Here is a 288,358-nt window from a genome sequence, read left to right on the forward strand (position 1 = left end):
GAGATTGAAGAAACTAGCACTGCAGGCTACTCTGCGTCTGTAGCAATGACAGCAGGTAAACAAACGCTATATTGCGCTATATTTTCCCCTGTGTGGTCCTCAGGAAAGTAGCTTGTCTCAAGGTTTGAGTTGCACAGCTCCCAGTCGCTGTTAATGTATTGCACGGTCAGGCTGAGATAAGGCTCTGTCGTCCTACTTGACCATATATCCGTGGTCGATGCATAGTAATCCGCAAATGACAGTGAGGCTTCTACCTTTTCACGGTATTCATTATACATGTCTGGGAGTGCTGTCTTGGAAAAATATTTCCTTTTCAGGAGAGTGTATCGCGGGTCTAGCTTCTTAACAAGCTGCTTGAAGCCTTTTCTTCTCAACTGTTTGAATTGCAATCATATCTCGCCAAACAAATGGTGACAGCTTGTTGACGGCTTTTTGACACTCCTCGTACTGAACCGGGTGCCGCTGCTTGAAGTGGTGAAATAAGTTTGATGTATTTCCCTCTTTCGATATTACAGTGTCCTTGCACTGCTTGCATATTACCATGGTTTGTTCTTTGTCTGCACGTTTGTATCCAAACCAATTCCACCCCACTGAAGTAGCTCTTTTTTTGGGAATTAATTCATCTGCAGTATTGGTTTCAGCCATGTTTGCTTTCAATTCAATTCAATTCAATTCAATTCAATTTTATTTATAGTGTCAAATCAGAAGTCATCTCAGGACACTTAACACATTGAGCAGGACTAGAATACGCTCAGAATTTCAAGAGTCAACACAATTTCAAATTCCCAACATCACCCAGGGGCAAGCGTTACAGCGACAGTGGCGAGAAAAAACTGCCTTAATAGGCTTTTAGGCAGAAATCTCGTGCAGCCCAGGCCCTTGGGTTCCAACTGCATTTGGTGTTGGTAGTATGGTAGTAGTAGCATTAACAGTAGCGGTGGTATTAACAGAAGCAATAGTATCAACAGTAGTAGTCCATGGCAGCAGGCACAGCCACGCCGAGATTCACTCTTGAATGTTGTTGAGCTGCTTGAGTTGCGCTGCATGACGCATGTGAGCGTACGTCCGCAGCATAACGGTGTGACATTATTACTAGTAGTGTAACGATTCATGCGATGCATCGATGAATCGATTGTCAGTCGTACTGATTCAACTAAACCAGGGATCTCAGACTCAACTAACCTGTGGGCCACCGGAGGTAGAGTCTGGGTGAGGCTGGGCCACATCAAGTATTCCACAAAAAAAGGGGGACCAATGTTAGTGGGTGCGGCTTATATTATATACTCAATAGTCCGGAAATTACGGTAAAAGTGACCAACGTTGCTAATTTGTGTTGTTCTCACGAGCCTGAGCTTTGGTAGCCCACAAGTGTTAAAAAATACAAAACGCACAGGGCAATGACTCACGCAGATAATGGTGGGGGCCGCACTAACACCAAGCTTTGATTTCAGGTAGGGGGCCACGAGTTTGAGACCCCTGAACTAAACTGATCTGCTAAAATAAATAAATAGAATTGGCTTCACCAATAATATACCAATATAAATGCGTTAGATCTTATTAATCACGATTCTTAATTATGATTAATGTTTTAAGATTTTTAAGACACTTTCTCCCCTGCCAGCATGTAGCCGATAAAAAATGTTTAAAATAACTGAGCAATGTTTAATTGCATTTTTGTATTCAGCATAAAATATTATGCAGGACTACTTTTTTATAGAATAAATATGTTTAATAAGTAATTCTGTTGTCTGTTTATTTTTTCACCTTTTAGAAGAATACAGATAGTCTCACTCGCATTACTGCATGTTTATTTCATGGATATAGAATTTTGGTAAAAAGTTACTGAGTCAAATCGTGGTTTACAGAATTGAATCGAATCATTAAAAAAAATTGTCCTTGAATCGAATCATCAACTTCCTCATTGTTAATCGAATTAAATCGCTGTGAAGCCAAAGATTCACACCCCTAGTTATTACGTCAACCAATCAGAATATCACAATTTTTTTTTTAATTATGTAAAAAAAATATACCCGTATTATCGTGAACGATATGATATGGCCCACCCCTAATAGATACAATAATGCATACTCTATTCAAATAACATGACTGTGTTACTCTATGGTACATTGTGGGTGCACTTTACTTGTAATGTTGCCACAAAGGAAAGATTGGCAACACATTAACACCATCAAATACTAGCTTTGTTCGTGCTCCAAAACATCAAACTATGATGCTATGTTCCCCTCTAGCATCAGTTTTGGATGTCAGTGAGGGTGTGTACACACATAGGGCCCTAGTTTCGTAGACCAGGTGTTGTCGGGGCACAGCGCACCTGCGCCATGCCGATGGGGTGTGTCCGCCTGGACTTTGCAAGTTTTGTGCACGGCGAAGTAGGGCGCAGGAACTCCTCCGTCACTCCTACCACCGCAAGTGGGAAAGAGGGAGGAGAGAAGGCGTGAGTGGGAGACGAGGAGGAGAGAAGGCGTGGAGTGGGATTAACACAGCCGATTCAGATCTTCCCCAATCAAATGAGCTCCTCTCCTCATCTTTAATGCGCCAAGGCAAGGTGCAGTGCAAGTTTCGTCACTTGACAACCCAATGACAGAAGCAGCGCCGCCGCTCCCACACGCGTGCCGCTCAGACCAGCTGCAGCCCCAACTCCGGTTCCAGCTCACGGCAAAGTTGCGCGTTTCACCACGGACACAGACAACAGGCTGCCGAGGCGCGAGACCAGCGCACAAGCAGAACACGATCCCCAAAAGTGCTGTATTTCAGGTAGGGGGGGCATCATATAGGAATTCTGCTTAGGGCACCAGAATGGCTAGCGGCGGCGCTGAACAGAAGACAGCAGCAGCAGCAGTGCCAGATGGCTGGGAGAGATGTGAACACAGTTTCAGCTGTGTTAATTCAGTCAGGCTGAGTTTCCGTTACGCGTGCCATCCGCCTTTGATCTGACGTCAGATGTGACGGGACAATCTATATAGATATAAATTCACGTGTTGATTCAATTAATTACATTAAATAGTGTTTGTTGTGATTATTTATTGCATTTAAATGTGCCTGGAACTGTGGAAACCTGTCTGTGAGGTCTTGGTGACGTGTGCGCACTGCGCGCCGGTGAGCCAAACTGCCACTCCGCCAGCTGTAATTCGCCTTGTGCCAAGAGTAGACCAGGTTGGAGCTGGCGGGCATTCGGTGCAGTCTCTGCGAGGCTTTTTGCGCCAAGCTGAATCTGTGATGCCTCCCCCCTGCTGCGCCACCACACCCATCTTGGCGTAGGCGATCCACCAAACTGCCAGACTGACCGTGCGCAAGGCTGCGCTGGTCGAAACTTGCATTGCGCCGGTTCCGCCACCCTGCGCCACGAAACTAGGGCCCATAGTGTCTTTTCTACATAAACTTTCATTCTTCACAGGAAGTTAGGTTCATGCAATAACACCAGCCTTGGGATAGAGTGTGGTTGACATTAACTTGACTATTGACTCACCAGACTTGCAAGTGAGACATATGTCACGTGACTCGAGACCAGTGATGGGAATAACGGCGTTGAAATAAACGTTACTAACGCCGTTACTTTTTTCAGTAACGAGTAATCTAACTAATTACTTTGACTGTCACTATAACGCCGTTATCATTGCCGACACCCCGTTACTGCACGTTACTCAAGTCGCACAATGAACTTTTTTTTTACTTCATGATAGGACTCGTGCGCGTGTTGTCATGAGAGAAGGGAGGATGAGATACCGTAGATGACCATTTAGTAGCCCGGGCGTTTAATATGCTAAATCGACTTGGAGCCCAGGCGTTTATAAGAACCAGGCGCGTATTTGCAACAGGCTACAATTTATTTTTGCAATGAGCAGCACCAGACCATCATGCAAAGAACAAGGAGCTCACCATAAGGCTGGGTGAACCCTGCCTGAACTTCCGGGAAATTTGGATTTCGCTCGGCAGTTTAGGCTGGACACCCTCAGGCTTACTTTCGCTGTTACATTGCCAGAATCTTTGGCTCCAATCAGAAACGGCCATTCTCTCCTGGCACGCTATTGGCCGGTGACGTGACGATGACGAAACATAATGGGCATCGTTCATTTGAACGATGCCCATTGATCCCGCCTCTTGAGCAGTAGAAACAAAGCGCAGCTTCCCCAGACTAATGTTCAATCTTAAAAGATTGACCTTAGTATGGTGAAAACCAGACTAGCTCACCATAGCACCACTGGAACAAAACTACTTTTTCCCCCCGACGCATCTTTATTGACATCAGACAATAAATACAAAGACAGTTTTTCTGTGTTACCGCGACACAGGGAGCTGATCAGAGCAGTGTTATGAATGATAACGGAAGGGGGGGTCGATCGCGGTAATTTCAACACTGTACATTAGCGCATTTATCTATATCCCTATATCCCTCAGTCTAGCGCGCCTGTGTTTGTGTGTCTGTGTGTGTGTGTGCGCGCGCCTGCATGCGAGAGAGAGAGAGAGAGCGAGAGGAGGGGCTGACTGACAGAAGAGGTGAGAGCCGGTGAAGTGCTGTTAAAAAAAAACTTTTGTTTTCTGTGCAAGACTATGGTAAACACTTAATCGCCCGGGCGTTTAATTGAACCGGCGTTTATTATGCCAAATGAGGTCGGATCCCGGCGGCTATTAGAGCACAGGCGCGTATTTGCAGGTACTTGTCTTTGTTGTCGTGCACTCTATTCATCTGGCTTATGAAACATGCTCTGAGAAGGTGGGGGCCAGGGGGGGGGGGTTACGGGGGCGAGAAACGAAAAAGTAACGCAATAGTTACTTTTACTGGTAACTAGTTACTTTTATAGTGGAGTAACTCAGTTAGTAACTCAGTTACTTTCTGGGAGAAGTAACTAGTAACTATAACTAATTACTTTTTCAAAGTAACGTGCCCAACACTGCTGGAGACTCACATGAGTCATGTGACCAACAACACCAACTGACAAAATGTAATTGTTTACTCTTAGTTTCACACAGGTCACACCTGCCTCACTGCACACAGTAAGCCAAGTTGTCTGATCATACCAGTCATTCTCTGTCTTGACTGGTGTCTAATAACGATGTCCAGCCGATCAGGTCCAAACGCTTTCAATCTCCATTTTCCTGCATTGTTCTCCTGCTGAACGGTGTTGTTTTCGGTCACTAATTTTCTTTCTCATGTTTCTTCTCTCGACTTTCTCTATGACTCGCTAGTTAATGACACTTATTTACTCCTACTCTGCGTTCAGCGTCAGTCGCTTGGAGGTTTTTTATGGCAAGCAGGTCAATGAACGAACCATTTGCTCTCTGATGCCACCAGATAGGGGCCAGATTTGTCAGTTCCTTGCTCACCAGGCAGAATGCTTCTTCCATAACATTGTATATTAATTATATGAAAAACAATGATATATAATAGTGTCACAAGGCAACAAGGAATAGAACTCCAATGTAATCAACTGGGCAGACAGAAAGATTAAAGGGATTTATTGTTGACTGGCATAGTCCAACAAACTAAGCAAGACTGACCAATTTGCAGGGAATGAACAGAAACGGGCTGGAAAGGTGAAACAGGTGAGCAGGTTGATGAGGGAGCAGAGGAAAGGTCTGAATTACTCTGATGAACCAGAAGAGAATGGCAATGAACGGGTTTAGGGGTTTCAATACTAGAGGGATGGACAGAATGTCAACTTTCTCTCAAATAGTTGTGGTTCTGTCAGACCTGTGTCTGTCTCTTTTGTGCCCATTGCTCTCACCCCCCCCCCCCCCCTTCTCTCTTTCTATTCTACAGGGACACATTAACAAGGGCTGGACGAGGCCCAGGCCTTCGCATGTCAGACTCTGAACAAATGCCAGTTTCCCCCTCCCCTTTCTCTTTCTCTCTCTCTCTCTCTCTCTCTCTCTGTCTCCTTGCCTTTCTGTTTCTACGTCTCTTGCCCCAAATGCCTGACCCTCTCAGCGCTATCACTCCCTCATTCCCTCCGAGTCGGAATGGCGAGCCGGCAGGAAACTCAGCCAAGTGGGCTTCCTGAGCAAGCAGGAGAGGAAGTACAGTAATAAGGAATAAGGAAGGGGGTGTGGAATTAAAAATAACCCTCCTATATAAACTAAGGCAAGAGCCCACTCTGTCTCACACTTCCAGCACACAGAGGCTCGCCTCCTCTCTCTCTCTCTCTCTCTCTCACACACACATACACACACACACACATAGAACATCGTGGCTTTTCTGCCATGCAGAGGAAAGTGGAGAAGTCAAAGCAGGTGTTTCCAAGAAGTTTAACAAAGATATAAAATATGTGCGCTGAAGAGAACCAATGTATCCCCTAACAGGCTGCAATAACTTTGACAGGGAAAAGTCCCATCTGTTTCCAATAAGAAATCAAGGCAGAAACTCATTACTCCAATAAGCCTTGGACAACTAATACTTTTCCTCTGCATGCTGTAAGCCAGCCTGATATTCGATCGGAACAGTGCTGTGTGTGCAGCCTGCAGTATTAAGGTGTTTTAGTAGAGGGCCTATAAGTATCTTACCGGCAGTTTCAAAGATAGCAGAGAGATGGGTGGTCAAGCAACTGACCTTCCACCTGAACAACACCACCTTTTCCCTTCACCCAATGCAGTTTGGATTTAGAGCAAATCACTCTACAGAGACAGCTAACTGCTTTCTTATAGAGAAAATAAAATCACTCTTGGATAAGGGTGTTGTTGTTGGAGCTGTGTTTCTAGATCTCAGGAAGGCCTTTGACACCGTAAATCATGCAGTCCTTCTCTCTAAGTTATCCTCCTTCAACTTCTCTCCAACTGCCCTAAAATGGTTTGAGTCCTATCTTTGTAATCGTTCTCAAACTGTCAGTGTCAACAACCATCAGTCAACTGCTCTCAGCTCCTCCGCTGGTGTTCCTCAAGGATCCATTTTGTTTAGCTTATATGTCAATGATCTGCCGTCTGTATGTCCTGGGATAGAGACCCAATTGTATGCCGACGACACGGTAATCTATGCTCACAGCAATACAAAAAGTCAAGTTGCCTCCATTCTGAGCAATGACACACATTACTGACTGGTTAAACCGCTGCTGTCTACAACTAAACGTGTCAAAAACCACTAGAATGTATTTTACAAAGAAATTTAGCAATACTGTTGAGCCACAAATACTTGTATGTGGACAAAAACTAGAAATTGCCAAAGAATTCAAATATCTAGGGATTGTATTAGATTCCCATCTCACATTTTAAACTCAGGTTACAAAAGTCTGCAACAGAGTCAAATAAAACCTAGCAAATTACAGATTCATAAGAGATTGTATGCCAACCAACTGTAGCCCAGGTATGGCGTCATTTCAGTGCCAAAATCCGCGAGCATAAAAACCATATTCACTCGCCGTCACTCTCTGCGTGTGTATAGAAAAGCATTGCTATAGTTTCACTTTATAGGCCTCTTTTTTACAACCTACTTGAAGTTGTATTTTTCAAAGTCTGTCATCGAGTACTTTGGTACTTTGCCACTGATGCCTCCCTCAAAGAACCTCCTCTCTATCCCTGCCAGCATTTCTTTTCAGAAAAGTGAGATACAAATTGGTCAGCATAGAATACGGAAGTAACAATCATCTACATGACCAATATAACTGTTGTGAAAAAAACAGTAAGCTTGAATATAGGAGGAGAGTCTATGGGTTGTATCAATAACAGCGCTTTATTAGCACAAATATCAGGAAAACATATTCCGGCAGTTAAACGTGCACGGACCTAGTAGTCAACTCAACATAGGGTTGAATTCACTCAAAAGGCGCTTTACAACAGAGTGCGCAGCGTATTTCAAGAGACTCCGCATGAGTCTGATTGGCTCATTCTATAGATGCAGGCGGAGCGTAATTTTAGCATGCCGCGGCCTGGTTGGAGCGCTGGGTATCTCCACCCACACTGGCTCATACGGTCCATCCCTCCGGGTGCTGTCATCTATGTATTGTGTGTGTATGTTGTCGAGATGCATATCATGTGCTTGTCATGTGCTCCTTCCTGGTGCGGCTACACAATGTGTCCGTTCATTGTGTGTTGTCGGGTGTATATCATGAGCTTGTCATGTGCTCCTTCCGGGTGCAGCTACACAATGTGTCCGTTCATTGTATGTTGTCGGGATGTATATCATGAGCTTGTCATGTGTGTGTGTGTGACCCAAATGTGATCCTCTCTTGTGTTTCCTGTTTTCAACGTATGGCGTACAGATGGAATGCCCTGACACAGTTTCTGACCCTCACAATAGTTTTCCACTAGCCTGAACATCTGAGTCTATGTGTAGTAATTTAAAACATGTGTGATTAGCTTATGTATTTACATTTTTCTCCACAAATCCCCCTTTTCACACCAACTAGGTGTGAACATTTTGTTTAAAGGTACTCTTTTCCTTCCTCGTCTTCCATGTCCAGGCTCCCATCCTCAAGTTCCTCATTATCTAGTAGGGGCATCATATATTTTGGTGGGTCTTTTTCTTTAGTCAGTGCAGTTTGCACTAACCTGGAAACCATGGTTCTCAGACATGGAATGCAGCAGCACCCACAGGTGACTAGTATGGCCAGGAAGATAGCTATTGAGGCTGCTAAAGATATTATTACCGCTTTCCATTTTCCAAACACTACTTCCATCCATTTGGTGAACGGGTCATCGACCCCTGATGCTTCGTGCATTTCTTTGGAGAGTGCCCTTAGGTTTTCTAATGCTCGAGTGACTGAGCCATCTGGGGCCGTGTTATTGGGGATTATGGTACAGCAAAGTTTTCCAAACATGGCACAGACACCGCCTTTTTCAGCTAGGAGCATGTCTAGCGCCATTCTATTTTGCATAGCGATGATCGATGTGGGTGCGAGCTGCTCCGCCAGCCCTTCCACTGCATCCCTAGTGGCATTAGCGAGGCGCAAAATATTATAGTGGATATAGTTAATGCGGTCTACGTTTTTATTGGGGAGTATCCAGAGAAAGATCGATTCGAACCCTGCCCCTACTTGATTGGCCAATTTATACTCGTCTGGCACGCCTCGAGGGATACCTATGGCGTCCACGTATGTGGTCCCTCCAAATGGGTCTTGCAAGCTTGTGTCCCTTTTAGCAAGTATATGTCTTCTTCTTCGCCGGACGAGGGCGTTAGGTCCTGAGGGGTTTTTTATCACTCGACTGCCTATTAACGTAAGGGGCATCCCTAGTCTGACCATGGCGCAGGTGCCTATGGTGGTGTCGGCCTCTACTCGAGAATAGAGACGCAACCCTCCACAATAGTAAAACAGTCCCGCTCGGGCCCATGGTACTTTTGGTTTGCTGCTGGCGAAGTTGAAACACTGATACCTGGGATCTTTTCCTTTTATGGCGGTAAAATAGCCGGCCCTAGTTTTAAGCCTGTAGCCATTTTTACGACGTCTAAAGGAGTTAATTCTGTGTAATCCTGGGTCATCACTATCGGACTGGTAGTGGGCGGCTTTAGGGCAGTGGAATTAGCTGTGGTCGTATTCGTTGCACTACCTTTACTAGTGGGGGCGTATTTGGGCGGGTATATGTTTACTTGTATTCCTCGTATCTGGTCTTTTCCGGTGACGTCTACTCCTAATGCGATCCATATGCGATTTTTTCCCGTGGAGCTTGCCTTAATGTTATTGATAGAGAGAGTGAGCGGATTGCCGGTTGGACTGAAATCTCTTTGGAACGAAATGTGGTCCCAAAACTCGCTGTGTGTGTGTCTGGTAAAACCGGACCAAGTCCCAGTGAACTTTGTTACTTGATACCAATCGGGACAAAATGGCTGTGAATCCACCGAGAACCCAAACCCATGTTGGTAAGCATTCCCAGTGGCCTCGCAGCTCTCCACTATTCGTGGACTATTACACAGATAGACATCGTAGCCCCGCCAACTTGCTTGGGATTCCCCGCAGTCTATCACGGAGCACAGGTCGAATGTGAACATTGTGGTATCCCCGGCAGTATAATTTAAAACTATTTTAGCACCGCACGCGACTTCGGGGATCTGGAAAGTTTTCGTTTGTTCCCTTTTGGGACGTGTTAGGTAAATGTTGGTGGAATTGTCTCGCTCTTTGTTTATTAGTTCGAGTCCTAGTAGAAGGAGTATTACCGCCACCCCGGTTACACCCATGATCATGGTGCACATCGTTTTCCCCCATGGGAGATAGTCTGCATATCTCCACCTCCGTCTTTCCTCCGATGCAACAGACGGATCTCCGGAGAGTCTCCTAAAACTCCTCGGAGTCGTCATTTTGGGCCAAATCTGTTCTCACTTCCTGGAGTGAGCGAGTAGGTGGTGATGCTGGGGCACAATGTGTCAGGTGGTGCCAGGGAGCTCCTGCTTTTCCCTTGACCTGGACCGAGTGTGAAGTAACCTCCTTCACTTCGTACGGACCAGTCCACCTGGGGTCTGTCCACTTTCTTTTGTGAACCTTGACCCTGACCCAGTCTCCTACTTTGACTATCGTTCCCTGCTCTTCGGGATCCTTCTCCTGTGCCTTCTGCACCTGTATTGAGAGGGCTGAGACAAGAGATATTAGTTCTCTCATGTAGTCGGATTTTTCTATCTGACACACATCTAAAGGAGGTATATGTCCTCCATCACGTGGCGGGCCAGGCATTGGCCTTCCCGTCAACAACTCATGGGGCGACAGGTGCGTGCCTCCCCCTTTTGAGGTTCTCATGGCCATGAGAGCCAAAGGGAGGGCCTCCAACCATGTCATCTTACTGCCCGCACATACCTTGGCTATTTTAGCCTTCAATGTTTGATTCGCGCGTTCCACCAGTCCCTGGGACTGTGGATGGTAGACCGAACCAAAACTGTGTGCAATCCCCAGGAATGCCTCCACTTCACTCAGCATCTGATTTATTAAAATGTGTCCCGTTGTCTGATCTGATACGTTTCGGTACCCCATATCTGGGTATTAGCTCTGTTTGCAACCACTTTATTACTGTCTTCCCGTCTTCTCTATTTGTGGGGATTGCTTCTACCCATCTTGAAAATCTGTCTACCATTACCAAGATGTACCTCTTTCCCTGTACTACGTTCTCCTGTCCCATATCTGTATAATCTATACTAATATCTTGGAATGGTGCGAGAGGTACGGGGTAGGATCCCATGGGCGTTTTGAATGGTTTTCTTGGGTTGTGGTTTCCACAGACGACGCATTCTTCGCAGTATAGTTTTGCCATGCTGTCTAGGTGTGGGTGCCACCAGAGTGCTGAAATGTTCAACAGTGTTTGTCTTTGTCCTTCATGGGTTGGTCCATGGGCTTCTTTTAGTAGGGTCGCTACTAGTTTTGCTGGTGCCACTATCCTTCCATCATGTGATCTCCAGAGACCTTCTTTCTTTGTGGCCCCCTTTTGTGTCCATGTCGACCATTCGTACGGGCCTGCTTGTTCTTGTATCTTTTTTAGGTCCTCTTCGGTGAGTTTAGGTTGGGGGGGCGTCAGCTTAAGTATCATTTGCTTTGGCTGATATCCTCCTGCCTTTTTGGCCGCCTGATCTGCAGCCTCGTTTCCTTGACTGATCCTGGTGCCTGTTTTCTCATGTCCTTTGCACTTCATTATGGATACTCCTCTTGGTAGGGTGATTGCTTCCACCAGCTCTTGTATTTCTCTTTGGTGTTTGATTGGGGCGTTGCTGGATGTTACAAATCCCCTCCGTTGCCACATGGGTGCATCTACTTGTGCCGCCCCATGTGCGTAAGCAGAATCTGTAAAGATGTTCACCGTCTTTCCTTTGGCCAGTTTCAAGGCTTCGGTGAGCGCCTTGACTTCTGCCATTTGCGCTGAAGCGGGTTGTGGTATTACTTCTGCTTTGAGCGTCTCATGTCTTCCATTGGAGTGTTGCTGAACCACTGCATATGATGCCTGGTTCAGTCCGTTTTCTCCTCGATAGCAGCATCCGTCAGTGTAGAGCCAGAGTTCTGCTTTGGGATCTATGTCATTTTTCAGGTCTTGTCTGAGCTTACTTTCCTTGACCGCAAGTTCTTCACATGAATGTGGGGTTCCTTTCCCAAAGTTTCCAGCCATGTTCCTTTCGGCTGCGACAAAGGTTATATGTGGCCTGGTGCATTCTCTTTGAATCTTGGTTTTTCTGGCCATGCTGAAAGTAAACTCCTTACTTGCCAAAAACGCTGCAACTCCATGTTCAGTGTGGACCTGTAATGGGTGACACATCACTACATGTGCTGTTTTTTGGAGAGCTTTTGCTACCGCTGCAACATATCTGGCGCACATTGACTGTCCGGTTTCCACTGCGTCGAGTTTTGAAGAGTAGTATATCAACACATTCCTCTCTCCCCCTTTTTTCTGATACAAAACAGCATTTAAAAATGCATTTTGTTCAGAAACATCCAAATGGAACACTTCTGTGTAGTCCGGTGAGGTGAGTGCAGCAGCTTGGGAGAGTACTTGTTTCATGTCAGTGAATGCTTGTTCAGCTTCAGAAGTCCAGGGTAGTCGTTCTGTGAGGTTTCGAGCCCCTACCTCGTTGATCATTGTCCGCAAAGGTTGTGTCCGATTGGAGTAATCAGGTATGTGGGATCGGCTGTAGCCCGTTAGTCCCAGAAATGACAGCATATCTGCCACCGTGGTGGGCTTTGGATGGTGTAGGATTGATTCCCTGTGGGCCGTAGATACTCCCAATCCTGATGCCGAGATTTGTCGGCCCAGGAATAGGACTTCTTCTCTGCATAGCTGCACTTTTTCTCTCTTGACTTTGTAGCCCTTTTTGTGCAGAACTGAGAACAGTAGGGCAGTGGCCTCCAGGCAGAGGGTAGATGTTTCTGCTGCCAAGAGAAGATCATCTACATATTGGATGAGCACAACCCCTGGTGGCCATTGGAGTTCTAGTAGGTGTGCTTTTAGTACCTGATTAAAGAGACCTGGCGAGTCCCTGAACCCCTGTGGCAACCGATTGTAGGTGTACTGTTTGCCCCCAAACGTGAAAGCAAACATGGCTTGTGATGTTTGTGCCAGTGGAACACTGAAGAAAGCGTTTGCCAAATCTATGACAGTGAAGTATCGAAATGCTGGGCTTAAACTTGTGAGTGCTACGTGTGGGTCTGGTACTGGATGAACATCTGGTGTCGTTGCATCATTTATAGGGCGGAAATCTTGTACCATTCTCCAGCCCTTTCCCCCTGCTTTCTGTACCGGTAATATGGGAGTATTCCATGGGGAGTGGCACTCGTATATTACCCCGACGTCCAGAAGGCCCTGTATCGTGGGGGCAATTCCCTTCATTTGATCTTGGGTTAGGGGATACTGCCGTCGATAAATAGGAGGTGCATCTGGGTCTTTCAGGGTGACAATCACTGGTTGTGTTTCCAGGGCTCCTACGTCATGGGGGGTTATAGTCCAAAATCGTGAGTTCACCGCATTCAAAACCGCTGCGGCTCCTGGGTGATCCGTACATGGGAGTCCATGTTGTCTTGGCAGTGGTATGTGTTCTGGGAGGGAGACATCCGTGGTATGGGGGCCCGTGAAGCACCACATATCTTCTTCTGGTGGGGCTTGGGCTCCTTGGCGGGGTTTTTGGACTTGGAGCGGCCATGTTGCTTAGATCAGTCAATTGAGATATGTCTACCCCTCCTGTGGGGAGGCCAAAGTGGTCCTCGTTATCTCTCATGAAGTCCCGATCGTATCCACATGCCGCTGATTTAGGGTTGTATCCTCCAGCCGCTCCCCGTTCCTCTTCCTCTTTCTGGCCGCCAATACTGCTGGCAGGTGACTTTACTCTGGTTGACCCCTCCTTCCTTGGGTCGATATGGTTTCCACCACTAGGTGGCTTCGAGGGATTTTTTGTGAGAGGTCCTTCTGGTTCACTTTCTGACCAGGTCTTTTCTGAACTGCCTTGACTCCTTGATCCTCCAGGGGGCTCCAGTGCCGTTATTCGCTGTTGCAGTCTTTCCACTTCTCTCTTCATTTCCTCTCTGTCTTGGTCTTGTACGAGGACTTCCACGCCGGCCAATGTCAGTACTGGTGCTTGTACTGCTGTGTCTGTGGTCTGTGCAGGCATAAATCTTTGGTGGGTGTAGGGAGGTGGGGCTGTTGGGGGAGGTGTCGTTTCTGGAGGCCCAGTTGTTAACTTCTCTGGCAGGACTGGATATATGCCCCCTCCCCCTCCCTGTGTCTCTTCATGTTTGTCTCCCCTCTCCATTTTTCTCTGCTGGAATAGATCTTTTAGCATTAGGTTTGTTACTCTTGTCTCTTCTTCTTGTTCTTCAAACATCTTTTTGAGTGGTTTGAAAACTGATCGCTTGTCCTTTTCAACCTCCATGTTCTGTCGAGCTCTCTCTAATCTTTGTTTGACATCATTCACCATTATATTCATAGCTTCTCTTGATGGCAGCCCGTCCTTGGTGATCCATCCCTTTATCTCCCACCTTTTCGCTACTGATTTAACTATCTTCCCATCTCCCTTTTTACTTCTATCCTCAGTCATAACTCTAGCCTTCAAGGTCTCTACGAAGTCTTCCATTTCCCCCTCGTTCAATCCCTCAATATAATCAAAAGAATCGCTCCTAACGTTACCCAGACCAGCCCCAATCCCACTAGGTTTATTTAACAGACTCGTCTTGATAAGTTTTTCTAGTTCTAGTATCTGTCTACTCACTTCCGTTATCGTTGGTATGTGTGTCTCTGCTGTTGCTGCTGAGTGGAGAGTGTCACTTCCTAGAGCGTGCAACAGGGTGTCGGCTGCTTCCTCTTCTTCTTTGTTATCTATATCTCTGAACTCTTCTATGTCTATGTCATAAAACTCCATGCCATGTCTAAATTTTCTTGTATTACAACCACTGCCTACGCTTCTCTGCTCGACAGCGCGGTTCCGGAGAAATTGTATCGGTTTCCGAATTACAAAGTACTATAAATTTCTATTGTATTACAACCACTGCCTACGCTTCTCTGCTCGACAGCGCGGTTCCGGAGAAATTGTATCGGTTCCAAATTACTATAAGTTTTCCTGTATTACAACCACTGCCTACGCTTCTCTGCTCGACAGCGAGGTCCCGGAGGAGTTGTATCGTTTCCAAATTACTATAAGTTTTCCTGTATTACAACCACTGCCTACGCTTCTCTGCTCGACAGCGAGGTCCCGGAGGAGTTGTATCGTTTCCAAATTACAAAGTACTATAAATTTCTATTGTATTACAACCACTGCCTACGCTTCTCTGCTCGACAGCGCGGTTCCGGAGAAATTGTATCGGTTTCCGAATTACAAAATACTATAAATTTCTATTGTATTACAACCACTGCCTACGCTTCTCTGCTCGACAGCGCGGTTCCGGAGAAATTGTATCGTTTCCAAATTACTATAAGTTTTCCTGTATTACAACCACTGCCTACGCTTCTCTGCTCGACAGCGAGGTCCCGGAGGAGTTGTATCGTTTCCAAATTACAAAGTACTATTTATGCAGTCTGTTGGTTAACCCAAAACACGCTATGTTCGTTAATAGAGTGACTTAATTATGTGCAAGAATTCTCATGTTTCACGGGGTGTGGTGGGTCCGCTACTTCATGATACTGTACACATAAAAGCCCTTCTATTCGTCCTTCATCTCGTGTTTTCTGTTAGGTTCAGTCACACATGTGTACACACTATGGCAGGTTTATTTTATCACTTTTGCAGAATATGTTTTCCTTCTATTTTTTAACATTTTATCCTTTAGTTAAATTTTGTCTAAAGTATTCATACTCACACTCGGTATTTGTTGATCACCTAATTTATATTTTTCAATATACAGAATTCAATTAAATAGGTTTCTGCTTACCTTTTCGGTTGAGCGCTCATGTGATCAACTTTCCCGAGAGTGGATGAATCCTTCTGGCCTCCACTTTCTTTCAGGAAGCCCCCCTCCTTCTGCAAGACAGGAGGTAGTCGTTAAAATTCTTTCCTCCTCAAGCTTTTCTCCCAACCATCCTCTGCTACCAGATTTGTTGTGAAAAAAACAGTAAGCTTGAATATAGGAGGAGAGTCTATGGGTTGTATCAATAACAGCGCTTTATTAGCACAAATATCAGGAAAACATATTCCGGCAGTTAAACGTGCACGGACCTAGTAGTCAACTCAACATAGGGTTGAATTCACTCAAAAGGCGCTTTACAACAGAGTGCGCAGCGTATTTCAAGAGACTCCGCATGAGTCTGATTGGCTCATTCTATAGATGCAGGCGGAGCGTAATTTTAGCATGCCGCGGCCTGGTTGGAGCGCTGGGTATCTCCACCCACACTGGCTCATACGGTCCATCCCTCCGGGTGCTGTCATCTATGTATTGTGTGTGTATGTTGTCGAGATGCATATCATGTGCTTGTCATGTGCTCCTTCCTGGTGCGGCTACACAATGTGTCCGTTCATTGTGTGTTGTCGGGTGTATATCATGAGCTTGTCATGTGCTCCTTCCGGGTGCAGCTACACAATGTGTCCGTTCATTGTATGTTGTCGGGATGTATATCATGAGCTTGTCATGTGTGTGTGTGTGACCCAAATGTGATCCTCTCTTGTGTTTCCTGTTTTCAACGTATGGCGTACAGATGGAATGCCCTAACACAGTTTCTGACCCTCACAATAGTTTTCCACTAGCCTGAACATCTGAGTCTATGTGTAGTAATTTAAAACATGTGTGATTAGCTTATGTATTTACATTTTTCTCCACATAACCAAGATTTGTTAAGACTGATGACATGTCACCACACATTTATTTTGAAGGTCAAAAAAGAAAAACATACCAGTTAGAAATTCCTTTCTCAGAGCCCCACTGTCAATACCAGCCTCTCCTATAAATGAAACTCTGAGGGGATTTTTGGGAGAAGATTTCTTTTGTCGCTGCCACTGTTTCATGCCTCTATCCAGCATTTGGTCCCTGCTAATGCAGATGCTGAAGATTGCTGCTTCATCCACCCTTTTAGCTATGCTTTGGATGACGTCAGCAATGCTTATAATATTGGGAAAAAAGACCAAAATAAATTTCAGTCAGACAACTCTGGATTGAGTTTAATATTTCTATTGAGCCTAAACATTTTGCATAGCTGAAGCAGAGCATAAATAATTATAGCATGGCTGAAGCAGTTTTGGCATCTGGCTCTGTCTCATTTCATTCCCTGAAAAATGATCACAATGATTATAGGCAATGAATAGCAGAGCCCTGTAGGGGATGTAGGGAATTTTAGAAACAGAGCCCACAGGAGTATGTTGGGGAGATTAAAACACCTCATGGGAAGCCAGCGCAGCAGCAATGAGCAGTAGCAGCAGTGACAGCAGCAGCAGAGTGGCAGTGACAGCAGAGTAGTAGTAGTCATGAACAGGTAAGCAGGGGGTTTAAATATCCCACCCTAATCAGATGAGGAGAGCATGTGACTGATCAGCTGATCAGGATTGGCACAGCTTGTGTTGTCTGCCTGATCTAGCTCTGCAGGATTCGCACCATTCAACAGTTTATTAACAATTACCTGAACTTTTAGAAGGATTTTTTTTAGGTACCTTTTAATCTCTTGGTGTCTGCGTCGTTTTGGGCATATCTCTGTCCCATCGGTGTCCTCATCATCTGAAACTAAATTGATGGCCTTGGTTTCGTCACAAGCTCTGTAGGAACACATGTGACAAGGTTTAGTCATACTAAGATCTGAGATACAGATACAAAAAGAACTGTCCAACATTTGAAATTTTGCTTTAGAAAATGGATGGGAAAACGGAGAAATACCTTTCACCACAGAAGCTTGCGTGAACTTCGACATATTCGGTGGGATACAACTGCTGACAAATGGGAAAGGCTGTCTAGAATGTACCACAGCATTAGTAAATATATATACTATAATACTGTATTCACACAAAATTGCCTGAGGGCAATGGTTACATATTGTAAACACCAAACATTTGTTAATTAATAACTTATTAAAAACAATATTGAAAAGGAAGCTTAAGGTTCAGTTGGAAGTAAAATTGCATGCATGCCCTGGACAGTTTTGTTCTTACTTTGACATTAGGACCATTGGAACACGAAGGAAGATCTGTGGAGTCCTTTACATGTAAGATTAATGGCAAAAATGTGTTAGAGTGTAAACATGTATAAATGTGAAAAATAGCAAACATAACTGACTTTATATTTGCATCTTTCACAGACTTACTATCAGAGACATGTCAATATCGTCTGGGGAGTTTTCCTGGATGGTATGACTGTTTTTTGGGGACCCCAGAAAGTCTGTAGTCTGTAGAAGGAACAAACAAACAAATTAGCCAGAGGACAAAAAGAAGTAAACTAATTTACTTATCTATCATCGTGAGTAAAATATTCTTGCCTGTTTGTTGGTGACATCTGAGAATTGCTCTCTTTCGCAAGATGCCACATGTGCAGCTAGTAACTGAACTGGCATGTTTACTGAACAGGTATGGCATGTTGCTTTTGGCATTTTTTCAAACTCCCTTGCAGAATAGGGAAGAGGTGTAGTATCAATACTTCCTTGGACTGGTACAATGTACAGTGCTGACTTCCCACGTGCAACTGTATTGAGGTAAGGACCTGTGTAGCCTTCTGCTTCAGGTGGCACAACACACAATTTTCTTTGACCAGATCCACCTACAGTACAGGAAAATCAGTTTAATGTACGTACACAACCTGAAGTCAATCAAATTTGCCATTGGACAACATACATAAGACAGTAAATAAAGCCATAAAGCTTCAATATCTTACCAACAGCCTTGTACAACATCCATGCCCCTTTCAAAGTGGCCATTTTGGTGAAGGTCTCCTCAAGTTTTCTGGACAACTGTGTACAATTTCTATAATGTAAATATTTTGTTAAAGAGAAGCCTGTGTATAAAGTGTATTCCTTAATTACATTACTTGTATTATCATTCTATCTCTCAGGGGTTATATACTAAGCTTTAATGGCATCATCATTTTTATCAAAGAAGATTATTCACATTTCAGTACAATGTGTGAGTGACCACAGCAATTAAACATGTGTTACAACTTACCCATAAATGATCAGCATCATCTGTTACATTGATGGTCCTCCGACCCATCCCTGCCTGTAAAAGTCGCAGTTCATCTGCTGCTTTTGGAGTCTTCTCCATATATTTATTGACTAGGTAAAACTGTATTGGAAAAGACTTTGAATTGTGCCCTCTTTTAATATCTGAGGAAAAATAACTTCTCTTTTTCCCTGTGACTTTTTTCCCAAAGAGTGCTGGGAAGGATCTATAAAAGAGTAAAATAAGACAAAAAGACACCATGAGAAAAGCATGATAAGGTAAACAATGTTAAGCACTTCAAACTACAATCAAAATATATATATTTTAAATGATTAATGATGAACTGTCAAAAAAACTGTCAAACTTTATTGCCTGCATATGACAAACCTGGCCATGTTCTGCTCTACTGAGCTACTGGCCCGCTGTGGGACTCCCTGTCCACCATTGTGGTGTTGGTTTTCCAAATCTGCAGAATTTTCATAATTTCAAACACAGCAAAAACACATTTGTCATTCTTACAAGGACTATCATTTGAATAATCAAGTGCTATCACCAAAATGATACTGATTTAGCTCCCACTGGTAATATTGTGTTAATTCATCATGAAATGCATTTAAACATGCTAATAGACAATATTAAGGCGATAATAACAACAATCCTCACTGTTTCTAGGTGCTGGCTCAGACAGGGCACTCTGTAGCAAGGACACCAGCCGCTGCACAGCATCCTGCAACTCTCCCTATCATAACAGTCCACATGGAGTAACATTAGTATATGAATTGGCCTACCATAAGCAGATCGTTTTACTGTTAGCAAGTCTTGTCTTGTTAACAGTAAAAGTTAACAAGACAACAACAACAACACACATTAGGCTTTGTGCTTTGATTGAGGCCGATTGCGGTGGAGGCAGAGAGCCTCCATTCTCCCTTGTAGCAAGTCAGTAAACCATCACAATTACTCGCAAGCTGTTCAATAAATTCATAATTTAAATATCTGTTTGTTCCTCAACTTACCTCTTGTTTTTCTGACATCTCATCCGCAATTCCGCCATCAAATGCTGCCGCCAACCGCAATGATGACCCGCCCTACTCTGCCTCGGATTGGCTCTGACCTGGAGACCGTAGGCGTTTAAAGTGACCAATCAGAAAGGAGGGGGGGTTGCGGGGCCGTCTATCCAATGCCCGCCCCCAGAGTGCCAAAACTCAGCAAAGTCGAGCGCGTAGAAGGCACAGAGAGTGACAGCGAGCGTGTGCACAGAGATCGCGAGCGCGCAGAGAGTGACGGCGAGCGCGCAGAGGCGCAGAGAGTGACGGCGAGCGCGCAGAGAGTGGTCTTTATGCGCGCTGAATATGGTTTTTATGCTCGCGGATTTTGGCACTGAAATGACGCCATACCCAGGCTTCATAAGCTGTAGAAAAAAAATTCAAAGAAAAAGAGTAAAAGTCTGTTTATTTAGTCTGAATGAGTGTATGAGAGGGATAGCTGGCATCTATAGGGTTAACTGCACCACGCAGAGCAGAGAGAGCAGTGCGTCAGGACGTCACGGGCAAATCGCGTCGCAGTTGCGCACAGCACTCTGGGAGATAGTTAGACCGGGAGGAGAAGCTCGCACTGTCCGGCTGCACGAGGAACGTTCTGCCTAAGAAAATTATCCGAAAGTGGTTAAAACAGAGTGAAATGGTCAGAATCCACCGCGAGTTGAACCCACAGAGTTCACGGTTGATGATACAAGCTCGGCGGTCAGGTTTTTTGCAAGGATGCGATTCGGTGACACTTGGTGTTGAAAGAGAGGACATCAGCGACACCAGTAGTCGACGATAGAGAGAGGATACCAGCACTGGATAGCCACCAGGCAGCTTCCAGACACCTGTTGGATCAACGGATTCAGAGAACTAGATGGCGAGCCGGAACAGAGGAGTGCAGGACTGCTGAACTTACCTCCCCAACCTGCGGTGTGGTAGGACAGTGAGATACACAAAGATTAAAGGGCCCCAACGAAACAAAAAACACTGAGCTCATAGCAAAAGAAAGAAAAGACAATACAGACTGAACACAACACTATTTTTTATTTTCTTTTATTTCGCGCGCAGTTTATTATTTTTCATATTGTATTAAAAACTGTCATATTGTTCTTATTGTTGATGACAATACATTTTGAAAACTAAACCTTGTGTGAGTGTGTTCAATGTTGGTGTTCCACCCTGAGCTCCATGAGCGTTACCTTAGACTTCTGATAACTAGTCCAAACTGTGAACTGAAACTGAAACCAAACATTAGCACATGTAACTTCATTAGGCAAACAGGGGTTACACAACGCTGCTAGAATGTACATGAATGCTATGATCATTTTACACAGTACCTACTGTCTAACAAGTTGGTCACAGACAAGTAACTCAATCCTGGGTCCGCTTGAATCACTATACAAGCAAACTATGAAAACTCTCGACAAGAAACCAAACCGTTTCCACCACTGTCATATATAAAAAAAACATAACCTTCTGAGTTGGGAAAACCTGATTAAACACGCTAATATATGTCTCATTTATAAAATGATTAATGGTTTGGCTCCTCCCCCACTCAGTTAGTTTGTTAGGAAAAGAGAAAATTCTAATCAGATAACAAGAGGAGTCACAAGGGGAGACTGCATAATCCCACTAAGAAAATCTGCTTTTAGTCAATCTGCCTTCTCGATTAAAGCAGCTCATGAGTGGAACACTGTACCGGTTCATATCAGAGAACTCACCACCTACAGATCATTCTCTAACAACAAAAAATGGCTGATTGGAAATCAAATCTGTCAGCATTAGTCAAATACAGATAATGTGCATAATGCTTAACTGCCCTGGGGCCTCATTTATAAAGCTTACGTACGCACAAAACGGCGCTGGAAACGTGCGTACGCCACTTTCCACACAAATGTTGTGATCTATAAAAACCAAACTTGACGGGAAAGTGTGCGTACCCGTAAGCAAACTCTGAGGCATGCAGAGTAAGCACATTCTGGAGACTGGAAGGGAATCAGCAGTAAACGTGAGAAGAACTATATATTTTTGATGACTCGCACACATTTAATTACACTCCATATAATACGTTAGATCTGCGTTATCATGATGAACTCCAGCAATGTTTTTTACACTTTTAATGAGTGATAGTTTTTTTGCCGAGGGCCCGTCACCGTCACCCTCCTCACATCACCCTCCTCACCGTCACCCTCCTCTACGCCACACGCTGCAGACTCTGGAAGGACAAAAACTAGTTAACGTTTTGTTTTATATACAATAAAAGTTTAAAATCTGTTTACCCTTATCCCTCTGGTCTCAGTCGCGTCTGTGTCTCCCTCCTTTTCGGACACAATCCCCGTCAAAGTCACATCAAACTTCCTCAAATACTCTAGCAATACATTAAATCCATGTTAGGAGCGGAAAGATGTAATTTACCTTCAGATCACCGTCTCCGTTCCACTCACGCCGTTGACTGCAGCAGCAATGTGTTGCCACTCGCACTGCGTCTTTTTATTCGTGATCCCGCTGCTGTGACCACTAAATTAAATTATTTTCCGGGCCTCCACCTCCCTAACAAGTGTCTCTTTCTCCGTTTCTGAAAAGTTAAGTTTCTTCGCTATTTTTCTGACCTTTCGCCGTGATTCACCACACGGAAACGATTGCATGCCGGCTCATTAATATAGTAAAATGTGGGCGTGTACAGGGCGGGATTCAGGTACGCACACTTGTAGTGATCCTGTGATTTATAAAGGGACCATTGCGTACAGCTTGCGTGCGCAGTTTCATAAATCAGATTTTTTTTTTGGCGCACGCAAACTTTGGCTTTTGGGCGTACGTACACTTTTAGTAAGGATCCTACGCACAGTTTTATAAATGAGGCCCCTGCTGCTTAATATAGATCAGTGTTACTGTTGTCACTGTTCCTTAGATTAGTCTGCTTGTGATTGCTTTTGTATGTTTTTGTTTATGTATGTCTTGCAAAGTTGCTGCATTGTACAAGTTATGTGTGCATGCTTATGTATGCTGCTTGTCTGTCCCTGCTCTGTTGCACTTTGTTCTGCTCTGCTTTTATTGTTGTTAATGTATTTGTCCTACTTTTATGCTTTTATGCTTGCTTATGTCTTTGTCCTATTTTTATCTTGTGTTTTATACTGACACTGTTGTTTTAAACCTGTGTCTTGATTTTAGGATGCCACTTAATACCTGGCCAGGGACAACAGATGAAAACTAGCCTCTTGTCTAATTCTGGCATATTTACAGTTATGTTCATCAATGTCCCTGACAAATAAAATGAATAAATAAAAATAAAATAGAGTATCTTTTAGTAGAGTATCACCACCTTCAGCATGTTTACAACCTCTTACACAAGACTGCCTTTGCACTCAATGAAGCAGAGAGAATCTACAACACACAAGTTTTATACTGATTGTTTGCAACTAGTGGATGATGTTGTCATTTGAAAAAAGGCATGTTGGTTCTTATTAAGAACCTGATGAAACCTGATTGTTTTGGTATTGTTTTTGTGGCTCTGAGGCCTGTACTAGGAAGCAGGATTTGGGCTTAGCGAGGTAACTTCAGGGTTAACTCCTATGACGCTGGTTCACTTCTTACCGGGGTACATCACCATGGTAACTTACGCTGCAGAGCTAACCTGCTCCAGAGCAGGTTATGTTCCTGATAAGAGATCAACATGGAGAAAAACACCACCTACTGACCAATCAACTCTCTTGGTGCACGGATGAAAAAAAGAAGAAGCTCAGTGGATCGTGGATCTGGTATCTTAGGAGAACTAGAGTGTTGAGAGACCTTTTTCTTTCCCTGACGATGTTTTATATGAGAGATACATATCCTCATCAGAGGAAATTACTTATCTGTGTCAGCGTACAGCCTACTAAAACTTTGAATTATGTTTTTATATTTATTTTATTTGCACCCAAGTCCGTTTTACACTGCCGGGATTGCAGCTGAAAGAATGAGGCTGTCTGTGATTGTCAAACACCACGCCATAAAAAATACATCTCAGCAACACATTAATTTGTTTAAAGTTATTTTTTGGCCTTTTATTGAGAGTTAAAGGGGCGAGGTACGTACATACTGTACATACATACATACTGTACATACATACATACTGTGGCGCCCGCGGGACAGAGGTAAGGAGGAGGGAACCTGGGTGCATAATAAATAACGTGTATGTACCGCCGCATGTGACAGCCACGGCGCTGTTGCCACCACACTCTATCCCTCCAAGGCACAGCGCAGTGAACGGACGGCGGACCATGTATGGAGTTCCGATTGCCCATCAGCATCACCGGCGTGGAGGAGCACGGCTGGGAGGAAATCAGCGCCAGATGACAGGAGGGGATAAAAGGAGAAGAGAACCCCGCACCCTGATCGACCCCTGGACCGTCTGACTACCCGCCTCTGCTTTGACCCCCGCCTGCCTGACCGCCGCCTCTCCCGCCGAGCCCCGGACCGTATGACTGCCCGTCCCCGTGTACCGAACCCCGCTCTCGCCCAACGACGCCGCCTCAGCCGCAGCCCCCTCAAGCCAGCCCCGCACTCCGCGGCACCGACAGCATCCCTGTCACTGGATTTAATAAAGAACATTAATTGTGAATTTGGTGTGGACAGCCCTCTTTTCCCTGAAATTGGTCACGTAGCGCCTTCTCGTAACCCTGGAGGCGCCACAATACATACATACAAACAAACATACATAGTATACATACATACATACATACATACATATTATACATACATACATACATAGTATACATACATACATACATACATACTGCGACAGCAGGCCACGGAGGAGCATAAGAGGAGAAGTACGAAACCATCATTATGTGCCATTTCTGGTATTTACACTCCAGCCCCTAGCTGGAGCCCATGGGACACAGCTGGCTAGACCTACAATCAAGCCTATGCCCAAATATGGAGTTCCTGTGACATCACTGCAATCAGCCAGATGGAAAACACCTGAACCTCGGTGGAGAAACTCTGCGGAAGCCAATCAACGCCCAGATTACACAGCCCCGATGTGCTAGACCCTGCTTCTGGACAACGATTGTATTGGATTACGGACTTGACCCTGCTGCTAACATTCACCTCTCACGCCCACAAGCAGAAAATAAACTTTTGCATTTAATTTGGTTTTGTTGTGGACAGTGAATTAATTATTTTCAGTCTTGTGACCACTCTTACCACTCCTGAGTGCGTCACAATAGATACATACATACATACATATACACACATACATACATACATACATACATACATTCGACTAGCCTTCTCTGTCGACTCAGCCTTCCGGCCCTGACTATGGATTCTGCCTGCTCCTTGTCTGTCTTCCGCCAGTGTGGTTCTGGGATGGAACCGCTCTGCACCAGACCTGGGGTGCAGTCGAATAGTCAAAAAATAAGGTCCTAACTCCTATTCCTATCTCCTATTCCTTGACCTCTGGGGAAAACGTCACGGGGTTAAGGAAAGGCGATAGGAGAACTCAAAAGGATTTAGGAAAAGTCTACCGCGGTGCTCAGAGAATCCGACCGGACTTTCACTAAGCTACGTCATTAAAACGCGGCCGCTGATGATTGACAGCTGATGATCGGCACCGGTGATTGACGTGCGTCTGCACTGGATAAACTACAATAATGGACTACAAAAAGCGCATCGTCCACTTTTCCACATGTTGGTTTTATCAACAGCTCGTTCACTGACCGGCTTCAGTTCCAGCAGCTCCTCCTTCCTGTTTGACCGGTTGCTTTATTTACTTTTCATTTGTGGTTTTAGTTTCGTTTTTGTCAAACATTTGTAACATGATTGAAGTAAATAAAAAAAAACCATTCAATTAGTATCACTGTCCACACACATTTATTATCACTATTCCAATTACTATATGTCTGCTTGAAAGTCATTGTTAAATATGTAAATGCACATATTGTTTGTTTTCATTAACGGCCGAGGTGTGCGGCACTTTAAATGTTGCTCTCGCAAAGAATTGTGGGTCGGCGTAATCTCCTTTCCTATCGCATAGGAAGGTCCGTTGCATCCTATGCTAAAGGAGCTCTGAAAGGAAGCATTGGAGCTCCTTTCCTATGCATTTAGAGAATTCGAACAGCTCTTATCATGGCGGCCACTTGTTTACTTCCGGGTCACTTCTTCAGTTAGGAACCTTCCTAAGCAAAAAAGACTATTCGACTGCACCCCTGGTTCCATGAGCCCCTCGGTTACGGAATTATCCTCCAGCCACTCGGATCTCCAACGCCAGTGCCTACACCACTGCACATTGTTCCCGGGCGCCTCCCGCGTTTTCCTCGTGGGCTGGTGGCATCATTCCCGGAAGCAAGATCTGTCTACGGTGTCATCTGTGAACTGTCCTGTTTCCAAATGTGCAATAAAAGTCAATACCAACTGTCTGTCTGCCTACGTGTGCTGCATTTGTGTCCGCTTCCGCAGCCGTTACAGTACAATCATCAGACATGGATCCAGCACACACCTCCAACTCGCTGGCACGGCTGGTCTACGCGGAGACCCAGCTCCAATGCCACGAGGCAGCCTTAGCCTCTACCATGGCTGAGGTTCGACAGGCAGCGGCAAACCAGGAGCATGGGCTCCAACTCAGCTGACCCCTGTCTCGGAGCCGCGGGTCGGGGTGCCCGAGCGCTACGCCAGTGATGCGGACAGCTGCAATGCTTTCCTGACGAACTGTTCCATCCTCTTCTCCCTCCAGCCCCGCACCTTCGCCTCCGAGGAATAGTGAATGCCACCGGGGCCATTCACTATTAACCACCTGAACTTCGCAGGGTGTTTGAAGTGGCATTGTGGGGTCCTTACGCTTCTGGTGGTCTCCTTGGGATCAGCCAGGGGTCCCGCTCCGTGGTCGACTATGCCATCGACTTCCGATTACATCAAAGACAGAATTGGTTTCCCACGACCTGACTTCTTCGCTCGATGGCGTTATCGAGCTCAACTCCCGCATCAACAGACGCATCCAGGCCATACAACCCGAGAGGCGCATGGATCAACGTCCGATCCGCCGCTCGTCAGCTCCTCCCCCAACGTCACCCCCACGGCAACGCGAGGGAGGGAGGTCGCCCATGCAGGTCGGACGGGCTGGTCTCACCCCTGCGGAGAGAGAGAGACGACGTGTGGGGAATCTCTGTCTCTACTGTGGCCAAGGGGGGAATTTCGCCTCAAAATGTCCGGTAAAAGACCGGGGCTCACCAGGAAGGGAAGGGGCTCTGGTGAGCCACACTTCCAGATCCCCCTCCAACCTACGCCGCCTGTGTCTGTCATGAACTCCAGAGCGCAGAACTGGTGGACACAAATGCACGACACAGTAGGTTCAGACAAAAAGGCAGGTTTATTACCAGGCAGGGTTCGGTACACGGGCAGGCAGTCAGATAGGCAGAGGTTTCCAAAATCGAGAGGCAAAAGGCAGGTCAAAGGGGAAAGCAAGGTCATACACAAAACAGGCTATGGCTTGGACTATGAGCTGGGACGAGGACTGTGAGGTACAACAGGGGAGGAAGCCCCGTGACAAAATCTAAGGAAATGTGCGACCATGGGCGCTTGGGTACTGAGAGGGGCAGAAGCTCCCCTGGTGGTCTCCGATGGGACACTTTAAACAGGCGCAGACAGTGCAAGCGTTAACATAATCAATAACATCATTCTTCATCTTGGGCCACCAGAAACGCTGCTGCACTACAGACAGGGTCTTAAGGATCCCTGGGTGGCAAGTTACCTTGTTGGTGTGTCCCCAATGTATAACCTCCCCCTGGAGTTCTGGGACCACAAACAGTTTGTCCTCTGGACACTCCGGAGGAACCTGGACGCTGACACCAGCCGCTCTGACCTTGTCCTCAACTCCCCAGGAGAAGGCCGAAACAAAACAGGACTTTGGGAGGATGGTTTTGGGAGCCTGATTGGAATTGTCTGGGTCAAACATACGAGAAAGAGAGTCAGGCTTGGTGTTTTTGGAGCCAGGGCGGAATGAGAGGACAAAATCAAATCGGCTAAAGAAAATAGACCATCTGGCCTGCCTGGAGTTTAATCTTTTGGCAGATTTCAGATATTCAAGATTTTTATGGTCAGTCCAGACCTGAAATGGCTGTTGCGCCCCCTCAAGCCAGTGCCTCCACTCCTCCAAAGCCACCTTCACCGCCAGCAGTTCTCTATCCCCAATGTCATAATTTTGTTCTGCACTGGAGAGTTTTTTGGAAAGAAAAGCACAAGGGTGCATCTTACCATTATCTGGATTAATCTGTGAGAGCACTGCCCCAACACCCACATCAGAGGCGTCCACCTCGACTATGAACTTCTGGCGGGAGTCTGGGAGTGTGAGCACGGGCGCTGAGGTGAAGCTCTTCTTGAGGAGGTTAAAAGAGGTTTCACATTCTGTGGACCAGGCAAAAGCTTGGTTAGGAGAGGTCAGGTTATGCAATGGAGCAGCAATGGAACTATAGTTGCGGATAAATTTGCGATAAATATTTGTGAAACCAAGAAACCTCTGAACCTCCTTCCTCGAACGAGGCGTGGCCCACTCTGCAACTGCAGAAACTTTGGCAGGGTCCATCTGGATTTCCCCCTCAGACAGCACAAACCCCAGGAATGACACTGAGGGCTTGTGGAACTCACACTTTTCCGCCTTGACATACAACTGGTTGTCGAGCAACCGTTGTAGCACTTTCCGGACATGGTCCTTGTGAGTTTCCTCATCTGGGGAGAATACCAGGATGTCGTCCATGTACACAAACACAAATACATTGAGCATGTCCCGTAGGACGTCATTCACAAGATTTTGAAAAACAGCAGGAGCATTGGTTAAACCAAAGGGCATGACAAGATATTCATAATGTCCTGTAGGGGTGTTGAACGCCGTCTTCCATTCATCCCCCTGCTTGATGCGTATGAGGTGGTAAGCATTGCGCAAGTCTAGTTTAGTGAATACTTTGGCTCCCTCAAGGAGCTCAAAGGCTGTGGAGTTGAGCGGGAGAGGGTACCTGTATAATAATCCCTGCCGTAAGCGAGTCCTGGATGTACTCCTCCATGGCTTGACGTTCTGGGGAGGAGAGAGAGAACAGCCTACCCCTAGGCGGAGTAGCTCCTAGCAACAAGTCAATACAGCAGTCATAAGGGCGGTGAGGAGGAAGTGATTTCGCCCTTGCTTTACTGAAAACCAAAGCTAAGTCGTAGTAACAAGCAGGTACCCCAGAAAGATCCGGGTCTTGGTGAGCCAATGCTGGCTGAGGAACAAAACATGACTGGTAACTGGTAACATGACAAAACTTGACCCTTAACCCAATCAAAATTGGGATTATGTCTGGTTAACCAGGGGTGCCCGAGGATAGCCAAATGGGACATGGCGGGAAAAACATGAAAACTAATACTCTCAGTATGACTATCAGGAAACGTGACTTTTACTGATTGAGTGCGGTGGGTAATTCGGCCTAGAGGATTGCCATCAACCGCTTTCACCTCGAGGGGACGTTGTAACCGGAGCTGGCTCAGGCCCAGACTCCTGACGAGAGAGAGGTTCATGAGGTTAGCATCAGAGCCAGAGTCTATGAAAATTGGCACCACCATGGAAGCAGTGTTCGAGTGAAAACTAACCTTAACTTCATAGTGAGCAGGGTTATGAATAACAGTGTTCTGGCTCACCCTTACAGCAGTCTTGAGTCCGTACTTGGAGGTCTTGATATGGCAGTCTGCGACCTGATGTCCCAGGAGACCGCAGTAAAAGCAGCGCCCGTCCCTCTGCCGGCGAAGGCGCTCCTCATGGGGGAGACGGGTGTTACCCAGCTGCATGGGTTCCTCCATGGTGTCGGCTGGGGGAGCGAAGGATGTGGAAAGTGGGCGAAGTCGATTAGGCCGGTCAGGCGAGGCACCTCTCCCACTCTGGTGAGGCGGAGCGCGCACAGGAAGGCGACCCCGGTCCTGATCTCGTTCCGTGAGCCTCTTGTCGATCTTGATTGCGACGGCGATGAGCGATTCCAAATCCTCTGGTAAGTCCATGGAGACCAGATGATCCTTAATGTTTCCGGACAGCCCCTGAAAAAATGCATCGGCTAATGCAGCAGCATTCCATTCACTCTCAGCAGCAAGAGTACGAAAGTCTATGGCATAATCTGTGACCTTACGTTTGCCTTGCCTCAGTTTGATGATTGCTCGGGCAGCCTCTCGACCAGGTGAAGTGTGTTGAAAGATCTGTGTCAGCGCCCTGGTGAAGTCCGCGAGTGAGGCACATGACATGGCGCGGCGGCTCCATTCAGCAGTAGCCCAGGCTTCAGCGCGGCCAGACAGGTGGGAGATGATGAAAGCGATCTTGGAGTGCTCAGTAGGAAAGGCTGCAGCCTGCAGTTCAAAATGGAGTTCACACTGTGTGAGAAATGTCTTGACATCACCCGAGTCTCCTGAGAATCTCTGAGGCCGAGACAACTGGGGACATGGTGCTGCAGCTGCATCAGGTGGTGGAGCGGCAGCAGCCATGATGGGCGGTGGTTCTGGCCCAACATTCGGCGCAGCTGCAGTGAGGGCTGCGTTGTCGAATTTCTCCAGAAGCATATTAACCTGCCCGCCCAGAGCTTGCATCATTGAGTCCTGCCGTGTGGCCAGGTCTCTCAGACTCGAGCACAGGGTAGCAAGCTGTTGCTCCTGCTGAGCTAGCTTCTGACCCTGAGATCTAAGGGCATTACGAACCAGATCTGTGTCGGCTGTGTCCGTCATGGCCAGTTCGTTCTGTCATGAACTCCAAAGCGCAGAACTGGTGGACACAAATGCACGACACAGTGGGTTCAGACAAAAAGGCAGGTTTATTACCAGGCAGGGTTCGGTACACGGGCAGGCAGTCAGATAGGCAGAGGTTTCCAAAAATCGAGAGGCAAAAGGCAGGTCAAAGGGACAAGCAAGGTCATACACAAAACAGGCTATGGCTTGGACTATGATATAAGCTGGGACGAGGACTGTGAGGTACAACGAACTGGCAACTAGACTTCTTCTTCTGTGGTTTCCGGCAGGCTGTGCGACAGAGCGCAATGCTGCCCTCCACCGGTCACCGGGGTCACATTAAATCCTCACATACAGGCCCGTGGAACGGAGATATTTTAACAAGGCTCCCCTGGTTCCTTCTGCTTTTTCTCGGTCCGGCCCCAGTACACTTTGTAAAGAAAACACTGCGACACCCATGCCTGACAGGTCCATGAACATCTGCCGCCGTTCTCCAGAGTATTTATGACAAGAAAACAAAACATGCTGAACCGTCTCCAAGTTGCCACACTCACACAATCCATCTCTGTGTTTACCCACCACCCTCAATGAACTTGCCAGCCCACAGTGCCCAAGTCTCAGACGCAGCAGGACAACATCGTCCCTACGCTCAGACTTGGACCTCCACCTCTCAGTCCTGACAGACGGCTGCACGGAAAAGAAGTGACGGCCCCTCCTCTCAGCCACCCACTCAGCCTGCCACTGATGGTCCAGCTCCTCCCTGCAGATGCTGCGGCGCTCAATGGCAACTAGACTGTGAGACAGACAAGGTAAAGTACAAGAGGTAATGAGGGAAGATGGGAAACAGGTGGGGAGAACAATCAGGGAGCAGGTGTGACAGGACGGGGGAAGGGCGTGCAGGAAGTAACTCTAGAACAGAGACAGAGGGTTAGTGATTTCAAAATAAAACAGGAAAGACAAGACATAAACATGAAATGTGCAACAGCAAACAGAAACTTGACAGACATGACAGTGTCAAGCCCAATTACTGCTGCCTCGAGGCACTCAGACTCTGTCCACCCTCATAGACTCTGGTTCTGATGTGAACATCATGGACAACAACCTAAGCACTACAGCTGGGGGTCAACCGAGTACTTCTGCCCTGCCCGCTTCCAGTCAAGGCCTTGGACGGCCGTCTGATGAAGACCATCACCCACCAGACAGTACTCATCCGCATGCTTATTGCGGCCAACCATCATGAGACGGTCCAGTTTCTCATCCTGCAGTCTCCTCGCCATCCGCTCCTGCTCGGGTTCCCCTGGCTCCAGCGGCATAACCCCACCTCAACTGGGCCACGGGGGCCATCCTAGGTTGGAGTCCATCCTGCCATCAGGTCTGCTTGAAGCAAGTCACCGCACCTGAGCCGACCAACTTCTCCAGCACCACATCAGACGTCTTGGGGTCCCTGTGAAATACTTGGATTTTCGGGAAGTGTTCAGCAAGACCAAGGTTACATCCCTTCCTCGCATAGACCTTATGACTGCGGCATCGACCTGCAACCCGGCTCACCCCACCTAGAGGCCACCTGTATTCCCTGGCCGCCCCGGAGAGGCCATGGACAAATATATTAAAGACTCTCTGGTGGCAGGCCTCATCCGCCCCTCATCGTCCCCAGCAGGAGCTGGGTTCTTCTTCGTCTCCATAAAGGATAAAACACTTCGGCTGTGCATCGACTATCGGGGCCTGAACAATATGACGATCAAGAACCGCTATCCCCTGCCCCTCATTGCATCCGCCTTCGAGCTTCTTGAAGGCACCACTATCTTCTCCAAACTGGATCTACGTAATGCCTATCACCTGGTTTGCATCCGGGAGGGGGACGAATGGAAGACGGTGTTTAACACCCCCTCCGGCCACTACGAATACCTGGTGATGCCCTTCGGTCTCACCAACGCCCCAGCGATCTTCCAGGCCTTGATCAAGTATTCCACCAAACTTGCTAATTAAGGTGGCGCTTACCTGGTTAAGCCTGGTTAGAACTACCGCCAACTTCCACTTGCGGCTAAACCCATTACATGAACGCATTTCAGCCGCGCCTTGTTGAGGCTAATTCAAGCCAGGTTAACGTTGTCGTCTGTTACGCCGTTCACGGGATATGAAGCCAGACCAGAACTGTGAATGACGAATCATCGAGAAAATGGCAGAAAAGACCAGAGCAAAAATTATTGATGGAACTGTACGAGGAGTACAAACCCATCATAACCAAAAAGGGAATACTGTAGTGATAAATAAAAATCGCGAGGCTGCTTGGGCAAGAATTGCCGAGCGATTAAATGCGTAAGTACCGTAAGAGTAACATATTCTAATATAATACTGACAAAGATTTCACTCTTTCAAATATTTTTATTGGAGCACACTGCAACAATGTTACATTATCCACATCATACACACGAGTACAATGTATATCCATATAGAAATGTGTGCAGTAGGACATACTGTCCTCTTTTTGTTTTTAGAACACATAACACTGTTAAATGAAGAATAGATACATATGTATTACAGAGTACAGAAAAATAAACAAACAAAAACAAAACCTAAATAAATCCCACCCTACCCAGCCTTACCCTTCCGTCTAAATACTACTTTATTATAGTTAGGGGGAAACATTAATTTCCACTACCAGGTGTGAGATAGTGAATGAGAGGTGACCAAATTTTTTCAAAGTGTGGAAGTTTATCCATAAGAGTATATTTTATTCTCTCAAAATGGAGAGTGTTAGTAAGATCACTAAGCCACATCTTTGTGGTGGGTGTTTCTTTCTTTTTCCAATGCATGAGAAGTAGCTTCTTTGCGATGATGAGACTATAGGAGAGGAGACATTGTTGGTAGTTATTTAACCTTTTAGTATCGTCTGAAATTCCCAAAATAATAATATGTGGATTAGGCTCCAACTGTATGTTAAGAATTTTAGAGACTAAATTGAAGATGTTAAACCAAAAGATCTTAACCTTGGTACACAGGATGAAGCTGTGAAGCAACGTGTCTTCTGCAACAAGGCATCTGTCACAAATAGGGGACATCTCAGGGTATATTCTATGTAACCTCTCCTTAGAATAGTGAAGACGATGTAGAATCTTAAAGTGAATTAGGCAGTGCCTAGCATTATTAGAACAACGATGAGTATGTTCCAAACTCTTTTCCCATAGAGGGTCCGGGATCTCAGTGCCCATTTCTTCCTCCCATTTTGTTTTTATTAAAATGGAGTTCACTGGATTGATAGACTGCAAAGCGTCATATATATAAGATATCGATTTTTCTGAGCAAGACATGGGCCGAAGGCATCTATCAAGAGAAGAGCCCGAAAAAGTCTCAAAGTTATGCAAATATTTTCTTACATAGTCTCTAATCTGCAAGTATCTAAAGAAACTACTACCCGGTATATTATATTTACTCTGTAGTTGTGCAAAGGATGCAAAAATGCCTCTAATGTATAACTCACCTATTGTATGGATGCCTCTGTTCTTCCAGAGATTAAAAGTATTATCCAGAGTGGATGGAGGAAACGTAGGGTTTCCAGTGATAGGTCAAGCATAAAATATGGGTTTCAACTTAAAGTGTGATTTGATTTGTTTCCAAATACGCACTGTACTGTGGATCATCACATTGTTATTGTACAAAGACTTCTCAATAGTGTAAGGTGCCAGAAGGATGGCACCTACAGAGTTAGGCTGGCATGCCTCTTGTTCTAATTCGAGCCAGTTTGGTGGGGTAGCTGTGTTATCCAGCCAGTATGCCATAATCTTGATTTGTGAGGCCCAATAAAATGATAAAAAATTTGGGAGTGCCAAGCCTCCTTCTATTTTAGCTTTACAAAGGTGTTTCTTGCCGATTATATGGGTTTTGTAGTCCCATAAGAAAGGGAGCACAATCGAGTCTATTTTTTTAAAGAAAGATTTGGGGAGGAACACTGGAATGTTCTGAAATAAATATAGTAATTGGGGAAAGAAAATCATTTTGATAGCATTCACTCTGCCAAGTAATGAAATCGGCAAGGTCTTCCAGAACTGTATATTTGATTGTAATTTAGACAGCAGTGGTGGGAAATTCTCCTTAAATAAATGAGAGTGGCACTTTGTGATCTGAATTCCTAAATACGTGAATTTTTCTGAAGATACACTAAAAGGGAGGTTCTGTAACCAGGCAATATTCTGTACATGCACGGGCATTAGCTCGCTTTTATTCTAATTTATCCTGTAACCAGAGAAGGTCCCAAATGAATTTATTTTATCGAGTATCTGTGAAATCGTGACTTGGGGCTGAGAGATAAATAATAAAACATCATCGGCATATAATGAAATTTTGTTTATAGTTTTTTGTGTATTATAACCATGAATTAAAGGGTCTGAGCGGATACTCTCGGCAAGGGGTTCGATTGCTAAAGCAAAAATTAAGGGGGAAAGAGGGCACCCTTGTCTCGTTCCTCTATGTAGTCTAAAACGGGGGGACAATATTTGATTAGTCAGTATCTGTGCACAGGGGTTGTTATAAAGAAGCTTTACCATTGAAATAAATTTTTCTCCAAAATTAAATCTCTTTAAAATTTCAAATAGATAAGGCCACTCGACTTGGAGGAATGCCTTCTCAGCATCGAGTGATAGGATGGCTAGTTCTTCTTTTGGTCTAACAGTAGCATACATGATATTAAATAAACATCTAAGATTGAAAAAAGAATTTCTACCTGGTATAAAACCAGTTTGGTCTGGATGTACTAATTTATCTAAAAAGGGGCTCAATCTATTAGCCAAAATTTTTGAAAATAATTTCCCATCTAGGTTTAACAGAGAAATAGGGCGAAAAGAGCCAACCTCTTCTGGGTCCTTCCCCTTTTTATGTATCACTGTAATAACCGCTTCTGTTAAAGTAGGAGGTAGGACACCATCCGTGTGGGCTTGAGTGAACACCCTATGTAGATATGGGCAGAGGGTTTCATTAATTTTTTTATACAGCTCACCTGGAAGGCCATCAGGGCCTGGAGCTTTATTGCTTTTGAGTGAAGTGATAGCTTTTTTAACTTCTTCAACAGAAAGTTGAGCTGCCTCATTTTCATCTAGTTGGGAAAGATTGCACTTATTTAAGAAATCTTGCATAGCTGTATAGTCTGTATCGTTTTTGGAAGTGTACAAATTTTTATAAAATTGGAAAAATCGATCATTAATGTCCTTGGGTTTAATCAGAATCTCACCTTTATCAGATTTAATTTTATGTATTGTGCGATCATTTTCCTGTTTTCTGAGTTGCCGGGCTAAGAGTCTATGTGGCTTGTCATTAAACTCAAAATATTTTTGTTTTGTATACAAAAATGCCTTACTTATCTTTGCCGAGATCTTGTTATATTCATATTTTAAGGCTGATATCTTTTTATGCAAGTCACTGGAAGGAGTTTTGGCATTTTCTTTATCCAGAAGGTTAATTTGGTTGTCTAGTTCAAGTAATCTGGCTTTGTTCATTTTCCTTCTAGATGCTTCAAATGAAATAATAGAGCCTCTAATAAATGCTTTGAATGCCTCCCATAGAACAGAAGGGGTGGTTTCTGAATTATCATTAGTATCAAAATAGAGGGATATCTGAGCTTTTAAATAATCACAGAACTCCTTTTCGGTTAGTAAAAGAAGGTTTAGCCTCCAGTTCGTCTGAGGCTTCACCATGTTTTGAATATTCAGAGTACACGTAAGGGGACTGTGATCTGAGATCAAAATGTTGTGGTATTTCATATTTACAGCATATGGCATTAGTTTTGCATCTATGAGAAAATAATCTATCCTGCTGTAAGAGTTATGTGTTGCAGAGTAAAATGAATAATCCCTACCGGTCGGATTGGCTATTCTCCAAATGTCAGACAGATTAGTGTTGTTGATAAATGTATTAAGAAAGACACTTGAATTACTCTTCTCTGCTCTGCGAGTGGAAGATCTGTCTAAATACGGATCTAACACGCAATTGAAGTCCCCTGCAATAATCAAATTTGTTTGGGACAAATCAGGTATCAGAGACATTGGCCCTCATTTATCAAACGAACGTAGAAACCAGCGCAGATCCGAGCGCAGAAATCATCTTACGATAGCGTCCACGTGTGATTCATGAAACGTTCGTACCTCGCCGATCACAGCGTATAAATGATCGGGCGTTGATAAATGATCGGGCGTTGATAAATGCGGCGGCTGAAAACAATCCTCATTTAAATATCACGCCCTTAAATATTCTCAGTTTGGAGGCCTCGCCCCTAGAGTTTACGACATGGAGATGCGGAATACGTCAAAGAAGAGAAACTTCTCCGAAGTTGAAATTGAGACCTTAACGTCACAGGTACAAGTAAACAAAGTAGTTTTATTTGGAAGCCTGAAAAGTGGCATCAAAGCGGGTCGCAAGAATGCTGTATGGAAAGAAATTACTGCTGCGGTCAACAGCGTTGCCGTGGTTAATCGAACTCCAGCTGAGGTTTGAATATTTAATGTACACATCCATGATATAGTCACACATATATGTATATTATATATATAATCGATTATATTTATAAAATATTTAGGTCAAGAAAAAATGGTCGGACATTAAACTCGCTACCAAAAAGCGTGTTGCGGCCCTCAGGCGAAGTACCACGCTGACTGGAGGAGGCCAGCTGGACCCCAGCCTTGCACTGACCCAGAGAGAGGAGCGGGTGGCCGCACTGATCGGGTCTGCTTCAGTCTCGGGCATAAGCGGCAGAGGAGACACGGACGCACCACCTGAGCCTGAGCCGGATAATGGTAAACATTTAATAGCCTACTAATATTTGTTGTACAGAGTTCGGTTGCTGGAAATCCCTGAATGCTTGAAGCATTTTGGCTGTTTAGCCTATATGTAAATTAACCACAGCCTGTGGTATGGTGCTGGAAAACTTGCAAATGCACCTTGAAAAGTGTTTGTATTTGACTTGGGAAAAGGTGTATGAACCATGTTTGTAGTTTAAATAATTACTCGGTTGCAGTCAGAGCTCATTTCTTTATTTAAATTATATTCCAGATCATTCGGAGCCAGGCACGAGTGGTGTTCAGTGGGGGGAGCATACGTCAGTCCGACGGCCCAAAAGTCCGACCGCCCATCTCTCCGACTACCCATTAATCCGACTTTTCTAGCCCCATTGGCCCGACTGCCCATTGCTCCAACCAAAATAATCTCTGTATTCCGACCAGGGCTAAATCCGACCATCCAGAATTCCCGACTTTGGACCGAACCGGCTCTGGGTCAGTTTGGAAAGGTTCGAGGCGAAGGAGATTCAAAGTCATGGTTTAAATGTTTGCCTCTTTTTGACCATCACTGGCCGCGTTTCCCAGATTCGATCGTTCTTAAGGACTTAAGAAGGCTCTTAAGAAGGGTTCGGCTAAGAAGGAGCACTAAGATATGGGTGTTTCCCAGACGCGTTCTTAACTGCCTTCTTAGGAGAACCTTAAGATCAAGCCAAAGAAGCTTCTTAAGAAGCTCTTAGTGGGAGCTGTCCACCGCGGTGGTGCTGAAACTGAATCAATGGATGCCAGGTAAATCGATCACCCACCTCTTTATCAGCGCATAAGTCACACACAGCGCCCCGTGGTCCCCCCACACAGGTGCAATTAGGCTACGCATGTATTGTGTGTGTGTGTGTGTTTGTACCAACAGCTGTATCCAAGTAGTAATCAAGCCCATTAGCGCATATATACCCCCGTGGATATAGGCACACACATGCGAGAATGGAATGAGGGTGCCATCCACCACACCGATCACCCGGGGGATCCCAGCCACTGCGTGGAACCCTTGGTGGACCTGGCGGACATCGTCCCGTGTGGTGGGCATCTTTATGTGGGTCCGGGCATGGCGCAGGAGAATCGGTGTCACAGCTGCCACACTCCGTGACACCGATGCCTTGCTGAGGCCGGTGCCGTCCCCCACCACCTCCAGGAAGCTCCCCACTGCATAAAAACGCAGCGCAGCCAGGAGCTGCACCTCCGGGCTGAGGGCAAAATTGCAGCGGGTTGCTCTCTGGATGTGTGGAGACAACAGAGTGATCAGCCGTTGGATCTCCGCACGGGGCAGCCGGTACTTTGCCTGGACAGCCCGGTCTGACAGCATGTCCAGTGGGGAGAAGTGCTGATGCACGTATGCATTTATGGAAACCGTCTGGCTTCGCGCACGGCGACGCTGTTGGTTCGCAGCGAGAATGTGCTGTATTGCAGCCATGTACTTTGGCTTTTTCTTTACTTTGTTTTAGGGTTAGGGTTAGGGTTAACCCATGTGTAGTACTATAAACTCATATATGCAGATATGTGTGGAAAACTTAAACCTGTAATTCAATAAAAAGTTGTTTTTTCTTCTCTACTATGAGCCTATGTTTCTTGCGCCAGTGGTCCGCAGCTATGAGCGTATTTCTACATTGAGCATTGTTTTATTTCGAAAAGTGGAGGATATAAATTTCCCTGACGAGGCTTGATCACTGAGCATTTGGTCCCTAAGAAGGCTGTTAAGAGTGGGTCAGCTCGATCTTACGTTTCCTTCTTAGTGAAAGATCTTCTTAAGCTAAGAGCGACTCTGGGAAACACATCCTTCTTTCACAGCGTTCTTAAGAGCGCTCCTAAGAAGATCTTAGCATTTAAGAGCTTCTTAACAAATCTGGGAAACGCGGCCCTGGGAAACGCGGCCACTGTTGTTTATGGATTTTGGATTATTCAGTTCGTTAATTTGATGGCTTTTTCGTTATTTTTGAAATGTATTACTATTATGTAATCAAGTGTGTCTGTGTTTTCACCTGCTTTGGGAAATTAAACTGTTAAAAGAACCACACAGTCGCTTTTTTGTGTCTTGGAGGTGCATTGTCGGCATGATGCCTTGACAGATTCACTTATTTACTTAAGGACGATAAGTTTTCTCGCTTTTGCTAATTTTTCATTTATTTGGGACCAGGCGTTTATTTGTTTCAATCACTTAACAGACCAGGCGTTTATTTGGGACCAGGCGTTTATTTGTTTCAATCACTTAACAGATCAGGCGTTTATTTGGGACCAGGCGTTTATTTGGACCAGGCTTTAATTCCTTCCTCTCAAAAATCCAGGATGAAAATGTCACAAACTTCTCCAGCTTCTCGGTGAATTCTCTGGCATCCTTCTGGTCAATAGTTGTTCGTCTTCTGCAAGTGAAGTTGTTGCGGCGGAGGAAACGATTTATCCAACCAGCACTCGCGGCAAACTCCTCATCTCTGCTGTCACTCACGGTGGCGTACATTTGTTTCATCATCGCCCTGATCATTTTGCGGGAGACTCTCTCGTGGCGTACCCGTTTGCTGATAACCCATCCCCGCATGTTTATCTCCAGCTCCTCGCTAGCCTTCTTCACCTCCACCAGGCAGCCTGGCCCTGTTGCTGTCCTCCTCGGACAGACGCTGAAGCTCCGTTTAATTTTTTCGCCAATGTCTCACTCTCTTCTGGTCGACAGAGAAACGTCTAGCGGCTGCTCCTCCTCTGCATATTTTAAGACAGAAAGTTTGAATTTCAAGTCGTACTTTTTTGCTGCACCGGAGCCATGGCGATCATCAGTGTGATATTGACTGACAGAAAGCACAATACGTGAAAAAGGCGAAGAAGAAAAACGTGCAGTGTCAGTGGACACGTCTTCTTCCTTGATTTAAACAAATAATAATAATTAGACTCTGCATTTATTTGGAACCGGCGGTTATTTATCAAAATATACACCTGCACCCGGCGTTTAAAGGGAACCCGGCGGTTAATTGAAACCCGGCTATTATTTGGTAATTTACGGTAATTCTTTGTCTAAGTCGGCTGCCAATCTGCAGGGGACAGTGCGTGTCATAAGCACGATAACAAAAGTGTACACAAACAGAGAATCAGGTGGCAAAAATAAAAGAAAGTGGCAAATACATAAGCCTCTCTGACCCAGAGCCCTGTTGCGACGCATCGTCATGGAGGCCGATCAGCATCATGGACAGCTCCGCTAACAACCCGGACCTCAGCGCATCATTTGCGCACAACGTGCACCAGTGTTACTGTAATAACACAGGGGTGGGCAATATTTTATTTAAAATTAGCCAAACCATCAGCCATAGGTACTGAAGAAACATAAATATGGACTCGAGGCATTTTGTTTTACTGATCATTAAGTACCCAAATGACTGCATCAATAAATGAGGAAATTATATTCACAGACCCTATTTTAAACAAAAACATGATCAGCCTAGTAATGGATATTATAATTAACCACTCAGATAACCCAAATTTGTTTTTTCCTTCTATTTTTTTCCTTCTATCTACAACGGTCATATGACCTTCTATGATTTTATTAGCCTTTACAACAGAGGTGGGGGCTGGGGGTGGGGCCATGAGCATCAGGGCTTAGTCGGTTCAGGGGTCGATCACAGCACCATGGACAGCGCTGTTGTTTTGTTTTTCTTTCAGGACCTCCAATGCACATTAATCACTTAATTTGTATCAAAAAAGGCTATAGGCTATTACAAGTCAAATAAATTGGCCGCGTTTCCCAGTTTCGTTAAGAAGCTCTTAAGTGCTAAGATCTTCTTAGGAGCGCTCTTAAGAACGCTGTGAAAGAAGGATGTGTTTCCCAGAGTCGCTCTTAGCTTAAGAAGATCTTTCACTAAGAAGGAAACGTAAGATCGAGCTGACCCACTCTTAACAGCCTTCTTAGCGACGAAATGCTCAGTGATCAAGCCGCGTCAGGGAAATTTATATTCTCCACTTTTCGAAATAATAAACAAACAATGCTCAATGTTGTAATGCGCTAAAAAAACCAAAAAACTTTTCATTGAATTACACGTTTAAGTTTTCCACACACATCTGCATATATCAACACATCAAACACATCAACAACCCTGTGGCATTTCACAGATATCAAGGAAACAGATGTAATTGAACTCAGCTGAACCTCATCCAGAGAGGCTCCACCTGCTACTCTATATAAAGGCGTTGCCAAAGTCCGCGCGTGTGAGAAACCATGGCTGCAATACAGCACATTCTCGCTGCGAACCAACAGCGTCGCCGTGCGCGAAGCCAGACAGTTTATATAAATGCTTACGTGCGTCAGCACTTCTCCCCACTGGACGTGCTGTCAGACCGGGCTGTCCAGGCAAAGTACCGGCTGCCCCGTGCGGAGATCCAACGGCTGATCACTCTGTTGTCTCCACACATCCAGAGAGCAACCCGCTGCAACTTTGCCCTCAGCCCTGAGGTGCAGCTCCTGGCTGCGCTGCGTTTTTACACAGTGGGGAGCTTCCTGGAGGTGGTGGGGGACGGCACCGGCCTCAGCAAGGCATCGGTGTCACGGAGTGTGGCAGCTGTGACACCGATTCTCCTGCGTCATGCCCGGACCCACATAAAGATGCCCACCACACGAGACGAGGTCCGCCAGGTCCACCAAGGGTTCCACGCAGTGGCTGGGATCCCCCGGGTGATCGGTGTGGTGGATGGCACCCTCGTTCCAATCCACAATCCCTCCCTGGTGGATCCATGCTGGATCGGTAGGAAGCACTACGCCCATCTCCTCCGCGGTGAACGCCGGTGCCCGCTTGGTTCGCTTGCTTTCTTCCATTCTCACATGTGTGTGCCTATATCCACAGGGGTATATATGCGCTAATGGGCTTGATTACTACTTGGATACAGCTGTTGGTACAAACACACACACACACACAATACATGCGTAGCCTAATTGCACCTGTGTGGGGGGACCACGGGGCGCTGTGTGTGACTTATGCGCTGATAAAGAGGTGGGTGATCGATTTACCTGGCATCCATTGATTCAGTTTCAGCACCACCGCGGTGGACAGCTCCCACTAAGAGCTTCTTAAGAAGATCTTTGGCTTGATCTTAAGGTTCTCCTAAGAAGGCAGTTAAGAACGCGTCTGGGAAACAGCCGTATCTTAGCGCTCCTTCTTAGCCGAACCCTTCTTAAGAGCCTTCTTAAGTCCTTAAGAACGATCGAATCTGGGAAACGCGGCCATTATATGTAGCAGCAGTGAGTACCCCTATGGAGTCAGAATGGTACGGTCTTTTTTTCATAACCACATTTTGCGATGATTTGATGAACAGTGAATGAGACTCCTCCGAATCCAATCAACGACTATTCGGGGTCACCTCTAGTGTTAACAAAAGTCAAAACTAACGGAACAGCCTACCCAGCACCCCTCAAAACAAACTCCAGTATATGGTTATTGTCCCCAGCACTTTTCAAAATAAACTGACGCCCCACTTCTGCAGCCATCTTGTCTGTGGATTTCACTGTACAAAATGTCATGCAGAGATTATAATTTTATTTTTTTTAACTTTAGTTTCTTTTGGATTTTTGTGCGTATTATGGAGCCGTTTTGGTCCGTGTTTGTAAGTCTTTTTTTTCCTGGATAAAATTTTCTAAAGTTGCAACAGTGTGTGATTGAAATCCACCACGGTCTGCTTCCCGTTCAAGGCATCTCCTCCTTCGGATGCCGAGACTTTGTGTTCATTAATTAAGCTTTCACTGACTGTATCACATCTGTGCACATGTCTTAAAAAATAAAAGGAACAGGAGCAGGACCCACGCACTTTCGACTACACTGTGGCGCCTTCAAAATACAGGAGATTAAGTTGATATCTCAGTCTATCCTGCTTCTGGGCCGGATTAGTCGGTCTAATGCACTCGTCGTAATTACTGGGAGTCGTAACACCGGGCATACTTAGGTCGGGGAAATGGGAGGTCGGACTAATGGACAAAAAAATATAGAAATGTATGGTCGGAGAAATGGGAAGTCGAAATTTTGGGTAGTCGGAGAAATAGAGAGTCGGACTAATTGACGCAAAAATTACGAAATGTATGGTCGGAGAAATGGGAAGTCGGACAAATGGGAAGTCGGACAAATGGGAAGTCGGACAGACGCCATGCGCCCGTTCAGGCTTCGGCTGAAGACACCGGTCTGGAGCCAGTCCCACAGAGCCGGTCATCTGCCAGCTGTGCGTGCGGACGCGTGTCCTCCGCAGCCCGTGCAGGCACACCACCACCACCACGACCCTGGGTTCTAACAGCAGAAGTCCTAGAAAAGCAAACCGAAATGTGTCGGTCAATGGCAGATATAAATCGCTCACTGATTTCAAAAAATGACACTTTAAAGGAGATAAGCGAAAACCTCAAACGTGCATCACAATAAAATGTTTGACTAAACGTTATGCATTGTCTGTTTCCCTGTATTGAATAGTTGCCAAACATAAGTATTTAACACTTTACATTTTAGAAGCGTTGAATGAGGTCCTGTCTCCTTCGTACAGCCTCCAGTGGGGGCTGTGCTGGCCACGGCTCTCTGGGCATGGGTTCATCTGGCTGCACCGCACGGACTTGAGAACTTGCGTACACGAACTCAGACCAGACGTGAGATCTGAGCGTAGCTCCCACTCACGTCCAAATTGATAAATGCCGAAGCTTGCGTGGAAATGGTCGTATGCACGGTTTTCTGCCGTACGTTCGTTTGATAAATGAGGGCCATTGCCTTCTGAAAGAATGATGGATTGTCTATATTCGGAGCGTATATGTTCATTAAGGTGAGAGGAGTAGAATATATTTCCCCAGTTACAATCAGAAACCAACCTTCCTTATCAGATATTGTATCTTTGTGAATGAAGGGAATGCCTTTCCTTATCATAATTGCTGTACCTCTTGCTTTAACATTAAATGATGAGTGGTATACATTATTGATCCATTTACACCTTAATCTGATATGAGAGTCTTTTTTCAAGTGGGTTTCTTGTAAGAATATCAGATCTGGTGCTAATGATTTAAGATGAGCAAAGATTTTACCTCTTTTTATTGGGTTGTTAAGTCCGCGCACATTCCAGCTAGCTAAGGTTAGACCCTTCCTTCCTTCTCTTGTATTCAGATCATCTTGTATTGGCATATCAGGAAAAAAAATAGAGTAAATAACTGTTCCAATTAGTTCACCTTTAAATTGTGATTTTATAGTAGTAAGACGGCTAAATCCCATCCCTCCCTTCCCCTTCCTATAAGCTCTTTTAAACCCCCTGGAACAAACTGAGTAAACAAAGAACAAGAACATTTCTAGCCAGTACTAAACAAACGTATGGCACGAAAGTACTTCGGGAAGTATTCCAAAATGATAATAATGAGAGAAAATAAAAGGAAAAAAAAATAAATAAAATAAAGTCTAACCAAAAACTATTACTCTCCTGAGCTGTTACTGTCAACCCTTGTTAACCTTAGTAACTAGTGCTTCTCAAAAACGATAGCTCGTCAGATTAATTTGAATAAAACAAAAACATTTACACTGTCAGGTATAAAACGATTCTGGTGTAGTCTAACGTACAGTCTCACCATATTTTGATGGATTGAACCAGTATGTATAACTGCTGGAGCGATCACTCGTTCAGATTCCACACATTATATAATTCCAGCCAGAAGTGTGGGTTACCTTTTGGTGAATAGACAAGCGAGGAGAGAGAGAGAGAGAGAGAGAGAGAGAGAGAGAGAGAGAGAGAGACTCACGCATCTGTCACCGACAGTCCATTTCCTCACGTTGCTCTCCATGGTGAGGTGAATGTCTGTATGCAGCTCGCTATCCACCCAGCTGGGCCACCTGTTGTGTCTATTCCTCTGTCATTGTCTAATGTGGCTGACCAAAGTGTTTCTCGGCGTAATCTTGAGCTTCCCTCGGGTCGGTAAACGACATTTTCTGACGTCCGATCTTCCTCGTAACATTTCTCTAACTTTAGTGAACGCAGCTCTCTGTTTGACCACAGAAGGAGGAAAGTCTGGAAATATGTGTATTTTCCATCCCTGGTATTCCATCTTATTCTTTTCCATGGCCCTACGTAGTATTTCCTCACGGACGTGGTAGTAGTGAAGTCTTAAGATGAAGGGTCGCGGGGGGTCCTCTGGTTTCGGTTTCTGGCGGTTTATTCTGTGTGCCCGATCTATCAGTGGTTGCTCCGGCAGAGACAGCGCTTCGGTTAGGAGTTGTGAGATGAACTCTCTGGGCCGTGGTCCCTCTTTTCCCTCCGGTATTCCTATAATCCTGATATTGTTCCGTCTGGAGCGCGCCTCGAGGTCCTCACATTTTTCATCCAGGTGTTTAACTTTAGTTGTCAGATGATCCACTGTAGATTGCAGTGTGGAGAGGATGTCAGAGTGGGTTGAAGCGCTTTCTTCTAGCTCTTTTAGAGCGGTCTCGTGCACTGCTGAAATGCCTCTCAGCTCAGAAATAGATTTCTGGACGTTTTCATTAAGTGATGAGATTTCGCCCCTGATGGTAGCAGAAACTTCTGTGATGCGGGTTTCTATGGTGGCACAAACTTCTGATCTGATCCGGTTCACATCTGCGCTTAAAGCAGCGATGGCCGCGAGCACCGTCTTGTTAGAGGGTTCATCCATAGCGCTGTCGTCAGTTTCCGGGGCCTCCGAGTAAGGTGTGTTCGAGGCTTCTGGGCCTGTCTCAGGTGACTCGCTCTTCTTGGCTTTCGCGTTAACCATTATGCAAACCGGGCAGAATATTTTGTTCCGGTGATTACCTCGACGTTTATATTCTTCACGAAGTGGGTAACATTCAGTAAATTTGCGTTTTTGCTCAGTTTTGAACGGATTTTTGATGAGCTATCTGGAGGTGCGTCTTAGTCTTCCATTGCTCGCTAGCGCCCCCACAAAGATTTCACGAATGTGAGGATAGTGTAGAGGTAACTGTGCAGGGGATGTGAACCCGGGTTGGCAACATTTGGGGGCAGGTGCATCACCACTCACCCAACTGGGGGATGAACAACAGGTGAATTCCATATGTATTTAGATAATAATATGGCCAGTCGGTGTTCAGGAAATAAACTATTTATTCATATTTTTTTAATTGCAAGCATGTATTCTTAGACACTTGCTGAAAATATAGTCTGTTTTTACTTCATATATGTAATTTTGGTCACTTTCACGTGATGAAATCACGAGGACTAGGCTTGGTGGAACCTTCTGCTGGTACAGTTGTTTCCGACAGACGGCCTTCTCTGAAACCCCCGCTAAAGTAAGCCTGATGGTTAGCCTGCCCCGGAGCAGGCTAGTTTGGTCGGATAAATTCCCATGGTTACTTAGCGGAGAGTGCCTCAAGTCATGTTGATGGAACGCAACTCTCGCTAAAGGTAGCGAGGCTTATCGAAATTAGCCTGGCTTTGCGCTTAGTGACTTTGATGGAATACCTCTCTGGCTGTCCCGGTAGCACCGTGACATCAATATTGTTATCCATGATATTTGGTGATCATTAGTAAATCAATTTAGTAAAAAAATATTAAGAATAAATGTTGAAATAAGAAGTATTGAGTTAATAATGTAATATGAGGTTTGGCTAAATAATACACTTACAGTACAGTAAACTACAGCAATCCTTATTAACAGTAACAAATAATTACAGTAAACTACAGTACACTATATTACAGTTCTGTGTTGTATGTGAAAAATACAGTAAAGTTCTGGCAACCGTGCTGCCTGTACCTTACTGTAATTTTACATGACAGTTTCTAACAGTGTACAGTATTTTATCATTAAATCCATGTATTTATACAGGTACTAAGTCCAGCAGAGGGGCTGTAAGAAGGGGAAAATGTGCCCACATGGACCGCTATCTGTAACAGTGCTGGGCTGTGTTTACAAACTATTTATTACATTATACAATTTTTATACACACCCATTAAAAAAGAAACAGCTGTGAGCTGGGATTGAATTTGATCGGAAAAGTCCACCATACCAAGATATTATCATCATCCATTGTTGAATAGTCATTCCCAAAGATGGCATTTTGGGTTGGATGGTGGGACTCACAGGTGGGTAAAAGGACTTTACTAGGCTTGCCAAATAAATTAGAAAAATATCTTCCATAGTCTTTTATTTTTCATTTATATCTGCAGTTCACATTTGAGTCTCATGGGGGAGCCTGGATGTCGTTCTGATAATTGTAGCCTACTTATAACATATGTACTATTAAAGGCTAGCATGCAGTCTGTTTAACTGATGAGAGGAAATTAAAAGAATAAGACATGAACTCTACCTAAGTGTATTTAATATTAAACGAAATTGTGATTTGTCGAATGTATCTCTCTTTGAAAATGCTGGTATATGTATTCAAGGCGATGTGCAAATGACAGTAAAAATGATCAGGAATAGGACATTTATTCACAAATGTATGGCCTATTGTGGGTTACAATGGTATCATGCTGTATTGAAAAAAGGCTTGAAACTAGTGATTGAGACCATTAACTCATGTATATAATATATATAATAAAATCAAGTCAAGTCTGGGGCGACTGTGGCTCAGTTCGAAGAGCGGGTTGGCCAATGTTCGGAGGGTCGGCGGTTCGATCCCCGCCCTTGTCACTGTGTCATGGTCGTTGTGTCCTTGGGCAAGACACTTCACCCAGCTTGCCTCGTGTGAATGTGTATGACTGCTGTATGTTTGAGGTGGTGGTCGGAGGGGCCGTAGGTGCTGAATGGCAGCCACGCTTCCGTCAGTCTGCCCCAGGGCAGCTGTGGCTACTATCGTAGTTTACTACCACCGGTATGACTGTGTGTGAATGAATGGAACCCAGAACCCTGTCAGAGCGCTTTGAGTGTCTTGAAAAGCGCCATATAAATCCAATCCATTATTAAGTAGGGTCATTTTTTCATGGATGTCCATACAACAAGAGGATTCACCCCCTGATGCCAGCAGATAGAATGCAAGTTTAATTTCCACTTCACATTGGCTTTATATTGAATCATTTAACAAAACAACTACATAACCACCGGTATCCAAATATCAACCTTGATTTTGCTTTTCCCCCTCAAAGGGTCCACCAGTGGTGGTCCTATACATTTTAGTCAAGCTACACTTGACACCATATCTGATGTCTACAGAATCTACTTTACGAGGCTGCTGTGGCTCAGAGGTCGCACGTTGGCCTCCAATCAGAAGATCAGAGGTTCCAGGCTCCGCCAGTCCACGTGCTGAAGTGTCCTTGGGCAAGATACTGAAATCGGTATGTGAATGATTTGGATTAGAGCAGATGTGCAGACAGCTTCCATGAATATGAATGTAATATAAAGTGCCTTGAATGGTTGAAAAGAGTAGAAAATCTACTTTCTGTATGTGAACGTCTCATCTGTTTCTCAGATGAGACGTTATTTTTGTATGGTTGGTGTTTTGTAGTTGGGGGTACAAGGAATTTTGTTTGTGGCTCTCACAGAGTTGGAAAATAACTTGTAAAGTTTTCTAATGAAGAGATATGTTGATGAGCACTTTAAATCATCAATAAAGTGTCAGGTGGGGACAAAGTTGTGTATAGAGACGTAATTGGTCGCTACATGTTGACAGTGTTGTGCATGAACAGAATGCGTTCATTGAACACGTTCATTTTTATGTGAACTTTGAACTGAATGCAACGCATTTGTAAATAAAGAACTTGAACGTGAATTAGTTCAGATTGTGTGAGATGAACGACGAACGTCAATGTTGTGGTCCAATCAAACGTTACTTCAGCAAATCACTCAGATTTCTTCACAGAGTTTGTGTGCGCGCATTCTGGGCTTGCGCAGCACTCCTCTCCACATCTCGGGTCACACTGGCCGCGAAGCGCGGCCGAAGCGCGGCCGAAGCGCCGCAAAGTGGCGCGCCCACGAAAATCGCGCATGATCCGCTGCCCCCCTGTTCAGACCAGACGTGTATTTCTCCGCGACGGTCGACAAGCGCTTCTGCTCAGCTGTTGTTCATTCAGAGCTATTTTTTTCATCATGGGCAAGTAAATAACCTCATAAAATTAATACGCCATGTTTCTGTAACCAAGAAGTTTGTGCACTTCTTTTATTTATCCGTTGTCTCTCTCTCTCACACAGACAGATAGAGTGTGTATGGTAGTAGACAGCAGTAGTGTATATATACCGTGTGTGTGTGTGTGTGTTTGTTTGTTTGTTTGTTTGTTTTCATCTCTCTACTCTGTTTAGATACACAAATATGATCGCATTTGTCAACCGCGAAAATTGCTTTTATTTTGAAAATTGACCGGATTGTCTCATTTTTCTTTGTGTGACTTCCTGCCAGAATTGACGTGATCGCTCACGGCTTTGAACTAGTTCAGAATTGAAATGGTGAACTATGAACGAACAGTTCACTTTGAACATGTGTGAACTGAACTTTGAACTAGTTCATGAAAAGTGTGAACTTGCACAACACTGCATGTTGAATATCTTCACGTGCTTCATAACATGTTGCACATGCACTCTGACAAACTACAATGGAATGCCACCAAATCACCAAAGGCTGCCAGGCTTTTCAAAAGTAATTGGCTGACTATCAAAGGCCTTAATTAGCATTTAAAATTAGTTCTCACCAGAAGGCAAAATGCTATTAAAGTACAGTATGTTATACTACACACACCCTGTTCTTTCCTCATTTCTGCTGCCAACTGGCTCTAAAACAGGCAAACTGGTAGAGCAGTTCATGATGAGAAATATTTGACATCTACTAGCTTTTTTCTCTTTGTGAATCATTAAAGGCTATTTGAAACAATTGTACATCAGTAGGAAGGCACATACGGTGAAGATAGAGAGAGATCTTCAGGTCAGATGAGTTCAAACATGTATTTTCTACAGGGTTTATTTCCATTGTATGTCAACTGGAATGATGCGTATGGAGTCAGTAATACACCCTATCATATGTTGGTGTTTCGGTCAGTAAGTGAACCAGGAGTTCTAGTGTCGAAGCTGTGATTCCAATGTGTGGCTTTTGTCCTCTGTTGCCACCCAAAAAATTGTCAAAAAGTAAAAACTTAAAAATGGAATAGCTCAATCGATATATTTTCAAATGATAACAAAAGTACATCACCCAAAATAAAACAACACCATTACCCTGAGTCACAGTCAAAAAACAATTAATTGCTTGCGGACTTGGAGAGCAATTCTGTTGTCTGGTCCTAGCAGTGGGTCAGGACTGTTGTCTGGTCCTAGGAGCGGGTCAGGGCCCGGTTTCCCGATAATGTCCACTCTTAGCGCGCTACGAAGACTCCTACGTTATGATTTACCAAAGTTGTTTACCTCTATAGTCGTGGTTCCCGAACAGTCTCTTAGGAGTCTTCTTAAGAAACACTCCTTACGTCGTACATACACGGCGCTGTCCAGAAAGAAAGTGCTGAAATCGATTGCTCAGAGTTCGATTTTCCATTTCATGTGCAGGTGCATGACAGCACTATATTAAATATAAAATGTAGGCTATTGCAGTGTTTGCGAATAAAACATTGCTAGAAATCCTTCTAGGCCTTAACCTTTATTTAACCATGGTCGAACATACTGCCATATACTGATTTAAAAAAAGATATAGAAAATATAGAAACAGCGGGGGAGATTGAGCCAATTACAGCCTTACATGCGTATTTGTTGCCGTTGTATTCGAAACGTATGCAATATAGCTGTGGCGTCGGTCAATATATCCATGGGATTGAAGTTGATCCTTATGAAATTAGGTATTCCAACTAAACGGCTCCGAGGACGGCGACGTCTTTGGTTCAGCACGAGGATGCGTTGTATCTCTGCCATAGTTTTGCCACCGCTCACAACTGTCACCGGCGTCCATTTACGACATGCCTTGACATTGACGAGTGGATCAGGACAGTAATCCGGTCCCAGGAGTGGGTCAGGATTGTTGTCCGGTCCCAGAAGAGGGGTCAGGACCCACATCCTCTTCTTGTGATGGCCGAAGGGGAAATGTTCAGCCTGCTGTGTCCAAACACATACAGTGTCTTTTCAGAATGCTGATTGTGCAAACTATGGTAGAGCGAGTAAATGCGTACCGCTGATTGGACGACACCTCCGGGTGAGTCCGAGGGTTGGTGATGATGTCATTAACCAGGTGGCCAGGCCAGACTCTCCATCTCCTAATAAAAGAAGTCATTATGGGAATAGAGCCCAGTGTTTGAGCCATGTGTCTCCAGCAGCTCCTTGTTGGTGAAACCCGCAGAACTGTTTCGTAATATATAGGAATGAATGTGTTAGTGGAGTGTTCTCCTTTATTTTAAAAGGTCATAATTGCTTTGTAATGAAAATAATAATTGAACAAGATAATAAATCCTAAATACCTAAATCCTAAATAAGAAAACATTTGTGAATAAATGAAAACTGCTCAAGTGGGGTTTAAGAAAATTATTCTTAAGAACACTTGAGAAGGTGAATGAGACCCATTGTGTCTTCATCAGGTAACACTCATTCCCACGTCAAGTCCTACATTCAGTTATGTCAGCCACAAATGACCAGTAACATCTGAGATATCACAAAATAAATCTTCTGAACATAATAATTATATATGAAATGTATCCATGAGACAAGTGTGGAAAACATGTTCACACAAAGAGAGTTGAGGCAAAAACACTGTTTTTTCACTGATCAATTCGTAGGTTTGGGGCTATTTCACTTCCGTCTTCTTTGAGACATGTGCAAAGAAAACTTGCAAAATGCACATTTAGCTGTTTATTTTACTACTTTGTATTGAAATACAATAAATAATGTTCGGATTTATGGACTCTGTACAAACCTTTGACTCTATAATGTAACAAAATGATGTCCAATGTCAGATTCATGTTGTGTGTATATGCAAATTAGCACATCATTCATGAAATAATGACTCATTTGCATATTTAAACATAACATTTCAGAAAACTTGTCCTACAAAAACGAATAAGCTTAATGTAAGTACTGAGCATGGTAAAGTTTAGTGATAAAATCTCTTGGTTAAAATGTTTGCTATATTCACCTGTAATTCTATGATCAAATTAATTAATACATGATAATCAATGTAATCGGTCAACAAGAGGAAGAAAGATAAGACCAACCAAAAGTCTTAGGTCCCTGAGGCACGGTATAGGATTTACTTTGGCGTTTTTTCTTTTTCGTTGGGTTATGAATTGTCCACTTAATGTCCACAAGTCGAGGTAGAACTCACAGTTCAGTGTTCCTCTGTGGCAGCGCGTCACCACGTCACTAAACAAACTTCCTTATACAGGTTTGGTGTTATTGATATATATTTTGCACTTATTTCTCCACCACACTTATTTCTCCACCACATTTATTTGACAGTTATGATTTTACTGCAGATAAAGATTTCAACCCAAACACGTGAAATACAAACCATTCATTCACAATCAATTATGACGTTATAACCTGTGTCACCTCAATATTTAAGTTCGTCCCTGAGGAGGGCAGGTTAAGGGTGGCTGTGCTGTCATGTGGCCAGCGACATCGCAAACAAATATAGAGGGAAGCTCAAAGCGGAGCTGGAGCTTCTCTATTGCTCTTTGTGGAAAGCCCTTCTAGTGCCTGGTGTCGTTTCTGTTGGCTTTGTTTGTCAACACCGTGTTAACTGCTCTTTAAGTGACACCGGTCTAAGGGCGGCCTCTGTCTCTGCCTGCCAGTTGTTGGCCAGGTTTGGCGGAAGGCGGGTTCTTCCCTGAGGAGGTTAAGTAGAGCCCGCAGCGGAGCAGAGAGCATTCCGCGTCTGCTTCTCTCACCATCTCTCTGTCTCTGACTCGCAAGGAAAATCGGACTTTTATACCGAGGCTAAATTTAGGGGGCTGGCTGGTGCGCAGCGTCCCCATCCTGGACGCGCTTCCTTCCCCCAGCCTCGGGCTGAGTTCGAAACTGCGAACAATATTGAGAAGAAAAGCTGCTCCTTCCAGACGCACAGCTGCACACAAGTGAAGAGCAGCAGCTCATCGGAGCGGAGCCGAAGCAGAGCGCGCTGCTTTCCTTTCAATCACAAATAGTGTATTTCTCGATATTCAAGGGCGATTTTTTACTTTTTTTAAATTACCCATAGAAATGGCCTTTAGTGGGACCGTTTTACCATCAATCTCTACGTTTGCCAACCAGAAGGAGACATGTTGGGGAGATGTAAGTTTTACATAACACTTGTTTTGAGAACAAATACGATGCTTTACTGAATCACACACTTGATGCTCTCCTCTCCTCCGGCTGGTGTCAGACTGTTACAACTTGAAACGTGTTTAAAAACTGTGTACTGCGAAGTGAAAGTGTGTGGGTCTTGCAGCCCTCTCTCACCGGGCTGTTTCGTGCTAATGTAATGGGGAGAATGGTCCGTGTGGTGCCGTGTGGGGGAAACTTGTAAACAGTTGTACATTTTAAAACAAACTGATTATGCTTTCGTCTTCACTCCAGAGGTGGAGGGACGACATGAGCAGCGTTACGCTCAACATCGACAGCAGCAGCCTCGGCAGAAAGGACGAAGAGGACCTGGATGCGATCTTGGATCTTGAGTTTATTCTCGCTAACACCACCGTCTCCGACAGTGCGCCCGCCACACACACTGGGGAAGAGTCCTTTCGACTCCCCGAGTCCGGAGTGTCCATGTTTCACCAGCAGCAGACCGGGATGCCCCTGCAGCCGGTCAGTTACACCTCTGTGCCGGGCATGCACATCCCTCCGCCGCCGTACAACAGCCTGATGGCGGAGCTCCTCCGCTCCGACGTGGAGACCTGCTTCCTCACCGGGAACAACCCCAGCATCCAGGGGAGATTCCTGATCAGCTCCGCGCCTTTCCAGAGCGCTCAGGATTTATTCCCCGAGCATCCGAACATTAAAGTGGAGCCCGCTTCCATGGACACGTACGGACCCGGCGTGGGTCTGGTGCCTCAGAGCTGCACCAAAGTCAAGCACGAGGGGAACGTTTCCTGCATGATGTCATACGAGCAGCAGCCGCGGCGGGCCAACTCCCCGCAGGCCGCGGTGGGCAGCATGACGCCGCCTCTCAGCCCAGACGACCTGATGAGCCCGGAGTGCCACCGGCCCCACATGTGTAACTCCGGCTCGCCGACTTTCCCGCAAAGCTTTCCTCCGCACCACCGCTGCGCGTCCGGGGGATTCCCTCACCCGCGCACAGGGATGCAGCTCCCATTCTCGGTGGGGCACCGCGGCCACCAGTCCCCCGGCATGTTCGGGGACGCCTGCATGGGCATGCAGCAGCAGCCGGCGTCCGGCCAGCGGGCCTTGCTCACCCCACCGTGCTCCCCGCTGGAAATGATGGACACCAAGCCGAAGAGGGGTCGCCGGTCCTGGCCGAGGAAACGGACCGCAACACACACCTGCACGTTCACTGGCTGTGGGAAGACCTACACCAAGAGCTCCCACCTGAAGGCTCATCTCCGGACGCACACAGGTAAGACCTGCATGTAGCGGTAAACATCCATCTTGTCTGTCCGCTGCCTTCCAAACTATGACGTCACTCACGGGTGTTCTGCGTCCACAGGAGAAAAGCCGTACCACTGCAGCTGGGAGGGCTGCGGCTGGAAGTTCGCTCGTTCCGATGAGCTTACGCGTCACTTTCGAAAGCACACCGGACACCGGCCGTTCCAGTGTCACCTGTGTGAACGTGCCTTCTCCAGGTCCGACCACCTCGCCCTGCACATGAAGAGGCACATGTGAGAAAAGAGAAGGACCTCTATAAAAAGGATGAGCTATAGAAGAACGCTTCGCTGATATAGATATATGTATAGACTCACGTTCCTATAGGACTATTAACTGTAGTGTTACCATGACAACATAAACTGCCATACAGTATGATGAGGCCACCATTGACTAACCTATAGGAATCTTATAGTCATGTTTTTCATTGGGGCCAAGGGAACATCTTGCGGAGATAAATTTCTTTTTTGTGAAAAGATGTATTTAAATGTTATTTTCGAGAGAAGCAACAAAAACAAACCACACAACAACGAGGATACGACAGAAACAGATGAATTCTGTTCGGATTTAGACTTTTGTATAATATGTAGCTGGTACTACATTTTTGTACGGAATGTTGTAAGACATGGATCAGTCTATTGAAGGAACATTTCACACAACATGTCAGGCACATGCCACTGAAGCAACTGGAAGCAGACAATCCTTTGAAGAGTAGAGAGAACACTTTTTTATTTTGGGTATTTTCACCAGTAGTTATTTTTTATAACATGTTATTACACGCCTTACGAGTGCCATACCCTCCACTGGCTAAAAGACAATCAAAGTTGTGATTCTTTGTGTTATATTGTAAGCTTGAAATAAGCTTCGAGACAATGTTTTGTTGAAAAACTGCCTTTCATTCTGTCCACCCTGAAAGCTTGAATAGGACGCTGTGTCTGTGAGTCTGTCTGTTGTCTACTAGCATTTGAAGTCAGGGTTTTACAGTCTCACATCTCAGCGTCACCTGTTTTGACAAAGGGCTACACAGCAAAAAAAAAAAGGGGAAAGAAAAGACTGTGTCTTGAAGAATTGTACTTCCTTGAAGATGTAAATAGTTTATTTTAATTATTAAACTTAATGAACATGATTTCTGAGTCTTGAGCATGATTACAGATGATAAAGATATAAAACTTGATTTGAGGTGAATAGACACACACACACACACATAAAGCAGTTTTTAAAAGCACAGATTTCGCCTTGTTTTTCAGAAATACTGGATGCGTTTACATTTTCAATGCAAAAAACAATTGGAATGAAAGAATTGGAGAACGTAATGCTGGTTAAATTATTTTGACATGAAAGTGAAATAATACAGTAATTCACTGGAAAAAAGGCACAATTAGAACAAACTGAATGAAACATGACAATTGGCTAATTACAGAGGCTGGATATAGATGGAGGCTGCGTCGGTGCATACAGGCGAACCACAATGAGTGGGAGTGACGGAAAGGTGAAAAGGAAGACACATCCTGTCTCAAAGCCTCACAGGGACAAGTGTTCCCTTGGCTGATGGCTGCTTGGCTGGGATACATGTTGGGGAGAAGATGTGATCGTCTTTATTTCAACGGTCACAGTTCAGATTTCACAGTGACACACTGCCTGCTTAGCAATGTCTTTTTATTTCAATAATAATAATAATGAAATAGTGATTACTAGGAGTTAGCCGTTTTTTTCCACCTCTCTCGTGTAGTTGACAAAGATAACATCGGTGCTGCTCTCACACATAAAACATCAGGTCAGGTAGGTTGAGACCCAATTAGACAGGTCGGAAACAAACACCCATCACATCACCATCATGTATATCATTACTGATATCATCAAAATGAGGAAGAATTCAAATTATAATAATAAGGTTGATTGATGCTTTGACATAGATGTTGACCTTGAGCATGCAGTTTATTTGTGTTCACTAACAAACACAAAGATGATAGTGGCTAATGACATTCTTCTCAACCTCTCCGTTTTCACACTGGCCCTGTCTATTATTGGTTGTGAAAAGCCTCACATTATCTTGGTGTCATCTCCAGGATGGCCCCGTACCAGCCCAGAGAAAAGAGGAACCCCCGTCGCTATCATTAGTGCATTTACTCAAGTGAAAAATTAGATGTTTCATTTCACTTTTTCAGCTGGGTACATGGTGGTGCTGCTGCAGAGCGTGGGAACGTCCAACCTTACATTGGTTCAGATGGTTTACATGTTGGTTTCTGTCAGATATGCAGCTGCATTGTACCACGGCACCTCAACACTCTACCCTGTTGTCTGCATGAGCTTTATTTTATTTTAGAGGAGACACGAACATTTTGGAAAGTACCAAATATATCAGGCAGAAATTTGAGGGAATGTGTATAAAAGGATGCCCAAGGCTTCTAGAATATTTCCATTTGCTGAAAAGCTGCTTTTAATCAGTGAAGTATTGGAACAAGCTGTTGTATATAGAGCCTTTCACAGGGGACGTCATGATTATGTCAGTGTTTGCTGGAGGCAAAACAAAAGGAAAGTCTGGAGGCAACCAAAAATCACACTATAACATAGTCTGTCTGTGACAGACAGGTAACCAGTCTATCACAGGGCTGACGTGTAGAGACAGACAGGTAACAGTCTATCACAGGGCTGACATGTAGAGACAGACAGGTAACCAGTCTATCACAGGGCTGACATGTAGAGACAGACAGGTAAGCAGTCTATCACAGGGCTGACATGTAGAGACAGACAGGTAACAGTCTATCACAGGGCTGACATATGGAAACAGATAGGTCACCAGTCTATCACAGGGCTGACATGTAGAGACAGACAGGTAACCAGTCTATCACAGGACTGACATGTAGAGACAGACAGGTAACCAGTCTATCACAGGGCTGACATGTAGAGACAGACAGGTAACCAGTCTATCACAGGGCTGACATGTAGAGACAGACAGGTAACCAGTCTATCACAGGACTGACGTGTAGAGACAGACAGGTAACCAGTCTATCACAGGGCTGACGTGTAGAGACAGACAGGTAACAGTCTATCACAGGGCTGACATGTAGAGTGTTACGCCCCAGGCTAGGGGAACAGAGGCGCAGCACAAACAGAGACAGAGCGGGACGTTTAAGTACAAGTACACCGTATTTATTGTAACCCCGGTGGGGGATAATCAATACTGTGGTACAATGCAGACCACATAAACACACAACACAAAATGAAGCTTTGCTTCAGGGTGAGCCGAGGCCAAAATAACAAACAAAAGAAACTATCAACTCAACCAGCTAACTTGCCCTGGGAGGAAAAAAGGAACGAAACAAAATTACAACAACTAAACCTATCTCTCTAAACTAACGAAAAAACAGGAGAAAAAAAGGGAATCAAAACAAACGGCAGTTCACCCTTACTGCTTCTTAAACAGGAAAATACTGAGTACAAAAGTGCTATTTACAATGTGGTTAACCAAGGGAGAGAGCTCAACGCACAGCACAAGGATACCATATACAATGCTACGATCAGAAGTGGATCTTCAGTTTCAAACACTGGTTTCTGAACAGTAGTTCGGGTCGCGAGGAGGAGAGTCACACCACACAGTGACAGCCCTGTTTGCTGTCTGGAGAACCCCGGTATATGAAGCTGGACTGCTCGTTGTCGGCTCGTCAAGCTCAGCGGCTGCAGCTGCGGGGGACCAATGGCCGGCGGCAGGAGGCGGGACCTGTCAATCAGGCAGAGATGGTGTAGAACACAGGAGCGCTCACTCGGACTGAAGACAGCAGATGACACACAATACACACAAAACACTCACAGGTCCAAATGGCAAACAGTAACGGCTGGGGGCCGTAACACCCCCCTTCCTAAAGAGAACATCTACCCCAAAAAGATGTACTCAGGGCGACTGAGAGACACGAGAAAGAGCGTCGGCCATAACATTATCGATACCCTTCTTGTGGCGGATTTCCAGGTTGAAATCCTGTACCAACAGAGACCACCTCATTAAACGTTGGTTCATGTTCCGCATCTGGTTTAGGAAAACGAGCGGGTTGTGGTCGGTGAACACTGAGATAGGTAAAGGACTGGAACCAAGATATACCTCAAAGTACTGTAACGCCAGCAGCAGGGAGAGAGCCTCCTTCTCTATGGTGCTGTAGTTAAGTTGGGGAACTGTGAACTTTCTGGAGAAGTAGCAAATGGGATGATCGATACCTTTCCCATCCTCCTGCAGCAACACAGCGCCGGCCCCACTGGCACTGGCATCCACCTCCAACTTAAATGGACGAGTGAAGTTTGGGGCTGCCAGGACAGGTGTGCTGCAGAGGAGAGCTTTACAAGAACAAAAAGCGACATCACAAACCTTTGTCCAAACAAACGTTTTTTACACTGGTCAGACTTGTGAGAGGGGCGGCTACCTCAGCGAAGTTTCGGCAGAAGCTCCGGTAATACCCCGCCATACCCAGAAAGCGGCGGAGCTCACGCCTGGTTTTGGGGACGGGATAATCCAGGATTGCCTGGACTTTGGCCTGGACAGGGCGCACTTGGCCTTGGCCCACCTGTTTACCAAGGTAAGTGACTGTGGCTTTTCCAAACTCACATTTTGCCAAGTTAAGGGTAAGGTTGGCGTCCCTCAACCTATCAAAAATAACTTTGAGAGTTTTAACATGTTCTGACCACGACTCAGAATGTGCAACCACATCATCCAAATACACTTCACAATTTTTCACATCGGCTAAGACAAGATGCATCAGACGCTGGAATGTAGCAGGTGCGTTGCGGAGACCAAACGGCATGACAGTGTATTGTAGGAAACTGTCAGGTGTAACAAAAGCGGAGATTTCAGAAGCGCGTGGTGTTAATGGGACTTGCCAGTATCCCTTCAGGAGATCAAGTTTAGTGACAAATTTAGCTGATCCGACTCTGTCAACACAGTCTTCCATGCGGGGAAGAGGATAGGAGTCGGGCTTTGTGATGCTGTTGACTTTTCTAAAATCTGTACAAAACCGTGAGGTCAGATCCGGTTTGGGAACGAGCAGACAGGGGGAACTCCATGCGCTGGAGCTGGACACAGCCAATCCATTCTCCAGCAAATAATCAACCTCCTGTTGAAAGAGGGAGCGCTTAGTGGGATTGACACGGTATGCATGTTGTTTAATTGGCATGTGGTGACCGACATCAACATCATGAGACAAAACAGTGGTGCAGGTGGGAGTGTCAGAAAACAGAGTGGGGTGACGGTCAATCAGTTTACCAATGTCAGCTTGAGCGGGACCATCTAGATGCTGCAAATGAACAGAGAGATTTTTTAATATTTCAGAGTTTTGCAGTCTTGAACACGGAGAGCTATTTACACAGAGCCCATCACTTTCTGGCGAGTACAGGGGAGGAGTGACAGAAGTGACGGTGGCTACACTACGTACGTTACTGGCGTCACTGCGGGTGACATATGGCTTCAGCATATTCACGTGACAAACTCGAGTTTTTCGCCTGCGGTCAGGAGTGGCGACAACAAAATCAGTTTCACCCAACTGTCTCTCAATCTCATAAGGGCCACAAAACTTTGCTTGACAAGCAGAACTGGAGAGTGGGAGAAGAACGAGCACTTTGTCGCCAACCTGAAAAACTTGCTTCACAGACTTCTTATCAAACTTTCTTTTCATTTTTTCCTGAGCAACCCCCAGAGAGTGGCGTGCAGCTTCACATGCCATGTGTAACCTCTCCTTGAACTGACTCACATAGTCAAGCACATTGGAACTGGGGCTAGCTGTGTCAGACATGAACTTTTCACGGAGCAGACGAAGGGGACCACGCACGGTGTGTCCAAACACTAATTCTGCAGGGCTGAAACCGGTGGACTCCTGCACGGTTTCCCTTGCAGCTAGGAGGAGAAAAGGCAGACCCTCATCCCAATCCCTCCCAGTTTCTAGACAATACTTCTTCATCATTGACTTTAATGTCTGATGAAAACGCTTGAGTGCGCCCTGGGATTGAGGATGATAGGCGCTGGATGTTCTGTGGCGGATGGACAGGGACGAAAGGATCTGAGCGAACAGTTTGGACGTAAAATTTGTGCCTTGGTCAGTTTGGACATACTTTGGCAGACCGAGGGTGGAAAAGAAATTCACAAGTGCCTTAACGACGGCTTTGGCTTTTAAGGTGCGCATGGAAAAGCCTCGGGATACCGGGTAGCGGCGCACATCAAAGTGAGCAGATACTGATGCCCAGACTTAGTTTTAGGAAGTGGGCCTACACAGTCCAGGATGATGTGCTCAAATGGTTCACCGAGAGCTGGAATGGGCTGTAACGGAGCGGGAGGAATGGTTTGGTTAGGTTTACCTACAACCTGACACACATGACAGGAGCGGCAGAACCGGGACACGTCGGACTTCAAACCTGGCCAGAAGAAATAACGTAGGATGCGATAGTAAGTTTTCTTAATTCCTAAATGACCAGCAAATGTATCATGAGCAAGGCTGAGAACTTGGACTCGGAAACTTTGAGGAACCACCACCTGCTGCACTGAACTCCACCCCAGATTTCCCACAGCAGGCGGATGGCAATTACGCATCAAAATGCCGTCAACAACGCAGTACACAGGAGTTTCAGAGTCAGTGGCGGCTGCTGTCACACAGGCAGCCAGGGACGGGTCAATTTGTTGAGCTTTAATGAACACACTACGATCCACTTCAAGGGCCAGCTCTGCCTCGGCAGGCAACAAGTTATCAATTCTCTCATTTTTAACCGTGGGCGTTTCTGTCTTCACAGGCTCGTCAACAGGACACAAAAAAGAGTCAGACAGATTCAACACTTCCTCAAATTTCCGTGACTGGGCACGGGTCACAGCACAGGCCGGAAACACAGCGGACACAGACGGACTGGGATCGGACACAGGATTATCAACAACTTCAGGTGTCGGAAAAACTTTCCCCCCGGCCAAATCATTACCAAGGATGAGCGCGACACCCCGTACTGGCAAGCGAGCGCGGACACCGATTTTCACAGGCCCAGAGACAATGGAGGAGCGGAGGAAAACAGTGTGCAGTGGGGCTCTTAAAACACTCATGTCAACCCCCAACACGAGTGTGTCAGAACCATAAAAAGACCGCTCGGAAAAGGGCAGAACACCTTGGAGCATGAGAGACTGAGTAGCTCCGGTGTCACGCAGGATTAATATGGGTACCTGGTCTTTAACCTCGCCTGTAAGTGAGACAGAACCTTTGTGGATGAACGGCTTGTAACACTCATCAACTTCATCATCGCCAGGCTCTGGCGGATTGATCAGCGGAGGGGGAGCAGACTGGATCAAACCAACACTTTTGGGTCGTTTTGAGTTCAGAGCATCTTTGCGTCGGAGTGTAGGACAATTAGCAATGAGATGCCCGGACTCATGACAGTAAAAACACTCACGACCTGAGGGACTTTGACTGGAGCGCAGGGGAGTTTTGGGCTGAACTCTTGGATGACTATTACCCACACCGGCAACTGGAAAGTGTTCACGGCGCACGGAGGGAAAGACAGCACGGTGAGTTAAAACAAACTCGTCAGCACACACAGCAGCTTTAGACAAAGTTTCAACTTTCTGCTCATTCAGATAAACCACAATTCTTTCGGGCAGACACTTTTTAAATTCTTCCAAAAGAATGAGCTCTCGAAGCTGTTCAAGCTTAGTGACTTTACAAGCTGCGCACCATTTATCAAGTAGAACAGACTTCTCCCTTGCAAACTCGACATACGTTTGGTTGGCAGATTTTTCAGAAGTACGGAATTTTTGGCGATACGCCTCTGGGACCAGTTCGTACGCACGCAAAACTGTGGCTTTCACAATATCGTAATCCAGACTGTCATCAATGGATAAACTCGCACACACCTCCTGTGCCTTTCCTACCAACTTACATTGCAATAGCAGACTCCATAGATCTTTGGGCCATTTTAAGGTCGCTGCTATGCGTTCAAAAGCATTAAAATAAGAGTCAACTTCACTCTCACGAAATGATGGGACTAATGCAACTTGCCTGCTTACATCAAAGTGGGGAGCACCAGGAGAACCAGTAGAGAAACGCATACTCACAGGAGTTGACGCGGCTGGGGGAGACAAGCGGTCCAGCTCCATTACCCTGATGCGGAGGTGCATCAGCTCAACCTCGCGGGTTTTCGTTTCGAGCTCCACCTCTCTGAGGCGGCGGGCGAGCCTCATATCCTCCGTCTCAACCCCAGCCTGAAGCAGAGCCATGGGATCCACACCGTGATCCAGGTACCGACCCGAAGTGGTGGCAGTAGCCGCCGCCCCTTCCTCCACCGGGCCGCTGAGGGCTTGTGGGACCGCGGCAGCCTCTGCTTCCACCTCCCCGTCTGAACCCTCAGAAGCACCATCTGACTGCGACTGCGTCTTCACGGTAACTATACCCCTCTCTACCAGCCCCCTTGACAACACCTTTTTAACCTCTGCCTTAAGGGCATTCATAGGAATAGCAATATCAAAGAAAGCGGCAATTACTAACAAATCCTCTTTAGTACACCTATCCAATTTATCAAGAGTAGGGGCCTGCGCAAAGTCATCCATGTCAAACGTCATCCTATGCCTCCACACACATAGAAAAAACTGCCAAACAAAAGTAGCCTATAACCAGATAATATCCACCACACAGGCGGAATCCCGAATCCCGGACGAGCCCCCAAATTATGTTACGCCCCAGGCTAGGGGAACAGAGGCGCAGCACAAACAGAGACAGAGCGGGACGTTTAAGTACAAGTACACCGTATTTATTGTAACCCGGTGGGGGATAATCAATACTGTGGTACAATGCAGACCACATAAACACACATAACACAAAATGAAGCTTTGCTTCAGGGTGAGCCGAGGCCAAAATAACAAACAAAAGAAACTATCAACTCGACCAGCTAACTTGCCCTGGGAGGAAAAAAGGAACGAAAATAAATTACAACAACTAAACCTATCTCTCTAAACTAACGAAAAAACAGGACAAAAAAAGGGAATCAAAACAAACGGCAGTTCACCCTTACTGCTTCTTAAACAGGAAAATACTGAGTACAAAAGTGCTATTTACAATGTGGATAACCAAGGGAGAGAGCTCAACGCACAGCACAAGGATACCATATACAACGCTACGATCAGAAGTGGATCTTCAGTTTCAAACACTGGTTTCTGAACAGTAGTTCGGGTCGCGAGGAGGAGAGTCACACCACACAGTGACAGCCCTGTTTGCTGTCTGGAGAACCCCGGTATATGAAGCTGGACTGCTCGTTGTCGGCTCGTCAAGCTCAGCGGCTGCAGCTGCGGGGGACCAATGGCCGGCGGCAGGAGGCGGGACCTGTCAATCAGGCAGAGATGGTGTAGAACACAGGAGCGCTCACTCGGCCTGAAGACAGCAGATGACACACAATACACACAAAACACTCACAGGTCCAAATGGCAAACAGTAACGGCTGGGGGCCGTAACAAGAGACAGACAGGTAACCAGTCTATCACAGGGCTGACTTGTAGAGACAGACAGGTAAGCAGTCTATCACAGGGCTGACATGTAGAGACAGACAGGTAACAGTCTATCACAGGGCTGACATATGGAGACAGATAGGTCACCAGTCTATCACAGGGCTGACATGTAGAGACAGACAGGTAACCAGTCTATCACAGGACTGACATGTAGAGACAGACAGGTAACCAGTCTATCACAGGGCTGACATGTAGAGACAGACAGGTAACCAGTCTATCACAGGGCTGACATGTAGAGACAGACAGGTCAGGGGAGGTTTAGGGAGGTAGAGTGGGTTGGCTGGCAACCGCAAGATTGACGGTTCTCCTCCTAGCTGAGTGCCTGGTGTCCCTGAGCAAGACACATTACCCTAATTGCTCCTGGCGAGCTGGCTGTCGCCCTGCGTGGTTGACTCTGTCGTCGGTGTGGGATTTTCGTCAGTTATCGGCCCTGTAAATTGCCGTGGAAGTTCAGGTTTACGACTGCACACGGCAATTTGCAGGAAACACCGAAAACTGACGTGAATTGCCGGGAATTGACGTGGGCCTTGCTTGGCAGTTGTCCCCCCATGACCCCCCTCCCCGTAATCCTAGGGGAGGCTTTAACATGTAAATGAAAATGCTGTGAGCTATACAAATGCAAATCAGGGTAGCAGGGGGAGTTTTACCCCAGGTGACATTTTTCTGAAAGGTGTTAACTTCATTTCATCTTCATTCAAAGATATAACTTCATTTCATCTTCATTCAAAGATACACAAAACAATTTGCTTCAACAATTACTTTTAATCGGGCTTTGCCACAAAAGGTAAAATGTACATTCATGCAAACAACATCACAGTCTCCTAGAGCTCAACCACTGTGCATAGTGGCATGACTACAGTGACCCTTTCTTTGGTCTTGCTTAAATGCACAGTGGATGTGTTAACCACACATCTCCCAGCAATGCGCTCAACAGGCAGAAATGATGCTGGGTATGACGTGTCTGTTCCCTGCAAGCTCCAAACTTCTATTGGCTTTCCATAAAAATGTCTGTCCGGATGGGGATGAAGCCAGGAAACTTGCGCAATAACATGTTTAAATGCAGTACCTGTTGACACAACATTAACAACTATAAACTGCTTTATAATGGCTGGTCGTAGTTCTGCTAGAGGGTCAAGGATGGGTTCCTCAAAACTATTAGTGTTTCCACACCACTTAGCATATACATATGCTGACCTTTCTGCTCTAGACCCATCAATTGAGTAAGTTACATTCAGATATGTTACCCATTTGCATGTCATGGCAAAACAGTCAGTGACACAAGGGTACATTTGATGATACATTGTCAACATTGCATGTCTGTCAGGCTCATCCAAGATTGTCTGGTGGAATGGAGACAAAGGCACCACTGTACAGTTTTCTAAGAGAAGTCTTTCTGCTGACACCAACACACTGTGCTTCACATAAAGCATATCAGCTGTGTCACTGACAAAGTCCCAACCATTTGTCTTCCTAAAATACTGGCAAATTCAGCACCATATTCACATGTCCATGGCATATGAAGCAGGTATCCATCTGCTACTTCCAGTCTATTGATAGATATGACTCTGGAGCAGAGTATGATACAAGCCTGCACAAAGTCAAACCACATGTCATAGTGTCTGTTGTTGATAAGCCCCTTCAGACAAAACAGTGAGTAAATGGTTGTCCAGTTTTTCCACTGATCTGCTGTAAATCCAGATGAAATCCGTAAGGGAATTCTTCCAACCTCATAAGGTACTTTGATGTTTTCCACTCTAGCTTGAAGTTCATCAAGGCTTTTTGTTGTTAAAATTCCTAGTTCTGTCCACAGTCTGAATACATGTCTTGCCGTACCAAGGAGAAGGTTGTGCATTGGATCTATGACGACAAATCTGATGGCTTCATAGTAACTCAAGCGGAAAAGTTCTGACCATCTAGCTCCATATTTGCGTTCAATTCTTTTCTGTTCTGCCTTAGTCCTTGCCCGTTTGGATAGTCCAGCATAGTGTTTGTGATTCTTTGTGATTCTTTGACGTGCGTGGCTCCCATGAAGACTGCTCAAAGCCTGAGTAGTCAATTTTTTCACCAAAGTCTTTCTTGCTGAACGTCTTCAAACACTTGTGTCATCCTGCAAATAAGTTAAATGCAATACGTTACACACACATATTTATATTTGAACATTCAATGAAACAGACCAACTGCTATCCATTAAAAAATGAACAATGTAAACATCTACATATTGGTTTTACTGATTCAATGATCAATTTCAATTTTTATTAATTATAGCAAAGAATGTTTGAATATTTCAATTACCTCTGTATGCTCCATGTCCAACAAAGCCTCCACATTTTCGAGTTGCTGGGATATCTGATGAAAGACAAAGCAGCGCGGAGGATACCAGTCCATTTCCTCAAGGAGAATAAAGTCTTTGGAATGTTGCTTGCAAAGGCAGTGACGGAATTAGCACAGAGAACATTTCCAATTATCCACATGAAGTGTTTGATGCACAGAAGAAGTGATGTGAGGGCATTGTCAGAAATCTTGAAGGTTGATTGCCATGACAAAAGCATCATGGCCAGAAGTTTCAGCAACAAGTCTTCTGGTTTTTCACTTCTGGACTGATCACTTCCATACCCCTCGCCATCTTCACTCTGCTCCTCAGCAAGGCTTTCCCCCTCTTCATCCTCTTCAGTCACATACTCATCCTATGCAAATGTAAAGTACACATTTAAAACGCATGCAATGCCCATACTCATCACTCAAACGACTGTACTCAGTGCATGAATATGGCCTTTTGACAGTGAAAAGACCATCATTGATATGGCCATTTGAGTATGAAAAGACCATCATTAATATGGCCATTTGAGTATGAAAAGATTTTAAAGCTGTAGTGAAGATCATGTGCATCTCAAACAGTTAGCTTTAGTGCAATGAACCTGTTAAAAGTACTCTGTGGGAACATTCAGGGGATTGTTGGAAGTGTTTATAATTCAATTGTTTATTTTAGTTGCTTTCATAGTTCCCTAACAGAAATTTAGACTGTACACTGAGGGTAACAGTAGTAGTACTGAGAGTAGAATACAATAATGTGGGTGAAACATGTTGGGTTTTCCCGTTTGAGCTCTTGATTAGCATGTATGGAACTCTATACTTGAATAGTCAAGGTAATTTCATGCTTACCACATAACAGGAGATGTCTTCATCATCTTGCACTGACTCTGAATCGCTGGAGTCCAGGAAAAGATGAATGCTTTGGTCATCTGCTGTTTCGCCTGGAAACAACCCGTGCAGAAGATACAGTTACATTATAATGCGATATTCGTATTTGATTATTAATTATTATTACAATAACCACAACAGTGAAAAGCAACCACATTTACATTAGACAATCTAAAGGGGAGACCGGGTACAGTTACAATATCTGCAGCCCACAGCTGTACAGGTGTAACAGGTCAATTGTGGTGCTTACCGTTGTCTGAACTGTCAGTCGCTGGGTGAATTTCTTCAGATTCTTCCATGACTTCTTTTTCTGGGTCCTCGGAGTGCATTTCACTTCCATCAATCTCTCCAAGTCCAGCCAAGTTATCTTCGAGGTCTTTACACATCGGCGGTACATGACTCCCGTCTGTTGGGTCATGACTGGATAGCAGCAGGCTCTGTACGTTATCTGACTTAGCCCTTTTGGATTTTTTCTCCCAAACTCCATTTTTGAAAAAGCGCTTTTTGTGGTCAAAATACTGTGTATGACAGAGTTCAATGTTGCAATGTTCACAGAAGCGCCGAGGTCTTTTCTTCAGTCTTGGGACTTCCATCTTTCAACTGACGTCACACCGTGTTTCTATCACAGAGTTTCATGGCCACACCGTGCCTGTTTATATCATAGATCTCGTCTCGCGAGTTCTTCCGTGTAACAATGACCTCGCATGTGATTGGACGAGCACGTACGAGGTCACGGGGACCATGTCCAATCACGTGCGAGGTCATGGGCATGTTTTTATACCTGTACTCAGAACTTTCCCTCCATTTTCTGTGTTTTAACTGCGTTGGTTTCGTGATCTATAATGGCTGGACGGCGTCTCGCATTCACCTCCCCTTCAAACACTCTGCATGGACGCGATCAACCACTTTCAGCCAGTCCGCAGACCGGCGAGAAGAAACTGCTGAATGCTATCAGTGGCCTGTCTCGTCAGCTCGCTGTGCTTGCTGCCGATGTGAATGAGCAGTTTTCCGCACTAAACTCCAGGTTGGCTGCTTTGGAGACGAAACAGTGTGTGGAAGAGACTAACGTTAACTCGAAGAAGAGAAGACGGGTGAACAATCCCAAGATTGCGGTAAGAATATGTTCGGTGACTGCTAGCTAAGCTAAAATTAGCAAAGCAAGCCCAAGCTAAAAGTAGCATAGTAGCCTTGTAAAAGAACAAGAGAGAGGAACCAGTGTAATGTTAAGTTGCTTTGTTAAGTGTATGTTGTTGGTCTTTTACAGGAAGCAGTACGCCGTCTTCACAACTCGGAGACGAATTGTTGGCGCTACGAACCGGAGCAAGGGTCAGATTTAAAGAATATGCTTTCATTCTGCTGTATAAGGAAATAGATGCGTTAACAGTAGATACCGATCTTAACTGTTCATTTTGTTTTCATAGACGAACCTCGCCTCATAACAAAGCTGTGACCTCTTACTTGCTCGGAGCTTTGTCCGCAAGTCCGGATTTCTATGACACTGATAGTGACGCCATTGTGTGTAAGTAACTTTTACTGTTTTCTTCTTCCTTATTTTACTGTGACTTAATTTTTCTTATTCATACCACTCATTTAATTGTTTTCCAGCTGCCTGTAAGACATACTATGAAACGGTACGCAGGAGCTTCAGACACACACAGCCTGATCTCGCATCGCAGGCGGAAGCTGTGAAGAGGTCACCTCGGAGTCGTTCCAGGAGAAAGAGGGTAAGACTTATTAGATTTATTAGATCCGTTTTTGGTCAATGTGACCAAACCTACCTAAACCTATTTTTCAGGTGCATTAATAGATGTGTTGTGTCCATGCGCAGTGCATCGCGCAGTACTGATTGTCTTTATTGATTGTTTTATAGCTGCTGGAAGCGAGACGGAGTGTGCTTGCTGGCGATGAGGTGGACCGTTGGAAGTGCGCCACCACAGACATGATGTCTGATGAGGAGGACGGCGTCGTTGGCGGGGTGTCTGGATGGATTGTGCGACCTCCATCCTCTCGTAGCCTCGAAACTAGTGGTTTCATTCAATCCTGAGTGAGGATATTCAAGCCATCTCTGGCCAGGCGCGGTTTCGCTGCTATTCATATGCTAATTAGAGCCTTCGCACCTCCGCGAGCTCCGCCTACGCCATGGTCCGTTTTCGACAATTTTCGGCACAGACGAACGCGGCGTTCGCAGCCTGTAAATTGTCGTTAACTCCCGAAAATTAGGGAGATTTCCGGGCGTTTACAGGGACGAAAATCCGACTTTTCATGCAGTGAGGGCTGACATGTAGAGACAGACAGGTAACCAGTCCATCACAGGGCTTACATGTAGAGACAGACAGGTGCAGGAGACAAAGGCATTTGAGGTGATGGCACCATGTAGTACCCTCCACTGGTCAGCTGTCCGTATTTTAAGGGGAGGCTTATATAAAACCTCCCCGGAGGCGCCATCATCCGGGGAAGATGGCGCCAGCGTGTGCGGCCTGCCGTCTACCGGCTCTACTATATTTGTTTGCTGCTGTATTATTTTGCTCTCTGTGCCAAGATTCAAAAAGTACTTTTTGACATTGGACCATGTCGAAACACACCAGAAATTAATCTGGGTGATCAAACCTCGGGTCTTCCTCCTCCCCTGGCGGCGGTACCACCCTATCCTATGGCGGTCTCCGGTTGTCATTTCACGGAGGAAGCGCCCCCGCAAACGCGGAAAAAGGGCAGGTGTCTTGGTGAAAATTAAGAACCTTAAGCGATCTACCTGCTGGACGGATCCTTGCCATCTTCTCGGAGGATCGTGTGCGCTGCTCCGGCAACCTGTGTACCCTCGCTGGATTCGACCTGTGGTTCCGCCGTGCCCGGCCCCCTGCTACTCTCACCTGCCTGGGAGGTTCACCCTCCCAGAAGCCGGGTCCGCGATGGCGGTGCGGACTTCAGGAACCTTCGGACGCTGCGCCGTGCATCCAACCAGGCCGGCGGGGAGACGATCGTTAGCCTGGCTCTCCTGAATGCTAGATCGCTAGCAAACAAGACATTTATTCTGAATGACTTCTTCACCTCTCGAGAATTGGATTTTATGTTTCTGACTGAGACGTGGATTCAGATCGGTGAGTCTATCCAGTTCTCTGAACTGCTCCCCCCGGATTGTGTGTATTACAGCTCCCCCCGATCCATGGGCCGAGGTGGAGGGGTAGCATCTGTTTTTAAATCCAGCTTTCAATGTCGTCTGTCACCGCCGATCTCTTTCTCCAGCTTCGAGCTGCAGACTTTCGTTTTAAACTGCATTACACCCATCATGTGGGCTGTGGTCTACCGTCCGCCTCGGTTCAATAAGGATTTTATTAGTGACTTCACGGACTTTGTGGCAGGACTGATAGTGAACTATGACCGATTTTTAATTGTTGGGGACTTCAATATCCACGTCTGCTGCAAATCGCGTCCCTCAGTCTGTATCTGACCCAACACATGAAAAGGGACACACACTGGACCTCATATTGTCATTCGGTCTGGAGTTAAATGTCATTGACATTGTTGACACACACATTTCCGACCACTTTGCTGTTTTATTCAACATCACACTGCCTCATTCCTTGGTTAAATTGTGCGCCACGGAGCGCCGTGTGCGCACAATTAACCCTTCAACTGCCTGTGAATTCTCTGCAGCCTTCTGTGACTGTACTGCAGGATCACGATTGTGGTCTCACTCTTAATGAGCTCTTGGACATGTTTAATGGTACCTGTATTGATATTGAAGAAAAGCAAATCTCCCTGCACAGCCACAGTTCCTCAGGTGCAGGTGGGTAGCAGGAGTGCGTAAAATCAATAGAAAAAGACGGCCACCGCACACTGATAAGACTCTGCTGATATACTTTTATTATGAACAACGCGTTTCGCTTTCAGCGTCGTCAGGTTCGTCAGGTACCTGTATTGATATATTAGAGTCAGTGGCTCCCTTTAGGTGCAAACGCTCTAAGCCAGTAGGAGAGCCTTGGCTTAATGACACCACTCGCACGTTAAGGCGCTCATGCAGACGTGCCGAGAGAAAGTGGAAGAAAGATCATCTACAAGTCTCCTTAGAAATCTTAAATGAGTGTCTGATCAAATATCAAAAAGCTGTCAAATTTGCTAAAAGTCAGTTTCTATCCAATCTTGTGTCAGCGAACAGCCATAAGCCTCAGTTTCTCTTTAGTACTTTGAATAATCTTTTTGAACCCCTGTGATCACAGTGCTATTATTCCTTCATCCAATCTGTGTGAAGATTTCTTGAATTTCTTTATTGATAAAATTTCTGATATTAGGTCCTCTCTTTTGCCATCTGCATCAGATCCTGCTGTCCCTCCTATATGCCCTGCTGTCTTTGAGAATTTTGAGCAAGTTTCCCTCCCATCTTAACTGATATTGTACAGCACCTCAGGCCTTCCTATTGTGCTCTTGACAGCATCCCATCCCGCCTTTTTAAGGAGGTTTTCCATATTATTGGCCCCTGTGTTAGGGACCTGATGAATTTATCTTTGATGACCGGCTGTGTTCCAGCTGCTTTAAAACATGCTGTGGTCCAGCCCCTCATCAAAAAGCATAACCTTGATCAAACAGTTCTATCAAACTTTAGGCCCATCTCCAAGCTTCCTTTTGTTTCTAAGGTCTTGGAGAAGGTGGTATATGAACAGCTTCAGTCTTTTATTGATCAAAATGGTATCTCAGAGAAGTTCCAGTCGGGGTTTAAGTCACGCCACAGCACAGAAACAGCGCTTTTAAAATGTTTTAATGACCTTCTTTTGACAGCTGACTCTGGTAACTCTGCTGTCCTGGTCCTTTTAGATCTGACTGCTGCCTTTGATACAGTGGATCATAAAATTCTTCTGTCATGTTTGAACACCTGTGTGGGCATTAGGGGCACTGTTTTGAAGTGGTTTCAGTCCTACCTCTCAGACCGGAGCTTCTCTGTCCAGCTGGGCCCGCATTCTTCGGCCACTTCCCCTCTTAGTTGTGGAGTGCCCCAAGGTTCTGTCTTGGGCCCCCTCCTTTTCTCGATATATATGTTGCCTCTGGGATCCATATTTAGAAAGTACAACATCTCTTTTCATTGTTTTGCCGATGATGTACAAATCTATCTACCCCTAAAGATAAATGGGCGAGCCTCTGTTCAGGCTCTACTAGACTGCCTCAAAGATATCCAAACTTGGATGGAAGTTAATTTTCTGTCTTTGAATAAAAACAAAACTGAAATCATTTTATTTGGGCAACAAAATCTGCTTGATGGATGTGATAGCGCCATTGGCTGTCATCCTTTTGCAAGGAACCTTGGTGTCATTTTAGAGAATGACTTTAGGTTTGACAAACAGATATCCTCCATAGCCAAGACAAGCTTTTTCCAACTAAGGCTGTTGGCAAAAGCAAAATTCTATCTCCCAAGAAATATATTTGAGAGATTAATTCACACTTTTATTACATCTCGTTTAGATTATTGTAATTCGTTGTTTGTTGGCCTTGACCAGAAAGCACTGCGCCGCTTGCAGGTTGTTCAAAATGTGGCTGCCCGCCTGCTGACTGGAAAGAAAAAACACGAGCACATTACTCCTGTCCTTGCATCTTTGCACTGGCAAAGAATTCAGTTTAAAATTGTATTAATTGCTTTTAATGCTTTTATGTGTGAATGGTCTAGCACCACCTTATTTATCTGCACTTTTACAGTTACACACCAATGCTAGGGCACTAAGGTCATCCAACCAGCTGCTCCTGGCAGTACCCAGGTCCAGACTCTCCACTCGTGGAGATAGAGCCTTCTCAGTCACGGCTCCTAAGCTGTGGAACAGCCTACCTCTCCATGTTAGAGCTGCACAGTCTGTTGAACATTTTAAAACACTCCTAAAAACGTATCTTTTCTCCTTGGCGTTCACTCCCAGCTAAAGCAAGCAATCTTGGCTCTCTTTTTAATCTAAACTTGTTTTAAATTGACTACTATCCCTAAAATCCCTAAACAAAGAGAAACGTGCAAACAGAAGACGGACTTCCTCAAAACGCGGGGAGCCGAAACACCTATAACACAGGAGATCACAATTATATTTGGGCAAAAACAACCAAGGTTCACTCAACAAAGCACAGGCTACCCACCGGTTTCCTAAGGTAATCAGAACATAGACCAACACCTAGCGCGAACGCTTGCCACACAGGCCAAACCACAGAGTGAGAGAGAGAGCGACACCAGTTCCACCTCCAGGTTATATGCCCCGCCCGCTTGAGTAGCCACAGGTGAGCCAGATCACTTAATGATGCACCGGGAAAAAAAGGGCAGAACCTAGAGTGGGGGAAAAGGGGAGAAAAGAAAACACAACACAAGCCGGCGGCCGAAACACTCCCTCCCATAAGAACAAATGTCCAGTTTGGTTTCACAGATTTTTTTTTTGTTGTATATATCAAACCAAATGAACTCAGCAGGACTCTATATAACACAATTATATACCTGCAGTACAAAACCAAATTTTTTATCCTTTTTATCTCAAGAACACACATACACTATCGTTAGCCACTATCGGCAATTTATCACTCACATAGTGACCATTACCTCCTCCTCACCACCTCACCTCCTTGACAATGCGTCAGCCACCACATTGTCAATCCCCTTCTTATACCGGATCTCCAGGTTGTATGCCTGGGCAAGCAGAGCCCAACGCATCAACCGCTGGTTATGATTGTACATCTGGGCAAGGAAAACCAGAGGATTGTGATCAGTATACACCACTACCGGGGCTGCACTGGAGCCGACATACACTTCAAAATGTTGCAGGGCAAGGAGCATGGCCAGCGTCTCCTTCTCGATGGTGGAGTAGTTCAATTGATGTTGTTTGAACTTTACAGAAAAGTAGCACACGGGGTGGCACACACCCTCCTCGCCCGCCTGCAACAGTACCGCGCCAGCTCCAGAGGCACTGGCATCCACTTCCAGCTGGAACGGCAAAGAGAAGTTAGGGGCAGACAGTACAGGAGCACTACAAAGGAGAGATTTGGCAGCTTCAAAAGCATGCCAACACTCATCATCCCACACAAAAGGGACCACAGGACTACACAACTTTGTCAGAGGAGCCACTACCACAGAGAAATTTCGGCAGAAACAGCGGTAATAGCCTGCCATGCCTAGAAAACGCCTCAGTTCTCGTCTCATGGAAGGTACTGGGTAAGACAGCACTGCCGCAACCTTCGCGTCTACCAGCCGTACCTGCCCATGACCAACCTGTTTCCCTAGGTAGGTGACCATAGCCTGACCAAACTCACACTTGGCCAGGTTAAGGGTTAATGATGCATTAGCCAGCCGCCGAAACACCTCCCTCAAGCTGAACACATGGCTCTCCCATTCACTTGAGTACACCACCACATCATCAAGGTACACATTACAGTTGGGCACATCTCCTAGCACAAGATGCATTAGGCGCTGGAAGGTGGCGGGGGCATTTCTCATGCCAAAGGCCATGACGGTATACTGCATGAAGTGGTCAGGGGTAACAAAAGCTGAAATGTCAGAGGCTCGGGATGTTAACGGTACTTGCCAATAACCTTTAAGCAGGTCCAATTTTGTGATGAAGACAGCAGGGCCAATATTGTCTATACAATCGTCCATCCGAGGTAACGGAAAGGAATCGGGCACAGTCACTGCGTTAACCTTGCGAAAATCTGTACAGAATCGTAGAGTGCCATCGGACTTAGGGGTTAACAGACATGGAGAGCTCCAGGGGCTGCAGCTGGGCTTAGCTAAACCATTTTCTACCAAGTAGCTAACCTCTTCCTTCATCTTCTCCCTTTTCTCTACCGGACAACGGTAGGCATGTTGCTTGATAGGCGTGGCTGCACCTACATCAATGTCATGTTCTAATACGGTGGTACGGGAGGGCATATCGTCGAACAGAGTGGGGTAGGATTGAAACAACTCAAGTATATCATCACGCTGCGATTCAGGCAGATACAACAAGTGTTCAACGACACTGGACAGAAACTCTGAGTTTGACAACCTACCACACTGCTGACCATCAGAGGGCACTGCCAAATCATCAGAGGTGGCTTTCACACACACCAGAGAGGCAGTGGCTACCTTGTGGACAATGGGCTCAGGAACACTGTTCTGCTCTGCACGGGCTGTCTCTCCTCTGGAATGGTAAAGTTTTAGCATGTTAATATGACACAAACGTTTTTTTCTCCTGCGGTCAGGGGTGTGGATGATATAATTGGTGTCAGACACCTTGCTCTCCACCATGTAAGGACCTGAGAAACGAGCACTAAGTGCAGAACCAAGTACAGGCAACAAAACCAGCACCTGATCACCAGGCTGGAACTGTCTGTTTACCGCTTTTTGATCAAATCGTCGTTTCATCCCAATTTGTGCTGAAGACAGAGCCTCCCTCGCCAACACAGTTACACGCTGCAGCCGCTCCCTACAACGAGAAACAAAACCCAACATGTCAGTCCCAGGAGAAGGGGATACAAGCCGCTCCTTTAATACCTTCAGCGGACCACGCACGTTGTGACCAAACACAAGCTCAGCTGGACTGAACCCAAGAGACTCCTGTTTGGCATCACGGATAGCAAAAAGAGCAAAAGGCACACCCTCGTCCCAATCCTTCCCTGTATCCTGACAGTACTTTTTCAGCATGGACTTCAAGGTTTGGTGCCAGTGTTCGAGAGCACCCTCTGACTCCGGATGGTAAGCGCTGGACACCGCATGAGAGACACCTAGAGCCTGCAAAGTCTGTTTAAAGGTTTTTGAAAGGAAGTTTGTCCCTTGGTCGGTCTGCACTGTCTTTGGTAAGCCAAAGGTGGTAAAAAATTTTGTCAACGCCTTAGTTACTGCTGGGGCAGTGATTTTTCGCAAGGGAACAGCCTCAGGAAAACGCGTTGCCACACACATTACAGTTAATAGAAACTGGTGACCAGACTTAGTTCGGGGTAGGGGACCAACACAGTCAACAATTACATGTTCAAAGGGTTCGCCAGCAGCAGGGACTGGGTGCAGAGGGGCTGGGGGCACTACTTGATTTGGATTCCCTAACATCTGGCAGGTATAACAGGTTTTACAAAAACGTACAACATCAGCTTTCATCCCTGGCCAGAAGAAATGTTTCAGGACTCTATTATAGGTTTTCGTAACACCTAAGTGACCAGACCACACATGCTCATGGGCTATCCTCAGCACATGCTCACGATATCCTGCAGGCAACACAATCTGGTACACAGTGCTCCAGTCCTCATCTACCATACCCGTCTGCGTACTCCACCTACGCATTAGCACCTCATCCTCAACATAAAGCAGTGGTCTGTCAGTGCACTTGCTAACATCTTCAGCAGCCTTAGCGAAACACTTTGCCAAAGACGGATCACTTTCTTGAGCAGCAACCAGTGATGCACGAGTCAGCGGCAATGAAACTAGAGGACTGTCGGACTCTAGCACAGCCTCTGGCTCCTTCAAGGTGCAATCCACTGAATCGCCGCCAGGGGGCAACGTGTCTTCCGCTAGAATAGAGGAAAACACAGAGTCAGCAAGAGCAACATCCTCATCCTGCTTACGAGCCTGAGCTCGAGTTAAAACACATGCAACAAACACTCCTGGATGATCTTTAGCTAAGCTATCGGATTCTGACATTGGAACCGTCACCACCTCTGCAACTGGATACACTCTACCACCCGCGATGTCATTTCCCATGATGAAGTCAACACCATCGATGGGAAAACCTTCGCGAACAGCCACTGGGAAAAAACCTGTTATCATTTTTGACTGTACATGAACATTGTGAAGAGGAGCAGGCACAAACCCCATTTCAATCCCCCTTACAACTGCACTGGCCTCACAGTCTGACTGGGCATTCAAAGGTAGGATATTGGCTAGAATGAGGGATTGTGAGCAGGCGGTGTCCCGCAACACCATGACGGGGCGCTGATCCTCAGCTTTTCCCGAGAGAGACACTAAACCTTCAAATAAGGTTTAAAACATTCGTCTGGCTCTCTTTGGAGAGTAAACTGGTTACTGGGAGATATCGTTTTAATTAAACCCACACCTTTAAACTGTTTTGCGCCACCCACATGTTGCTTCTTTTTCCATGCTACAGAATCAGCAATTAAATGACCAGGCTTAGTACAGAAGTAACACAGTCTCTCACCCTTTTCACCGGGTGAGGGCACAGACGCACGAGAAGCAAACACTTCACTACGTTTATGAAAAGTGTCGGGCCTGTGAGCACCTTCACGAGCTGGAGAATCATGCTTGTAAAACGTCACCTTATGCGTTAGTGTAAACTCGTCCGCCAGAGAAGCAGCGTGTTGTAGATTACTTACCTTCTGTTCATTCAAATATACCACAATACGCTCAGGCAAACAGTTTTTGAATTCCTCCAACAACATTAACTCCCGCAGTGAGGTCCGATCCTCAGCCTTACATGATGCACACCACCTGTCAAATAATACGCCTTTCTCCCTAGCAAAATCAGCGTACGTCTGACCCGACATCCTTTTCAGTCCGCGAAAACGCTGCCTATATGCCTCGGGCACCAACTCATAAACACGCAAAATCGCACTCTTCACATTCTCATAAATTAAACTGTCTTCCACAGACAGAGACGCACACGCCTCCTGAGCCTTGCCTGTCAACCTGCACTGTAACAGTATAGCCCAGACATCCCTCGGCCAGTGTAAAGCAGCCGCAATACGCTCAAATGCGCCGAAGTAAGACTCCACTTCAGACTCTCGAAAAACGGGAACAAGGGAAATGTGTTTACTTACATCAAATGCCGCAGCTGATCCTGACGGCAGCTGGGCACGATCGGCAACACGCACCGAGTTCACCTGGATTTCTAATTGACGCAGTTTAATGGTTGTCTCTGCCTCCAACCTTTTAAGCTCCAACTCCCTCCGAAGCCGAAACTTGCGCTCATGCTCACGCTCCTCTTTCTCCAACTGGAGACGAGCTAAGCGTACTTTTAGCCGGGCATCTAACCTAGAACTGGGAGATGACTCGATAGAGTGTGGGACAAACTGCGGTAATGTGAATGGTTTCACTTCCACCTCACTACTCCGCGCAACAGGCGTAACCCCGGCCAACTGAGGTCCGACTGCCCGTTCAGCCTCCCCCACCGTAGGATCATGCCGACCATCTTCAACGGACATCGCTGCCATAGCCCCGCCCGTCCTCACCGGAGACTCCGCCAACGCCGGTAAGCCAAGCACCCCTTCAGCAAGTAACCGGTCCAACACAACCGCTTTTAACTCCGCTTTTGCAAGGGAACTTGAGACAACCACACCAAAATATTCAGCAATCTCACGTAGATCACCCTTTTTACATTTGTCGAGCTGACCAAACGAAGGATTGTCAACAAACTTGTTTATGTTAAATGCGGCCATCCTTGCCACAAATAAGCCACACACACACGCTATCGTGAACAGCAACTAGCCTACACTGCACCGACCAGCCGAGCCACACACACAATTTATTTACAAGAGTGAACCCGTCTACCCGTAACTGACGCGACAAGTGTAATATCGGATGCCCCACACACACACACGTACCCAGCCCAGCCGTGACCCCCCCAGTCCCTACCTAGACAAAGTTTGACCTACCTATCTTCTGGAGCTTACCAGGCTCGAGGCGGCTTTAAAGGCTGAACTTCACCGACCGAAGCCGTGAAATGCCCACCCCCGACAGAGAATTTGATCCCCGCCCAGGATTACTCCGAAAATAAAAAAGGCAAAATAATAAACGAGTGTCCGTCGGAAAGGTTGAGTAACCCAGCTGAACACTCACCTAACCAGCTGAGGAAAACCCATCGTAAACTCGGCGAAGGCCGGTAAGTGAACGACCTCCGACACTAACACCCTTGCGACAGCTACGGAGACAAAACACTGACCCAAACAGTAGAACACCACTGTTTTCTGTCAAAACGATCCCGGACGAGCCCCCAAATATGTTACGTCCCCAGTTGGGCTAGGGGATGAAGGGAGTAACATATAATTAAAGAAAGACAACCAGAGGTGATACGGCCAAGACGAAGTTTATTTATAAACAAAGATAAACGTGCAAACAGAAGACGGACTTCCTCAAAACGCGGGGAGCCGAAACACCTATAACACAGGAGATCACAATTATATTTGGGCAAAAACAACCAAGGTTCACTCAACAAAGCACAGGCTACCCACCGGTTTCCTAAGGTAATCAGAACATAGACCAACACCTAGCGCGAACGCTTGCCACACAGGCCAAACCACAGAGTGAGAGAGAGAGCGACACCAGTTCCACCTCCAGGTCATATGCCCCGTCTGCTTGAGTAGCCACAGGTGAGCCAGATCACTTAATGATGCACCGGGAAAAAAAGGGCAGAACCTAGAGTGGGGGAAAAGGGGAGAAAAGAAAACACAACACAAGCCGGCGGCCGTAACAGTGTTGTTTTAGTTGTTTTAATTGTTTGTTGTAGTGTTGTAATTAACTCTGTTGTGCTTTTGCAATTGTACAGCACTTTGGTCAACTGAGGTTGTTTTAAATGTGCTTTATAAATAAATTGTGACTTGACTTGACTTGTGACTATAAAACCCTCCACTCCGGGCAGGTCCCGTCCCACCCGGTCTGTTGCTCCAAGCTGTGGGGGGCCTACTTTTTAGTCCTCTCCTTTGACTGATTTGACAATGTTCTTGTCGGCGCTGTGCAGGCTGAGGTTGCCCGGGCAAGTGACAGCTAACAGGGGTCCAGTAGGGGTCCCTGGATATAGTAGGTTTTGCTTTACAGACCTCTGCTGCAGCCTCCTCTTCCTCCATCTCATCCTCCTCTCCCAGATCACTCCATCTTGTACTACTTGCCCAATCTCTTCTTTTATTTTTCCTTCATTGACCGCATCTGTCTGCACTTCACCTGTTTCCCCTGCCTGTCCCCTTTCACTGATCTTCACCCTGTTCCACACCTGCATTTTCACTCGCTTTTGTCTCCTTTCCTCCCACCACTACACTTTACACCGTTTCACCCAATACTTCATTCTCACCCTCTCTCACATCATTCACACACACACCCTGTGTATTAACAGAACTCACCCGGTGTGGTGGTACACAACGCGGTGCGGCCGTTGGCCGCTCAGACACAGCCATTGGCCGCTCGGACACCACTATTCATCATTGGGGACTGTGTGGAGAGGGTAGCAGACTTTCGCTTTCTTGGAGTCCACATCGAAGAAAGCCTATCCTTGAGCGTGAACACCTCTGAGCTGCTGAAAAAGGCCCATCAGAGACTGTATTTCCTGAGAATACTCAGGAGAAACAACATCACACAAAATCTGCTGGTGACCTTTTACCGTGCCTGCATTGAGAGCATCTTGACATACTGCATGGGACAGTTCTCTGCTGAGAAACTCATCGGTAATGAAAGGAGGGACGTTTGACAGGACTACCTTGGTCGCAGGTTGTGACAGCAACAAACATTTTGTTCACAGTGATGCCTGCCTCGATGACTTTGTACACCGTCTCCACCTGGTCCAGAAAGATCACCGTGGCTCTGTTCATCAGAGCGGCCGACTTAATTCTGCCATACCCAACCTTTTCACCCACAGCCAAACTAATGTCCTCCACGCTACACAGAAAGCACGGTATTAAAATCTGTCAGGGCTTTCTGTGTAGCGTGGAGGACATTAGTCCATTACCGCTTCTGTTCTCACTATACACCATATCACTAGGTTCTGTTATCACATCGCATGGATTCTCCTACCATTGCTACGCAGATGACACCCAGCTGTTCCTCTCTTTTCCCCCGTCCTCTGACACTCACATTGCAACTCGCATCTCGAACTGTCTGGCTGACATCTCTGTCTGGACAACTGCACATCACCTCAAGCTTAACCTGAATAAAACCGAACTCCTCTTCATCCCAGGGAAAGACTGCCCTCGCATGGACCTGTCGGTCACTGTCGAGGGCATCACAGTATTGCCGTCGTCAACTGCGAGGAACCTGGGTGTAATCCTCGATGACCAACTATCCTGCACCTCCAACATCACTGCTGTGGCCCGATCCTGCAGATTTGCCCTCTACAATATCCGCAGGATTCGGACCTTCCTCACAAAGGATGCAACGCAATTCTTGGTCCAAGCACTGGTCATCTCCCGCCTTGACTACTGCAACTCTCTCCTGGCCGGACTCCCGGCCTCTGCGATTAAACCATTGCAGCGTATCCTGAACGCTGCAGCACGCCTTATCTTCAATCTACCCAAATTCTCCCATGTGACCCCCCTCCTCCGTGACCTCCACTGGCTCCCTGTTGCAGCACGCATCCAATTCAAGACGATGACACTGGCCTTCAGGGCCATCAATGGAACAGCACCTGTCTACCTTCAAACACTGGTCAAACCTCATGCCCCAAAGCGAGCACTTCGCTCCTCTACTTCAGCTGGCCGGCTGGTACCACCATCGCTGAAATCAAACAAATGTCGCTCAGCAAAGTCCAGACTCTTCTCTGTTCTGGCGCCTCAGTGGTGGAACGAACTCCCGACCAATGTCAGGACAGCAGAGTCATTTGCCATCTTCAGAAAAAGGCTCAAGACTCACCTGTTCAGACTTCACCTCGACTCTACATAGCATGACCCACTAACACCCCCCCAAAAAAAAAAAAAACCTTACCTATAGCACTCTGATCGTAGCACTGTTGCTCTTGAAGTACTACTTTACTCAGATGAGGACCTAACACAATGATACGTTGTGGTTTCTTTGTTTCCTTCTTTTGACAAATGTACTTATTGTAAGTCGCTTTGGACAAAAGCGTCTGCTAAATGACCTAAATGTAATGTAAATGTAGTTAGCTAGAGAGGCCGTCTCCATTTACCATGGCAGCCGCACACGCCGACCGGCGAGTCGCTGGCAGGAGACAAAGAAAAACACCCAAATAAACCCTAACTAAACTTTAAGTGACCCACTACCAATAAACTATAAAGAAATAAACGTGATTACTCAAAAAAAAGGCTGATAAGAAAGTTTGAAAAACACAAAGCTCCACAGCTCACTCGCACACGCTCTCAGCAGAGAGAGAGAGTGAGGGAGAGAAAAGGGGAGAGAGAGCGAGGGAGAGAGAGAGGGAGAGAAAGCGAGGGAGAGAGAGAGAGAGAGAGAGAGAGAGTGAGGGAGAGAGAGGGAGAGAGAGCGGCTGCGGTCGAATAGTGTATTTCTCTTAGGAAGGTTCCTAACTGAAGAAGTGACCCGGAAGTAAACAAGTGGCCGCCATAGTAAGAGCCGTTCGGATTCTCTAAATGCACAGAAAGGAGCTCCAATGATCCTTTCAGATCTCCTTTAGCATCGGATACAACGGACCTTCCTATACGAAAGGAAAGGAGATTACTTTCATGCAGACATATAGTAATTGGAATTGTGTTGATACATGTGTGTGGACAGTGATAATAATTGAATGGTATTTTTTATTTATTTCAATTTATTACAAATGTTTGACAGAAACATAACTAAAACCACAAATGAAATGTAAATACAGCAAACGGTCAAACAGGAAGGAGGAGCTGCTGGACTGAAGCCGGTCAGTGAACCAGCTGTTCATAAAACCAACAACATGGGGAGAAGTGGACGACGTGCTTTTTGTAGTCCATTATTGTAGTTTCTCCAGCCGAGACGCACGTCAATCACCGGTTTGGATCATCAGCTGTCAATCATCAGCAGTCAATCATCAGCAGCATTATAATGACGTAGCTTAGTGAAAGTCCGGTCGGATTCTCTGAGCACCACGGTCGACTTTTCCTAAATCCATTTGAGTTCTCCGATCGCCTTTCCTTAACCCTGTGACGTTTTCCCCCGAGGTCAAGGAATAGGAGTTACGACCTTATTTTTTGACTATTTGACTGCAGCCAGGGAGATTGACGGTGAGTATGACAGCCCTTTGACACCCAGCGCTCCAGAAGCTGAGCTCATGTTAAGCTGTGCGCTTTTTGGGATGAGTTTACTGAATGTGTGTGTGTGTGTGTGTGCGTTCATTGTCCTCCGGCAGGAAGGGATACCACACTATTTACAGAAATTCCCCTTTTACAAAATGTATTTGTTTCCAGGTTGAAATAATGGAGTAAGAAATCGAAGCTGTGCTGATTTGGTCAGAGGATATAACCAGTAGAGACATACAGAATTTTTGAGAGGGCAAACCAACATTCATCCTCTAATTCTCTCTGACCCACATTCCCAGTTAAAAGCCAATAGGCTTTTCATTTCCTCCTCTCCATTACCATAGGGTAAACACAAATCTAGCAAGGAATTTCCTGTTATTCCATAAGGAGACAGTTAGCATTTGCTAACATAGCCGATTACTTGAGTTTCAGCTTATAACCAGTAACCATAAGGAACATTAAGACAGGGCCTATAGTCAGGTCCACTGAACACCTAATCATTCCAATATTGTTCTTTAGTGATGCATTGATTCAAAGCTACTATGAGGAACTATATTTTGTGTTGATTTTGGTATTTCTGTGGACAAGCGTTTCTGAGCATGTTTTCTGAGCTAGATTCTCTTTAGAAAACCTCTCATTTTACTGCAGCAGGGTCTGAAAGGCTACCCCTCAGAGTCTTGGTTCTGGTTCCTGTGCCTTGATTCCCTCCAGCAGGCTCAGCAATTTGACCTCTCCACTCCACTTCCTGCCAGCGATCCGGATCTCGGACTACAGGGATGCCAGAACTGGGTCAGTAAAACCTCTATGACTCAGTCTGATATTAAGGTGTGTTTTCTCGTCCAAATAAGGCGCCATTTACACAACGTTTTCTGTCGTGTTGGTTTGTTGAATGCCAGGCACACCCAGTGGATACTCCAGCAGCGTCGCCACCACCGCACTGGACTCCCTCCTCCAAGACACGACTCGCCAACACAGTCATCACAAATGCTATTTAATCTCATTAGGTCACTATTCCTCTTTTGAACATCTTACTTTTTTAATCACAGGTTAAACCCCAATTATCTGTGTTTAGTCTATATACCACCTAAACCAAATCATCATGACAATGTATGACAGGATTCTGCTCCTAGGAGAATTTAATGTCCATATATGTTGCCCCTCCACTCTATGGGTCCCACTCTAAATTTAGTAATCTGGCTTTGTCCCTGTAGAACTGGTCATAGAGGACTCTCGTATATCAAGACCACAGTACCATTGACTTTAAGGCTATGCTGCCTACCTCCACTCCCAAACCTGTATTCACATCTAGATCTTGCTTTCTTGGCTCAGAGTTGGTGTCTCTTCCCACCACTGAAGACCTAGTGCCCTGCCATGGCTGAAGGAACATACCCGGGCTCTGAAGCACATTTGTAGAAAGGCCTTTCTCAGACCTCATCTCTCAGAACTGCCATAACCCCAGAGTCTGATTTGATGTCATTAAGCATGTCACCAGCCTCCCTGCCAACCATGAAATAACATTTTCCCCTGAGAAACGTGAAGCATTTCCACAACATGTTATAGATAACATTTCTCTCATCAGACTCCAGATTGCACCTCAGGATGGCCACATTTCAACAGTGCCACCATTGGCAAATAAGACTCCTTTTCATCTCGTCAATCCTCACATGAGAAAATTGCTCACATGAAACCTACATTTTGTCTTTTAGATATTATAGCAACTATGTTTTTATCACAGATCCTTGACCTCCTTGGCCTATACATTTTCTTATCATTAAAAGCTCCTTGGTTTGTGGTTGTTTTTTCGAGTTTGACCATTCTTGTTCTGAAATGAACTTTTGGAGGCACAACTTTATAGAAGTGCAATATTAAATTACAGCAGGACTCAACTCCAAATCGTTTGTCTCTTTTAAACTTGAGCTCTATTGGTCTTAATATTGTCCAGCTTGTCATCACCTGTAAAAATTCAAGCAGTAGTCCATTGTTATTGAACTGAAATGTTTATTCTAGTAAACAGTGCAGACCATGGAGAAATAATTTGAAATAAAATAGCATATGTTCTCTCCTCAATTAGCAGTGCAACTGTCAGCAATCCACCAAATGGTTCCTTGTCAAGTTTACCGTTTCTTCTTCATCTTCACTTTTTATAGGACAAATATAACAGACATGATACTATACAGACTGTATACACATTGTATGCTCCTTAATAAAGACAGTATTTTCGGTTATTTGGGAGGAAGGGCATTTGATGGCTGAAAAAAGCTAGAGGAAAAATAAAGTGAATGACACAATGTATAGGCTTCACACCAAAATGAATAAAGAGAGATAAATAAAATGACTATTAAGACTGAGGAATGATTAAGTTGTATATTTTTATAGTTTTTAGCAGTCCACTTACTTTTTAACAGGTAACATGCTGATAATGAAAACGTGTTGAGTCATGAACATTGTGTTACAATTTTCTTTACCCAAAATAGATAAAAAGCATTTTGGAATTAAAGGTTTGTAGATTCTGCAGCAATACAATCAATGCATAACTTCCTCTTAACGTCGGGACAGAGGAGTGGGTGGTGGCTGCTTCATAAATAATCATATTAAAAACATACGCTACATATCAAAAAGATCAGACTTGTTTCACAGATACACAAAACAACAATCAAAATAAACATGCGCAATCTATTGCGCAATGAGGTATCAGATGACAGTAAAGATGATGGTAGCAGTCTGGAATTCACCACTCTAAGCAGAACACTGAGGTCAGAGGGAGGTGGACAGAAACACATAAAGAACAGATGGAGGGTCACAGTTCACAGCAGACTGGATATCAGCTATCAATACATTTTGTGTCTACAGCAGCAAGTGTGGAAAACTGTTAAAGTCCCATAAGTCGGTACGCAATTTAATTTCACTAATCTAAGACAACTTTACAATTGTACACAGATTTGACACTGTTTTGGAGTCTGTGAGACTCCGGTATTGTTTCACTACGAGAATCAATCAGGTCCAAATGACATCCAGTCCTAGTTCCACACACACAGACACACACACACACACATATATAATCTTTTCTGCGTACTAGATTTCTGTCCACATTTCACAAAGGCTTTGCTTTCAATATAGCTGAGCCATCAGGACATTTAAGGGGACGTTCTGAATATTAGTTGTCATCTCTTTGCTGTGCAAGGTACATGTCACACTGCTGTGTGTTTGGATCAACTGGGTCAACTTTGTTGACAAATACATAAGGTAATGGTTAACTGCTGGCAACAATCTAGCTTGTAGCTTGCAGCGAGTTAGGTTATGTAACAATACATTTTCTACATTTCAGAAATTAACTTGTTGTAACCCCAGTGTAATACTTTTGGTGGCAAATAAAAATGAATGTCAGTACCTTTTTAGCAAAGCATTCCTCATCAAAACAAATGGGTGTTAGCTGAAAACAAGCTAGCGTGTTCGCTAACAGAAGCCAGTGGTTTCTATTAGGGTGAAAACAGGTGTAATGACGTTCCACATACATTTAACAGTGTGACAGCAGCAAGGAAAAGACTTAAATAAGGAGTAAATAGTAGCTATTTAGGCGTTAGCCGTGTACAGATTAGAGAAGTTCACTATGAAGAGAACAACTTTAACAGCTACAGCAAAGTCAATATTCATGATATGTAAACAAGACAAAAACACGGCAGGGCGAGGCAGTTCACATGTCTATCTGGCAGAATCCATGGCTGCACATCACCTATCACTTGAGCACTTCTGTCCAATTTGGGTGAATTCACATTATTAGCATGTTTAACCTCAGAAACGCAGTTCCACATATGTATAACATCGAGGGGAAAAATATCGTCATTTCAGTTAATTCAACTTTCATAATATTTGCTATGGGAAGAATGTTGAAAATATAAAGTCCCCCTAAAAATGAACTATCAATATAGCAACATTTAAAGGAACAGTGTGTCGTATTTAGTGGGATCTATTGGCAATAAGAGGTTATCTTTCCTGTGTCACCTGAATCATTGTTTACGTTAGAATGAGCTGTATAGAACTACATACGGAGCGGGGCCTCTCACAGAGCCAGCCGCCATGTTTCTACAGTAGCCCAGAGTGGACAACCCAAACAAACACCGGGGCCATTCGTGTTTGCATGTTTTCAGTTGGTTTAATCTGTAACCTCCCTGCAACAGCTGTAAAATAACCAAAAACAGCAAATGAAAGAGGCTACGTCCTTTGAAGTCGTTAAATTGTAAAATAAATCATCAGAAATCTACTCACTCCTGCCATATTAAATAAAAACTTATAACTAAAACAGTAACCGTAGTCTACTGGTGGCAGCACTGAGCACATTTCTGTTGAGCAGACTCCTGTTGGTGAACAACTGGTCTCAATAATGAACACATATATATATATATATATATATATATATATATACAGTATATGCAACATATTTGAAACTACAACAAAGAGTCAAATTCAGTCCATCTGACTCAAACATCCGTCCACGTTGAAAAACCAAACTATGACACATCAGGAATGGCAAATATTTCCAATTCTCAGCCTAATGACACCTGATTTCAGCCAGTTCCAAACCTGTAAACACAGGAGTGACTAGAACTCAACTACAATTCATAGCACAAAACAACCATGTTCATTTTTTCGCTTAAAACAAAAACATGTCAAAATAATGAACTAATAACCAGGTTATAAAAACTGTGTTAAAATCCTCAACCTCTAAAGAGTAAACAAAGTCAAACAAAACAAATTCCCTCATCCTACATTTAATTTGTTGAATGTGGTGTTTACCCTAGAATGTTTTCAGGACTGGCGGTTCGCACCTACGATGGCATATTGGAGGTCGGCTTCGGCCAGAGGTGCAGCAAGCACTCAATGTATATTTGCATTCAAATATTTGTTTGCGCTATATATACAAGACGTATAACAAATTGAACACAAGGAGAGGATGGCTGATTAAGGTTAGGCATTGATTGCATAAAAATAAGGGAAATGTTGCAGAGGATCTGCAAATGATTCATGTATATTTGGTTGGGATGCACCCATAACACCTAAGTACAATACTCAAATTTCAGTAGGCTACTTGCCAACACCAAATACCGATATGAGTACTTAATAATACATTACAGTTTCTCCATTTTAACATTCAACTTTGTGTTGTCCTGATACAAACAGAGCAGAATTTGCAGTAGGGGTATTAATAATTAACGGTTCAACCTGCAATCAGTTACAGAGTAAAAATAAATATTTAAGATAAAATGCTAAGCGACTCAGAGGAGCAGCTTGTCACTTAAAGGAGAATAGTGCTGGTCCACCTTAAAGGTCAGCCCACCTTAAGTGTTCCTGAGCCAGAGCAGCCAGCGTTCTTGCTAACTTCGGGGCTAACCTCCTTCGCTGTAGTTATCAGCTGCCTTATCAGCTGTTCTATACATGTACACGAGTACAGTATCAGACCCGTTATCGGTGCATCCCTAATATTTGGTTATTTCAAGCAGTTTTTCCACAATCTATTTTGTTCCTTGCTTGGTCTGGCGGGAGGTTCCTTTGAAATGGCGCACGGCCATTCCTATAAGATTGTAGAGGAAACACTGGGTGTGAATCACAGCATCAGGATCTCAGCTCTGTTAATACCATATTTACACGGGACAGAGAGACAGAGGATTGCAGGTCGTCACAGTAAAGTCTCACACTCACAGACAAAGAAAAGAACTGTACAATTTGTAGCTTTCACTCAATCAATATGTTGACATTTGAATCCGTTATTATCACATTAGAGGGAAACAGTGTAATGGATCTCATCAGCGATGTTTTTGAGCCATAATGTGAAACGAGTGAAATGAGTGAAATATATTCAAGTAATGTTGGTTAAATGTTCTCTATTTCCAACAGGAGGAGAAGAGCCAGAGGAGTGTTTCATGGCCAGATTAACCTTACTGCTCCCTAATTTATGGTTATTTTATCAAGTACACATTTAGGAAAATCCACCATGTAAACACAATATGAACTAGAAAGGTGCATCATTAGAGTGCAGCTCTCTAGCTCTCTTAAATGTTGTTAAATGATCATCAAAATAATTGTAATATAAGACAAAGACAACCGGAGTAAACAAAAAATGCAGTTTTGAAATTATTATTTTATTTATTGAATGGAAAAAACTATCCAACCCTATCGGGCCCTATGTGAATAAGTAATCGCCCCCTTGGTAGCTCAATCAACCAAAAGACCAATTTTCAATTTCATAAGACATGTACTGGAAAGATTAAATAAATTGTAAATGGCCTCATTTATATAGCGCTTTTGTCCAAAGCGCTTTACAGCAATGACTGACATTCACCCATTCACACACACATTCACACACCGACGGCGGAGTCACCCACGCAGGGCGGCAGCCAGCTCGTCAGGAGCAATTAGGGTGAGGTGTCTTGCTCAGGGACATCAGGCACTCAGCTAGGAGGAGCTGGGGATCGAACCGGCGATCGTGCGGTTACCAGCCAACCCGCTCTACCTCCTGAGCTAAACCCCCCAGATTACTGCAAGACCTGTTCAATCTGAACACTTAAATAAAACCTGTCTGGAAATGTGAAGCTAAAAGGTCTCAAGCAGCAGCACATGATGCGGCGATCAAAAGTACAAATGAGGTAAAAAATCATTCAGTCTGGAAAGGGTTACAAAGACATTTTTAAGGCTCTGGGACTCCAGCGAGCCACAGTAAGAGACATTATTAACAAATGGAGAGAACATAGAACAGTGGTGAACCTTCCCAGGACCGACCACCAAGACCCATCGGCGACTCCAGGAGGTCCCAAAAGAGCCCAGAATAACATCTGAAGGACTGCAGGCCTCACTTGCCTCAGTTAAGGTCAGTGTTCATGATTCCACAGTAAGAAGGACACTGGGCAAAGATGACACCCATGGGAGAGATGTGACGAAAACCACTGCTGTCCAAAAAGAACACAAAGGGTGCAGTCGAATAGTCTTTTTTGCTTAGGAAGGTCCCTAACTGACGAAGTGACCCGGAAGTAAACAAGTGGCTGCCATGATAAGAGTCGTTCGGATTCTCTAAATGCAAAGGAAAGGAGCTCCAATGCTTCCTTTCAGAGCTCCTTTAGCATAGGATGCAACGAACCTTCCTATACGAAAGGAAAGGAGATTACGCCGACCCACAATTCTTTGCGAGAGCAACATTTAAAGTGCTGCACAACTCGGCCGTTCATGAAAACAAACGATATGTGCATTTACATATTTAACAATGACTTTCATGCAGACATAGTAATTGGAATAGTGTTGATAAATGTGTGTGGACAGTGATAATAATTGAATGGTATTTTTTTTTTTATTTCAATCATGTTACAAATGTTTGACAAAAACGAAACTAAAACCACAAATGAAATGTAAATAAAGCAAACGGTCAAACAGGAAGGAGGAGCTGCTGGACCTGAAGCCGGTCAGTGAACGAGCTGTTGATAAAACCAACATGGGGAGAAGTGGACGATGTGGTTTTTGTAGTCCATTATTGTAGTTTCTCCAGCGCAGACGCACGTCAATCACCGGTGCCGATCATCAGCTGTCAATCATCAGCGGCCGCGTTATAATGACGTAGCTTAGTGAAAGTCCGGTCGGATTCCCTGAGCACCGCGGTCGACTTTTCCTAAGTCCTTTTGAGTTCTCCTATCGCCTTTCCTTAACCCCGTGACGTTTTCCCCAGAGGTCAAGGAATAGGAGTTAGGAATAGGAGTTAGGACCTTATTTTTTGACTATTCGACTGCACCCAAAGGCTCGTCTCACATTTACCAAAAACTTACTTGATCACCCCCAAGACCTTTGAGATCAGATTCTATGGACTGATGAGTCACAGGTAGAACTTTTAAAAGGCATGGGTCCTGTTACATCTGGTGGAAATCTAACATAGTATTCCACAATAAGAGCATCATTCCAACAGTCTACATGGTGGTTTTAGATTGATGGTCTGGGGCTGCATTGCTGCTTCAGGACCTGGACAACTGGAATTATTTATGGAACCATGAATTCTGCTCTCTACCAGAGAACTCTGAAGGACAATGTCCGGCCATCAGTTTGTGACCTGAAGCTCAAGTGCAGTTGGGTTCTGCAGCAGGATAATGATCGAAAGCACACAAGCAAGTCCGTCTCTGACTGTCTCATAAAAAAAAAAGTCCCGACTTAAATCCCACTGAGATGCTGTGGCATCACCATAAAGGGGCAGTAATGTGGCTGAATGAAAACTATTTTATTCTACAAAGAGGACCAACATTCCTCCACAGTGATGTAAAAGACTCAGTTATATGGGGTCAGTTCAGTCTCATTAATAATGAATGCACAGAGAAGGATTCACAAATGTATTTTGTTATTTATATATAAATTACTCTCTTCTCACAAATACATTTCATTTTAAATAAATGTCATATAAATCCATAAATATATGAATTAAAGAGATATTTGCAATTTTCATCAAAAATGTATTTGTATGTTGTTACATTTATATACAAACTGTTAAACTTGAATTTAAAAGACGCTTTTCATTTGTGAACTTGTTTGCATTTGTTCGTGAACTGGTCAGTATTTGTTTGTGGATTTTTGAGACTCTCCTGATGTGGCTGGATTCACAAATGCATTTTTTTTCAACAAGGAACTTGCTATGGTAACTTATTTTTGCAGCCATTAACAACAGGTAAGCTTTAGCAAGCAAATGACCGATACGGTTATGTTTTCTGATGTTAGTAGGATCATATCATGCTAGCTAAGTTAGCTTATGATCCTTTGTCTAAAAGCATTATGGATAACTAGTTAGTTAACGGAAATGCGCAAAATGCGCAGAGCAAAAGCTGTGCTCTGGCCATGGTGAGGTACCCCTCGTGGGAATGCAGTCATGTGATTGGCTGAAAACGAGGGAGGCATCTGATTGGCTACAGAGAGTTCCTTGTTGAAAAAAACGCATTTGTGAATCCAGCCACGTCAGGCGAGTCTCAAAAATCCACAAACAAATGCAAACAAGTTCACAAATGAAAAGCGTCTTTTAAATTCAAGTTTAACAGTTTGTATATAAATGTAACAACATACAAATACATTTTTGATGAAAATTGCAAATATTTTTTTAATTCATATATTTATGGATTTATATTACATTTATTTAAAACGTTTGTATTTGTGAGAAGAGAGTAATTTATATATAAATCACAAAATGCATTTGTGAATCCTTCTCTGTGCATTCATTATTAATGAGACTAAACTGACCCCATACAGTTATTGCAAACGGTTGATTGCAGTTGTGGCTGCCGAGGGTGGTGCAACCAGCAATTAGGTTTAGGGGGGCAAGTACTTTTTCACATGGCTGAATAATTAATTACCTTCAATTAATGGCATCATTATATAAAACTGTACTTTGTGTTCAGTCATGCTGAACACAAAATACAGTTGTCTTATATTAAAATTAGTTTGACGATCTAAAACATTTAAGTATGACAAATGTGCAAAAAAGGAAGAAATCAGGAAGGGGGCAAATACTTTTTCACGGCACTGTACAACGTGCTGCACACACGTAATCCAGTTAGCTGTTAACCAAACACGCAGTGCAGAACACTGTGTCTCACTTGTGGCCACTCCCATCTGGGGGCCAGTTCAGAGTCCAGAGTTAATCAGCTAATAACAAATAAAAGCCTTAAAGGAACTCTCCACCTATTTTACACATAAAGAGCTCTTTACACATCATAGTATCCATCAGCCTGGTGGAAGAAGTTGCATAATGTCTTCAGTGTCTCTATGAAGTCTGATGAAGTCGTATTGACGTCATCGGGGTTATCTCAGGTTCGACTATCTAGAACACATTGGTTTGGAGCTTAAAAGACATGGCAGAAGCAGCCATTTTAACCTGGCCCCCTTCACAGCTAATTATCTCATGATGTAGAGGTGAGATAATGTAGATAATGCAGGTAGACCGTGAGGCCCTTATCATATCCGTTTTACTACATGCTTCATAGATGCGATGCATATTCCTTAAAAAATGTGTGATTAAATAGATGACCACAAACAAAGTGGCATGCAGTTAACCTGGTTGATCATCCAGCCTCATCTGGACTTCAGGTCTCTAACTGGGAGTACTGGACCCTGGTGTGCTAAATAATTCAAAGGAAAAGTGATATTCTGAGATATGCTTCAACTCAACCAGTCCTACTAATATGGACCCTTCACTTGACAAAAATTTCCTGAGAAAAAAAAATTGATAAAAGAAAGTTGCAAATTGAAAAATCTCAATCCTGAGAAGCGCCATCTTCTCTCTAAACCAACACTCACTTTGTTTTCACAACACTGCTTTCTGTAGCATCTTCTTACCAGCAACACAGCAGAAGCAGTTCATACCACCAGTAGCGCCATGATGTATCCATGTTGCCCCATATACCAAGAAGAAAATCCCTTTAAGAAATCCCTTTGCTATCTGGATTTTTGTAAACGTGCCAGTATGAACCAGTCCCTGACATTGGGAGTGAAGAGAACAAACAACTATCATCACATTACTGTCCATCCGCTGTAGTGCATATACACAGTGCATCTGTTTGTTTTCTTCAGGCCCTTCTTTCTCCTCCTCTTCCTTCTCCTTCTCTTCATGTTAGCAGGAGAGTTTTGTAGTAGCGACTTCTCAGCCAGTAGTTTTTTTTTAAATGCAGGGTCGGGGACCAGACTTTCTGGAGTCCTTTCTGTTCTATTCCATGAGTCGTGTGTGTGTGTGTCTGTGTTTGTGTGTGTGTATTTGTGTGTGTGCGTGTGTGTGTGTGTGTGTGAGTGAGTGTGTGAGAGAGTGTGAGTGAGTGAGTGTGTGTGTGAGAGTGTGTGTGTGTGAGAGAGTGTGAGTGTGTGTGACTGTGTGTGTGTGTGAGAGTGTGTGTGACTGTGTGTGTGTGTGTGTGTGTCTGTGTGTGTGAGTGAGTGTGTGTTTGTGAGAGTGTGTGTGTGAGAGAGTGTGAGTGTGTGTGTGTGTGTGTGTGTGGGAGAGTGTGAGTGTATGAGTGTGCGTGTGTGTGTGTGAGTGACTGTGTGTGTGTGTGTGTGTGTGTGTGTGTGTGTGTGTGAATGTATGTGTGTGACTGTGTGTGAGAGAGAGTGTGACTGTGTGTGTGTGTGTGTCTGTGTGTGTGTGTGTAGGTTCCAGGTCATGCGTTGGACATCTCAGCCTTACTGAGGGCGATGGCCAGCTCCAGGTCTTCCTGTTCCTGCTGTCTGAGCCTCTTCAGCCGCTCACGCTCGGCTCGCTCACTCTCTCGCTTCGCCCATTCCAACTGCTGAGCCTCATTCCCAAACTACAGAGACAGAGGGCGAGAGAGAGGGACAGAGAGGGAGAGAGATGCCTGTTACATACACGAGTGTACTCCGTTCTCACTGTGAATGTTCATGAAGACGTCGCTAATCACTAATAAGAACAGTAAGTAATGAGTTACTGCAAATGGCATATTGACATTGAGTTAATAACTGTTTCGTTGCATTGTTTTGCCTGTAATAATAGATTGATTTATTCTATTTAGATAATTGTGCCGTATATCCTGTAGAGGGCGCTCCTTGTTTATTTTGCTGCTTGTTGTGAAACAAAGTGAGAAGTCAGAGAGCTAGCGGTGGAGACACACGGTTTTCTTACCATGTCGGATCGTGTTTTTTGCCGTGTTTTATTGATTCCTACCGTGGATGTAAACTTTTGGACATTGTGAAGAATAAATATGCTTGTTCAACTTTACAACGGAGTCAAGTGGATCACTGGAATTACATCGGTACGACTCGCGTAGGCCGTGATTATCTGCTAGCTACAATCTGCACTAACATTGATCAAAATGTTCAATATAATCTTGTGCATCTTTGACAACAAAATGTGACTTACAGTAATGAGAAAAGAACACCAGGTGTTAGATTTTACAACTTACTTTGCAAATGAAGAGCAAGACTGACTCATCACTCATAATTCTACAGACTCAGTGGCATTTTAGGAAGTAGACCTATGAAATTGAATGCAGCAGCTCTGCCATCAGTTCTACTTTTACAAAGTGATGTCCCACTCGTATGAACTGAGCTCTCCTTAGAGTTTGCAGTGATATTGAACATTATTATTATTATTATTAGCATAGGTTACCTAAAGGGCTGGGGAGTGTATGTTGGCCAAAAGCATCAAGACATTACAGTGAAGAAAAGTTCAACATTTCACAGGTTGAATAACAAACACAAGTTGGAAGCTTTTACCCAGCAACATGCTCAAAATATTTAAAAGGTTAAAATATTAAAGAATGATTCATGTGAATGTCGCTGTGTGTTTGAGCTCTTACCTTGACTTTGTCAGGTCCTGTCAGAGAGGTGGATTACAGAACAGACATATTATAAAAATAGCTGGTTTACAGGACATCACACACACACACACACTTTCTGTTCACTCCACTGCCTTAATGTTGACTTGGTTTTTATTGCCAGCCTAAACTGCAGCCATGTTCCTGTTAATTGAATTGACTTACAATGCGAACTAACTAGTGGAGATGAAGCAGATACGTGTCATGTATGGAGACAGATGGACAAACAACACTGGGGGCTTGAGAAAAGACAGATGATACCTCAGGAGTTACCACACAGATGAGGATATCTGCCTCTTCAAGGACGAGTCTTATTGTCAACCATGGGCCTCTTTTGGCTTCTTTATGTTATTAGGACACTTGAATGTGCTCATCTAAAAGCTCAAGCTATTTAAAAATGTATATCTGTAATAGGATCGTTGTTAAGTAGTGCTAGCTCAATTCCAATTAATTGGAAGGATATTCGTACAATAGTTTCAATAAAATGAGCTCTCATGTTGTCACAGTAAAAATTAATGTATAAACAAGTGTTAGACAGACCCATATTATTTCAATACACTGAACAAAATGTTAAATTCTAAAGTCACTGTTTCAAACAAGTATACCTGTAAACATAAATTCAAAAATATCTGTACTTCAGTAGCCTTCATGACTTTCATGCAGCAGACGGGTTTGGAGTACTGCTCTTCATCTCGACATATAGCGGATCGTCACAGTGAGATAACTCTCTCTTAGCTCCAACTATCCGGGTCAGTATTGCGCTTTGTGCTTTTGCCAGTTCCACGTTGATGCCATTCTGTTGTTTTATAGAAGTCAGAAATTACGTTAGTGCTGAAAAGTGTAGCTCGGATCGAGCATTTTGATTGGATGACAGAAGCCCGCAACTACGGAAAAGGGCTGCAAATCTTTATCAATAAACGTCCCACTGCACTTTGTTGTGTTCTTGTGTTTTTAGTTTAGTTTAGTTTAGTTTATTTAGATCGGCTTGTTGGAAGCATCAACGAGAGAAACTGTTTTAACTGACGGTGTTACCTGCTCAGCTGTCCTGCTTCCGGGACTTTGGAGATTTACTCTACAGGGAGCGTGTACACATTCTGCGTTCAAGTGCTCCTGTAAAGCTCCGACATAGCCAATTCAGAGAGAAATACAAGGATGGAAACGTGAAATTTTATTACAAAGCTGAAAAATACCTCAATTCACAAGTACATATTGAACCGTGCATGCCGTACGGTACGGTTCAATATTATATTGAGAACCGTTGCATCCCTAGTGTTCAGACTGTTAAAGGCCATGATTTGAAAATAATAATTCAACATACAGTACCAGTCAAAAGTTTGGACACACCTTCTCACTCAATGGTTTTTCTTTATTTCTTTTATTTTCTTACATTTACATTTTCTTTACATTGTATATTCATATTGAACACTACAAAACTATGAAACACATATGGAATTATTTAAGTGTTTAACAAACTAGAATATGTTTTATATCTTAGATTCTTCAAATAGGCCACTTTTGCTTCAATGACAGCTTCGGACACTGTTGGTATTCTCTCAATCTGATTCATGAGGTAGAAACCTGGAATGGTTTTCATACAGTCTTGAAGGAGTTCCCAGAGGTGCTCAGAATGTGTTGGCTGCTTTATCTTAACTCCGTGGTCCAACTCATCCCAAACATCTCAATTGGGTTTAGGTCGAGTGATTGTGGAGGCCAGGTCATACATGACACAGCCCACCATCACTCTCCTTCACTCTCCGTCAAAAAGCCCTTACATAGCCTGTAGGTGTGTTTGGGGTCATTGTCCTGTTGAAAAACAAACAATGGTCCCACTAAGCGCAAACCAGAGGGGGTGGCATGTCGCTGCAGAATGCTGGTAAAGTATGCCTTGAATTTTTTATAAATCGTCAGTAGGCCTTTTTACACAGACTATTCCACAGTAATCGCAGAAAGGAGAGTCAAAAATATGCCGCAATTGCAATTGTTCATAAAGAACTTTGCTTTGCGGCGTAACACCACAACGTTGTCTGCGTTTACAAAGCATCACAGCATTGTAGAATGAGAGAGACATTACAAGGCCTGCGGCAGTCTCGCCGGCTGTGTGACGTGTTCAATGAGTGTATGTAATCTGATGAGCTCTAGCGCATACAAACAACTGGGTGAACTTTTGCTTGTCTCGCATATTTATACAACTCTTCAACCGCAAGTGAAGTTGCTGTGCATCATAAACATGTCGATGATACAATGGCGGCCTTGTACGAGGAACTACTGGCTTTTTATCTTCTTCTGATCTACACTTTCAGCTGGTTAAATCCACAGATGGCGCATCTTCCTGGTAAACGTCACGTCTTTTCCATACTGTTACGCCTTTTCATCTCGGTGAGCGTTACAATAATGCGGGGCAGAAAATAAAGGCATGATACTCCCGCAACAAAAAGGCAGCATAAAAGGGGCTTGTGTCACCATCACACCTCCTCCTCCATGCTTCACAGTGGGAACCACACATGTAGAAACCAACGCTCAACTTTTCTCCATCTCTCAAAGATATGGTGGGTGAAACCAAAAATCTCAAAGTTGGAGTCTAATGTACATTCCACGTCTTTCTTTGCCCAAGCATGTCTCTTCTTCTTCTTGGTCTTCCTCAGTAGTGGCTTCTTTGCAGCAATTCGACCATGAATGCCTGATTCACGGAGTCTCCTCTGAACAGTTGATGTTAATGTGTCTACTTGAACTCTGTGAAGCATTTTGTGGGCTCTAACCTGAGGCGCTGTTAATTAGCGGTGTCTGAGGCTGGTATCTTATCCTCTGTAGCCGAGGTAACTCCTCATGAGAGCCACTTTCATCATAGCTTGTGACAGTTGCGACCACTGTACTTCAGGTTAGTGTTGTCACGATACCGACATTTTGGTACTGGTACCAACATGTATTTCGATACTTTTTTCAAATAAAAAGAGAACGCAAAAAATGTCATTACTGACTTTATTTTAATAGAAAATCTTAGAACAAAAACATATCAATCAGTAAATAAAATAAAATACCACGACAAGACAAGCTTTTCTAATGCACACAATTTGGCGCTTGCTTTTAGCATTGAATGTGGCTTTTTTTCCCCTGAGTAAATTACCTGTCGTTCCCTGAGCTCAGGGTGTAGGTCTGGGTGCTTGTCCTTTAGGTGTTTGGCTCAGTCGGAGGTGTTTCCGCCGTTACCCATGCATATTTTAAAACACCGTTTACACAGTGGCACATCAGCATTAATTGCCTCGCCTTGCTCATTTGTTTTTAAGTTAAAGTACTGCCATATCGCACTCCGCGCCCCTGGTTTGTCCACGAGTTGCGGCGTGGTGACTTTTGCAGCAGCCATTCTCCTCTCCGTGCTCCCCCCCCCCTCCCTCCCTCTCTCCCTCCCTCTCCAACGTCTCTGCTCTCTCCAAGCTTTCCTCCTGCTTCGTTTGTTGCTCCAGTCCACGCTGCTCGCTCACTTGCTAGCTGTTTCCTCCGGCTTGCTTGCTTTTTCTTTTTATCTCCCCAAGCTCCGGCTTGCTCCTCGTCCTCTCAGCTGTAGTTACAACGCGGTGACGTCATGTGGTGAGTTCGCTGCGCTGTTGCGGGCACTGCCGGTGCTACTGCCGGTGGCGCTGCCAGCAGCGCTGCAAGTACCGGTCCCGTCCAAATGCAATATAGTACCGTTTTAAATGCCTCAGTACCCCGGTACCAAATTAGTACCGGTATACCGTACAACCCTATTCAGGATTAACTTAAAGATCTGGAAATGTTCCTGATTGACTGACCTTTATGGCTTAAAGTAATGATGGACTGTTGTTTCTCATTTGAGTGGTTCTTGCCATTATATGGATTAGAACAGCGATTGGAATAGGGCTATTCGCTGTAAAGAACTGTGTAGCAACCCTATCTCTGCACAACATTTTTAATGATTATTTATTTATAGTGACACACTCAGCCTCTCTCTCTCTCTCTCCCTCTCTCTCTCTATCTCGCTCTCTCTCTGTGTATGTTCCCCGGAGTCCCTGTGCTTTCTGGCCTAGCATGTCTCCCTGGACCGTGGTGGAACCTAATCCGGACTGCACCGATGCTGTGGACTTGTTTGACTCTTACCGCTTGTATTTTTAAAGGCGACTGACTATTGATTAAAGTAATTGACTAAAATCAGCATCTGTACTGTTACTAACTTGACTACTCCTGGGATTCCTCCTGGGAGTCTGGCTGTGCTTTCTGGTCCAGCAGAGTCCGCTGAGTTCCTGACTGATGCAGATTGCTAACTGGCCCGACGCTGGAAACACCACATTGTAACTCCACCTGCCTGCTGTGTGACTGCTCAACTACTACTGCTTTTTGGTCTACGGCGACATGGTTGGGATGGATCCATCTCTGCATGGCTGTGCCTGCTGCCATGGACTACTACTGTTGATACTATCTTGTCTGTTAATGCCACCACTACTGCTAATGCTACTACTACTACTATACTATTACCAACACCAAATGCAGTTGGAATCCAAGGGCCTGGGCTGCAAGAGATTTCTGCCTAAAAGCCTACTAATTGTTTAACACTTCCGTTTACTGCATAATTGCATGTGTTCCTTCACAGTTTTGATGTCTTCAGTTTTAATATACAATGTAGACAAAAATAAAAATAAAGAAAAAACATTGAAAGAGAAGGTGTGTCCAAACTTTTGACTGGTACTGTATGTTGGTAGGAAAGGCTGGAAAGAGATGGTTTTGTCGGAGTAGATTGATATTTGGCAGCTTTGGCGAAGCAGTTGAAAAGATGTATGTTTTGATAAATGGATTGTTTAATAATATGAATAAACACTGCAAATACTGGTAATGCAGCATGTTTAAATGTTCCATGGTTTAAGGATGTCTTTTTTTTTACTGAAATATGTTCTAAATGATGTGCTTTTAATTACTTTATTCAATAATAATGGTAATTGATAACCAGTAAAGTGGTCAGTTTGCACCTGAGGTCCCATGAAAAACAAGCTGCAGAAAAAGATGTGGAAGGATGCTGGGAGAGAAAACTAAGGTAACAGAGGTATCAGACATGCATAAGACATGCATAAGAAGAACAGAGAGCGGAGTTAATGCACTGATCAATCAACAATAAAAGGCAAACATAGTAGCGCACACACACGCACACACACAGTAAGGGCATGCAGGCAAACACACTCAAGAGCTGAGAGTTGAGTAGTGATACTGTTGTGTCTGTATATTAGATGGATAAATAAAACAGATCAACAGCATTATTCCCTGCTGAGAAAACTTTGATTATGTACCAAAAACCGTCCACCTGTGTGATATTAATGTGAAATGCACAGTATTCTGTCATCACCTGAGGGATTGGTGTGAGTTCCTGTCATTATTTGCTGATAGTTTACAGCAGGTTTTGTACTTGTTTCCATTTGTGAAATATCAGAGACTCCTGCTCACTGCTCCTCCAGACGGGGACCACAACACACTGCTGATATTAGTCCGGAGAAACCCTGACAAATGTACAGTGAATACAAAATGAATATATCCCCTTGAACATTTTTCAGATTTAGTTGACCTATAGCCTGTAATTAAAATGCAGTAAATCAATGTGTTTTCCTACGAATCTATGCACAATACTTTCAAACTGAAAAAAGGAATTAAACAACTTTTCAAACATTACTTAAAAATATACAATTGCAATATGTTGGTTTGAAAGGTATACACCCTCTTTACTAGGGATGTTAACCGGTGACCGTTTGACAGGTGGTTGACCGTATCAACGTTAACCGATTAAACTTGTCGGTAGTCGGTTAAAAGAAATTAAAATCAGGTCAGTGTGGACTGTGGACTGTGTTTGTTGTCTCAATTGACACAAAAATATGATCGGATGAGGTGACTTATTGGAAGTTGGACGGACACAGCGTCTCCCACTGTATAATTTCTCCTCAAGTCTTAATTATTCCCACATGTGAGGTGCGGAGAATGCGATCTTAATTATTATACATAGTAGTAGACTACACACTATACGCAACTAGGAGTAGACTACAAAACTACAGTTTGCCATCTCATTACAAGATCTTTTATTGTGTGAAGTGAACAAATTATCCCTCACACTCAATTTTTCATAAATCGCATGTTTATGGATAAGCCCAAATAAAAACATTTTGCGCAAGGTCACACAGGGTTGGTTTGGATCTCACAACAAAGTTAACGAAATAAAGAATAATAATTATACAAAAAAGAGAGTTGTTCTGTCCGTTGTTGGAAGGCACACAGTGAGTTAGACCTGTCTTTTACGCATTCCGAAGGTACCTGTTTTATCTTGGATGGGCTTGGATTCGGACATTACTACATTTCAGGATTTTCAATGGTAATGGATAAGGTAATGATAATCATCTTGCTTTATTATTATTAGCACTACCGTGTGTGTGTGTGTGTGTGTGTGTGAGTGAGTCCGAGACAGAACGGGAGAGAGAAGCAGCAAGCGTGGATCCAAATCAAGAGGGGGCACATTTTAATGCGATCGGTTAACCGGTTTCAACTGGTGGGCTACAAAGATCTCCCAAAACAAGTCTGTTAAAAAGTTGTGGAAAGATTACCTGGCTTTGAAGATATCTTGGAGCACTGTTAAGACCATCATTAAGAAATGGACCACCTACGGTAGGGGTGGGCCATATATCGTTCACAGTAATACCGATATATTTTTTTTAGATAATAAAAAAAATCATATCATGATATTCTGATTGGTTGACGTAATAACTAGGGGTGTGAATCTTTGGCTTCACAGCGATTCGATTTGATTAACGATTGGGAAGTTGGTGATTTCGATTCAAGGACAATTTTTTTTTTAACGATTCGATTCAATTCTGTAAATCACGATTTGACTCAGTAACTTTTAACCAAAATTCTATATCCATGAAATAAACATGCAGTAATGCCAGTGAGACTATCTGTATTCTACTGAAAGGTGAAAAAACACAGAATTACTTATTAAACATATTTATTCTATAAAAAAGTAGTCCTGCATAACATTTTATGCTGAATGCAAAAAATGCAATTAAACATTGCTCAGTTATTTTGAACATTTTTTATTGGCTAAATGCTGGAAGGGGAGAAAGTTTCTTAAAAATCTTAAAACATTAATCATAATTAAGAATCGTGTTCATAAGAATTCATAAGATCTAACGCATTTATATTGATTATTGGTGAAGCCAATTCTATTTATTTATTTTAGCAGATCGGTTTAGTTGAATCAGTAGGACTGACAATCGATTCATCGATGCATCGCATGAATCGTTACAGTACTAGTAATAACGTCACACCGTTATGCTGCGGACGTACGCTCACATGCGTCATGCAGCACAACTCACGCAGCTCAACATTCAACAACAAGCATGAGTGAAAGCAAACATGGCTGAAAACAATACTGCAGATGAATTAATTCCAAAAAAGGAGCTACTTCAGTGGTGTGGAATTGGTTTGGATACAAACGTGCAGACAAAGAACAAACCACGGTAATATGCAAGCAGTGCAAGGACACTGTGATATCGAAAGAGGGAAATACATCAAACTTATTTCACCACCTCAAGCAGCGGCACCCGGTTCAGTACGAAGAGTGTCAAAAAGCCTGCGAGGAGAGCTCAACAGCTGATGCTAGAAAACCGAAACAAAGTCGGCTGGTTCAGCATGGCATCGCCGAGTCTCTTGTCAGTTGTACTCTTTATGACAGAAAAAGCAAACGCTGGAAAGATATTACCCAAGCTGTCACCATTTGTTTGGCAAAAGATATGATTGCAATCCAAACGGTTGAGAAGGAAGGCTTCAAGCAGCTTGTTAAGAATCTAGACCAGCGATACACCCTCCTAAAAAGGAAATATTTTTCCAAGACAGCACTCCCAGACATACCGTGAAAAGGTAGAAGCCTCACAGTCATCTGCAGATTACTATGCATCGACCACGGATATATGGTCAAGTAGGACCACAGAGCCTTATCTCAGCCTGACCGTGCACTACATTAACAGCAACTGGGAGCTGTGCAACTCCAACCTTGAGACAAGCTACTTTCCCAAAGGACCACACAGGGGAAATATAGCGACTGGGTTGAGGGACTTTCTCCAGTCATGGCATCTCAACGAAGAGAAACAGGTGTGCGTGACAATGGATAGCGGGGCAAACGTTGTCAAAGCTCTCAGACTGAATGACTGGACGAGACTATCCTGCTTTGGGCATCGTCTTCACATTACCATCGGTAAGATTATTTTATTCATTCCACAATTAAATATTAGATGTTTAAACGTAAGTAAGCACTAAACTACCTGAATCTTACATATGCATGTAACATATTTTTACATATTACACATGTAATTGCTACTTACTTTTACAATGATGTTATACAATATCACAGCTGTACCGTAGACATATATCATAGAGGAAATTCATGGGAATATTACAGATTATGTGAGATTGAATACCATGGCCTAGCTAACAAAAAGGCAACTATAAACGTAATATTAAGACATCATAACACTGTTTATTCTCACTAGGGAGGTCCATGAATTGTATTATGCCTAGCACTTAAAAAATGTTTAAAATGGTAATATTACATATTACAGATAATGAAACTGTTTAAAAAATAAATATGAAATGTATAAATTAGATATTTTTTTATTTGTGTGCTGGGATAATCCCTCTCTCCCTCTGCAGAGAGAAGTATGAAGGATGCCAGGATTGACAGAGCAGTGGGGGTTTGCAAAAAGATAGTGAGTTCTTTTTCTCACAGTTGGAATAGACAGTGGGCATGGCTCAATGCAAGCTCATCACAGAATCTCCCACGAGATGGGGGTCAAGGCAAAAAATGATCCGGTGTTGGAACAAGAAAAGCCCATCACACAGGTATTGGCTGCTGACAGATCAACAAGGCACCTGGTGGCAAGATCTACAGGTCCTTGATTCTGTGAGCAAGTCCCTGGGATCCTTTGGTTGAGTTCACTGATGCTGTCTGCTGAGGACTATGTTACTGCCTCATGCTTGAAGCCTGTCCTTCAGCTCTTCAAGTGACATCCTACTCGTGAAGGACACTGACATAGACCTCACAAAGTCTATAAAGAGCTCAATATTGGAGTACTTGAAGAGCAAGTATGAAGAAGACCCTGCGGTTGTGGAGCTAATAAATCTGGCAACCATGCTTGACCCACGGTTCCAGACTCGGCACATGGAGCCAGAAGAGATCCAGGTAATCAAAGCCAGAGCAGTTTGCGAGATGGAATCGTTCCCGCCAGAGCCGGAGCTGGTAGAGTCTGAAACACGACCACAAGCTTCAGGATCAGCTGAAGACACCCCAGGCCCAAGTGATGCAAAGCGACCAAAGAAGACTCTTGGAAGCTTTTTCAAGAGGGCAGCAGCAATTGACAAGCCAGGAGGAGTCGAGGTCTGTCATTTTGGTTTTAAAAGTACGTCCAGGCCACTGGGCCATTTATATTGTCGACCCCTGCCATCTGTCGTCTCATCAGGAGCATGCCCAGGCGTTGTAGGGAGTGCATACAGGCACGTGGAGGTCCAGTAAAAGGGCCGCTGTGGCTGCAGGTTTTCATTCCAACCAAGCAAGAACACACCTGATCCAACCAATCAAGGTGTGAAGGCAAATCAGGTAGGTGAATAAGTCGAGTCAGGTGTGTTCTTGCTTGGTTGGAATGAAAACCTGCAGCCACAGCGGCCCTTTACTGGATCGGTTTGACACACCTGGGTTACAGCCTCGACCGTCTCTGGAGAAACCTCTGGTTTGATGTCCTGACTGGGATAGGACACATGGCTGTGATGGGTGGTGGTTGAGTTGTTATGATTTCCTAGATGGACTTCCTCAATGGACTTCCTCGATGGACTCCCACAGATAGACTGCCTTGTCTTTGTTCAATTCTCTTCCCACAGACTCCCACAGATAGACTCCCTTGTCTTTGTTCGACAGTCTTCCCACAGACTCCCACAGATAGACTCCGTTGTCTTTGTTCAACAATCTAGACTCCCACAGATAAACCTCCTTGTCTTTGTTCAACAGTCTTCGTTCGACTGTCCTGATGCTGTAGTGACAAGCTCTTAAGTGCTTGGTTTATCTCATGCAGGTTTAGCCCCTCCCTCCAATCAAGTCTATTGACTACAGCTGAGATGGTCGAAACTAGGTAATTGCCAACTCAGTATGAACAGCTTCACAAGAATTTAAACAACAAGCTATCTAGACAAGAATAAATATTACAACTAGCTCTACTCACAGAATGCCTAAACATTCAACTTTGTGTTTTCCTGATACAGACAGAGCAGAGTTTGCAGTAGGGATATTAATAATTAACTATTTAAACTGCTGTCAGTTACACAGTTAACAGAAATATTAAGATAACAAGCTCAGAGACTCAGAGGAGCAGCTTGTCACCTAAAGGAGAATAGTGCTGGTCCACCTTAAAGGTCAGCCCAGCTAAAAAAGGTCATCCGACCTGAAGTGTTGCTGAGCCAGAGATTTAATTTATTTATTTTATTTTTTTTACTTTATCCCTGAGCCAGTGGTAAATGTTGCTAACTGCTACATTCACAGCTGTAACACCGTCATGCTCTCTGTTGCTAATGTCGGGGCTTACTGCTATATTCACAGCTGTAACACCGTCACCAGTGTTGTCCATGAACGAGTTCAAAAGAAGGCGTTCATTGAACACGTTCATTTTTCTGTGAACTTTGAACTGAACGCAACGCATTTGTAAATAAAGAACTTGAACGTGAATTAGTTCAGATTGTGTGAAATGAACGACGAACGTCAATGTTGCGGTCCAATTAAACGTTACAGATTTTTTTTTCTCCTGATGAGTTGAGTGACACGACCTGCTCGCACTTTAGAAACAGCACTTCTGCTCAACTGTTTTTCATTCAGAGCTATTTTTTTCATCATGAGCAAGTAAATAACCTCATAAAATGAATACGCCATGTTTCTGTAACCAAGAAGTTTGTACACTTCTTTATTTATCCGAGACACACACACAGACAGAGAGAGAAAGAGAGAGTGTGTATGGTAGTAGACAGTAGTAGTGTAGATATACAGCGTGTGTGTTTGCTTGTTTGTTTTCATCTCTCTACTCTGTTTAGATACACAAATATGATTGCATTTGTCAATCGTGAAAATTTCTTTTATTTTGAAAATTGACCGGATTGTCTCGTGTTTCTTTGTGTGACTTCCTGCCAGATTTGACGCGATGGCTCGCGCACAAAATAGACCAGATGCAGAAAAAAAAATGAACTGAACTTTGAACTAGTTCAGAGTTTAAATGGTGAACTATGAACGTGAACAGTTCACTTTGAACATGTGTGAACTGAACTTTGAACTACTTCATGAAAAGTGTGAACTTGCACAACACTGACCGTCACGCTCTCTGTTGCTAATGTTAGGGCTAACTGCTATATTCACAGCTGTAACACCGTCACACGCTCTCTGTTGCTAATGGCGGGGCTAAGTGCTATATTCACAGCTGTAACACCGCCACATGCTCTCTGTTGCTAATGGCGGGGCTAACTGCTACATTCACAGCTATAACGCTTACACACACTCTCTGGTGCTAATGTCGGGGCTAACTGCTACATTCACAGCTATAACGCTTTCACACACTCTATGTTGCTAATGTCGGGGCTAACTGCTACATTCACAGCTATAACGCTGTCCCACACTCTCTGGTGCTAATGTCGGGGCTAACTGCTACATTCACAGCTGTAACACCGCCACGCTCTCTGTTGCTAAAGACTATTTTCTGCAACCTTCTGTTTTCAGACAATAAAGCATTATCTTATCTTATCTTAATCTCGGGGCTAACGTTTCATCATTTATTGATTTCCATCTTTGTTTTTGTGTTAAAAAAATTAATGCATTAACCCAAAGATATTAATCGACATGCATTAACACGCTAATTTTGACAACCCTAATATATGTACAGTCTGTATTTAGGTGTTGATATACCCTCATTAAACACTTCTTATGGACACACACACACACACACACACACACACACACACACACACACACACACACACACACACACACACACACACACAATATCTTGGAGCTGTTCGTGTCCTACACTGATTTCAGTGGCAATGTCCCTTCTGCTCCTATTTTATTTTGTATACATTTAAGTACAGCTGGAGTCAATAGTCCCAGCACATAAGTCCCCTTGTGTTTTAGATGCTGCCACTGTAATTTCATGTTGTGTCTCTGTGATCATAAAATGAAAATACCCCCAATCTGCAGTGAAAAAAAAATGGAGAAAAGTACCTGGTACCAATAAACTAGTTGTGTGGAGTTGAGCTGAGTCGGGTTGTACCATACAGTGGAAATTCAGCAATAGACGGAGCCAGGTTAGTCATTGTGTCAGCATATGTCCAGTTGTTGTGAGAATCCTGTGTGGGAGCTGTGATGATGTGTGTGTTATTAACAGACAGAGGAGCCATTAGAGAGTCTGTTGTGTATTGTCCTGACTTGTTAACTTGTTAATGTTGTAGGTCTGTGAACTGGGCTTCGTAAGATTACTCTATTCTATCATTCTATTGTCAAAATATGACATTACTCTCTGGTGTTCTGTTATGAATATGGAATTGAATGCAGCTTACTGCATTGGATATAGGGGTGGGATATATGGTCAAAATCAATATCACAGTGTTAACTGCAATATTGATATTGATTGTATGTATATAAAAAAAATTACTGACTAGAATGCTAATTAAATGTTTCACTGTTATTTTACAAAAAACCTTGCATTAAATAATGTTCTCAGAATTCTGTAAAATGATAACGTGATACTGTGTATAATACATTATTATACGAATATTAGATTCTATGTAAGATGCAGTTACATTTTGTAGCTGGCTGCATTTCTTTCTTTTACTGTTGGGTGGGTTAAATTAACTGTTTAACAAAGCATTGTATGATATACAATTGAGTACAAACTCCAATATTTCCTTCTGAAATATAGTGGATGCACTATGTTACTTTCCACCACTGATTTATACCATGCTGTATAAACAAAGAGTCCACCCAAATCAGGAGCTAGTGCAACCAACTGAGATAGTTTCTAGCACCAGTACTACCAGTGAAAATGTTAGTCTGCACTCTTGCTCGCTTGCTTGCTTATAGCAAGTGAATATTATTTTCCCCTAAATCCCCCTATTATTTATTCATGGCGACGTGGTTGGGATGGATCCATCTCGGCGTGGCTGTGCCTGCTGCCATGGACTACTACTGTTGATACAATTGCTTCTGTTAATGCCACCACTACTGTTAATGCTACTACTACTATACTACTACCAACACCAAATGCAGTTGGAACCCAAGGGCCTGGGCTGCACGAGATTTCTGCCTAAAAGCCTATTAAGGCAGTTTTTTCTCGCCACTGTCGCTGTACGCTTGCCCCTGGGTGATGTTGGGACTTTGAAATGTTGTGTTGACTCTGGAAATTTTGAGCGTATTCTAGTCCTGCTCAATGTGTTAAGTGTCTTGAGATGACTTCTGTTGTGATTTGACACTATAGATAAAATTGAATTGAATTGAAAAAAATATTTTTCCCCTAACACAATGTCATCAAATCTCAATATGAAAAATATTGTGCTGGACAACAAACAACCCAACATGCCTTTTTTACTGATCCAGATCAGATATCAGATCCAGAACACATGTTGCTAAGTGGAGATGAGGTCACTGTTGTAAAATCAGAAATCAGATTCAAATACATTTTGTTTTGTGACATACAGTCACGGCTGAGATGCATTCATTACACTTCGATACAATGCATTTCTGTTCCCATCACAGAGCTCTGATACAGCCTATGATCATTTCAGCACTTGGAATCAGTCTTTAGGACTAAAGCCACTAGAACTTAAATCTTTGACTGTTCTGGGGTCTGTGTAGAGGTGTGTGGCCTGGTCTACACATTAACAGTTTAACAGTATCACCCATCTCAACTTACAGAACTGAAGTCTGCAAAACCCGAGGTAGAGTCTTTACTTGATGCCGAGGATGGGGCGAAAGGGTCTTTGCCGCTGAACGGGTCTCCCGGGCCTTTTTTACTCTGAAAGGGGTCAATGGCATCTCCGCCAAAAGGTTGGAAGGGGTCACATGGTCTAGAAGGTTCAGCTGTGCCGGATGTGCACACTGGTGTAGTCTTACCTGAAGACATAAAACAAACAAACAAAACAAACTTCAGCCCAGGGAAGAGAGTTTTCACATGTATTTTCAAACCAAGAGACAAAACATTGTGACTAACAGTAACTGAACTAAGTGGATTTGTTGACAAAAACTATGAGAGATAAAAATATGGTATTTCGCCTGAAGACTAAGACTAAAACTAATATGTATGTGAATATTGACACAAGTAATCACAGCCTTAAATATTTGTAACTACCACTCTGCGATAAATATAGGGAGAAGTTAATAATTTGGTTTCAGGGCTACCCAGAGTGTTACATTCTGACTATTTACTTGCTTCACCTTTCCATCCAAGGATGTTACAACATCCAGTTAAAGGTCAGCCAAACAGTAAAGCTGCTGATGGATTTACAGTGCTGGAAATCAATTCCTTTGTTTTGATTTTTCTTTGTTTAGTTAGTGAGGCTTACCGCTAAATTAGCCACAGCTGCATCATCATCATCATCATAGTACACAGATTTGGTTGCATGGTAACCGCAGGTTGGGGGGACCTTGGATACGGCTGGCATTTCATGCCTTTTTAGATGCAGCATGTATATCAAGAGGAGGATATAAGGTACAGAACTAGCATGTGTTCACTGACAGCAAAGAGATAGTATGACTCATCACTGCAGCTTGCATGAGTTATTCTCACCACCTCACTATGTTGACAAGACAGAATCGGATTTGCTGTGTCTCACATTAAAACACTACATTTTCTGTTTCTCGTAGTTGTGCCACGCTTAGCCTCTGCTGTCACCTCAAACACAGCTACCAGCTATTGAAAGCCACAAGTTTCATCTCTATATGCACCACACAAATCACTGATTCTTAGGAATTTGGATAAAACATGTCCCACTAAGAAAAGTGCTAATTTTCATGAAATAAAAAAAACATTTTCATGAATAAAAATAATATAGGTTATAATCAGGGGGTCCTTTGCACAAATGTAAGGTTATTTTATTGGTTTATTTTTAATTTGTATTCATTTAATGATCACATGCTGGCCCATTGCCTACAAAATCAGTTGTCCTCGGATAGAATAATCATTTCAACTTGATTAAAAAAAACAAAAAGTAATAATTTAATTTAATAATATCTTTACCACATGAAAGTGTACATTGTAATATGTATTAAAAACTACAAAAAGGTGAGTTTTGAACAATATTTACAATTATTTGTGTTGCTCAAAATGTGTCCCACATATTCGTCACCACCGTCAGATATTTATAAAAAGCAATAATAATCAGGCAACTACAAGGTCTACTACATTCCTGAGGACCCCCTTTTCAAACCTTCAGCTCTACTGCATGCTTCAAGATCACTCAAGCTCCTGTAAGTTTGCTATTTTCTCTTAAACTTGTTCATATTTTTGGACACTGTTACTGTCGCAACCATAACATGTCAACACCGTCTCTTTTGTATAAAAAATATTAGATTCGATTATGACATAAATGTATACTTTTAAAGAAGAGGTTTGAAGTAGCTAGCAACAGAGGCGAAACAAGATGGCTAATATGAAGACCTCTTGCATGTCATATGAAAGAGTAGGTTTTTGTCACCACCGTCAGACATCACCACCGTCAGGTTTTCTGTCTGACGGTGGTGACGTACAGTCTGACGGTGGTGACAAAAACCTCCAAATGGTCCTCAACGGAGGCTAGAATATAATTGTTGATCACAATAAATACCAATATGACCTGTAATGTTTCATTAACCACTTTTATATTTTTATTCATGTAATTCCCCCTATATTTCTTTCTAGAATAAGCGGGATAATGGACTTCATGGCATTCGACTATCTGCATGTCATGGCCGCATTACAACCTTGAACGTGCATTAACTTTGGATAGTCTAATGGTGGGGTGTGAATCTTTGGCTTCACTTCGATTCGATTAACGATACAGTAGTTGGCGATTCGATTCAAGGACAATTTTTTGTTGTTGTAACAATTCGATTCGGTTCGATTCTGTAAATCAAGATTCGATTCAGTAACTTGTAACCAAAATTTTAAATCCATGAAATAAACCTGCAATAATTTGAGTGAGACAATCTGTATTCTTCTGAAAGGTGAAAAATAACATATTTATTCTAGAAAAAAGTAGTCCTGCATAATATTTTATGCAGAATACAAAAATGTTTACAAAAAATTAAACATTGCTAAGTTATTTTTAACATTTTCAGTAGACTACATGCTGGCAGGGGAGAGTGTGTCTTAAACGTATTAAAACATTAACCATAAGTAAGAATCACGATTCATCCGATTAAATGCATTTATATCGATTATTGGTGAAGCCAAAACAATTCATTCTATTTATTTATTTTAGCAGATTGATTTAGTAGAATCTATAGGACTGACAATCGATTCATCGATTAATCGAATGAATCGTTACACCTCCATCTAATGGTGTGTTATCCATTATCCCTTACTTATGCCATGTTCATGTTCAAGTGGAGTTTTTCCACCCTCATGGGCCCAACACACGATTCTATCCAAAAAGAGGTGGAAATGATATGTGCTTCATACCATTTGACCAAATTCTGGTCAAACTTGTGTAACCATCATCACCAGGTTGTGCAAGCAGGACGAGCGACATATACAACCTGTCTGCTGAAGTCATGGACTTCATAGAGGAGAAACATATACACCATATACTTCCTGATAAAGCTAAATGAGTGGTGGAGTGATGTAAAACAGTCAGGGAATACTCACAGGAGTTCACATTTGAATTATTATTATTGTGCCAGATGTGTTTTGTGGTATTTACATAGAATGCTTTCTGTTTTTTTAAACATTTCAGTTTATGGAAAAGAGACTGAAAGACGTAGTTATTCATTTATCTGTTCTTCACGTCCAATTAAATTATATTATACAGTTTATAGTCTATTATTATGAGGTCAGCTGAATTCTATCTTATTGCAACAAGTAATGATTTTTTTTTAACTTATGATGATTATTAAGTGGTACTTTTATTAATGATAGCCTATTACTAATTGAACCTATATGTTTCTTATTGAATGTTTGCCAGAGTTCTCACAATTGTTATTTGTTATCTGTTCTTCACGCCCAATATACAGTTTACAGTCCAGTTTACAGAAGATTATAATGTATTATTTTAGGGGGCACTAGATGACAGTTTAAGATGATGTCAGTGATGCATTATACATTATTCCTACTGGTTAGGACTTTATTTTTTACTATGATTTGATATTTGATGATATGGGGATGGGATGCTTCTAATAATGAGGTTGCTTAATTGTACCTTATATTCCTTGAAAAATGTTTATCACAGTGCTCAGGATTGTTATTTTATGGACCAAAAGTTAAATAAAGTTGTTAAGCAAGAAGCTATTGACTGGAGTGGTATACATTTTGGAATTGTATGCTGTAATGAGGCCACTGTCACCACCGTCAGTTCTAAAGTCACCACCGTCAGAGGGAGTTTTATTTGTTTTAAATGAATATGCTTCCAGTTTTTTCTTCAGTGCTGTTGAGTTATTCAAGTAATAGTCTCTTTTAATACAAAAATATGTTTGTTAAATAAAAGAACATTACTCTTTCTATTTAGGCTTAAAGTAAATGTTGTATGATGTTAGATCTTTTAAAGGAGAACACGTGAAACAGTATAAAAAATGAACAAAATCGAATAATCAACATTAAACAGCATATATGTGTACTAAGAATGCCAGATAATGATTTTCAAATCTCTAAATACAAATTAGACCAAATATATAAGAAATGATTTGCTTTTTATTGTATCTGATGGTGTTGACAAAAACAAAGTTATAACTGGAAAACGCCTATTTTATGAAAAAAATACAAAATGGGGAGGTTGTACCGGTACAGCCAAGACTTTGGTCTATTATGATATACCTTCAGATTGTGTATTAACTAACTTTTTATTTTCAAAATTAAAACCTGTTTTATCCAAATTCCCAAGAATCAATAAAAAGCAATTCATATTCACGTCTCAACACAAATCTTTGTTAGTTATCATATGCAGTGCTACATCCTCCACTAGTATAGAGGAAAAATACAAGAGCATGAGACCTGAAACCAAAAGTGAGACCACATCAGCCTCTGAACCTTTGTCGGTTGGATCACACATTTACCAAATAGACTGATGTTGTTCATGTGCCATGGACTACACACCTTCGTATTCAATTCAATTCCATTCTCATTTATTTATAGTGTCATATCACAACCAAAGTTATCTCAGGATACTTTCCACATAGAACAGGACAAGAACACGCTTATGATGAGTCAGGAGCAAGAGTTATATCGCCACATAGTGGACAGAAAACACTGTTAACAAACTGTTTACAAATCTGGAGCAGACCATCTGGATTTGGTGTTAGTAGTATTAACAGTAGTAGCAGTATTAACAGTAGTAGTAATCTTAACAGTAGTAGTAATCTTAACGGTAGTAGTATTATTAACAGTAGTAGTATTATTAACAGTAGTAGTAGTATTAACAGTAGTAGTAGTATTAAGAGTAGGGATGTTAACCAGTGACCGTACAGGTCAGCGTGGATGTGTGGACAGTACCGCTGTATAGGGTTGGGCACCGAGATCCGGTTCCAAATAGGAACCGGTTCCTAACGTCCGGTTCCGGAACCGTTACAAAGATGTTTGAATTTCGATTATTTTTTTCGGTTCCTAAATGCCCGCACTAGTTTGTTTCCGCAGTTTGTATTACTGCCAGTCCGCCGAACGGAGAAGAAGAAGCCGCTGAACACCAACGAAGAAGCGTCCACCGGAAGTGTTTGCATAACCGAGCGAGTCCAGCATGAATAGCGTGCGTGGGCGGTCCAAAGTGTGGCTTCACTTTTCTAAAAACAACAAAATCTCGGTAAAATGCACTTGCGACAAGATTATTTTGTGCATAGGAGGGTGCACGACGGACATGAAAAAGCACCTCATCCGAGTTCATGGAGTAGAAATAAATGTGTGCCCCGTCTTTGACGCGCTGACCGTCTTCCTCTGGCTCCGGGTCCGGGTCCGACCCCCAGCGTGGCACCGCAGTGACTGAACCACAGTCCGAATCCGGCAGTTAAACAATAAATAATATGTCTTGCGCCAACATTGAGGCAGCTAACAAATTAGCCCATGTATTTTTTCATAGACAATTTACGACCTGAGATCGCTAACGTTAGCCAGGCTGGTGACTCCACGACTCCGCGATGTGCTTAGCCTACTCCGTTCACCTTAGCAGCAAAGGGGAAGATGTCGGTGCAACAAAAGGAAGGTTTTACACGTTGTTTCTTATAGTTTATTTGCTATTCGGCACCAGGTTAGCCCGTCAGTGGGAGCACGGTAACATGTTAAAGTACCTGCAGCATCATACACTGTAAATGTGTTTTCATGAGGTTTTCAAAAATAAAGCTCTCTTGAGGAAAGTGTACCCCTGTGAAAATGTATTCACAATTTATAATATTTATATTCAAATTCATAGATTTGATATTTATATTGTACTTGAAAACAGCCCTGTGAGAAATTCATAGTAAAGTTCATAAAAAGTAAAAAGTTCATAGAATTAATTGATGGAGAAGGTCAACTATTTCATTCAGAAAGACCGTTGGTTAGCTATCTCATTTAAAATATCCTAAACTTTTTTTACCCTGCCTCTTAAAAGAATCGGAATCGAGAATCGTTTGGAACCGGAATCGAAACAAGGAATCGGAATCGTTAAAATTCAAACGATGCCCAACCCTACCGCTGTATAGCCATTTTTGGTGCCCTAAACATAATTCCTTTTGGGGATCATGCTCTGCTTGTGCGCGGCTCGTGCCTGGTCTCGCGCCTCGGCAGCCGTGGAGAAACGTGCAACTTTGCCGCAAGCTGGAGCCAGAGTTGGGGCTGCAGCTGGTCTGAGCGGCGCAGGGGGCCAGAGTGGGGGACCAAAGGAGCGGCCCCCGGTGTCCCGCCGATCTGGGATTGGACGGGGAATCCGGTGCAGCTGTGGAGCGTGGATGATGAAGACGGTGGTGATGATGATGATGATGATGATGATGATGAATGGCCCGGCGACTCGTGCAGGCACCGGGGTCTCGCCACCATTATGTCTACTGCTGTGCACTCTCTGACCCTGTTTTGTGATATACATGCCTAAAATGTGCCTACAATTTCTATAGTGAAATAATATCGGCATTATAATTATTATGACCATGATGATTTTTCATAATGATATTTTTGGTGCCCTACGCACAGCCTGTGATGCGCGTGGTGGGAGCGGCGGCGCTGACTGTTTGTTGCTGCTCTCAATTCACACAAAAATATGATGACGGATGACGGATGAGGTGACTTATTGGAAGTTGGACGGAAACAGCATCTCCCACTGTATAATTTCTCCTCTAGTCTTAATTATTCCCACATGCGAGGTGCGGAGAATGCCATCTTAATTATTATACACAGTAGTAGACTACACACTATACGCGACTAGGAGTAGACTACAAAACTACAGTTTGCCATCTCATTACAAGATCTTTTATTGTGTGAAGTGAACAAATTATCTCTCACACTCAATTTTTCGTAAATCGCATGTTTATACTAAATAGCCCAAATAAAAACATTTTGCGCAAGGTCACACAGGGTTGGTTCAGATCTCACAACAAAGTTAACGAAATAAAGAATAATAATTATACAAAAAGAGAGTTGTTCTGTCCGTTGTTAGAAGGCACACAGTGAGTTAGACCTGTCAACAAGCAGCGTCTCGGAGCTGTCATTTTCCTAAATGAGACGCGGGACTCGATGTTTCGCGCCGTAGGGGATTTAAAAAAGTGACGTGGGTGGAAGGGCAGCGCCAGGGCAGTGTATGTTTGTGTGTGTGTGTGTGAGTGAGTGAGTCGGAGACAAAACGGAAGAGAGAGATAAGCAGCAGGCGTGGATCCAAATCAAGGGGGGGGCGCATTTTAATAGCGCATTTTAATGTGATCGGTTAACCGGTTTCAACCTGAGGCTCGGTGGTCGGTCAAAAATATTTTTAGTTTTGGCCATCCCTAAGTAACAGTTGCAGTAGTATTAACAGTACACTGTAAAAAAGAAGAAGTGACTTCAACTCAAAATTTCAAGGCAACTGTCTGCACAGGATTTTTAGGTTTTGATGTCAACTCAAACTTTTACGTTTTGGAAAAACGGCACACCGTTGTGCCAACGTAATTATTACAGTTGCACCCACTTAATTATTACAGCTGTAGCATGTCAGTACCTGTTCACTGAGAAAATGTACTTGTAATAATAATAATAAAAACGTACATAAAATAATTCAGGCAGACATGTAGGGCTGTTTTGCATCAGATGCATGGAGAACGAACAATATTTCTGCAATAGTTTTGAGATGAATACAAAATGCAATGCTACCTTACTGTAGCTTTGGTCATATACCTGACCACTTCACATAACTGACCCCACACAAGCTTCCCATCTACAGTATGCTGTGTGTGAGTGAGTGAATGAGCGTGTGTAAGTGAGCGTGTGTGAGCGTGACCGAGTGAGTGTGTGTGTGTGAGTGAGAGTGAGGGTGTGTCTCTGTATCTTAACGGTTGAATACTGAAAACATGTACTTCTTAAGTACAACACAAGCGCACACCATCATAAAGGCAGCCATATTTTGTAAATGTAATCCGAGTCAAAAATAAAGCTCCGGTGTCAAGAGAAAAAAAGACACGTCTCAGAGAACAGGGGGAGCTCCAACAAACTCCAAATGTAGGCCACGTTAAAAAAAAAAAAAAAAAAGAAAGTTCCCTGATTATGTCTGGTCAGGCCGCAATATAAGAGGAATTCAAGAAATGAATGAACCCTTGGCTCAAAGTAAAAGCTTAGTTTTTAAGCTCCTGACACGCTGTGAGCAATTGGCAAACATCTCCATGAAAATGTGTTGAATAGTTTCAAATGTGTACTTGAGTTCTTTTGGGTACTCCATGTTCAATGTATACAGCAGCCCAAAAAGATAGGCAACCGCTGTTGGGAGGTCTGGAAGATCTGTGAGGACAATGGACTCCTCCAACACAACGGCGACGTTGATGACAGTGGGCTGTGCGTTAAGTGCATCATCATCCTCAAGCACGGCAAGGACGCACATCTGGATGCCTTTAGTCTGCTTGTCTTCTGAATCGGTTGCCTGGAAAAAATAATACAACTGAAATACTGCTATGTAACAGGCTAATAAAAATACAGTCTGAAGACAATTTGTGTACAATATTCTCAAACTCGCCGTGACGGCATTGCACGGCTTCTTACATAGACAATGAATGGGAAGCATGGAAATAACGCTGCCTGTGGACACATACCTTCAGCCAAAATCTCATGCTAAACTAAGTTAAAAACTTGAGAGCCCTGCAGCTCAAATCGGCCACTATACGGCCAGCATTGTTTAACGTTTTTTTCCACTAAAAGGGCCAGTAAATATTCTGTCGCGGTCCGGATTCCTGTGAAAAGTCGGGGTGGGCACCGGTGCTTCCTGCGCGCCTGAGCATGCTATCATGGTAAAAGTGAGGGAGAGATTGAAAAGGACCACGCTTTTGCCTCATTTGTTTCGCTGTTCTCCGAAATCATAGCTTGTCATTTATTTTCCATATCAACATAGCGACAGAGCTCTCAAGCTGATAACATGTTGCTGAAATTTGCTGGACAAATATCCTCCTGCACAAGCATTACATTGGCTAGGATAGGATAGTTAACACGTTTTACGGTTAGCTCAGCAACTAATTTCAGTCGGTCACATAAAACGCCATCTTAAGCACATTTCCACAAACAATCCCAACAAACGCCGAAATTCAAAATGCTGTTGAGCTTCAAGTGTTGTAACTTACCTTTTCGATGAGAATTGCGACTGCAATGTTGGCAAGGGCACAAGATGGTGGACGAAAAATTTCCAACGAGGCGAGAATAATCTCTGAGAAAATGGCTGGGAAACCTGGTGCTGCCCCTTGAAGAGCTTGTGCACTTAAATAACCCGAATTAGCATGCACAGATTAGTTGACCCGCCCTCAAGTAGGATTCGATTCTTATTTGTTTATTTCGCCAACTCAGTTTATGAATTGAGCTCAACTTTTAATCAGCAACGTTTGGAAGTTAGTTGAAACAGCTAAAATAATCAGTTTGAAGTGCAACTTGTAGTTTTATATTCACTTAATATAAAAATCCTTTTAAGACCAGCAATTTCAAGTTATTGTTTTTACAGTGTACTAGTAATATTAACAGTAGTAGTAGTATTAACAGTAGTAGTAATATTAACAGTAGTAGTAGCATTAAGAGTAGTAGTAGTATTAGCAGTAGTACAACTCACTGTCATAGCCACACCTCGTCTTGACCTCGTCTTATCTAATGGCGTTGGAATTGAAAACTTAATAATCTTTCCTCAAAATTTTTCTTTATCTGACCATTATTTGATAACTTTTGAATTATTGATGCTGAACTTCGCTCCTCTAGGAAAAAGATACTACTCTCGGTGTCTATCAGATAGAGCTGTAGCTAAGTTTAAGGAAGTGATTCCATCAGTCTTGAGTTCAATGCCATGTTTTAATGAAACGGAGGACTTCTATGTTAATCTTAATCCCTCCCAGATCAATTCTCTTATAGATGAATCTGGAAACCTACTGAGATCGACTCTTGACTCTGTCGCTCCTCTAAAACAGAAAACTGTAAAACAAAGGAAGTTATCTCCATGGTATAACTCCCAAACTCATAAATTAAAACAAAAATGTCATAATCTTGAAATCATCTGGCACTCCACCAAACTGGAAGAATCCCGCCTAGTCTGGCAAGACAGTCTTAAAACGTATGAGAAGGCTCTCCGTAATGCCAGAGCAGCCTACTACTCATCATTAATAGAGGAAAATAAAAACAACCCAGGCTGACAAAGAGTCACAGCTCTACTGAGCCATGTATTCCAAGAGATCTTAGTAGTAACGACTTTATGAACTTTTTTAATGATAACATTTTAGCTATCAGAGACAAAATTACTCACGTCTTGCCTTCAATTGGAACCACGTTACCCTCAAACTCAGGAATCTTAGAAATAGAAATAGCATTAAGACCTGATATATTTAGACTGCTTTTCTCCAATCTACCTTGACCAACTAACGTCAAAGATCGTTTCTTCTAAACCTTCAACCTGTCTCCTAGACCCGATACCAACCAGGCTACTGAAAGAAGTCTTACCCTTAGTTAGTGCGTCCTTATTAGATATGATCAATGTGTCTTTATTAACAGGATATGTGCCACAGTCATTTAAAGTGGATAATTAAACTTCTTCTTAAGAAGCCTACTCTAGATCCAGAGGTTTTAGCAAATTACAGACTGATATCAAATAGATCTTAGTGCTGCGTTCGACACCATTAACCATGAGATTCTAATATGTAGACTGGAAAAATTAATTGGCTACAAATGAACAGAATTAAGCTGGTTTAAGTCCTATTTACCCAATCGTTCTCAGTTTGTGCATGTTAATGAAAAATCCTCCAGGCACACTGAAGTTAAATACGGTGTTCCTCAAGGTTCTGTGCTTGGACCAATTCTTTTCAACTTATATATGCTTCCTTTAGGCAACATTATTAGAGGACACTCTATAAACTTCCATTGTTATGCAGATGATACTCAATTATATCTATCAATCAAGCCTGAAGAAACCAATCAGCTAGTTAAACTCCAGGCATGTGTTGATGAAATAAAATCCTGGATGAGCTGCAATTTCCTGATGTTAAACTCCTATAAAACGGAAGTACTTGGGCCTACACTCTTCTGAAGCTCGCTGTCTAAAGATATAGCTACTATTGGTGGGATTGCCATCGCCTCAAATACTACTGTAAGAAACCTTGGAGTTATCTTTGATCAGGACCTGTCCTTTGACTCGCATATTAAACAAACTACAAGGACAGCCAACTTTTACTAAAATTAGGCCAATGCTGTCTCAAAAAGATATAAAAACGTGTCCATGCATTTGTTACCTCGAGGCTGGATTATTGTAATTCCTTATTATCAGGCTGTTCCAATAAATCACTTAAATCTCTCCAGCTGGTCCAGAATGCTGCAGCGCGTGTTCTGACTAAAGCTGGAAGAAGGGATCACATTTCTCCTGTATTAGCTTCTCTGCACTGGCTCCCAGTAAAATCCAGAATAGAATCCTTCTCCTCACTTACAAGGCTCTTAATGGTCAGGCATCATCATGTTGGGACCTCACTAGAAGGACTACACAATGCGGCCTACAGAAGCCTACAAAGCCTACACAGGACAAAGGGACAAAGGGACAAAGGGGATTAAAAAACTACACCGCCATTTTAGTTTCACATCTCACCCAGGTGAGAGATGCGACGCCACCCAACTGGTGCCTATTGGCTGACAATCTTCAGGGAACCCCGGGGGGTCCCCTGGAGCGGCCTGAGCTTTATAAACCGAAGCCGCCTGGAGAACGCTCTTACTCACTCTTACTCTGACTCCTACTCTGGCGTCTCTTCCTACAACCGGCGCAACACCACGTTGCAACGGGAGGCGACCCCTCCTGCAGCGCACCGCTGCAACAAGAGGAACCAAGCCGGTTCCTGCCTTCCAGCTACCAGACGCTGTCTGAAGTAAGCTGACTAATTCGCCAAACCGCGATTATATCGCCGCTCGTGGAAGGAGGAAACACCAACTGTTTTCTTTATTTGAGTTTGATCAACGAGAGGAAACCCGCTCCGCTCTCGTCTGGACGAAGCCGACTCATCACGTCCCCCGCTGACGCCAGGGCCCACGAACTACCGCCGTTACGGAACGCCGTCATCGCCAGGACGGGCTCGCAGCTTACGCAACGATACCAGTAAGAGGCTATCAGTCTGGGCAGAGACATAAGTGATAGTGTAGGATATGCTTGTAATTCTTGCTAACGTGTTTTAAGTTCTGATCACGGACCGCCAAGTCCGTTTGTTCATGTGCTGCTGTATTTGAATGCTGATCGTGTACCCACGCAGCTGAGTTGATTTCTGTAACAGTGTTTCCGACTAACCTCCGCCATATTCGCGAGCTCAGAAAGCCTCTACTATCAGTTAAAAGACCGGTCTCGCGGAATAAACGCCAGTTCATTCACGCGCGCCCGGGTGATAGCGGCACGTTTTCTGTGCCTCAGAATATCGCTCGCGCATTCTCTCTCTTTGTTTGTGTCCCGCTAACACACACACACACACACACACGCGGCACACACGTGTCCTAAGCCAGCTGTTCCCGGCGGACGCTAGGGACATAGCTACATCTGGTGGCTACATACGGCTATCTCTCTCTCTCTTTCTCTCTCTCTCTCGCTACTCCATCGGACGCCAGTGGCTCCGCCCCTGAACGCTGCGAGGAATAGCTCCACCTCTCTCTCTCTACACGCACACACGCACACACACACACACGCACACACGCACACACAAACACACACACACTCCACGTGTGTCTCTCCCTTTGTTTAAGCTTAGTTTTGTGTGTTAGGTAGTTAGGTAATACGGCTTTGTTAATTGCAGTGTTATTGATTGTGATCATTATTACTGATTTTAATAAATCTTATTATATTATAACTAGTGGTCTCTTGTGCTTGTTGTGTATATGTCACTGGATAACAGCAGGTTGTGAAGGCTAGTGCTTGAATTTCACGCCTTTTTAATTGTTCGATTGGTTTTGTACTCCTATGCCAATGATCACGATGATTGGCATGTGAGTATAAAACCTTTATATTGAGACTGAATACAGTTTTAGGTTATCTTTTCCCTGATCCCAGGGTGGTGCCCCGTTTATTCATGATTATATCATGATAATATATTAAATATAATTATTAATACCGATAATCATATTGATATTAATAATTAACTGTTGATAACCAAATCTGCTCCTGTTACAACCCCAACAATCATATCTTAGAGACCTCATTAAACCCTACTGTCCTTCTAGAGCACTATACTCCCAATGCCACCACTACTGTTAATGCTACTACTACTATATTTCTACCAACACCAAATGCAGTTGGTGTTGTCCGTTTCACCAAAGTGACATCTTGTTTTGTTTGACCAGCAGTTCAATCCCTCCTAAATATTCAGTTTAGAGTTATATAAAAAAAGAAGAGCAGCAAATTCTCAGGGGAGAAGTTGGAAAAAAAGCCTGATTTGGGATTCATTTATCACATTTGAATATTTCTTAGAGTGTGATAGAGATGTTGTACCTGAAGACCAAACAGTTCAGCATTTCCCTGTCTTGTTTATCACACTCAGTAATGCTATAGAACAACAGTGATCATAATATTCTCACAGTTTCTGTTAAAGCTGGGTCTGGCAGAGGATCGTGGGAACGCTTAGAGTACACCATGTATCTCGTATAGGTGTTAAAACCACAGGACCATTCAAACCGTTGTTACACAACACACACATACGTAGTTCTATTATCCAGATAACTAAGCTGATCGGGGTGAGCAGTTAATTTTACACTGCTGAGCACAACTGCTTGCCTGGCAATCTGTTTTTTCCTCTTTCAATAAATGGCAGGCACACACACACACACACACATTCTTGAGAAACCACAAACATGAGTTCCACCCTGTTTTAAAAAAGACAGATTATTGACATCTAAATTCAACATCCGTCACAGAAATGTAAATGCAGAATGCAGTATTTAATCTACATTAATATGTAATCTACTGAAAACAGTACAGCTCTGTGCCCTCAACTCTACCAGTTTAGCACTGTCACTGCAGCCGTGATCCATATTCATCTCATTCATTGCCTCATTAGGTGATGAGAGAAAGTGACAAAGCATGCATATGTATTTGCATGTGTGTTCAGAGAAGAGCAAGACAGAACACATCAAGAATGTATTTGAATAAATGAACCAGGGCTGTACAGTGCGACATATATGTCGCACGTGCTACACTAAAACATGCCTGTGCTAAGGATTAATCTGCCCTGTAGCACGGGGTGCTATGGGCAGATTTAGCCATAAAAAAAAAAATCTTTCTGCGTAGAACGATTCTGTTATGTAAAAATGAGTTAAAGTGTAATAAAGATGCTTCTTCTGCATTTTTTGGGTGTGCTACAACTTTCTGGTCCTGTGCTAAAAACTGTCAGCCTCTGTAGCACTAGTGCTATGTGCTGAAAAAGTTAACGTACAGCCCTGTGAACAAGTTTGTTACAGAGGTAACAATGCTGGCATTCACCTGCAGCACACAGCCTGCAACCTGACCTTCTGTGAACCACTCAGCCTTGTAAATACACACACACACACACACACACACACACACACACACACACACAAAGGGAAGAGAGAGGAAGCACGTTATAGGGTGTGTCTCCAAACAACAGTCCGAGCACACCACACATCAATTGCTCTTACAACATCACCTTCACGTGCAGTTTGTGAACAATCATAATCATAAATAAATTCAATAGAAAAACCTCTAAGGCATTAATGTAAATTTGAGCCATTGCAGATAAAAAAAAAAAGTGAAGATGAAATTGACTCACATCCACTGAGTGACTGGTATCAAAGCTGTAAAAGACTTCTCTCTAGCTCCATTCTATAACCGCTGAGTCAGCAAGCATGTCGTTGAGTGTCATAGCAGCACGTGTGACCACACACCTTCTCTTTGTTTCAGGGTGACTGTGGTTCACACCATGAGCACCACATCGCTCAACGATTTTTTTTTTTAAACACCACATGAAATAAAATACATCTCTCTCTACTCAAACTGTTACAAACTGGCAGCCTGTCAGTCAGTCACCAGGGCAACACTGTTGTTGATGATGCGAAGCACAGTTCCAGTGAGATACTGGAAAGGGATGTTTTTAACCAAATTACTCAGAGCAAATCACAGTTATGAGACAGCCCTCACAGAAGTTGTCTGTTGTTGATGCGAACAAGAGGTCTGCTCTATTTCCATTAGATATGAGTGCTGCCTTTGACACAATTGATTCAATATCCTTATTGGCCTTGAGACCTGGGTTGGAATAACCACTTGCATGTTGCAACAAAAGCAAATAACAGAACATAACTTCATTTGTTGTGGTGACGGTAAAAATCTTAGAAAAGGTTCCCATTTAGAACCAATACCCAAGGGAGGACCAAACTCATCAGTATTTAACAACTGATTTGGTTGCAGTAAAGAAGTAGAAGCAGAACATTATTTTTTTTTAAATGGTTAAATGGTGAAAAAACAAGTCGGTCTGCAAACAAAAAGAGAGCTAGTCCTCGACAAACTTGGTAGTTTTGCTCACCAGGTAAAATCAGAATTCACAAGCCTGGGTGACCTCAGCATGTGCCTCAGCATCCGCTGACCCCCGCTCCGTCATTTTACGTGGTCTACCACTTCTTGTTGAGTTGATGTCGTTCCCAATCGCTTCCACTTTGTTATAATCCCACTGACAGTTGACTGAGGAATATTTAGGAGTGAGCAAATTTCACAACTGGACTTGTTGCACAGGTGGCATCCTATCACAGTACCACGCTGTACGCTATATATATATATATATATATATATATATATATATATTTGTATGTATATATATCTTGGTTTTTGATTTAGCCAAAATCCCACTTCCTTTTTAAGCTGTTCCACTAGCCTCAGACAGACTTCCTTCTTTTTCCTTCGTTTTTCCTCAAAAGATCACATTCTGATAATGGAGTTCTCTGAGAAATGTCTAAGCTAAATGGCTATCAATTAATAAACTTAACAGTATAAATACAGAAGTCACCTCATCATAAAACAAAGATTCAAAAGCTTTTACAGCGTGACACTCACCACTGGGTGGTTTGGGCCTTGGGGGAACACTTTTCTTCGGCGGCAGAGCTGGTGTGTTGTTCTTCCTGCTGAATGGATCGTCCACAAACACCGACTGGAAAGATAGAGGAACATGCTGTTCTATTAGCAATCATAATATTATAATAAGTCATAATTGGTGCCACAAACAGGATTGGTAGAAGAGAAGCTTGCTGGCTGCATCGCAGCTCTGGTGGACTCAAACAAAGGTAAGTGTTTTGCCACTATTTTTATTTAGTCAGTTTCACCTCGGCCTAGATGCAGTGAGTAATGCATAATATTCTACAAAAAAAGGAAATTGATTAAGATAAAGATGATAGAATGTGTGTATAAAATCTGTCTGTATCATCATATAGATAGATAGATAGATAGATAGATAGATAGATAGATAGATAGATAGATAGATAGATAGATAGATAAACAGACAGACAGACAGACAGACAGACAGACAGACAGACTTTATTGATCCCAAGCTGGGAAATTAAAGTGTAGCAGCAGCATTACACACAGTGACAACACAGTAACTAAAGATAAGGAACACAATAGGTAAAGAAACAACCTATAAAAGAGCAATATTAAATGTATAAAAAGCAGTAAATTAAAGTGCAAATTGAAAAGTGAAAAAATCAGGTGCAGTCAACAGATAAACATTATAGTCTATGGGGCTTGAGGACTGTATTATTATGAACAGAGTTTTAGCTGTTATTGTACAGTGTGATGGCATGTGGCAGGAAAGATTTCCTGTATCTGTCCCTTCGACAGCGGAGCTGGAGCAGCCTGTGGGAGAAGGTGCTCCGCTGTTTGACCACTGTGTGATGGAGAGGGTGCTGATCATTGTCTATGATGGATAACAGTTTATTCAGCGCTCTCCTCTCCACCACGGACTCAAGAGACTCCAACCTGAGACCAAGTACAGAGCCCGCCTTCTAGTGCTGTCAATCGATTAAAAAAAATTAACTAATTAATCGCACAATTTGCCGTAATTAATTGCAATTAATCGCTTTCTTTCTTAAGAATAAAGTATGTTATAATGGATATTTAAATGTAAAATGATGGAATTAATATAGAATCAACACAAAGGAAGTATTTAAATTCAAATACTATTGTTAAATAGCAGCTTTTTTTTACTTTAAGCACAGATTCTCTCATGTGAACTACAGATTTCCGAAGAAACCATCAAGGCCATCAAAATTAACTGTCAGCTTGAAAAAGGCATATTTCTTATATGCACTAACAGAACATTTCAAAAAGATCCACAATAGAACATGCAAAAATGGAAAAAAAGAACAAGGAAATATTCTGCTGTGAAGTCAGAATGATAAATCCTTTTCACTCCATAGAACAACAAGTCAGTCTAGTCCTCCTTTACATTCAGCCTGTTACGGAGACAGACCAGTCTGTTTACATTGTCAGAGGACAAAGCAGCACACGCCACATCTAGTGTTTCTCACGCAGACAAATTACCGGGATAATTTAAAAAAACTGCTCGGTGATCGCTCGCCATGACCCCCCCCCCCCCCTCTCCCTGCTGACGCCGCAGCCTCAGCCAAAATCTTACGCTGAACTCCGTTAAAAACTAATGGCTAACGGCTTTGCGGCACATGTCGTCATAGGTCTTACGTCAGCCGCCACAGGAAGTAAACAAAACGCAGCTGTGTTAATTTCGTTAAATTAACGCAAAGATTAACGCGTTAATGTTGACAGCACTAATATATATATATATATATATAGTGGTGGGCATAGATTTTTTTTTTTTTATCTAGATTAATCTCACTATTATCTTGGAATTAATCTAGATTAATCTAGATTAAAATGGCTCATTTGAATTCTGGCGAAGGCATTCATAATGTGTGTGCTACCTTAATAATGACTACCTCACTAATACCTCACTAAGTGCAAACAACCTTAGTCTTGTCGAGGTTTCCATTGCGAAGCTTCTTAAAAATAAATTTTCCCTGAAGCAAACCCGGCGGCTTCATAGCTGCTATTTTGATGTGGTAATTTTGCACACTAACGCCGATAACGGCCCACCACTAATATATATATATAATATTTTACAGTGATACATTGATTTTGATGATGATGTCTTGGTCTGGTACCTTCTGATAGTCTGGCAGCCAGCTGGCCCTGCCTTCAAAAGGATCTCTGGGCTTTGACATGAGGCTGAAGTCTGCAAATCCAGTAGAGTTACTGTTGCTGTTGAACGAACTGCTGCCAAATGGGTCCAATGTGCCAAAAAGGTCTGAAAAAAAAAAATCATATCAAATAATTAATTTACAATTTCTGGTCATAATTGCTCGCTTCATAAAATGGTCAGTATTATTGAGACCACCATAGCTGATTAACACTAATGTAGGAGCAAAAATATCTGAAACACCATACAAATGCAATGCAAAATCAACACAAACTAGAGCAAGGATGACCATAGAATGTAGGGATGCTGATCGTTATCGGCCGATATGGACCCTAAACAGGTTGATCGGTGGGCCCTCAAAGTGCCGATCAGGAAAGCTGATTGCATATTTCTATATATATTTTTTTTTTCCCTTGACTGTTTTTAGGCCGGTGGCCTGTCAAAGTTCCAGTGTAAACAACGCTAGTGACGCGTGGTGAGCTTTTATGGAATAACAGCCACCCTCGTGCGTACAGTAGGCTCGTCCCGTGTCTGTGGATCAGAGCGATTGTGCAACTTTGTGAGCCGCGCAGGTGAAGTATCAACATCACATGCAAGAAGAATGTCCACCGTTCGTCATCTTAATTCCAGCCACCCGAGTGGAGCTGAGCGAGCGGGCAGTGAAAGCACACAGCGGCATTTTTATTATAAAAGTAGCGGTCCGGCTCCTCCGGCATCTGCACATAATTTCTAGTCAACACGAGCGGAGCTGAGCGAGCATGTGGCCACGAGCGGGCAGCGGATTTCGCAGAGAGCGGCATTGTTATTATAAAAGTACCGGTCCGGTTCCGCTCTGGTCCCGCTCACACCACGACTCTGAAGCCCAAGCCTGACCCAGAATCCCGCTGTGTCCTACACAGTCATCAACAGTATCTTCAGTCATAAAACGGCTCACCATTAATCACCATTCGTAAAAATTCCCATTTTCTCTGTATATTGTTGTGGGAACGGAAAGATAAATGACAGAAGGTGTATATGAACCAGAATGTGAAGCCTTAAACAAATAGAGATGCACTGACACCACTTAATATCAGACTGAATACAAATACTTACATTTCAGTAATTTTCGATACAGAGTACTGTTACTTAATATACCATTACAGTTCTAACAATAACTTTTAAAACATTAAACAGACAGAGCAGAGTTTGCAGTAGGGATATTAATAATTAACTGTTTAATCTGCTGTCAGTTACACAGTTAACAGAAATATTAAGATAACAAGCTCAGAGACTCAGAGGAGCAGCTTGACACTGAAAGGAGAATAGTGGTGGTCCACCTTAAAGATCAGCCCAGCTTAACAGGTCAGCCCACCTTAAGTCTGACTGAGCCAGAGTTTATCCCTGAGCCAGTTGCTAATGTTGGGGCTAACTGCTACATTCACAGCTGCTCTCTGTAAGCACTGGAGCTGCTGACTTCATACTCACCATCTCCGTCTCTCTCTCTCTCTCTCTCTCTCTCTCTCTCTCTCTCTCTCTCTCTCTCTCTCTCTCCACGGACACTCGCTAACGTAATGTCATCCATTGATAGTTCCATCTTTTTTTTCGTTACAAAAGAGTGCATTGAGTGCAACTAATTACAAATTAACCGATGTGCGTTTACGCATTAATTTTGACAATACATTTTAAGTTATGCTTCGAGGTAACTCAAACTCATAAAACTGTAGCAGTGAAATGTGTTGGCATTACAATAAGGAGAAAGGCTTTCATATGACATGGAAATGCCCCAAACTACAGTTGTTTAATTTATCTAATATTATTGAAGAGAATATCCCCCTAGACCCTTAACTATACATTTTCAATTATATTGATGACAAGTTGGCCACAGTTTAAGAAAAAGATAGTGAGCCTCATTCATGAAATGTTCATAAATTTGCGAGTATTATACACAAAAATCTCCTCCGTTCTCAAAACCTCCTCCAGATTCAAGAACACTGCGTAAAACTCTGATTTGATCATAGCAATTGTGTATGTTCATATATGCCAATCAATCATAAACTGCTAGCATTCTCCCGCTACTCAGTAATTAGCATAAATACTGCCTATGAGGCACCATATAAGTAACCTGTCTCTCGCCAGATGAATTTCGTTCCGCCTAGCTCCACTTACATCCATTTGGGATTGCTTCCGTTGGGAGTGATTTCGGCACCAGATTTTATGGATGAGCCAATCAGGACGCAGGGCGGGAGTTTCATAGATATAGCGGAGAAGCGACTGTGAGACTGTTTTGATTCAGACAACAATGGCGGCTCGCATCGAGGAAGCAAGCGTCAACATTGATGCTGCTATTTCATCCAGCGAGAGTCAGGTTACCATATAAGGAGGTGATGGTTACTATGGAGAGGTGCATCCTGTCGACCTGCAGACATGGAGCAAGCAAAGAAAGAGAGGGAGAGAAAGAAAAACGTTTCCCATGCTGAGACTGAAGTTATTTTGGCGAAGTGTGTAAAGTACAGTGCTGACGGTTGTCAGTCCACCACTTTGGTCTGGAGACAAATATCTCAACAACATGGATTGTAGAGATAGTCAAGGAATCCCACCGACATCCTGACTTGTTTCATTGACACATTGAGGTTGAGTATTGGATATCCACCACAAAAACTACTACATCACTGCCAGAGAAAGGCTGATAGACATTATAGAACTGACTTCAATCTAAGGTTTGGAAATCTGTCTACCAAATTGTCTAGTTTTCAAAACTGTAGCAAGGTATACCAAGGTCACTATCCTTTTAATATCTCTGGTTGCATTGAGCCATTATAGGGTATGTTGAAATCAACGAGCAAGACTGTTTTATGGCAACATTGGACAGTACAAAGAATGCTTTACTTAAAAAACAAAACAAAAATGTCCAGTCACTGCATATGGGAGGGAATAAAGTATTAAAGCATACCTGGTCCTTTGGGTTTTGGGTTGCTTGAAGAGAATGGATCATTGCTTGTGAATTGACTGGTTTGCTGCAAGAAAGGTAAAATCAAAACTCAGTGATTGTATCAGTAGTCATCTAAAATATGTGGCACTCTGATTTTAAATAATCATATGCACTCCATGTTCTGGACATCAACCTTGAAAAAGTACCTTTGAAGGTAATGTGGCACTTTTACTGAAGGGGTCTGATGTGGAGAAGGGATCTGTCTTTGTAGTCTTCTTGAAGAAATCTTCTGACGAAGCCTTGAAGGGATCTGTCTCTTTGAACGGGTCTCCTCCAAAAGGATCTGCAGCAGAAATGGACAACTTGAGCTATTGAAATTTTCACTGTAGTGTTTCTTAAACTTTTCATTCAACAGAAAACAGGACCAGGCATTTCTCAGGAACTATAAACAGACAAGGTCAGTTTTTCAAACCCATTCCACCAGCCTTTCCACATTATCAGCAGCAGTATCGCTGACAGTGGGAACCATGACAACTCTGGCAGTAGCTCTACATTGAGTGCTGGACATTGCTGTCTGTGACGTAATGAAAAATGGAATTCTTTGTATACACTGTAGCTCTGTACTGTGATCTGAGCCCAAACTTGTGATGACCGCAGCTTATACTGCTGATAATATGAGGGAGCCATATAGGATTGTGGAAGATTTGGACGGGCCAATAAGGAGTCACCAATGAAACGATTTTAAGCAACACCTAATAACTGAAAGGAGAAAAGTGCACAGCGCTCCCCTGATCTAGAGTCCAGTGGCCGCGTGCTTTACACCACTGCATCCGATGCTTTGCATTGCACTTGGTGATGTATGGCTTAGATGCAGCGGATCGCCATGGAAAACCATTCCATGAAGCTCTCTACATTGTTCTTGAGCTAATCTGAAGGCCACATGAAGTTTGGAGGTCTGTAGCGATTCACTCTGCAGAAAGTTGGTGACCTCTGTGCACTATGTGCCTCAGCATCCGCTGACCTCGCTCTGCAGTTTTGGGAAAGTTCACTTTCTACATTAACTATTTCAAAGTTCAGTTCACAAATTTTAAAATGAACTAGTTCTCCCTCCAGGTCGGGGGGGAGTTCCTGCCTCAAGTGGAGGAGTTTAAGTATCTTGGGGTCTTGTTCACGAGTGAGGGAAGGATGGAACATGAGATTGACAGGCGGATCGGTGCAGCGGCTGCAGTAATGCGGTCGCTGTATCGGTCCGTCGTGGTAAAGAGAGAGCTGAGCCGAAAGGCTTCCTCCGCAGGGTGGCGGGGCGCAGGGTGGCGGGGCGCTCCCTTAGAGATAGGGTGAGGAGCTCCGTCACACGGGGGGAGCTAGGAGTAGAGCCGCTGCTCCTCCACATCGAGAGGAGCCAGTTGAGGTGGCTCGGGCATCTGCATCGGATGCCCCCTGGACGCCTCCCTTGGGAGGTGTTCCAGGCATGCCCCACCGGGAGGAGACCCAGAGGAAGACCCAGGACACGCTGGAGTGACTATGTCACCCGGCTGGCCTGGGAACGCCTTGGGGTCCTCCCGGAGGAGCTGGGGGAAGTGTCTGGGGAGAGGGAAGTCTGGGCGTCCCTGCTCAGGCAGCTGCCCCCGCGACCCGGTCCCGGATAAGCGGAAGAAAATGGATGGATGGATGGATAGTTCAGTTCATAGTTCATAATTCAAATATTTGAACTAGGTTCACAGTTCCAAAAATGAACTAGTTCATAGTTATTTTTTTCAATATGTTGCTGCAAGCTATTATTTTTCAAAATGATTGCCACAGCCTATATACAGTAGAACCACAGACAGCAATTATTTTATCAGTTTTAACACTGAAAATGTGTCAGATTTCATCTTCATTTGCTGTTGATGTGATTTCTGTGCAAAGTTTGCACAGAAATCTAAGATTGTTCCCATCCTCACCGACCTTGTCATAAAACTTGTTTAAACGAGAATACGATGCCTCCTTGGTACTTTGTCCCCTACACGTTGCTGTCGCCTCCATGCTGTTTTTTGTTTTGATGACGTATGCAGCGGTGCGACACTGGCGGCTGGTGTTGCCAGATTGGGTGTTTTTTTCGCTACATATTAATGCCTGTTTATGGTGTATTTTAACCTGTGTATAATAACGTTCATCAGGCAGAGATACAGTACGTTCAGTTAACGTTCGCCCAAAATATGAACGAGTTCATGAACTATCATTCAATGAACGCATTCAGGCACACGTAAAACCACATAAAATGACAGAGGGGCAGCTCTGTCATTTTACGCGGCCTACCACTTCTTGGCTGAGTTGCTGTCGTTCCCAATCGCTTCCACTTTGTTATAATCCCACTGACAGTTGACTATTTAGGAGGGAGTACATTTCACGACTGGACTTGTTGCACAGGGGGCATCCTATCACAGTGAGGAAGTTGCTGGCAGTGAGGCGGCGGGGGCGTGGTCTGCAGTATTTGGTGGATTGGGAAGGGTATGGCCCAGAGGAGTGGTCTTGGGTCCCCTCCCGCCACATAGTGGACCCGCGGCTCATCCGAGCCTTCCACAGGGATAACTCCGGTGATCCTGGGCCGCATGGCGTCGGCCCTAGGGGAGGGGGTACTGTCAGGACCACATAATGTGGTCCAGACATAAGACTGTCTTTTGTTAGGTTTTTAGTTGAGTTTTCTGTCTCTATCTCATTTCCTGTTTTAAAGTAAGCGTCCTACCCCTGTCTTCCTGTCAAGTTTCCCGCTTGTGTAATTGTCTTCCTTGCCCCAATGTGTTTCACCTGTGTCTCGTTGTCTCCCTAGTGTATGGCTCTTAAGCTATGCTTCCCACTCCTCCTGTGCCAGATCGTCTCGTCGTTTCGTTGTGAGCGTTCCAGCATTATTCTCCCTGAGTATTCCTCGTGTGACCTGTTTTGTGTATTTTTGACCTTCGAGCTTGCCTGGCGGATCTGTACTCTTGCCTGATTGATTGACCTCCTGGTTTAAACCTTTTTTTAATAAACGACCCTGATTCTGCCTGAACCCTCTGACTCTGTATTGTGTTGCCTTTGAGTTCCTGACACACGCTGGAATTCACTGAGCTCCTGAGAGCGACCCATTCTTTCACAAATTCCTCAAATGGAAAAAACTTGATTTAACAACAGCCTTAATCTGACTGTCAAATTTAAGCTCAGGGTCCACTTTAACCCCTAGGTTTGTGATGCTTGGTTTGACATACTGGGCCAAGGAGCCTAGGTCTACAGGGGGGGTCCCAGTGGGGCCACCAAAAACCATTACTTCCATCTTTTTGTCATTGAAATTTAAAAAGTTCAGCGCCATCCAGGCCTTAATGTCGTTGAGACACTCAAGTAACAGTCCGACAGAGTGTTCATCCTTCTTTTTAAGAGGCACATAAATCTGACTGTCGTCTGCATAAAAGTGGGATGTAATGCAGTGCTTAAGTATGGAACCCAGTGGGAGCAAATAAAGAGAGAAGAGGAGAGGGCCAAGAACTGAGCCCTGTGGGACCCCACACAAGATGATGTGGACTCTGAACATTCAACGATTATCTCAGAGTGCATGCTTCAGAAATACAGTCCAGAATATCAATCAGTAAATATCAACATATTTAGTTTTCACAGGCATCTCTTAAGTCCCTCCCCTAAAATGTATTTGTATGACTGACTGTGTTCATACATGTTATGGTTTCAGCTATAACTTAGCTAGTTCAGTGTTCTCTAGGACAATGTTTCTGTTTGAAATATGAAGATTTGAAGATAACAGACATAGTGGCTGCCAGCCATGATGCGGCATTACAAAGTCCCGTAATTAAACAGGCATTCATTTGTTTGATCTGCAGAGGTACAATGTTTCTGTTTGAAATAAATTCTAAATATCTATGCACCCAACGAGGACGACCCAGGGTTCTTTAAGGAGGTGGCTCAACAAAGTTCTTTAAGGAGGTGGCAGGGAATTATTAGGGGGCGATTTTAATTAAGTGTGATAAATAAATGCATAGATACTAAAATATCAAATATCCAAATCCAAAGCAGTATGGAATATTCTAGATTAGCTTGGTCTGGTTGACATCTGGCGTGCAAAAAACCCCAAGACCAGAGACTACACTCACTTTTCGAGAGTCCATAAGAGTCACTCAAGAATAGATTACTTCTGTATTTCAAAACGAGAAGCTCATAGAGTGGATGAATGCCACATTGAACCCCAAACTCTTTCGGATCATGGTCCAGTGGTCATGTCGTTATGTACGGATCAGAACAAGACTCGAAAATGGAGACTAAATGTGTCACTCTTAAATAACCTGGAGGTGGTACAAGATATAAAAAACTAATTAAAATTTTTTTTAGACACAAACGATAATAACGAAGTCTCCCCTTCCATCTTGTGGGACACAGCGAAATCAGTGTTGAGGGGCAAAATTATATCATTATCCTCTAAATTGAAAAAGGAACGTGAAAAAAATCTAAGATTATTAGAAGAACAAATTAAGAAATTAGAGACAGAACACAAGAAAACAAATAATAACACTATCTTTACAGAACTAAATGAATGTATACAAAAATTTGATGATTTACTAACATACAAAGCAGAGGGGGCCTTACGCTTCACTAATCAAAAATGTTATGAACAAGGGAACAAAGCAAGTAGGCTACTGGCTTTCCAGTTAAGAAAAGCACAAGCAAGCCGAACAATAGAAAAGATCACATGCCCAAATTCTAAAAACTTGGTGTCTCATCCCAAAGCAATAGCCAACTCTTTTTCTAAGTATTATAAACAACTATATGACTCAACAACCTCCCCCAATAAATCAGAAAAAATTAAGCAGTTTCTCCAACAACTTAACCTAATCAAACTGGACCAAAACGAATCTAAAATTATAGTGGAAACTATCACTGAAGAGGAAATAAAAAACACCATTAAAAAGCTCAAAAACAACAAATCGCCAGGCCCGGACGGGTTTCCCGAGATCATTCCCCTTCTACACAGAGTATACAACTATGCGCTGAATGCTAGAGACCCACCTAGAACATGAGGGGATGCAGTCATCTCTGTCATACACAAAGAAGGGAAAGATCCCGTACAGTATGCCTCATACAGACCAATAAGTTTGTTATGCAATGATGTTAAGATACTGAGCGCTTTAATAGCAAAAAGACTCCAGAAGATCATTAATAAGCTGATTAACCCAGATCAGACGGGATTTATACCTGGAAGACTGGGAATAAACAACAATAGGCGCACGCTTAATATAATGTCAACCGCCCGATCACAGTCTTACCCATCAATGCTTCTCGGTCTCGATGCCGAGAAGGCATTTGATCGGGTAGACTGGCTATTTCTGGAGCATGTGTTAAGTAAAATGGGCTTTGATGAAATACTTATCGAGTGGTTCAAAGTCCTATATAAAAATCCCACTTCCAGAGTTCGTGTTAATGGTCAGATTTCGGATAGCTTTCCATTAAAAAGAGGAACACGCCAAGGTTGTTGCCTATCTCCAATACTGTTCGCTATAAGTATCGAACCCTTAGCAGAACTAATTAGAAATAACCCATTGATTCTTGGTATACCAGATAAGACAAAAGAGCAGAAATTATCATTATACGCAGATGATGTCATTTTATACATTAGGGATCCCAGCACCTCTATACCTGAACTTTTAAAACTTTTTAAAGACTTTGGTGAGGCCTCAGGCTATGAAGTTAATGAAGCGAAATCTGAAGCCATGATGCTGAACGGATGCTGGCCACCAGAACTATCTGATAAGGTTAAATTTAACTGGTCACCTCAGGGATTTCGATACTTGGGAATAACTATTTCTTCAGATGCTCCTCAGCTGTACAATCTAAATTATGGAAAATTAATAGAACAAATACGAAAGGACCTAGAAAGATGGGAAATATTGCTTTTTTTGGTAGGATTGAGACATTCAGAATGAATATTCTGCCCAGATTGTTATGTTTCGATCACTTCCTATTTGGATTTCTGCAACTAAATTCAAAAAGTTAGAAAAAATGTTTTCTTCCTTTATTTGGCAAAAAAAGAAACCCAGAATCAAATTTACACACTTGGCCAGCAGTAAAGCATGTGGTGGTCTAAATGTACCAAACTTTAAATTGCATTACTGGGCTGCACAATTGCACGGGGCAGTAGAATGGTTAAAGCAAAATGAAGAAACAACTTGGCTATCTTTAGAGCAAAACTCATGTCCTGGAGTTTCATTACAATCACTACCATTCTCCTCAAATGAGATATGGACAAAGAATACAATTTCAAACATCTGGATGAAATGCACACGTAAAGTTTTAAACTCTGTAAGAAAAAAAATAAAGGCACCTCAGTCCATATCTAGGGCAATGAAAATTTCCGAGATAATAGACTTTAAACCTAGATATTTTGATCCAAGATTTAAAGACTGAGAAAATAAGGGCCTTATTTTTATTGATGACTTATTTGACGGTGAAATCCTGAAGCCATTTAACCATTTGCAGGAAAAATTTGGTTTGATATCCACAGATTTCTACAGGTTTTTGCAATTGAGAAGTTATCTGACATCACATAAAGAATGGCAATCTCTTACATTACAGCCTTCTGATCTAGAACTTTTCTTCATCAAGACCACGAAGAAAGGGGATGGTAAAAAAATTGTATCACATTTATATAAATTACTACAGACAACTGTAATGGGGAGCTCTCTTGGAATAAAGGAGAAGAGAGATCAAGATCAAATGTGGGAACAAGTATGTGAAAATGGGCATAAACTGACCAGCAGCCCTACATGGAAAGAATTCGTTTGGAAAGTGAATCTCCGTTTTTTCAAAACTCCATTAATTATCTCTAAATTTGACAAAACAAACAAATCTTGCTGACAGAAATATGTTTTGCCAGTGATCAAGTGACTCCACATGATCACAGCTGATAGGCTACTATCTGAATGAGATGTTGCAAACAGATCTACTGTGTAATAGTTGACACTTCATATGTTGCTCACTGTCCCTGCAAAAATATCTATCTATATCTATAGATGTATTTTTTTCTGTCTAGCTCTCAATATAGCCACAATTCTATTTGAGCAAAATGAGTTTCACCAAACCTATTGATCAGGAGGTTCTCACGGGGCGACACCTGCTGGTCATTTTTTGTAATTACTCAGCTACACATGAGAAGGCATTATGCAATAAAACTGTGTTGCATTCCTTTTTAACCACACACCAACAGATGATTTGAAAATCAATAAACCATTAAGTATTAATGACCACACATCTGAAGTCGGTGGGATTTGCTGTCAGTACAGTAGGTGAGTAGCTCAATTCAACAGTCAGTAACATCAAACAGATATCAGCATCAATAGACACGACTGGCACAACAGACCATATAGATCACTTCAAATCAATTACAGACAACAATACAGATAAACTAAATGAAATGAAAGACAGAGCGTTCATCTGATATGAGAAACATTGTCATTGTAGGTCAATAATTATGTGCGGCACCTCTCAATAAGAGCATAATAATAAGTAATTATTAAATATGATAAACGGCATCATGGCTGACAGTTGTACACGTATGGTCAGTTATCTATCTATCTATAATATATATATATATATATATATATATATATATATATATATATATATATCTGTCTGTCTGTCTGTCTGTCTGTCTGTCTATCTATCTATCTGTTTGTTTGTCTGTCTGTCTGTCTGTCTGTCTGTCTGTCTATCATCTATCTATCTGTCTGTCTGTCTGTCTATCTGTCTGTTTATCTGTCCATCTATCTTAGTGTCGACATTGCAATGTCTGAAGGCAAAGAGGTAGTACTTTTATTTTGAAGAATATAGCGCAAACATAGCCAATCAGAAGCAAGGGGGCACATATATGGATTGAGAATCATGCCAAAACCTCACACACACACAAAAAGTGTTTTACTCACACCCAACGATTCACAAACAAACTCAGTGTGGTTTGCAAATACAAAACATCAGTCACAAACTAATGCATTTTGTTTTGCAAATAAGAAATGTGCCTATCAAAAAATAAATAAAAATACATCATGCTTCAGAAACAAATACAGTATGTTACTTCAAGTACAAAAAAAAATTCTGCAAGTACAAACTAAAATCGTTCAAGTACAAAAAGAAATCCTCCAAGTACAAAAATATCTTCCAAGTACAAACTAAAATCTTTAAAGTACAAAAAAAAGCAGGGCGGTCATTGGCGCAGTGTATAAGGCAGCCGCCCCATGTACGGAGGCTCGGCCTCGGCGCGGAGATCAGGGGTTCGGCTCCCGGCCTGGCGATCTCTTTCGCGCATGTCTTCCCCCTCTATCTCCCCTTTCCACACTGTCTCTCTCTGCATAAAACAATAAAAAGGCTTGCATGGCACTCTAGCCATAAAAAATAATCTTTAAAAAAAAAAAAGTACAAAAAAAGTAGTATGTACGGAACAAACCTTGCTGATCCACAAGCAAATGCCAGTAACGCACTCCACTCCGCAGGTGGTGCTGTTGAGTCAATTTAAGGCCGCCAGGACAATCCCCCCCCCCCCCCCCCCCCCCAAATCTTTATTGAAGGCCGCCAAGTGTTCGAAATGCCATACTAACGTCCTACTCGTACTAAAATGTGACATATATTTGAGTACGTAGTGCGTCTACATACAATAGGGGAATTCGACTTGATGTAGCCACCTGCAGCACGCTACCTAACGTGATGTATTGTGGGTTGAAAGCAATGCATGATGGCTAGAATTGTGTCCGACTTAGCAGCCGACTGCAAAGACGTCACAGGGTCGCGACCATATCACGTGACCCAAAACATCGCGGGAACAAGTTTTTAAGAGCCGCTTCTTGCAGCGCGGTCTATGGCGGCTGCAACCGGCTTGTCCACACCTCCACTACAGCGTAATGGTTCTCATTGGTTAAAAGTTCAATGACGTGTGTTCAGGTCCGCACTTGGCGGCCACCTTGTGGTGAAATCATTTGCCTTTTTATTTTGGTCGCTTTGATGTCATGGGTTGATCTCAAGTTATATATATATATAACATATCCTCTTTGGTTTGCTGCTGTGTTCTATCGCTTGAGCACCATAGTCACGTTGACTTTGTTGTCCGACTTGACGGCGTTTGGGTACGGTCTCTTTTAGAGCCCGCCCCCTCAGACACCTGCAGCTCTCGTCGGCATGATAAGTCAAGTCAAGTCAAGCCAAGACCATCCTGAATAAGCCTAGTAGTATGTGAATTTGTGTACGTGAAATGCTTGGATGTATACTGCATTGGCAAGAATTTCTGAGTATACAGCGGACCTTGCTAGATCTACTGAACTTTTCCAAAAATGCATCGCAGCCCGTCTGACTTCTGAAACTTTTTGGATAATGGCGGACGAATGCGGTGATTCTGGCGACAGCCCGACACAAATTGCGTACACATGTAAGTATACTGTAACACGATTTTTATGTTTTCAGCTGACTTTTAAATCGTATTGATAATGAACGTTACTTCATTGTTGTTGGAATTGTACGTTAACGTTAAGAATCGACGGTCCTGCTAGCCGGCTAGCCTACTGACGGTAATTTACCATAGAGGTTAGCGAGCGTAAGCGAATATAGTGCTTATGTTAAAACGTGGTTATATATTAACTAACAGTGATTAATAACGCGGTGCATCGTTGTTCGTTAAAGGGACGAATGCAGACACCGAGCGCTTCATTCGGTGGAGGGAACGATGAGAAGTTCACCGGAAGGAGGAATGCTGCTATGAGAGGCTTCATGTACGAAAATGTGTTATTAGGGCCACGGTGCAATCGCACCGAGCACTATTGTTATTCAGTGGATTTATTCCTAGTTTTCTTTCATCTTTCGGACAAATTTCGATTGCCTAAAACTCCTACAGGTTTAAGAGTTGTAGGACAAATTATATATCAAAACATGCGGTTCGATCGGAATCGGCGTGCTATTGCTTTTCTTAGCCGAACACGAAAACCACCAAAATTTTCCCATTGAAATGAATGGGACGAGCGAAAAAAAAAGGAACAGTCATTGTAGTTTTTCAAACGTCTGCTGCTCAGGCATACTTTCACCTAGAAACTCCATTTAAACTCTAAAATGTAGACACAAGTCTTGTGTCCTGGTGTGTCAATCCACGTTTCAATAGGTCATATAGTTTTTGATCAATCACTGTTCAATGACCATGAACAGTTTGACAGTACATAGTACCTAGTAGTTCTCAGTACTTGAGCATCAGTAGTACTCGGTAGTACTCGGTAGTACTCGGTAGTACTTGAGTGACAGATGAGCTTGGTGTCTGTTTTTCTCCCAATCGAGAAGCACTCAACTGTTTGGCAGTACATAGTACCTAGTAGTTCTCAGTACTTGAGTCTCAGTAGTACTCGGTAGTACTCAGTACTTGAGTCTCAATAGTACTGAGTAATTGAGTGACAGCTGAGCTCGGTGACATGTATCAAACTTATCAAACTCATCAAATACACAATCCAACAACTCCAAAACGCTTTTGTGGACAAGGTGTGACCTGCACATTCACCACGCTATGTGATAATAATGTAACGTTACGAGACGGAGCCATTTTGGAGGTAAATTCATGCAAAACTGCTGATGCGCGTCCCTTTCAGGGACAGTTTTTCAAGAATTTTCTAGTTATTAAATGTTGTAATTCTCATATGCAGGGCTCCATTTACGTACTACTGTTGCATATTTAGCTACTCAATGATATAAGGTTGAACACCAGCGTATATAGACAGGAGATGTCCTGCTCTCCTGAGATGTCTACCTGAAACGTTCTGTTGAACAGCAATAAATCATCAATGAGCTGTAACACTTTTCTATGTGCTGTTCTTCCTATAGGATGTTTCTTAAAGAACAGGGATGGAGGGAAGGTGGAGCCGGATGAGCTAAGAAGAAGTGGGAGACTGTTACGGGCAGGATTAGGTCCTTGTCTTTTCTATTTCCTTGTTTGTTCGGAGCTGGTTGTGTGGACATGTGATGCGCAGCTGTCACCATGGTTACTGTGAACGTCACCTCCGGCGCAGTCGGTTGGCGTCACCGCGGTAATTGTTTATCAAGCCCACCTGGGAGACGCCGCGAGAGGGGACTGAACTACACACACCAGACTGACGTCCGTGAGCAACACCCCGCTAATAGCTGCTGAACCCGACCTACCCTGAAGCGTCCTCATTACGATTGAGATAGTCAGGTAGCTGGGGTCTAGGGCGCTAGGACCCCATTCACCGGTTTCCACGGGGCCTCCTCCTCCTTCTCTCACCCACCAATGAACATTCATCTCTGACAACCCGCTTGAGCTGGTCCGCTCAGGAGAGCGCAGCGCGGGCTATTCGGAACTGTCGACGGACAGGTACCGAGGAACCACCATCAAACCGGTGAGCACAGCCGAGCCTCTCGTTCACCTCTGTACACCAGCCAGCTCTGTGTTTCCTTTCTCTTGGTTCTTTTCCTACATTAGGTTATGTACTGGAACTACAAACGGGTTACACTTACCGTCGTTATCAGTCGTAACAGAGACCCTCAAGCAGAAATACAAGGTGAGTTGGAAGCAGTTTAAAGTGTTGTACACGACATTCTTTATGTGAAGCATAAAAGAAACAAGATGATGCTGTCTTTCTTATGAATAATCGGGCAAAGTCAGTGCTGGGTAATATCTACGTGTTAAAACATCAGAGTCCATTAAGTTTATCCCATGTGGTACAGTATTACAGCACATTTTATAATATATAACTAGTGGTGAATAGTGAATAGCTGAATCATGATTATGAGAAGTGTTTGTATACGTTGTTTAAAGGAACTGAAGGTGTCAGCACTGAGGGAGGAGAGGTCACTGCTGCACACTGGAAGTGTTTGTTGTCATGGATGAGGAGATGGAGCAAAGACCTGCTATTACCCCTCTACACCCCATCTCCTCAGCCATGATGCCAACCACTGCAGCAGGGTCTCTCCTCCAGAGCAGGAGGGAAATAGACCTGCAGGCCTAAAACACGAGTCAACAATAATATATATTCAGATATTTATTATTTAGATTTGTACAGAACATCAGATATATTCGTAAAACATTTAACAGGAAACATTTGACTGTAAGAACTTATACCATGTGGTTTTACTTATAAACTGCACCACTGATGAACAAAAATAAAACCTCAACAATTATCATGTTCCTGCAACACAGGGATCTGGACATTTGGAGCAGACACTGCAGCTACGACCCTCTGAGGATGTCCCAGGACTGCTGGAGCCTCTGAGGATGTCCCAGGACTGCTGGAGTGGCTTGTTGGCTTTGTCGCCACCTTGGAACTATGGACATGGAACCCGTCTGTTCTGTTAGTAAGCAGTGGACGAGGTTCTCCATGGAATGCCTTGAAAGGTCCTTCCTTAAATCCCGTTCCCCAAAGTAGAGGCCCAGCAGGGGAACATGAGGATTGACCTGCAGTACGGCCGTCTGACACCAACCTGTAACAGAAAACATCAGATATTACATTTATTCTGAATGTTTTCCAATTAATTTCTTGAAAAACAGTACTTATTTCTTCTATTGCAACCTGTATATATAACATGGATTATTTGTCGAATAAATTATTCACTAATAGCCCACTACTTGTTTTTTTCCCCCACCAAACTCAAACATGATATTATTAAAACAACTTATATTAGCTGACATGTCTGTTGATTTTGTTTATGCATCATATGCCTGTTTATTGATGATCAAATAATAAAGGAACTTATTCAAACCAGATAAGTGATATTACTTACTTCAGAGGGAAATCCAAATGTACGTGTGAATAATGTAGCTCCTCCGACAAGTCGATTTCCTCCGTCGTCTCCGCGGTGAAGGTGCTGGTGTTCCGTGGTCAGAGGTATAATATGAACGATTAATGATCGATAAAAGCTGCTTAATAGTCACGATCGATGGTGAGTGAAGCAGCTACTCGGGTAAGAGGAAGAAAGAGGGAAAGCGTGGGAGCGCGCATATTTGATACACTGTAGAAAACATTTGACAATAGTAATTTGACTTAAAAAATATTTAGAAATATTTAATTAAGTGTAATAATAATCATGCTTTATATTTTGATAAGCAATTTCCATTAAAAGGGATCTAGAACCGCTACAAAATCGATTCAGTTACGTGAGAGAAGATGACGAGATGCAAATAAAGTAAAAAAAAAAAAAAATGTAGTATGAGACTTCCATGTGAACAGTCCAAGGGTAACAGCATACTCATACGTTCATTTAGTAGGCAGTATGCAGTACATACACGTTGAGTAGCCTATGTAGTAGGCAGTACGTTAGTAGGCTATGGCATTTCGAACACTAGGGGGGATTGTCCTGGTGGCCTTAAATTTACTCAACAGCACCACCTGCTGTTGTGGAGTGCGTTACTGGCATTTGCTTGTGGATCAGCAAGGCGGGAAATTAGGGCCAAAAGTCACGTGAAAGTTTTTCCTTACTTGTAGAATTTTGTTTCGTACTTGTAGAATTTTGTTTCGTACTTGAAGGATTTTTTTTTGTACTTGAAAGATTTTAGTTTGTACTTGAAGGATATTTTTTTGTAATTGAAGAAATGTGTTTCTTTATATGTGTAAAACATACTGTATTTGTTTCTGAAGCATTATGTATTTATTTGATAGGCACGTTTCTTATTTGCAAAACAAAATGCATTAGTTTGTGACTGATGTTTTGTATTTGCAAACCACACTGAGTTTGTTTGTGAATCGTTGGGTGAGTAAAACACTTTTTGTGTGTGTGTGTGAGGTTTTGGCATGATTCTCACTCCATAGAAGAGGACCCACCCACCAATGAAAAGGAAACATTGGGTGGTATATTTGTTTTTCATTAAGTACAGTGAAACACGAAATCCAGCTGAATTCTTGTTTTTGTTCTTCTCTGTCAAAATTTAAAAAAAAGAAAAATTGAATTGAATTCCTGTTTTTGTTTTTTTGACCAAAATTGAAAAAACGAAAAAATAACCCGTTTCTGGTTTCTGCCTTTGTCAATTGTACAAGAAAAATAGACGGTTCAAGCGTACCTTGGTCCTTTATACTCGGCGTGTGTGTTTCCTATACATGCTGCGGTAAATTTTGAAGGAGAATTAGATGTTCTGTCGGAGCAATTTATTCATATTGCAATATTTTCTTGTATAGGAAGAGAAATGTTTTGAAATTATTTTTAATTATTTCCATGTTTATGGTTTGTTTACTCTAGAGTTAAGAGACAAAGTAAGGAGTCATAAAATAGTATTTAATAACAGTTTGTTATTTCCACTTAAATTGTATGCACAGTAAATTTATAATTTGTTTTTGTTTTTGGCCTTTCAGGCCGGGTCTTTTGTCTTGCCTTGTGTTTTGGGTGCTGGAATTTACAGAGTGGATTTCTGCTACTGTAAAACAAGATGAAAACAGGATTTGAAATCATTTAAAACCAGATATAAAACAGATTAAAAATTAGCTTTAAATAGGTTAAAAAGGAAAAAGGAAAAACAAACATTTAAATTTTGTTGTTTTATTGGGGCCATTTGACACATCTCAGTGAGTACTTTTATATCAAAGAGACCACATACATTGATTGCTGTGCAGTTGCATGTTTATTTTTGTGTAATTTTATTTAATTTCATGTTTGCAAGCAACCAATACAGTGAGCTTTTTCTATAAAACTTACCTGTGAGCGAATCTTAATTCTTCTGATATACTAGTGCCATTAATTGCTGATTTGGTAGATGTTAACTCTGTACCATATATAGCTATTTGGGCTGTTGGGTTACAGTAATGTTTGATTGAATGAATACAAACCAGAATTGGATCTGATGTGTTATGTTAGCACATAAAAATACATTTTGAAATATGTTTACCTTGATTTGCCAGAGTAAAACATTTAATAGAAAACTGAAACAAGTTAAAAAATATTTTTTTGAGCATTTTGACCTCACAGTCGCATGTAGACTATTTTGGTGAAATTGGTGATACTACACAACTTGAATCCTGATTTTCCACTTGTCCACAAGATCTTGTAGTGTATGACTACAGTCACATAGTGGTACAATCACAGCAATTACAGGACAGCAAGTTGTGTATGGTGAAAAGTGTAGATATCTGAACAAGTGAGTGTGAACTTGGCTTAAGTGACAGTACCACTATAGCTGACAGGTTGTTTCAGGCTTATTTAACACATCCACATTGTTTTTTAGATACTCCACTCATATGGCATGTTTGATTAACAAAACTGTCTTTACATCTCCCTTTACTATTGACCACCTATGTTATGACATATTACAATCATTACATGTCAGTCAGTTAGTGCTCTTCAATGGAATCTATCATAAGAGATAATTATGATAAGAAGCACCCTGTAGGTCATGAACCCAGAGAACAGTCAGCTGTATTCACACCAATCAGGTGCAGTGGCAAAAATGTCCTCCAGTTCATTTGAATGTGGGTAGTGTTGCGGCAGAGGGCAGCCACTTGTGGTGAAGAGTAGGAATAGAACCAGTAAAATACAAGTTTTAATGGATATCTGCTTTGGATTACCATGGAAATCTAATGATCAACGATTAAAAAGTGAAAAACAGGATGTGTACGGTCAGGAGTTAAAGTTTCATGGCTGTGTGAAAAGGGTGATGACTGATCTCCATCTACTAAGCAGATAAGTGAAACTCCACAATATTGCTGAAGAGGGAAGTGTGACAAAAGTCACAGTTGTGGGGATCTTTCATATCTGTAGAGGGTTTTGGTTTTTCAGTGGACCAACTGAATCGTTTTCCTTGGTGAAAGAACCCATGCAAAACACAATAATATATATTATCTGTATGAATGAGCTATGACTGAGAAAGCTCTGCTGGTTATTTCGGGGGGGTTTAGCTCAGGAGGAAGAGCGGGTTGGCTGGCAACCGCAAGATTGCCGGTTCCATCCCCGGCTCCTCCTAGCTGAGTGCCTGGTGTCCCTGAGCAAGACACCTCACCCTAATTGCTCCTGATGAGCTGGTTGTCGCCCTGTGTGATTGACTCCGCCGTCAGTGTGTGAATGTGTGAATGAATGGGTGAATGTCAGTCATTGTTGTAAAGCGCTTTGGACAAAAGCGCTATATAAATGAGGCCATTTACCATTTTATTTCTATTCTCAGAGGGAGAATATTGCACAGGTGCTTTGTTAAACTTTGTTTTAGCAACATTACTGATATTTGAAAGTCTCAGATGAAGGTATAAATGTTTATTATATATTTTAAAGCACATTTCAAAAGGAGGATTGATGAAGAAGAGTGATAATATGTTTTGGCAATAACATAACATCTGAAATAAATATTGATTTATTTTTTGACAAATATTGATTTCTTAAATACTAATATTATACATAATATACACTGAACCAAGGTCAATGGCTGCAGCACCAGTCAACACTGTTACTGTTCCGTTTATGTGTGACAATATAATCTCAACTCGAGGTCCACTTACTAGCTTCTTGTTGCCCTAACAAGTGAACAGGTTATTTTTTCAAATGTTGGCGTGACTGAAGGCAAACAATCAGACCTCCTTTTCCCCAAGTAAATACCTGTGGATGTCGATGGCTGCTTTGCAAAAGGGTCATTTTGGAAAGGGTCACCTAGGAGAGGAATGCAGCAGAGAGGGAAGAGCAGGAGGAAAATCAAGGGGAGAGGTTGAAAATAGTCAGAGAGCAACTCAAGCTCAACAGAATTTAACTAAAGATAAATAAAGCAGTAAACACATAGTGGGCTCAGGGAAGAGAGACATACTATGTGAAAAGATGGTGGTGAGGAAGGAGTGCAGAATAAATGAATGACGGAGACTCAAGGAAATGAAAAACACATTGTGCAGGGGATAGCAAAAGTAAAGGGGGAGGGTAACCTTTGAAGGGGTCTGTTTTGAAGGGGTCTTCGGAGTGAAATGGGTCACTGTGGAGCTCCTGAGGCTGGCAAGTGAACACAGATGGCTTCACTTTGAATGGATCCTCCTGCGGTAAAGAGAAAGATGAGGACAAAAACATATTTTACACATTCTCAGCAAACACAAAACATAATGATTGGGATTAATTTCTGTATCTGTTTTCAAGAATTCAGCCTCAGACTCGTGCTGTATCATGCAGGTGCACCAGGAGCAGTGGTTTGCCTGTTCATTGAGTGACTATTTGCTCCCTATGATCCTTATTATATAAATGCAAATGACACCATACAATTGAACCAACATCTCTTAGAAACAGAAATGTTGTATTAGACATCATGTATAGACCTAATAAAATGTCAATAGGCTGGAGAATAGATCTTCAGAGAAAAAAACTGAGCAATGATTATCGATGAACACAATGATGAATGACAGACCCAACAAACCTTGATTTTAGTTTTACAAATTGGCCTTGTTATTATTCTGGCATCTTTTGTATCGGTTTATTGCAATTAAATTGCAACTAAATAGTTTATTTTGGGTTCATTCCTTTGTAGTAAACAAGCAGATGTGTGGCTATTCTCAATGATATTCACCTCTGGGTGATGATATGAACTCAGACGGGGCAACATTTGGTTTTCCGGCGTATCAGGGACAGCAAAAGTTATTTCAACCATGACCGATGAAACATTGTAGCTTAACTTGGATAAAAACCACGGTAGTTTACTGCTCTCTCTCGGCTCCCGTCCCCTCCACTCCATTCCCCTCCCCCTCCCTCCACTAGTTCTCTGAATATCAACATGGCAGCGTGCGCAGAAAACAGCGAGGATTTACTCCCTAAAAAAGGCTCTGTCACCTCAGTCGTATGGAAATGGTTCGGGTTTACAGCAGCTGACCAAGAGCAAACAAGTGTACACTGTAAACTCTGTTCTAATGCAGCGGCAACAAAAGGCAGTGCCACAACTAACCTGTTCCAGCACCTTAAACGTAAGCACGCAGCCGAGTGGGAGCAGTGTTTTCCCCTGCAATCTGCTGTGAAGGATAACGATGGCCTCAAAACAATAAAGAAGCAGGTAACGTTAGCCGCTTCATTTGCACATAGTTCCCCATATGAAACGAGACGGAAAAAGTGGAAAGACATCACCGATGCAGTGGCATTTCACATCACATTTGTTTTCCTCCCCAGAGGCAGTGAGGCACTTTATTTTACAAAAAGGGAAAGCTAATTATGCACTTAATTAATTTCTCTTTGTTTAAGAGCTCTATTCTCAATTTATTTATATTTTACAAATGAGGTATGGTGAAACTGAAAGTTTGGCACTTTATTCCTTGTAGGGAAATTCATGTTCTGTCATTTAAATAAAAACATTTTAAATCATTATTTTGTCTTTAGTGGTTTAAACATTTTTTGATTAAAATCGAAAATCGGATCTGGTATAAAAACATCAGGGATTTTAATTTTAGGCCATATCGCCCTAAGTGATGCAAATAAACACAAATGATTCCACGGATTAACACAGATTAAAAAAGAATGATCGCGCGGTCAAATGATCGTGCAGTCAATAACGCCTTAATTACAAACCATGCACAACGCACACACACACCATTTTTTTTCCCTGAAGATTGAATTTCACAAGCAATTTTTGTTGCTGCACTTTGGTCTTCTCTGTGAGCATTCTGCTTCTCTGACTCAAAGCTTCGTTAAGAGGAAGCCCATGTCTGGAATGCAACATTCCTCTGAATGCGTGTGTGTGTGTGTGTGTAAAGTGTGTAAAATGTTCTTCACTCTGTACAGGGCTCTACCTTGATATGGTTCTGGAAAATCTGCACCATTTGCCATAGGTTACCCTGAGTGCTGTTAGCCAGGTGTGAGAGGTTCTAGCAAAAGACGGTTCAAATGAGTGAAAGGATGATGAAGAATTTGGCATGCTGCAGACTGCTGCTAACAGCTTGTCTATATGATAAAAGGCCTGGGTAAGGAGTGCACGTGACGCAGGGATAAGCAATGGTGGCTTGAAACTTGTGCTCTCGCTGTCTTTTGGGTTAATATCCTTAACACATATATATCCTAACATACGATCAGATATAGGCATTTTTCTTCTACATTCTATGCCAAACTCGAACATGTCAGAAGAAGCTAAAAGTTTGACTGCTGGCAGTAACATTGAACAAAGAAAACTTCGCTCAGCCGCACAGACTCAGCTCAACATGTGCAAGAAGGGAGTAGCAGCTAGCAAAGATCCTACAGCTAGCACAGCCATGGAGCCCAACCCGCCTGATATGGCTCAGATTCACGGGATGCTGAGTAAAATATTAGAAGAGACGGCTGACCTGGATCAAATTCGTCGGTCTCTAAGCTCCGTGGATACAAAGCTCTCCTCCCTCATTTCTCGCATTACGGAGGTAGAAGACAGAGTGAGTCAGTTAGAATATGAGCAAGCTATCATGAATGCAAGACCAGCGGCACCCACTAAAGAGGACATACAACTGCTGACAGACAGGCTGGCAACAGCAGAAGACAGATCCCGACGCAACAACCTCAGATTTGTTGGGATACCGAGGGGGCCGAAAAGAGCAATATTACTGCGTTCCTGAACGTCTTTATCTCGGCGACCCTTGGCCTTGATCCAACCCCGGGGGGAATCGAGATGGACCGCGCTCACAGGATCGGGACGCGGCTAGAAGCCGGGGAGAAGAATCATGGTCGAACGATTGTGGCGCGCTTACTACGGTACAAAGATTGCCAATCCATCCTGGAATGCCTGACGTGGAACGGCAAACAAGTTATGATTTTCCCGGATTACTCGAGGGAGACGCAAAGGAAGCGAGAAGCATTCTCAGGCTACAAAAAAGCACTCCAGCGCAAGATTTAATTTGGCATGCTCTACCCTGCACTTCTGAAAATTTTCATCGGTGGACAGAGTCCACGGGTGTTTGATGACCCGGAAAAAGCAATGGAGTACATTGAGAAGCGCTGAGGTAAATGCGCTCTGCATAGGCTTTGGAAACCACAAGATCTTTCTGTCGTCTTTTCAGGAGTATAACGGTATGATGGGTGTGGGGGGCGTATATGCAATTTTGTGGACCTTTGTTTTGATATTGGACTTGGACAGTATTATTTAAAAATTCCGGCTCTGCCCGTCACAAACTGTTTTATATATCTGACATTGGAGCTGATAGTTTTCATAGCCTGGGCCTGGGCGTCCAACAATTCCTATTTTTTGTATTAAAAACTCTATGTTTTCCTTAACCTAATATCTGATCTAATTCTGTAATCGAAACTCAGAGCAGTGGGCTTTTAGGCTGCTCTTGTTCCAGAAGTCATGGACCTAAGAGATTTACTTTTTTGTTTAATTTCAACAATTATTTGGTTTTAATATACGTTGCACCATGGATCTTACATCATAATAGAATGGTTACTTATTCTACAGTAAAATACATTAATTTTGCTTATGACTAGCAGTGGGAAGACATTGGGCCCTAGTTTCGTGGCGCAGCGCAGGGCGGCGCAGGGTGGCGGAGCCGGCGTAATGCAAGTTTCGACCCGCGCAGCCTTGCGCACGGTTATATCTATATAGATTGTCCCGTCACATCTGACGTCAGATCAAAGGCGGATGGCACGCGTAACAGAAACTCAGCCTCTCGGACCAAAACATCTCCCTCTCTCTCTCCTGTTTTTTATAATATCGGCATTGTTATTATTATGATACATTCGCACAGCGCGTGATGCGCGTGGTGGGAGCGGTGGCGCTGCTTCTGTCATCGGGTTGTCAAGTGACAGAACTTGCACTGAACCTCCCATAACGCATTAAAGGTGCGGAGAGGAGCTCATTTGATTGGTGAAGATCTGAATCGGCTGTATTTATCCCAGTCCACGCCTCGTCTCCCACTCACGCCTTCTTCTCCTCCCTCTTTCCCACGGGAGGCATGCCTGCGCTAGCCTGCGCGGTGCACGAAACTTGCAAAGTCCAGGCGGACACACCCCGTCGGCGTGTCGGCGTGTCGCACGTGCGCTGCGCGCTGACTATGCCTAGTCTACGAAACTAGGGCCCATTATGTTATTCAACCTGGAATGTGAATGGTTTGGGCTGTCCGATCAAAAGGAAGAGAATACTGGGGCATCTGAAAACTAAAAAACAAGATGTAGTTTTCTTTCAGGAAACACATTGCGGTCCCCGGGAATCAGTTAAGTTATGCAGGGACTGGGTAGGACATGTATCCTTTAGTGCTGGGTCATCTAAAAGTCGTGGAGTAGCTATATTAATTAACAAAGGCTTACAGTTCAGGCTCAGGAAGGAGGTTAAAAATGAGGAGGGCAGAATAATTATAATACTAGCAGAGATACAAGGACAGACTTTGATACTAGCCAATATATACGCACCTAATGTTGATCACCCTAATTTTTTCGTAGACCTAGAAAGTAAATTGCACGATATTGGGCAATATCGCATAATTCTGGGTGGAGACTTCAATATTGTCTTAGATCAAATCCTTTATAGAAGTAAGCCAACATTAAGTAGAATGCCTGATTCTGTTTTGCTTGTTAAGAGAATGTGTTCGTCTATGGGTCTAACTGGAGGCTGAACCAACCAACGGACAGAGATTATATTATTTCTAGCTCTTTGCTGCCTGCCACACTGTCCTGTTCAATTGATAGCATTCTGTTAACGGACCATGCCATGGTCAGACTACAAATGACCCCATATCAGGAAACAGAAAGATCACAGATGTGGCGTTTTCTTTGTTACAAGATGTGGGGTTTAAGGAAAATCTTCGAGCCCAGATTAGGCTGTATTTGGAGACCAATGTCCCTACAGCTCCCTCTGCCATAGTGGCCTGGGAAGCCATGAAGGCCTTTCTAAGGGGATTTATTATTCAGCATTCTTCTCATAAGAAGGTCAATGCTGCTAAACTCACAGATCTAGAAAGGAGAATTAAGAACATTGAAGCTAAATTAAAAAGGAATATATCTGAATCTGTTTTTAAAAGAATTGACTCACCTTAAATATAAATATAATATCATAATATCCCAAAAAACGGAATCTCTTTTGTTTAGAGCCAGGCAGACTATTTTTGAATCGGGGGATAAAACGGGGAAATTTCTAGCTAGGTACATTAAACAAAAAGAGTCCAAATCTTCAGTGGCAGCAGTGACGACTGGGGATGGAAGCCTGGCAACTAAATCTAGGGAAATAAATGATGTATTCAAGAACTTTTAAATAAATCTTTATACATCTGACAACACTGCCACAGATGAAGAGATAATGTAATTTCTTGAGAAATTAAACCTTCCTAAGTTGAGCAGCTCAAAACAGGAGGACTTAGATTCACCTATTAGTTCACAGGAGATACTTGATGCGATTAAGGCCCTACCAGCAGGTAAATCCCCAGGCCAAGACGGGTTTACAGCAGAATTTTTTTAATGTTATGCAGAAGAGCTATTACCTTTATTCGAAAATATGCTTGCAGAAGCATTTGAATTTGGCAGATTACCTCCCTCCTTAAACCAAGCAATTATTACACTTATACTTAAAAAAGAAAAGGACCCAACTGATTGTAAAAGCTATCGGCCAATAAGTTTAATATCTGTTGATTGTAGACTCTTATCTAAAATACTTGCAAATAGATTGGATAAAACACTTAGGTCACTTATCCATCCTGACCAAGTGGGCTTTATTAGACAAAGGAATTCTTTGGATAACGTGAGATGCCTTATAAATATTATGTGGTCGGTGCAGGACTCCAACGATCCAACAGCAGCTATCTCACTTGACGCTGAGAAAGCGTTTGATAGGCTGGAATGGAGGTATATGTTTCAAACGCTTAAAGCTTTTGGATTTGGTCAAATGTTTCTCAGATGGATAGATATTCTTCACAAAGACCCACAGGCCGCAGTGAGAACAAATGGTCTGATTTCCTCTTATTTCACACTTGGTAGAGGCACTCGGCAGGGCTCTGCATTGTCGCCAGGGCTTTTTTGTCTAGCTCTTGAGCCTCTTGTGGCAGCTATTCGCAAGAATCAAAATATTCAGGGAGTTAAAATAAATGAGTCTACACATAAGCTTCTGCTGTACGCGGACGACATATTGTGGCTTGCCTCGGACCCAGATCTGTCCCAGCACTATTAGATGTTATTAAGTCATTCTCTAATATATCAGGGTATAAAGTCACCTGGTCTAAGTCAGAGGCCCTTCCATTGACTTCATACTGCCCAAAAACTCTATTTCAGGCGGGGCTGTTTCAATGGCCTACTGAAGGCATAAAATATCTTGGTATTCTCTTCCCTCAAAAAATTGACAAAATAATCGAAAAGAATTTGGACACACTTTTTAATAAAATTTCATTAGACACAAATAGATGGTCACCACTATTCTTATCATTATGGGGAAAAGTCAACGTCCTGAAGATGAACTGTATCCCAAGACTGAATTATTTGCTTCAATGTCTTCCTATTGCAATACCTCAAAAGTACTTTAAAAGGTTTGACCAAATTTGTAAAACGTTTTTATGGAATGGTAAACGTGCAAGGATAAATTAGAAAGGCTTCAGGTCCCAATCAATAAGGTTGTCATGGGTGTTATGGCTGTGAGTTTTGTTTTCTAACATGTCTCTCTCCCTCCCTTAGTGTGTGTGGGTATGGGTATGTGTGTGAAGGAGGTTGGATCTCACTCTGGAGCAGGTGTGCTGCTGATGGGATCATTGGCTGATTGCTCACACTTGATTGGACCAATGGGAGAGCTCACAGGTTCAAATACGATCCGACCAGAAGAATCTTCCTCTCCCCTGCCTCTGCCACACTCAACAAAGCTGAGCTGGGAAGTCTGTGTGTGTGTGTTTTGATTAACCATTTAGTATGGTGTGACTTTAGAGTATTGTTAATGGTTTTGTATTGTACATCACTGTAAATTGAGCACTAACTACTAAAGCAGTTAAGTAGGAGGGAGAAGCCCTTTTTGTTTGTGAGCTGCATCTTTTCTCCTGTTTTTAGTTAGGAGGTTAGGTAAGCAGCCTGTCATTTGTTTTACTGTTATGTTTCTCCTTAGGTAAGAATAGGGCTTACTAGTGGTTATGTTTGTTGTTTTGGGCATTGCTCACCTCTGAACCAAATAAACTGCCAAACTGAATGGTAAATGAATGTTTTACGTGAAGCTGGCCTTTCTTGGGAGTGGTAGAGTGGGGGGGGGCACATTTGTGTTGCGTCTAGGTTCCCCTAGACCAGGGACGTAACAATGGGCCTCCCCAAACTAGCCCTGTATCACTATGCCTTATGTCTGAGACATATAGCTCAGTGGAAACTGCCACCTGAGAGAGCCCCTCCCTGGTTTGAGATTGAACGGAGTTTATTCTCCCCCCTATAAATGCTCTGTCTAGCAATATACCCTCCAAAGTAAAATCTCACCCTATCATATCCAACCTCTGTAATGTGTGGAAAAAGTTTTCTAAAGCTTTTAATATCAATGTCTATCTTAATTCTGAATCTTGTATTTGGAATAACCCAAAGTTACGTATTAATAAACACTCCTTTTTATGGAAAGATTGGGTAGACAAAGGAATTATTATGCTAGCAAACCTGTATGACAGGGATAATATAAAGTAATTTGAGAGGCTGGCTGGTGAATACAATCTGCCCCGAAGTAATTTCTGGAAGTATTTACAATTGCGTCACCTGCTAGTTACTGTCATAGGGAGAGGAAAAGAACCTCAACAGTCAAACCTTCTGTCTCAGACTATGAAAATAATGGGTTTGGGGCATGAGGCTGCTATCTTCTATGCAATGATATTCCAACAGACAGTTACCATATCTTATGCAACGATGCTAACTTGGTCAGTAGATTTGAACATTGATATCACACATAAAGTATCGTATTTGTGAAAACATCAAGAGGGTTTCAAGAGACATTAAAATTAGATTAATCCAGTTTAAGATTCTTAATCGCTTTTATTGGACTCCGACCAGGCTGTTTCGGCTGAAGCTGAGGAATAATGCAGACTGCTGGAAGTGCTGCAGCTCGGAAGGCACTCTTCCTCATCTGCTCTGGGAATGTCGCATGATTCAGAACTATTGGCTAAAGGTTCATGATCGCATTGAAAACATTACCCAGACTAGCTTGGAGTTCTGCCCGAGGCTGTATGTTTTAAATGATCCACAAATGACAATGAACTGTGGAGCAGCGGACTTTATTCAGACCAGTATAATGGTTGGAAAACAAATTATTATGAGAAACTGGAAGAATCCAGGTGAGCCCTCTTTCCAGGAATGGAGCACGGAGTTGGCAAAAGTGGCATCATATGAAAAAATCTCTTTCAACATCAATGGCAGGGCTGAAAAATATGTGGCGAAATGGGGAAAATATGTGCAATATATTGCTACCAGTTGAGAGCATAGTGCTTATTGTAAAACTGTACATCCGATCCATGTGTGTTTTTCTTTTCTTTTTTTTTCATTTTAAAATGTTTTAATTTAATTTTTTTTACTATTATTTAATTATTTCTGTTTGATTTCTATTACCTCTTTTGGCTTAATCTCTTTATTCTGTTATTCAAAAATGTATCATCACTAAGGGCAAATGTTAAGCTGTCATTGTAATGTTGAATACAATGTACCAGTGGTGTTAAAAAAACCCTCAATAAAATACTAATTACAAAAAAAAAAAGGCCTGGGTAAGAGGAGTAGGTGGACAAAACCTAAAAAAACCCCTATGAGAATATGAATTCATGAGTCATGGATGCAATGGTCACAGTGAGCCTTTGACCAACAAATTCTAATGAGTTCATCATTGAGTCCAGGTGGACGTCCTGAGATATATTTATGAGAATGGGATAGACGGACTGACAACCTGAAAACATAATCTTCCCTTCCACAGCTGTTGCCGATGCAGAAGCATACAAATATAAAGCTGCCAGGACGCTCTCTGACACACCTTTTACATGTTATATGTCATAATTACAGAGGCGAGAGCTTGGCTTTTCATTCTTGAAAAAAGTATTTCTGACATTTATGAGACTGAATGCAACACTATGTCTTGGAGGAGAAAATGTCCTGAACTGTGCTGCTCTCACCATGGTTGGGAATCCTCCATTCTCTCGGTCACTTAAGCCCTCGCTCATGTCAGCCAGGTTGGTCATACTGCCTCCATGGGTACCATTCAAGGTGCTGTTGTACTGCTCGATGCTTTTGGACACTTCCTGTTGGCTGTCCTGAATCTGGGACAACTTACTACGAGCCTGCAGGACACAAACACACACACACACACACATAATCAATTCAGTGATTGTGGGATGTAGGGAGACTACACTGTATGGTCTTCTAGTTTTAGAAAGCTTCCGGTGAATGTCTTTGATTTATGCAGCTTTCTTATGAACACAGGTCTGCAGGACGTGAAAGCACATAAACACACAGTCAAAAAGCTCATATGCCATCAGGTGTAACATAAAGTGTCCAACAGTTTACAACATGAAAACAGAGGATCAAGTGAGCAAAGTGCTGGAAACATTCCTCAGACATTTTGGTCCATATCCATGGTAGCATCATGCAGTGCTGCAGATTTGTTGGCAACACATCCATGGTGTGAATCTCCCGTTGGATTGAGGTCTGGAGACTGAGGAGGCCATGTAAGTCCAGGTACCTCATCGTTATGTTCGAAAAACCAGTTTGATATGTTTTGTGCTTTCTGACATGGAGCGCTATCCTGCTGGAAGTAGCCATCAGAAGATGGTCCACTGTGGTCATAAAGTGATGGACATGGTCAGGAGGGCTCTGGGAAGACCCACAACAGCTCAATAGGGTTGAGACCTGGTGATTGCGCTGGTCACTCCATTACAGACAGGATACCAGCTGACTGCTTCTTCCCTAAATAGTTCTTGCATAGTTTGGAGGTGTGCTTTGGGTCATTGTCCTGTTGTAGGAGGAAATTGTCTCCAATCAAGCGCTGTCCACAGGGTATGGCCTGGTTTGACCTTGCCCCTTTCCCCATCAATTTTTACCTCTAATCCGGTTGGCGTTGGAACACTAAAAATTTGGACACAAGACGCCACTGGCTCATATGGCTCACTCCCCCTTTAGCAACTCCTATTTGCAATAATCACCTGTTCATTCCAGCTCAAATTGACCCACGATTCTCCGTCTTAGAAAACAAAGGGCTACGTAGTTTGGGAGACTTGTACATTGATGGGGTATTTGCAAGCTTCAACCAATTAATCTCTACCTTTAATCTACATAAATCAGACTTTTTCCGGTACTTCCAGTTGCAGGACTTTGCGAAAACACGCGCTACGTCATTCCCACAGATGCCAACACCCAGCGGGATTGACCTGGCTCTCAAGGCTAAAACCCTGTCAAAGGGCCATATCTCCTATTTTTATAATTTACTATCCTCAGCCGGTGACTCTATTTCACATAAGATCAAGATGAACTGGGAGTCAGAACTCTGTTAGTCAGTTGAATTTCTCTGAGATCTTCTAAGAGGGGGCTGTGGGGGCTGTTAACTCGTCATCCAGCTGCGCCAGACTGTCACTAATACAATTTAAAGTCTTCCACAGGCTACACTATAGTAAGGGAAAACTGTCAAAACTCTATCCAGACAAATTCGATGAGAAATGTGCTAGATGTTCCCAGAGTCCATGCAATCTTATCCATATGTTCTGGGCATGCCCCAAGTTGTCTGAATTCTGGCAACTATTCTTCAAAACAATTTCAGATATATCAGGCATAACTCTAACTCCAACCTCACATATCGCTATTTTCGGCAAGCCCCCAGACGACCTCCATACCACAGCCGTTCAAAATAACGTTATTGCCTTCGCCTCCCTTATTGCTCGTAAGAGAATTATTTTGTTATGGAAATCTCCTCAACCACCATCAGTCAAAGTCTGGCTACATGACATTTTAGGTTGTCTGAAACGGAAGAAGATCAAATTCTCACTTAGAGGGTCATCTGGCAGGTTCTATACTCATTGGAGACCATTACTTGACTATCTAGATGGTCTGCCAGCTCAGGGAATCTCTTTGTAAAGTCCCATTGTTTGGTTATATGTGTACTCTCCCCTCTGTTCCGGACTGCCAGCTGCAGATAGCCCCCACCCTAAGAGACTCTAACATAACAAACTTGTAGGAGTAAGCAGCCATTGATACTTACTTTGTACATTTAATGATCAGCACTAGCACCGTACATTTGTATTTTTAATTATTACTGTGTAGGTATAATAATATACGGCGAGCTGACGGGCCAGAATTTGCTGATCGTGCATTATTCCGTGGGGTTAAAGGCTGCTCGCTTTGGCATCAGCGTGGAGAAAGTCAACGATAGTATTTATTATTATTATTATTATTTACTTATTTATTTGGTTTTAAACCATTATTTCACAGGTTTGTAATTTTATTTACTTATTCATGATATACTTTGATCGTATAAGAGGACAATGGGAGGGAGAGGATGGGATGGGTGGGGGGGGGCTGTTCATTTATGTTCATATAAGTAAAAAAAAAAAGAACACTTTGTATCCCTTTACACTTTGTGTCTGTGTTTTGCACTTGATAAATAAAAGTTATTTAAAAAAAGAAAAATAGAAAAATATCTGCCGTTTGCAGCTAGAATAGCACTTTATCAATGTCTAGACTGTATTTATGAATAATTTAATGTTATCTTAATTGAAAAAAACTTTCGTCAAAAAATAAGGACATTTCTCAGTGACCCCAAACTTTTGAACGGTAGCGTACATCTGAACTGATGAATACCATCATGTGCTTTAATATGACAGGATGATGATGGAAGATGCCGAGCAGAAATGACGGATTCAGACTTCTAGTGTTCTTAGGAAATGACATGAACTGCTGGACAAATCCTGGAGCCGACTGTATGTGGGATTTTATGAATAAAAAGGTCTAGTGCAGGGGTGTCAAACTTACGGCCGATGATTTCCAAAGCCTAAAAATAGCTGCAATTTTTCAATAAAAGAAACTGCTGTTCTAAATGTGTCCACTGGGTGTCGCAATAGCAATTTTGTGAAGCAAGCAATGTTTATTCCGGGGCCGAGCAAGTAGGCCTATACCTGACAGCTGGCCCGGAGCTGCCTTGTCGTTCTGCCTATTACGTCTTTAACCGCGCTTTCATTGCCCCAAAATGTCTCTGTCAAAAAAGAGAAAAGTAACTCAACCCTCTTGAATAGTTTCTACCTCAGTTTGTTTGGTGTGGTGAGTTAGCTCAGGATTAAGATGTGGAAATGTTTATCAGTATTTGATACCTAGAAGAGTATTTTGTTCAATCCCACATAGGCTGTGACTTAAAGTTGTATGCCTTTGTAGTTACACTGAGACGAAGTCTAAGTTCGAATCACTGAGGCATAGTGTTCTTGAAATTGCACCATTTTTTTCCTCAGAATGTTCAACTAATTTGAAGTATTCTGTAAAGAGCATTATTTGTGGTGTGTACATTTTCAGAATATGCTTGTACTATTTTGGACCAAAGTAAAACAAAGGAAACAAATCTGAAGTTGCCGTTATTTTTAAGTTATTATGCCATGATTTTACTGGTCCGGCCCACTTGGGAATAGATTTTCCTCCATGTGGCCCCTGAGCTAAAATGAGTTTGACACCCCTGGTCTAGTGGGATACTATCAACATGTTCCTAGAAGCAATAGGACTGGATATTATTACAGGTGAGCATGAGGAAATGATCACTCCTCAAGTCTCCAGGTGGCAGACTTAAGTCAGGAGAGTAGAATCTTAGCAGGGGTCAACATTGGGGATGTTATGGAGACTACTTCCTGCACCAACGACACGTCCTGTGTGTCTAAAGTACAGCTGTGTAGAAGTAGCAGGTGGTTGAGTTGTGTGTGTCTGTGTGTGTGTGTGTCTGTGTCTGTGTGTGTGTGTGTGTGAGAGAGAGAGAGAGAGAGAGAGAGAGAGAGAGAGAGAGAGAGAGAGAGAGAGAGAGCCTCAGTGGGAATAAGGAAGTCGATTACTCTGTGCAACAATGTCCCCTGTTGACACTTTTCACACACATACACAGGTCCTCTTTCCTACCTGGTTGATCTCATCCTGCGTGGCCTTCAGTGACTTGATGATGGTCTCCAGTTGGATCTTCCCAGCAGCCAGGCTCTGTTCCAGCTGGTTCTCCTCCTGCTGAAGCCGGCCCAGGTCCGCCTTTGCCCGGATAAGCTCTTCCTCTTGGCTCTGCAAATCTGACTCCTGTGAGTGGATTTGACTCTGGAGGGTTGAGATCTGGAGGCAGAAGAGATGAGATGAACAATTGACAATGGCCCATGACATCCATTCTGTATTAGGGTTATGCTGATAGGTTGATCTCGGGGCTCGACGATAGTGCGATGCCTTTACCAATGTCAAGACTTCCTTTAGCTAATTTCCAATTAAAGTATAAAAGTATTATTGTCATTGTTATTATTATTATTATTATTATTATTATTATTATTATTATAATATGATTATAGGGCTTAACTGAATTTGCTCCTTTGTGATTCACATTAAATAAGTGTCACGTAATATACAACACATTATCACCACCGTCAGTGGATCGCAGACATCTTGACAGACAGGAGGCAGCAGGTGAGGCTGGGTAAAATCACATCCAACACCCAGACAGTCAGCATTGGTGCCCCTCAGGAATGTGTGCTCTCCCTGATGCTCTTCTCCCTCCCACAACTGCACCTGCATCCGTCTGTTCAATGACTGAAAAGTGCAGACAACAAAACTGTCGGCCTCATCTGCATACAGACGGAAGGTGGAACAGCTGGCCCTGTGGAGCTGGATCTGAACACGCTCAAAACTTTGGAGATGACAGTGGACTTCAGTAGGAGCCCCCCATCACTGCCCCCTCACCATACTCAGCAATTGTAGATCACAGAAACTACAATCTCCCGGGAACTGAAGTAGGAGTCCAACATAAAGACGATGTACGTCCTGCACTAGCTCAGGAGTCAGGAGCTGCTGATCCAGTTTAACGGTGCAGTGATGGAGTCTGTTCTCTGCTCCTCCATCACTGTCTGAAGGGACAGGAACAGACTACAACAACAGTCAGGTCTGCAGAAAAGAACACTGTGCCGACCTGCTCACCATCCAGGACCTGTACTCCTCCAGAGTCAGGAAACGGGCATGAAAGATCCCAGCAGGGCTTTGACAGATTCTAACACATGAATATGCTTTGATCTACATCATTCCATTGTAGCGCTGGCTGTACGTTTAGGCTTGTTGTCCTGCTGGAAGGTGAACCTCCCCCCGGTCTCAAGTCTTTTGCAGACTAACAGGTTTTCTTCTAAGATTGTCCTGCATTTGACTCTATCCATCTTTCCATCAACTCTGAGCAGCTTCCCTGTCACTGCTGAAGAAAAGCATCCCCCCAGCATGATGCTGCCCCCACCATGTTTCACGGTGGGGATGGTGTGTTCAGGGTCATGTGCAGTGGTAGTTTTGGTCTCATCTGACCAGAGCACCTTCCTCCACACGTTTGCCCTGTCCCCCACATGGATTGTGGCATACTGCAAACGGGACTTCTTATGGCTTTGTTTCAACAATAGCTTTCTTCTTTATTCCATTAAGGCCCACTTTGTGGAGTGCACAACTAATAGTTGTCCTGTGGACAGATTCTCCCACCCGAGCTGTGGATCTCTGCTGCTCCTCCAGATTTCCAATGGGCCTCTTGGCTGCTTCTCTGATTATTGCTCTCCTTGCCGTCCTTTCAGTTTAGGTGGATGGCCATGTCTTGGTAGGTTTGCAGTTGTGCCACACTCTTTCCATTTTGGATGATGGATTGAACAGCGCTCTGATGCGATATTTTTTTATAACCTAACCCTGCTGTAAACTTCTCCACAACGTTTTCCCTGAGCTGTCTGGTGTGTTGCTGTTTGTTCATTAATGTTCTCTAACAAACCTGAGGCCTTCACGGATCAGCTGTATTTATACAGAGATTAAATATATTTTATTATTATTAGATCACACACAAGTGGACTCTATTTACGAATTAGGTGACTTCTGAAGGCAATTGGTTGCACTGGAATTTATTTAGGGATATCAGAGTAAAGGGGGCTGAATACTTTTGCAGGCCAGACTTTTCAGTTTTTTGTAAAAAAAATAAAAAAAATAAAATAAATTGAAAACCAAATATAATTTTCCTTCCACTGCACAATTATGTGCCACTTTGTGTTGGTGTATCACATAAAATCCCAATAAAATACATTCACGTTTGTGGTTGTAACATGCCAAAATGTGGAAAAGTTCAAGGGGTATGAATACGTTTACCAGCCAATGTAAGCCTTTAAGAGGGGCCCTCCTAGACTAGAGAGAGAGGGGCCCTCCTAGAGAGAGAGGGGCCCTCATATATATATATATATATATATAGAGAGAGAGAGAGAGAGAGAGAGAGAGAGAGAGAGAATTTCAAACCTCTTTATTTACTTAATAAAATAAATTAAGTACAAAGACTTTTGCATTTTCAAAAAGGAAGTAAGATATTGATAAAATAAAAATAAAAGAATAAATAAATAAATAAATAAATAAACAACAAAAAAGCAAAAACATGATTTAACTCAAACCAAGTCCAAATATCAACACATTTTTTAAAGAAGAACATAAAACATTGTTAAGGCTCCATACGTTGGAGAACTCTTCCATATTATTTGTGGCTTTGTAAAAACTGAAATCAACATGTACTCTGACCTTAACCATTCTAACAAATAAAGTTGCTGCATCAACATCCAGAGAGTTTTCTACTTTATTTCTTCGACTGAGGTAAATCGCCATTTTAGCTTGGCCCAATATAAAATTTAACAACTGACATTTCTGTCTCTCCTTCTGTAGATAAGGACAACCTAAAATGAACATTGCCATTGAAAAAGTGCTTCCGAGCATCGGGAATATTCGCTCCAGCAGCTGAAACAAAGAGTCCAGTCTGCCACAGTCCATGAAGCAGTGAAACACAGTTTCTCTCTGCGAGCAGAAAGGACACTTCTCATTTACATTTTGGTTCATTAACGAAATAAAAGCGTTCACAGCTACGATCCCGTGGAGAATTCTCTACTGCAGATCTCCAACTCTTTTAGTTAATGGTGGTTTATATAGCACTCTCCACGCAGGTTTGACCTCATCATTGAGCCCTAAATGAGCTCTCCAAGGAGTGTCAGTCCAACCGCTGAGCTTGTCCTTGTTCAGGACCTGAACCAACAGTTTGTACATGGTTTTTCCTTTGATATCTTTGAACCTGTTTGGTGGGGTGTTGCTGAACTCCAGCAGTTTACCAGTGCAGTTTTTAAAATCAGGAACAAGTGTCAGCGCAGGGAAGGGATCATCATTTTTGGGCTGACGGTGTCTGTTACAGTGAGCTGTTAGTAAATGGTAAATGGCCTCATTTATACAGCGCTTTTGTCCAAAGCGCTTTACAGTAATGACTGACATTCACCCATTCACTCACACATTCACACACCGACGGCTTAAAATGTTTTCAGAAACACCTTTCGGTGAACTATTTTCGTAAAATAAGAGAAAGTTTCCAAACGAGCCGCCATGTTGTTCTGCGTGAACTCCGGAGCAGACAGCTGTGAAAGCGATCGTCCAATCAGGTGCAGCCATGAACTGTACACGTGATTGTTTGAAGGAGAGCGCCTGTCAATCATCCTCTAGTGGCAGTCCACCAAGCGTGCAATACTGGGAAGCGGCGCGTCCACTCGCGTTTAAAATCGCCTCTGTGGACACGTACCTTCACTACCGCGGCGGGAGTCCCGCCCTCGTATGTTCGTCATTGGTTGGCTTCAGCTGTCGATCCACAGCAAGCATGAAATAAGGTTTGTGGTTGGCTGGCCATAGCGGTGCATTCAAGTGCAATCATAAAAATGAAGTTTATTGTGACATGCAGGGCGAGCGCGGGGGAAATCTATATTGTTTATATCGTTGCTTTTTCGATATTAATATCTTGAATGTTCATATCTAGATATTGATACGATAACGATATATCGTTCAGCCCTAGCAGGGAGTGCATGAAGTTTTTTTGTCCATTCTTCTGTTCAAGGCCAAAGAAAAAGTGAGAGGGAGCATCCATTTTAGTCACATACTGGAAACGGGAACGAACCAGAGCTCCTTGAGCAGAGAACCCCAGCAGGTCTGACAGAGCTGATTTTTTCCTTTTGAGAACTTTAATATGTTCTCCTTCTCCTGTGGAAGCTGCTAAATCTTGCAGCGCCACTATTTCTCTCTCCAGAGCTCTCATAGACCTGGTCATGTCCCTTGTGACACTGAGAGTGTACTGTAGGCACAGCTGCTTTATTTTACCCTTCCCTATATCCCACCACTGTTGTAGTGAAGTGTATAGAGATTTTGTCTCTGTGTAGTTCTTCCAAAACAAAGTGAAAGCATTCCTAAAGACAGTGTCAGATAGCAAGGCTACATTGAAATGCCAATAGGCACTGCTACATTTAACATTCTTGACAAAAATAGAAACCTGTACCAGAGAGTGATCTGAAACTCCTACAGGGTGTATAGAGCAACTCTGAAGCACATTGGTCTGCTGTCTAAAACAGTAAACTCTATCAAGCCTGGCCATGGATAGAGAGTTATCTCGTTATCTCCACGTGTACTGCCGCTGTGTGGAGTGAAAAAGCCTCCAAGTGTCACATAAATTATTTTCTTCAATTAGTTTGATTAGACAGCTCTTGGAGGCTTGATGCGGTTCTGGATGGTTCCTGTCTATAGTGGCGTTTGCAGTACAGTTAAAATCACCACCCAGGAACAAGTAACCTTCCCCACTGCAGTTGTTGACAACAGTGTTTAAAATGTCTAAAAAAAACACCCTTTCTCTACGTACGGTGGGAGCATAAACATTAACGAAAGTCATTTTTAAATTTTCGAACACAGCTTGTATTTTCAACAAGCGACCTTCAATAATGTTTTTTAGTGACACAAGAAATGGGTAAAAACCCCCTAGAGAACAGGACAGCCACTCCTCCACTGTTGCTGCTCTTATGGCTGAGGACACCTTCTCCATCCCACCCCCTTCTCCATGCAGGCTCACTCTCAGCTGTGCTGTGCGTTTCTTGCAAAAAAACTACATCTAGTTTTCTAGCTGTGAACAGACTGAAAAGAGCAACTCTCTTTGCTTCCTCCCTGGCACCATTGATGTTTAAAGATCCCAGCTTGATGTCACACATTGTGAAGGAAAGGCTGCAGAGGAACACGCAGAAAAAGGCAGCAGTAAAAACTCATTCATTTGCCATTTGTAACCAAATTTTTACCCCCAGCTTTTTGAGGCGAAACACATTTTCAAGACATTTCATTCAGTTCTTCTAGTTGCCGAGTTCGCTTGTGCTATGGCTAGCGCAAGTCAATCGTTCTAGTTTTGGATGCACTGTGGAGTTGGTATGAGTGTTTTTAATGCCATGCTAACTAGAACGACTGACTTGGGCCTTTTTACTTTTTGGGAGGGAACATTTGTATGGACTTTATTCTCACTTGGAATATTGGTTTGTGGATGACTAAAAACTGAATTACGAACAAATGTATAAGAGACAGAGAGGGAGATCCCAGGCCGGGAGTCGAACCCGCCTTTTTCAGTCTTATTGCATTAATACAGAAGTTTCCGATTAAATTAGCCCGATAATAAGTATAGCATGCTCTTGTTTTAAAATCCTGAATTTCTTATACCGTCTTAGATTCACGGTGGCATGCTCAGCATACAGTATACCACTGACACAAATGCACATACCCACAATCTGGTTGTAAACAGAACTTAGAAGTAATAAATAGGGCTGTTTCTAACAGTTTGAAGCTTCACACAGGGTTTGGGGACTTTGAAAATCGCTCCCAGTGTGGATTCCCAGAATCAGAACCACAAATTACTTTTAGATAACCATAATTACACAAAATCATACACTGCTATTCATATTACAACTCATTTTTTCAGGGGCTTCACTCACCATCTGAGACTCTTCCTGACATTTAATCTGGACTTCATTCAGCATATCCTCTAATTTATGTTTCTGCTGGTCCATCTCGTCCAGGCGGTCCTGGGCGTCTTGTTTCTGAACCTCCAGCTCTTGCAGGCTGGCTGTCTCTCTGTCGAGGTCATTCTGCATCTCCTGAAGGAACAAAACAACCTATGAGTAACAATCAAGTATCATGTGCGGAAGTTAGGTGTCCATCACAAAAAAAAGTGGTCAGATAATGCCAAACTAGTCCACTGCAACCACACACGGGATCCACTGGCTAGTGAGAAACATTGTACTTGTTTTTATATGCAGAGCAAGGAGAGACCAGCATTCATTCAGTATTTCTTTGATAGAGGAATAGAAGAGAAACAAAAATAAATAAAGTTCCATCCATCCTCTACCGCTTATCCTGTATTCAGGGTCGTGGGGGAATGGAGCCGAACCCAGCTGTCATTGGGCGAAGCTAGTGTTCACCCTGGACAGGTAACCAGTCTATCACAGGGCTGACATGTAGAGACAGACAGGTAACCAGTCTATCATAGGGCTGACATATAGAGACAGACAGGTAACCAGTCTATCACAGGGCTGACATGTAGAGACAGACAGGTAACCAGTCTATCACAGGGCTGACATGTAGAGACAGACGGGTCCATCCTGGATGTCTTTGGACTGTGGAAGGAGAACATGGAGAACCCCGAGAGAACCCACGCTCACACGGGGAGAACATGCAAAACTCCACACAGAAGGAACCCGACCTGAAATAAAGTTGATCAACTTAATGATTTAATTGAAATGAAGGCAGTGCACATTCACCAAACTATGACCCTCACCTGCACCTCTGCACTCTTGTATCTGATGGCCTCCTCTGTCTCCCTGATGTCCTGCTCCAGAGTGTACTTCTCCCTGATACACACACACACACACACACACAAACACACACACACACACACACACACACACACACGCACACAATCAACTCACATTCAAATAACTACCAGTCAGAGTAACACAACAAGGAAAGGAATGTAGCTTTCCTTTCTAAATTATTTGAAATGAATTGTTTGAATCAGAGTGTAATTGCAAAGGGCTATAACGAATACAATTACTTTTTCATTTTGAGAAAAAAAGGCACATGCATTTCCTCAACTTTCAAAATTGTCTGTATAACAAGCTGTCTGAAGGCACAATGAGTAATTATATCCACAGCATTTGATTCCATCTGAAGAAAACCCTGAGTTACGATGTGGCTGGTATGTTTACCTGAGAATATTCCACTGGGTAAAGGCAACAGTGCTGAGGCAGCATGGAGAATAAGTGGTGAACAAACAAAAAATTGATAAAATATACACATCAAAAGAAGAGTGGATGGATGGATGGATGGATAGAGTAATCAAGCAGCAGGGTGAGAACAAGCCAAGATCAGTAGTAAAGCTCATTCTACATCTATACAGTGCTTCCTGATTTCTTCTTGTTCCGCATATTTGTCACACTTAAATGTTGAGTTGACTTAAATGTGATTGAACACAAAAATACAGATTTTTTATGATTATTCAATTTATTGGAGGTAGTGAATTATTCCAAACCTATATCAGCCATGTGAAAAGTACTTGCCCCCCTAAACCTAATTGCCGGTTGCACCACCCTCGGCAGCTACAACTGCAATCAAACGTTTGCAATAACTGACAACTGACTGAGTCTTTTACATCACTGTGGAGGAATGTTGGCCCTCTTTATAGAATAGTTTTATTTCTGATACATTGGAGGCTTTCCAAGCATGAACTGCCCATTTAACAGCATCTCAATGGGTCAACTCAGGACTTTGAACACGACAATACACACACACATACAGTTTATACACTCACCGGCCACTTTATTAGGTACACCTGTCCAACTGCGCTTTAACGCAAATTTCTAATCAGCCAATCACATGGCAGCAACTCAATGCATTTAGGCATGTAGACATGGTCAAGACGATCTGCTGCAGTTCAAACCGAGCATCAGAATGGGGAAGAAAGGTGACTTAAGTGACTTTGAACGTGGCATTGTTGTTGGTGCCAGAAAGGCTGGTCTGAGTATTTCAGAAACTGCTGATCTACTGGGATTTTCACACACAACCATCTCTAGGGTTTACTTTAATGGTCCAAAAAAGAGAATATATCCAGTGAGCGGCAGTTCTGTGGGCGCAAATGCCTTGTTGATGTCAGAGGTCAGAGGAGAATGGCCAGACTGGTTCCAGCTGATAGAAAGGCAACAGTAACTCAAATAACCACTAGTTACAACCGAGGTATGCAGAAGAGCATCTCTGAACGCACAACACGTCGAACCTTGAGGCGGATGGGCAGAGCAGATGGGCAGAGCTACAGCAGCAGAAGACCACACCGGGTGCCAGTCAGGTAAGAACAGGAAACTGAGGCTACAATTCGCACAGGCTCACCAAAATTGGACAATAGAAGATTGGAAAAACGTTGCCTGGTCTGATGAGTCCACATCACATCTTTATGACCACAGTGTACCCATCTTCTGATGGCTACATCCAGCAGGATAACGCTCCATGTCATAAAGCGCAAATCATCTCAGACTGGTTTCTTGAACATGACAATGAGTTCACTGTACTGTGTGTCCACAGTCACCAGATCTCAATCCAATAGAGCACCTTTGGGATGTGGTGGAACAGGAGATTCGCATCATGGATATATATATATATATATATATATATATTAGGGCTGTCAAAGTTAACGCGTTAATAACGCGTTAACGCAACATCCTCTTAACGCCGTTAATTTTTTTAACGCGCGATTAACGCTCGGTATTTAAAAAAAAAAAACGCGCATTGTATGATTTATGGCCGTCGGTGGCACCTGTAGTCTTGATCCAGAGGGAAGGTACGTTTCCACATGCAGCGGTGTTTCCCCGCGTCCCATTCATTGTCTATAGGTACGTGTCCACAGGGGCATTTTAAACGCGAGTGGACGCGCCGCTTCCCAGTATTGCAGGCTTGGTGGGCTGCCACTAGAGGATGATTGACAGGCTCTCTCCTTCAAACAACACATTTTTGCGAGCGTTCCCGAGGCAGCGAGTCGAGCCCGGCGCCTCTGATTAACATAAAGTAGATTCGACTTCAAGGCAAATGAGGAGCGGCCAACTCACGCGCCGTCTCTCGACATTCGCCGCGACGCTACCGGAATGCATTGCACGGCTTTTCACATAGACAATGAATGGGACGCGGGGAAACACCGCTGCCTGTGGACACGCACCTTATGTGAAAAGCTGTTCACCTTCAAAAGACTGCCGGATGGTTCAGTCGATAAGACCAAAGTCATCTGCGCGTACTGTGGGTATGAAATGAGCTACCATAGAAGTACGTCCAGTCTGAGATATCACTTGCAAGCCAATGCACTTATATCCTAACTGTACTTATCTCCTGTTACACTATCTCCTGTGACATGTTCACTTTAATTGTTTGTGATATATTCTTATAACCCTGTTTTGATCCCATGTTTTGGTAAGGGGATATTTGAAGTGTTAAATAAACATTTTCATAAATCAAGTATAGTTGCCTTATGTTGTTAAAAGTATTAAGAATATGAAAAAAATACATTAAGGTACATTTAGAAGAAAAAAAAATGTGCCAAAAAATGCGATTAATTTGCGATTAATCGCGAGTTAACTATGGACAAAATGCGATTAATCGCGATTAAAAAAATCAATCTTTTGACAGCCCTAATATATATATATATCATTAATCATATATTAATATGATTAACTGCATATCAATCATATTTCTGAGATATCAGCCTGTCCAATTAGGAACAACAAGGAAGCAGCACTGATTGGGAATCAATTTCACCTGCTGTTGTGCAAATGGAACAGACCACAGCTGCAAACGAGTGGTGATTAGCAAGACATCCCTATAAAGGAATGGTTCTGCAGGTGGTGACCACAGACCATTTCTCTGTTCTCGGCCTTTCTGGCAGATTTTTTTCTTTTTTGAATTTTGGCAGTGTTTGCACCACTAGAGGTAGCATGAGGCGGTTTCTCCAACCCACAGCAGTTGCCCAGTTAGTGCAACTCATCCAGAATGGTAAATCAATGCACACTGTGGCAAGAAGGTTTGTGTCTCTAGCACAGTGTCTAGAGCATGGAGGAGATTCCAGGAGACAGGCCAGTACACCAGGAGACGTGGAGGGGGCAGAAGAAGGACAACCACCCAACAGCAGGACCGATATATGCTCATTTGTGCATGGAGGAACAGAAGGAGCACTGCCAGAGCCCTACAAAATGTCCAGCAGGCCACTGATGTTCAAGTTTCAACTCAAACGGTCTGAAATCGACTCCATGAGGGCGGTTTGAAGGCCCGACGTCCACAACTACGGCCTGTGCTTACAACCCAACACCGTGCAATGCGATTGGCATTTGCTAGAAATCACAGAGATGCAGAATTGTCATGCATTTGTATATGTATGCATGTACAAATGTACTCTATGCATCTACAAATGTATATTTGTAGATGCATAGAGCTGTGTCCGAGGATGAGTGCTCCCCGTCGGACGCAGCAGCAGGCGAGCCGGCCTCTTGGAAGTGTGTGAAAATGTCAAAGTCAGAGCTCCAGAGCTGGGGGTGCACGCGCGCAGAGCTGTGTCCGAGGATGAGTGCTCTCGTCGGACGCAGCAGCAGGCGAGCCGGCCTCCTGGAAGTGTGTGAAAACTGCTGAACAGTTCTCTGCTGCTTTTGAGCATGTTGAGACTCACTCAGCCCCCCTTTGCTTAAATACTGAGGAGTTAACCCTAATATTTTATTAAACCTGCCAAAACATCCTGGATATTGTCACACCATTTAAAGACATGCGCTCCAAACCCATACCACTCGTGCTGTTAGATAAGAGTGCAGGAGAGCTGAACGCAGGTGGAAAAAAGACAGGCTGCAGGTGTCTTGACATTTTGAAATACAGCTGTCAGAGAACTGTCAAGGCTGAAAAAAATAAATATTTTTCTGTCATCACTAGGAACTGTCACAAACCTCAGGTTCTTTTTAGTACTTTTAACAGCATCCTTTATCAAGTGAGGAAAACGAGACGAGACGGAACGAAAATGCTGGTCATGTGACGATAACGATAATTAAATATATAATGCAATATTGTAGACGAATAAAAATGAGACTAAATTTGGTTTAGAAAATAAAAACTATGCTAAAATGTGTCTTAATTTTCGTTGACCAAAACGAGGTGAGACGAAATGTTATATCATTGTTTCGTCTCTGTATTTTGCGACCACATTCACATTTATTTATATTTGTTCATAAATATCTGTGGAAATCAGAATCAGAATACTTTATTAACCCCTCGGGAAAATGTACAGTTGCAGTTGCTACATAAGAAAAAGAGAAGAAAGAAAGAGTCAAATAAATTAAAAAAAATAGAGTATAAAATAATGCCAATAAATATTATTTATTGGCATTATTTTATATTTTATTTATTTTTTGACAGTTATACCATATTAAATGTGTATCTGGGTAGTGTTGCTTTCGTTAACGAAAATTATGACTAAATATCGTTGTCAACGAACCTTTATCACGTGAGGAAAACGAGATGAGACGCGAAAATGCTGGTCATGTGATAACATATTTGGTTGGTAACTTAAATATGTTGAAAATTCAAATCAGAGCGTCTTCTGTGTCTGGAATGGATGTAATTTTAATTCTATAAGGTAACAATAATATAATAATAAGATAACCTGAATTGTGAAATGGGTTTGGCTAAATACAATCTTTGACTAAAACTAGACTAAAACTAGACTAAAATGTCATCAGTTTTCGTCGACTCAAACTAGACAAAAATAGTCATGGACAGTTCTGACTAAAATAAGACTAAATGCTCTGACTTTTAGTCGACTGAAACTTGACTAGACTAAAAACAGTATGGACGTGACTAAAACTAATAAAAACTAAAATGATAGCTTGAGACAAAGACTAGACTAAAACTATAGGTAAAAGAGGCCGCCAAAAACAACACTACTTATGATCCATCCATCCCTATCATTTACATTTACATTTAGGTCATTTAGCAGACGCTTTTGTCCAAAGCGACTTACAATAAGTACATTTGTCAAAAGAAGGAAACAAAGAAACCACAACGTATCATTGCCGATAAAGTAAGAGCTAAAAATAGAACAAGTGTTAGGTCCTCATCTGAGTAAAGTAGTACTTCAAGAGCAACGGTGCTATGATCAGAGTGCTATAGGTAAGGTTTTTTTTTGGGGGGGGGGGGGGGGGGGGGTGTTAGTGGGTCATGCTATGTAGAGTAGAGGTGAAGTCTGAACAGGTGAGTCTTGAGCCTTTTTCGGAAAATGGCAAATGACTCTGCTGTCCTGACATTAGTCGGGAGTTCGTTCCACCACTGAGGCGCCAGAACAGAGAAGAGTCTGGACTTTGCTGAGCGACATTTGTTTGATTTCAGCGATGATGGTACCAGCCGGCCAGCTGAAGTAGAGCAGCGAAGTGCTCGCTTCAGGGCATCAGGTTTGACCAGTGTTTGAAGGTAGACAGGTGCCGTTCCATTGATGGCCCTGAAGGCCAGTGTCATCGTCTTGAATTGGATGCGTGCTGCAACAGGGAGCCAGTGGAGGTCACGGAGGAGGGGGGTCACATGGGAGAATTTGGGTAGATTGAAGATAAGGCGTGCTGCAGCGTTCTGTATACGCTGCAATGGTTTAATCGCAGAGGCCGGGAGTCCGGCCAGGAGAGAGTTGCCGTAGTCAAGGCGGGAGATGACCAGTGCTTGGACCAGGAGTTGCGTTGCATCCTTTGTGAGGAAGGTCCGAATCCTGCGGATATTGTAGAGGGCAAATCTGCAGGATCGGGCCACAGCAGTGATGTTGGGGGTGCAGGATAGTTGGTCATCGAGGATTACACCCAGGTTCCTCGCAGTTGACGACGGCAATACTGTGATGCCCTCGACAGTGACCGACAGGTCCATGCAAGGGCAGTCTTTCCCTGGGATGAAGAGGAGTTCGGTTTTATTCAGGTTAAGCTTGAGGTGATGTGCAGTTGTCCAGACAGAGATGTCAGCCAGACAGTTGGAGATGCGAGTTGCAATATGAGTGTCAGAGGACGGGGGAAAAGAGAGGAACAGCTGGGTGTCATCTGCGTAGCAATGGTAGGAGAATCCATGCGATGTGATAACGGAACCTAGTGATCTGGTGTATAGTGAGAACAGAAGCGGTCCTAATACTGAGCCTTGAGGGACACCCGTGTCCAGAGAACAGGGTTTGGACATAGAGCCATTCCATGTGACCTGAAAGGTGCGATTTGTCAGGTATGATGTAAACCAGGTGAGAGCAGAGTCAGTTATGCCAAGTTCAGCCAGAGTGGAGAGGAGGATTTGGTGGTTGACTGTGTCGAATGCAGCAGATAGGTCGAGGATAATGAGAATGGAGGAGTGGGATGAGGCTCTGGCGTCTCGCAGGGACTCGGTCACTGTGAGGAGGGCCGTCTCAGTGGAGTGAGCAGTCCTGAATCCTGATTGATTAGGGTCTAGGAGGTTGTTCTGCGAGAGATAGGATGACAGTTTGTTGTAGGCGGCATGTTCCAAGGTTTTAGACAGGAATGACAGAAGAGATACAGGTCTGTAGCTTTGGATGTCAGTAGGGTGGGTTTTTTAAGGAGAGGCTTCACGGTAGCTGTCTTAAAATCCGCTGGAATGACACCTGAGGTGAGAGAGGAGTTTATCAGGGTGGTGAGGAATGGCAAGATGTCATGTTAGATGTCCTGGAGAAGCGAGGAGGGAATCGGGTCAAGGGAGCAGGTGGTGGCACGGTTAAATGTAACAAGTGCGTGAATGTCTTCAGAGGTGAGGGGGCTAAAGCTGGTAAGACCATCAGAGTTGAGAGTTGGGGGAGATGTCTTCTGGGAGGGAATAGGCGTGAATGAGGAGCTGATGTCATTTACTTTCTTGGTAAAGTAAGTTGCAAAGTCATCGGCAGTAAGGGAGGAAGGGGTAGGAGGGGTGAGGAGGGAGGAGAACATGGAGAAGAGTTTCCCGGGGGTTGGAGGCAGAAGAGTTGATCTTTGCCAGGTAGAAGGCAGATTTAGCTGCCGAAACAGTTGAGGTGAAGTCAGAGAGGAGGTGGTGGTAGTGAGCAAGGTCCTCGTGCTGGCCCGATTTCTTCCATTTTCTCTCTGACGCTCGCAACAATGATCTGTTGGTTCGCAGAGGTTCAGACAGCCAGGGAACCTCTGTCACCTGCTCTGCTGTTTTTAACCAGTTTGAGCCTGTGTCTCTGTCTCTTTTAAAGGAAACCATTGGCCATTTGAAACCTTCAGGTTGTTGCACAGATGTCGTCCCCTCTCATTTTGTAAAAGATTTTGTAGAAGATTGTAAAAGAGACTATAGGACCAAATATACTAATGATTATAAATAGAAGTCTATCTGCAGGTGTTGTGCCAGCAACCTTTAAGCATGCAACAGTACAATCTCTGATCAAAAAACCCAATCTGGACACATAAGTCCTCTCCGATTTCTGACCAATTTCCAAACTCCCCTTTCTTTCAAAAATCTTGGAAAAAGTTGTACTTTTGCAATTGCAGTCTTATTTAGACATGCATGGCATCCTTGAAGTGTTTCAGTCTGGTTTTAAACCCCTGCACAGCACCGAGTCTGTACTCTTAAAGGTTTTTAACAATCTTTTATTAAACGCTGACTCAGGCGATTCTGCCATTCTTGTACTTTTAGATCTCAAAGCCACTTTTGATAGAGTTGACCATAAGATCCTCATCTTTTGCCTCGAGCAGTGGGTTGGCATTAAAGTCACTGCTCTGGACTGGTTCAGGTCTTACCTGTCTGAAAGGAGCTTTTCTGTCAACTTTGGTACGTCTGTCTCTTCCTCAGCACCTCTTCCTTGTGGAGTCCCTCAGGGGTCTATTATTGGACCTATTTTATTTTCCATCTAACTTCTTCCCCTTGTGTCCATCTTCAGAAAATTTTGCACCAACGCGAACCTAGTTCAAGAACCGGGCCGGTGCCCGTGCTGGTTTGCAGTTGGTTCAACTTGCGAACCTTCTGAGAACCTGTTTGCGTTTCCACCGGCTAGAGAGCCCAGAGAGCCGCGTCATTACGTCACTGTATACGTCTGAGGTTTCCCTGCAGCGCTAATTTCAAGCATAGCAGACATGTCTCTTCAGAAAAAGTGTTTATTTTGGCAAATAATACAATAACAATAAAATACACAAAATACTAAAATCACAACATTTTTTTAAAGTGTAGAACAGTTCAATATCGCCAATGTCCGACAGCTCTACAAACACAAACCAGAGAACAGCGGTTTAATCACAAACTTGTCCACGATGCTGCGAACACAGATGTTAAGTCACGTTGGTAGTTGGTAACGTTTAGTGAGCCAACGGCAGTCAGAAAGTGGCATGCTAACGTTGTTGTTAGCAATATCACGCTAGCTGGCTAGCTAGCCGGTCAGCTTACATTACCCGAGGAAGCATAGCCACTAGTTGCTGCTGTTACAAACTTAATCACTAGCTTGGTAAACTAAACAGAAATGTGTCGTTGGTTTGCAACGAGGTGAAACAATTTAAAAATGAAACTTACCGGGAACAGTAACGTTAGTAAAACTCCACAGTGGCGTATTTTCCCCCGTTGCCTCGAGCGTTAACCCCACCCCCAGCCCCTAACGTAAGCAAGACCTTCTTCCGGGGCCGGTTCCAGACCAGCAAGGAGTCTTTTCCACCGAGGCATTTTGAGGGCCGGTTCGGAGCCGGTGCCCAATTGCGAACCAGTTCTTCCTGTTTCCACAGACAAAGAGCCGGCTCTCGGCCTGGAAAACTGGTTCCCGAGCGGCCCCAACTCTTTGCTGGGCTGGAACTGGGCCCGGCTTACGTTAGGGGCTGGGGGCGGGGTTAACGATCGAGGCAACGGGGGAAAATACGCCGCTGCGGAGTGCGTTGTTTTACTAACGTTCCCGGGAAGTTTCACTTTTAAAATGTTTCACCTCGTTGCAAACTAACGACATATTTCTGTTTAGTTTACCAAGCTAGTGATTACGTTCGTAACAGCAGCAACTAGTGGCTATGCTTCCTCGCGTAATGTAAGCTGACCGGCTAGCTAGCCAGCTAGCGTGATATTGCTAACAACAACGTTAGCATGCCACTTTCTGACTGCCGTTGGCTCACTAAACGTTACCAACTACCTACGTAACATAACATCTGTGTTCGCAGCGTCGTGGACACGTTTGTGATTAAACCGCTGTTCTCTGTGTTTGTGTTTGTAGAGCTGTCGGACATCGGCGATATTGAACGGAGGTCCAACCTGCAGATGACTAAACATCAAACACTCTGATCTATTGATCACACACTGTTCTACACTTTAAAAAATGTTGTGATTTTAGTATTTTGGGTATTTTATTGTTATTGTATTATTTACCAAAATAAACACTTTTTCTGAAGAGACATGTCTGCTATGCTTGAAATTAGCGCTGCGGGGAAACCTCAGACGTATACAGTGACGTAATGACGTGGTTCTCTGGGCTCTCTAGCCGGTGGAAACGCAAACAGGTTATCGGACGGTTCGCAAGTTGAACCAACTGCGAACCAGCATGGCACCGGCCCGGCTCTTGAACTAGGTTCGCGTTGGTGGGAAAGGGGTAAAAATGCCTCGGTGGAAAAGGGCCATGTTATTCTGATGATACTAAGATCTACCTGCCCTTGAAACGGAAGGATGAAAACGCCATTAAATCATTGTTTGATTGTCTTACAGACATCAAAGCATGGATGGCCTTAAACTTTCTGAATTTCAATGAAAGCAAAACTGAAGTTCTGATTTTAGGTCCTAGTGGTGCCCGTGATGCCCCTCATATGCACTTGTGTTACCTAGAACCATATGTCAGACCTGCTGTAAAAAATCTGGGTGTGATAAGGAGCCGGGTGAGCGAACGAAAACATGGATGGTAAAACGATTTTGAATGGAAAGTTTTCATTTAAACAGTTGGCAGATGGTTCGCTTGATAAGACTTCAGTCATATGCTTTGACTGTTATGAAGACACTTCGCTAATGCTGTTGCAGAGCGCTTTATGAAAGTATCTGGAGAGTGGGACATCGAAATCAAAGTTGTCTCACTGGCAACGGAGACTGCATGCAATATGACTGCAGTGGCCAGGCAGCTCCACTTTGAGCACATGCTGTGCATTGCATACAGTGTGCACTGAGCCGTCACGGTTTCTCTAACCCACAGCCCGTTTGATAGCGCATTGGCAAAATGCAGAAGAGTTGTGGGACATTTTAAGCATAGCCCAGCAAATCAAGTGGCGCTCGAGCAGCAACAAGTCGCATATCATCAGAAAAAAGAGTCACTCGCACAGGAAGTCTCAAATAGATGGAATAGTACCCTGCACTATAGGCTGTGTCCTAGAACCTGTACTTTATCATTTCAATTTTGTATCGCCGAGTCCTTGTTTACCTGAAATGTGCACTTAATAATTTTATTTTGTATTGTTGTTTTCAATAAAAGAAAACATTTGCATAAAGCTAGCCAATCCACTTTTCCAGGAACCTGGGTGTAATCCTCGATGACCAACTATCCTGCACCCCCAACATCACTGCTGTGGCCCGATCCTGCAGATTTGCCCTCTACAACATCCGCAGGATTCGGACCTTCCTCACAAAGGATGCAACGCAACTCTTGGTCCAAGCACTGGTCATCTCCCGCCTTGACTACTGCAACTCTCTCCTGGCCGGACTCCCGGCCTCTGCGATTAAACCATTGCAGCGTATCCAGAACGCTGCAGCACGCCTTATCTTCAATCTACCCAAATTCTCCCATGTGACCCCCCTCCTCCGTGACCTCCACTGGCTCCCTGTTGCAGCACGCATCCAATTCAAGACGATGACACTGGCCTTCAGGGCCATCAATGGAACGGCACCCATCTACCTTCAAACACTGGTCAAACCTCATGCCCCGAAGCGAGCACTTCGCTCCTCTACTTCAGCTGGCCGGCTGGTACCACCATTGCTGAAATCAAACAAATGTCGCTCAGCAAAATCCAGACTCTTCTCTGTTCTGGCGCCTCAGTGGTGGAACGAACTCCCGACTAATTTCAGGACAGCTGAGTCATTTGCCATTTTCCGAAAAAGGCTCAAGACTCACCTGTTCAGACTTCACCTCGACTAGCATGACCCACTAACACCCTATAGCACTCTGATCGTAGCACTGTTGCTCTTGAAGTACTAGTTTACTCAGATGAGGACCTAACACTTGTTCTATTTTTAGCTCTTACTTTATCAGCAATGATACGTTGTGGTTTCCTTGTTTCCTTCTTTTGACAAATGTACTTATTGTAAGTCGCTTTGGACAAAAGCGTCTGCTAAATGACCTAAATGTAAATGTAAATGTAAATGTAAATTTTGGTCTGGTTAAGCCTCCTTTTCTCGCTGCTGTCCCCTTATGACCGAAGACCTCCGGCAAAACTGTGATCTCTTCAAAGTCACAGCTACAAACTACAGGGGACTATCTGCTGTTACACCTTCTTGCTGTGCTATCCCAGTTCCTCCTAACCTTACCATTATGAGCACTGACATCCTGCTGTTATTGCTCATGGGGCTGGAGCTCTATCCTGGTGTCCCCACATGTTCTAAGGAGAATAGTAGCCTTCAGGTGACTTGAAATTGTCTGAATGTGATGGGCTGACTTGGATAAACTTTCTGAATGAGAGAATCCATCTTTGGCCCAAGACCCACTCTCACACCAAACAGCAAGCAATCACAGCGGGAAAGCTCCTTTGTTGATCTTGTCATCCAGGCATATCTTTGGAACGGCTGCTGTTGTTGCACTAAATTCAGCTCTGGCATAGCTTTTCCTTTTCTGATTAATTCCAATATTTCGTAAAGGTTTATCTGGTTAAATGCATCGATAATTAATTTGCAATGACGTCCTCCTCACCAGTGGCACCGCTACTCGTTTTCATCATAAACCAACAGGCAAGCTAGCTGGTTTATTGGCTGCTATATTCTGCTAGCGGTGATTCCTCACAGCAGTCAGAACACAGTTAGGGATAACAAAGCCCACCCGTGTTAAGTCAATTTTACTCATTTGAAATTAGTCTCACATTGAAATATTATAATATTTTCTTCCTAGAAAATTATGATAGGTCGACAAATCATTTAACCCTTCACATTCCAGCACAAACTGAATAGGCCAAACATTTTGTTTGGATGTTAATTGTTAAATTATTAATTGAAAAAATAAGATTAAAACAGATTAGTTTTAATTATTACTTTGTAGAATAAGACTTGAATACTGTCGTTTATAAGGGGAAGAGCATAGACTTAAGACACATGGAGGCTGTGGTCTTCATGATAAGCCACGACTGAAAAAGTACTTTACCATCGGAATAAAAAAAAAGTACCGATAGTTTTCTGCTTTATTAATGCTCTGATATTCAGAGCATTAATAAAGCAGCAAACAGCTATTAAAATGTATAGTATATATCTAGAGAGCATTGCTGCTCTCCCTGTGTTATCAGTGCATGCTTTCAGTGTGAGCATGCCCCACAGGCTCACTCAGCACGTCAGCCCGTTGAGGTCGTTGTTCTGAATTTCACTTTTTCTATGTTTGTTTTGTTTTTTTATAAATTTAAAAAGGAATGACAAAGAAGATCCAGGCTGCAATATACTAGGATCACTCTAGTAGAGACATGACGTGGTTTGTGTTTTATTATCACTATAGGAAGTGATAAGAAAAGCCTGGACACGGATGATGACAATGGATTTGCGAGGTATCTAATGTTAGAGGTCCACTGAGAGTGGATTCATAATAGCAAACAGCAACTAACAGTGAAAGTACATGTGCATGATGAGGTGATAACTACTTGATGAAAAACATTTGCAATTGGCAACACTGTTGCTATTGTTTTTACTCTAATAAGTAAGAATGGTCCGTGACCCTGAATACAGATAAGTGGTAGACAATGGATGGATGGAAGTAAGAATGGTTTACAGTGTCAGTGTTGTCAGTGATATTGTTGTTACCTCTGTAACTGGGCTATCTCCTGGCTGATGTCATCCAACTCCTTGATGCCAATGAACTCCCCTGAACCCACTGAACTAGAGCTGTCCTGTGGAGACAGAGACATAGAGAGGAAGGGTGGAGGACAACCTTAATATGATGAGGAGGTGAAGTGGGATATTCAAATGTTACCAACTGAGCCATAGCAGACCAGGTCAAAAAAAGGAGGAGACGGAGGAGGAGGAGAGATACCACAGCTCAATAAGAGGAGCAATACAGAGGTTGAATCAGTAGGTGATATGGTAAATCACTCATATGTTGGGGGAGAGTCACCACCACTGACAATCTGCCAAGTCGAGGAAGGATTCAGGATTTTATGAATCAGCCCTGTGTGACATTTCTAAATGTTTTCAATAAAGTTATAGTATTTTGTGGAGTGTGGAGACATTACTTAGAACCAAAAAAGGAGTCTTGTTGCACAATGCCTTTGATTTGACTGAACTTATTAATCCCTGGGCCATAAACAACTGCATTTTAAAAGTGAGTGACCTTGAATCCTCCCTTGATCAGCAGACAGTTGACAGGGTGAGACACGGTCACTGGACTGTACTGGAATAGAGAAAAGTGTTGAAATGCTTTCCTGTAATCAGCCTGAACGGCCAGCCACTGAAAGCATTTAAAAGGTTAATACATTGTAGTTGCATGTTACCTACCCACAACTTCAACATTAGAGCCTGAGAGAGGACGAAGAGGTGCACGTTAGACCGTTTTGGATATGAGGAGAACAGTGGGCAGTAAATATATTTGATACAGTGACTTGGGTGAATGGACCTACACAAAATAGTCATTATAAAAACTGAAAAGTCATCGATCCAAACTCCATTCAGAAAACAGCATTTTAAAAGTTATTTGCCTGTCATCTTGCAGACTTTCTACAAATTGTCATATTTCAGCATCTTTTTATTATAACTAAATCACAAGATGTTTATTTGGAGTTTGTACAGCTGTAGTAAAGCAGCCAACATGTGTCTTTCTATTCACAGTGAAAACAGCTTCATTCAATTCACTGAGCACCTTCTGGGTGATGTTATGAACTTAGACAGGATGAAGGATCTGGGACTTCCATGTACAAAGCAGCAATAGTGGCCAGCCATGATGGCTGAAACATTGTTGCTGTCTACACGGAGGAAAGGCCCGCCTCCTCTCCAGGATATCTAATGCAAGTGACGCGAAGAAAGCTGAAATGATCCTGCAAGTAATGCGAGGAGACAATTTGCTTAGCGTAAAAAAATAAAAACCTTACCTATCATAATCATAGCACTGTTGTTCTTAAGGTATGTTTGCTGAACAGCTACTCAGACGAGGACCTAACACCTTTTTCTATTTTTTAGCTCTTACTTTATCGGCAATGATATGTTGTGGTTTCTTTCTTTCTTTCTTTTGACAAATGTACTTATTGTAAGTGGCTTTGGACAAAAGCATCTGCTAAATGTAAATGTAAATGTACACCTAAGTCACATGATTGATCAAATGATCTCGGTGTACACTATATATTGCCAAAAGTATTCACTCACCCATCCAAATAATTGAAATCAGGTGTTCCCATCACTTCCATGGCCACAGGTGTATAAAAGCAGCACCTAGGCATGCAGACTGTTTCGACAAACATTTGTGAAAAAATTGGTCGCTCTCAGGAACTCAGTGAATTCCAGTGTGGTACTGTGATAGGATGCCACCTGTGCAAAAAGTCCAGTCGTGAAATTTCCTCGCTCCTAAATATTCCTCAGTCAACTGTCAGTGGGATTATAACAAAGTGGAAGCGATTGGGAACGACAGCAACTCAGCCAAGAAGTGGTAGACCACATAAAATGACGGAGCCGGGTCACCGGATGCTGAGGCACATAGTGCACAACTTTTCGTCAGAGTCAATCACTACAGACCTCCAAACTTCATGTGGCCTTCAGATTAGCTCAAGAACAGCGTAGAGAGCTTCATGGAATGGGTTTCAATGGTGATCAGCTGCATCCAAGCCATACATCACCAAGTGCAATGCAATGTGTCGGATGCAGTGGTGTAAAGCACGCCGCCACTGGACTCTAGAACAGTGGAGACGCGTTCTCTGGAGTGACCAGGATAATGGTACTTGTCTGACTACATTGTGCCAAGTGTAAAGTTTGGTGGAGGGGGGGATTATGGTGTGGGGTTGTTTTTCAGGAGCTGGGCTTGGCCCCTTAGTTCCAGTGAAAGGAACTCTGAATGCTTCAGCATACCAAGATATGTTGGACAATTCCATGCTCCCAACTTTGTAGGAACAGTTTGGGGATGGCCCCTTCCTGTTCCAACATGACTGTGCACCAGTGCACAAAGCAAGGTCCATAAAGACATGGAGGAGAGAGTTTGGTGTGGATGACCTTGGCTGGCCTGCACAGAGTCCTGACCTCAACCCGATAGAACACCTTTGGGATGAATGAGTGGAGCCTGAGAGCCAGGCCTTCCGTCCAACATCAGTGTGTGACCTCACAAATAAACTTCTGGAAGAATGGTCAAAAAGTCCCATAAACACACTCCTAAACCTTGTGGAAAGCCTTCCAGAAGAGTTGAAGCTGTTATAGCTGCAAAGGGTGGACCGACGTCATATTAAACCCTATGGATTAAGAATGGGATGTCACTTAAGTTTGTTGGGACCTAACCGTTAGGACTACACAATGCGGCCTACAAAAGCCTACACATGCGGCCAGGACAACAGGACAAAGGGGATTAAAAACTACACCGCCATTTTAGTTTCACATCTCACCCAGGTGAGAGATGCGACGCCACCCAACTGGTGCCCTATTGGCTGACAATCTTCAGGGAACCCCGGGGGGTCCCCTGGAGCGGCCTGAGCTTTATAAACCGAAGCCGCCTGGAAAACGCTCTCTTACTCTGACTCCTACTCTGGCGTCTCGTCCTACAACCGGCGCAACACCACGTTGCAACGGGAGGCGACCCCTCCTGCAGCGCACCGCTGCAACAAGAGGAACCAAGCCGGTTCCTGCCTTCCAGCTACCAGACGCTGTCTGAAGTAAGCTGACTAAATCGCCAAGCTGCGATTATATCGCCGCTCGTGGAAGGAGGAAACACCAACTGTTTTCTTTATTTGAGTTTGATCAACGAGAGGAAACCCGCTCCGCTCTCGTCTGGACAAAGCCGACTCATCACGTCCCCCGCTGACGCCGGGGCCCACGAACTACCGCCGTTACGGAACGCCGTCATCGCCGATACCAGTAAGAGGCTATCAGTCTGGGCAGAGACATAAGTGATAGTGTAGGACACGCTAGTAATTCTTGCTAACGTGTTTTAAGTTCTGATCGCGGACCGCCGAGTCCGTTGGTTCATGTGCTGCTGTATTTGAATACTGATCGTGTACCCACGCAGCTGGGTTGATTTCTGTAACAGTGTTTGCGACTAACCTCCGCCATATTCGCAAGCTCAGAAAGCCTCTACTATCAGTTAAAAGACCGGTCTCGCGGAATAAACGCCAGTTTATTCACTCGGGCCCGTGTGATAGCGGCATGGCTTCTGAGACTCAGAATATCACTCGCGCATTCTCTCTCTCTTTGTTTGTGTCCCGCTAACACACACACACACACATACACGCCGCACACACGTGTCCTAAGCCAGCTGTTCCCGGCGGACGCTAGGGACATAGCTACATCTGGTGGCTAAATACGGCTATCTCTCTCTCTCTCTCTCTCTCTCTCGCTACTCCATCGGACGTCAGTGGCTCCGCCCCTGAATGCGTTGAGGACGTAGCTCCACCTCTCGCTCTCTCTCTCTCGCTCTCTCCCTCTCGCGATCCTGTCTGACGTCAGTGGCTCCGCCCCTGAACGCTGTGAGGAATAGCTCCATCTGATGGTCGCGCCCGACCATATCTCTCCACCTCTCTCTCTCTACACGCACACACGCACACACACACGCACACACAAACACACACACACTCCACGTGTGTCTCTCCTTCTGTTTAGCTTAGTTTTGTGTGTTAGGTAGTTAGGTAATAAGGCTTTGTTAATTGCAGTGTTATTGATTGTGATCATTATTACTGATTTTAATAAATCTTATTATATTATAACTAGCGGTCTCTTGTGCTTGTTGTGTATATGTCACTGGATAACAGCAGGTTGTGAAGGCTAGTGCTTGAATTTCACGCCTTTTTAATTGTTCGATTGGTTTTGTACTCCTATGCCAATGATCACGATGATTGGCATGTGAGTATAAAACCTTTATATTGAGACTGAATACAGTTTTAGGTTATCTTTTCCCTGATCCCAGGGTGGTGCCCCGTTTATTCATGATTATATCATGATAATATATTAAATATAATTATTAATATCGATAATCATATTGACATTAATAATTAGCTGTTGATAACCAAATCTGCTCCTGCTACAACCCCAACAAGTTCATATTTGAGTCAAGGCAGGTGAGCCAATACTTTTGGCAATATAGTGTATATACTGTACACCTGTTCACAGAGTCATACCAGAGTCCACCTCTTAGCAATATGATACTTTCAACATCCCATGGAGCACCATTAATTCAAATATTACAAAATGGAGAAATATGGCACCAAAAAGAGAGAGACAAAGAGAAAACAGGTTTGTAGTTCGCCAAAAGGCATGTGGGAGACTCCAGATTTGTTTGTCTTGTATTTTCTTTCTTTAACCAACTTTTTTTCTGGCCACTCTTCATAAAGCCCAGCTCTGTGGAGTGGTCCTAGGGACGGGTACTCCAATCTCCACTGTGGAGCGTTCCAGCTCCTTCAGGGTCTTTTTGTTGCCTCCCTGACTGAGGTCATCCTTGCTGGACGTGAGTACTGCTGGTCTTCTCTTGGCAGGTTTGCTGGGGTGCTCTATTCTTTCCATTTCGTATTAATGGATTTAACAAAGCTTTGTAGAATGTTTAAAGTTTTTCCCTGTATTTCTTATTTTCTTTTCATTTCAACTTTGCCAAGTTTTTGGGTTAAGTTTTGTTTTTGTGTAGGTCCATTACATAAACTCCAAATGGAAATTGTATAATCCCAGATTGCAATTAGGGATGTCCACCGGTGACCATTTGACCGGTGCTTGACCGTATTAACGTTAACCGTTTAAAGGATCGTGTTCTGCTTGCGCGCCGCTTGTGCCTGGTGTCGCGCCTGGTGTCGCGCCTCGGCAGCCTGTTGTCCATGGAGAAACGCACAAATTTGCCGCGAGCTGGAGCCGGAGTAGGGGCTGCAGCTGGTCTGAGCGGCGCGCTAGAGCCACGTGGGCCCCAGTGTCCCGCCGTTCTGGTGTTGGACGGGGAATCCGGTGCAGCTGTGGAGCGCGGATGGTGAAGATGGTGATGATGATGATGATGATGATGATGAGGAATGGCCTGGCGCCTCGTGCAGGCACTGAGGTCTCGCCACCATTATGTCTACTGCTGTGCGCTCTAACCCTGTTTTGTGATATACATGCATGACGGACACAGCGTCTCCCACTGTATAATTTCTCCTCAAGTCTTAATTATTCCCGCATGCGAGGTGCGGAGAATGCAATCTCAATTATTATACACAGTAGTAGACTACACGCTACGTGACTAGGAGTAGACTACAAGACTACAGTTTGCCATCTCATTACAAGATCTTTGTTTGTGTGGAGTGAACAAATTATCCCTCACACTCAATTTTTCATAAATTTTAATAGCGCATTTTAATCTGAACAGTTAACCGGTTTAAACCGGTAAATGAGGCTCGGTGGTCGGTAAAAATATTTTTAGTTTTGGCCATCCCTAATTGCAATGCAATTAAATATGAAAAACGGGGGGTTGTCTTTCACCAAATATGTTGTTTGACAAAATATGCACAGAGCAGGAGAAATGTAAAAGGACTAAAGGAGAAGCACTGACTCACCCGTCTCATCTCAGACAGAGCAGCCATCTCTGATCCCACTGGAGTCATGTATCCAGACAGACTCTGCAGGCATAGAGGATTATTTAAAGGGGCATTCACAACAAACCTCAAACACATTTTTTGGCGATTAAATTGCATGTAAAGTCAATAATGCGAATAACGCGGCTATTCACAGTGAATACAGCTTGGTGAAATTCATGTTATGAACCCAGACAGGACGGCGTTTGTTTCCCGCCATATCTGGGACTTCCACAACAAGTCAAGTTTATTTATGTAGCACATTTCATAAAAGTCATAGACTCACTGTGCCTTATAATTCAATTAAACTCAATTCAATTGTATTTATAATGTCACCCCACAACAGAAGCCCCAGTGATGCCAATAAACACAAATGATCCTGCGGCCAAACTTGCACGAGTGGCGCGACACGGAAATGTGCTTGCCGTCTGGTGTGAACGCCCCTTTAGTCTCTTACAATGATAAAAACAACAACAGTACCTCATGTCTAAAGAGACTAAATATTTTGAGTCCCCAGTACATATCAAGTTCCTTGTTCTTTTTCTGTGTTAGCTGACATTAGCATTATGCCATGCTGTGAAGATCAAAAGTTAACAATACTCGAATATACCAGGTAATAGTCATACAATTATACTGACAGCATGGAAATGTTGAAGCCCTGGGTTAACTGGAGAAATTTGGTATGTTACTGCTTTAATTAAGCTTTTTTTATTTGACACATCAAACAGAAAATACACATATCCCTGATTTCCAGCTGTGATTTATAGCAGAGGTGGATCAAAATGTCTGAAATAAAGTCCACTTCCATTACCATCCTAAAACATGAATACTCTGTCATGAAATAAAACATGAACCTTCTGGAAAGAAGAGCTATTGTAAACAGCTTTGTTTACACAATCATCACTAGTAATCACAACAATTGATAATTTCAGAAGACATTCAACATTTTGAGAACTGATCATTAGTAGTGCGGGTTCGATGACCAAACAGGCAGCTGATATGTTTTCTGCAATTCTGTCTTTATCTATTATTTACCAGAGTATTCAAATATAATATATATACAAACTAAAGTCAAAATTGGCTGCATCAATGGTGGCACTTATGTAGAGCTTTCAATTCACACACTCACACAACATTAGCAGCGAGTTATCATGAAAGGTGCTTGCCTGACCACCTGGGATCCATATATACGTATGAGACTCAGCTCTTGTAATCATGAACTGTGTGTGTGTATGGGACCTACTGGTACAGGAGTGCCTCTCTCAGAGGGGGGGATCATGTCAGCAGTCAAAGCCTGCGGAGGGTCCATGCCCTTGCTGACTTTCTGCTGGATGAAATACATGGCGAGGGCAAACTGCTCCCTGGTCAGCTTGCCTATCTGCCTTGTGTCTGCCAGAGCCCTGCAGCACAGAGCAGACATTCAATGCATTCGGTTAACTCCATCATACCAAGCAGACTGACACACTGCTGAGCACAACAGTACAAACTAAAGGGAAAAGAGTCACTAGTCAGGAAGGGTTTCCATTTCATTTGAAATTTCCACAACATTTGCAAGAAATTAAGATTTGTGGCCAAAGCAGTAGCTTACTTTTTTGCGCTCAAACAAATCAGGACCACTCTATCCTAACTTGCTTGTTCAAAGTCAGCGTATGCACATTTTTTGGTCTGACTTTCTATTGTATTTCACTGATTGGCTCCCGGTAACATCCCTAAAAACACGTCATCATGAAGAAAACACCAGACTAGACTTGGGATTAGTATGATACCAAGCCAATAATAAATTGAGCCAAGAAAATAAAACACAACATAATCTGTCATGCATGAAACATAAGTGTCCCATAAGAGTCCCTACCATATATGAGCTAGTAGGTTCTGAGAAAGTCCAGACTGCATGAAGATCTCCTTTACTTCATGTCCGCTGACAAAACCGTCCAGGTCAGCGTCAGTCTTCAAGAAAATGTCATCATAGCGACCACGGTCCGACACTGGGACCACCCAGTTCACTGAATGCTGAGACAGAGGAGATGTGGATCTTGTAAATTTCTGCATTTTTGATTAAAACATTTGGTGCTAAGGTTCTACAAAGCAACAGCTCAAACTCTTCTTTTTACTTCTAGTCTGGTACAACATCAGCATGGTTCTTCTCAGGAGATTCATTTCCAGGTTAGAAGGGCAGAGTATCACACCCCGAGTAAGAAAAGTCCCAGAGAGCTCCTTAGTTTCATGATTTCATTTTTCAGAACAATTTTGTTGAGATATTGTTTAACAGTACTAGAAAAAGGCCTAACGAGTGCTCATGTGAAATACATTGGTCATGGGTCTTTTTATAACAAGAGGCAAATCATTTACATTTAAATAAGTTAAACTACCTAATCAAGTATCACATCACTAGGTAGAAGCACTGTATCAGTTGAGTTTTGTATAGGAATCGCTGAATCATATAAAATTTGTGTGTTTAAATCCAGTTTCTTCCACTTATAGTCTGTCTTATCCACCAAAACTTACAGTATATTTTAGTCTATATTACCTGTCCAGATTTGAGTGTGAGTGTGTGCATTAGTGTGGTGTCTTGTGTATATTGTTACACAAAAGTGTGTACATTATTATTACTATTATAGTGTATATAACCTGGTAATACACTGGTTTGTGAGTTCAGCCTAGAAACTTTTAGCTGTACGGTATTAGCAACAGCTGCTGAGGTAAGAACTAGAATAGGGTCTGGTGTACAAGTGAGTCATACTATGGCAAAAGAAAATGATACGCTGGTGCTGGAAGACCCGCATGCAGGTTCCTGTTCAGCTTATATAAAAGACAAGGACACTATATCGCCAACATGGAATTTTAAACCAAACCGTGACTTCAATGTACCTTTACACCCCTATGTTGTATGTGTGATGAGCACAGAAATATATGGTGATGTTTAGGTGGTATGGTTAGGTGCATACCAATTCAATTTGGTCGGGTTTGTGTGCCCTCTGGTGTTTCACACAGCAAGCTGTGTTCTCCCAGTTCATTTTTCCTTCATATCATGATAATAATTTTGGTTTAGAATCTTAATTATTTTTCCAAATAGTTAGGGATTTAGAATGGGACCAAACCTGCAATATTGATTTTCTGTTGGTACAACCATATAATGTTTATTAGATTTACTACAATTTAGTTTTTTGTGTCCTAAATAATTCACCTGCACAATGCCTAACAATAATCCTAGCTCAAAATAAGGACTATGTTCAGTAAGAAGCGGTGACATCCATCATTGATGCTTTCCTATAACGTTTTTTATTGCACCTGCTCATCATTTATTGGCAAACAAAAACAGGCAAACAAATACAGGATCAAAATTGGATCTGGTTTCACATGTCTGTATATATGGTGTATGTCTGTATATATGAGTGATGTATTAAGTGTGGATTACCTGTCCAGACTTGAGTGTGTGTTTGGGGGACAGGCTGCCAGTACTGTTGAGTGAGTTCATGCTGCCGTGGGAAGGTGTGGAGCGTAGCGAGTCTTTTGGTGGTGGAGGGCTTGCGGGTAGTCCAGGCATCGAGCCAGCCACTGAGCCCAGACTCTTCTTCCTCTTAGACAGAGGGACGAGGGCAGAAGGGAGGAGTGCAGGTACAGGCTCCTTCTCCAGGGCTCGGTACACTAGGTGCATGGCCTGGGGGAGGACATCCTGATGTCAGTTCATACTTACTGGTTGCATATGAAATATTTATGCCCAAACCTGTTATAATACTAATAATGATACATTTTATTTAAGCTTTTAAGCTTTTCAGGACACTCAAGGTCACATTACATGATCACTTAAAATAATTAAAAAAATATTGTTATTATTATTATCATCATTATAATAATTACATGAATTATTATTATTACAATTATTATTTCCCCCAGTTCAGACACAGGATCTAATATTGAGCACCGATACGGATCTCATATTTATTTTATTTGTTTCCCGATCATAAATACATCGTCTGATGTGCATATTTAGGCAAATCATCAGTGTTGTATCCTGAGAGTAACTGGGGGACCCAGACACATTCGCCCAGGTACCACGGACACCCTCCTCCCCCTTGTCCAGGTGACCATGGACACATTCGTCCAGGTACCACGGACTCCCTAGTCACCCTCGTCCAGGTGACCACGGACACCCTTGTCACCCTCGTCCAGGTACCACGGACACCCTCCTCACCCTTGTCCAGGTGACCACGGACACCCTCGTCACCCTCATCCAGGTACCACGGACACCCTCCTCACCCTCGTCCAGGTGACCAGGGACACCCTCCTCACCCTCGTCCAGGTGACCACGGACACCCTCATCCAGGTCACCACGGACACTCTGGTCACCTTCGTCACCGTCGTCCAGGTGACCAGAATGAGGTTTAGGCCTTGGCCTGTGTCCCATTCTATTTACCCCACGCTCCTTTGCAGTCAGAGGCATCTAGATTCTCTGTCTATTCCATGTCCAGGAGGCCTTGCTGAGGGAATGACATGCAAACTCCCGACCGCCCACCTCCCCTGGCATAAACCTGGTCCACAGTCCTCAACCAACACTCTAGGTCAAAACCAAAAACCAACCATGAGCTTCTCTAAGTCCAGGGAGATCCACCTCCTTGCAACCAAAAGGTCATCCATGAAGATTCTGATAGGTGGTTGCCTTACTCTGGTAAGGTAGGGTTGGGTGATATGTGTCCAAAGGTTGAGATTTGGAAATCCAATTTCCACCGTGGTAGCAAGTATAGTTGGGCAGTTATGGAGGAGGAGAGTGAATTTGGTAATACATAGTAAGAGGAGGCATCCCAACCCAACCCAAGATGTAACTCTGGTTACATAATTACCTGACGTTTGCACACTATAGTTAATTTTAACGGTGCTTGAAATAATAGATGAGCAAATCCTGCAGGATATTCAAGTCAATATACTCTAATATATGAATTTGTGTTATTTTTATATTGCACTAACTGACTGATTTGTTTGCACCTGTCAATCCGATAGTTTTTCCAAAAGTTTAAACATATTTCCAGAAACTGTGGCTACATTTCTCAAAACCCTAAATTACAAACTGAAAAAAGGTAACTGCTTTGTAAAAACTCTCAAACCATGTTCTTTCTTCTCAAAACGGATCGTTCCCACTAAAACAATACACAACATTATATCTCACAGAGCATCAAATAAACACTGATGTGATCAATTCAAGAAACAGAATAAAAAGTGTTGTGTGTTTTGTCGTTTGTTTCATGTTACATATTCAAATTGTGTGGAAATATGTTTCCTTTTTCTCATTTCGGTGAAGTGTAGGGGGCGAAATAGCATTCACAGTACTGCATGTATATTTACGTAACACAAATGTTTCCTATTTTACATAGTATGTAAAACTTGAAAAGTACGATAAGAAACACTACATAGAAAATCATTACAGTTGCAAAAGGCAACAAAGAAATTTGTTACAGAGGCCTATTTTATACTATGACACGTGTTTTTCCAATTGCACAGATGACTAATTGGTTATCAGGGTGTTTCATTTTGAAGGCCAGTGTTTTTAGGTGAACAAAGTGTGCTAAGTGATGATATTTGTGTTCAGAGATTTGCAAAACTGTAATTTAGAATCATATTTGAGTGAGAACAATGGAATTGTGCATAGATTTTAGCGGTTTGGAGTCATGTTGTTGATACATGAGCAAGTTTTTATAATTGTGTGCATAGTTCCATTTTTTTGTGTATAAAATGGGGAAAAACTGTAAAATCTGCAACACAAGGAATAAGCTTCCATTTGGGGCGGCTGTGGCTCAGAACTAGAGCAAGTCTTCCTGTGACAAATCAGTGTTTACGGCTCCTCCAGTCCACATGTCCAAGTGTACTTGGCAAGAAATTGAACCACAAATTGCACCCAAAAGCTGTGCCCTAGGCGTGTAAACATGTGTAAATATGTTAGTTTAGACCCTGATGGGCACGCAGCACCTTACACAGCAGTCTCTGCCATCAATGTATGAAAGTGTGTGTGAATGTTGACATGTAATGTAAAATGATCTCCAAGTTGTGCTGAGCTGCCAGTGAACGCAAAGCTCTGCAGAGTGGGCAGGTCAGCGCAGCGTATCAGCAGGTCTGAGCTGCCAACTATCCAGGTCCTCTACAGCCATCCAGGTCCTCTACAGCCATCCAGGTCCTGTACAGCCATCCAGGTCCTCTACAGCCATCCAGGCCCTCTACAGCAATCCAGGTCCACTTCAGCCAGCGCTGCAGGAGGAAGACAAAGCAGATCCTCTCCAGCCCAGCCACAGTCTGTTCACGCTCCTGCTGTCAGACAGGCGGTTCAGGAGAATCGGAACCCAGACCAGCTACCCAGGGGGCAAAATCCCATTTTTTTGGAATACAGACACGGAGCGTTGTAAAAGGTTTGACACCAGAAATGATATCTAGGACCTTCAAGGAATAAAACCTGGGTGGACAACCCGGTCAACTAGCTGCTGGAAAGCTACAGGGGGCCAAAACCCCTCTATTTGGGTAATTTTCCTGGCGAAATTATGTAAATGCAAATATTTAGGTACTACAATGGAATAAATAGTCATACAACTATAAAATTTGACAGAGAGTATCATGACACATAGGGGGAGGCATGGAAACAAGATTCTGGGGCTTGTTGCAACTCAATTTTAAGATATCACCCTCAACATCCCAAAAAAGACAAAAAAAAGTACTGTTCGCCTGACAAATTCTCATGAACATTATTATTTTTCAGCACTTTATGGAGAATATCTATGCCCAACATGTATATACAAAACTTCCTTAATTCATAAGCTTCCATTTGAGTCCAAGATGGCCTTTCTATCTCAAAAGCCTCACTTGCTGTGGCCAACGGTCTTCTCTCTATCCCAAATCGAGAATTGTGCTGAAATAGAATTTCCAGTCAGTGTTCTACCAGATGGGGTTAAGTGCTGTTTCTTCATTTTTTCTTCTATCATTTGTACAAATCAATGCCTCAGTGTTTATGAAAAATATGCAATATTGATCAATGAAGAAACAAAATTCCTGGCAGCAAAACATTTATTTTCATTTAAATGTTCATAAATTGAACATAGAATAACCATCCTCATGGCCAGAACTAGAACATAGGATTGGGATTTAATAGGATTTAATAATAATAGGATTTAAAAAAAAAAAAACACGACATATATATGTCCAAATTACAGCAGGTACAACACGTTTTGGTGTTAGTACCTAGTTTTCTGATTCACTGCTGCTGTCACTGAGCTCCAATGTCACAGTGTTTAATCTGTTGCATCTGGTTGTCAGTCCCTGGCAACGGCACCCTATGTAGCATGGAACTGCCTTCTTTGCACAGGAACAGTTCTTCTGGCAGCCTTTGACACATCCACATGAGATTGTCTTGTTCATTGACACAGGCCAGGCTGGCTTTGTAGAAGGGATAGGAACTGTTTTTCCATTATCCATAGACCATCCAAATTCTGTGCATAAGGGAATATCTGGCTTGGATATGTGTGCACTCTTGTCAATGAGTGTTGCTAGAGCAGCCCTTTTCAGGTGCAGGAGAAATGCATCTTCTGTTGGGGGTAGTAGCTTTAAGAGTGTTGATTTGTTGTTCAGGAACTTGTATGCTCTTAGTTTGCCCAGGTCTGAATCCTCAAAGTGATCTGCTGTGGCTGTATACACAGCTATGGTGAGGTCCCGTGCCTGCTTCAGGACGTCATCTGTTATGGCATCGGTTGAGTTCTCACCAAATTCTTTAAGTGCAGGTATGTCCAGAATCATGCTGTTCTTAAACCATGCCTTCTTCCCAGTGAAATATGGGTAACTAGTTGTATCTCTGCCACTCAGACTGTGGACAAATGGCATTGCACAACACTGTGAAGGTCCCAGTGCCACAACCATTTCATGGATAGGCAGGTATGCATTTTGGGCTGTTCTCACCCACAGCTCTGCTAGATCACTTAGATGCGTTGCACCATAGTACAGACACATGGTAATGACGTCAGTGTCATTTGCATGTATGACAACTCTGTCAACTCCTTCATTCTGGACACTGTAGAGGGTGTGGAGTATGATCCTGGTGTCAGCCTCCTGCTGTGTAGACTCCAGAGCAGGAACATGCATAACAGACCCTTCTGTCAGCACCACACTCTTGGTCTCTTCTTTGAAACCACCACCCAGGTAGAGATGAGTTGGGCCAAGAACAGGCCCCAGTTGCTCATTTAATAGGATTTAATAATAATAGGATTTAAAAAAAAAAAAACACGACATATATATGTCCAAATTACAGCAGGTACAACACGTTTTGGTGTTAGTACCTAGTTTTCTGATTCACTGCTGCTGTCACTGAGCTCCAATGTCACAGTGTTTAATCTGTTGCATCTGGTTGTCAGTCCCTGGCAACGGCACCCTATGTAGCATGGAACTGCCTTCTTTGCACAGGAACAGTTCTTCTGGCAGCCTTTGACACATCCACATGAGATTGTCTTGTTCATTGACACAGGCCAGGCTGGCTTTGTAGAAGGGATAGGAACTGTTTTTCCATTATCCGTTTTTTTGCTTGGCCCCCTGGGTAAGCAGGTTTTTTCACAGGCCATCAGGCTACTGAACTGCTGAGAGTGTGCACACACACACTTGCCACTTTAAGAACAATACAATTCTTTATTGTACATTTCTATTTATTGCTTACTTTTCACATCCGTTTACATTTTGCACTCTTGCACTGAAAGTATTTATAACAAGTGTTATCCTTTACAATGTATGCTCTTAATTGTAATGTTATTTTATTTCATTTTTTTACTTTGTTATTTGTGAATCCTGTACTTTTATTTCTGCTTTTCAAAAGATGGGTTTGCACTGAGACTAAGAATTTCATTACTGGTAACGAATGCTTGCATTGCCAGTACATGAAAATAAAATCTTGAATCTTGAGTGGTTGGAAAGACTAGAAACACTGTATAAATGCAGTAATAAAGTACAGTATGGTTATTTTAAACCATTTCTTGATTGAATTTACAGATAAATTACAGTACACGCATCAATAAAAGGAATCAATAGTCACAGACACATGCGATTCCTAGGAATCTTACAACTGGTTACCGGTTCTCAAGGGGAACATTCCAGGGGTCGAGTAGGGATGGGAACTGATTCTCGTTTGCTTGGTGGTTTGGAGCATGGCTTGGCTGTCTTTGTCCGAAATCGCTCAGCGGTGATGTTCACTTTGATGGTGGCCATAATTTTCAGCCAGCGGTCCATGTCCCCCTTGAATGTCCCATCCATGATTTGATGCGTCTTCATCCAACTGTTGCCACTCAGTTGTCTTTGTCGATTAAGGCCACTGGATTCTCTGTTGGACAAGTGGAGCACGGGCAGCTTATGCGGATGGTGCTTGAAGGCTCTGTGCCATGAGCAAAGGAGAGGCTAGTGGATTGCTGACCGTGGTGGGGGAGACCCTTGGAAGCTCAGGGCACTGTGGTTTTGCTTACTCCTGTCCCGCGTATCATCCTGGCCTGGTGGATCCTCAATTCTTGAAGGCCTTGTTGCCCAATGTCCTGTGTCATTAACCCTGGGCCAGTTCTTGTACTCATACTGCCTAACCCCTGGGGGTATCTTCTCTTCGTGAGTTCTAAATAGTTCCTAAATAGTACATCTGCACAATGTATACAACAGTAAGCCTGTATCAAAATAATCCCACTTGAATATGTTTCAGAGCCAATTAACTCTTTATTGGTTCAATAAAACCTACATAAGTTCCTCTTTTTACTGTGGTTTACTTAATCTCAACACTGTCATGGAGTCTGGATAATAATCTTGAATAATAATAATAATAATGGAGCAAAAAAAAGTTTTTCGATAGCTGGCCCAAAAAAAAGGAGAAAAACAATCGGGAACAAAATAGATGAGGGTTTACAAAAACAAAATTGAACCATAAAAGTAATTGAAAAAGTTCACAAGTTCAGTCTGCTTTCTAGTTATACAACACCTTTAAATGTGACACCGTGACATACTACAATCAGTTATTGATTCTACTAATGCTTTTACAGCACTGTGATACAATATCTGCCAATGGAAAATACACTCAGTTGAAATGTTATTAAGTACACCAGTTCACTTAAATGTTAATGCCAATATTTAATCAGCCAATACCATAAAAGCATGCAGACATGCTCTTTCAGTTGTTGTTCAGACAAAGCATCAAAGAGGGGGATAAATGGAGTGACTCTCAGTGATTGTTTGTGCCAGGGTGGTTTGACGATCTCAGAAACTGCTGAGAGGTTACAGAGAATGTGTTAAAAACGAAACACATCCAGTGAGCAGCAGTTCTGTGTTAATGACAGAGGTCAGAAGAGATTGGTTCAATCTGACAGGAAGGTAACAGTTACTTGAATAACTAGGTGTTATAAGATAACACACAACACGTCAAACTTGTACTTGGCTGGGCTAAAGCAGCAGAAGACTACACCGGGCTCCACTGCTGTTAAATAGCAGGACACTCAGGGACATTCTGGAAAAATGTCTCCTCGTCCAGCAAATCTCAATTTGTGCTGATACATGGCCGAATTTGACGAAAACAACATGAATCTATCCTGTCTTGTGTCAGAGGCTGCTGCTCTACGCCCGATACTTTACGGCAGCGGCATCAGGTAGGTGACGAAGCAGGAGCAATGTCAGCCGTGACGTGAATCACAGCTTTAATGCCATCACACACTCTCAGTTAGGGCTGCACAAAGTTTTTTGGAAAAAACTAACATTGCAATTTTTTTCAACCCTGCGATATATATTGCGATATTAAAAAATACAGGAATTATCACCAGATGATCTGAACAGCACTTTATGCTATGCTGCACTGCTGAAATCATCTGGACAATTAACCTGCACTGATCTTATCTATTTTTGCGAATGTTACGAGAATGGCTTCTGTCTGTTTTAGAGATATGTTTTGCTTGCTTTGATTGTGCTGGGACTTGAGGACATGTTTTGTTCTTCCATGTATTATTATATAATATTAAAATGGAACATTCCAGCTGATAAAAATAAATAAATAAGAGCAGAATCTAGTAGAAAAGAAGTAAACACGATTTCAACAAAACTATATAAAAAATATTAGCATATTGCCAGCTGCCTTAGTGATTTACAAATGTTTTTTTGTTTTGGACGACATTCAGATCTGGCTTTGCATTCGTCATACTGAGCTGTGTGGTGCAGACGTAAATGGTCAAACAAGTTTGCGTTACCGCTCGTTGTAACAGATGAAAGGCACTGCCGACACAGAACGCATGTTTTTCGACAACATCCCTCTTGTAACCGAAATAAGTCCAGATAACTGACGTTGCTTTTCTTTTTGGCAACAAGTCTTCATTTTCGGTTTTCTCTTGTTCGTTGCTCATTTTGCAAATGTTGTTGTTACCGGCAGCGCCAGCGACTCGCTCCATGTGCAAGGGTGTGGTTTCCTCCTCTCTAATTTCGATTGGCGGCTGGCAGGGAAGTCTGCTTGGCAACTGAGTAAAGAACGAATGCGATTGGTGGATCGCTGCACAGCACACGCAGAGTCTACATGCAGTGTATGTCAGTCAGCTACCGTTGAAATGAGATGAGTTCAATCGCCTCCTACATCGCAGGCTCTGCGATGTGACTATCGCTCACACGTACATGACAATGACGATGCTCAAACGATATATCGTGCAGCCCTACTCTCAGTAGCTAATGTCGGGGCTAACTGCTACATTCATAGCTGTAACCGTCACACACACTCTGTCGCTAATGTCGGGGCTAACTGCTACATTCACAGCTATAATGCTGTCACACACTAGCCCGTTTTACGCTGCCTTTTCGTTGCGGGACTATTACTGCAGATGTGAAATTAAGCTCAGAAAGACTTTCTCTTGATGTCTTGATTGATTGCGATTCTTTTTTTTAAATAGAAATTGCCTCCACACCAACATTAGCAGAATCTCTCAGGAATTTTTCTGTTAAAAGAATTTTCCCGTAAACGAATAAATTCACCCAAGGAGGTGTAGAAGAAAATGTGTTACCTTAGTTTTCTTATTTGTTTCTTTATAATGTTCCTTTCTCTCGGGAACATAAAATGTCCTGCTGAGCTGTTTCTATTGAATTTAACCCTTGCAGTCTTGATGAAAAGACTCTTTGATCTTTTCCTCTTCCTGAACTGTCGCCGTAAAATTTGTCTTTCATACATTGATCACATAGTGACATCGTCTAGCTCTCCTGAGAACGGTCACACCTTGTAGATATCAACAGATGTCTCTTCCTCTGCAGAGAGACATGTGTTGATTCAATGCAAATCCACTCATGACACCTTCCCTTTTGTTCTCTCGACTGTTCTGTATAAATCCAACTCGGCCAGGCCATTCGACAGACTGGATCTTCATGGATACACTGTGAATTTCTTTTCTCCACTGTCAGTGATTAAACCTCATTTGAACCAGCTACAGAATTGGACCTGAAGAGTTTTTCTTCCACAATATGGCGTTGTCGGCAACTCGCTAACCCTGGGCTAGAGGACGTCTGGACTGGATGGAGTGATTTCGAATATTAGCAATCGGCGCCAAATTCAAAGGGTAAAGGAAGCCTCTTGTAAAATTCCTAACTTTTGCTGATATTCACAATACCCTGTCTCAGGTCCGGATCTTCCATAGACCCAGGTAACGCGATTTAAATTTTCAAATAGCAGCAGTTTACTGCAGGCAGTTCTGGTGAGTTTTAAGCAAAAAAGGCCTTTTGTAGTATAATGACAGATTACATGGTGCGATTCTCTATGAAGTGACCTTATGGGTTTGAGTTTTTCTCTGTGTAACTGATTATTATATGAGGTTGATGATATTGGAGTAGGGGTAGCCAGACCGCCGCTCGTATTATCCTAAATCCTATTGGTAGTATAATGACAGTTTGCATAGCAGAATTCTCTGTAAATGAGGATTTTTCTATGTGAGAGATTATTATATGAGGTTGATGATATTGGAGTAGGGGTAGCCAGACCGCCGCTCGTATTATCCTAAATCCTATTGGTAGTATAATAACAGTTTGCATAGTAGAATTCTCTGTAAATGAGGATTTTTCTATGTGAGAGATTATTATATGAGGTCGATGATATTGGAGTAGGGGTAGCCAGACCGCCGCTCGTACTATCCTAAATCCTATTGGTAGTATAATGACAGTTTGCATAGTAGAATTCTCTGTAAATGAGGATTTTTCTATGTGAGAGATTATTATATGAGGTCGATGATATTGGAGTAGGGGTAGCCAGACCGCCGCTCGTATTATCCTAAATCCTACTGGTAGCATAATGACAGTTTGCATGGTGGAATTCTCCGTGACCTTATGGGTCTGAGTGTTTTTCTGTGTGAGGGATTGTTATGCGAGGTGGATGACATTGAAGTAGGGGTAGCCAGACCGCCGCTCATGTCATCGTAATCCCTACTTGGTAGTATAATGACGGTTTATATACACTCAAAAAAAGCAAACTGGGTGTCTGTTACCTTAACCTAAGTCTAACATGCAGCTTCTATTATATAAAATCATGTTTTGCAGTTGAACAGTTCTAAATCATGCAGTTTCAGCATAAAATGCAACAATTTAATATTTACTAGACTAATTTATGTTAACACAACCTAATTCTCATTGGTTAAGATTGCAAATCACTTCTGCTTACAACTCCAGAGCAGTAGGTGGCAGTAATGTGCAAATTCCTAATCAGTAGTGAAGAAGAACTGTCGTGTCCCCTGGCTGGCAATGAGGAACCGCCATTTTGAGATGAAACATCATCTGTGGAAGAAGGTAAACTTAATCCTTTATCATCCATTGAACAGAAAGTAATATGGGTGCAGAAATGTTATCGACAGTTAGTTACTGCCCTGTTTTGCATTTGGGATCTCCGACTGTCGCCATGTGTACAGCTATGTTCGCAAGCTAGCATCGGGAAATGTTGACTACTCGCGCGGACTCATGTACAAAACCACTTTAATCCACTCGCACCGCCTGTGGGCCGTTTTCACTAGTTTGGCATTCATTCCGCTTAATCGCATATTATTTTGAATGCACCACCCGCTTCCATTCGGCGTCCTATTTAACCTATGGTGTCGTTCACACTGGACGCGGAGCGACGCGGCGCGGTGAAGCGATCGTTTCGGCGTCTGGTCTATTTTTTTATTTTTTTTTTAAAGATGATTTTTTATGGCGATATTGTACGATTTATGATGATATTACTGCGCCGACGTCGAAGTGCTTCCAGTTGTTATTCCGCCATACTATATAATTATTCTTGTTATCCGCTTAGAAAAATTGGCACGTTTCATTTTGTGTAACCAAACTTGGGTCGTGTAACTACTCACGTAACCGTATTTAAATAGGGACAACGTGGAAGTGCTTGGTCGCTTCTAACTTCACCCCCCTTTGGATCCGCAGGAATATACTGGGACAAGCTACATGCTAGCAAATTAGCGCTGCGCGGAGTGCGCGCAAGAGCCATTGAGTGCACGCACAGAGGAGAGGGAGGTATGTATCACCTCGTCTAAGATCAGAGCAGAACATAGTTCAGTATGGAAATGCAGTGGTGTTTTCCTTTAAGTTCATATATCATCAAAAATATCAATCAAGTTTGTTAGATTTGAAAAAAGTTTAATTCAATGTTTTGTTTGTGAAATCTTCTCTACCTTTTGATTTTAAATGACTTTTCGTTGTCTTTTTTTATTGTCCTATATACTCAGACCGATGCCATTGATGTCAGAAGAGAGTGCATCATCAAAGCTCTGTGTGTGTACCTGAACGAAGAGCCTGAGACCCTTGTGAAAGAATACATGGTATGTAATTCAGTTCGTTCTTATTCTGACAGCTGTAAACAAACCAGTTACATACTAAAAGACAATGTAATTATAGAATCTTTCACATAATTAAATAAGTGACAGCTGTATTACAGCAATTTTTATGTGTATTTAAAAATGGGGCTTGTATAACATCTTCACTTGCATATCCTATATTCCCCCTTTTTCCTGTGAAGAACATAGATGGTGAAAGCAGTGAAGCTGCAATGATGGAGACTACATTTGGAATCTTCGTCATTCGCAAAGAAGGTGCAGAGCCAGATGATGGACCGGAAGATGTTGGCATCATTCTGGAGGGTGTTCAAGTTCTGGATGAGTTGGGAAACGTAGCACTGGCTGTGGTGATGTTGTTCGCTCTTGTATATGCTCTCAACCTCAGCTACCCCCCAGAGCTGCGATACACCTTCGAAGCTTTGCAGAAGATCATCATGGAGCTTGATGGAAACAGACTCTCAAAAAAAAATCAGACACTGAAAACACTACTTGCACGTTAGTCATCCTCAATGGAGTAAACAACAGGTCGAGGCTACTTGTGGGAAGGTATTTGAAGCCATTTGATTGAGTGTTTACTTTTTTTAAATGGCAAGCTGTTGTTAATGTGTTTTAGTACTTCCAACTGTTGCTATTTGGGTAGAAGAATGGTTTGAAATAGTTCTCTAAACAAAGGTAAGGTAAAGAACAATGTTGTCATACAAGTAGAGAGGATGCGCAATTGCTGTAACTAACATTATTCTTTGCACTTAGTTGCCAGGACCACATTTTGCATATAGCTTCATAACCAGCTGATTTGTTTTTTGGTCATCAGAAAGCTCTAAATATAGACACCTGTTGTTGGTTGTTAATGGTTTACACTTGAAATGTGTCTATGTGAATAGGAATGCATGTTGCAGACTGATTTCTCAAACAAACACATGAGCCTTTATGGCTACCTAGGATCCAGTCTTAAGAAATAGGTGTCAGTTTCACAACAGTGTGCTCCAATGTTGTAACTCGGCAGTTAGAATTTTTCCTTGTCCATCTGTCTTTTTTTTTTTTACAGACGTGACATAATGCACAAACTGTCGGACATTGAAGTTTCAGGCAATGTTTGTATTTTCACACCAACATGTTTTAAGCATCCATCCATTATCTTCCGTTTTGTCCTGGAACTCCAGGGTCGGGGGGGGGGGGGGGGGGGGGCTGGAGCCGATCCCAGCTGGCATAGGGTATAATGGATGGATGGATGTTTTAAGAAATTGGATTTAATGTCAGTTTTGCCATTTCTGGTAAAGTCTTATTCCAACAAATCCAGTTTGCTTTGTGTTTTCCTTTTCCAAACTTGACACCAACTGGGGGTATATAGGCTGACATTTATGTTTAAATTAAAAACTGTATTTTATGAATTATTAGACTACAGTTATGTTAATATTCATGAGGTACTTAACCGCTTTAAGTTTTTGTTGACTCAGCACAATTAATTCATGTAACCATTATTTTAAAAAGTAGTTGCAACTACACTATTGAATTAAGTAAGTCATAATCATATCATGTAAGTATAAATGGCCCAAAAAAATTATGTTAGTATGTTACATCTACCCTTACAAATCTTGTTGGACTTAATCCTAGTAATTAAGTAACGGCAACGCAAATGCATCATGTCGATACAACATATTTACATTTAGGTCACTCAACTAAATTGTTTCTTGTTAATTTAAAGCATTTTATTTAGGTGGAAATTCTTTCCACCTAAATAAAGGGAGCCAATGTAAGGATTTAAGAATTGGTGTAATGTGCTCACATTTTTTGGTCTTTGTAAGAACTCTAGCAGCAGCGTTCTGAACAAGCTGTAGCTGCCTGACAGTTTTTTTTCGGAAGACCTGCAAGGAGACCATTACAGTAGTCTAGCCTACTAGTAATAAAGGCATGTACAAGTTTTTCTAAGTCTTGAGCTGACATGAGCCCTCTAAGTCTTGCTACATTTTTTAGGTGATAGTAGGCTGATTTTGTTACTGATTTAACGTGACTGTCGAAATGTAAATCAGAATCCATAATAACCCCAAGATTTCTGGCTTTGTTTGAGGTTTTCAGGGACAGAGAGTGAAGGTGTTGAATTACTTTAAACCTTTCTTTTTTAGCACCAAAAACAATTATCTCAGTTTTATCCTCATTTAGTTGTAGGAAATTTTGGCACATCCAGTCTTTGACTTGCTCAATGCACTGGCACAGAAGATCTATGGGGCGATAGTCGTTTGGTGATAGTGCTACATAGATTTGGGTGTCATCGGCATAGCAATGGTGGTCAATGTTATTATTTTGCATGATTTGTCCTAGTGGGAGCATGTAGATGTTGAATAAAGTCGGCCCCAAGATTGAACCTTGGGGGACTCCACACGTTACATTGGTAGGTTCTGATACAAAGTCGCCAATGGAAACAAAATAGTTCCTATCTTGTAGATATGACTTGAACCAGTTTAAGACTGTGCCTGAGAGCCCTACCCAGTTTTCCAACCTGTCCAGGAGTATTGAGTGGTCGACAGTGTCAAATGCAGCACTGAGGTCTAATAGCATTAATATTGAAGTTTTGCCAGAGTCTGTGTTAAGAAGGATGTCATTTACAACTTTAATAAGGGCCGTCTCGGTGCTATGAAAAGGTCGAAATCCTGACTGGAAGTTGTTGTGGCAGCCAGTTGAAGCCAGGAAGTGATTTAGTTGTTGGAGGACAACTTTCTCAATTATTTTACTTATGAAGGGTAGATTTGAAATTGGTCTGTAGTTGTTGATAATAGAGGCATCTAGGCTCCGCTTTTTTAGAAGAGGTTTAATGACTGCAGTTTTGAAGGCCTTTGGGAAATTGCCAGATTGAATGGAGTTATTAACTATTTGCAATACGTCTATTGATAGGCAGTCAAAAACATTCTTAAAAAAGTTGGTAGGTAAAGCATCAAGGCAGCAGGTGGATGATTTTAGATTTGTCACCGTTTCCACTAGAGTTTTAGAGTCTATGGCATTAAAGCTTGCCATCATTGCTGTGTTACTTTTGCCTGAACAGGGTGGTGATCCAACTTTTTTGTTTGAGATATTGATGGCGTGTCTGATGCCTTCAATTTTATTAGTATAAAAGAATGCAAACTCATTGCATTTCTGTGTGGAGTGGAGTTTAGCTGGTATTTGTGTTGGGGGGTTGGTCAGTCTGTCAACAGTTGCAAATAGGGTTTTCGCCTTATTAGTGTTGTTGTTTATGATATTGGAGAAGTATGCTTCTCTCGCACTTTTTAAGACTAAATTGTAGGCCCGGAGGCTCTCTTTATAGATGTCATGGTGAATATGAAGTTTAGTACTCCGCCAGATTCGTTCAGCCTTCCTGCACTCTCTTCTCTGGGCTGTCACAACAGCAGCTTTTCTCCAGGGTGCCTTTTGCTTACCAGAAATTGTTTTAACCGTAGCAGGTGCAATGACATCTATGACATTCAGAATTTAGAATTAAAGATGTTTACAAGATCATCAGCATGACATGGGTTTAGAGGTGGTAACGAGGAGATGGCATTTTTAAAGAGTACATTGGCATGTTCATTGATGTACCGCTTTTTGACCTTATTTGATTCTGTTTGTGTGTCAGGAATGAAAGAAATATTAAAGAAAACACAGAAGTGATCAGACAATGAAGGATCAGTCACAAAAACATCAGAAACATGGAGACCTTTTGTGATAATCAGGTCCAGGGTGTGTCCCTTACAATGAGTAGCCTCTTTCACATGTTGAGAAAGGTCAAATGTGTCTAGAATATTAAAAAGTTCTTTTGCACCCTTGTCATTCAAATCATCAATATGAAAATTAAAGTCACCAGTTATAACCAGGCAGTCAAAATCAGTGGAGATGCTAGACAATAATTCAGTAAAATCATCGAAAAAATTTGACAAATATTTAGGTGGCCTGTAAATAATTAACAGGAGAACTCTGGGAGAGCATTTCAACACAGCACAAAGATATTCGAATGATGGAAAAACACCAAGTGACATCTGTTTCCCCTGAAATGTATTTTTAAATATAGCAGCAACCCCTCCACCTCTTTTCCCAGATCTACAGACATCAATAAAATTATAGTTGGGGGGTGCTGTCTCGATCAGAATGCTTGCACTGTTATTTTGTTCTAGCCATGTTTCAGTTAAAAACATAAAATCAAGTTTAGAAGTGGTAATAAAATCATTGACTAAAAAGGATTTGTTATTAAGAGACCTAACATTTAGCAGACCCATCCTGATGGTGTTATTGACAGGCTTTGAGGTTGACTTTGATTTTGAGAGAACAGGAATGAGATTGTTTAGGTTAGCAGTGTGTTCAAGTTTCCCAATGTTTACTCTCTTAGTAGTCACAACAGGAATGCAGAAGGTGCCATGTTTTGATGTAGGCGACCTTGGGTTCAGCTGATAATGCGGTCTACTGCTGAACCCTTTTCTGTCTCAGTAATATTCAGGGCTGCTGTCAGGGTGGGGAGGGGGTGGCCAAAAGGGAAGAGGTGGCCATAAGGGAAGAGTTTTGGAGGAGGGGGTCTTGGATTTTAGTGACTTAGTTGCAGCTTTGGAAGAGGGGGTCTTGGGTTTTAGTGACTTAGTTGCAGCTTTGGAAGAGGGGGTCTTGGATTTTGGTGACTTCGTTGCAGCCTTGGAAGAGGGGGTCTTGGGTTTTGGTGACTTATTTGCAGCCTTGGGAGAGGGGGTCTGAGTAGGGCGGGGGGTAGGTGGGGGTAGCTCCTGGAATTCCAAGGGGGAGGAGGGGAGAGAAAGGTTTATTGGAGGGAGGGAGAATGACGAAGACCTGGATTGGGATTTGGGAGGGGTGGAGGAGGGATCCACATTCAGTCCTCCTTCGACGTTGTTGATAATCTGAGAAGGGCGGGGGGTAGGTGGGGGTAGCTCTTGGAACTCCAAGGGGGAGGAGGGGAGAGAAAGGTTTATTGGAGGGAGGGAGAATGATGAAGACCTGGATGGAGATTTGGGGGGGGTGGGGGAGGGATCCACATTCAGTCCTCCTTCGACGTTTCTGATAATCTGTGTTTCGTCTTCCCTCTTTGTTGGTTCCTCTCGTCTCTTGTCCTTGGCGACAGATGGATGACGCAGGCAGTAAGACATGTTGGTGATGAATAGCTTTGCCCCTAGCTTATTTAGGCAAAGTCTGTTTGTCTTAAAAAGATGCCTGCGGTCCCAGAAAAAGCGGAAATTGTCAATAAAATGCATTGGGCGAGCAAGAGATGCAGTTGAGAGCCATTTGTTGAGCCAGAACAGTCTACTGAATGTCTCCGCTCCTCTCCCGGTCGGGGGCAGAGGGCCACTGATGAAAACCTCAGCATTCACAGAGCTGACTGTTTCAAAGAGTTTGTTGAAGTCCTCTCTCAACTCTGTTGATTGTTGTTTTTCAATGTCATTAAATCCAATGTGCAGAATGATATTTTTCACAGTTGGGTGTGCAGCCACAATTTCCAGGATTCTTTTTTCCAAATCAGACACTGTATCCTTCGGAAAGCAGAGTACTTTGATGTTATTACTGCTTTTCATATCTTTTACAGAAAAGTCACCCACAATCAGATTTTCAGGCCCCGTCGTTAGCTTTCTCTGTGGCTTTAAGTTAGCAGGTCTTACCCTGCTGCGTGGCGGTGGGGGGTTATCCAGGCAGTCAGAGGGGGATCCATGGTCCTGCAGCAGTGGAGCAAACCTGTTCTTTAGTTGAACAGTTGTTTGCTGGGGAGGTTTCTTGGTAGCTCTCCTCTCCCCAGCTGTCCGCTGCTGTGTCCTACGAGGCAGTGGGGTTGAGGAGGCACTGTGCCTGGATGGAGATGGTAACGCAGGCCAGCCGGTCAGATCACAGATATCGGGGCGCTGGGTCCTGTCAGATATCCGTTCTCCCATGTCACAGGGAAATGGTCTTCTCTTTGGCTTCGCACCAAGTGTGTTCCAGGGAGGATTATCGCTGGTAGATTTATTACCGTGTACTGGATCCTCCCGTTTCTTCATAGCATTATTGCTACTTAGCTGGGTTCTAGCATGCTCCTGTCCACTGTTTTGAGTCAGTGCTAGAGTGGTGTTGTTCCCACAAAGTCCATTCACTTCTACATTTACTTCTAACCGATTCATTTTTGTTTCCAGCAGTAAAATCTTCTGTAGGAGTTTATGGTAATCTTCCGTAGAGAAGGGAGGCATCTTCTGCTAATTACCTTTAGCAGGCTCAGGCTTATCTTGTTTGGTAGGCCTCCTCGCGTAGCGTTGAGGAAGTCGTAAAAATATTGAAAAATGCCCGTTTTATCTCAAAGAAAATATAATCCCACCGGTTTTGTAAATATCCAGGAGCTGCTGCTCTTTGTTTCTTATTGAGAAGAAGCAGATAGCAAAAAATAGCAGAAAATCGCAGGCAGGGGTGAGAGCAAAGAGGAAAAGCGTCTGCACTGTAGCAAAGCCGGAAGCAACCGGAAAGTAAGAAAGAAGCATATCAGGGATAGCTCATCCCTCCTCGACTGCAGTCTCCAGCCTTCGTCAGAAACGGGAAACTGGACCAAATGATTTCCACAAACACCTATATCAACCTGACTAGGATGGTAGCTTATCACAGCTCAAATTCTACCAATTGTTACGTATGTGGATTCATCCCACATAGCACAAATGAAGGCCTCCCCCTGATGGCTCTTCCCATTTCTGACTGCGACACGTGACATTTACTTCACCTAAATACACACACAACTTACACCCATGAACTGTGCCCAGTTACACCTGAACTGAGACCCTTTACCTTGTAAAACATCCACAAGCAAGTGTCAGGCATGCACTGATGTCCCTGCTGCCATCCCTCTTAGGGTAGTTCCACGACCATTAAAGTGGTGTATTAAAGGTACCGGAGTTGGTCATGACATGGGACATTCGAACTGTGACTCGCTGTTTTATCCAATACCAAGAAGTTCTCCCAGAATATGGACTTCGGACTACAGCCCTTCACCTACAGCTTGTTCGACACTTGACATTAACTTTTCTAGGTTAGCCACAGCGGCTTCTTTTTGTTCCGTCCCAGCTGGAAAAGGGATGTACTGGATATGTGGACAAAAAGCATATGAATATCTTCCTACGGGTTGGAGCGGAGTGTGTGGCCTGGGCTACGTAGTCCCAGCAATGCGAGTTGTGGATAAATTGCCTACAATTCCCTCAGGATTAAGGTCAACAAGATCTAAACGAGATGTGTTAATCACCCACTTACAGACATATTGGAGCTGTCTATTCGGCATGCTTATTCCCAGTTATGGTGTATTGTCTTCCCTGAATCAGATAAGAGATCTTTCCAAACGTATAGAGGATTTAGCTAATACCACTTCCCTAGGTTTGTCTCTCTTATCAAAAGAGCTGGCTGCAACCCGTCTAGTTGCCTTACAGAATACAGCAGCTTTAGACTATCTTTTAGCATCCCAGGGTGGTACTTGTGCAGTGATTGGTGTTGAATGTTGTACTTATGTGCCGGATTATAATGCTAGCCTTTCTGATGTCATTGCACATGTTAAACACATTGCTGATGAAGTGCACACCAGCGATATTAGTAGCCCTTTTGAATGGTTGGAAACACTCATTGGTCGTTGGGGTACCAAATATAGTTCAATATGTTTTTGTTGGTTTAATCTGTTTTATATTTTTTGTTGTTATTTTTTCTTGTATCAGAGCAATGTGTAAAATTATTACAGCTAAGGTGACTACTAAAATGATGATTCAACGAACTACTCACGACGTACCTAAAGAATTATTTCCTGATGTTTTCGATGAATTATGTAGAATTGATGTATTGTAATTTTCTTACTTCACTTGATTACATTTTCTTGTGTATTTACTGTTGTCCTATAGGACAAAATGGGGAATTGAAAGAAAATGTGTTACCTTAGTTTTCTTATTTGTTTCTTTATAATGTTCCTTTCTCTCGGGAACATCAAATGTCCTGCTGAGCTGTTTCTATTGAATTTAACCCTTGCAGTCTTGATGAAAAGACTCTTTGATCTTTTCCTCTTCCTGAACTGTCGCCGTAAAATTTGTCTTTCATACATTGATCAAGGCCCGATGAGTGACCCCTGTAGTGACATCGTCTAGCTCTGCTGAGAACGGTCACACCTTGTAGATATCAACAGATGTCTCTTCCTCTGCAGAGAGACATGTGTTGATTCAATGCAAATCCACTCATGACACCTTCCCTTTTGTTCTCTCGACTGTTCTGTATAAATCCAACTCGGCCAGGCCATTCGACAGACTGGATCTTCATGGATACACTGTGAATTTCTTTTCTCCACTGTCAGTGATTAAACCTCATTTGAACCAGCTACAGAATTGGACCTGAAGAGTTTTTCTTCCACAGAGGAGATCGGAGACATAAGTAAAGTCGACGTCTGACTTTAATCTTGTACAAGAGGAGCAGTTACAATGCAACAACGTGTGAGGATGCTACAGAGGAAGTGCTCAAATCACTGTTGTGACCTGAGTCTTTTAAAGGCACAGGAGATAACGCGTCACTGACAGTTAACCTTCATGTAGAACAAGACATCATGACTACCAGGCCTCTGATAACATTTAGGTCAGCAATGGGGATACTAAAGTAATAAACAGTTCAACACATAAAGCTGTAACCTGAACTAAGAAAACTTTAAGACATGAGGTTATACAAAATTCTTATAACATTTTCCAGCACCTTGTTGAATCCATGCCATGAACAATTCCTACAGTATTGGGATGTTGTATGTGATAAGGTGGGAAATGAGTGTACATTTCCCGAACTAGATACGGTATTAATGAGAAGGTAACACTCACCACTGCAAACTCATCTTTGTCCAGATGGCCATCTTTATCTATGTCACTCAGATCCCAAACCTAACAGCAAGAAATAAGCACGATAAAGCCATTCAACATTATTAAAAGGAGTAACTAAACTAATACAGATTTTATTTAATTACAAAAATTCTACTGGGGAAAAAAACAATCCATTCCTAAATATAACAGTTCAATCAGCCACCATGACATTAATGTCACTTCATATTTGTGGGGAAACAGTTCTGGCACATTTAAGTTCTGGCCTGAGTAGTTTAATCCTCAATGAAGCCTAATTTAAGATTGGATATCAGCAACCAAGATTTAAGGTAATACCTTCCCAAGGACATCCAGAGGTAGCTTGGAGTTGATTAGGACCGGTTTGACCTTCTCTCCTGACAGCAGGCCGTTGACTGGAGCCAAACTCTCAAAAATCCCATCAAATTTACTCTTCTCCTCAGGCTACAAAAAAAAAAACACACAGACTGATCTGTATGGTTTACTAAACTGCAACACTAGAGGTCGAACCAATGGTATTGTAGAGGCAGATGCCAATATGGATATATTTGAGAGTTATAAACATTTCATGTAGTGAGTAAGACATTTTAAAAACAGTGTAAAAAATAAACTTGTCAGTGCTCTCTGTTGGACTAATACCATTATATCTGTGAGGAAACCAAAACAATATACTAGTAAGGCTCTATGCAATGGGCTCTGTTCCAATGATGTCATCAAATTTTTAAATATGTTTTGGGTACATATGTTCATATTTGAATAAATAATGGATACTAATGGTTGATGTCAACTGGTAATATCCAGTCAATTATCAGTCAAGTTAAAACGGACCAACAAAAATAAATACATTTCTCCTTTGTCTTTCTGAGTCAATGTGAAATATCTATACTGACCACTTCATTCTGTTTTGTGTGTTTGAGTGTTTCAACAAACCCTGACGGCCCAGTGTAATTCACCGCAGGTAGAAACTGTGCAGCTTAGAGACGGACTGCTGGTGTCCTTCTGAAATCAGACAAAGATGGCTGACATAGAACTGTTACATGATACACCTGCTAATCTTCCCACTTTTGCTGCAGCCATTGCTGAATACGTTGTCTTGTTGAAGACTGTGCAGTTGTCCAGCCTTAAATTCACGCTATGAAGGATTAAAGGCTGCATCATGTTCAATGACTTGCTTTTAACTCGATTCGCGCATCATTTGCATTACGTTTATAGGAGCCAAAACTCGAAATCGATTTTCTGAAAGTGTTTCAATACCCGGTAGGACCGGGGTTATACCCCGTTTCCCGATACCCAGCTCTAATGAGGAGTATACTTGTATATAATATTGTAAAAACTGTCACAAAGGAAAAAATGTGGATATGAGCTTAACTGAGGAAGTCATACTCACAAACTTGGGGGGAGGGATTGTGAGGTTGAGGCTGGACAGGCTAACTTCCTGACCACTCTGAGCACAAGCCACCAGCCGCAGGGCTGCGTAAAAGCCCTGAAAAAACAGTCTGTCAAAGTCTCTCATTCTCTACCGTCATACTAACACTGAGCCCAAAGCCCAAAAACATACACCACTAATTATTGAGAAATTAGAAAAACTATTTCTTGATCATAATTATCAAAATAAAATATCTGATCTTTGCTTGCACAGTCTAATGTTTGCTGGTTTTCATTTGTTTTACTTGACATGTTAGCAGACACACATGTTGGGGCATTAACACAATAACGGTGGTCATCTCATTACTTTGAAAGATTTGGCTTCACTTTGTCATTTTTACAGTGTTAAGTATATTGAAGCTCATCTAATGAAGACAGAGCACAGGATGAGAAGTCATCACCTGTTTGTCCAGATAGCCTTTGCCATCAGGATCAGCCAAATCCCAGATCTGAAACACAAGACAAACACAGTATGAGGGTGTTTTCATATATAGTCCACTTGAAACCAACCAAACTCAGCCCTGTTAAAGTGGACCAACAGAAAAGGGACTCAGTTCTATTTGGTTTCATACTGTTGGATCACTTGAACGAGGACAGTTCTGTTTCTGGTCCACCTCAGCTCTGATGGGGCCTCAGTCCTGTTCACACGACAGTTCATTCAAGTTTATGCTTTCTCCTTCAATTATGTGATGTTAAGTGTCGCTTCCACACAATGCTATTTGTTACTGAATAGAGCCTGAACAAATCATAACGTGACTCAATGCAACCTCCGTGTATTTGGTTAGCTGTTAGCTCCATTATTTAGCCAATCAGGAACCGGCATCTCCTGACGACTTCAACACAGATGAGAAAGAGCTAAAGCCGTTATTCACATTTCATACAGTGGCAAGAAAAAGTATGTGAACCTTTTGGAATTTCATGGTTTTCTGAATAAATCTGTCATAAAAAGTGATCTTTTCCTTGCCACTGTATGTTTCCTGAATGAGTCGGTGGTAGGGTTGTAAAGGGGCGGAAAATCTCCGGTAAATTTCCGGTAAGTTTCCGGTAAATTTCCATGGGAAGTTAAGCTGGGGAATTTTGGAAATATTTCATATTGGAAACTTTCCATGGGAATAAATGGGAATTTATGGGAATGAATGGACATTTAGGGGAACTAACTGGGAATTGAGGGTAATGGAATCAAATTGTATAATATCCAAGCATAAATATAAACATACGTCATAAGAAAACATCCATACAAAATGATACAATTAAAAAACAAGATATTTCAACAGATGTATTTGTAAGTGGAACTGAACAAGTTTCAATTAGTTTATTGAATGTGAATTTGTTTCATTGATGAACATAAACATGAATGTTGAGTTAAATATGACTCATTCCCCCAACCCCACTCATTCAAAAATGCACCCCCCATCCAAAAATCCCCATAAAGTCCCATTCAAAATGTTAAATGAAAAGAACCCTTCTTCCTCCATAATGTCCCAACATGCAAATCTTTCTTCAAGCAATCCTCTGCATTTTTGCTTAACCCTTTCAGTCAATGGGCTCTTCCTGGAACTCATCAACATCAAACAACATGCCCACTTCCTCAACATCCAACTCTGAATCTTCCTCTTTAGTGTCACTTTCCAGCCTTGTTGAGGATTGCTCTGTGACAGGCTGAAAGAGCCTTAGGTTTGCCCGAATGCCAACCAGTTTTTCCACTCTCTATTTTGTCAGCCTGTTGCGAACATTTGTGTGTGTGTGTTCCCAAACTGTGACCAGTTGCGCTCGGAGGCGACTGATGATGGGGGGGATTTGGAGGATGGTGGAGGCTACAGGTGCAAGGGCCTCAGATCCACAAACTCCCTTCCATTCGGTGGCTTCAGATATGTGACCCGCCACGGCAAAACCAGCAACAAGTCGGCTGGGACGAATTTGCGTAAACAATGTTTTTTTTTTTCAAAATTAGTGATTTTAGTTTTTTTGCAGAATATGCAAGTTGAGATTATGAAAAAGCCACTCCATGTTTCAGATAACAGTATTGGTTGCCTTAAAAGTATACATTTTGTAGTCGTAGTTTCGGAAAAACGGCATAAAGACAGCGAAATGGAGAAAATCTGTAACTTTGACTGCAAATGCTACGGAAGAAGAAAGGAGAACTCTCTCCTTGGGAGATATTTCTCAAGAGCTTATGTACAGTATACGGATGGATTCTTTAGCTGCCGAAAGAGCAAACGGACAATGACTGCATCCACCAAAAAGCCGCGGACGAAAAGAAAGTGCGCCCGGACCTCTTATTTCATCGGAGGCAATTAAGTCTGCAGGAATACTTTTCAGTTTTTAATGGGGTGAGTTTCCATTTACATCCAAGTCAAGTAGTCGTTTTGTACAATTATATGCACATCGAAACTAAGCTGTAATGGGAGGTTTTTGGCTCGTAATGTGGGCATTTGATTTAAAGTCCCAGTCGGCAAGTCTGGCGGATCGAGGGCACTCTGTCAGATTTTGAATGTTGACAACTCTCACGCTCCTCCCCCACGATCACCGAGCTCCTTCCCCTCGACTCCGTGCCAGAGTCGAGGAGCATAGTGTCGGCTTCGGTGAATATGGTCAAAAAAATGTTGCCGACTGGGACTTTAACAGTAAGGTGCCAAGGGCCTGTTGGCATTGCTTAAATTGACTGTGATGCTAATGGTTAACAACTAGCCTACCCGAGGACAATAGGCTAGTTGCTAAATCATTAGCATCACAAACTTGGATGAATACATAGAGTCAGGTAACTGTGCCTGTTAGCATGTCACATGATGTGAACCTTTCAGAAGAATACAAATAGTCTCACTCGCATTATTGCATGTTTATTTCATGGATATAGAATTTTGGTTACAAGTTCGAATCGAATTGAATCGTTACACAAAAATCGTCCTTGAATCGAATCGCGAACTACTGTATCGTTAATCGAATCGAAGTGAAGCCAAAGATTCACACCCCTATCTAACATTATCACTTTCAATGCCTGCAGTCTCGAATATGGCCATCTCTTGCAGAGACTCCTTTCCCTCAAGAAGGCTGTCATACATGATGACAACACCACCCATAGTATTCTTTTTCTTTTCCTTTTGCTTTTCCTTTGTTTGGCCTTCACATATTTAACAACTTGCTTCAGTCTCTTGTTCAGGGTGTTGGGGTAGTATCAGGAGCAGATTTGGTTATCAACAGCTAATTATTAATGTCAATATGATTATCGATATTAATGATTATATTTAATATATTATCATGATATAATCATGAATAAACGGGGCACCACCCTGGGATCAGGGAAAAGATAACCCAAAAACTGTATTCAGTCTCAATATAAAGGTTTTATACTCACATGCCAATCATCGTGATCATTGGCATAGAAGTATAAAAACAATCGAACAATTAAAAAGGCCTGAAATTCAAGCACTAGCCTTCACAACCTGCTGTTATCCAGTGACAGATACACAACAAGCACAAGAGACCACTAGTTATAATATAATAAGATTCATTAAAATCAGTAATAATGATCACAATCAATAACACTGCAATTAACAAAGCCTTATTACCTAACTACCTAACACACAAAGCTAAGCTAAACAGAGAAAGAGACACATGTGGAGTGTGTATGTGTGCGTGTGTGGAGAGAGAGAGAGAGAGAGAGAGAGAGAGATGGCCGGGCGCGACCACCAGATGGAGCTATTCCTCGTAGCATTCAGGGGCGGAGCCACTGACGTCAGATAGAATCGCGAGAGAGAGGGAGAGAGAGCGAGAGATGGCCGGGTACAGCCACCAGATAGAGCTATGTCCTTAGCGTCTGGATACAGAAACAGCTGGCGTAGGATCCGTGTGGGGGTGGCGTATGTGTGTGCACATGTGTGTTAGCCAGAACAAAGAGAGACAGAATGCGCGCGTAATACACAAAGGATAAGTAAGCTATTACCATCACACGGGAGCCCGTGAATGAACTGGCGTCCGTTCGGCGGGACCCCGGTCTTTTAACTGATGGTAGATCACTTACTGAGCTCGTGAATGTGTCCGAGGTTGGACACGCATTGCTACCGAAATGAAACCCAGCGGCGTGGGTGCACAATCAACATTCAAATACAACAACACAGAAAACAACGGACTCGGCGGTCCGTGACCAAAACTTAAAACACCTTAATAAGAATTACAAGCATATTTTACACTATCAAACTTATGTCTCTGTCCAGACTGATAGCCTCTTACTGGTGTCGTTGCGTAGGCTGCGAGTCCGTCCTGGCGATGACGGCGTTCCTTAACGCGGCTGCGACGGTAGTTCGTAATCCCGGCGGCAGCGGGGGACGAGTCGGCTGAGTCCAGACGAGAGCGGGGCGTTATTTCTCTCGTTGATCAAACTCAAATAAAGAAAACAGTTCGTGTTTCTTCCTTTCACGGGCAATAATATAATCGCGGCTTGGCGATTTGGTCAGCTGACTTCAGACAGGAGCTGGTAGCTGGAATGCAGGAACCGGTTTGGTCTCCTGTTGCAGCGGTGTGCTGCGGTGGACGAGTCCACCTCCTGTTGCAACGTGGTGTTGCGATGGAAGAGGTTGCAAGGTGGTGTTGCGATGGAAGAGCTGGCCTCCTGTTGCAGCGGTGTGCTGCGGTGGAGGAGCCGCCTCCTAACGCGTGTTACGGTGGAGAGAGCGTTGGAAGCGCAGTTCTTAAGATGGCGCCGGTTTATATAGCTCACGGCTGCTCCCGGGGACCCCCTGGGGTACCTGTGGTTGTCAGCCAATAGGGCACCAGTTGTGTCCTAATGGTGAGGTCCCAACAAGGGTGTCCATTGTTTTCAGTGCCATTATATCTTTTAGCAGAAGATTGAGTGTATGGGCAGCACAGCCAATAGTTGTTATTTGAGGGAAGGTCTCCTCCACATGTGCCCAGGCAACCTTCATGTTGTCAGGGGGGGGGGGGGTATGATGGCAACATCAGGGGTGAGCCTGTTGCATAGACTGCATGAGCGAAACACTCATCTGCATTTCTCTGGCTGGGTTCATCCATAAAATCAAAGAATTCTACAAAAGGAGCTGATGAGAGGGTATCTGACTCTAATAAAGATTAATTTCCCCCTGAAGTGGAACTCTTGTCTGCTGCATGTTTTGGGCCTCAAGGATTTTTTGGAACTTTGCAATATGCTGCTGCATTTTTGTGGCATTCTTTACTAGGGTTGGGCACCGAGATCCGGTTCCAAATAGGAACCGGTTCCTAACGTCAGGTTCCAGAACCGTTACGAAGATGTTTGAATTTCGATTATTTTTTTCGGTTCCTAAATGCCCGCACTAGTTTGTTTATGCGGTTTGTTGCCAGTCCGCCGAACGGAGAAGAAGAAGCCACTGAACACCAACGAAGAAGCGTCCACCGGAATGTCCACGGACATGAAAAATCACCTCCTCCGAGTTCATGGAGTAGAAATAAATGTGTGCCCCCGTCTTTGACACGCTGCTCCGACCGTCCTCCGCTGCGTCTTCCTCTGGCTCCGGGTCCGACCCCCAGTGTGGCACCGCAGTGACTGAACCGCAGTCCGAATCCGGAAAGTTAAACAATAAATAATATGTCTTGCGCCAACATTGAGGCAGCTAACAAATTAGCCCACGTATTTTTTCATAGACAATTTACGACCTGAGATCGCTAACGTTAGCCAGGCTGGTGACTCCACGACTCCGCGATGTGCTGAGCCTACTCCGTTCACCTTAGCGGCAAAGGGGAAGATGTCGGTGCAACAAAAGGAAGGTTTTACAAGTTATTTCTTATTGTTTATTTGCTATTCTGCACCAGGTTAGCCCATCAGTGGGTGCACGGTAACATGTTAAAGTACCTGCAGCATCACACACTGTAAATGTGTTTTCATGAGGTTTTCAAAAAAAAAAGCTCTCTTGAGGAAAGTGTACCCCTGTGAAAATGTATTCATAATTTATAATATTTATATTCAAATTCATAGATTTGATATTTATATTGTACTTGAAAACAGCCCTGTGAGAAATTCATAGTAAAGTTCATAAAAAGTAAAAAGTAGAATTAAAATTGATGGAGAAGGTCAGACTATTTCATTCAGAAAGACCATTGGTTAGCTAGCTCATTTAAAATATCCTAAACTTTTTTTACCCTGCCTCTTAAAAGAATCGGAATCGAGAACCGTTAAAATTCAAACGATGCCCAACCCTATTGTTTACGTACGCCTTATCACAATATTTACACATATATACAGACTTCCCTTGAACCTTAGTGTTAGCAGAGTTATTTCAATAATGTAAAATGTAACTGAAGGTACCGGGAGACGGAGGAAAAGAGAAGGAACCACGCGGTTCACGTTGTGTTTTTGTTAATCAACAGATTCAAATACACCTGGGTTAATTGCACACATCCTTTTAACAATAATCACTTCCGGTGTCCTACAAAATAAGAGCACTACCCAATAGAGAGCACATACCAACATCCCTTACCCACCCACTTGCTCTCACATTGGTAATTGTTACATTCAAAATAAACAAAAATACAATGATCCTCTCAAAAGTCTCTTTTTTTTTCTCTTCATGTTGCTCTTCACACACACATTTCATAAACATCTCATTGCATATTACTCTCCAAACATAAATGCCACAAAATTCTTCAACTTCAACTTTGTTGGTGGTTTTGTCATAATATAATTTGTTCTGTTGGACAATAGTCCAGCATTACTTTGCCATCACTAACAGTTGACCTTACAAAATGATACCTTATGTCAACATGTTTCCATCTTTGCCTTTGTACAGGATGTTTAGCTAAGGCTATGGCGCCTTGGTTATCTTCATAAACCTTTGGCTGCCTGTAATGAGACCCATCAATACCTTGTAACAGTTGAACCAAATACATACATTCTTGTATAGTTGCAGCTAACACCATGTATTCAGCTTTACAAGTTGAAAGAGCTACTGTGGCTTGCCTTTTGGTTTTCCATGAAATCAAGGGACCGCATTGGCTTAAGCTGACACAATAACCCGTTGTACTACGTCCGTCAGTTTCATGTTCTGCTCATCACTGAATGCTTCCAACCCAAGTGGCCCACTGTCACTCTTTTTGTAACATAACATCTTTTTCTTTGTGCCCATTAAGTATCTAAGTACATATTTTACAGTAGCCCATTGCTGTACAGTTGGCTCAGAAAGGTATAGTATAAGTAGATCAAGCTGCCCACAGCCTCTCTATATTTTCTTAGATCACTTATTACCTCTGCATTGTCAGTATAGTTAAGCTTTGGCTCACAAGGTGTTGCTCGTGGCTTACGATCTTGCATATCAAATCTGTCTTTTATTCTAAGTATTTTCTCAACATATCTCTTCTGTGACATTTTTACACAGTGATCACTTTGCTGAAAATCAATACCCAGAAAGTTGTTCAGTTTACCCAAGTCTTTCACTTTAAACTTAGCAGTGAGCATTTCATTGACATTCATCATCACATTATCATCACTGGCTGCAATAACGAGGTCATCAACCCATATCACAATGATCACTTTTTGCTATTATTCGTTCAACACTGAAGCCTGAAGTGAAAAGACTGGTGTCCCTTCCAAAAACCTCAGTTTGTAGGAAGCAAACTGCAGGGAGAACAGTCTGAGTGCATGTACACTGGGTATTTATTTTTATGAGTCTTTTTTTATTGCTATTATTTTTATATATTATTTAATATATGATTATTTTACTTTTTTACTTGTTACTTATTTATTTCTGGCTGTTTTTAAAAGTAATATTTAAAGTTGAGTTTTGGTGGCTCAATAAATAAGTTTTTTTTTTTAATCAATGAATAATCATGTTTATTAATCGTGATTTCAATATCAATCAAAAATAATCGTGATTATTATTTTTTCCATAATCGTCCAGTCCTAGGCCTGGGGAGAAAACAGTACACTCTCTGCCATAGAAGCACACCCTGGATGTGTGAGGAGTGCATGTTGGGCTACGTCTTCAGCTGAACAGGAGTTGTTTATTAGAAAAATCTAACAGCCTGTAACATGAACACTGCAAGCTCTAGGCAAACAAAACAGTTTGAGAAGATGTAAAACAGGTTATATTTCATTTCTGTAATCTCAAAAATGTCCGTTGTGTATATACATTGGTTCATAAATAAAACGATGAAAATTCAAATATGTGTTTTACTTTTTTGTTTAGTACACACTGTTTTTAGTATTTATTTCAAAGAATTATGACAAAAACTTGCCAGATTTTGAAAGCTACACTTCTCTTGAAAAAAGGAGCAAATTTATTTGCAAAAAGGACATTTTATGACACATTCACTGCAAATAGTCGTAATCCCCATAGGCCCAATAGTAAACCCAGAAATGTTGAGTAGTGTAAAGTTTTATTGCAGAAATGTGATCTATAGGCCTAATGGATGAAATTTAACTTGGTTGCCTAAAGTTGCACTTTGGGCAATTTGCATAATTAGCATAAATAGGTTATTTAAGGCCAGACAATACAGGTGAATAGGGTAAAAAAAAATTAGATAATAGATATCACCATGAAAACTTCTCAGTTGATTACTTATGTCAAGAGGAGAAAAAAATGTATTGCATGGTTTTTTTTTATGTTTACATATGCAAATGAGGTAATATCTTTAAATATGCTCTGATTGCACAAAATCAGATCGTGTGAAAAAGCAAGTCTCAAAATTATTTTTCCAAGGTTAACACGTATACTTGGGGGGGTGAGTTGGTGAAAACCTTAAAGGAATCTGGTAAGGAGACTGTCTTGACTCATTAAGGTGAAGACAGACCAAGACGACTGCTGATCGTTTCCAGAAAAAGGAGTCGGACGATGCAGTTAGCTCCAGTCTCCCTGAAATGTGCGAAGAACACACCTAACCAACTGCAGACTTTACCATACGCTCTGTGCTTGTGTGCTAGGAAATACCATTCCTGGTCTCAATACAGTACTTGGGGAACCTGATGTCACTCACAGTGCCCTAAAAGATATTGGGACTGAGTTCTTTGTCGCACTGTACGGGCAAAAGAAGGCCAAGTCGATGAATAACGCTCGTTACCAGATTTACAGTCACAGCAAAAAGCCTCCTTGACATAAAAAGCTTCCTCTAACTGATGCCGACCCGATGCTGCACATACTGCATGCTCATCTCCAGGTCATGTTGTGGAAGGCTGCAGGTCAGAGAGAGCCTCCTGCTGAAGCAAGAGACATCACTAAATTTGGGTGGGAGGTTGCTAATGGAGGGGCTGTCATGCCCGCTCTTGCCATCCAGGCAGTGGCTCCAGTACATCTGCTTGATGTTACCAGCTGTAGCTGCAGCACATTAAAGGCCTGCAACAAAGGAAACTGCAGTTGCCATTAGGGATGCAAATTATCGAGTAATTCATTAATCGATAGTTGTTTCATCTTATCGATCGATGATCAATTAATTGATAAGCGGCAATTCTTCTGAGAAGCTGAATTTCCCTCTGAATAGGTTCCATCTACTGTATACGTAACATAAAATGCTGTCTTCCTTATGATATAAAGAAAAATGCAAATCATATTTTGGATAATTTCATTTTAATGCATCAATTTGGGGAATTTTGAGAACCAAAATATGACATATTTCTATTTATATTGGGGTTGTGTGTGTGTGCATGCTGTTTAAAGTTATTTTGCATGGGGCACTTAATTCCTTAACCAGGTTCCTTCAAAGGTTTTCACCAACTCAGACCCTTAAGTGTATGAGTTTACCCTTGGAAAAATTATTTTGAGCCTAGCTTTTCCAAACGAAACTGATTTGTTTGTATGCAAATTAGTGCATATTTCATGATTTATGTTCTCATTTGCATATTAAAACATTAAAATACGAAAACGTGCAATACATTTTTTTCTCATCTTAAAATAATTAATCAACTGAGAAAGTTTCATGGTGATATTTATTATTTAAATGTTTTACCCTATTCACCTGTAGTAGTTAAATAGCCTATTTATGCTAATTATGCAAATTGCCCAAAGTGCAACTTTAGGCAACCAAGTTACATTTCATCCATTAGGCCAATAGATGACATTTCTGCAATAAAACTTTACACTACTCAACATTTCCGGGTTCAAGAAATTACGACTAGACTAAAGACAGATAGGACCAGGCCGACTGTTACAATTATAGGATTTCAAGGGTTAAAGAGGAACATTGACAGCTCTAATACGTAAGCCTCATTCTTTCTGCCCTGGCGATGTAAATCAGTATATTTTCTTTGGTCATATATTCATATCATTTTTTCACTTTGTGTGTCAGATTATTCAGCCATATGTTGCAGTGCATTACGTCGGAGTCCCTGGTGCCTTACCCTGCGCTACCTTGCTATGGTACTTTTATGTTTTGTGGGGGATTAGAAGTAAGTCTGCTAAACGTGGACGGAATCGCGGAATCTGACAATGAAAATGGAATCAACCATAAAACGCAGAATTCCGTGGAATTTGACCAACTTTGGGTACAATTTATAAAAATCGATGTTATAAGTGTTTCTCACCGCACCTAAGATGAAAAGGGGAAAACACACATTGTCGAGAGTCTCTACTGTGTTTTAGTGTAATTAACAGCACACTGCTTCATCCAGTGTCTCTCCTCTCTGTCTGTTTCACCGAGGGGCGGGGCTTAGACACACACGCACTCGTTTATTATGCAGAACCTTTCTCTGAGTTTTGTCTCAAGAATGATGATGAAATCATGAAATATGCACTAATTTGCATACAAACAAAATCAGTTTCGTTTGGAAAAGCCAGGCTCAAAATAATTTTTCCAAGGGTAAACTCATACACTTAAGGGTCTGAGTTGGTGAAAACCTTTGAAGGAACCTGGTTAAGGAATTAAGTGCCCCATGCAAAATAACTTTAAACAGCATGCACACACACACAACCCCAAAAGAACTGTATACTATATACAGCATGCTCACGTACACAAACACATGATAACTATATACAAGAGCAATATATTATACAGTACTGGTCTGAGGAATGGTGGAAAGCCCTGAAGCGTCACATAACTTTTGGGAGCAAAATTTAGTTGAAGTGGATTTTCTTTTACTTGTTACTATACAACATGCAAAATAACTACATGCATGCACACAGACACACACAAACATATAAAAACTATATACAAGAACTGCAAACAGCATGTGCACTAGGGCTTTGACTCCGAACTTCGTTATTCGAATATAATTCGAATATCAAAAAATATATATATTCGAACGAATATTAGGCAGCCCTTAATATTCGAACCTGTTATGGGCATTATTTTTTGTAAATGTCTTTGCTTGAATGTTGTTTTCAATTCAGATTCCGAGGCTTTTTTACGCCTGGTGAAGTTGTGTGAATCGCGAGCTCATTAGCAAGGCTATCATTGGTCATCTGGGCTCCTATAGGTGACGTTAGCGTCCTGGTTTGCGGCAATTTTGCAGAACAATGGCCGCGTCAACATCAACAACAGCCCCCGAGGAGCCCGCACTCGCGCTCCGTCCCGAGAACCGTAAACTCTAAGACGCGCCGCCCGGAATACTGCCCGTAAATAGGCAAACAAACCCCGCCGAACAGTCGGCACTGACGGCCCCGATAATGTCTGAAAGCAGCCTGGAGCCCACACCGACACCGGGCAGCACACGGCTCCGCGAGCCCACAATTACGCTCCGCGAGCCCGCACTCGCGCTCCGTCCCGAGAACCGTAAACTCCGGTTTACGCCGCAGCCTCAGCCAAAATCCCACTCTGAACTCAGTAAAACACTTGAGAGCCCTGGTTTTACCGATAGTTTCAAGCGAAACGGAGCATGTTTTTGACATTTAGTGTTTCCACTTTCAAAGCACAAGGCAACATTAAACGTTAAAGAAAGTTTAAAACTCACCTTCGTTTTGAAGACCATGCTCTCACTACTGCGGGGGAGGGGAATGTCCGGGCTTGTGTCAGCGTTACCAAGCAACACGCAGCTGCCTGCGGCGCCTGACTGTAAATGCCGGGAAAAACGATCGGCCAAAACAGCAGTCCGCAACGTCAAAATCGGCCGATAATATCGGCCGGCCGATAAATCGGTCGATCCCTACTGCCTATTGACGTTGACTGATACTAGAGATATATTTTTTCAGGGCCGATACCGATACCGATTATTAGTAGTCAAGGAGGCCGATAACCGATATTCGGAGCCGATATTCATTTGCAGTAAAAGTGAAAATACTGGTGTCAAAATTTTGAATAATACAAACACCAACACTTAACTTCTTTTAAATGCCTTTAAGCATATGTTTATTAAACAGCTTTTCAGAATTGCAACATGTATAATATAATTATATTCATAATAATATAATAATAATAAGCTGCTTCTGTCTATGAAATATGGATATTCTTTTGAGTAGTGTCCATTTTGCGTTTTGTTTTGCCAGCAATGGTCCTTTCCTCTCCCTGCCCTAAATATGTGTGTATATAGTGTACTTCTTCTGTGCCATATATGTATTTAACTTTCTCTATCACTACAGTAACTTTTTGACCGTCATTTCCTCTGCTCTGAACTCCTCTGTGTCTCCCGTTTGGGCAAACACAACAACTCACGGCCAAGCGTAAATCAGGCTTTCCGATTGGCTGTAAAAGCCACTACGGGAGCCAATAGGAGTGTCCGAGACATAAACGTAACTCTATACGTCACTAGCAAGATGGCGGATGAGAAGTGATCGACGATATACATAAACAAAACGGAGAAATGCGCCACGGAGACGAGGAGACATCTAGTCACATATTTTACAACTTTACGCATTCGTTTTGTTGTCAGAAATAAATCGCTCACATGGGCAAGCAGGGTACCGTTATTTAGCCCCGTTTCCCTAGTTTAAGAGGAAAAACCGCATGTTTCTAGCGCAAACCATTACGGAGTAATGACGCTCTAAAGACAACATAATATTTTGTAGCGTAAACGCTACAATGGGTCTTGGTTAACAGACACCTCTGGAGGGACTGCGAGCGAGCAGAGCTGCCGCTTATGTTTGTGTTTTGGGCTCATGGTAACGTTAAGGCGGGTCCACACCGGACAGAAAATCGGCGTCTTTGAGAGAGTCGGCGTCCGTGATATGAGTCTCCTTGGTGTGGTCGCTCGAATCGGCCCACGTCGGTGTTCATTTCAGCCGATTCAAATGTGTAATCCGCCATTCGAGTCGGCCATATTAAGTAGCGCGACTTCATTTACCGACGCGAGTCGGGCAGTCGGTGCGGTGTGGACCCGCCTTTACTAGTAGTTGTGAGTTGTAAAGGACTGGGATGTTTATTACAATTTCAGGAGAGTCTGCTGCGTTAACTTATCTTCGAAACGTATATCTGCCCTCCGCAGCTTCTCCACTCGGCGAAACTTTTTCTCCTCACCGCCGCGTGTGTGAGCAGCACTGAGCATGCACAGCTGATTGGCTGTTACCCATGCCATGGCTCTGTGTGTAACCAATCAGATGGTGCTGTGGGTGGGACAATGCTGGAGACAGAGTAGTGGCTGCAGACAGAGAGGCGTGGCTCCATCAGAGCCAAAATAACCCAGTTTTAAATTGATCTCTTATCGGCCGTCGGATTAAAAAAAAAGGCAGATGCAGATTTGCGTCAAAATGCTGAATATCGGCGCCGATAATCGGCCCGGCCGATAATCGGTCTATCCCTAACTGATACACTGCCCTCTGGTGGACAAAACATATACAACTTAAGTACCATACCATACAGGTCTTACTGAAGGCATTTAATGGTCAAAATATTATTAATAAATATTCGAATATATTCGAATATTAATATTAATAAACAAACAAACAAACTTCGAATATGATTTTTGGGCAAAAGTCAAAGCCCTAATGTGCACACAGCCTGTAAAATAACTATATATACAAGTAGTATGCATGCACACACACATTTAGAACAACCACACAATCCCACTTAATAGCCTTCCCCATCCTCATCATCCTCATTCCCTTCAGGCTCATCTTCTTCTTGGTCTTTATTTGTATGAATGGTGAATGGGTTGCAGCAGCGGACCTCACCCCCTCCACACTTGCAATAGTCAGTGCAACTGATGCTTGCAGCATGGCAACTAGGGATGCAAACAATTAATCGATTATCGATTAATTGTCGATAAGAAATTACTAGATTAAAATAAATTAATTGCAATTAATTGCGTTTTGAACCCGTAATTCCCCGCCAGTCCACGTGAGGGCGCGCTTGACGCCAGACATACTTGATGCACATGCGCGAACACAAGCGAAGCAGGGCTCTGACGACAACAACAAGACAAACGAGAAGTGGTGTTTCCCACACATTGACGAAACTTTGACATTGATGGCGCACCGCCATAGTCTAATTTTCGGCCGCCATAGTCTCAATGTTCGCCCAAAATTATTTCATCAAGGCAAATGGACTTAACTAGCGGCTCTAATAATAGGCCTAAATAGGAGGGCAGCAGCGCTTATTATAAGGGGAAATCCTCGCCGCTGGTTTGGCTCATCAACGCCCCGTCACCATGCCAAGGCGTCCCCCGCGCCGACCCCCCCTCAGCTGGAGAGTTTGACGGCGCGTATAGCTCCGTTCACATACGTCGCTACTCGCCCATCACTCGCTTTCTCGCTGAATTCTACTCGCTGGCAAAAGAAATCACTGCCGCCGGCATCTAGTTCAAGCCGCAAATCTCTGTGGAACTCTCTGTTGACGTCAACTGTCAATCATCTCTATTCTACATTCTGATTGGTACTCGCTTAACTCGCGTCGCTGAAAGTTAAAGGGATAGTTTGGAATTTTGGACATAAGACCTATTTTCCAAGTCAGCCGGTGTGTTCGAGACGTCTGGAGACGTTTTCAAGACATTTCATTCAGTTCTTCAAGTTGCCGAGTTCGCTTGTGCTATGGCTAGCGCAAGTCAATGGTTCTAGTTAGACAGGCATTAAAAACACTCATACCGACTCCACAGTGCACCCGAGGCAAATCAATTAAAACACTAGACTGTCGATGTACATATCTGTGTTGATAGAATAATATTTGAAACAAAACTAACCTCGCATCGCATGAATCATCCATTTTTTGAGGGACTAGTTTCTCAGCAGCAGCGGAATTTTACTTTGCTCCATCGGACTCAAAACTCTAAGACACGCCTCTGGACAGAAGGCTGAATTCCTCCCCAAGGGGTGAGAAGCTGCCCTCCAGCGGAGCCCCGATTGCCGATCCAATCCATTTGAAAGGACAACGGAAAATGTGGTGAGAAATTCTTAATTGTCTAAAGCATACATTGTCAGAGCAAAAAGATTGTTAAAGAAGAATTCCTCACAACTATTGACAGTTGTTGACAGACGTGTCATAGTTAAACCTGTAATTATTCATTAGTATGTGCCGTGTAATACTGAGACAGATAACTAGGGATGAGCAACGGTCGTAGTAAAGGGGAGACAAGCACGGAGAATTAAACGGGGAGCCGTGGTTGCAGCGTTGTCTCAGCCTAATAGAGTTCAGACTGATTGCAGGGGATCCCAGGACTTGGTATAGCGCTAGCGGTAATGCGTTGAAAACTGCAGGAACGAGAACAGTACTGTAAAGAACAGCAGGACTCATGAAAGGCGCCGCACTATTGATAGTGCACCCCAAATTGTATTATAGGCCGTGCCTCAAACAATACCCACTCAAACGATCAGCTCAATTGACCTAAAACCAAAGTGTAAAAAGAAGTAATCTACTTGGGACATCACAGATCACAGTGATCACAGGAGTGGGCAAAATCCTCTCTCTCAAACGTATTGCGGCAATTCAATCCATGCCAAAACCAACTGATGACATCATACTGTAGGTAGGTAGTGGATCCCAAAATGATTTAGAAAGAGAGACCACTCTCTTCCATGGTCCATGGTAAAACTCTTAGCGCGCATGACAAACTGACTTGGACTCTAGAAGCTTAAAAAGTTTTGACGACATGAAGACTTTGTCATCTCAGGCCCCGAAGTTGGGCCAGTCTAGACCAGACTTATCATTCACTCAGTTTATAGACCAGAAAGACTGTTTCATGACATCAGTTTTGTGCCAACCGCACAGAAAGGAGATAGAAAAATATGCTGCGATTGTACCATTTATAAATAATTTTGCTTTGCAGCTTAACACCACAATAGTGTTTCTTTTTACAAAACATCACGGCTTTGTGGAACGAGAAAGACGGATACGGCGCGGCAGGCTGTGTGACGTATTCAATGAGCGTCGGAACTACAATTAGCTTGTGGCTTCAAAACAACTGTGAAAGGTGAACTTTTGCTTGTCTTACATAATTACACAACTCTTCAACCGCAAATTTGCCGTGCATCATATACGTTTTGCTGCGTACAACGGCGGCCTTGTACAAGAAACTACTGGCTTTTTATCTACTTCGGATCGACGTTCTCAGCTCGTTAAATGCTCCGGTGGTGCATCGCCTAGTAAAGCAAAACTTCCACGTAAATAAACACAAGGTACAGCGCATGCATCTCCCCCCCCACCTTAACTGAAATGTGGTGTCTGTCATGCTGGCCTCAGCTCGCTCGGCAGCGGGGCACACCGGCCAACACTCGCTGATCCGTAAATAAATAATCACAATATTATTTTAATCACTTGTCATTATTGCTGCTTACTTTTTTGCATGTTCTCTCCGGGTTCTCCAGCTTCCTCCCACAGTCCAAAGACATGCAGGATGGGGATAGGTTCATTGATGACTCTAAATTGCCTGTAGGTGTGAATGTGAGCGTGAATGGTTGTCTGTCTCTATATGTCAGCCCCGTGGTAGACTGGTTACCTGTCCAGGGTGAACCCTGCCTTCGCCCAATGACAGCCTGGATCGGCACTGGCTCCCCCCCCCCCCCCCCAGACTAAGTGATAATCAAATATCACAGGAGAAAACACTGGAAGCAAAGACGCTACACGGGTCCTTTCCAAGTTCTCCTGACCACAAAGACGGCAGTGAAGGTGGACGGGAGGGCAACTTGGATTCATGCTATTCAATGAAACACATTCCGAATCCGGAGGGAGAAGATCCTGTCCCTGGTTCCGACTAAGAGGCAAGGGTGTAATAACGCCTTCCTCCACCAGTATCATGCCAAGCGACAGCTGTGCAGCAGGCCTCTGTCACTACCGACAGTGAGTAGTCAATCACATCACCAAAACCTGAACCAGAACGCCCCGGTGCTAAGGGAGGAGTGCAGATTGGGTTCTGCCCGCACTCTGAGCTTCAATACACATCAAGAAGGTGTGACAATTGTGGTGACGTAGGAGACGTTCTCTAGGGCTGTAGCGATACACTAATCTCACGATACGATACGATATTCGATATTCAGCTCACGATACGATATAAATCACGATATTCAGTCAACGATACGATTCGATATTCGATATTCAGCTCACGATACGATATAAATCACGATATTCAGTCAACGATACGATTCGATTCGATATAATTCGATACACTTACATCATTTTCTGAAAGATTTAAAAGGTACAGTGTGAGTTTGGTGACATCTTGTGAGTGTTCCATTTACTTGGATTGAATTAATATCAACTGAAAGAATCAATTACACAATATATGGCTCTGACCTGACAGAGAGTCTCCAGCTTGCAAATGCTGGACAAAATAAATCAAATATGTGGTGAGAAAATAAGTTACATTTATTTAAGTGCAAACTGTAACTTACAAAGCACACACACACACAGTGGGGCCGCCACCCGGAATCCTGTATGTACTGTGCGTACTTTTTTTGAAGGTGGGCTAGATATTTAAATTTCAGCGGGTGACACCAAACAACGTCTGCCCAAGCAAGTCAGAGCTTTTCTTTCGCTCACACAGTGACCTGGAGAGACGCAGCCGCATTTGAGAGGACGATCGCGCGTGTGTGCGTAATAGCGCATAGCGTGTGTTGGTCCCTCTCCACTACACAATATAGCTCGGCTCTAGTCTCGTCACCTCTCTGCTGCTGAGCACTGTGGGCCGAGCCGATGCAGTTTATTAATTTCATGAGGTTATTTACTTACCCACGATGAAAAAAATAGCTCTGAATGAATAACAGCTGAGCAGAAGCACTTGTCGACCGTCGCGGAGAAATACGCGTCTGGTCTGAACTGGGGGGCAGCGGATCATGTGTGATTTCCGTGGCCGTGACGCTTTGCAGCAGCTCGTGTGAACCTGGCGTCATGCCGGCGTGAACCGGGCGGCCGCTGAAGCACCGCGAACGAAGCACGCTTCCTTTCGGCGCCTTTGTTAACCGATAGTGCAGTTCAGACCAGACGCGTAGTGCCGCGATCCTGCGCGGCCGTCTCTCGGCGCAGCGAGCAGAGTGCCAGGGGGATTTGAATGGGACTTAATGTATCGATACTCGTGGCTAAAAAATCAATACTTTCTGTGGAAACAAAATATCGATTTATATCGCAGAATCGATAAAATCACTCAGCCCTAACGTTCTCTCTCCAACAATGACTGCAGCCATGGCACCCTTTCAGGTTGCATGGTTGGAGTTTGAGAGAAGGAGCATCTGGTTACTATCACTATAATGGTACTTTTCCTCACGGCCGACAAGAGCGCCACTGCCCAATCCGATGAGCTCCAGCACATACAAACAACTTTGAAAGGTTAACTTATGCTCGTTTCACATATTTACACGACTCTTCAACCGCAAGTGAAGTTGCTGTGCATCATAAACATGTATAACGGCGGCCTCGTACAAGGAACTACTAGCGTTATCTTCTTCGGATCTACGCTTCAAGCTTGTTAAATCCACCGACGGCGCATCGCCCTGGTAACACATCTTCACTATGTCACGTCTTTTCCGCCTCGCCGGCTTTATGTTATGTTTTAGAAAAAAGTGACATAACTATAGTCAGATCTATCGTGCTCTATGGGATAGTGATATTATAAAACTATTATTTAAACATTCACACACAATGTGATTTTTTCCCCTGGATTATGCATTTAACATCATCATATCTGTCAAATATTATAGGTTAAATCTTCGTTTTTAAAATAAGCTGCTCTGCAGACATTCAACTTGTCCACGTTTATGATTGATAAGATGCTGCAAACGCTGCACCTTTTCTGTGAATGCACTCACAGCCAGACTGAGAAACCCTGGTTGACATACTGAGTTGATAACAAACGTAGGACCGTTCAGTGGGATTACAGTTGTTATGGTTTGTTAAGATAGATAACCTAAAGATAACTTGGATATGTTGATCTTGCTTTGTAGTACAGACCTCAGGTGTGTAGAGCTGTGAGGAGTTTTATGTATCCAACATGAATGCTTTAATACCTTCAAGGAGGTACTATGTCCACTATTATTTAGAGGAAACATAATTATTTTATTATTATATTTTATTTATTATTTAGAGAAAAAACAATACAAACTTCAACTACCTATTGTTCATGTAAAAATAGTGATACAGCTTTTTAGTATTAGTCATATGCATATAAGGTCGGCAGTGACATGAGTATTAATAGTGTGCAGATAACCTGCTCCAATTGATATTTTCACTTTCTACTCTGGTTAGTTTTCAACAATGTAGTAAACAAACAAGCGACTACTGCCACCACAGAGCAGAAGTTGACTTTTGGGTCACTGACAAACCACTACTGCAGTAAGTCCACAAGCAGCAATACACTGCTGTATGAAACAAACGTGCTTCTCTGCTCTATGTTAAGTAATATTACACCATCAGCCAATAAAAAAGAAATGACTTTTGCCACTACGTACCTTTCCCAGTGTAATGTCTGGGAGTCCAGACTTCTTTAAGAACAAGGCAGCTTCTGTTGGTCCCACTCTCCCTGTATTCCCAGGGTCCACCTTCAAACAAACCCACACAGTCCAATTGTATTATTATATATTTCAATTTCCATTTCATTATTTACTCTGACTGCAGTGTGTGAACTGCGTTTTAGGTATGTTTTACATAAATTATGTTTACAGTAACTTTGCCTCATCAACTTACCTGTCTGTAAAAGTTCTCATATATCGGGCTCCCACTTGACAACTGTGGCAGAGAGAGAACGTTATTGCATACAAATCCGCCCGTCCACTTCGTTCAGAGTGAACTTAGTTCAGATACAAGGACTGACAGCATGTTAGCTGTGGATTTGGATATTTCTCGTTAAAGTTAATGACCGGCCTAATTCACCCAAAAAGCCCTATGTGAACGACACTAACTCACATGTCTAACTAACATTCTACTGCTGATTCCGGTTCTGCTGAAAGGGCCGTGCTGCTCACAATAAATAACGAGGCATCAAAACCAACTGCATCGCGATATTATATGGTAAGAATCATTGGGGGCTCCACTTCGTCACCAGTGAACAGGAAGACTAGAGCCAACTCCCACAGCATCATTATCCTCCTGTACATGACGAACATGTTTATCTCCATCATCACGACTTGGCATCAAGGCTAGGCTAGCTAGGCTTTGCTAGCTATAGGACTGAACGTTACAATAGTTTAGAATGCTTTGGTAAATATATGTCCGCATGCCAGTCCGTCCCTAATTTTGTATACACTGTGCACTATGCTTGGTGTGTTTGAATGTAGAATCACTAAGTTAAGTTTATGTTATATTGTACGTAAATAGCTACACGGCTAGCTATCCGCAGCTGATGCTAACAAGCTCGCTGCCTAACGGTACTGCAACGGGCCTTAATCGAGCAGCTAACTGCCTTGTTTCTAGCTGCATTTCAAAGCGAGCTCGTGTTTTATTTACAGTACAAATCAAAATACAGTGTTTTGAAATAGGCACGCTGTGACATGTTCCCTAATCGTGTTAAAGTGCAGAGTGGTAAATTGCTGCATCTTTACCTGGGTGAGAGATGTGAGAGCTGCCATCTTCCCTGTTGCTGCGGGAACGCCACCCTGCTCTCCCAGGCAACACTCCCCTTAGCGGACAAACCTGTCCCTCACATTCCGGCACCATGAAGCTGGCGGACCTCACATCATAGACCTGCTCATTTTATGTTGTTTACGTTGTCTGCAAATGCATTCACGTATTTTAACAAAATAGTGACTTTAAATGTATCGCTAGGGTACGCTTTTTAATTCGGCTCAAATGTAGAATTCCAACCGCTGATGTTTGGCGCTGGTGGCTGGAAATCAAATCCCGAGCAAAGGTTTAAAAATATTCGAGTTGATAATAAAGGCAGTCCCTTGTATGAATTCAATTTAAAAGAGTTTATTGATGGCGGCATTTGATGCATTACAGTGCCTGTTAGTGTGTACACTACTTCAGTGGACCTGATTCAGTGGTGACATATGCGACTTAGATCATTCATGATAAATCATCACCTTCAACTGGTGTCTTTAAAGTTGTATTCAGAAATAAGATCAGAGTTTCATCATTCCAACCCACTGCCATGCGATAATAACTGAAGAATCAATCACATGCAGTCAACAAACCCTGCAGAAAAAGATCAGTAATTGTCATTGTTAAAGCTCTAGTCTACGATTTTTCACTTGAGAGGGGGGGGGATTATGGCGAGCAAACGCTGAGCAGTGGCGGTGAGAGAGAAATCCGACCGGCACCCGCTGCATTTACACCAATAATGTTTCATCATTCATGGCCGTAATAAACACTATTACTGCTTTGTAGTGGAAGTCCCGGACACACCGGGAAACTAAACGGCGTCCTGCCTGAGTTCATAAGCGGAGGGAAAGTTCCCATTCATTGTCTATGTAAGAAGCCATGCAATGCTGTCGCGGAGCGGCGAGTTTCAAGAGACACAGCCGCCCGCAAGCTCTCAATAATCTTTTGAACAGACAGATTCAGCAACTGCAAAGCTTATTTCTCGCCTAAAATGTTTTCAGAAACACATTTCGGTGAACTACTTTCGTAAAATAAGAGGGAGGTGGGAGGCTGCGAGGGGAGAACGAGGGGAGTGGTGGGGGTGGGATGCTTTTTTCAAACCTTTCAAATCGTAGACCACCAGCTGTATCCCAATTCAGGGTCTGCAGCCTTCGGAGGCTGCATTCGAAGGCCGATTACGTCACAGAGCTGCGCGAAGGCTGTCCCAATTCGTCCAAATTCGAAGGCTCCTCCAAATGCAGCAGACAAATGCGTCCTCCTTTTCCCGGTATTCGGAGGATGCACCGCTACTATCCTTCGCGGCCTCCCATATCCCAAGTGCTTTGCGCGCCGCTGTTCAACCAACAATGGTGGCGAACAACGGCAGCAGCACTGGCACTGGCAGCAGTGACGAGTACCATATTTAAATGTAAGTAACGGGTTTTTGCTTAACGCCGGACGTTCAAGGGGCCTTAAAACATCATTACCGAGATACATTTAAACCGGATATTGAGAGCCAGGTTGCTCTACCGGCGAAGGTACGACTTGGACGCCGGGATAGATTTCATTGTTGACCAACTGCAAGGCCCTGGAAAGGATCACGGCTACCAGTGGATGTTTGCAAAGTGTAAACAACACGGTATTTCTATGAGAAAAGAAGACGTCAGGATCCTCCTCTCTCTACTGGACCCCATCGGTTCCCAAGTTCGCCAGACCAGACATCTCAGAAGGAGGCAATATTTTGCTCAGGGACCTAACTTTGTGTGGCACATAGACTCATATGACAAACTGAAGCCATATGGGATATGCATTAATGGCTACATCGACGGGTTCTCACAAAACATCATTTGGCTGCGGGCCGCCCTCACTAACAGCGACCCGAAAAGTATCAGGGGGTATTTTGTGGAAGCAGTGGAGTGCTGTGGAGGCTGCCCCAGGCTCGTATGAACTGACATGGGCACTGAGAACCTGGTGGTCAGAGACCTTCAGCGGTATTTACGGAGAAATGACGTGGATGACAGAGCAGCGGAGAGAAGCTACATCACAGGAGCAAGTACCGCGAACCAGAGAATTGAGAGCTGGTGGGGAGTGATGAGAAAAGAAGGAATCGAACCCTGGATCACGCTTCTGGCAGAACTGAAGGATAAGGGATTCTTCGCTGGGGATTTCATTTACAAAGCTCTGTCACGGTTCTGTTTCATGCCAATCATTCAGGTAAATAGCCTATATTATGATCACAGCAAGCAACACAGAAACTGTACCATCAACTCTACATTACCTTCATGTAGTCTTAAAGATTTAAGCCACTGTGAATTTGTGTATTTAATGTGTGTGTGTGTGTGATGTATTGATTATTTAGACCAATGAATGTCAACTGGCGGCCCGCGGCGCACATCCGGCCCTCCAGAGCTTTCTATCTGGCCCCCGAATATTACTGGATTTAGGAATAGCCTAGTGAAGAGGAAAAAGTATGTTTCTACATTTTTCTTTAAGTGAAATGAAACAAACGCCCTCTGAAAAGTAGCTTGTGCCAAAGCCCGCCTCCAATCAAAAATGACGATAAACGCGTTTCTCTTTTATTGTTTCACGTCTGTCAAAATGATCCTTTCTTGGGCTTCATTTCCCACACAATAGTGCACTATTGCAGTGTCTCAATAACAACCATCAAAATAACAGAGAAGAGCACTGTAAGTGCAAGCTTTGCACATCAGCAAATAGATACAAACGACAAATAAAAGCGTCAGGCCGTCAGTTATGAGAAATGTTACTCTTTACATCAAATTAAAGTAGCCTGTGATCCAACAAATAAATACGAAGTAAAACCAAGAAAATCACAAAACTGAAATACTCACGTTTGGTTAATGGGAGAAGTGACATTTCCCCTCCGACACTATCTTTTTAACATCGGGCTTGACAACATGTTATGCCTGCCTTATGCGCCTGCAGTCCTAGTTCATTTTTTCACAACAAAGGTGTATGTTGATCCTAACATGGTGAGCACATACATGGCCAATGTCTTCAGTGTATCATACTTTTGGGGACAAGTCACCCAAAAGGCGCTCAAGCTTTCAGCACTACGGAGAGCAGCCTTCATGTCACCAGCAGTGATTGGCCACCTCGTCCAGCGGCATCACCTTCCCCACTTTAGCAGTTGACAGCCTCATGGATATGAAGCCTAAAATACCGTTTTCGCCCCCTAGTGGCTTGCTACCGTACAAGTTAACACTGACAAAGGCTAAACAATAACATACATTTCAAAGGCAAATTGATATATTAAATAATAATATATTACTTAGGATACAATATTAATTTAATTTTACGACAGCGTCTGGCCCTGATAGTGTCTGTCGAGAAAAATTCTGGCCCTTTGACAAATAGTTGATGACGCCTGTCGTATGCCATTATGGCGTGTTATCACTACGCACAATTGCCTTTTTGCGTGTTTATCAACACCGAACCCTAACCCTAACCCAGATTAAAGTCTTGGATGGTGTCTTTCCTCAAGTGGATCATGTCTACGATGCTGCTGCCATAATCCAAGCTGGGTTCAGTCATGAGGCCATTTAGGCTTTAACCAACTATCTGCTTCAATGGAAATGGGAAATACCAACAGGGAATTCTGGTTATGGGCTGTACGGTGGTGTAGTGGGTAGCACTGTCGCCTCACAGCAAGAGGGTCCCGGGTTCGATTCCCGGGTCGGCCTCGGGTTCCTTCTGTGTGGAGTTTGCATGTTCTCCGGGCTCTCTGGCTTCCTCCCACAGTCCAAAGACATGCAGGATGTGATAGACCCAATGACAGCTGGGATCGGTTCAGGCCCCGCCCCCTGCGACCCTGAATACAGGATAAGCGGTAGAAAATGGATGGATGGATCTGAATCTGCTACCTGTTTACCTCAGATTGTATTGAACAAGTAAGCGCACTTTATGCTATTTCATAACTGCATTCGGGTTAAAAAAAATTCAGGAGTTACCTAATCTTGTTTGGTGCTCATATATAGGCTACCTGGGCTGGGCAGGTGTGAATTTTGATTCATATGTTGTGTGATAAAAAAAAAAAAATTATAAAGCACTATGTGGCATATTGCTGACTGTCTTTCCTGTTAATGTTATCCTGCGTCCTGAGTTAATTTGGTTAGATGACTGACGTTATTTATCATTGTCACATCTTCTCGGTATATTTAAAGGAGGCTGTGTATGTGTCAGTTAAGTTGCAGCATGTGCGAGGCGCTGCAAATGGCTTTTCATTTTTGGTAACGCATGAGTACTCTAACGCGTTACTTTTATTCACAGGTAACGCTGTAACGTAACTGATTACTTTAAATTGATGGTACCGTTGTAACCTAATTAACTACTTTCCAAAGTAACTATACCCAACACTGCCCTGGACTAACCCTGGACTCTGAACCTAACCCTTGGACTCTGAACCTAACCGTGGACTAACCCTGGACTCTGAACCTAACCCTGGACTCCGAACCTAACCCTGAACTCTGAGTTGACCAACTCTGAGATGGGCAACTCTGAGTTTTCGGTTCCAGAACAGCTGTTCTGAATTAGTTCAATCAACTCTGAGTCTGTAAACTCTGAGTTACGCGTGTGCCTGCCGACTCTACAAAGCCATCATCAATGGAGCTCCGATACTACGATTCACCATGGCAACCGGGAGAGTTTTTAGATATTACTGAGTGTTTATGGAGAAAACAAGCTCATCCTTAGAAAGCGGCGCAACGCATCTACATCAAAGTAGAGATAGTTGGTGTGGCAGACATTTACGGCCTGACTTAATGTGTATAATTGAATGAAACAGTCGATTGATCTAATGGTGATAAAGCTTTATTTTCAGTCTTGCAGAGCGACACTGGTGTAATGGTTAGCAACGCTGCCTAAGGAGCAGGTGACACACGTTCAACTCCTGTAGTTCACAAAGTAGCGCAGTGAACTATTAACCATTTTCATATATAGGTAATCCCACAGGCACTAAAAGAAAGTGGCTGCAACTGAAATTTAAGCATAAGAATATTGCACAAGTACGTAGACTAAGGCATATGATTTTAATCATATTTCACATATTAAACGGTAAATTTAAGCGGCTATTTCAACAAAGAAATGTCCTTAAACATTTCAGAAAACTCCTGTTTGCAAAAAATCTAAAGAGCTCTGCAAATAATCTGGATTATGCCCGCGATATGAAATGTTGAAAATGTTGGAGAATATTGTTAAAATAGTGATTGGTAGGAAAAAGGGTAATTTCCTTCTTAGTAATCAAAATACTCTCCCGACGTAAAGCTGCTAGAATCGCTTTTATTTCCATATCGATTAGGGTGACGAGGAAAGGACGGCAATTTGTTGGTTCAGATTCCGGAAAAAGGCGGAGACATGTAGGAGAAACTTAGAGTATGTTGAAGCAAACCTGCCAGTGACCAGGTTAGGTTCACAGAGTCAGTTACTATGGTAACTGACCTAAAGGTTGAGTTCACTACAGTGTTTTTCCCACACATTGACGAGACTATGACTCTATAGAATATATAATCTTGTAAAATGTAGTTTCTGGCAAAGATAAACCCAGATGTTTGAAGGAGATGTTTTCACATAAATATAAAATAGATATTTAGAAGGAATGAATGAGAAAAAGATCAGAGTTCGTTCTGTGTGGAAGCGACACTAAACATCACATCATTGATGGAGAAAGCATAAACTTGAACAGGACTGAGGCCCCATCAGAGCTGAGGTGGACCAGAAACAGAACTGTCCTTGTTCAAGTGATCCAACAATGTGAAAACAAATAGAACTGAGTCCCTTTTCTGTTGGTCCACTTTAACAGGACTGAGTTTGGTTGGTTTAAAGTGGACTTGATATGAAAACACCCTAAGAGATAAAACTTTTTGTTTATGGTAAAAACAAACTAATCCTTAGAAAGCGGAGCAATGCAACTCCAGCAACGCAGAGACGGTTGGTCTGGGAGGGAACTGCTGCCTGAATCAATGAAGACTGAATGAAACAGTCGTTTGATCTAAAATTTGATCATATTTACTTTTCAATAGTATAGCTTGTGGTGTAATGGTGAGCAACGCAGGCGACAGGGGTTCAATTCCTGTGGTGCACAAGTGGAATTAGTGAAATGTAGTAAAAATAAATTTGATTGAGGTGCCATCCCACAGGAACAAAAACAAGAACATGCAAACGAGTATCTTCAGGCATATGGTTTTAATAATTTCATATATTAAACAGTAGAGCCCGACCAATTTATCGGCGGGCCGACATTATCGGCCGATATTAGGCATTTTCCAAACTATCGGAATCGGCATTTATAATGGCCGATGAATTCATATTTTAAAAATTAAATAAAAACGGACGAAACACCCTTTAAAGGAGAAATCCGGTCATTTTTGACCCCATTTTCATTGTCCCCAGGGTCATCCCGACTTATTCGAAGCAAAAAACCCGACAAAAATTGACGTTGCCTAGCCCGATATCTGTACCTGCCTGGCAGCCTTCCAGACTCGCTCCAATCCTAACCCATTGGGGCACGTTTTATCTGCTTTCCTGGGCCTCAGAAAACAATTCCAAGACCTATGCAACACAGGTTGGGTCCGTACGAGACACCACGGCGCTCATTTAGCTCAAATAGTGTTGCAAAACGACATAAATATGTGTGTTTTTGCATGGAGTTACTCACCTCAAATCACTCCGTAGACAATAGCAGTAGATAGCCGAGCGCCTGTCGTCCCTCCCAGTCACCGCAGAAACAAAAACGTTTTCCACGTAGTTTTGATTTTGTATCCATAAAGAAATGTTCGAGCAGTGCAGTCCTCATGTCCGTAATAAATCCATGAAGCCGTTATGTCCATATGTATGACTATGTTACAACATAGCAACGACTGCTTACAGCTAAACAGTAGCCGGGAGCCAAAACAATGCAAGTCTCGCGCAAGTTCCCTTCTCCCGACGTCCTCACTCTGGAGCTGTTTTCAAGCCAATACAGTGACAAACTTCTTTCCATCGAGCAGTGCCGTCATGTCCATATGGCAGTGTAACTAGCGCTAGCCTACATAGTAAGATTGCTTAGCCTGTGTGACAGTTGAAGTTGCTACAGCCACAACAAATCTCGCGCAGTCTCAGTAGGCTAGTTGTGTTGACAGCACGAGTGGGAGTCGCGTGTCGCGTGTGCAGACTGCAGTCTCTCATCAACAGAGTGAGATCAAAGTGACCCTCGCGCGACTGTCCAAGATTTGTCACTGTACTGTCTTGAAAACAGCTCCAGAGTGAGGACGGCAGTCGGGAACTTGCGCGAGACTTGCATTGTTTTGGCTCCCGGCTACTGTTTAGCTGTAAGCAGTCGTTGCTATGTTGTAACATAGTCGCACATATGGACATAACGGCTTCAGGGATTCATTACGGACATGACGACTGCACAGCTCGATCATTTCTTTATGGATACAAAATCTACGAGGAAAACGTTTTCGTTTCTGCGGTGAGTGGGATGGACGAGCGCCCGGCACGTTACTAGCTGAAGCTATCGTTGCTATGTTGTAACATAGTCATACATATGGACATAACAGCTTCATGGATTTATTACGGACATGACGACTGCACAGCTCGGTCGTTTCTTTATGGATACAAAATCAAAACTACGAGGAAAATGTTTCGTTTCTGCGGTGACTGGGACGGACGAGCGCCCGGCACGTTACTAGCTGAAGCTATCGTTGCTATGTTGTAACATAGTCATACATATGGACATAACAGCTTCATGGATTTATTACGGACATGACGACTGCACACCTCGGTCATTTCTTTATGGATACAAAATACAAAACTACGAGGAAAACGTTTCGTTTCTGCGGTGACTGGGAGGGACGACAGGCGCTCGGCTATCTACTGCTAATGTCTACGGAGTGATTTGAGGTGAGTAACTTCATGCTAAAACACACATATTTATGTCGTTTTGCCACACTATTTGAGCTAAACGAGCGCCGTGGTGTCTCGTACGGACCCAACCTGTGTTGCATAGGTCTTGGAATTGTTTTCTGAGGCCCAGGAAAGCAGATAAAACATATACACGCAGAACACGCACAGTACGTAGGGCCCCACGATCCAATAGGGGCCCCGTTTTGCACAAAGGATGCGCATATGCACAGCCAGGGCCGCCCCTGCCTACACGCAGAACACGCAAAGTGCGTAGGGCCCCACGATCCAATAGGGGCCCCGTTTTGCACAAAGTATGCGCATATGCACAGCCGTGGGGCGCGCTACTAGATCAGCTATCAGCGCGAGGCAGGAGAAGAGAGAGAAGGAGAGACCTTTTTTTTGTGATCTGACACCGCACTGCAATGATTGACAGCAATCGATCTGACCAATCACTGGTCAGATGCGCATACGCTGCAGGCACTTGTCAAGCAGCTGCAGGTGAAGATGTGATGGCTTCGAAAAGAACCTACGAGTCAGGCGCGAGCAAGAGGGGGGGGAAAGCAAAACAAGAGGAAACTCGTGCTTCTCTCGAAGGTGGATATTTGTTGAAGTTAGTGCTGGGCTGTATTAACGGCGCCGTTAACGCCGGTAACGCTGTTAATGGTGTTAACGGTCGGACATTAACGCCACTGTTAACGCCGATTATTAACGACGCCGTTGATGTCTGTTAATGTTAACGGCCCAGCACTAGTAAAAATGTAAAACTTTGTGGCATAAGCAAGCACTTAACCTCCATGCACAGCACAGCTGCTGCTGCTACTCAAGAGGTAGGAGGAGAGATGCTAGCCTCCAGTCCATTTAGCTAGAGTCTAGATGTGGACTGTGGTCTGGACATGAAAGTAATTTTCCAGCGGACCTAACCATTTATTAAATGTCTTGTTAACACCTTTGTCTGCATATGCATTCACCTCTGTTGAAAGGCAGTGGTAAATTTATCAGTTGTTGGTCGTATTTTCGGCTAAAGTTTATAATCTATTTTATCACCACACATGGATTTGGCTAATGTTATTTTAATGGATGTAAAATGTCGCCATCTGTTGGTGAATTTAATCTATGACAGGCAGCTTTGGAGGAGATATTAGAGATAAATATTGATAGAATTGTTTTCGCTTAGGGCCCCATTTTGGTCAGGGGCAGCCCTGATGATTATATTCTATTACTCTAAAACAACATGCATGCTATGGATATATGATGCTTGGTCCCCAGGCTGGCATGGCTACCACTGCTCCTACATAGTTAGGGTAAATGCAGAGGACACGTTTTCCCACAGGGTGCAAGTGCAACTTCATACTCATGATACCTATAAATCTATTGGGAATACATCTATTACATGTTGAAACAAAACCTTACAAAACATTGTAAATGAACATGAATCCTCTCAAGTGTAGTTCATTTTAATTCAAGTACAAGAGCAAATAAGAGAGATAAAACAAATGTACCATTTACAAAATCTGAAAATAATACATATAATACAAATAATACAAATACATAACACCACCTGACATTTCTTAAACTTGAGGTAGCCAAACAAAAGACAAAAAAGGGGAAACAAAATGAATAACTGACCAGTTAGGGTTACATTTCTCCCTCTTCGAAAAATAAAAGTGTCTATTCAGAATGATCAAACATGTTCCTCCTCCAGCTCTAGGCTTCTCTTCTCTCCATCCTGCTTTCTCGCTATGGTTATCCTCTATATGAAGAAAACAACGACATTATGATTTTGTTAGAATGAACAGACAGTCAAGTGCTGTCAAGTTATGTTTTTTTGGTTAAAATAAGAGGGCATATTCAATTAGAGAAATGTTAACTATTCCAGTAAGATATTCCAGGTGAAACCTTGTAACCTTTCCATTTTCTATTTTGTGGCTATGTATGTGAGTTTATTTCACCATAATCTTGTAAAGTTCAGCCATTTCATCGTAAGTGCGCCCTCTATTGGATGGTGGTAGCTATGGGCTGCATTTTCACGTTCCTAGCTGTCTGCATTCTACCTGACTGACTAACCCAATCGCGAACCAGTTCTTCCTGTTTCTCGGCCAGGAAAACTGGTTCCCGAGCGGCCCCAACTCCTTGCTGGGCTGGAACCGGCCCCGGAAGAAGGTCTTGCTTACGTTAGGGGCTGGGGGCAGGGTTAACGCTCGAGGCAACGGGGGAAAATACGCCGCTGCAGAGTTTTACTAACGTTACTGTTCCCAGTAAGTTTCATTTTTAAATTGTTTCACCTCGTTGCAAACCAACGGCACATTTCTGTTTAGTTTACCAAGCTAGTGATTACGTTCGTAACAGCAGCAACTAGTGGCTATGCTTCCTCGGGTAATGTAAGCTGACCGGCTAGCTAGCCAGCTAGCGTGATATTGCTAACAACAACGTTAGCACGCCACTTTCTGACTGCCGTTGGCTCACTAAACGTTACCAACTACCAATGTGACTTAAAGGGATAGTTCAGAATTTTGGACATAAGACCTATTTTCCAAGTGAGCCGGTGTGTTCGAGACGTAAGGAGACGTTTTCAAGAAATTTCATTCAGTTCTTCTAGTTGCCGAGATCGCTTATGCTATAGCTAGCGCGAGTCAATGGTTCTTAGCTAGACAAGCATTAAAAACAGTCTTGCCCACTCCACAGTGCACCCGAGGCAAATCCATTAAAACACTAGACGATGTCGATGTACATATGTGTGTTGATAGAATAATATTTGAAACAAAACTAACCTTGCATCGCATGAATCATCCATTTTTTGAGGAACTAGTTCCTCAGCAACAGCGGAACTTTACTTTGCTCCTTCGGACTCAAAACTCTAACTACCCGAAATACTGCCCGTAAGTAGGCAATCGAACCGGACCGCACTGTCGGCACTTATACCCCCAAGGCTGTCTGAAAAGCCCTCGGAGCTCATTCAAACACCGGGCAGCCCGAGGCCACGCGAAGCCACAATTACGCACAGCGAACCTGGTCCGTCCGGAGAACCGTAAACCCTCGGACACGTTGCAGGGATTCCCTCCGGTAAATAGACACATGAACACCGCCGAATATTCGGGCCTCGTGCCCTCAGAGCTGGGTGAAAAGCCCTTGGTCCTCACTCAAACACCGGGCAGCCCACGGCCACGCAAATCCACACATCGTCTCCGTCGGACTTAAAACTTAAAACTCTAAGACGCGCCGCTCGCAATCCAGCCGGTAAACACGCAGCTCAACCCCGCCGAACTCTCGGCACTTGTGCCCCCAAGGCTGTCTGAAAAGCCCTTGGAGCTCACTCAAACACCGGGCAGCTCACGGCCGCGCGAAGCCACAATTACGCACCGCGAAGCCGGACCTCTGCTCCGTCCATAGACCCGTAAACCCTCGGACGCGTTGCGGTTGGGTTTGGGTGGAAAAAAAACCTCCTCATCAGAGTCTTCAAAAGTTTCAGTATATTCTCCAAAAGTGTCCATTTCTGTGAGATTGAAGAAACTAGCACTGCAGGCTACTCTGTGTATGTAGCAATGACAGCAGGTAAACAAACTATTATAGAACCGGTAACTTATAAGTGCTAGGTGATATCACTCCGCCGCTGCCATAGCCTACTAGGAAGTACGACACGCTGCTGCTGGTGCTGAGACATAAATCCTTAAAAATGCAAGGTTGGTTTTATTTCAAACATTCTATCAACACATGTACATCGAATGTCTGCCGTTACAATGGATTTGCCTCGGGTGCACTGTGGAGTGGGCAAGACCTGTCTAGCTAAGAATGATTGACTTGCGCTAGCTATAGCATAAGCAAACTCGGCAACTAGAAGAACTGAATGAAATTTCTTGAAAACATCTCCTTACGTCTTGAACACACCGGCTCACTTGGAAAATAGGTCTTATGTCCAAAATTCTGAACTATCCCTTTAACATCTGTGTTCACAGCGTCATGGACACGTTTGTGATTAAACCGCTGTTCTCTGGTTTGTTTTTGTAGAGCTGTCGGACATCGGCGATATTGAACGGAGGTCCAACCTGCAGATGACTAAACATCAAACACTTTGATCTATTGATCACACACTGTTCTACACTTTAAAAAAGGTTGTGATTTTAGTATTTTGTGTATTTTATTGTTATTGTATTATTTGCCAAAATAAACACTTTTTCTGAAGAGACATGTCTGCTATGCTATTAGCGCTGCAGGGAAACCTCAGACGTATACAGTGACGTATTGACGTGGCTCTCTGGGCTCTCTAGCCGGTGGAAAGGCAAACAGGTTCTCAGAAGGACCAGCACGGGCACCGGCCCAGTTCTTGAACTAGGTTTGCGTTGGTGGAAAAGGGTGAGCGAGGCTGCTTCTGAATAAAGACAGAATCCTGAACTTTTGCTCTCATTGAATTTGTACAGAATAAAGTGCCTACGTGCTAAAGAACGTCAGCGTCCTGTCTTCAGTGCACAACGCAGTAATCGGCGAGATGTGCAGACCGGCTACATAAAGTCTAAACTGACGTTAGCTAGCTAGATGCACGTAACGTACATCGTTAACTGTGTTGTCATCATCTCTGTCCAGAGAGTCCACCTTTGGTGACATATCAAAAGTACTCCTGACTTACTTTCAGTGCTACTTTTTGGCCTCTTAAATCCGAAGTCTTGTAGATCAAGCTGTCCTTGTCGCTTGGCCATGATGCTGAAATCACCACCAGCACCGGTGCTGCTTATGTCGCTGACTGACATGACGGCAATAAAAAAAAACCTCCTCCACGGTATTTTTTAGCATACTCAATACGCGCAAAAACTAAATATTGTAATAGTGGTAATATTTCCACATTTATTGAAAAAATTACCTCCTCCACGGTATTTTTTAGCATGTGATATACCTTGTTACTAATTGTTACATTCTCATTAGGGGCTGATCCTAAAATCGTTGTGAGTCATTATAAGTACTTATACCAGCGATTTAATACATTTGCTAATAATATTCATATCACGGCAGTATAATACCATTGTCAATCAGTGGTAGTATTTGGGACCTACTATAAAAACCGACGTTATCTTTGTTTTGTAGTAGGTTACGGCTCACAGGGATGGCTGGTATAAATACTTATAATGACTTACCTCTCTGCAGCCTATCCTCTGTACGGAGGTTCCTATTTACAGGTAGAAAACAATCATATTCCCCACAGTCCCAAATACAGCAGGGAGCAAAGTTGTTTGTCCTCCGCCCTAAGCGAGACTACCTCCGCCCCTGTCCGATCTTCGTCCGATGCAAGCCGAGCGTTTCCGAAATGTAACTCGTGGTCTCATTTCATTGGCGAGCTGCTCGTCCAATGAGCCGCGGCCATCTGTGCAGGGCTCGTAACTGTTAAAATTCTCAGTGTACGTCCAGCAAGAGTCGACCCGCGGTTTGCCCACTACTTTGCTGTCTTTGCTCCGCTGTCTTTGCTCGTGGCTCCGGTGAGAAGCAGCCAGCATGAAGCTGCCAGTGGCCATCCTCGCAGTTTTAGCATCGATAGCTGTCACCATCGATGCTACCGTCTACTTCAAGGAACAGTTTCTGGATGGAGGTTCAGTATTTTACATTCCCGTGTCTTCTTCTTATGTGCGACTGTGTTGTGAAAGTGGCAGTTTAACTGCTTTTAACATGATCATGTTTTATTTCAATTCCTGGGTTTTTTTAAGTAACCGTTTCTTTAAAAATAACCTTACTGCATTCCGAAAGACTAGGCCGCGTTATCGTTATGTGAGATAGATGAAAGTGACGGGAACGTGTGTTCTGTACCACATAAAGCTTGAGGCGATATCCTCGCATGTGACCCAAATGTTCTTTCACTTTTGATTTTGCACTGAAACGTATTGAGGGCGTTCAGTTCGGCCGCAGTGCTGTTTGTAGGTTTTTGTTTTCAAACGTAGTGACTGTCCTTCATATGCACAACCAGTTGGCTAGAAATGTGACAACTCAAGCAACTTCAGATGAAATGTATTCAAAACCTTGGAAGCTCTAGACCAAGAACAACATTTTGTTTTTTATTCTGAAGTCGTTTTTAAGCTCAGTAGAAAAAAGTTTAAGTTTGAGTCGTGTAATTTATGTATAATGTAGTCTGGTAATGTGGTATCAATTAAAAGGAAAAAGAAGGCAGTCACCGGCTGATTGGCTGATTGCTGTGTTTCAGATGGATGGAAGAGCCGGTGGACGGAGTCCAAGCACAAGTCAGACTATGGTCAGTGGAAACTGAGTGCTGGAAAGTTCTATGGGGATGCTGAGGCTGATAAAGGTAATTCATTGTAACATTATACACGTAACACAGGACTCACAGACATTAAAGACATACTTACCAGCAGACCAAAAACCCAAACCTTGACGCAACCTAAAAAAAAAAGATCTGCACGGGATCTTATCAGTAGGCGGTGTTTTTCTCCACGTTGATCTCTTATCAGGAACATAACCTGCTCCGGAGCAGGTTAGCTCTGCAGCAGGGTTGGAATTTCGTAATTTTAGGGGCAAGGCCATTTGGTCTTCACTTTACTTTTTTTTTTTTTTTTAGGGGTACTAAGGACACATGACGGGGCACAAAGGCCATCGAGTAAAATTAGATGGTTTTACCTATCAGATTAATACCATAACATTCTAATTCATTACAAAACATGAATTATGTATTAAAATATTTTTAATACCAATATCAAGTTAATGTTGCATTGGAATTTTTTTAAATAACATCTGACAAAGGAATGACTACTTGAGTGCAATAAAACATTCTGTATGAAATCTTTATATATATATATATATATATAAAGATGCATGAGCACATACACAGGTAGGCAATGTGGACATAACATAGACTTCGATAGGCCGTCCCTCTCATTATCGCTCAGTGGTCAACCCCGCTATCGAGCCGTTTAATGACTGAACATACTGTTGATGACTGTGTAGGACACAGCGGGATTCTGGGTGGGGCTTGGGCTTCAGACTCGTGGTGTTAGCGGGACCGGACCGGTACTTTTATAATGAAAATGCCGCTCTCTGCAAAATCCGCTGCCCGCTCGTGGCCACTTGCTCGCTCAGCTCCGCTCGTGTTGACTAGAAACACCGGACAGGAAACGGACCTCTACTTTTATAATAAAATTGCCGCTGTGTGCTTCCACTGCCCACTCGCTCAGCTCCACTCGGGTGGCTGTAATTAAGGCCGTTACACCGCAGAGGCGCTTTTTACATGGAACTTGGACAGGGGCACAAAGGCCACCTTGGCCGTAAATTGACATTTTTTTCACGGGGCATCAAGGCCAAAGTGCGGGGCGACGACAGCCATGGCCGTCGTGAAATTCCCACCCTGCTCTGCAGCATAAGTTACCATGGCAATGTACCCTGGTAAGAAGTGAACCAGCGTCGTAGGATGGAAAAACCCAGGGTAAACGCTGAAGTTACCTCGCTAAGCCTAAATCCTGCTTCATAGTACAGGCAATTTTATTTTTTTCAGCCATTTTAAGTGGGGAAAGAATGTGGGGGTGTCCTAATTCATTCCTAACCAGAAATTGCATTTTTATTTTATTACATTTTACATAAAGTTTTAAAAAGTATTTTCTTCAGTTTTACTTGTTAAGTTATATTACTTGAATCTCTGTGTTGTTAAAATTGTCTAAATATGTAAAAAAAAAAAAATGCTTTTATAGGATGTCCTAATGTTTTCACATGACTAAATAAATAAACAAAAAATAGACAACACATATTAATGCAGCTATAATAATGGCATTCACTGCAGCACTGTCGCATTAAAATGCCATGATTGCTTAGAGCGCTTGTTCACTCCACATTTTTTTGTCAATTGTGCAAAAACCAGGTATCCAGACCAGCCAGGACGCTCGCTTTTATGCCCTGTCGGCCCGCTTTGAGCCCTTTAGCAATGAGGGGAAGCCCCTTGTCATCCAGTTCACCATCAAGCATGAGCAGAAGATTGACTGTGGAGGTGGCTACGTCAAGATCTTCCCCTCTGACCTCGACCAGAGCCAAATACACGGAGACTCTCAATATTACATCATGTTTGGTGAGTCCTGCTAGTCTTTTGGAGGCACCGAGGCCTGACAACAGGATACAGCTGTTTGATAAGAGAGCACTTTGAAGGCGTTTTTCCTCATAACTTATTTTTTCATTTTGAAAGGTAGCTTTTACTGAGCAAGTGTTTAATAAAGGAATTTACAGACTAACGTCACATGACCTGCGTCTAGGGCCGGACATTTGTGGATACAGCACAAAGAAGGTTCATGTGATCATCAACTACAAGGGCCAGAACCACCTCATCAAGAAAGATATCAAATGCAAGGTAGCCTGTTAAAATTTTTGATTTTTGTGAAAATGACCCCACATAACCCACCCCCTACCCCCCCCTCTAGGATGATGAGCTGACTCACCTGTACACACTGATCCTGAATCCAGACCAGACATACGAGGTGAGAATCAACAATGAGAGGGTGGAGTCTGGCTCCCTGGATGATGACTGGGACATGCTGCCCTCAAAGAAGATCAAGGACCCAGAGGCTATGAAACCTAGTGACTGGGACGACAGAGCCCAGATCAATGACCCTACCGACGCAAAGCCTGAGGTAGGAGATTTTCTCAATGGCTGGGAAATGATATGATTAAACCAGCTTCAAAGACTTGTTGAATGGTCACCACTCTAATATGGTAAATTAATTTATCCCTGTACCAAGACCAGGGCTTAACCAGGTAACTCAACCTTACCAGACTCTGTTCAGGCCCAGGTCACATTTTTTGAGGCAAATGAGGAATGTGAATTGAAATCTAAACTAAATACAGGACTAAAAGAGAGAAGGTAGAATGGCATATGATGAAACATTGACGTCAATTGTTCGATAACAGTCTGAACGGTGCACGGAGCAAATGAAGCCACGAAAACCGAAGACTGTCAGATATTAAAATAACTAGTCTTGCTATACATGGTTAATGTGTGAAAGTCTTCTTACCCAAATAATAATAATTAATTCAAGTGGGAATACATTCACCATGGTCTTAGGCCAAGTACTAAGTAATGAGTGAGGGTACCAGTGTGCTGTTTGTCAAACAACATTCCAGACTGTGAGTGGACAAGAATGGCTAGATGGCTTCATCACTGAAATTAATCATAAAGAGATGAAAGATTTGTATAAAACAGTGACACTCAGTTGCAGACCTTTTAAGTTTGGTGATGGGAAAAGTGGACCATTCCACCAAAAAAAATGAAAGTTCCTGCAAACATTGGACAGATTCTGAGTGTCATATTAGGGTTGTGCGGTATACCGGTACTAATTTGGTACCGGGGTACTGAGGCATTTAAAACGGTACTATATTGCATTTGGCAGGGCTTTGCATCAGGGCTGAGAGACGAGCATGTGACAGACGAGATATATACTTGGTTTTTATTATGTTGAGATGTGAGAATCCCCTCTCACAAGCTGAACTACTTAAAGGCAGTGTAAGAGACAGCTTAACCACCTTGTTGATGTTGGACTAAGCATCTGGGTTACTTGTATTTACTATTTGGACTAAGTCATACACAGAAGAGGCTCCCAGGCTGCCTGCTTTAAGCGCATCCATTCTGTCACAGTGGTGTCTTTGTCAAGTTGCAAGGTGGCCTCATATTTCTTGAGAATGTTGCATGTTGTGTTTCCAAAACTGTGGAGGTCTTGCATTTCCTGAGGCCATGTTGAAGGATAAAATACTAAGAAATGATCACATGACTTGAGGGAGTCATATCTGATTTCAAACTCTTCAATTAACCCCCTGAGTAAGTCTGTCTTGTCTCTGTCAGCATTAGAAACAGTGTGTGCCCTGTGGCCTTCACCATCAAGCAGAAGTGTGAACTGTCCAATGGCCACCATGAGTTCATCCTTACATTCTCCAATGGTCAGCTTTTCCTTCTGAAACCTAATGGATGTGGTCTTCAAAATGTTGCCAATGTCAAGCATGTTTGATAGAAAGCACTGAAAACGCTCTGTGCAGATATGCTGCAAGTCACTGTTATCACTAGTACCCAGTTGCATTTTAATGGCTGGCAATAGTCTTGATATTTTTAACAGAATTTCATGCCTCCATGCAGACCACCTGATATTATGAAACTTACCCAGTTTCACAAAGGAGATCCCATTTTCTTCACACAGCTTCTTCAGTGCAGCAGTTTTTTTTGCTCCACCTTTTTGTAAATAAAACTGCAGCAGCCTGACCACAGAGCGATTGAATGTCTCACAGTAAGGAACGTTGCGATCAGCTGATTTCGTGCAATTCTCCAGTGTATGTGCAGTGCACAGAACGCGCACAAGGGAGTCTCCAACCGCTGCAAGCCGCCAGAGTTTTGACACAACGCCGTTGTACACACCAACGTTGACAGCAGCCCCGTCTGAGCACACAGCGACCAACTTTGTTGTCCAGGCATCCAAGCCTGTGTCCTGGAAAAGTCTCACAAGTCCGTCTGTTATGGCCTGCGCGGATCGGTCAGCACCCAGTTCAATCAGTCCAACAAAGTCCGAGGGAAAACTCTCCGTTGCTGGACACAGACACAATGTAAACGATTTCCTGCTCAGTTTTTGTGATGTCCTCAGATCCATCAAACATCAGCCCCCAGACTGCAACTTTGCTCGTAAATCCCCGCTGATGGTGTGCGCGATGCTCTGCATGATCCGTGTGCCTCCCTCACGTGAATTATATGCACCTCCGACATTTACTCCTAGCCGCTTCAGTAAAGGAATATCCTCAGAATAGGAAGACATGGGACGTGCGTGTTTAGCTTTATGGAAGGCCAGGAGAAAAATATTAGACAGAGCTTGCCGCTGTTGTTCATTCAGCTTGTCTCGCCATCTGGCAAGTGGGCGACTGGCTATTTCATCTCTGCTAGCTTGTTTATTAGCGATGGCTTGCGCCACATTCATATGCTCCTTGCTCTTTTCATGTCTGTCAAATAAAGGATGGTTGAAATTTTTTGAGCCTTTATAAAACGCACCTGTTTTGTCTGCTAGATGTGGATGTGCGCGGCATATCTTGCACCACATTTCAGTGCGCTCAGCGTTAGCTTCAAGCCACTGCACATCTTGCAGCCATTTTTCCGAAAAGTCTTTTTTTCGGCTCCGGCTCCAGTTGGCGTTTCTTTGTAGGTGGCGAAACGCCGAAGAAGCTGCTTACTGTTGTTTGTTGCTTTTTGGACATCTCTGAGAGTAGTTGACTAGCGACACGTGTGTAAGGTTAGAGGAGAGAGATCGGTCAAGTAAGCAAAGGCGCGCAGTAACACAAGTGGCATTACGCAAGCCTGATTTTTGACACGCATGCGTACCTGCGTACCAGTTATGTGCACCCCTGTATATAGCGCTTTTATCCAAAGTGCTTTACAGGAATGACTGACATTCACCCATTCATATACACATTCACACACGGCTGAGTCAACCAAGCAGGGCGACAGCCAGCTCGTCGGGAGCAATTAGGGTGAGGTGTCTTGCTCAGGGACACCAGGCACTCGGCGAGGAGGATCGAACCGGCAATTGGGATCGAACCGGCAGGAGGGATCGAACCGGCAATCTTGCGGTAGCCAGTTAACCCGCTCTACCTCCTGAGCTAATGCTTGCTCAGGAGCACAGAAAAAATAAAAATTCACAGACTTCGAGAATAAAGTGATACATTTACAAGAATAAAGTTGTAATATTGTAACCCGTTGTTTTAGAGGAGGAGAGTATTAAAGTACGTTTTGATGACATTCCTAGCAAAAAATCTGCATTTTGTTCTGATATTATTCCTTCAGTGAATGTATATTAGGGTTGGGCGATATGAGCAAAATCTTTTATCACGGTATGAATAATTTCATATCACGGTAACGGTATATATCGCGGTATGTTTTTCCCCCCACTGTAAATTCAATTAATGGCTTTAAAATAACCATACTGTTGCATTTGATAATTTTCCTCTTATTTTTATTTGCTCACTGCAGCATAACATTATTTTAAAGAAAATATGATAATGTAATAAATAATAAGCCACAAAGAGTGTGCAAATGTCTGGTAAACATTTGAACTCTAGCTTTAACTTAAGCTATAGTGTGTGTGTGTGCGCTAGTGTTGTCACGATACCAACATTTTGGTACCGGTACCGGTACCAACATGTGTTTCGGTACTTTTCGATACTTTCCGATACTTTTTCAAATAAAATGTGAACGCAAAAAATGTCATTACTGACTTTATTTTTATAGAAAATCTTAGAACAATAACATATTAATCAGCAAATAAAATAAAATACCACAAAGACAAGCTTTTCTAATGCACACAATTTAAAAAATGTTAAAATATAAATACAATAATATAATATAATATAATAATATAAATAAACCAGCTCTATTTTTTTTCTTCCAGAGCTACTTTTGTTAAGAGTGAATGGGGGTGGCGCTTGCTTTTAGCACTGAATGTGACTTTTCTTCCTGAGTAAATGACCTGTCGTTCCCTGAGCTCAGTGTGCAGGTCTGGGTGCTGGTCCTTTAAGTGTTTGGCTAAGTCAGAGGTGTTTCCGCCGTTAGCCATGCATGTTTTAAACACCGTTTACACAGTGGTGCATCGGTGTTAACTGCCTCGCTTTGCGCATTTGTTTTAAGCTAAAGTACGGCCATATCGCACTTCGCGGCGCTGGTTTGTCCGCAAGTTGCTGCGTGGTGACGGTTGCAGCAGCCATTCTCCTCTCCGTGCTACTCTCCCGCGCGCGCGCACGCTCGCTCGCGCTCTCTCCAAGCTTTCCTCCTGCTCCGTTTGTTGCTCCAGCCCACCTCGCTAACTTGCTAGCGGTTTCCTCCGGCTTGCTTGCTTTTTCCTTTTATCTCCCCAAGCTGCGGCTCGCTCCTCGTCCTCTCAGCTGTAGTTACAACGCGGTGACGTCACGTGGCGAGTTCGCCGCGCTGTTGCGGGAGCTGCCCGCGGCGCTGCAAGTACCGGTCCCGTCCAAATGCAATATAGTACCGTTTTAAATGCCTCAGTACCCCGGTACCAAATTAGTACCGGTATACCGTGCAACCCTAGTGTGCGCAAATGTAAACACAGAGCTCCAGCTTAATAAGAAATAAAAAAGTATGCGTCGTAATGGCCTCCGTTATCTCCCTCCATCGACGTGATTTTTTGTCATACGGGCCGAGAGGAGCTGCTGCAACTTTTGTTTTTGATGCGGCGGGTGCGCCACAGATCTTTTGGCTTTCATAATACTGCTTTGCATGTTTTAACTTTAAGTGGTGGAAGAGGTTACTGGTGTTTTTACCTCCAGCAGCAACAGTCGCGCGACACTCGAGTATCACTATTTGTTCGTTGTCGGATTTTCTAAATCCGAAAAAGTTCCACACAACAGACGTAGCGCCCCTTTTCGGAACGAGTTCCTCCTCCTCTTCGTCATGGGTGGGTCGGCTGCCTCCGTTTCCTTGTGACGTTCACTCTCCGCCTCCTCCATGATTGTTATCGCTCAGGTAAAGCTGTTTCTTCTTCGTTGTGCTCAGGCAACCACGCCAAGCAGTCTGCTGCAATGCCTGCAGTGCCCCGTGTGTTGAGGCAGTGTAATAACAGTGACTCAGAGTGATGCCGCAGACACATCTGCTCTTTCTCCGTTATCAACGGTATTGCAAAATCTCTACCGGTAGACACTTTTATACCGTCACACAGTATAATACCGTCATACCGCCCAACCCTAATGTATATGATCTTTCGTTGGTTAGGTATAGAGTTAAGGTTAAGGTTAGGTAAATGCTACGTAGAAGGTGCCGGGGATCGAACCGGAAATCTTGCAGTTGCCAGTCTCTACCTCCTGAGCTAAACTCCCCGAGGGTTATGGATAGGTTTAGGTCTAGATTTACGTCTGATGCTCTCTAATAACCAGCATAACGTGACCACGGCTCTGTGTAATACGTAGGAAAGCATACGAAAATATCGTGCTTTACTTTTCGTACTTTTTAGTACTGCTGAGTGAGAGCAGCCTGACCTCCTCGTATGCCTCCATGAGGATTTCTGCCTCCGGCGGGGAAAAGTATTCCGCTCTATTTGCCATGGTGAATCAGTCGGTGCTTCTGCTGACAGACTGCAGAGGCTTCTGAGTAGCTCAGGAAATAAAGATGTAGAATGTAACACCATCCTACAGAAAATCTTTGATGAATGTAAAGTATATGATGTAAGACTAAAGCCTGCTGTTGGCCTACCACATGCATCTCAGGCGCTTTAAACCACTGAGGTGTTAAAATAATTTGTTTGTGAACGGACAAATTCACCCAAGGAGGAGATCAGAGACGGAGAGATAAAGTCGACGTTAGACTTGAATCTTGGCCAAGAGGAGCAGTTACAATGCAACAACGTATGAGGATGCTACAGAGGAAGTAGCATCTTACTGCATGAACTCCCACAAAATGAATGTAAAGTATATGATGGAAGACTAAAGCCTGCTGTTGGCCTACCAAATGCATCTCAGTACAATGAAACAGTGGCTGGAGATCTGCATGAAGTAGAACCTTGCTTATGTAAATCTCCATAGTTCACACATTTTAGTGCAGGCAGCATCCCGACTACAAAGAGATCCTCAGAATGAGTGAAGCACTTTATCCATGGTGGATAAGTGTACACGGCCCAGCCCAGAAACGGTTCACTTTAACAATGATGAGATGAGAGATATGGCTGAAAACGTTAAAACAGCCCATGGAGCATTACACTACTGGCGCGACACAACACTCACTGGGGGGGCTGTGACTCAGAGGTAGAGCGAGTCATCCTACAATCGGCAGTTCGAATCCCGGCTCCTCCGGTCTGCTTGCCAGAGTGTCCTTGGGCAAGATACTGAACCCCCAATTGCCCCTGATGCTGCGCCATCGGCGTGTGAATGTGTATGAATGAGTTAGATAACATTCGATCCTGATGTGCATGCATCTCCTCTGCCATCAGTGTATGAATGTGTGAACCAGGGTTGGGATTTCATCATTTAGGGGAAAGGCCTTTCTTTTCTTTTTTTCTTTTTTTTTAGGGGCACTAAGGACCATTGAGGCCATTGAGTAAAATGAGATGGGTTTTACCTTTCAGATTAATACCATAACATCCTAATTCATAACAAAACATGAATTATGTATTCAAACATTTTAAAAACCAAGTTAATTTTACATTGGATTTTTTTTTAAATACCATTTTACAAAGAAATTACTACTTGAAAGCCATAAAACATATTCTGGATTCTGGGTCGGGCTTGGGCTTCAGACATGTGGTGTGAGCGGGAGCGGAACTGGACCGGTACTTTTATAATAAAAATGCCGCTGTGTGCTTTCACTGCCCGCTCGCTCAGCTCCACTCGGGTGGCTGGAATTAAGCTGATGTGAACGGGTGACGTTCTTCTTGCATGTGATGTTGATACTTCGCGGCTTGCGAAGTTGCGCAATCACTCTGATCCACAGACACGGGACGAGCCTACTATGCGCACTAGTGGCTGTAATTCCATAAAAGCTCACCACGCGTCACTAAAGTTGTTTACACTGGAACTTTAACAGGGGCACAAAGGCCACCTTGGCCGTAAATTGAACATTTTTTCACAGGGCATCAAGGCCAAAGTGCAGGGCATGGCCGTTGTGAAATTCCCACCCTGGTGTGAACCGGTAAAAGTGACTGAATGTAATGTGAAGCACCTTGAGTAGCTAGTTAGCTAGAAAAGTGCTATATAAATGCAGGTCCATTTACTGAAAGTGAGTAAGAGTAATGGCTGTGACTGGAGCACTGCACTGAACTGACCCATACCAGTTGTTTGGACAGAATCATAACCTGCTTTCTGTTTTGAGTGGTAACTGGAGGGCTCAACCATAAGTGAATGGGTGGCAAGACCCATTTCTGTTTTTCCATGCATCAAGAAAAGCATTCACAGAAGCAGAATGTTCCAAAAGAATCTGGCTCACATTGAGGAAACTATGACGTCACACAGATGAGGAATATGAGGGGAGAGAGTGGATTGACCTGAGTGGAAAGGACTCAACGTTGTCATCAGTCAGGATGACGCAGTGGTGTTTGTCAGACGTGATATACCCTGATGCAAGTTTTCCAAAGAGAAATCAGCTTTACATAATGATGATAACCAAGGATATAGGAAGCCTTGATTGGACAGGAAGTGTCACATTTTGTGAAAAACGCTTCTTGACCAACTCCACATAATATGCAGTAAGTTACCTGTTGTCTGGACAACCTATTAAAGACTGTGGCATATCATGATATTGCTCAGACCTTCAGAGAATCTAAGTAGCATTTTTTATTTTTTTTTTATAAAGTTTTTAATCCAGCTTTGAAGAACTGAGAAATCCAGTCTTGTGTCAAATAATCAACTAATAATTAAGCTAGTTTTGTTATCCTTTTACACGGCCCAGATCACATCCCTGATTTAGGATGTGCACAATGTTATACATGGACTTTGGTGGTAACTCTATTTGTCTCCTAGGACTGGGACAAGCCAGAGACCATCCCTGACCCTGATGCCAAGAAGCCTGACGACTGGGACGAGGACATGGATGGAGAGTGGGAACCTCCCATGATCTCTAATCTAGAGTATAAGGTACAGCTTATATAGCTGAGGACATGGCAGGTGTAGAGGCTAATCCGGCGCTTTAAACCACTGAGGTGTCGCACTGGGTGTTAAAAGAATTTGTTTGTGAACAGACAAATTCACCCAAGGAGGAGATCAGAGACAGAGAGGTAAAGTCGACGTCAGACTTTAATCTTGGCCAAGAGGAGCAGTTACAATGCAACAACATATGAGGTTCAGGAGATGATGCGTCATTGAAAGTTAACCTTTGTGTAGAACAAGACATCATGTGCACAAGGTCCCTGATGACAATACCTAAGACATGACGTTATACAAAATTCTTATAACAGTAGTCTTCGTCACGTAGTCCTCGTCTGTGTAGCCATCACAAAATTCAAAAACACTGGGGATCTGAATTGGCGTGCTCATTATAATCTGATGTGAATCGATCAAAATCCAAGACAAACCTGGAGCTGAACACTCAGTCCATTTATCTCCATGCGAAAAAGCTCCTTTCCATAAAGTCTTGCCTATCTCCCTTAATGCATGAACTCCCACAAAATGTCTGCACCTATCTGATTAAGCGGTCAAAAACTGTGCCCCCTTCCAAGTGGAACACCTGGCTAGACAGGAAGGTTGCTAGATTTAAGATGGCAATTAACCCAGGAGACCTTACACAATTATGGTACATATTACTATTCTGCTCCTATGGCAGGGCCGGAGCTTTTTATAGACAAAATGCATAAAGACCATTTAGAATCCTCTCATGGATGTTTGTGTAGTTTTAAGGCTGGGGTTATGTTCAGGGTCCTTTTCTGAAGGCACTACTTCTATCGTAGATTTGGTGTACAGTTCCTTCACTTACCAGTGTTTCCCCTACCATTGAACAGGAGACCTGCCGCAAGGCCAAAAAAAAAAAAAAAAATCAATATGCCAAAAATAAGCCACCTATCAATTAATTCATAAATTGATAATCATTTACATTTGGAGCGCCTCCGTGCAGCAGTGTAGACTCTTCTTCGTGTACTTTACGCACGTGTTGTTCTGGTGACCGTTCCGCCTCGTTGAACCACCACAATGTCGCTTTCTACTTTGAAAACTCAGAAAGTTGACACTGTATTTTGATAAGCTGTTGCACTCTTCAGACTCAAGGTGTGAGCGGGTCCGGAACCGGTAATTTTATCATAAATATGCCACTCTGTGTCTCCGTCCAAACTTTGCTGCGCTCACGCTGCCTGCTCACACAGATCTGCTCGTGCTGACATGCGCTGATGCAGGTCGAGGGTTGACTAGAAAATATGCAGACGGCGCTCCTTCAAAACAACATCAAGCCATGCGCGTGTAGTATTTAGTGTTGTCACGATACCAACATTTTGGTACCGATACCAACATGTATTTCGATACTTTTTCAAATAAAAAGATAACGCAAAAAATGTCATTACTGACTTTATTTTAATAGAAAATCTTAGGACAATAACATGAATCAGTAAATAAAATAAAATACCACAAAGACAAGCTTTTCTAACACACACGATTTTAAAATAATGCATGTATGCATTTTACAGCTCTGGAAAAAAATAAGGGACCATTTATTGTAAATCAGCATGGCTACATGTATGGCAAAAAGTTTAAAAATCACTGTGAAAATATAAATACAATAATTAAGCAATATCACACGAGAGGGAGTGTGATATTGCTTTTATACAACAGTGCTACGAGCACATTTTATTAGTTAACAGTAATAAGAAACAAGAGATTATGATTTGTTTGTTTAGTAATCATTTATTCGGCTCCGCCAACACAAATAGTTCCGCAACTGAAGGGAGACAAGGCTGTTGCCAGGCAACACATATACAGTACATAAACATTCCTAGACACAAGCTCGCTACTCTGTGTCAGAGCGATAGGCTCTGCTCTGTGTCCGCCGCTACTTTGTATCATTTACATTTATCTGAATGTTTCCATTTATTGTGCAACCACTGAAATATGAGTCTGTTGACAGACGCTTTGGTGGCATGATGTGTGTTTCTGGTGAGTTAACAGCTCGATCAGACAGCACGTTGCTCCAGCGTTTCCGGCTCTCCATAGATGGTCTCCAGTAGCTTTTTAGTGAGCTTTCAGTTAGCTTAACGTTAGCTTAACGTTAGCTAATAACGGTTATTAGAACGCCCGTACAGCGGAGTGATTATGTCTGTAAAAAGTCGCAGTGCTGTTATACTGTATATCAGCACTCATGGAACGTCTCTTGTCCAATCAAATTGCTCGGTTGGGACCGGTCGGAACTACCTGTTGTATAATATAATATAAAATATAATAATATAAATAAACCAGCTCTATTTATTTTTTTTCTTCCAGAGCTACTTTTGTTAAGAGTGAAGGGGGGTGACGCTTGCTTTTAGCACTGAATGTGGCTTTTTTTCCTGAGTAAATGACCTGTCGTTCCCTGAGCTCAGTGTGCAGGTCTGGGTGCTTGTCCTTTTAGGTGTTTGGCTAAGTCGGAGGTGTTTCTGCTCTTAGCCATGCATGTTTTAAAACACCGTTTACACAGTGGTGCATGGGCGTTAACTGCTCGCCTTGCTCATTTGTTTTTAAGTCAAAGTACTGCCATATCACACTTCGCGCCCCTGGTTTGTCCACAAGTTGCGGCGTGGTGACGGTTGCAGCAGCCATTCTCCTCTCCGTGCTCCTCTCTCCCTCTCTCTCTCGCCCTCTTCCCCCCCCCCCTCTCTCTCTCGCCCTCTCCCACGTCTCTGCTCTCTCCAAGCTTTCCTCCTGCTCCGTTTGTTGCTTTCTTTTTATCTCCCCAAGCTCCGGCTTGCTCCTCGTCCTCTCAGCTTTAGTTACGATGCGGTGACGTCACATGGCGAGTTCGCCGCGCTGTTGCGGGTGCTGCCGGCGGCGCTGCAAGTACCGGTCCCGTCCAAATGCAATATAGTACTGTTTTAAATGCCTCAGTACCCCGGTACCAAATTAGTACCGGTATACCGTACAACCCTCGGAGTATTAGGACGTTATGGCATATGTACAACCGGCAGTCGAGCGTGAATGTGTTTGCAAAGCGGCGGGGGACCCCTGTGAGGGGAAATCGTGCCGAGGCATGGTACCGATCGCGCCATTAGGCAGCCTATGTTAATAAAATAAGGTTTGTTTTTTGATAAGATGTGGAACTCTGAGTTAACCTATTTCTACCTGAATTTCTATGAACTATTAAGCTGTTGAGTAAACCTATAACTTATATTTTACTTGAAAAAATAAGACAATATATTCACTCGTATGTCGTAGTGTTTTACAGTATCTGTAGCTATTAATGTGATGCTCATCATTTTCCATATATTTTCCGGCCCCTCATTTTGGATCATTTCCATCAACCGGCCCTCATTCAAAACTAATTAAATAGCCCTGCTACAGGCTATCTTATCTTATCTAGTTAGGCTATCAGGTGTGAGTTTTTTTCACCCCCACTTTCAAACTTGTTCCGGTGCCACTTATATTATAAGCAATAATGATGAAATAACAGACAATAGGCTAGTTTTCCCAGGCATTGTAAAATGTATGTTACTCTGTTATAATAAATAAATAAAAAACGTTTATGTTTAAAAAAATATATATATTTATAACATATTGATAAAATCTCAATTATGTGTAGGGATGTTTTGTCACTTATGTCGTTAAGAGAGTTTCTATCAATGGTCCCCATGTGGCCAAGTTCCCCTACGACAAGGCCTTGGTGAAGTTCTTCACAAAACCCAGATGAATCAAGTGCAGTATAGAACGATGCACACTGTGTGGTTGAAGTGCCATTGCAGCATGTTACTGTATGCAGTAAATGCACCTCAATAAGTCACTCACTCCTTGTGATCTTGAATACACTGGTTAAACAAAAATTTGAATGCAAATATAATAATTGCAGAATTGCAGACTGCTTGCTGTGCCACCTTAATCTTAATCCAACTGCACCAATACACCATCCCACGGTCTCGGCTGTTTAGGGTTTTTTGGTTGGGTACCACCAGGCCTGAAAAAAATTCTAGGGGAAAGACTGCTTACTCACCCCTGTTTTTTCATCTTTGTAGGGCGAGTGGAAACCCAAGCAGATTGACAACCCTGACTACAAAGGAGCCTGGGTCCACCCTGAAATCGACAACCCGGAGTACACTCAAGACACCACAATATACAAGTTTGATAACATTGGAGTACTGGGCCTGGATCTGTGGCAGGTAATGTTTTACTCACCCATTGAGAGTTGTAATACCAGTTACCAGGCCTTACTATATACAGACTTGTTTGGTGCTACATGCTCAAAGTTGATCATAAAGCTGATTCCAAAGAAGATAAGACCAATAATGATTTATCTGGATTGTGTGAGTAAATAATGCTAATGTGTTAGGTGTCTTTGTTCAGGTTAAATCTGGCACCATCTTTGACAACTTCCTGATCACTGACGATGTCAAAGAAGCAATGGAGTTTGGGAAAGAAACCTGGGGAGCTACCAAGGTAGGACTGTTGTCCCCCTACATACCATACTGTCTGTAGGGGGAGGAGTTCAGATGCACCACTGCAAAGACTCTGGGTTTGCTTTCCAGTAGTGCTTCTTCCTGCTTCGATGGTTCTGTTCTAGTATTGTACCTCCTATTGGGACTGACCATAACACATTTTGACAGTAGTTTTTGCAAACACCTCCTACATCTTCCTTATTCCTACCAACTTTTCTCTGGATCATTACCAGACCAAGCTGACTTTTTGCTGACATTTATTAAAGGTTTTGTATAATGTCATTGTGTTCAGAAGATTACCCAGTGAACATCAAAGGGGCATAGATCTGGAAATCAATTCTCATAAATCCATAACCGTTTGGCCAATCATGTGTCATGTGTCAACACATCTAGGTGGAATACACCCCAACTATTTCAGTCAAATCAACCACTCGCGGGGGCTACAGGAAGTCTGCTAATTTTTGACAGTGTTTGTTTAACAAACTCCTTCTACACAGTAGATATGTGGATCATTACTAGACCTAACTGATCAAAAGTTATAGAGTTGTAGAATCTCTTTTTGTTCAGAAGATATTACCCGATTAACATCAAACAACAATTACTCTTGATGGAACTGATTGGTTGAATAGTTATGGAGTTGCTAGCAGAGTTAATTATATATATTTTTTTATTGAATCCAAAATAAGTGAGAATTGAACAGTGTGACTTCAATCAAGTGTCTTAACATCAAAATACCTTCACGAGGATTGAGAATATCAGGAAAGCACTGATACCTGATATAGTGCAATAGCACTGTTGCCTCACAGCGAGAGGGTTCCGAGTTCGATTCCCGATTCGGGTTCCTTCAAACTCCAGACTTCTTCTGGGTGGAGCATGTTCTCCCCGTGTAAGCATGGGTTCTCTCCGGCTTCCTCCCACAGTCCAAAGACATGCAGGATGGGGACCTGTCTGTCTCTACATGTCAGCCCTGTGATAGACTGGTGACCTGTCTGTCTCTACATGTCGGCCCTGTGATAGACTGGTGAGCTGTCTGTCTCTACATGTCGGCCCTGTGATAGACTGGTGAGCTGTCTGTCTCTACATGTCGGCCCTGTGATAGACTGGTGACCTGTCTGTCTGTACATGTCAGCCCTGTGATAGACTGGTTACCTGTCTGTCTTTACATGTCAGCCCTCTTCCACACAGTGAGGTTATTAAGTAAAGACTGGTATGGGATTGTTTCCCAAAGCCCAGGTTTCTGTATCGGGATTGATAAAGTTAGATCAGTGCATCCCTAGAGAATATCCAGCTAATAGTATTCAGCATGGTTAACTGAAACGCCAACACCTGTTCTTTGCCCACCAGGGACCAGAGAAGAAGATGAAAGAAGAGCAGGAGGACACCGAGAGGAAACTGAGGGAGGAGGAGGAGAAGAGCAAGAAGGACACTGAAGGTGATGAGGAAGAGGAGGAGGAGGAGGATGATGACAGGGAAGAAGATGGTGAGGAAGAGGGCGAGCACAATGAGGACGCTGGTACAGAAGACGACGACGTCAAACAGAAGGACGAGTTGTAGAGAAAAAGACCTGGTTGGCAGACTGCTGTGTGCAGCTCTGCAGGTTAAAACTATCAACAGAATATCAGCCAAAGCCCTATGGACTCGGGCCTTTCATACAGCAGCCTTTTATTCAGGTGTAGGGGCAGGAGAGAGTGGAAGGTGGGGTTTTTAATTGAAGTGTTGCTTTTTCTAGCCTTCAAATTGGAGCAGTGTTTACGTGTTGTTTTTCCTTCTGTTAGTGTGCCTGCTTTGTTTGAGAATGTTCTAATCAAATGTGATTTACTGAACACTCCCAAAGTGTGTGTGAGTCCATCCTGCAGTTACTCACAGAGCCAATCCAATTGCCCAGTGAGTCGAGAGTCTGTAGTTTCTGGTTCATGCACTTTTATTTCTCCTGTGTGATGTAGTAGCATTCGCTTCTTTTTCTTTTTTCTTAAATAACCCCATAATAATTAAATAAATAACCCTGTGTGTGTGTGTGTGTGTGTGTGTGTGTGTGTGTGTGTGTGTGTGTGTGTGTGTGTGTGTGTGTGTGTGTGTGTGTGTGTGTGTGTGTGTGTGTGTGTGTGTGTGTGTGTGTGTGTGTGTGACACACATGAGGGGAGCAGCCTTATTTCTTGTTTTTATATGTTTGTTTGTTTTTATTTATTATATTTTATCTCTGTATTGCTGTTATTTGCTTTGGCAACACTGTATGTTAACAGTCATGCTAATAAAGCACTTTGAATTTAATTGAATTGAGAGACACGGACAGAGAGATTTGATTTTCGAAACCAACTTTTATTATGGCAGTTTTCTTAACATAGTTCACAACTTAGTTTTCAAAGCCTACATTTTTTTTTAAGAAAAGTTAGTTAAAAAAATACATCTACACAAATAAATAAATATAAGAATCACAATTGGCATAAAACATTTCTCCTGCTTCTATGGTGCACAGAGCGTTCTGCCAGCACCAGAGGTCTTTCAGGTTGCCTGCTGTTCTGTAGAAGTTAAAATCAATGAGGAGTCTGGATTTAAGAAGAATAAGCTCGATATGGAGTTCTTCTTTCACCTTTCTCTTTCGGCTTTGTACACTGCCATCTTGGCCTAGCCTAAAACAAAGTTTAAAAGCTGGCTCTTGTGTTTTTGCTGGCAAGTGTATCTAAAACCACAAATAAAAACCTGCTTGTTAAAACTGTCTTTAAAACTGATGAAAACAGTTTGTAAAAAGAGAAACAGTGCTGACAGACAACGACACTCATAAAAACAGTGAAAAATGTTTTCCCTCTCGCCACAAAATGGGCATTTGTTGTCTATTGTCGTGTTTATTACTGAAAGGAAAGAGTTGACTGCTAAAATCCCATGCAGGACCCTCCACTGCAGGTCCCCGTGTCTTTTGCACAGTGGAGGTTTATACAAAGACCTCCACTGAGGTCTGGATCCTGGGTCCGGACACAGGTAGCCCCTCCACGGAGTGTCTGCCCGCTCCATTTAGTTTTTTTCGGTTCAGTGTTTTTACCATGAGCTTGTATAGAGCCGTCCCAGGGGCCCCCTCCAGGGAGACCAGGGGTCCGTTTCACAAAGCAGGTTTAGTGAAAACCTTGAGTTAGTTAACCCTGAGATGAGGGAAACTCTGGTTTTTCGGTTTCACAAAGCCAGTTCAGCATAAATCTGAGTCAGTTACCCGGGTAACATACTCCGTGAACCTAACCTGCTCGCTAGCAGGTTTGCTTCAACAAACCCTGAGTTTCTCCCTACATGTCTCCGCCTTTTTCCGGAATCTGAACCAACTCAGAAAAAATGTGCCGTCCTTTCATCGTCAACCTAATCGATATGGAAATAAAAGTGATTCTAGCAGCTTTGCGTTGGGAGACAATTTTGATTACCTTTCCTTCCAATCACATTAGATATTATCTAAACAATATTCTCCGACATTTTCAACATTTCATATCGCGGACATAATCCGCAACCAGATTCTTTGCAGAGGTAGTGTTTTTGCGAACGGGAGATTTATGAAATGTTTAAGTACATTTCTGTGTTGAAATATCTGCTTATATTTACTGTTTAATATGTGAAATATGATTAAAATCATATGCCTTAGTCAACGTATTTGCAATATTCTTATGCTTAATTTTCAACTGACGCCACTTTCTTTCTGTGCCTGGGGGGATTACACCCAATGAAAATGATCATTTATTTGATGCGCTACTTTGTGAACTACGGGAGTTGAACCCTTGTCGCCTGCACCGGGGGCGGCATTGCTAACCATTACACCACAGTGTCGCTGTGCAAGGCCAAAAATAAAGAGTTATTACCTTTAGATCAATCGACTGTTTCATTCAGTTATACACATTAGATCGGGCAGTAATTGTCTGCCACGCCAACTATCGCTACTTTGCTGCAGTTACGTTGCTCCGCTTTCTCAGGATGAGCTCGTTTTCTACATAAACGCTCAGTAATATCTAATGACGCTCTCCCCGTTGCCATGGTGAATCGTAGTATCGGAGCTCCATTGATGATGGCTTTATAGAGTCGGCAGGCACGCGCGTAACTCAGAGTTTACATACTCAGAGTTGACTGAACTAATTCAAAACCGCTGTTCTGAAACTGAAAACTCAGAGTTGCCCATCTCAGAGTTGGTCAACTCAGAGTTCAGGGTTTGGTTCAGAGTTTGTTGAACCTGCTTTGTGAAACGGGCCCCAGGTGTCCTGGCTCTAATGGGACCAGAGCAGTCTTTAAAATCCACAGCCAGGAAAGTGGCAGGAAAGGGGTCCTCAGGGTTGGGGGAGATGGATCCTTCTGAAAGTTAAAAGCCGGATGTTGTGCCCGGTCAGCTTCTGCTTCCAGTAAGCCAGGATTTTCACTATGGTTCTGGTGGATGTTAACTCGCAGTCTTTCCTTCAGCTTAGCAGGGTTGTCCATTTGGGGCCCGACCAGCTCCACCACTTGGCCCAGTGTGGAGACCCCCGCAGTCTGCAGCAGTCTGGACAGGGTGGCCTCTGTCCAACTGGGATGGCTGATCTGGGTCCTGTACAGGATGGGCTCCTGCAGCAGCCAGTGCAGGGAGTCCCCCCGCTGCTTCCGCTCCCTGTTTAACATGCTCCATACAATAAAAACACTTTTATAAAAACTAGGAAGAGAGGGTGCCATTACCGTGTTGCTTTTCATTAAGAACAAATTAAAATCTAGACCCGGGCTGTTAAAATGTTTCAGGATGCACTACGATAGGGGTCTCCACCAGGGATTAAAATTAACTTTTTTCACCACCGTCCCGGAAATGCCCCGAAAATCGTTTTGAACCATCCCGAATCCTTTTTACATTTTGGGTTGTTACTTACTGATAATATAATAAGAACACAATACATTATGTTGATAACAATAAATACATTTATTCCAAACTAGATTTGATTTTCTTAGCTTCCTATCTTACTGGCATCGTTAGCCACTAAAAGCTTTCTGAGACTCAATGTAGCAGCTATCGTTGCCGAGAGAGTGGTGATTCTGTAGCAGGGTTGGAATTTCGTCATTTTAGGGGCAAGTCCATTTGGCCTTCACTTCACTTTTTTTTTTAGGGGCACTAAGGCCACATGACAGGGCACAAAGGCCATCGAGTAAAATTAGATGGTTTTTACCTTTCAGATTATCCTTTCCAAGGATTTTACTTCCTGCCTGGATAGTTTTGATTTTAAACAGTATATCAACTTCCCTACCCACTCTAAAGGCCATATTTTAGATCTTGTTTGCTGCTCTAGTATTACTCCTTTTTAACTGTTCTGCTGATGACCTTCCCATCACTGATCACATGTTAATATCATTCAATGCTAGCTTAACTCTATCCAAAGTTAAGCAGTCACGGCTCATTTCTTTTCGCAACATCAAAAATATTAATATTGCAGCTCTCACCACAGGCATTAACAGACTCCCCATTCTCAGTTATGCATCCACTCCTGAGTCCTGATCAACTGCTTACCCACTACAACGACAGCCTCCATTCCCTGTTGAATTCACTTGCTCCTGTTAAAACTCGGACTGTGTCATTCACCAACTCTGCTCCCTGGTTGACACCCCATCTACGACAACTCAAAGCCAAGGGACGTCAATTAGAGCAGCTCTTCAAAAAATCTGCTGCTGTCACACCTATACTCAAGAAACCTGGTTCAGACCCCAGTGACTTCAATAACCTATGACCGATCTCTAACCTACCATTTCTCTCCAAGATTCTGGAAAAAGCAGTAGCTTCACAGGTACACACACATCTTCATAACAATAACCTTTACAAACAGTTCCAATCTGGATTCCACCCACGTCACAGCACAGAAACAGCCCTCCTCAAAATCACTAACGACCTCCTGATGGCAGCTGACTCCGGACTATTATCCATCCTCATCCTCCTCGATCTGAGTGCGGCCTTCGACACCATCTCCCACAGCACCCTCATTAACAGATTAGCATCTATTGGCATCTCTGACACACCCCTGGTCTGGTTTAAATCTTATCTCTCTGGCCGCACTCAGTTCATCCAGTTGAAAACCTTCACATCCCAACCATCTCCCCTCTCCTCTGGTGTTCCCCAAGGCTCTGTACTTGGCCCCATCCTGTTCATCATCTATCTCCTCCCCCTTGGTCAGATCTTCCGTAGATACATCCATTTCCACTGTTATGCGGACGACACCCAGCTCTACTTTTCTTCCAAACCCACCTCCACCCTCCCGCCCTCCTCATTCTGTGACTGTTTACAAGAAATCAAAACCTGGTTCTCTTCTAATTTCCTGAAACTTAACAGTGATAAAACAGGTTCTCCTCATTGGTTCCAAATCCACTCTCACTAACACTCCAAGTTTCACCATCCCCATCGATAATTCCCCTGTCTGCCCCTCCCTACAGGTTAAGAGTCTGGGTGTCGTCCTTGACAGTACTCTCCAATTCCAAACCCACATCAATAACATCACGTACAGTGAGCAGCTGTGGAAGATTACTTGCTCCTATGTCGAGGGCGCATGCGCACGCTGCGACCAGCATTGTCAGACAAAAGTTTGTCTGACAATGTTTTAATGTTTGGATCGTGTTTTAATGTTTCACGTTTGTTTGTGTCAGGGATTACAACATCCCAAGTGATCTTAACTGTGTACGGTGCTCTTGACTGAAGCGATATGGATTTCTTTCGCGTCGCATCGCTATTTTTGCTATCCCTCCTGGTATACCTGGGCCCTCATTTATACAGCTTGCGTACGCACAAAACAGGGCTGGAAACGTGCGTACGCCACTTTCCACGCAAATGTTGTGATCTATAAAAACCAAACTTGACGGGAAAGTGTGCGTACCCGTAAGCAAACTCTGAGGCATGCGTACCGGTACGCACATTCTGGAGACTGGAAGGGAATCAGCAGTAAACGTGAGAAGAACTATATATTTTTGATGACTCGCACACATTTAATTACACTCCATATCATACGTTAGATCTGCGTTATCATGATCAACTCCAGCAATGTTTTTGACGCTTTTAATGAGTGTTAGTTTTTTTCATATTAACACCTTCTTTTAAAATCTGACTTATATCTTAAATCAAAATCATTTCGAAATATTGAATCAGCGCTGTCACCGCAGGAGGAGGAGACGGCCCAAGTATACAACAAATAGCCTACCCTCCATTAGATCCCTGCAGAACACAACGGGAATAACTAAATATTCTCCTTATTTACGTGCATATATCATTAACGCACATACATTCAGCCATTAAGCCATCGTATACTTGTTAAATTTATCCTCGTTTTTAAACCACCAGAGCGCAGAGCAAATGCGCTATAATGAGTGGCACGCTCGTGCACGCTCAGTCGTGGAGCGTGGAGAGCGCAAATTTATTGATGACCCCGAGCCACGGCCCCCTGCCCGACTGGAGGGGTATCAACAGGGTGCAAGAATCCGTGAGGATGTAATGCGTTTGTAATATAAGGAAGACAACAATCAATGTTCATTGTAAACATATTATTTTATTAATCACAGTGCGCGTTTGCCGTAGCTCATCTGCAACGTTGTTGATGGCGGTGATTGTGTCTCGCTGAAGTTGCAGGACGGCATCAGTGAGCACCCGACCGCTTGATGTGCCATGCGCCCGGGGTGCGCTGCTGCTTTGCGTCGGACCCGGACGCTGTGCCGAGGGCCCGTCACCGTCACCCTCCTCACCGTCAACCTCCTCTGAGCCCAACGCTGCAGACTCTGGAAGGACAGAAACGATTTAACGTTTTGTTTTATATACAATAAAAGTTTAAAATCGGTTCACCCTTATCCCTGGTCTCAGTCGCGTCTGTGTCTCCCTCCTTTTCGGACACAATCCCCGTCAAAGTCACATCAAAATCAAACTTTCTCAAATACTCAAGCAATACATTAAATACATGTTGGTAAAGGAGCAGAAAGATGTCATTTACCTTCAGATCGGACCACTTTTTCGTAAGTTCCACCACCGTCCGCTCGGTCCAGCTGATGCCGACTGCAGCAGCAATGTGTTGCCACTCGCACTGCGTCTTTTTCTTCTTGATCCCGCTGCTGTGACCACTAAATTAAATTATTTTCCGGGCCTCCACCTCCCCAACAAGTGTCTCTTCTCCGTTTCTGAAAAGTTACGTTTCTTCGCTATTTTTCTGACCTGTCGCCGTGATTCACCACACGGAAACGATTGCATGCCGGCTCATTAATATAGTAAAATGTGGGCGTGTACAGGGCGGGATTCAGGTACGCACACTTGTAGGTGATCCTGTGATTTATAAAGGGAACATTGCGTACAGCTTGCGTGCGCACAGTTTTATAAATCAGATTTTTTTTTTGGCGCACGCAAACTTTGGCTTTTTGGCGTACGTACACTTTTAGTAAGGATCCTACGCACAGTTTTATAAATGAGGGCCCTGGATATTATCTCTGCCTGCCCGGCCAGGAGGCAATACGGTAGAAATGAGTTGCTGCAACTCAACTTTGTGAGACCGGCTGGCGTGCCAGACATCACGCTACAGATTCCGGATCTCATCCGAAGATGTCCTGAAGACATCTACGAAGAAACAGGGGGGAAAAGGAGAAGAAAAAGGGGTAAGCGTGGAGGCGTTTGGCTACGATTGAGGAAGACGTGCTCCAACCAGCTCCCGCTGCCCTCAATGATCCTGGGGAACGTCCAATCCATAAGAAACAAATTGGATGAACTCCAGGGAAATGCTCGCTTCCTTAAGGATTACAAAGACTGCTGCGTGATGGCGTTCACTGAGACTTGGCTAACTGAACGCGACCAGGACTCGGACCTCATGATCACTGGCTTCGGAACAGTGATGTGACGAATAAAACTCAGGGAGGAGGGGTATGTCTTTACATTAACCAAAGGTACTGTACTTCGGTAACAGTGCGAGAACGCATCTGTACCCCCGATGTGGAACTTTTTTCAGTATCATTGCGCCCCTTTTACCTGCCCCGTGAGTTTCCCCAACTCTTCATTACAGTTGTATATATCCACCCCAGAGCACACGCCCCCTCCGCTTGTAAAACTGTGTATGAGGTAGTACAAAAGCTGCAATCTATCTCCCCCGAGGCTCCGGCTTTTATATTGGGTGACTTCAACAATGTTTCCCTCAAAAAATCGGTCCCCAATTTTCACCAATACGTAACCTGCCCCACCAGATGGGACAAGACTCTAGACCTATGCTATGGGTCAGTAAAGGAGGCATATAAATCACTTCCGCTACCTTCTCTGGGCCACGGAGACCACAACTGTGTGCATCTCATGCCCACATACAGAACTGTTCTGAAGAGGGGAAAGGTATCTACATTAAAGTTTGGACTGAAGAATCTGTGCAGTGTCTAAAGGCCTGTTTTGACTGTACTAACTGGGACATGTTCATAGAGGCTTTTGGGGAAGACCTAGATCAGTTAGTCGATGTAATATGTTCTTATATAGCATTCTGTAGAGACATGATCATCCCATGCAAAAGGGTAAAAATGTATTCTAATAATAAGCCATGGGTCACTAAATCCGTCAAAGCCTGTATACAGGCTAAGAAACGTGCCTTCAAACATGGGACTGCCTCTGAACTGTATACAGCCAAAAAAGACTTGAAAATTGAAATCCTTAGAGCTAAAAAGGACTACAAAACAACTCTGGAAAATAAAATGGCTGCTAACAACTTGGGCTCAGCCTGGTCAAGCATGAAATCTATTGCAAGCATCAGTAACTCAAAAAACATCAGCACTGTTATCTTAGAGAATTTTGATTCAGATTCTGACCTTGCAAATGCTCTTAATACATTCTTTTCCCGATTTGACACTTATGACTTCAGTACAGAAATACTGGAACTCAGTCATAATTTAGTCGATCAGAATCACGTTGCAATTGATGAGGGTAATGTAGAAAAGGCATTATCTTCCATAAATGCAAATAAAAGCTGTGGTCCTGATAATATTTGTGGTAGACTGCTTAAGTTCTGTTCTAAGGAATTGTGTACAATTTTTCATTACATTTTCAATAAGTCGTGAAAATGTTTGGGACATGCAAACCCAGCATGTCCCAAAATGTTGGAAGGATGCAGTAGTTGTTCCAGTACCCAAGACAAGGTGCCCCAAAGTACAGAATGACTTTAGACCTATTGCCCTGACATCTCTTGTCATGAAAACCTTTGAAAAATTAGTAAGAAATGAAATTTTAAAGAAGACTCAGTCTGATATTGACCAATTCCAGTTTGCCTATAGACCACACAGAGGTGTTGAGGATGCCATAGTCACTATGACTAACATGATTTGTAAACATTTGGAGGTAAGGGAACACATGCTCAGCTTTTATTTGTAGATTTCTCCTCTGCTTTTAACACAATTCAACCCCACATTTTAACAGAAAGACTATTAGAGCAATTTGATTTGAGCAAAAATATTGTGGGCTGGGTTTTCGATTTTTTAACTAATAGGACACAAAGAGTGCGAGTCAATGGAGTATTGTCTGACCAGATCTGTTCCTCCACTGGCTCCCCTCAGGGCTGTGTTCTGTCCCCTCTTCTGTTCATTCTTTACACCAACATGTGTCGCAGCAGCAGGGAGGACAGATTCATTTTAAAGTATGCTGATGATTCTGTCATTGTCAGCCTGCTACAAGGTAATGAGACAGGCCATGGACCAGTTGTCCAGGATTTTGTAGATTGGTGTGAGTGATCCTTCCTACAGATGAACGTTTCCAAAACAAAAAATATGTATGTAGACTTTAGGAAACTCTCCAGGGCTAAGGAACCAACCAGTATAAATGGTCAGATAGTGGAGTGTGTAGACAACTACAAATACCTTGGGACCATCATTGACAGCAAGCTAAGTTTTGAGGCAAACTGTGAGACTGTGTATAAAAAGGCGAACCAGCGCCTACATTGTCTAAGGAAACTGTCCTCCTTCCATATAGACAGAAAGATGCTCACTATGTTTTACAGATGCTTCATTGAATCGGTAATTTCCTTTAGCCTGGTGTCCTGGTTCAGCAACCTACCCCTAAAAAATAAAAACTCACTGAATCAGATTGTTAGGTGGGCCAGTAGGTTAATTGGAGAGCCACAGCTGAACCTAGAAACCCTTTACACTAGGCAGCTACAGAGGCTAGTTGGGTCCATCCTAGAATGCTCCATGCCCAATGACAGCTGGGATCGGCTCCAGCCCCCCCGCGCCCCTTAATACAGGATAAGCGGTAGACAATGGATGGATGGATTAATACCATAACATCCTGTAGAAACCGGCAGCAAACTTCCTGATCTCAGAGGAATCTGAGAATTCAGAGCCGCTACCCATTCGTAAAGAGTGAATGATCTTCCTTTGTCCATTTTTCTGCTCCAACCCGAAGAAGAACTGGGAGGGTAAGTCCATCTATGAGATGTTCAGGAACCTTGACCTGACCAGTGCCCCCTGTGCTATAACACCCAGCAGGTTGGCGATGGCCGACTGTTTGGACCTGAGGGAGTTTAAATGCCCTCGATCTCCTGTAGAAGCTGCTAGAGACTGTAGTTCTTCTACCTGACTCTACAGATCCTTCATAGACCGGGTTAAGTCCCTCGTGACATTGCAAGTTAACTGCATACAGAGCTGCTTGATTTGGGTCTTTCCGAAGTCCCACCACTGCTGAATGTTCTTGTAAATATATATTTTTATTTTTTGTTATAGACAGAACATAGCACATATTGACAAAACATTCATCACAGTCATGAGTGTAGTGTGATTCAATACAGAGTATAAAAAGAAAAAAATATCTAAAGGAAAACATTCAGGATTTGCAATCCAGGAGTCAGTCTTTTCCTTTTATGTACAACAGTAAAGGGTCCCAGATCTTATGATTGTATTTCAGTTTGTCATTATTGTGGTACCTGATCTTTTCAAGGCTCAACACATTCCCTATTTCCCTTAGCCACATTTCATAACTTGGTGCAGTCACTTTTCCGCATCAGCAGAATCATTTTTTTTTCACCACAACCATACCTAAGGAAACAGCTTGAGTCTCAAACGTATTAGCCAAAAGTAGAGTCCCTGTCCCTCCTAAGATGGCAACCAATGGGTCTGGTTTCAAAGTCTTCTTAAAGGCTTTGAGAAGCATTGGAAAATATCAGACCAGTAAGATGACAACTTAGTACAAGACCAAAGAGTATGGGCAAGTGTTCCTTAAAAATCTGTTACAAAGTGGGGATGTTGATGGGTCAAACTTATGGATCTTGGTCCTGCAGTAGTACAGACGGTGTAATGTCTTGAACTGTATCGAGTTATGTCTGACATTAACTGAGCAATCATTTATATTTGGCAGACATTATTCCCAGAACCCCTCTCCTATCTCCTTATTTTACTCACTGGCACTGCCTGTCTGTGAGCAGAGAGCTTGTGTTTTCTCAAGCAGAGTTTGATATGGGACCGCCCCTTTGCAGAGGGGGTCAAATCTGTTGATTATGTTTAGAGTTTCATGGCAGGGTTTGTTTTGAAAACTGGGTATATGTTTTTTATGAATTCACGTATTTGAAAGTATGGGAAGCTGGAATGCTATACAAACTTTAAAGCTGAGCAAAGATACAATCTATATATATTGAATTTAAGTCACATATTCCTCCCTCTTGCCACATCACAAAAACAGTCGGTCATGCCAGGGGTAAAGGCATGATTGTTACATATTGGGCGTTTGATGTGACTCCATATTTTCACGGTGCCTGTTTTTTTGCTATGCGCACTGTTTTATAGCTCAATATGAAGGGTATTATTATTGAATCTAACTGCTTAAAGTATGATTGAGGTATATAGAATGGGATACCTTGGAAAAAGAAAAGAAATGAGGCAACACAACCATCTCAACTGCATTGATCCTCCCAACCAAAGAGATAGGGAGGGATTTCCAGAAGTCTATGTTTTGTTTAAGTTTGTCAATCTGCTTTTGCCAGTTAGTTTTTAGCAGTTCATTTGGATTCTTCGTCACAACAATACCAAGGTATGTAAAACAGGTATAAGCTTTTTTGAAGGGAATGCTTTCAAGGAACTCTTTACTATATTTATCTGAGATAGGCATCACTTCGCTTTTATCAAGGTTCACAGTAAATCCAGAGAGACCCAAAACATTCTATAAGTTGCAAGAGTGGTGGAATTGACGTCTGTGGCGTAGAGATATATAAAAGCGGTAACACTTTATATTAAGGTACACATATTAGCCATTAACTAGCAGCTAATTAATTAGCCTACGTATTAGTAGTATATTGTCTGTTATTAGTCATTATAAAGCACTTATTAATGCCTTATTCAAATGACCTTGTTCTACAACTAATAAGCCATCAACTAAGAGTTTTCCCTCAATAACCTCCTAACTACTGCTTATTGATAGCAAGTAAGGCAGTTGTAGTACATGGATTACAACCTTTATAGGCTTTCCTTAGTATGGGCCTTATAGGGTGGTAGTACCACAAGAATAGTCATTTTCCCTTAACGCTTCATAAATACGGTCTATTCTTACATAACAAAACACAAAACTACAGGTGTTAATATGGGCCAAATAACTCTCAATTAAGTTTAACTGAGAATATGTTCCCCATTCTAAAGTGACATCTTGCTCATAGCCAATTCACAAGTAGTTGACAGTTACTAACCCAATTAAGTCTTTATAACTCAGAATATGTTCCCCATTATGAAGTGACATCTTGCTCATTGCCAATTCACAAGTAGTTCACTCTTAATAACCCTGTAAATTATATCTTGAAAAACATTGTTGTCTATTGAGATGCACAGGTTCTATTCAGATTCAGTAGTAGATGAACAAATGCAACACAAATAGAAATATATATATTTTAATAAATGCAGTACAAAACGCATCTCTTACTGTACAACAATTGTCAGCGATATTTAAAACACCTTTAAGTGCTTTCACTGTGATTTTACTAACTGAACTAACTTAAATTGAACTAACTGTATTCCGTGTTTTTCTCAAGATACACATTAAAAGTCCTAAAATGCTTCAGCTGTGGCAACCACAGACCTTATTTCAGATATTTAACCAAAAAATTATTTTAAAAATCTCAGATTTTGAGATGAGGGAACTGGATGTGCAAAAATGCTAACTGATTTACACATTTAAAGACCCCCTCCAGGCATGTTTTATAAAAATAATCTGCAATGCCTAATATTTTGTTTAACATTGTTTCCCCAAATAATAAGTAAAAAATAAAACTCTGAAATTGGGCTCTAAGGACATCCACTGCTCTCTCCTCAGAGGAATTCAGAGACACTGAATATTCATGATATGCAAATTCCACAGGCCACACGCCCCGACCACCACAGCTGCTTGCGCTCATGCTTGCGCTTCTATGTGACCGGTGGACAAACGACAACAAGATGGCTAGCGGAAACATCGGCGAGATTCAGCCGGGGTACTATGATCCGACACGAGGCAGGATGCGTCCGATCGGGAGGCCCGGACTAGAAGGTGCGAAACGCGGAACGCACGCGGCCGGCGGGGGGCACACGCGCATGCTTCGGGGAACAACAGTGATTGGTTGGGTGTACTAGAGATGTACATTATCTCGCTTGCCAGGATTCGTTTGAATTTAAAATTTCACAGAGGTGCACAGAAATCTCCTCCTTCAGGAGAGGAATGTGAAAACACCTCTCTAGTGACAAAATCTGCTCAGTGTCAGACATTTTAGAGGACAGAGAAATAAGAAAAACTAATTTTTGAGTGGAGGGGGCCTTTAAGGACAGTATAACTATAACTATATTGTATTTCACACAGGCTTCATACAGGATATTTTTTCTTGATATCATGCAACACCCCAAAGTCTCTCAATGTTCTGCGTATGTGGCGTGGTTAAAAATTGCAAATATTAAAATAGATACAGAATTATATTGATAACATTTTTAAAAGTGTTGCCGACAACGCCAACTAGGTTAAAAAGAGCCTAGGAATCTAGTAAAAACACAGGTTCTTTTTCCGGGGGAGCCGGAGCCTATTCTAGCAGTAATAATTTAAAGGAAAAAAGGAAAAAGCAGAGAAAATAAGAAAAGTAAGACATTAAATTAAAGAATAAATTAACAAGCGGAGGGCCAGATTAGGAGAAGGCCAGTGTTAAAATAATAACACCGGAGCAAGATAGTAGGCTACAGCGCCGTCGGGCCGCTGCACCCAGCCAGTGTGTAAAAGAAAAAATGGGTTCAAATTACAGTACACAGTCGGAAGGACTGACAGCAGTTGAATTGGTAATGTTGAAACACCCAAGACAAAAAAGACAAATTAAAAAATGCATGACAAAGTGGCATAGAATAACATCAGGAGGCACAAGATGGCCAGTGACGGGAACCTTTGATCTAGATTAATGTGACCGGGTGGAATCGGAGTTACGAGATAAAGACAAAAAGAATGATAAACGACACCAACGAAAGAGAAAAAGTTATGCGGAGCAGAGAGATGTGCTGCAATATTTTAAAATAGAAGGAACACATAAACACATGGCAATGCAACAAAAAATGGAGCGAAATGGCATAAAGCCGACTGCTCCAGGTCCGGAAACGCAGACACCACCACCGTATGCGCCTGTGGAGGGAGCTGTACAATTCCCACAAATGCAGCGAGGGACAGAAGTGGACGGGAGAATAAGCGGGACAGTGACGGTAGAGCTGAGGAGAAAGACAAAACAACAGAAATTAAAGTCACACACTAACACCAACAAACTAGCATACAGCCGAGGTCAAAACAGCGAGCCAAGAACCCCAGCTGACTCACTAGACTCCGAGCTGGAGGAAGATTTAGATAGAGAAGAAAATGAGGCTAGCGATAATATACCAGATTTAGACCAAGAGGAATTCCTGGAGATGAGAGACAGCGGTGAACAACAACGGCAATACAGTACACTACAACAACGGACGCCACTAGATCAAGAGGAGGGGATCTCAGGAGAGGAAGGCCTGAGAGAGAGACAGCAGCTGAGCACACACACACACACCCCCTCGCATGAAGAAGTGAGAGCAAGAAAGGAGGGGCAAAGCCACTCCACCCAAGATGACGCAAATCAGAAGCCGTAAACTAGACACAACAGAGAGCACATTCCTACCCAAATACAGAAAAAACAAAAGTGATGAGAAGGAAAAAACATTCTCAAAAAGGGAGCGAGGCTCAATCATACAGCAGTGATATAATAGGAAAAGAGATGACAAGGCTACAACAACAAGACGAGAGTCTTCGGAGACGACTGGAGGAGATGACGCATGAGCTGGAATGGAAACTACAGGAAACAAGGAAACTACAAAGAAACGCAACCACGTCACCACAGAGGCAGACGTACAGCATGGATCTAACTATCAAGATGAAGAGCAAGGGGAGGAGGACTTGCAACTGCGGGGGAGGACCCTCCCGAAATACCACAGTACTAGCAGAATGCCCAGTAGGAACACACAGGACTACAGAATATCATGTGATGAGGCGAGAGAGGAGAATGAAGAGGAAGGAGAAATGATGGGACCCCTGCTGGCCAAAGGGCCGAATCAGGCAGAGAGATATGTGCCTTGGAGTTTTATGGACATGACAGGGTTAATAAACCGCCTGCCTGTGCTAACAGAAGGAGCAGATAAATGGATCAGAGACTTTGAAGACAACACAGGAGGTATAAAGCTTGCTATGGGAGACATCAAGGCCGTACTAATGAAGATAGTCGGCCAGTACATAACAGCTGAAATCCTCAAAGAAGGAGGCGTGAAAGTAGTAAATAACAATCATCAATATGATGCCCCTGCATTTGGGCCTTATCGTATGAAGGTGTGGGATGCACTACGGGCCAAATATCCATCTAAAATGGACCCATCTAGACTGGAAAGAGAAACACTTCAATTTCACACAATTTCTACATGAGTTTCAGAGAAAATGGAAAGAAGAAACAGGAAGTGAATGGAACACAAATGAGGCATCCAAAGCCCTCTTCAAACTGTATGTGAAGAACGCCATACCAAAAGAAGTACAAGATAAACTAAACAATGTGGTTGGTTTGATGAAAATGGACTGGCCAGTATTCTCAGAACACATCATACATAATGTGGATGCCTACAGATCTGAGAAATCAACCCAAGAAGAACAATGCAAAATGCTGGCAGGAAAACTAACACAGCTTCAGATTGGAGAGCTGACTAAAAACATGAAGAAAGATAAAGAAAAGGCCAAGCACCAGGCTTCAGTGATGACTACAGCTCCAGAGAGTAAGCCGGAGCCTACACCTGAGGCACACATCGGACCAACAATAACACAAGCACCAGTGTTTACAACAACGGCCACACCACAGGCCCCTCAACAGCCACAAGCTATCCAGCAACATGGATATGCACCAGCCCCAACACCGATGCAACAAGGCCCACCAATACATGTATACCTAGGCCAAGGAGGAAATAACGGCTACCCACCACAAGGTAGAGGAAGAATGAATCAAAATGGAGGACCATTTCAAAGAGGAAGATGGAGACAAATGCCATATCAACGTCAACCATCTCCGTATGGCCCACCAATGCAACAAAACGCACAGCAACGAGAGAATCGCTGCTGGGGATGTGGACAGCCAGGACACATGCAAAGAAGCTGCCCAACTAATCCATGGGCAGCAGGCCAAAACACTGGTCCGTGGATGGGACCAGCAGCACAATGGCAATAGGGATGCCTAGAGAAACCTGAAGGGGAAGTAATAACACCTGTCCTAACCAAGCAGCCACGCACTGAACCCACCATAGAAGTAACGATACAGGACCATCAGCATCAGTTCATGGTGGATACAGGAGCAACATACTCCTGCATTGGAAAAGAAGAAGGAGCTGGACTTCCCCTATCATCATCAAAAATTTGAACCGTCGGTTTCTCTGGGAAAACTCAAATAATACCAATGACAGAACCAGTTCCAATAAAGATTGCAAGAAAAACAATTTATGCACCATTACTCTACTCAGTAGATACGCCCATCAATCTATTAGGAAGAGACATTCTGTGTGCATTAAAAGCAAAAATAAGGTGTACTCAGATGGACTTTATTTTGATCTACCGGAAGAAAACCTACAAAGCATAATGACACCAGTGGTAATGGCACCAGTGGTGGAACAAGATGATGACATAAAAGAAGCCCAGGTATATTGGATGAAGTTAACTTCACCAAACTCCTTCCTACACCAAGAGTGGGAAATATGGAAGCTGTTCATAACACACTACTATGAAATGGCTAATGAACCAACACTCCCTTTTCATTGTACCATGTTGTACGATGTAGACAAAAGTCAAGAAGATTATGATGCCTGTTGGAATGAATGAATTAATCACTCCCCTACAGCCATACAATATGATGACATCATACTAGGACCTCAAGGAGCTGCAGCAGCAGTCACACTGTCAAAAGACATAAAAGAATGGTTCCAGGTTCCTAACTCATCACCACATGTGACACTACTAATAGCGGACGGATATGAATCACATGACCTAGGACCAATGATTAAAGAAGCACAACAAATCAAGGAATGGATCCCCCACAGACAATCAGTACATACATGTATCTCCAGACAGACGTTTCTGTAGAATATCATACAAACAAGCAGATGAAGCAACAGCAGAAAAAGTGTTGCTGCCCACAGAAGCAAGAACACAAATAGTCTACTTGCCAACAATGAGTACCCGGAAATGTTGAGTACCCCAAAGTTTTATGTTAGAAATATATAGTATGGGTCCCCAGCATTCAGAAACTGCCGGATGCTAACTTGTATATATTGGGCAATTAGCATAATTAGCATAATTAGCATACTTAGCATAATCGCCTATATGGGCAATATTTCAACAACTGCTTGGCTAATCAGGGCAATATTGGAGTGGTTTTAGGGGTTATTGATGATGCTGAATCCATTTCTGACATTTCCAAAATTCTAAATGGCTGTTTAAACCGGAAGTGACCAGATTTTAACCGCCAGTGGGCCGATTTTGATGGATTTTAAGCCAATTCTTCAAGTTTTAGAGGATGCTGGTTGGACATATAACTGATGTATTTTAAATAATTTAAAATGCATTCAATTTATAATCTAGAATGTTACAGCATAATGTTGCTCAGAAGAGGACAGAACACATTAAGGACACCAAACTTGCAAAACACAAAGATTTCTTCAAACATTACAATTTCAATGCAATACAACATCACAGAAAATTGTGTCATGAAACAAACTGCAAAATAAAACCAAAGTGGTTGGAAAACAAGCTGGGCATAAATAAATAAACAAAAAATAATGTGGATGTTGGAAGCACCTCTACCACTCTAAACTGTAGACCATTTCATCATCATCAACCTCATCATCTTCATTTTCTCCAGACTCTTGCTCTTCCTGCTGTGAGTACATGAGCGGGTTGCAACATATTCTGTCATGGCCTTTACAAAAGCAGTAGCTGGTGCAAGCTAAGCCTGCAGCCGCACAACTGCACTTTGCTGATGTGCATGGCTTTAACCCAGCTTTACAACTACAGCTAATAATCTCCAGCAGAGCAGGAGGAGCCACAGGGCTTGCATCCAGGACAGGCATAACTTCTCCTTCCTTCTCACTTTCCTTCTTGTCCCATCCAAACTTTGTGATGTCCACAGCTGGTGGATCAGGTCGGTCTGCTGCTTTCCAAAGCAGCACCTGCAGATGAGCACACAGTCCATGGAGGTGTGCATTGCGCTCTGTAGGAGGTAGTTTCTTCAGTGCTGGAGGGGTTTTGTAATTTTTATAGATGTTGTATCTGGCAATGTTTAGAGATGCTGACTTCCTCTGGTTGTACAGAGCCAGGAATAATCCCCTCACTGCCTCTGTGATCTGCAAATCAGTTGCTCCCTCCTCTCCAATGAAGTGAAGCAGGTCACCAGGTACTACTCTCATGGCCTTGAGTGCAGATACTTTCCCTTTTCCTGCAGGATAGGAAGTGGTGTCACACCCGGAGAGAGCATGCATAGTATGGAGCGACATGGATCACCAAGATTCCATAGTATGGAGCGACATGGATCACCAAGATTCTCCACTGTTGCATTGATGTTGAGAACAGTGCCATTCCATCTCTCCATCTGCAGGTGACATGTGATACCCATCTTCCAGCACCAATAGACCATGAGCACAAACACATCAGTGTCGTCACTGAGACAGTTGTAGCTCCACGCCTGACTGCATCCAACATGTTTGATATAATGGAGACATCAGCCTCATCATGAGTGACAATACTATCTGCTTTACTGACCATGTTGATGTGACTTCCTATGCTCTGTGTGCAAAGAAGCTCACCTAGCCTCCGCTTGTTTGTCTTGTTCTTCATCACTTTGTCACGACCAGGTAGAGGGGTTGTCAGTGAGAGGTGATACTCAGTAGAGCTCTCACCGGCTCTTCTTTGCCTCTCATGGTCTTTGGCAGAGACTAGCTCATACCGGTCAAAGATGACAAATGTTTCGGTGATGTAGCGATTAAGCCGGTGCCTCATGTTGTTTGCTAGGTCAGCCACGGTGCCTGTTAATGGCCATACCACATGGTAGATGAGCTGTGATGCATCAACAAGTACAACATCTGGTGGATGGGGATTTGAGACAGGGATTCCAAGGCGCTGGACTATCACAGACTTGTTACCCTTTCTAAGGCATCCATACTCATCAATGATGGATGCAGGGACCGGGCTAAGTTCGTAGTCAAAGAGGGCAGAGAGCTCCATTCTTCTCCTGCTCCCCACCACCAGCAGCCGAGCAAACAGTGCTTCAAGGTCAGGTATGATCTTCCCATTGACCTTTATTCCTTTTTTCTTGTATTTCATTGTCACCACTTTATTTGAGATGGGAGCATGAAATCCCCCAGGAAGCGATGAGGAGAACAGTGAGCTCATATTCTGTCCAATTGTCAATGCATCCTGCACATTCACCTTTTCATCTGCAACCTGGCCATTTATAATATGGTGGAGTGTAGTGCACTCTGTGTTGAGAGGGTGGGAGTTTTCCCAAAGCACTCCCAGAATTTTAGCCCGATCCTCTGCATCAAGCTCCCGCCGTCCTTTACCTTCTTCTTTGTGTCTGTTGGGCTTCATTGTCATTGATGATGCCTCAACATCTTCATTTTCAGTGTACATCTCATCCAATGACATGGAGAGATGGGAGCAGATGCTGAAAGACTGGATCCACACAGCAACCTGCTCAGGGTTGGTGGAGATGCCCTTCATGCCTCCTACCCCTTTCCCTTGTTTAATATATGTTTGCTCACCAAACATATCTGCACTAACTGCGACTGCACCATCTGAGTGGCGGCACACATGGCTTCCAGAGAGGAGGTCATCCATGACTGTAGCAGGAAGGTGCTGCATGTCACGCAGATGCCATGTTATCCACCTTGAGTAGTGGTGATGGCCGGCAGCAAATAAATAGGGTAGCATCTCCTCAAGGCAGTATTGTTGCAGCAGCCAGTCACCCTCTCTCTCTGCTCGCCAGAACTTGTGCGCTATTAGGGTCGGAATGATGAAGCAATCCACCCATAGCCGGCCTGTGGGGTGCTCTCTCGCTTTCTCCAGGTATGCCATTATCTGAACATGAGTCTTTTCCCCCTCCTCTAAGAAGTCATGAAGAAGAGCAGACACAACCATACGGTAGGCTCGCATTGCTTTGGGCCAGGCCTTCCCATTGAAGATTGATGTAAGTCCTCCAAATGATGCACCTACTAGCTCCTCCAAACCGGTTGAATTCATCAGTCCTCCAATTGAACCAATGAATGACATGAGAGTGTGCATCATCCCAGGTCTAAGCACCACTGATGACCATCGCTGCAGATCACTCCACTTGATCAGACAAGCAATTTGGTACAGCTACATGTCAAAGGTTATATGAGTATGGCTCATGCCAAACTGCTTCAGTGATGTGTCTAAGTAGGCCATGGTACTGAGTACTGTATCAGGGTGTGCAGGGGAGGAGTCAAGCAGCGGTCCAAAGACACTTATTGTCTTCAGTTTGGGAGCACTGTCATCACCATCACGATCTTGCACAACATTGTTGTTTTTTTTCATTTTTTTTGTGCCCTCCATCCGCGCCCTAAACACAAGCGCACGCTTGTGAGCACTCCACGCACGCACGCACACACACGCTTGGACGCACACGCACAGTACGGTATGATAACTCTCCCGGCCCGGGGAGAGAGACGTGCATCGGCTCGGCCCACAGTGCTCAGCAGCAGAGAGGTGACGAGACTAGAGCCGAGCTGTATTGTGTAGTGGAGAGGGGCCAACACGCTATGCGTAATTGCGCACACGCGCGATCGTCCTCTCAAATGCGGCGGCGTCTCTCCAGGTCACTGTGTGAGCGAAAGAAAAGCTCTGACTTGCTTGGGCAGACGTGGTTTGGTGTCACCCGCTGAAATTTAAATATCTAGTCCACCTTCAAAAAAAGTACGCACAGTGCGTACAGGATTCCGGCTGGCGGTGCCACTGGCTCTGGTCCCCACATAAACAAAACAGACCATGCAGCAGACGGATCGATAAAAAAAAAAAGTAGCGAGCAGAATCAGCCCAATGTAACGGAGTAAAAGTACCGCTCCTTCTTCACAAATTTACTTAAGTAAAAGTAAAAAGTATGCTGCTTTGAAACTACTCATAGAAGTACAATTTTTCCAAAAAGTTACTCAAGTAAATGTAACGGAGTAAATGTAGCGCGTTACTACCCACCTCTGGTCACGGCCCTGCTGGCCTTAACCTTTCATCCCTGCAGGAGGTGCTGGTGACGGTGATGAGGCTGATTGGGTGCACCTGGGCTCAGTCCTGTAGGAGGCTTTAAAACCCCGGCCCAGCTCAGTGCTCTTGCGCTTCACCCTGTCTGCTGATGCACATTTTGGTTTGCTGTCTTTTGGTTTTACATCCATCATGACATCCACACACCGCAGCCACTCACCCACATTTACACTACTGATTATACAGATGAACACACCTCATCTTTTGTCTATGTTAAAACTCTTGTGTTAATAAATTATTTAATTTATTGGCACTCTTGCGTTCGGTTGTTCCTTTTGTCACTGCTTTTTGAGCCAGGCTGTGACAAAATGGGGGCTCGTCCGTTTTTGTTTGAGTTGGGTTTGGCGTTTTGCGCACAGTAATTTGTTTGGGTCGGCAGTTTGGAATAGTTTTGCCGGTTGGCACGCGGCGTGGCGTTTGGAGTGATTTCCTCGTGTGGGTTGGCCCGTGGGGAGGTGTGTTCGTGGGCGTGGGTAAGGCCGGGTTGGAACGCATGTGGCGCGCGCAGCCCCTGTGACTGTCATCTTTTGTCTTTCGTGGCGGGGAGTTTGGATCGTTTGTTTGGTTAATGAACAGTGTGATGACAGTGCGGGCGATGTGCCTGGGTAACTGGTTGACCCTGTAAGCTGTGTTGAAACGGTGTGCAATTGGTAATTTGGCTGCTTTTGATTTTGGTTTCGTTTGTGAGGGGACAGGCGGTGGTCACTGTGGCACCTACGTGGCACCTACGTTTGGTTGGGGGGTTTACCTGGTAGGTTGTAGCGGCGTTCCCCTTTGGGTCCGTCGGTCCAGTCCTGGTAGTGTTGCGGAGAAAGTGGCTGAAGCATTGCTTGGGAGCACGTCCTTGGTTTCGGGTGAGTGTTCGCAGATCGCTCCCCCGTGCCAACGGTTTACAGTGCGTAATTACCCACCGCAAGTAACCGCATGAAGACTAGGGCTGAGTTAGACACGTTTTTGGTTGGGTAGATAGCGGGAAATCTTCTGGCCCCGGTGCGCACGGGACATTGAGCCGCTTAGTCCTCGACCTGGTTTTGGGAATTTTGCGAGAGAATTTGTTGTTGTGGCTTTGAAATGGAGACCATTTCGGAGTTTGTTGCGTCTCCCTCTTTGGATTTTTTGGACTTGTGCACCAGGGATCAGATGGCTCTTATTGCGGAGCATTATGCTGTGGAGGTGCAGGGTGATAGACGTGTGAAGGACAACATTAAATCAGCTGTTGTCTCTGCTTTTTCTGCACGTGGATTGTTTGGGGAGGAAAAGGTGGATGCTCCTCCGCTGCTTACTGTGGTGTTGTCCCAGCGGCCCGAGCTCACGTTTGAGCAACAAAAAGAGCTCGAGGATGCAGCTGGAGCATGATAGAGCAAAGCATGAGTTGGAGGTGAGAACACAGCTGGAGTTGGAGCACCTCCGACAGAAGTCGGGGAAGGCCGGTGCTGGTTTGTCTGGTCCCCTTGACATAAGCAATTTGCGGTGGGTGCCGCCGTTCAATGAACGGGATCCAGACTCCTTTTTTGTGTTGTTTGAGCGCGTGGCGGATGCACAGGGCTGGTCTGACTCAGATTGTGCTCTGATGCTTCAGTGTGTGCTGTCGGGGAAAGCGCAGGTGGCTTATTTGTCATTGAGCACGAGTGACAGCAGGTCCGATTATAAAATTAAAAAGGCTGTGCTCACGGCATATGAGTTAGTCCCCGAAGCTTATCGACAACGTTTTAGATCTTGGGAAAGAAAAAATGGTCAAACGTATGTCGACTTTGCCAGGGATTTGGACGTTCATTTTAAACGTTGGCTGGCGGCGCTAAATGTAAACACTTTTGATGACCTGTGTGAATTGGTGGTATTAGAACAGTTTAAGAATATGTTGCCTGGTAAATTGGCCACTTACATCACTGAGCGAAAGGTCTCTGTTGGTCCGGCTGCGGCCGCGGCAGCTGATGAGTTTGTGTTGATCCACAAAGTGGAGTTTGGAGACCACTCTGCGCATCATGAGAGCGCACGGCGGAGTCATGGCACGGCGTACTCCTCAGAGCAGGTGCGGCCAGGGAGGCTGGCACCTAGAGGCATTGTTGGACGTGGTGCTGTGGATAAGGACGACAGGTGCAATTACTGCAGTGAGGTCGGTCATTGGAAGTCGGAGTGTCCCGTTTTGCGGGTTAAAAGCCGGCCAGGAAGCCGGCGGTCGCTGTTGCGCCGGTGGCTCCGGTTGCGCTGTCCGAGCATGTGTTGCCTTCTGCTGTTGTGGATGGGGCTGGGGTTTGGGCTGCTTATGCCCCGTTCATCAGCGATGGTTTTGTGTCGCTTGTGGGGAGTGAAGTTAAAGTGCCTATAAAAGTCCTGAGGGATACGGCGGCCTATGACTCGTACATGGTGGATTCGGTGTTGCCGTTGTCATCGGACAGTGACACCGGTGATGTAGTTTTGAGTCGGGGAATAGGGCTGAGTGTTTTGCCGATTCCTTTGCATAAGGTGGTTCTGAGCTGCGAGCTGGTGCAGGGTGAAGTGGCGGTCGGGGTGCGTCCGGCGTTGCCCATGGAGGGAATCCACCTGATCCTGGGTAACGGTCTGGCTGGTGGCCGGGTCTGGGCGGACGCTTCTCCATCCCCCGTGGTCAGTCCCTATCAGGTGAGCAGTGTTCATTGTGAAGGCTCTGGTGGTTCACCAGAGGCCCTTGTCAACCTGTGCCGTTACGCGTGCCATGGCTGTGGCTGACATAGCGTCTGGCGAAGCTGAGGCTGGTGTCTTGGATGTCCCGGCTCTGTCGGAGCTTCCATTGGAGGTGTCACCTGAGGAGCTGCGAGAAGAGCAGAAGTTAGATCAGTCTCTCACGGGTTTGTTTGAGCAGGTGCTGCCGGCTGCTGAGGTGCGCAGCGCTGCCAGCGGTTACTTTTTGCAAGATGGCCTGTTGTTTAGGCAGTGGATTGCTCATTCTGGTGTAGAGGTAGGAGACCCTGTGTTTCAGTTGGTGGTGCCAGCTAAGTTTCGTCCTCTGGTTCTCAAAGTTGCCCATGATGACACCGGACACTTTGGGGTAAGAAAGACGCATATTCTGAGAAATTTTTTTTGTCCGCGCCTAAAACTTGATGTAGCTGCGTATATTAAAACGTGTCATGTTTGTCAACTTACCGGGAAGCCAAATCAAAAAATTAAGCCTACTCCACTACAGCCTATTCCGGCTGTTAGTGAGCCATTTCAACATCTCATTATTGATTGTGTGGGCCCTCTGCCCGTAGCCAAGTCGGGATGCAAGTATTTGACTGTGATGTGCCAGACAACGAGGTATCCGGCTGCGTATCCGTTGAGATCAATCACTGCAAAATCAGTTGTTAAAGTTCTGACACAATTTATTTCAGTGTTTGGTATCTTGATGATGTTGTAGTGTATAGCGATACTTGGCACTCGCACCTCAAGCGCGTTTGTGCGCTTTTTGACAGGATCGCAGAGGCGCGCCTTACTGTTAATTTGGCTAAATGCGAGTTTGCTAAGGCGACGGTCACTTACCTGGGTCAGGTAGTTGGGCAAGGTTGTGTTGCTCCAGTTCAGGCCAAGGTTCAGGCAGTGGGGCAGTTTCCTCAACCCACGACTAAAAAGTAGCTTCAATGCTTTTTGGGTTTGGTCGGGTATTATAGGAGTTTTTGTAAAAATTTCTCAACTGTGGTGTTCCCTCTTACAGAGCTCCTGAAGGCAAAGGCGAAGTTTGTGTGGTCCTCTGATTGTCAACATGCTTTTGATAACATCAAATCGCTTTTGTGTTCTGCTCCTGTTTTAGCAGCTCCACGTTTTGGCCAGCCATTTATGCTGCAGGTGGACGCCAGTCAGGTTGGAGCAGGTGCAGTTTTGCTGCAGGAGGATGCCCAGGGTTTGGTGAGGCCAGTCAGTTTCTTTTCCAGAAAGTTCAATCGTTATCAGAGTAATTACTCTGTTATTGAGAAGGAAGCTTTGACGTTGATTTGGGCAATCCAGCACTTTGAGGTCTATGTGGGGTCCGGCGGGACGTCTCTGGTAGTGTATACTGACCATAACCCTCTGGTTTTTCTTCAGTCGCTGCGGTGCTTGAATCAGAGGTTAATGAGGTGGTCTTTGTTTTTTCAGGCATATGACCTTGATATTCAACACATTAAAGGGACAGCCAATACTGTTGCTGATGCGCTGTCACGTGCGCCTCTGTAGGGCGTTTGTTGCACTGTTGATTATTAATTTCCTGTTGTCTTTTAGTGTTCTTGGTCTGTTCTTAATCCCTCTATAGGTTCTTAAATTGCTTCCCATGGTACCGGGGTTGCTGGACCGGGGTG

At 43.3% G+C, this 288,358-nt stretch overlaps 3 protein-coding genes and 1 long non-coding RNA gene across 5 annotated transcripts; 3 read left to right on the forward strand and 1 right to left on the reverse strand.

The window, feature by feature from the left end:
- Window positions 1-53,204: 53,204 nt before the first annotated feature.
- LOC311014324 (Krueppel-like factor 2) lies at window positions 53,205-56,041 on the forward strand. The gene is made up of 3 exons (XM_084010873.1): window positions 53,205-53,613; window positions 53,899-54,895; window positions 54,986-56,041. Exons 1-3 carry the CDS (start codon window positions 53,542-53,544, stop codon window positions 55,159-55,161), a joined length of 1,245 nt encoding a protein of 414 aa, XP_083866999.1. The 5' UTR covers window positions 53,205-53,541; the 3' UTR covers window positions 55,162-56,041.
- A 27,036-nt stretch (window positions 56,042-83,077) lies between these two features.
- Window positions 83,078-85,283, forward strand: LOC311014611. Of its 2 annotated transcripts, none has more exons than XR_014597280.1 (3): window positions 83,078-83,476; window positions 84,140-84,280; window positions 84,388-85,283. It is a non-coding gene; the product is annotated as an uncharacterized lncRNA (long non-coding RNA). The 2 variants fall into 2 exon arrangements; XR_014597281.1 differs by having other exon boundaries at window positions 84,143-84,280.
- Window positions 85,284-92,658: 7,375 nt separating this feature from the next.
- Window positions 92,659-232,482, reverse strand: LOC311014760 (epidermal growth factor receptor substrate 15-like 1). Its single transcript, XM_084011552.1, has 27 exons — window positions 232,418-232,482; window positions 231,564-231,605; window positions 231,329-231,418; window positions 212,021-212,068; window positions 211,582-211,677; window positions 211,125-211,193; window positions 210,513-210,638; window positions 210,180-210,239; window positions 189,978-190,220; window positions 188,415-188,572; window positions 187,806-187,962; window positions 186,545-186,607; window positions 180,657-180,742; window positions 167,894-167,926; window positions 167,464-167,536; window positions 166,622-166,783; window positions 160,731-160,928; window positions 156,770-156,934; window positions 147,677-147,782; window positions 147,363-147,413; window positions 131,015-131,151; window positions 130,830-130,893; window positions 127,866-128,008; window positions 125,749-125,842; window positions 109,832-109,993; window positions 95,806-95,822; window positions 92,659-94,797 (listed from the first exon to the last, which is right to left on the reverse strand). The coding sequence occupies exons 1-27, from the start codon at window positions 232,442-232,444 to the stop codon at window positions 94,651-94,653; spliced, it is 2,817 nt and encodes a 938-aa protein (XP_083867678.1). The 5' UTR covers window positions 232,445-232,482; the 3' UTR covers window positions 92,659-94,650.
- Window positions 232,483-245,675: 13,193 nt separating this feature from the next.
- On the forward strand, window positions 245,676-263,593 carry LOC311014777 (calreticulin-like). Its single transcript, XM_084011582.1, has 9 exons — window positions 245,676-245,868; window positions 246,475-246,576; window positions 248,137-248,340; window positions 248,522-248,616; window positions 248,687-248,896; window positions 256,749-256,862; window positions 260,906-261,049; window positions 261,234-261,326; window positions 262,670-263,593. Exons 1-9 carry the CDS (start codon window positions 245,775-245,777, stop codon window positions 262,877-262,879), a joined length of 1,266 nt encoding a protein of 421 aa, XP_083867708.1. The 5' UTR covers window positions 245,676-245,774; the 3' UTR covers window positions 262,880-263,593.
- Window positions 263,594-288,358: the final 24,765 nt, after the last annotated feature.

Source organism: Eutrigla gurnardus, assembly GCF_963514095.1.
Source record: "Eutrigla gurnardus genome assembly, chromosome: 6".
Classification (NCBI taxonomy): Eukaryota; Metazoa; Chordata; class Actinopteri; order Perciformes; family Triglidae; genus Eutrigla; species Eutrigla gurnardus.

What these genes read in the sequence shown, in the direction of transcription:
- LOC311014760 (XM_084011552.1), bottom strand. Translation starts at nt 232,444, where the DNA reads ATGGCAGCTCTCACATCTCTCACCCAG. An exon ending in ACACACTCAAGTCTGGACAG is followed by an intron (nt 188,573 to 189,977) that starts GTAATCCACACT and finishes CCTCTGTCTCAG; the next exon opens with CATTCAGTGAACTGGGTGGT. An exon ending in GTCAGGAAGAGTCTCAGATG is followed by an intron (nt 160,929 to 166,621) that starts GTGAGTGAAGCC and finishes TTCTGCCTCCAG; the next exon opens with ATCTCAACCCTCCAGAGTCA.
- LOC311014777 (XM_084011582.1), top strand. Translation starts at nt 245,775, where the DNA reads ATGAAGCTGCCAGTGGCCATCCTCGCAGTTTTAGCATCGATAGCTGTC. An exon ending in TCAATATTACATCATGTTTG is followed by an intron (nt 248,341 to 248,521) that starts GTGAGTCCTGCT and finishes ACCTGCGTCTAG; the next exon opens with GGCCGGACATTTGTGGATAC. An exon ending in AGAAAGATATCAAATGCAAG is followed by an intron (nt 248,617 to 248,686) that starts GTAGCCTGTTAA and finishes CCCCCCCTCTAG; the next exon opens with GATGATGAGCTGACTCACCT.
- LOC311014324 (XM_084010873.1), top strand. Translation starts at nt 53,542, where the DNA reads ATGGCCTTTAGTGGGACCGTTTTACCATCAATCTCTACGTTTGCCAAC. An exon ending in AGGAGACATGTTGGGGAGAT is followed by an intron (nt 53,614 to 53,898) that starts GTAAGTTTTACA and finishes TCTTCACTCCAG; the next exon opens with AGGTGGAGGGACGACATGAG. An exon ending in TCATCTCCGGACGCACACAG is followed by an intron (nt 54,896 to 54,985) that starts GTAAGACCTGCA and finishes CTGCGTCCACAG; the next exon opens with GAGAAAAGCCGTACCACTGC.